Source organism: Excalfactoria chinensis, chromosome 2 (genome assembly GCF_039878825.1).
Source record: "Excalfactoria chinensis isolate bCotChi1 chromosome 2, bCotChi1.hap2, whole genome shotgun sequence".
Taxonomy (NCBI): domain Eukaryota; kingdom Metazoa; phylum Chordata; class Aves; order Galliformes; family Phasianidae; genus Excalfactoria; species Excalfactoria chinensis.
Genome location: NC_092826.1, coordinates 119,148,647 through 119,400,366, shown reverse-complemented (window position 1 = coordinate 119,400,366; position 251,720 = coordinate 119,148,647). Strand labels below are relative to the sequence as shown.

Here is a 251,720-nt window from a genome sequence, read left to right as displayed (position 1 = left end):
CTGCTTCCAAATCTCATTTTCATCTTCTCCAGTGGATAAAAAAAAAAGAATCATCATTTCTCAAAAGACAAAAAAAGAAAATGTATTTTGTATATGTGAGATGTTTAAATAAATTGTGAAAAGAAAAAAAAAAAATAATAAAGCATGTCCAGTGTTCCAAAAGAAGGTATCGAATGAGTAAAGTTACTTACTTAGGTGCATCAGCAGAGATAAATACTCAGAACTTCAGAGTATGTCTTCATTATTTCTCAAATCATTGCTGTAAAATACATGCTTACAGCATTCAAACACTGCCTACTGCTGGCTTCTGGCTGTAACTGTCTCCTTATCCCTTCAGTTCAACATCGGCTTTAGAGAAAGTTCCCAAGAAGCCATGCCTCATAGTACGCAAACTTCAGAAGTAGAAGAGATTCTTCATTTTATCTGAATCCTAAGCAAAATTAATGACTAGAAGAAGGATAATCATCTCACTTAAAATAGAAAATGAGGATTCTGTCTTGTGGAAAACTTACTGTGGAGAGAGCTCTGCTGGCTGATGCTCTGCTGCAATGTGCAGGAGTGTGTACTTCTGAAATAATGTGGAGGAAGTGTCAGGAAGATCAGACTTTGTTAGGCCTTTACACTTCATTCACTTGTGTATGGAACAGTTCTATCTGCTGTAAACGTTAATATTGCTATCACTATGAACATGCTGAAAACCAAAGACTGTTCTTGGCTGAGACCTTTTTAAGATGCTGCTATCATATAGTGCTTTTCTGAAAGCCTGAGGTGAATGGCAATATCAGCAGTGGTGTTTTGGCACTGGGAAGATGGAGAGATCACATACAAGACTATGAAGACAACAGCTGGAACAGGTAAGGGGTGAGCTGAGATGGGCTTAATCAACAGGAATCCGCAAAGGAAAGCCTGGAGAAAATAGGTGGAAGAAGATCCTGTAGCGTGAACACAGCCCCATCCCAAAGGTTTGTGAGTGAGTAGAGTCCAAAGGCTGCTCTGAACAATGGAAGGATGAATAAACACTATTTCTAAAGGAAGTTTTTCATTCTTGCGTGCAATTGGTTGATCAATGGAGAAAGGGCAAATAGGAGAACAGCCTGGCATGCAGCTGCCGTGTCCTCACAGTTAGTTGTGTTTGCAGCTCTGTGCTAGATTAACAGTAGGGAAAATGCCATGATAAAATGCCTCCTCCATTCTACTGTGACCAGCCTTTTAGTAGCACCCATGGTCTGTGTCGTTTTGAACCTTTGCCATCGATGTGGGCTCATTCAGAAATCAAAGCAGAAGACAAAAGGAGAGCCCCCACCTCCCAATGGGTGTTAGCACCTAGACAATGCTCAGTTTGACCTTTGAGTTTTGAACTCTTCAGAAATTACTGCACAGTCAAGCATTGTTCTCATGCTATGCACAATGTTGAAGAGCTTTTCTCTTCTCCAAGGACGTAGCTGAAAATAAGTAAGGTGAGCTGCACATGGTACACGGACTCTTCATACTGTCTCGTTTCAGGAATATAAAATGTTGAATAAATTTTTGGTGAAGTTTGCTTGCTTGTCTTTGGGAATTGTCTGCTTCCCTGTGCAAATTATCTCTGGAGAATTTAATTGCAAGCAAGTGTGCGTCAGCAGTTACAAAAGTAGACCATTAGTGCAGATTAGCTAAAACAGTAGGTTAAAGCTACTGCCAAACCCAGGCCTCTGCTGTGATACAGCTGTAAATGGCATTACTGGAGCATTCAACCCAATCTGTGCTGCAGGCCCAAGTGCCCACCTGTTTGGTCAGTGGAAGTGTTCCATCCCTCTGCTCTTCTCACACAGCCTTCCTAGGAGATGGCAGAGGCTGAGATGTTCCTGTCAGTAATTCGGCTGGAGCCTGACATCTTCAGTACAAATATACTATATGGTGGAGGTTACTGAAAACTTAGCAGAAGCAGGGCTCTCTGCAGCATGTGCTTTTGTATGAACCTGACATAAGTAGATGAAAAAGAGGGGTAGGGAGAGGAAGCATGGTAAATTCAGTCAATGCAGAGAGAAATCAAATGTTAAAATTTGGGAAGAGGTTGTAGAAGGGAAAATTGTAACTGTCCAGGCTTCTTCACTGGGGGGAAAATCATGACCCACTGAGAGTCATCTGAAAGATCTGTGTTTACCATTTTGAGATGTGAATACGTGGACAGCAGGTCAAGGGAGGTGATCCTCCCCCTCTACTCTGCCCTTATCTGGAGTACTGCGTCCAGTTCTGGATTCCCCAGTACAAAAAAAGACAGGGATTTCTTGGAAAGAGTCCAGTGGAGGGCCACAAAGATGGTGAGGGGCCTGGAGCATCTCCCCTATGAGGAGAGACTTAAGGAACTGGGTCTGTTTAGCCTTGAGAAAAGAAGGCTGAGAGGGAACCTGATCCCAGTCTATAAATATCTGAGGTACTGGGGGCAAAGTGGCAAGGCCAGACTCTTTTCAGCAGTGTGTGGAGACAGGACAAGGGGAAACAGCCAGAAACTGGAGCATAGGAAGTTCCGCATGGATGTGCACAAGAACTTCTTTACGGTGAGGGTGATGGAGCACTGGAACAGGCTGCCCAAGGGGAGTTGTGGAGTCTCCTTCTCTGGAGATATGCAATATATATATATGTATATACCTGTGTGACCTGGTGTAGGGAACCCGCTTTGGCAGGGGTGCTGGACTCGATGATCTCTGGAGGTCCCTTCCAACCCCCACAATTCTGTGATTCTGTAATACGGTGCTCAGGGCTATGAATAGGCAAATTTTCTTCTGTTTCCACAACACAGATTTAAACTGCATCTTCTGATGTGATTTTTGATTTGTTTTGTTCTGCTGTAGTGCTTGGAGGTTTCAGACAGGCTCTCCTAGAAGCTGTTATTCTGACACCCACTTAATCCAGTTTTACGGCATTAAAATCATGTATACTGATTCCAAGCAACACAAGAATAGCCCATTCAAGTAAAGCAGTTCTCAGACACACTATCAGAAGTTGCTTATAATTCGTCTCCTTACATGCAGTCTTTGTTATCAGCTTGTTAAAGAAGCATTATTTTTCTGTATTAGTTCCATATATGTATCAGATGCAACCTTGTCATGGAATGCATATGCAAAGATCTTCCACAGCTATGACTATTTCTATACTCCCAGGCTGGAATACATTAGTTCCTTTCTGGATACTGAGAAACTGGGTGCAGGTATTACATGAAAAAAATTTCCAAATCACATTTCCAGATATATTCCAAATATATATATATATATATATATATATATATATATGGAATATATATATATATATATATCCACATATATTCTCTAGTTGATCATGAAATGATGGTTCTCAAACATAAGTAGCCAAAGAAATAAATTTGCCCTTTTTGATAGCAAGATTTTGAAATCTATGTAGCTCATTAGAATAACTATTTCAATGTAAAAATCATATTAGAAATATGTATATATATTCATATTGTTTTTCAAGCTGCAGAAATTGGTTCTTTGGCTGGAACGAAACAATTTTTTCCTAAATGCCAGCTCTTAAGACCCTGAGTGAAATAGCATTGCTATTCCACAAGTGCAGTGCACCACCTATTGACTTAGGCAGTCATTACTGGTCGTTGAAGAGCTGTAGTGTAGCTGCTACCTGCCAAGGTTACCATCAAAATCTTCTGATTTGCGGTTGGCCAAGAACATCCTAAGGGATATTTCAGCAAAGTATCAGCACCACGACTCTTCTACAAATAAACTGGCTCGCCAGAAGAACACCCATCCAACCCAGGAAAGATCCTGGCAGCAAAATGCAGCTTCATGCAGGGCATAAAAGAAATGGAAGCAAGAATACTTGTTTTCTAGTTTTCAGTGACTATGAAACCAAAGTAGGAAAGGCAAATTTGTCTGCCTGATAGTTCCTTAGTGAATTCAGTGCTCACCCAACTCCCATGGATGGGCCTCAGTTACTGAGCATACTCTGTGCTTTCGGAGGAGAAATCAATTGGAGAAACTGAGGTTTCATTTTCATTTCGAAGTTGTTTTACATTTCTCTACAACTTCAGGGATTCAGAACAGCCTTCTGCAAAACAGGAAGTGTTTATAAGGCTTGTGACTTCTATGTAGAGTGGAAGCGCTATCAAGGGCAACAAGCCAGACCAAAGATCTCTGCTGTTTTTATTTGCTGCTCTTTTGCACCTGGATCAAGGCCTTCATTTTTCCTTAGATGCTGGTTCACCTCTTCACCAGCAGAATACCTGCTTCCTTCCCTAATGCCTGCTGTATCTGAGAGCTTTTGCCTTCAGCTTTTAAACAGATTTTCGATCCTTCTTCTCCAGCACAATGGGAAGAAAGACTTCTCAAGAACATGAAATTCTGGCATGTACCATGAAAATAAGCAGAAGAGCAGTGCTGAGAGAGCCCTATCAATTTCTGCTGAGATAGAAGGGCTGGTGTAAGGTGCTGATGAGGATACAGGCTTCAGCAGATTCACTGCATAAGAATTTGTTCAGGTTTTAGGCTTTAGGGAAAGTCGTATTCTGTTAGTGAACCACTTCAATACAAGCATTTTTATAGCATAAGCAATGACATGAAATGAGAAAAAAAAATAGATCCATATGTCTCTCATTAGAGCGATTATTGAAGTGTGTCATGCACAGGACATTTGAAGCTACAAGCAAACAATAACAGCTGCCTGCCATGTTCCAGCTCACCAGGCTTTTATGCATATTTTATAAGAATGGCAGAGCTACTCAGCTATCTGTTAATTCCCAGGTGATAAATCTTTGCTAAGCCTGAGCTGTGCAGATGATCTTTCTGTGTGCATGTTTACATTTCAGCATCACAAAATTGCTTAGACCCGTGAGAGTTCACAGCAACCCATCAGAGCACCACATAGACAAATAGATACGGCAGAGCAATGTGAACCCGAAGGACCACAGCAATCTTCTGCTTAAATTAAATTATTTCTTTGCAATTTCATCTTCAAATAATGACTCATGGGAATAGTCTGTTCTGTTAATCCATTGCAAATACTTGAACAGTGTTTTACTGAGCCTGAGGCTAACATAGAGATTTTTTTTTCCAATGTTATGATTATTATCCAAATAAAAAGCTATTTTTCTTCCCAAAATATAATTACCTTCCTAAAAACATTGGCTTTAAGTAGTACACATCCCCTGCATTAGGTTCTATGACGTTATAGACTACTGCAAGATGAAGATAACTTCACTATACAACATTTCATTGTAGAAGAATAGTTTATATAGTATCTCAATCATTTCAGGTTTCAGCATAAAAGCTTCTCAAAAGTACACTGCAAATCCCAACCAAGAATTAGAATACAAAAGAATTAAGATCATTCTTACTAGAGACATCAGATTGGCTGGCAGGCTCTTCCTCTTAGGGATGAGAAAAGAGTTCTCCAAAGGCTTGATCCCTCTTGACCAAAATCAAAAGGTGTTGTGCATATATTCCCACACGACCTCAGGCAAACATGCTCAGTTCCATCAAATTTCACTCATTTAAAGAAACCTGGGAAAGTAGCCATTAATTTAAAGATGCGGAGTTGCATCAAGTTCAGTGAGAAATGACTTTCTGGAGATATAAAACTGTCCTCTTCCATTTCTAAACAAGTACATACGAGTTTTCTGGAAAACACAGAGATGACAAAACAAGAAATAATTTCAAGAAAGTGTTTTTGCATTCGTGTCCATCACAATTTTCCATCCAAGGTGAAGCTTCCTGTACTTTGAGTTTTCCATTTCAGCTTCTGTCCCTTGAATAATCACATCTCCTCATTTTCACATTTGCTTTTAAATTATAAATTCATGGCTGGATTCACAGTGAAAAGTTTGCCAGTTTCACAACCACACAGTGTCACTGTCTGAGCTATTGCCAGATAACCAACACCCACCGAGAACATGGAGAGCACACTGCTGGAAAAAGGCAGCTTAAACATTGCCCAGTAGATCTGGTACATTCTCCATGAGCAGCTTAAGGAATGCTGTGAAGCCTCTCTCCAGCAGTGTAAAATGACCTGGTCAAGTATTTGCTGAGCAACGTAGGTACATTTAATATTTCATCTTCTCTTTCGGAGAGGTTCAGGTGAAATGCTGAATAAGACAGACATAGTCTCAGCCATACATCAGTGGAAAAGCTTGGTTACTTTTGGTGTCTTCTGAAGTTCTTCATTCTTCCAAATTTCTCACAGGCTGTAGGAGTTGTTTTGTTCATCATTAACACTGACACTGATCTTAATTGTTCTTTAACCAAACATCTTTTGTGACTTTTAAGTTTGCCTCTGTCTGCTCTCAGGGATCGTGATTTTTATTTTCTTGGCTATCTCAGCATCTCTGACTTTATTGCAGGCAAAAACATCTGCTTTGCTTCTCATCTAAAAGAGAAGCTTTGCATTCTTGTTGCAGCTTTTCACCTACATTCAGCACTCAAAATGTCATCCACTCTCTACGCTGTTCTTGTGCTTGTGAACATTTCTTTAGAGGGAAATTCAGTTAACATCATTATCTGAGCCTCTTCATGATGTTCTTTTGATCACATTCTGGGTTTTTGATGTTTTCCTGCCAGTCATACCATTTTCTTTGATGTGTTTTGCCCTGTATAGATTACTGACCTCATTACAGACTCCGGGCTTCTAAAACTAAAGTGATGTTTTACTAATTAAGGGAATTAGGAGAACTGCTTTACAGAGTTTTACCTTCAACGGCTTTATCTTCATCTACCATGCATATCATATGTAGGACAATTTATTTCTTCCTAGATAACTTTTCTTCACTTTGTGCTATTTTTTTACTTACTTCTCTCATACTATCCTTCATTACATTACTACATTTCATTGTATTGTTTTATTTCATTGCTATATTCCCTAGTCAATACTGGAAAGTCCTTCCTGGAGTTGACTTGCTTCTCAGTTTCATGTCAAGGAAATCAGCACATGAAAATCCCCTCTCAGGCCCACAGGCACCTGTCCCTTTATCAGAATGCAGTGATCTAACATCCATGACAGCAGTGCCTGCTGTAGTTGGACACATTATGGCTGCACACCAAGCATGAGCTGCCAGAGACCGTTATGAAGAACTCCTGGAACTCGAGGCTAAGCATTTCTTTTAATGGTCCGATATCACACAGACTACTACTGCATTGTACAGAATGTTAATGGCAATCGGTATGAATGACTTTTATTATAGATTATTACAGAGATGGAAATTATGTATTCTGTTCTAAAGAAAACGTAATTACAGACCGATACCTGCATTGTTAGCAGCCAAAAGAAAATGCTCTAATGCTCCTCAAGCATGACACAGCTTGGACAGCAGCTGCATTGACTTCCAAAGACTGCCTCATGAGTATACAAAATTTTCAGTTTTAAAGGGTCAGATCTGGGACCATAAGGGGTAACCAGGGAAAAAATCACAGCAAGAAAATGAAACACGGACAAAAAGAGAACAGTTTGGATTGATGGGGAGCTGTCAATTGCTCTTACCTAGGAATAAAAGAGAGAGAGAGAGAGAACACAGAAAAAAAGGCACCTACAATTTTATCCTACTGATAAAAACCGAGCGTTCTGAACCCCTTTCTTGTCGTATACAAGGCTTTGAGGGCAAGAATCTAAGCAACTGAAAGAAAGATTGATTTAAACTGATGAGCTGTGTAGAGTCCCCATCTGACCTCAAGTCTGCATGGCTGCATGGTGATGACATCCCACAGTGTAGAAAGGTGCATTCTCTTAATGGAAGAGGAGGGAACACTTAAACATTAAAAATGTGTCTATTTCCCATTCCTCCAACCCTTCCAATCTACTTCTATTCCAGATCCACTGAAACCTGAAATTAAAGCAGTAATCCTCATGTTATAGAGTTGCAGATGCACGTATCGCTTAGTGGTAAAGCTAAATATATCCTTTCTGTACATAATTTCAAAACTACCTTACTTAATACCAGCTTCCTTTTAGTGCAGACTATTGAGGAATGTTATAACTCTCATAAAGTTAGAAATCTTTAAAAGCAGTAATCCGTGATAGAAGTTCCAAGATCTCAGGAGCCTGGCAGTGTATCACCTTTGGGGTTCTCTGTTTGATTGTACTCTCCCTTCATAAATGTAATTAAATATTTGCAATGGATGGTTTCCATGCACACAGCTGCCACATGGAGACGTGTTGCTTACAGAAAGACTGGTTGCCATTAGGAGGCTGAACATTCAACAACTGAAATGTTTCATGTTGTCACTTGGTGATTACACAAAGCTCCTGAAGGAAAACCTGCACTACTGACCGCATAGTTCTCTCCAATATCTGTTGGAAATACAGCTTTATTTCTGGAATTATGGTACCTGGATAACTGATAATGATGCGCAAATTAAATTAAGATATGATTTGGGGATCATGCAGATCCTACTTACTGATCATTCAGATCCTACTTACTGATCATTCAACACTTAATCTATCAAATAACACACAGAATTATCCAGCCAGGAAATCACAAACAGTATGTTCCCAAAATAACACAGGAAATGTACATTTCAAACATATCTTGTGGTTTCTCTTTCAGCTCTGGTGTCTATATTCCTCACTATATAAATGTATGCAAAATTAATTGCACTCCTATGAGCATGTAAAAACTCTGATGGGAAAATAGCACAAGGGGAAGGCCCTGACTGAAAACATTTATACATATAACCTCTCAATAAGAGATAGTCACTGTCTCTGTTTTTTACAGGCTTCATGTCCTTAGGACCGTCCTGAGACTTTGACTGATGACAGCAGTTCTCTCTAGAAGCTACACTTGGCTGCAATGCAGAAATCAGCAGAATCAAGAGAATGAGATCTGGGAACTGAGATTATCAGCAGACTCATAAGTGCACGCCCATTTCAAACTACAGCACAGTGTCCTTCTCCCATTAACACCGAGCCTGCCAAGCAAAACAGGAAGCAGTAAAATAAGGGTTATGTCATTTTAATTACAACTGTGTAAATGACATCTGCCCAGTTTAATTGTCTAAATTCATCACAGGATTGCCACACCTAGCAGTGAGTCTATCAACTGTATTTTAATGTATGAGTGAGCAACCGATGCCTTTCTTCCACCAGTCCTACAGAGGGAGTTCAGATCATGAATTGAAGATAAACAGACTTGTAAGTGTCTGGAGCTAGGTGAGGTGAGCCCCCTCTCACCAGACCGCTTCGTTATACTCACACACTGGGGAAACAGAGCAGTTGAAAATCACAGTAATGTTTTCAGCTGCTGTTAGTGACCATACACAACACCACAGTGTCTTATCAGCATAATGAATTCAGTTAAGCCAAGGCTATCTCTGTAGAAAACAGAAATGTGAAATCTCTCCTGTGGCTGCTCACTCTTCAACAGCCATTACCCAATTTGCAAAGCACTCTCACACCTCCTCCTGCCTCAGATCAATTACTTGTCACTGTGCTGAGTCTTTTCTTCATGACTGCTCCAGGCCTTCCCCTCCCACCGACTGAGCTGGATGCTTCTACCAGAACAAGCTGAAATCCAATGCCAAGCTTGAGCTTTTGGAAAACAAAAGCTGAGGTGTAATTGCAGGAGAGCTGACATACTTCTGGTGACTTCCAGCGTATTAAATTTATCAGCAGGCAGGAACATAAGGTAGGTATTTAATGGGAACTGCAAAGCTTCTTCTAGATAATTCATGTCTGGAGTCTGTTTCATGGGTAATCTCTAATTACTCTCTTGTATCAGGCCTTTTTTGTATAGTGTTTGTGGTGTGAATTATTCAGGTGTAGGCAATGATGTCAAATTCCATTAGCTTGTACGAAGCAAGGAGGTAACCATAAGAAGAGAAACTGCACGTAGGCAAACGACCGCCTAGCTCATGGCACTGCAGCCAAGGGCTTCCAAATGCAGTGAGGGAGATCTCTTGTCAAGCACCTGCACAACCATTCCGAAGGAGCAATGAAGCAAAAGCAGATGTTCTGCTTATATCCACTTCAATATTTAATGTACACAAGTGGCTCAACTTAATGAAGGTACTTAACTTTTAATAGTATCAGTATTCATCAGTACAGACGTAAAATCCCGGAGACGTTCTGCACAAGCAGGGTTCTGGGGCAACACTTCAGAGCAGGCTCAGTGTTTCAGGGCAAGTGAGGAGTGCTGCTGGATTCAGACCAATCTGAAACAGCCCTCAAAAGGCTGCAGGACATGGATTACATGCCGTAATCCTCTGACATAGCTATAAATGAACACGTTTGTTTTGTTACCTTTTGGAGCTCTGCACTCAGCTTCTCAAATGTACTTCCAATACAGCAAACTTAACAGTCATACTGCTTAGGACACAGGCTGAAGTCTGTGTGTTCTGGTTGGATTAAAAGCCTGTTTATCAATAAATATTATGGAAGCAAGTGAGGAAGAGTATCTGAGATCCTAAATGACTGCAGGAAAGGTGCATATCATAGCAGTGTTAGGAATCATTCATGAATAACAATGCAGCAAGCTATGAAAAAGAAGAAAATATAACAACCCTACAACAGCAAACATTGCAGTGAATACTTCAAGTTACAAAAGCTTCTAAAAATGAAGCTGCTTATTAAAGTGTAACATGCTTGCATCTGCCATGTAAATATCTACAATACAACGAGGATAAGGGAAGCTAAGCACTAACAAGAATATTTTAACAAATAATAAGGTTTATTCACAGTAAGAAAGCTTTGAAAGTGCTTGAATATGTGAATAGGAGCTTTTCATCTGTGGAGTAAAGGAATCCATATGACCAGCAGCCTTTGGTTTGACTGAGCTGACTGGGACAAAACATAGACTACATGCTGGCAGACACGATTAGGCTGGAGGAAATGGCATAAACACTGAGTGTGTGCCAACAGCGCCCAAAGATCACTTTAGAACTCCAACCCTGTACGTTTGCACGGTGCCAGAAGTTCTTCAGATAAGACCTGCTGTGTGTAGGCTTCCTGGCTTGGTGCTGACTATTTAATTTCAGTTTCAATCGTGTCTCTTTTCCATTTTTAAGGCATTATCGGGTATGAACGGTCGGATGCGATGAATCGCAGATCTTCCGGATGGTGACTTTTTTTGTCTCACAGAAGATCGGGAGCGTGGTGAAACGGCAACCAGATGCTTCGGTGTTCCACACTTCAGTGTTCCAAGAGCCCAGCGGTACCGCGGCCGGGAGCCCGGGGAGGAGAAGAGCGAAGAGGAGGAGAAGGAAGTGGAAGAGAAGGAGGAGGAGGAAGGAGGCAGCTCCGCCCCGGCGGCGGGGGGCCGGGCTGCTCACCGCCGCGCCGGTGGGGACGGTGGCAGCCGGCGGCGGGGGCTGCCTCGGCCGCCCGCGGGGACCCAGTGCTGCCCCGCTGCGCCCGTCCGCTCCGCCGCGCACTGTTGTCATGGAGGAGCCAAGATGGCGGGCCTGGCCTACACCCTGGGCAAGCGGGAGATCAACTACTACTTCAGCGTGAGGAGCGCCAAGGCGCTGGCGCTGGGCGCCGTCCTGCTGCTCGCCGCCTGCCATGCCGCCTCCCGCCGGTACCGAGGTGAGCGGGGCCGCGGGAGGCGGAGCTGAGGGAGCGCGGGCGGGCGGCGGCCCTTCGGCCGGGGAGCTGTATGGGCCGGGCCGGGCCGGGCCGTCCAGGGCCCCCGGAGGCAGCTCGGGCTGGGGCGCAGCGGGAAGGCCGTGTGCGCTGTCCGAGCGGGCGGAAGCGCAGGGCCCGTCCGCGTGTGTGCGAGCAGCTGTGCGGGACGGGGTGAAGCTGCGCGCATCACGCAGGGCTTGGCAGCCGGTACCTGGCGGACACCGCCATTGCTGTCTGAATTGCTGGGAGGTTTTGATATACTCCTCTTATTTTATTTTATTTTTTAATCCTCTGTTCAACTGTTGGCTCAAAATTCGGTGCCTTGGGTGGGCGCAGCAAAACGAGCAGCTGCTTGTTTTTTACGTGTTGGTGGATGAGCACAGTGTTGCGTGCCCCGTAAAGGGCAGTGAGAGCCACTGGAGGAAAGCCTTCTGCTTATTTCCTTAACGTGGAGCATGTTTTCTTGTGTAAACCATGAACTTGATCCAAAGGCTGCGTACTGCAGAACGAGTAGTGCCGCTCCAGGACGATGGGGATGAAGCACTTTATTGTGGAAATGCGGAACAGGATAGGGAGACTTTGCAGATTCACCCTCCAGCTGACACGTCAGTAAATCAACAAACTGAAGAGCAGTAAGTTGCGAGGCATTGAGGTGTTGGCTGACTGCTAGAGGAGCCTGGATATGAAGTAACTGAGCCTGTTGTGCTGTGTTCCCAGAGGCTGGAAACAGTCTCAAACGTAGATGGAAGGAGGCTGGAATATGTGATGCTTTTTTAAAGAGGGAGATTGCAAGGCTGGCCTCAGAAAACAGGGGCTTCCATATACAGCAAATGAGCAAGAGGGCACTCTATGCATAAATAGGATGCACAAACAGAGAGTTGTTGGGACTGTTGAGTCATAAGTCGCATAAAGATAGGAATCTGTAGAAGTTGATTGTGTCAATATAGATTCTCATGAAGTTCTTACACCTAAAGCTTTTGGTTTCTTTGAGCCACTTTAGGTTGAGTGATGATTCGTCAGAAAACAAGTGCCGAGCTATCCAGCTTGGTCTTCTTTGAGCAGGTAGCGTTCAAAACACACAAATGCTTTGGGAAAGGAAGATGGAGTGTTTAAAGCAGGTAGAAAAGTTTTGGTGAGAGGCAAAAGCAGATGTTGCTGAGAGGTTGTCTTGCAGCTGTTCAGTGATCTTAAACATCTGGCATTCAGCAAACTAAGGAAAAACAGAAGATTTTACTTTGAATCCTGCGAAGGTGAAGCTGAGTTGTGTCTTGCTTATCGACTGTGTTGTTGGTGACTCTCTTGGTCATAAAATCCTCGCACAGGGGTTGTAGAGGAAAGGGCATGGATCAGGTGTGGTCTGCAAACATGCAGTCATTGGTAGAGGTGAGGGTCTCATGGCCCAGAGCAGCAGGGTGGTGGGAATTGGGCCATGCCAAGGGAGGGAGCGCTCTGTTGTACTTTTTCACACTGTTTTCAGGCATCTGTCACTGTGTCACTGCCAGCTGCAAGGGAAAGCTGAGCAGGAAAGGCAAACTTTAATGTGAACAACTAAGTATCCATTCATATGGATACTGTCTTTCTTTCATAGATACGCAGAATGGGGAGGAAAAGGAGAGCTGCATATAAATAAGAAGTATATAAATAAAACCACTGTGGAAGGTCGGTTATTTTTTACCCAAGAAACTGGCTCTTTCCATTACCAGTTTCTTCAGATATTAAAGCTTTCATTAGTTTATACTTCAATGCAAAAAATGCTGGGCTGCAGTTGGGATAGGTTAAATTCATGTTCAGGGAGACTGTCATGTTTTGGGGTTGCCTGATTTTCTTGCACGACTTTGAATGAATTAAGTTAAACTGTCTTTGGCTTATGTACAGCTTCTTCAGAGACTTAATTAGATTAATTAGACTATGTTTCACTATAATATCCAGTAAAAACCAGTAAAACTTACCAGCACATTTCAGTTGTTAGCATATTTTAAAGACTCGATCTTACAGCTTGTTGGAAATAAGTTTCTATTTATTATTACTAGAAGTGAAGTGGTTCAAGTACATGCAGACATTGGAGAATTAAGGAAATTATGTTATTTGAAAGCCAGTGTACAAAAACATTTTGCATGACTAAGAAAGACTGGAACTATGGTTGTCTTGAGTTTCTGGTTTCTATGAAAGGTATTTAAGCTGCAAATCTGAGCTGTGACATCACAGTTAAAAAGTAGGCAAGGATCTGGCTTTGCATGTCACTTGTTGTGTTCTGAGCTATTGCCACAGCAGTTCTGGCAGCAGGACCAGCAGTGCTGTGTTATGTGGGAATGGCTGGAAAAGGAAAAGAAAGGCTCTGATAAACTGCTTTGGGAAGACCTGTTCTTTAATCTGCTCACAAAGGGCTCTGTGCCAACTACTGAAACAAGCACCGTCTGCAAGAAAAAGGTTGTACTGCTGACCTGTACTTGTTGAAGAACAGGAGAGTGACAGAGCCTGCCCCTATGGAAATCCCTGAGGGCAGCCCACACCTCAGTTTGGTGCGGATGGTGTGTGTGTGTGCTGCAGTTAGATGAAACGTCAGTGAGAGCTGTGGGTGCTCAGGGGTTTGCTTGGGAGGTTAGTGGTGAATTTGAGAGAATTCCTGAGTTGCCATGGGATGATTAGTAAACACTTCTGATGGGAGAAATAAGGAGTTTATCACTGTCTGTGTATGTTTTAGTTAAATTTTAAATGCATCTTTCTTTCATGCATCAAAATCCACCTGACCCAGAGCTTATTGTGCGTGCTAGAAGTGTGTGTTGCTCGTGGAGAAGCAACTTTAACCTGGAGCTATGACTCAGAGATGTTTATTAGGACTGTCTTATCAGGACTGTTATAATTGCTCAGGTTGTTCCAGACTTATTTTAGTATTCATGATGTAATAGCAGCACTAAGTAGTCAAAGTTCCAGGAAAGGAAAGAAGCCTGGCGTCTTTTTGAAAGGAAGGAACGGGGAGCCTAAGTTGCAAATTATAATACTTGATTCTGTTACAGTTGCTGGATTTGGTTGAATAAATAAGCCAAGGGGGTAACAGGTGGGATACAGTCTGTTCTACATTGCCATTTCTGATTCTTGTGGAAATAAGTTGGAGGAGTTTCTGGGAGGAAAGGAAGGACAGATAATGTCTTCAGCTGCCAGTTCTTCCTTCCTCAAGCTAATTTTATGTTCTGCTCCAAGAACCACGAGCTGCGGTGTCTGCACTTCTGTATCTGATATATTCTTTGTGAATCCTAAGAGAGAGCTGGAGTTCTGGAATAAGAGTTAATTCAGAGCTTCGGCTGTCAGCTTTGCTTTAAACATGCATTTTATTTTTATTTTATTAATTGTATTTTCCCAGCTTCATGGATAAGGCCCTTTTTATTTTTCTGGGTGGACTCTGAAGTATTAGGCAGCTTGGGATCAGCTCACAAATGATTGTCACCAGTGTTAATGGAAGAGTTACCCAGGAAGATTCGCAGTCCCAGTTCTGTACTGTAGGACATACAGATATGTTTCCATCATCCCTGTTTTTGTTAATACTGATTCGACCTGTTGTGGTAAGAGATTTATGTTGGCTGGCTATTAAGTCCCTTACTGGACACTTGGATTCTAAGAGGGAATTACCTTCTAACCTCAGTAACTGTGAGACAAAGGACAGTAATACTGTTGAGGAAAGAAGAGGCCATTTGGTGACACGATGCTGAGAAGCCAAGACGGCAGCACTGCCTCCTTCATATTGGAGTTACTCCTGCGGGAGCACTGGGAGTGTCAGTGTTATCTCCCACCTTTCCATGCTCCTCAGCACACCTGTGAGAACAGCTCACATGTCCATGGGGGATTAATCTTCTTAATATGTATTTTGCTGGACTATTTTCACCAGGAAGCGAAGGCAGATTTGTGCCTTGTGCAGTACTTGTTGCATGCTGTAGAAAATAATTCAGTTCAAAACTTCAGAGACCAAGATACTGAGCTGTCACTCTAAGGACTGTGAGCTGGAGCAGAGTCGGCAGCACTGTGCTAGTTTCCATTCTGACCACACTCGGACATCACCCTGCCAAGAGCTCTCTGTTGTCCTGCCTGATCCACAGTTTGAGATAGAACATCTTAATAATTGAGATAGAACATCTGCCTGTCCTGTTGTGTGTGGCTTCCAGCAGCTCAGAAAGGAAGCTGATAGAAAATGCCCTTTCTCTAAAATTAGTGTAGGTTTCTCTAGAGGAAAAGAGCCATTGATGGCTGATTTACTGAACTCCAGGTTTCATAGGAGGCACTAGGTAGGGTTTGTGGCACACTGTTTCTGCACAAGCCAGTGCAGGTACTCACGGTTTCATTCACCACCATTTTCTTGTTTGTTTGCCAACTATGACAAAAATGTTGGCAGGCAGCTCCTTGCTAGCACTGTGTGGAGCTGCACTGAGTTTCTGGCAGCAGAACCAGATGTGTTTGCTGGAAGATCAGTCACTGATTCCATATCAGGTATTTTATTTATACGAATTGAACAAGTGAACCAAAACATCACCACTTGCAAAGTGATTCATTGTAATTAACGTAAAACTAATGGACTGGAAAATGGTAGGTGCAATTCAGAATCATCAGTAAAATCTCAAGTAAACATTTGTTGTTCTGCTCATTAACCCAGCATGTAATGTCAGCTGTTCCAAGGTGACAGCTGCATCTTAAACAAGGAAATGGAAAAGATTCTTTTTTACAGATCCCGTTTTGAGCTTCGTATTCTGTACAGGAAGCAGCGTCTGGTAATTCTGTGTACATCATTTAATTCTTTTAGTTCATTCTTGGATAGTAGGTAGCACAGCAGATCAATATCTTCTAGTGGAAACACCATTCAAGGTCACAACTTTCCAAGAGCAGAAACGAGATCACTAATGTTTTCTGGACAGAGGAACGTGCTGCTGAAAGTACAGTATAGTAAGCAACGTGACAATTTGTAAACACCTGTGCAAAATGTTGTTACAGTTAAGTTAAACTTGGTTAACGCTCTTGTTTGCTTTGATTTTTTTTATGTCACAAATGCTCTGTGGAGAAGCATCTGTGGATCCTGGTGAATGACAGGTTGGCCATGAGCCAGTGGTGTGCCATGGTGGCCAAGAATGCTGGTGGGATCCTGGGGTGCATTAAAAAGAGCATGGCCAGCAGGTCAAGGGAGGTGATCTTCCCCCTCTACTCTGCTCTATTCAGGCCTCACTTGCAGTACTGTGTCTAGTTCTGGGCTTCCAGGTACAAAGAAGACAGGGATCTCTTGGAGAGAGTCCAGCGGAGGGCCACAAAGATGATAAAGGGCTTGAAGCATCTCCTCTATGAGGAACTGCTGAGCAAACTGGGTCTGTTCAGCCTTGAGAAAAGAAGACTGAGAGGGAATCTTATTAATGTTTATAGATGTCTTAAGTGTGGGAGTCAAAGGGACATGGCCAACCTCTTTTCAGCAGTCTATGGGGGCAGGACAAAGGGAAACAGCCATAAACTGGAATTTCTGCACCAGTATGCAAAGGAACTTCTTCATAGTGAGGGTGATAGAGCGTTGAAACAGGCTGCTGAAGGGAAAGTGTGGAGTCTCCTTCTCTGGAGATATTCAAGACCCATCTGGACACCTACTTGTGCAGCCTGATGTAAGGAGCCTGCTTTGCAGGGAGGTTGAACTCAGTGATCTCTAGAGATCCCATCCAACCCCTGCTGTAAAATTCTGTGCAATGTTATCAGATTTATTTATTTTTTTAACAGTGGTGGGGCTTTGAAAATACTTTCAATGTGTCTGATTTCTAATCATAATTTTACTGGTTTAAAGGTGATGATACGTGTGAGTATCTTCTGTCCAGTGGGAGATTTCTTGGAGAAAAAGTCTGGCAGCCTCATAGTTGTATGATGCACAAGTATAAAAATAGGTAAGGAAACCTTTCTTTTGTTCTTCTTCTGGGAAAGAAGAGTAATTGTTGTCTGACTTCAACTGTAGCATCTACCACATTTCTGACTCCGTATTAAAATACAGATAAATGTTGGTAGCACTACTGATGCTCGTCATGAGGAGCTACCAGGTAGTTTGGAAACTGCTTTCTTTGTAGCACTGTAGAATAGGAAAGCCTACTTTTGTTTGTATGCAAATTACACTAAACTTTGAATTATTTCAGCACTGGAAAGATTTACTGTTACTTAGCACTGGATATATAGTTCATACCATTACCTATATTGCTCTATAGATTTCACTAAAGATTTTTCTCTAATATATTATGAATTTCCTGTAACACAAGTGTTGCTGTTTTGTTTTTCAGTGAAGCAAAAAACTGCCTCATAGACAAACATATTGTGTTTTTAGGAGATTCTAGAATCCGACAGCTGTTCTATTCATTCATAAAAATCATAAATCCTCAAATCAAGGAAGAAGGAAATAAGGTGAGATGGTGTATTTCAATGATTTCTGTTTCCTTCTTTTCCAGTTTACTTCATAACTTCTCTGAATGCCTTTTTTTGTACTGCTTGCTGGACTAGGAAGAAGCACAAAAAGGAAGAGAAAGATTAGACCAAGTAAATGAGAGTTTGAGAAATGAACTGGGAAGCTTGAGAGAACACTCCCAGCAGACTGGGAATAAACAAATGAAGCTAACTTCTCCCATAGCATGTTAGGCTTCATACTTGCTTCTTATTGAGAGAACAATTGTTCCATTCATGCCTTGCAATTTGTTATCTTACACATCAGTTAGATTGCTGACCTAACCTGTTCCTAAAAATCCTTGGGCAATGACAGGTTTCCGGGTCTAACTAGAGACTGAAGCTGTAACTAAAGCTGGCTTCTGATCTCACCATGCCTTTGATTGTTGCTGAAACGTAGATTTTTATAAGGAGAAGAATGTGAACTGCAGCCTGCTGGGTGGAAGCAGTAGGAAAGCTAGCTATAGACTGTCGATTTACTTCATTATGTCACACTTCTTAGGTCTGACTCTACATGTATGTGTGTAAGTATAAAGGCACTCTTCAATTCCAACTGCAAATGAGATCCGTCATAAGTACTTCTGTGGTTTAAAGGTGCAAGCTGGCAGCTTGTCCGACAGAAAGGATGCAGTCACTTAGACTTGTCAAAACAAGACATTTAATTGATGGAGTAACTTTCTTTTTTTTTTCCTAGTTATATCACATTTGCTGCCTAAAAGTGAGAGTAAATTGAGCAGCTGTGAGATGACAGGCTGCTATAACAAATTTTAAGCTGAGAGGTGTCTTCTGTCAAGTATTTATGAAATCAAGATCTGTTCATCGTAGATAAATATACTTTTTAGTAGGATCAAAACTAATGTTGTCTTAGTATTTAAAGGATTGTAAATGCTCTTATGGATATCTGACTGCTTCCCTTCAAGTTTCTCACAATCTCACTCATAAATATAATGATACCTTCCAGGCTCTGTTTCTTTCTAATATTAATATTTTTTCAGATCTTTAATTAAAGCTGTTTCATTTGATCTGTGTAAAGAAGGAAGGTGGATGAACAGGAAGGCTGGGGGAAAGGAAGTGGAAGAAAGAGGGGGGAAAAAAAAATCTAAGGTTTTCTCATTTGGGGAGGGAAAAATTAGGAAAATAGTTAATGAGCCTTTTCTAACAGAGTGAACAGAAAGCATTTCAGATGTAATTCAGGAAAAGGAACCCTCTGTGAGGGTAGTTTGTTTTATCAAGAAAATAATACAAACATTTTGCACTGATACACTGACTTGTTTATACAAGAAAACTCCGACGGTAAACATTTGGGTAAGAGCGAATTAGAATATACAGGTTTTTTTCTTCTGAAGGTAATATTACTTTGCTTCTATTGGTTTGTTTGTTTTGGCAGCATGGAAATATCCCCTTTGAAGATAAATCTGCTTCAGTTAAAGTGGTAAGTTTTTATCCGGCATTAAATTGTAAGCCATAATAATTTGACTCTGATTTCACACAGTGTAATCCAAACTGCAGTCAGAGGATGATTCTTTTCTAACTTCTGCACATGCTTAAAAGTGAAAAGTAGTTTCAGAGCATCAACCTTCTTTATAAATCTTGAACAAATTACATAAGAGTGTATCTTCAATGCATTATATTATGTATCAGATACTTTGAGAGACTTCAGCTTTGAGTATTCTCACAGATTCTACCCTTCCATGTACTTACATTAATCAAGAGAACTGCAAAATCTTTAGATCTGTGGAAGTGAAACAGATCTCCTTTCTGCTTGGGGTATTTCTGCTTTAAGAAGTTTCTATACGGTAATTTTTGCATATATAATCCTTGCAATTTCACTTCAATGTGTATTTGCAGTCCTGATACTTCTGCAGAACAACTAGATACCAGGCAGTCTGAACTTAACTGGGAGATATAATAGCATTAGCCAACATGTGGATGGTTTGGTTTTAGCCATGATAGGGTGGAAGGGAAATGCAAGGATGTCCCATTTGGCAGTCTAAAAAGTTAGCTTCTTGATGAAATCTTGACTCTTGAACTACCGGTTCTTGTTATTATTTTAACGGGGACAACTTGTGCTTTTATTTTAGTTTGTTCCTACCAGACTGCAGTGTCAGACTTATCAGACTCACTGTAAAGGAAATCTCACTTGGGCTTATTTATTTTGTTTTTCCATATTTTTTGTTTTTGTTAGCCTACTGCTTGCCTTAGTGCTTACAGATTAATTCTGCATTTCTTTTAAAGGATTTCCTGTGGTATCCAGAAGTTAATGGCTCTATGAGGCAGCGTATCAAATCTTGGACTGAGGTTAGTCTTGAACTGTTTATTTTAAGAAATTATTCTGACTTTTTCCTTTCATAAACATGGCTATAAATACAAAAAGGTTAACAACTGCAGCATATCACACTATATTCAGTCAGTTAGGTAGCAGAGGTCTGAAATTCAGCATCAAGATAGTGAAATGGAGTGTGTGTGTGTGAATATATATTAGTTAGCATCTCCTGTCTGCATAGGATGCCTTGGGCCACAAAAGGCCTCACCAAACCACAGGAAAAAGAAATCAAAACAAAAGACCTGCTTTCTAGGAGCGGGTTGATTCATCACAGTAGGAAATGAAAGAATTTTTCATCTGATTTGGCAACTTTAAGTTCTCTTTAAAAGCCAAATTGCTTGTGATTGTAGGTGTTCATCTGCTTTCTTTCTTACAGATTCTATGAAATGTAAGTGTTGGTATTTGCGATATATCTGCAATCTGCTGTTATGTAACCACTAAATGATGAACAATTTTGAGCGACTGCTATTTCAAATGCAAGTCTTAGTTAACCTGATTAGTACATTAAATGATGACTATGATTTCTGAATATTTTAAAACTAATTTCTTTCTACTTTTTCTCATAGGGTTCCGTGGCAAAACCTCATATAATTGTAGCTGGAGCTGCCACAGTAAGTTATGCATGTATGGGGCATGTGAGTAAAGGAGGAAGTTCTAGTAGGGTAATTTTTATTCTTTCAAGTTGGTTACAAGATAAAGCTGCTAATCTCAGTTTATAATAAAAATATATTCTCTGTGAAATTCCTATAGGAAGTAGTTAATTCTTAAATGTCACATATATTTTGTTACAGCTGTGTGATACACACTACTTGCTTTAAAAGCAGTTTAACTCGGAGACAGTTCAGGTGTTCTACCATTGTAGGAGGTCCATATAAATCCACTGGGCTTTAGGAATCTGATTAAGGCTAGAATGTCTCTGCTCAGTCTTTCTATGGGTTTCTTAAAATGTATGTAAAAATACTGCAGGAATTTTAGCTGTGTAGATTTTGTGACTGGGAGTCATACAGGTTCTGAATCTTTTTATTTCATTCTCCAGTGGTCTATCAAGCTTCACAATGGCAGCAACGAAGCCCTCGCGCAATATAAAATCAATATCACTTCAATTGCACCTCTTTTGGAAAAATTAGCAAAAAGTAGTGATGTTTACTGGATCTTACAAGGTAAAGTAATGAACAGTGAGTAACAAGAATTCATGTTGTCACTGTCTGTAGAACCAGTCTCTCTTAGGTTATGAAGAACTTAGTCCGTACTGCTGATTGAATTGCAGTGCAGCTTTTTGTGCAATTGTAGCTAGCTGGCTCCTAATCAGCTGTTGGTAGTGATGGAGGTTTTCATTCTCTCTTGGGAATTTTTTTTGCCTTCTGAACTCTTGGCTCTGAGTCTCTCTCAGACTCAGGATGCTAGGATTATTTTCTTTGCAGTGTGTTCTCTACGTGCTTTACAAGTGAGTAAAGCATCTCTATTGAGTGCTATCTATCTCTATACTCAAGTGACTAAAACATCTCCTGTGTTTATGTTCCACTGAGTTTTTGGATTACATAAATAATGGAAGAGATTCTACAAATGCAGCTTGTGCATGTCTAGAATTTACTCTGGAGAATATTGAGAATTTAGTTCTCTGAGGACAAACTTGCATCTGTATACTAAGCATTGGTGAGTTAAGATCAGGAGCCAGAAATCATGACTCAAAATGAATCTGTGAGGTTTTCCTTGTGGCACCAACCTTCTTTAAACAAAACTCAGATATGTCTTTGATGCTGAACAGGGAGCTGATAGGCTGAATGTGTTTTATGAGCCAGGGAATGTTTCCAGTGGTTGCCATCTTTGTGAGAAAGATAAGCAGGTTTTGAGCCCTGATAGCAATATACTCAGCTGTACCCTTAAAGTCACATGCAAGTTCCTGTCAAGTATAGTTCTAGAGATTAACCTGGATCAACAGATTCATCTTTTCACGTTACTTTCAAGACTAAATTTGTCTATTACAAAAGCAATTAGCTGTAAGACGCTCCAACATTCTGTTGATAAATATCCAATCATATAGGTAATCTCTGAGCTCTTTATGGTCATAATGGAACAAATAAGAGCAGGGACTGTACACAGAGTCTGTACACACAGGTTTGTATGGACTTGGATTATCAAAAATAGTTGTGAGGCAGCTTGAGTAAATAACCTTATAGCTTTTAGTGTGTTTTACCAGAGTTATGACCATCAGCAGCTTTTCATAACGACTTGGCATTTTTTTGATCTGGAATGCTGTGTAGCTTAGTGTTAAGTTCTAAATAATCCATGAAGCCTGCAGACAGCTAAGTACTACTCCAACCTGCCGAAAGACTAATTCTAACATCAGTTTAATTGGAATCAGCAGGAACAAGTGGAAAATGCTTATGGAATGTGGCTTAGAGAAATGAGAAACTTTGGAACCTTTACCTGGAGCATTCCATTTCTGAGAGAAGGCATAAGCAGCTCTACTCCAGCACCATGCTCCACATGGAGCACAGAAGCATTCATGTCTGGCCAAAGCTTTTTGATCTGTTAGTACATGTGCATAACTAGGGAATAATATTAAGAATATTCTGGTATAAACAACTCTGGTTACAGTAACACTCCCTGATTCCTCGCTGGTTTTACTATGTTATAAAATGACTTTGAGTACCAAAATGAAAGGAACTTGTACAATTTGAGCTAACCGAATATATTTGTGATGTAAAAGATTCATATACCCATTTTTTGTCCTTTCAAATTCAGATCCTGTTTATGAAGATATGCTGAGTGAGAGTCGGAAAATGATCACTAATGAGAAAATAGATGCTTATAATGAAGCAGCTGTTCGTATTTTGAACAGCAGCTCCCGAAATTCCAAAGCTAAAGTTAAAGTGTTCAGTGTATCAAAACTGATAGCACAAGAAACTATTATGAAGTCTTCAGATGGCTTACATCTGCCTGAATCAAGCAGAGATACGGTAAGTATTTTTAGCACTGGTCAAGATTAAAAAGTAATAGCAGTAAAACAGGATTTCAAGTGAATGTTTTGACACAGCAGACAATATGAATGTAGTGAGGAGCTTCCTGTCCTTCAGGAGATTTTGCTCAGTAGATTCCAATAGGTGGAACGTCAGACAGTTTTGTTTATTTTTGTTTATCAAAGAGCATGGAACAGATGAGAAAACATACAGTATGATTTGCTTCATTTTGTGGAGTGCCAGTGACTTTAATCCTTGTATTATCTTCAAGCTACGAATATTTATACATGTCATGAGCCTCTCTGAGTGCGGTCAGTGTGCCCTTTCTGTGGCTGAGCTCTCCTGCTTTGTCAGCATTAGTTCTGCTCCTTTGTAGGTTTCAATTGCTTTTGAGTATTGGATGAGCCAGATATCATCTCACCACAGGTCTCATGGTCATGTTGTAGACATTTTCATTACCCTGCCCCTTGAGGACACTAATTTTGTGAACTATTTTTCACAAAGATAGTGAAAATTTTCAAGTATTTATTGATTTATATTTTCATGTATTATTTTCATGTATTTATTGATTTATTTCATGATTTTCATGTATTTATTGATTTATAGCTCCTTTTAGAGCCAATAGAGAGAAACTTTCTGTTTTAGAATTAGGTTTAAGTCATTCTCCTTACCTCAGGAACCTAAGATTTTAGTCTTTGGAAGAGGCGTTTTGATTCCCATGCTGAATGCAATGAGGATTATGGGGATTCCTATGAATTTTTTCCTATATGATGAAGGGGAAGTGCATAGTTTTTCTGTCAATGCATGGTCTAGTTAAAGAAAATTTCATGTGATGAAAATATTTAGAGATTAATTGGAAAACTCTGTTTCTTTGACAGAATGCAATGATTCTCATGAATGTCTACTGCAATAAGATAATGAAGCCCATTGATGGCTCCTGCTGCCAGCCTCAGCCTCCTCTCACTCTCATACAGAAGTTAGCTTTCTGTTTCTTTACTTTGTCCATTATTGGATATTTTGTTATCAGTTTAATTCATCGGAATAATTATCGGAAGAACAAGTCATGCACTGATTTGGAAATTGGAGAGGAGAAGAAGCCTACCACCAATACTCCTAATGTTTCTACGTTAGAGATGCTGCTACACTGTTTCTGCAAACTTGGTCTAATCATGACCTATTTTTATCTATGTGACAGAGCAAATCTTTTCATGAAGGAAAATAAATTTTATACACATTCATCTTTCTTCATACCGATCATCTATATCTTGGTTTTGGGCTTATTTTATACCGAAAATACCAAAGAGGTAATGATCAAGTTGACATCTTATTTGTAATGTACATTGACAACTGGAGTGTAAATTTCAGGTTGCTGATTATTGGAAGTAAACTTTTTAATGTCAGTATAACTCATCTGCAGGACATACATTTGCAAGCAATGCAATGTTTGTATGGAGTTAGATGTAAAATTTCCTTAAAAGCATATGGATATGAGTTTGTTTAGCCTTGGCCATGGTCAGTTTTTAAGCAGGTGTAGCTCAGGTATGTGAGAGGGTAGATTACATTAACGTGTCTATTTGCAGGTGGGCTTTTAGTTTAGATCTGTTTGCCCATGAAGTGGTTTATTGTTTTGAACTTTTTCTCCTCGTTTTGTAGATGTTCGTTGTACTTTTTGGAATAGCAACACTCTTGTTTTGTTTTGCACTAGACTAAAGTGTTAAATAGAGAACAGACTGACGAATGGAAGGGCTGGATGCAGCTTGTTATTTTGATTTATCATATCTCTGGAGCAAGCACTGTAAGTGAATTTCAAGGTTTCTTTGGGGGAATTCAAATTGGGCAAAAAGCACAAATACTTGATAGAATTGAATCGAATGAATAATTAATGCTATTGTTCTTGTAGTTTTAGAAATGATATTTGCCAAATTAGGGTATTTTTCAGTTTCACTGATAAGAGCGTGTTAGGCATGACTCAATCAAATACAAAATGTACTTAATTTCTTCATGCAGAAGACCATGCTATTTTTAATTGTTAGCAACACTTTATGTTCAGAGCTCAAAACTATTGAAGTTAAGCTTTCAAATATCCCTTCTTAACTCTATCTTAACTGATTAAAGAATATGGTAAGTGTAAAATGATAATAATAAATAGAATCTGAATAGAGTTCTTGTAATAACACACGAGAGGTCAAGGCAACAAAAGAGCTTGGTAAGAAACATGAACAACAAAAAAAGGAAAACCAAAAGCATTTATGTGGTCATTTATAAAAGGCACATTATTTTTCCCCACAGTTTTTGCCTGTGTACATGCACATTCGAGTTCTGGTGGCTGCATATCTATTCCAAACAGGTTATGGGCACTTCTCATATTTTTGGATCAAAGGGGACTTTGGTGTGTACAGAGTGTGTCAGGTAAGGATATATTTATGTCTCTATTAAGAACTGTTTTCAGGTAATAGAATATCTACAACACATCCATACTTCCTGACTAGTGTGATGTTAGATTGCTTAACCAAAGTTTTCACATCCAAAGTGGATGTTGTTTCTGTGCAATCCAACACGTTTAGTGTTTATTTGTAATTATTTTGCATATGCAGTGTTGTCATCAATGTAAACAAAGAGTTTGTAGGCCTTAAAATATATATATATATTATTAAATACTTTGTAAAGTATAGCAATGGAATTTCCATTGCAATATGTGTATGCATATATATGTGTGTGTGTGTGTGTACATATATAATGACCCAAGCTGGTATTTCTATAGAACTTTTCTATATGAGTTGATAAATATTTGGTAAATTCAGGAGGCGGTTGTGTACAGACATTTGTTATTTGTCTTCCTCTGTGAATAAAGGTAATTGTTCAGTGAGTTATTCAGCACATGGCTTTGCTTGCTCCCAGCACTGCGAGTCTTTATGTAGATGAAACAAATGTTGTCTTGTCTCTGATTTAAAGTCATTCCCAAGTGCTTACATTGTAAAAGCTTTTAATTTTTGCATGCGTTTTGAGTCTTTTACTTATTGCTAGGGAAATGAAAACTCTTTGGTTTACTGGGACATTTAATAGTGTCCCAAAACACTTGCAGTATTTTCCTTTTGCTTTCCTTCCAATGAGTGATGTTCTGGATTTGTTGAAAAAACTTTTCACATTGCTATTTTATTAAGTATCCAACAGCTTTGTACTGAAGTAGGTTGCTAATACATGAACAAGAGGCGTCACTGTAGTATTTGCTGTCTCTTTTGGAACTTAGCAAAGCATCCTCACGCACTCCATGTTCATTTTTGTTCATTACAGAATCTCAGCTGAATTTTCCTTCAATCAGGACAGAGTTCTGCATAACAGCAGTGTGTTTAACCACTTGGTGTGTAGGACATCACGCTCCTCTCACATTTTTATTTAGAAGTAATGACAGTTTCACCAACATAATCAGGTGTAGCTGCTTCCTAGGAGGAGGAGGGAGGAATTGATTTATCTTTCATTTTTAAATGTTTTATTTTCCCCAAACCTTTTCAACTGAGGGTTCAAAAATGTTCAGATCCAATGGCAAAATGGAGAAAAAACAAATACTCTCCAAATGGCTACATTAATTCTCAGTGGTATTTTTTGGTTTATTTTGTAGGGTTGTTTTTTGTTGTTGTTTTCCCCTCCAAGACACTATGTTAGAGACTACAACAGATGGGATGCTCACTCAGTCCCCAGGCTGGGAGTAGCTCCATTGTACCCTGTTTTCATTGTTGTTGCTGCTGAAGTAGGCTAGGCTAGACTAGTCCCATACTGAATCATTAGACTAGTCCCATACTGAATCATTAACCTGCAGTCTCATGTTGCTCTGCCATTGTTCCTGTGTTTCCATATATATATATCCATATATAATCATCACGTGAGGTGATGTTTTCATGTAATGCTGAAGAACCATTCTCCCCTATCTCTGCCAACTTTGCCTTCCAGTCTATTTCCTCTACATCAGAATGTTTTCTTTCTTCTGGCATCCTCCAGGTATTATTTCGCCTCAATTTCTTGGTTGTGGTACTGTGCATAGTGATGGACCGACCATACCAGTTCTACTACTTTGTGCCACTGGTTACTGTCTGGTTTATGATCATTTATGCCACCTTGGCTATGTGGCCTCAGATAGTCCAGAAGAAAGCAAATGGTAAGATAATGCTCTTTTGCCATTCTACTCTAAAACATTTACGTGTTCCTACAGATGATAATCATGCAGGAAGCTGCTGTCTATCAAGAGCTGTAGCACTTAATAAATGAAAGCTAAAAGCATAGATTGCACTGTATTTACTAGCTGGAATTACTGTTATAGTGCAAGGACCAGTGCAGCGTGAGCAGTGAACATCTGCACATTGCCATTCTGGATTGCCAACATGATGAGCCATTCTGAGCGCTGATTCTGCCTTGTCCTGACAAATAAGGACTTGAGGTTTGTCTTTAGACCCTTAGATTTAGGGAACTATACAAAGCATTTCTTGGGATGTGAAGACTAGAAATAGAAATTGAAGTGAAATCCCAGTTTTTCAAGGATTGTAGTTCAGAGAAGAGCTGTCACCTTGTGGTAAATGCCTGTTAGTTAATTCACCTAAATTAGAACCTAAAGAGTCTTAGATCATCCTCTTTCCCAGTGTAGGGAGTAAAATGCAAGTTCTACAGTCTGCAGAAAGAAAAGTGCATCAAACGTGTGCCAGGAATAGGTGCTGGAATAGACTTGAGGTGTTGGAGTAAACTTGAGTAGACTTCAGTATTAACTGACAGCTTTGAGGAACAGTTTCTCTGTGTTGTGTTAAGAAGACTCTTGTCCTTAAGGTACTGCCCATCAGCTGCTTCCCCTGACTTTAATGATGTGTGCTCTACTTATTTCACATTCCCAAAGCTGATAGATACTATTTTATTTATTTTTTTGCTCAACTAGAGTGAGAGATTCTGGAGGACACTCTGTTTCTTTCTGTGTGGATGCTGACTGTTTTCAGGTGTGAGGCTTAGTTTAGGATTCGTAGATTGAAAATTGCTATAATTGCTTTAGTTACTTGAAGTAAAATGTAAACATCTAAGTAGTGATACGGTATTGTTAGTAATATTTGAGTATTTATTTAGGATTATTTCTAGTACTGAGCATAGCCACGCTAAATAATTGGCAATTATGATGAAATGTTTCCTTGAATTCACTAGTGGAAAACTCAATGACCATATACTAATTAATACTTTTTTTTTTCCTCAGGAAACTGCTTATGGCACTTTGGTTTACTGCTTAAACTGATTTGCTTGCTGGCTTGTATATATTTTCTGTCATATTCTCAGGTTTGTAAACTTCTCGTATCCTTTTTGACTAACGACATTATTAACTATTTCTACATTTTAATGCATGATTATTTGCTTCTTTGTCACATGTACAGAAGATAGAATGAAACCTGTTTATTTTGGTTTTGAATTGTTGTGGTTGCTGGCAAACAAAAAAGCACAGTTCAGTATCTTATTTCTTTGTAATGCTTGACGTATTCATTACCCTACTACAAATGTAATGAATATGAAGGTGTCTGGGTGTTTTCTTTGGTTTAGTGATGGGTTTTTTCATGTGTGTGGTTGGGTCTTTTCTGTTTTTAATGTGCTCAGAGTTAGCAGGTTCTATATCGGATAGCATATGGTGTTACAGACACCTGTGTCTCTCGGAGACCTGCTGTTGGCTTTGGTGCTTTATGAAAAGAGAGATTCTCATGCTGAATTACCATCTTACTGTTTACTACAAGTATAGATGGCATAAATAGGGCAGCGTCTGTCCCTCTAGAATTTACAGTGGCTTTTGTGTGTATTTTAATCCACTGTTGGTTTTAAGCCTACCAAACTGTAGTCTTCTGTGGAGCATGCATTAGTTATCCCTACGTGTAAGTGGATCTCTCCCCTTGAGCCTCCAATACAAAACGGAAGGGGTGCCTGTACCTTTATGGGGAGGCAGAAGAAGGTATCTTTCTCATCTGATCAAGATTTTGACTTCATTAATTTATTAGCTTTGGCAGGGGTAGGGAATGCTTCAGAGGAAACCAATTATTTTGGTAACACAGCTTCAAGTTCAGATTATCTAAACTAGTGAAGCTGGAATGACATAAATCAGTTACCTGTCTTTTGATATGACTTTTAGTAAACGTGGTTGATGTCGGTGTTAATGCTTTTGTGATGTTTGTTTTTATACAGGGTGCATTTGAGAAGGTGTTTTCTTTTTGGCCTCTGTCCAAGTGTTTTGAACTGAATGGGAATGTCTACGAATGGTGGTTTAGGTGGAAGTTGGATCGCTATGTATGTACCACTTACAGACCTTTACAATGTACTTTTTAAGGCTATATTTTTTTCACTTTGGAGGCGGTGGGAGGGTTGTTTCCCCTTCCTCTGGAGCAAACAGTAGTTTGTCATAGTAGTGTTCTCTTTAAGCATAAGACACATCCACCTTAATTCTGCAAAGGCCTTGCTTTGAAGACAGATGTTGGCTTGCTTACTGCTAGATCCCTCTTAGTTGCTTAAAAAATGATCTAATTTTTATTTTCCTCTGAAATGTTACTGTGAAATAAAACAGAAGGACACAGTTTTATTATTCTACCTTCTTATAAAGGTAAATGGATTGTCTGAGGTGGAAGTGTTTACCTACTAACCTTACTCTTAACTGGATCACTTGCATGCTTCTCCCACTGGCACTCTTAAGTAACTTCAATCTGTGGAGATCATGGGGCACTGCCTTGCAGCATTTCAGGCACAGAGCTCTGCTGGTCCTGAACAGTGCGTATTCTGTGGTGCTGCTGACAAGGAAGTCCCAAATTAACACTGAAGACAAGCAACACATGGGCCTGAAACAGCATCGTGTTGCTAGCTAATGAGAAACAGGCATAACTTCATAAAACACTCAGCTGAAGAATTGTGCCTGTGAGAGAGGAGAGCGCTTGTAGTGCTTCTTGAATATTTTCACCTGCCAACTTGGGAGAAGGCCGGGGCCTCGTGGCTTTTCCCCAGAGAAAGCACATGTCAGGCGCTGGCACGGATTGCACGGGATAGTGGGTATTTGAAAGCATCTTGAAACTTTGCTGTCTTGAAACTTCATGTCTTTAATGCCCTGGGAAGAATTAGTAAGAATGCTTTATCCTTAGTATTTCAGCTGAGTTAAAAAAGCAGATTATGACAACCTGGTATGGGAAGCCAATTTTTGTTGTTTCAGGAAATCCCCGGGCTTTGGTATTACAAATGGATTATACTGTAGCTTTCCTGTTGTAGACGTTCATGCCTGAAGTATGTGTCAGCCATAAAATACTCATTGTGTTGTCTTTTACAGGTGGTTTTTCACGGGATGCTGTTTGCTTTTATTTATCTGGCATTGCAGAAGCATCAGATGATTTCAGAAGGAAAGGGAGATCCGCTTTTCTCCAGCAGAGTTTCAAATGTTTTATTATTTATTTCAATTGTATCCTTTTTGGTAGGTACCTCATTTACAGATTTACAGGGCTGGTTATACTTACTAAAGAATTCCTTCTGGTTCTGAAGTTCTCGTTTAGAGAATATATTGGTTTAAAAATCAGATCTTGATCTGGGGACGCTTCAGCTGTCTACTTCTGTGCAGCCTGAACCACCTACTCACTCATAGTTTTGAGTCAACTCTAGATGAGGACCTCATCAGTTTTTCACATCGTTGTGAAAACTGTAAGACAACCAGACAATATGATAATTATCTTAATAATATAATTATAATAATATAATAGTCGTGGCATTGTTCAGTTGTTCTGTTACTGTCCCACAGCCAGATATTGCTGAAACACTTGAGAATAGCCTATCTGTTGTTTCATTTGTCAGTGTTACACACCGCTGTTCCTCAGCTGGTATTTGTATCTTCCAGACCTACTCCATTTGGGCTAGTAGCTGTAAGAACAAAGCGGAGTGCAATGAGCTGCATCCTTCTGTTTCAGTGGTGCAGGTAACGATGTTCCTTTTTCTTACAATGATAAGTCTAGACTGGCAATCTGCGGGCTGATTTTAATTACCAGCTGTTTGTAAAAATACATACTCAGTGTGATAAATATGTCTATGATGCATTTGCGGATTGGTTAAATTGGATGAAATTGTGTGTGTGTGTGATTTACTTGTCACCTACAGTCACATCTTTAACTTTCTGCTTTGTTTCTTTTCCTTAAGATTTTAGCTTTCATCCTCATCAGGAACATTCCTGGTTACGTCCGTTCTGTCTATAGCTCTTTTTTTGCGTGGTTTGGTAAAATTTCTCTAGAGGTAAGTCAGATGACAGAGTTGCGTCAATCTTCAGCTTAGAAACCTAGGGTGGTTTTGTTACATAAATTGCAGCAGTATAGGATGAATATTGAAAGCACATTGTGTTATTTAATGCTGTTCTTTGACCTGTTTTACTGTAGCTTCCACCTGCACTAAAATGTCACAGCTGAAACAGTAGTATGAGAGCAGCAGTCTTATTTCTCATGTTGTTTAGGAGGGGACTTGTAGACTGTGAGAGCTGAGGTGTAGTGCTGGGGTAAGCTGCAGTGTGTATGCAACTGGAAGACAAAACGTGAGTCGTTTGAAGAATCAGTATTAACCGTACTGGCAGAATAAGCACACTTATAAATCAGTTTGCCCTAGAAAGCTTTGCTGCATTAATAAATACAACTTCACAAGCAGAACCCTTTTTTGTGCACATTTTCTTGTTCCATTGGGAACATACTTTGAAAGAGTAGGAATTACTTTGCTTTCCATTTTGCTTCCTCTTTGTTAATACTACTCATAAACACTTTTTAAAAGAAAGGAGAAAAGAAAACTTACAGGAGAATCTCGATGTGATACAGTGGAGTCCATGATTAAATTTTTCCTTTAAGGATGATGTTTCCAGCATCCTGATCCCTGGTGGACTTTAAGGTGCTGATCAGCTCCAGGAGCTTTTCCACTCACTGCAGTTAAAACATTACTTTGGTTTGCAGGCACATTAGTAGGCAGAGGGCTGGTTGCTGAGTGCAGGTGTATTCCTGATCTGTTCTGATAGAATATAAGCTGTTTGTGTTCAACCTGCTGATGTTATGTTTGTGTTGCCCTCTATTTTTTTTTAATGTTTTAATTTTAAAAAATATTTTAAAAATAAGGGTTTTGTTACTTATATTCTTTAACTATAACTGTATGCAGCCCAAGACAATTCCTCTTCACTCAGTGTGGCCCAGGCAAGCCAAAAGGTTGGACACCCATGAAAATGATGCTCCTGTATGCCTTGTAGGGTTAAGTCTAAGCAAAGCTAATTTGCTGTGTGCTCTCTCAGTTAAATAGTCTTCAAGGTCTGGTACCGGGCCTTATCTAAGGGAGCTTATAGCAAAGATGTGTGGAATACGCCTTCTGGAATGGCCTGCCCAGGGAGGTGGTAGAGTCACCATCCCTGTCAGTGTTCAAGAGGCGTCTGGATAGGGAGCTGGGAGATATGGTTTAGTGGTTTTCTGTAGGTGTGGTAAAGGGAGGACAGTTGGACTAGATGATCCTGTAGGTCCTTTCCAACCTTGTGATTCTATGATTCTCAAAGTACGTTCTTCAGTCTTACTTGTGTCTTACTTGAAGTACGTTGTTTTGCTTGATGCAGTGGTAGTGATACATGATTTTCAAAGAAGCAAAAATATTTATGGTAGGCGCTTGTAAACATTTATTTTCTCTTCTAGCTTTTCATTTGCCAATACCACATCTGGCTGGCAGCAGACACAAAGGGGATCTTGGTGCTCATTCCTGGCTATCCGATGTTTAACATTATCGTCAGCACTTTTATCTTTGTGTGTGTGGCACATGAGATTTCTCAGATCACCAATGATCTGGCACAGATTGTGGTTCCTAAAGATAACTCAACTCTGCTGAAAAGGTTACTGTGCATAGCTGTGTTTTTTTCCGGACTACTCTTCTTCTCAGCAATGCAAGAGCAGTCAAGGCATTAATTTGGAAGGGTTCTTGAAAACTTTCTTCAGGTTGCTTTGTGTCTGCCTGAATCAAAATTCTCAACTGGAGGTACAAGAAGACATTGATGTGAAGTTGAGTGGAAGATGTAAATAGTGGAAGTGTACATATTTTATGTGAAAATCACCGTCTCCAAGAAACTGAGAAACAAGAATGCACTGTACAGAATTGCATGTGAAAACAAGTCTTTTTCTACTGGATATATGTTTCTGTTTACATATCTGTATAAACTTGGCAAAACGAAGTGAAGTTAAATGGAGTAGCAGCATCATGTGCATATCATGGAACGACCTGTTCCTTGGGTCCACCGAATGGAGGGTGGATGCTACTGTACGACGCGTAGATGTAACACGCGCTGTTGTCATTCTTAGCAAGGAGTGAGAGGAGAGCAGATCTGCATTCCTCTGGTAATCGTCACCTTTAGCTGATGTGAAACATGAAGTTATTTCTCTGGTAAATCGGGGCATTTTTCTAAACAGGGTGGTAATTTGTTGTTTAGGTAAAGATAGTATCTGTCATGTGAAACCTTTTATGCACAGAAATAAGAAGTCTGTACCACTTCAGTGACTTAAGATGATATACAAGTTTACATACCATTTCATGTGCTTTAAAGACATTTCTAAGTATGGTAAATTATGAGGTGAAATCTTCAATATATAGAATTATTTCTTTTTTTTTTCCCCTAATTTTTGCTTTATTTTAAGTTTTCCACTAATTCATGTAACTACGTGCAGTTCTTTCTGTACAGTCCCCATGTTGAAGCTATTGGGAAGATACTGAGCTCTTTCTTCATCGTGTACGTTATTTCCAATGTTTGGAAGGTTATCCTCCTTAATGAGAACGTGAATCGCTGAAAGATATGGTAAAAGCCAACACTGGTGGACGGGATGCATTGCTTGCCATCTGTGCCAGTATTAGCGGTCATGGAGAACTTTGAGCTTGAGGGGATAATTTTTGTTTTGTTCTTCGCAAGCTGAGTATTGTAGATATAATTTTATTTATCTGTTGTACAGATTCGGTTAAAAGATTTATTTTTAATGTTTGAAATAATGCACTTGTTTACTGTTACTGTATGTGGGATAAAGAGATTTTTCTTTTCATGTTGCGTAATATGAAGTAATTTAAACATTAAATAAATGTGCTGTGGATGCTTATTTTTGTAATGGGAACAGCAGCGGTTAAGTAAGAGATGTTTTACTGCCAGCCTCCAGCTGGGCTGCAGCTCACCACCACACCTGTTGTAAATTGCCAATTAGTACTGCAGAATCCCTCTGAAGTGATGTGTGGGCAGTGCTGCTGCAAGCTAAGGGAGGATGGGGTGTGGGGCTGTTCTCTCTCACGTGGGCACCTGAATGCAGTGGTGTAAATCTCCCCCGTCCTTCTCCCCGTTGAACAGAAAGCCTGTGCAGTTGGTACCATGTCTTACTTTAATTCTGAAGTACTGCCATCGGACATCATCATCCATGTAAGAATAAGCTGTTCAGGCACATCATCATGTAATAAACAAGCAGTGACATTGCTACTTAATAGTCATCTTATTTATTAGATTTTACACCCGGTACATTTACAGACACCTGTAGTGCTTTCTACTTGATGGTAGACAATCTGGTTACAGAATCAGTTGTGCTGTCATTGTACATTGCTACCAAAGGCTGTAACTTTGCCATTCCATCTATCACCGGTTCGAACTTTTACTAACTCTTTAACCATGAAGTGTCTTCATCCAGCTTTATATATTTGTGCTTCTGTGGTAATTATTTTAATAAGTAAAAATAAATCATTTCTTACTAAACTTACCTCAGCTGCCTGAAGCTTTCAATCACAAAAACAGTTCAGGAGGGCTTAACACCCACCAGCTACGCCATCGGCTTTGCTCAGAGGACACGCAGCACCCGCTGCTACCACCTGACTCTTTGTGCATATATGTAACAGGTTATGAGATCTCCTCAAAGAAACTGGCCCTCCTGTGTCTTAATACAAACAAAAGGGGAGCAGCTCAATTGGTATTGAAGTGATTGTCGCATCGTCCTAAAGTTATCAGAAGTGACTGCAGTCTGAGCTCAATGCTATTTACAGAATGTGGTCTTTAGGGTGAATATCATGACTTAAAATCTGTTCCATTCATTTCTGTTTCAGAGCACTGGCAGCTCATACATTTGAGATTGGCAGCAGAAACCCCAAGGGCTGATTTGATTCAACTTTTTTTGCAGCGTGGTGGAAAATAAAAAGGTACCTTTTTAATTTAGCATGATCTCGGTGCTCATTGTCTAGTTTCTGATTCGCTTTTCCCTGATGGTCAGCCATCCGTGCTGCTGGGAAAGCAGCGCTCTCATGGGAGACTGAGTGATGAAATCTCCCTTGGTACATTTTGAATGAGGTTGGTGTGAGGGGTGCCACTTGGAAAGCAAGTTGGAATGGCTCTTTATTCCACCTGTTGCACCAACTGACTTGGATTTTCAGCTTAGATGATAGCTTGAGCCATCTTTTGTGGTATGGTAACCACTGCCAGCAATCCTGTGGCTAGATGAACTTGTTAGTAACATGGTCAGTGTTACACCTGACATTTAGGGCAGCTCTGCAAACTGTGGCCATTAAGGTCTCATTTACAGAGCAAATGGGATGTGCTCTCCATCCTGTCCTGAGCAGCAGTTATAGATACCACTGAGGCTGTTATACCTGTTGCACAAAATGTGTCTACAAAGAATCTCAGGACTGTTTTCTTTTAATTAATTACCTGCCGAGGACATTGCACTGAAGTCCAAGCCTTAAAAAGCCTTAAAACTTCTGGGGTGCTGTGTCCAGACCAGGGCCTCCTGTACAGGAACGATGTGGAGCTTTGGAGCTCCAGGGCCACTAAGATGATCAGAGGGCTGGAGCACCTCTCCTATGAGAAAAGGTTGAGGGAACTGGGCTTGTTTAGCTTGGAGAGAGAAGGCTCTGGGGAGACCTCATTGTGGTCTTCCAGTACCTGAAGGTAGCATATAAACAAGGGGGAATGGCTGTTTGTGGGGGCAGATACTGATAGGACAAGGGGGAATGGTTTTAAACTGAGACAGCAGAGGTTTAGGTGAGATATTAGGAGAAAGTTTTTCACCCAGAGGGTGATGATGCACTGGAACAGGTTGCCCAAGGAGGTTGTGGATGCCCCATCCCTGGAGGCATTGAAGGCCAGGCTGGATGTGGCTCTGGGCAGCCTGGTCTGGTGGTTGGTGGCCCTGTGCATAGCAGGGGGTTGGAACTGGATGATCATTGTGGTCCTTTTCAACCCAGCCCACTCTATGATTCTGCACGTAGTAGGAGGGTTGAAATTGGACGATCATTGTGGCTGGTCCCTTTCAACAAAGGCCATTCTATGATTCTTTGAAAAGGAACAGCCTTTCACAAACAAACACGTTACTTTTTTCAGTGTCGTGAGAAGGGGAAAAAAAGCCAGAGACTGCAGTCTTCCTACAATCAGGGTAATGATTTTAAAGTCTCCTCTTAGGGTCAGTCTTGAGTCTTTAAAGTAGTCACAGTTTCTCTTGGGACAGACCTGGAAAACCTCAGCTACAGAAATACAGCCAAAATACAGCGATTTTAAAGCAGATGCAGCTTTTTGCTTTAAAATGCCATGTTCCTATGAACATACAGCCTCTGAAAGAGAATTACTACTGAAAATGGCACACAACCAAAGCTTCAAATAGGGACACTTTTTCAGACAACCACACACAGCTGGATGGAGACCCCTCCGTCCTGTGTTCCACTCTGAGGCTTTAGAGAAGCATCAGTAAAAAAAGTACAAAAAAAGCCACTAGAAGATCCATGACCACCATCTTTGGAGAAACAGGGAAACCTCCATTCAGATCCCTGCCATTACCAAGTGCGGAGCGTTCTGTTGCATAGACAAATGCAGCTCAGAAGTACCGACCTCCCAGGAGATGCTGCACACAACCTGCTCCTTATAAAACAGCTGCAATAGAATCCCCGGCCTATGGGATGGGACGGCCAATTGTCTCACTGATATTTTTGCTCCAGACAAAAGAGTTGTAAAAGATGGATCGCATTGGGAACACCACCAAAACCTTTTAAAGAATGTTTTAAAGGCTTAAAGGTAAGCACACACATGCCAAATAAAACACACCCTCCTCTCTTGGGAGACACTAATTCTTGCCCGTGGTGGTTTGTAAGAGTTTCCTCTGAAATAATCTGATGAATGAATGGACAGATTTTAAATGTTATTGCTTAGAAGCCATCACATGTTAAAGTGTCTGTGAGGCAACAAATCCAATTCTCAGCATCAGTAGTTTAATTCGTTAAGACTTGGGGGCATTTTGCTGTTATTGTTTGTTTTCCCCTCCAAAATATTGCAGTCCGACCATCTCTATGAAATGATCACCTAATAAAGATGGATGCTATTTATTTCCAAGCCTCACACTGCACCAGTTCTCATGCTTGAACAGCCTTTTGGTGTGCAGACATAAGGCGAAGGTATCATCCCATAGCACAGAGTCTGAAATCCTCTGAACCTTGTGCTTGTTTTCAAGTTCTGATTTCCCTGTTAGAACTTTCAGGAGAGATCATGAGACAGAAAAAAAACCCTTGGATATTTATTAATACATATATTTGAAAGATTATTTTCTTAATGTTACAAATATAAAAAGTTATCAGTGTTTACAAATAGTCAAAAATGTCCAAAGTACAAAAAGATACAGTACATTATTACGTGGAAGTGATTGTACTCTCTGGCACTGGAATCGGCTTAATACTGTGGGCATGCACAATAGACACCAGGAAAACTCATGCATCAACCAGAACAAATAAGGGAAGAGGACAACTACTGTTTTCTCTGATCACAAATTCATTGCTTCTGTTAGTTTTCGTTCCTCAGGAATACCATTTACCTGGAAATAGACAAGAATTCATAGAGTCCATCAGTGGCAGACGATGCTTTAACCATACAGAATCAACCGGTATCACAGCATGGAGGTGCTGTTTATTCATCCTGGGAACAGGAGGTTTAACTGGGAGTACATCTTTCTACTTCAGACCTCACACTTCACTGGGAGACTGCAAAACTCCACATGGAAAACAATGTATAGGCTGCACGTGCACTATTGAATCTTTTGCGTTATAGGAATATCTTGCACCTTTGTTTGCATTCTGACCACATGAAAGTCTGCCTGGAACTCTTCTGTTCAGGAAGAGCAAACTGGCTGCTACCAAATTAAGTACTTCAGAAAATACAGACACAGGAGGACTTTTTATGGCAGTCACTTTTATGGGGTCACTTTTAATGGCAGTTCCTCAATGCAGTTTGCAAGTGACTAACCCACGTTAACTTACAGTTCAGACCTTCTGTCAGATTTCTCTGCCAGCACCATACAGTGCTACCATGAGATTTTGCCTCTTTTTACTGCAAGACAGACCGACATTCTTATAGCAAAGCTGTCATAATGGAGCAGATGAAATTTGTGATGGTTTTTTTCCTGCCCTCTAAGTGCCCGCAGTAGTGAGCATTCAGAACTATGCTAACTTTCAGCCCAAACCAGTGCTGGAGGATACAGGTGGGTACTTTCAGGATCATCCACCATTTCCAGTACATGTCTAATAAAGCACACAGAATGGCAAAGCCAATAGCACAGCATTAAGGCTGAGCTTGTTTGGTTTGGTTTGTGGTCTCTTTTCCTTTGTTTCTCTGGATGTTTTTAACTTTCAGATTAAAAACAACAACAAAACCCAACAAAAACCACAAGTGCAGAAGCATCTCTTATATACTTGCCTCAAATCTTTGAAATGTTGTCATACGAAATTCTCCTTCAATCCCCGAAAGCAGTAATGAAGAAGAAGGATTTGAATGAAAACAAAGAGTAGCTTATGTAGCCCCTAACATAACACAAATCTTCCTCTCAGAGCCGTAGTTCATACATAATATTCTCTATATATGTATTTACAGTTTTGCCTAAATACCTCTTTGAATACTGAAAAACTCTACTTTGGGCTCTACATTTTCCTTGTATCCTTATGGCCTTTCCCATGTGGAAGACTGCATCCTTCCAGTACCTGAAGGGAGTGTATAAACAGGAGGGGAAAAGACTGTTTATGTGATTTGATAGGGATAGGACAAGGGGGAATGGTCTTAAACTGAGACAGCAGAGGTTTACGTTGGATATTAGGAGGAAGTTTTTCACCCAGAGGGTGGTGACGCACTGGAACAGGTTGCCCAAGGAGGTTGTGGATGCCCCATCCCTGGAGGCATTCAAGGCCAGACTGGATGTGGCTCTGGGCAGCCTGGTCTGGTGGTTGGCAACCCTGTGCATAGCAGGGGGTTGGAACTGGATGATCATTGTGGTCCTTTTCAACCCAGCCCACTCTATGATTCTACAATCCTTCTCAGCACTGACGCACTATGTAAAGCGAGCAGTCAGCCTTAGTCAGCACTCCAACAAGGAGCACTAACGGCCTCAGCCAGTATGCACTGTGAGCTGATAAAATGGTGTAAGAGCGAGGACTGAGACACTGGAGACTGGCAGCACAGATAGCGTCTCTCAACGGATTCCCTACTATCAACTGTTCATGCTTAGCAACAGCAATAAGAAGCTCCTTCTTAAGTGCTTAACTAGTACTAGTAGCAATGAGAAGTTTTGATTTTGTATTGAGTTTGAGGGAATCTGAAAAACATTTAGGAAGCTGGCTGTACTTTGCTGTTGCAATGGAATATTATTTATATGAGGAGGTATCTAACTCAGCTGTACCGAATTCCAGTGTCTCACAGTGAGTCCTGATACAGCACTTCTACTTGCTCAAACAAGGCCATCTCAACACTTTCACCGAGGGATCCAGAAATGTCTGTAATGACAAGGCTGCAACACTTAATTCTATTTGAAAAGGTTTTCCACTGACTGTAGGTGTTTCCATTGCCCACTGATCATTTAAAAGTCACAGTACTTTTTTTTTTAGCACTGACCTGCACTCTGCTGCTGTGGAATCTGAGTCTGATGTGGCAGGTTCCTACAAAACACAATGGAATATCTTTAATGCTTCCGCACCAAGTCTGAAGTACGTTATGCGTGAAACTTCAGTAGGTCAATTTAAAAGTTGTGGGTGTTTTTGCTTACGAAGCAGCAATCGAGTTTTTGCTTCACAAACACAGCTGTGAAGAAGTCACCTGAGTCCATACAAAGAAGAGTGAGTGAGTTTCAAGGGATAGTTCCTGTGATTTTAAATAGCTACTGGGCTCATAGGGTCAAACTTGGTGAAAGGCCAAATGTAACCACCAGAGGTTTCTGATGTTCTACAGAGTTCAGTTTCCAGTAGTGATGAATATGGGAGAGGTGACAGTCTTTGCCAATTAATTATTGACTGCAGAGCAAACAAACATTCACTGCACAGCAGAGAAGTTCTCTTACTGAGGCAAAGTTAGATTCTGTGCCCTGCTTAAGTGCCTGGGACCACATATTAAGGTTACTTTTGCAGAAAGGAATGAAGGGCTGGAATGCAGATGAAGTGGGTAGGAACTGTGTGCACAACTGCAGAAAGCCTTTGTCTCCAGCTCGCTTCTTATAAAAACACTTACCCACAGGGTTGACTTTCTTTGCAATTAATCAATTGAGTATAGGCAGATACACACAAAGTTTTACCATGTCGTGGTCTAAGTGTATCAAGTAAAGAAGGGAAATACCATCTGGAAATACAGCTTTGACCCTGTATGGTTTCTTAAACTTGTCCGTACATTTGGGATAAATATATACTCACTCAAAAGTCTTTGTTTCTTTTAATTAATTGCTACTGTGAAATAACAAGGCAGAACAATTCACAGCACAAGGGATAAGTCATACCGCTGTACTTGCCGGAGATTTTTGGGGAGTAGAATTTAGCTTAGGGACAAGCTTCTTAGGAAGAAGAAAATACATAGTGTATATCTACATTATGAAGGGAACACGGGGCAACCAAGTGTGTATTATGGCTGAGTTGGCATTGGAATGGTATAATGAGGTACAATATAAGTATAATATTTATATTTATGTAATGGAAAACTCTCTCCTGTTCCATGCTAACACTTTAAACACAAACTATGAGTGACAGGTACATGACTAAATACTTTCAAAGATTGGATCTTACGGGGCTGCTGTTATTTTTTATACCAGTACTCCTAAGAGGCAGGCTTTCTACAGTGGAACAGTCTTAACTGATTCCTCTGTCCAAAGTAGGTTTTCTCCAAAATATGAAGGAATTTGACTGCTCTCCACGAAGCTTCTTGCCAAGTTTGCAGCCTGAAAACCCACTCATCATCACAGAAGGCCTTCATTTCTGCTTCAATTACAAACATCAAAGCAATCCTGAGCTACAGAGCCACTCATCCCTATACATTTCAGATGGCAAGCACTGCAAGAGGTAAATTATGTCACAGAATAAGTGTTCTTCAAGAAATGGAAACACTTACTGTTGTGTTTGCATCAGCGGCATGCTAGTATTGTCGTAGTTGTCTGGGTGAAGGGGTGGCACGATCTCACCAGTAACTGGGTGGAACACCGGCAGCGTTGAGAGAGGCCACGCTATCTCTCTGTTTTTAGACATGTCACGGAGCTCTTTGGTTGATTTCTGTATCGCACTATGGTGGACCAACTGGATGCTACGTGAAAAGGAGATAAAATAGTGAATACATGTTTTAATTGCTCTAAATGGACAGATTTTCACAACTATTACTTCTTAAAGGAAGTTGAGGACTGATGCATGCTACAGACTCAATAGTGCACCAACAAGAAACCTTTACACAGGTAATTGAATAAATGTTGGATATATATGATTTTGAAGGAGGTAATTATGCCACTAGATTGTGCTGTCTGGATGAGTATTTTGCATAGGATCCACTACTGCGCAATATACTGACGCTGTTCGGTTTATTTGCTGCATTTAGAATAAGTTTAGGTAACTCCTGATTCTCATGGGATGTACATAAAAACTCACAAAGAATTAATTTTAAGACACTCCATGCCGTAGCAACTGGACACCTTCCAGGGTATTCCTTCTCCTGTCCCCCGCTCTCAAGATACAGACTGGGAGGTCCGATAATCAGGAGAATATCTTTAAGGCCCCCTCCGACCTAAGCCATTCTGTGATTCTATGAACAAATTGTATTTTAGGATATTTATTTTAAGAGAACTAATTTATTTTGAATTCATAGTTGTTAATTTCAAACCCTTTTTATTCTGATTCTTCTATCCTCGCCAAGGCTCTGATTTAAAAGCAGCTTTCACATTTATGAATTAAACCATGGGTTAGAGAGAATGACAGAAGATTATGACACACATGTATGAAGTGTGACGAGCTACTGAGAATGAAAATTAAATGATAAAAGAAAAATAACAGGAAAGAAGACACTTACTCTGGTGTTTGCATGTTTCTCTTTTCCCTAAAAACAAAACAAAATTTATGAATTAAATAATAGCATTGATAGTTGGAACATTAAGTCTATCTGAGGATGGAAATAGTTTGTGATCCAGAAATGCTGACAACGTTACTGCTAAACGCAACTTGGCAGCATTTGCAGCTGGGTTTAGGATGAGGCCTCGGTGAACGCACGTGTAGGGATGCTCTGATGACAGACACGTACAGACACACACACACATGGAGAAATGGAAATGCAAGTTAAAGAACAAGCTTCTGGCTAAAATAAATTCCGTGACAAAATGAAACTGTAGTTTGTGTAAGAAATGGCAGGAGTTACGCTACTTGCTGCTTTCCGTTTAGGCTTTGCTCTTAGACATCTAAATTCAGTGCACATCCTCAACCCGCTTCTAAAAAATTAGCAGTTTAGAAATTACTTAATATTTTCCTGAGTCATCGATCCTTTATTAGTATTTTATTTGTTCGGGGGGAGATAAATTTCATGTTTATGTGGAGATTTTTAACCCTATCAGCTCAAACATTTAGAGTCCCTATTCGCATTGCCTTGGAAATCACTGTATGCGGTTGGATAGCTCAGTATTTCAGTACAGATGTCTTCTGGCCTGTTCTAATTTCTTCATTTTTAATGAACTGAATGGACTTCTATTAAATATACTTCTATGCATTTTAACCTCAGAAAAACCTGAAGCTTCTTATTAGTGCGTTAAGGTACTCACACTCCTTCCCGTCGGCAGCACATGATATAGGCAAGTATGAGAAAAAGCACCAGTGCTACTGCCGAGGGCACCGCCAGTGTAATGAGGAAATCCGAGTAATAGTCTCTGCTTTTCAGTGTGTCAGAAGGCGGCCTGTACTCCCCGCCATCAGGCAATATCCCCTCTCCACGAATCACCTCCTGAAAGGTGGAAACTTGCTTTGTATTGTCAACCTGAACACCACGGAAAAGAAAAAAAAAACAGAAAAAGACAATTATATCACAAAGGAAAAGAGTGTAAAACCAAGAAGCACTCAATCAACAAGCACATAGAATAGAACCTATGTTGCGCAATAACATTTGTCCAATTCTATACAATTTGGCCCATTTTTACACAATCCTTTCATTTTGTCAAAAGCTTCTGACAGAGATGATGATTTTAAAATATTATTTTATTACAGTACTATTTTCTTTACAACAACGCTGATTTCTGTGTGAATACATTAATTTCTCGCTGATCTTCCTAAATAGCAAGACTGCCCTCTGTAGTACAAAGGTGGCAGAGACGAAGAGTACCTCTCAGTGTCCTATTGAGCTTCACATAGGATCACCAAGGTTGGTAAAGACCTTCAGGATCATCCAGAACAAGTGTCCAGCTGTCACCAATAGCTCCCACTAAACCACATCCCTCAGTAGAACATCTAAATGTTACCTGAAATCCTCCTGGGACAATGGCTGCACCACTGCCCTAGGCAGCCAACTCCAGACTGTTTCTTGTAGCACCCAGAACTGCAAGAGGCAGTAGCTGAGCTGCTGAGGGCTGAGCAGCTCTCTGCCACCCGTCCCACCTGCAGCAGGAGGCATGGGGTGCTCCTGGGATGAGCACTTTGTTTAACAAACCCAGACTTCCCAGGTTTTCCTACCTCCTGATCCAAATAACTTCCAGAAGGCTGCATTCCTTGCCACGTGCTTTTTCTTTTAACACCTGTATCTAAAGTTCCTAAAAATACAAGCTTTTTGGTTGCCAAATTTCATATTGCATTGAATTGATGGCCTTTCCCATAATCTCTCCATTTTTTTACTCTTATCATCTTCATCTACCTAACTGAAAATAACATGTATTTGCCCTCCTGCTTGTCCTTCTACCTGTTTGTGAGAAATCTTGCAATCGATGGGGACGCTTTTATAATCTGCAATTTAATTCACAAAAGGGCGCATTAAAACTTGCGTGGGGGATGAAAAGGTTTCCAGGTAAAGCTAGAAAGAATGTATTTATAAAGGGTAAGACTCTCCACTCATCAACATTCTGCAGAATATTTTACCCTAGGTACATCAATTCCACCTGTCTGCTTAGGGGAACCTCCAGACCTAGGCAGCTGCAGTAAAACCATTTATGCACTTACTGATGTGAGAGGCAGATGTTCACACAGGGGATGAGAATATCAGACAGCAGCATTACAAGGAAGGAAGTATTGTCCATCTTTTCAGAATATAGGACCAACTAACTCTTTGATGTAGGCGTTAATTGCCCAAGTGAGTTCATACAGTGGGAGGAAGAGGATGCCGTGGTTTTATTTTCACTCACTGGTCAAGGTTATGGTTATGGGAAATGGAGCTCAACTTTCCCAGTTCACAGATCTCAGAGGATTTTCTGCCCCTTGTCTTGCCTGAGGAAGGCTTGGCTCTATTTCTTCTTTGAGGCACCATGTTGTAGACTGCAGAAACAATGCTATTGGCAGGAGTAAACACCCCTACAACTGTCTAAATTCAGTTATTAGGGCACGCTGCCAATACAAGTGCCAAGTGCCAAGTTTAAGAAAGTCAAGCAATTATCTGCTGCAGAAAATTATGCTTCTCATAGGGAGTCTGTTCCTTTTACACATCCAAGGTGACCTCGGCCTTTCTCAAGACAGCAGGACAGTGTTGCTTCGTGACTGGTTTATGAGCTGCTGTCACACCTTTTTCCTGGAGTAGTCCTAACAACTCGCTCTTCATTCTGCACTTGCAGAACTGATTATTTGTGCATTACTGTACTATTCCTCTGCTCCTCCTTTTGAAAAGAACTCCATTATTGTTTCTGAGGCTATTGCTCCTCTGTCTCACTGTCTTCCTGAATTCTACCTTGTCCTTCTATGCACATGCAGTTTCTTTCAATTCTGTGGGGCCTGCTAGCCTAATTTAATAAGCACATTCCACCATCCATCATATTAATGGAGAATGGCAAGGAATTATTAGTATTTCTGCTGCAATTATGGCTATCCAACCAGTTCTCCACTAAATCCATAACGGTTTCATCTAGGCCACGTTTCCTCAGCTTACTACTATATAACTACTATACATTTCCTCAGCTTCCTACTTACAGGATGGTGCCAAAATCATTGTCAAAAAGAAATGACATCTGCTGCTGCACCTGTGTTCTACTTCTGTCTTGTAAAAGGAAATAAAAAACTTGACATAGTTTGCTCCTGTTAAAGGCCAATTGCCTTCTGTTTTTCAGGTGTTGCCGAAGTACTCCCATATACACACACCTTGTGCAATTTCTCAACAGAAAGCCAATAAGAAATAAGTAATCTGGATATTCTTTTGATAACAGGCATCATTTCCAGCTTTCAAACAGCTTTCCTAATTCACAGTGAATGGAAGGGAAGTGTTGGAGGCTATCTAATGGACTTTGTGAGTGAATAACATTTCTCATCCTTAACAGTTTTTGTTTATACTGTACACAATCCTTCCACATCTCCTTTTCAGTTTCCTCTTGAGTAACATCTGAATGTTGCTCACCAATTGTCCAGTTTTATTTTACGCACCTTCATCATCTTTGTTCAAACTTATCTGCAAAGTCATATTTGGATACTGGACCAGTTCATGGTTTTCCTTACCAAAAATAAGGAAAAAATAACAATAAAAACCTCTTTGTGGATTATAATCCTCGAATGGAAAACAGACCTATTTTCGGACATTGTTCTTCTTGTACTCATCTGACCTCAGGAAGAGAGTTCCTGTTTGTTCTGATTTCATCAGCCAAGACTGTTCTCTAATTCAAATCTTTTTAATAATTTTATCATCTTTTCCAGTTTAAGCAAATCGGAAAGTTACTTTGACAGCACAGAAATATTATTTAACTACTCAGTGTTGTAGACACAATATTTGGTCTGGCCAGGCTGGCAAAATTCTTACCTAAATAATGCCTAGACTGAAATACTGTGCTTCAACAAAAATCATTTTTATGCACTAATAAAACAACTCACCAAAGAGATTTTACACCAATCAATATGGAATTGAGTACGAAACTTTTTGTCGCAAGTTATTGAAGGCTCCATTTCTTGACTGCATCTCAGTTGATTCTGTGGGTTTTCCACTTCCCGTAAGCATGACGAGAATGGAACATCTGCACCAACCATCACGTACACACTGCAGAAAGAGATGAATGACAGATCCTTTCTTATATATTACTTCACTGAAAATATCTTTTAATAAATAACAATATATATCAAAAGAAACCTTTAATTTTGCCAGGGAAATGCACTGCCACAACCAGTATTTTGGAAAGACCGGATCCTCATTATTTTATAAATGAACTATCATATTTCAGAATAGAATGCATGGTTATGAATTGCATCTGGAAATAATGCATTCCTGCAGTTTACAATCAAGTATCTTAACTCCTCATATACCTCAAGCTTATACCTTTCATCTGTCCAGTGTTCCTGAAGCACATAATAAGGGATCATGGATTTCAGTAAGAAACACTATAGCTACACATGACACTGTTAAACACTAAATGCTCGTGGAATGGCTTAGATTGGAGGGGACCTTAAAGACCATCCTGTTCCAATCCCCTGCCACAAGTAGGCTTGACTGTCACTAGATCAGGCTGTCCAGGGTCCCACCCAACCTGACCTTGACTGCCTCCAGAGATGAGGCATTCAGAACCTCTCTGGGCAAACCATTCCAGTGCCACACCAGTTGTAAGTAAAAAATTTCTTCCTAACATCTAACCTAAAGCCACCCTCTTTCAGTTTAAAGCCACTTCCCTTTATCCTATCAGAAACTGGAGTGACTTTGTATCCTATACTCCATACCATTCTGTTTCAAAAACTTTTATTTTGTAAATTGTGAACTATTAAATACTCAAAAGCCATATTAAACAGCTTCTCAATATTAAGATTAGGATTTCAAACTCAGAATGTTTACTACTATTTTGTAACTAGTGGACTTTATTAGTATTTATTGGACTGTGAAAATCAATGGATGGGAACTGTTACTTGTAAATAGCATGATAAATCCCTGGTATAATGGGGGCTTGGAAAATAAGTAAACTTTTCATATCTAACCCCAACCTGGATTTCCAAAACATAAAACAGCAATTTCAAAGTTTCTAGAGAACCTGAATAAAATACTAAGCCTTTCAGTAAGAAAAGAAGAATAAAGCAAATCTACCAGACTGATACGTGTGCTTACCCCTCCTTCATGTCATTAATAGGAAGTGGAACTCTCCCTCCCCTGTCTAGTGCTGAAGTAATGTTTATAGCATTCAAACGTTCTGGCTGCCATACATTTTTCACTGCTCCAAGAAAGTCTCCAAGAACTTCACTTGCTAACATCTCTTCTACATTCATATTCCTTATGAAGAATTCCGCTTGATATGGTAATGGAAAATCTAGTTGTAATGAAGAAGAAAGAGTTTGGCCTTAAACAACAACTTTATAACAAATAATTTAAAGCAATGATTAATTCAAGACCTCTTTAAGATTGATAGGCCTTTACAAAAACCTTGTATTTAAAGTAGCCCACTTTGAACCTAAAATGATTACATTTGTTTAAATAACAGTTAGTACCATTAGTTATTACTGAGACTGAAAATCGCGAGTAATTCATGAAGTTACTGTGAGATGGAAGAAGGGACTAGAGGAAAAGATTCTCAGCTCCTGAAACTTCATTAAATAAAGTCACGTTCATGCTAACGTTGGGGATCAGAACTGTTACCTTGCTACCAAAAAATCTTAGCACACAGTTTCAACTGCAGGATTGCTGTAGAAAGTCCTGTGCTGAAATATTTTATATTATGAAATGTTATTTCAGAAAACACAAAATACTTGAAAATACCATGACATAGCTTTACCTGACTGAAATAACGTAGATAAAGATGAAAAATTGAATCAAAAGAGGAAAACCTGTCTTACATCCCCTTTGTGCTCCTACATTTGCTCTGAAGTCCAGACAACTGTACGTTGTTCTTTATCTTTAAAAAAACAGGGTCCAAAAGATTCTTTTAGATCATTCAATTAAAACCTCAAGAAGCTACTTTCTGTACATACCTTCTGCTGACATTATATTAATGATCAAATTATGTCTTGCTGTCTCAAAAGTACGCCTGTTATATGCAGTGATCTAGAATAAAAAAAGAAATGATTACAAAATGATGATGGAAATACAAAGATTTAGGTAAATGAAACAGTGAAAATAAGTAACTTAAAAATGCTTATCTTCTAAATGTTTGGGTTTTTTTCCTGTTTGATACAGTACTACCTTTAAGTCAGGACACCAGAATTTCATCTATCAGTCCACAGACAATACAGTTATCTATGGGATATATCCAAATGTGATATATTTTAGTCCAGATAACAGTTTTCTGCCACACACATATGTTCTTTCCTGTTACCTTTAATGTAAAAAGAACCATAAGCAAAGATGGGTTTCTTCATTTTCCATTCCAACCCACACCCCAATGCTGAGATCTACATTTATTGATGGCTCTTAGGGATCTAGACTAACTAGAGACATGAATAAAAGATTATTGGGAGCCAAGCAATTGCAGTCTTCAGGAATAGGACTTAGTTTTATCCCTAGTCTCAGTGAGGTTTTACAGCGTGAATGGATTCACAAGCATTGTAACACAAGTAGTTTTGAATAAGCATAATGTCAGCTCCTTCTAATTACGAGGTTTTGTCCAACTGATTCATCAACCCATGACATCACCTCAGGTGTCATGACATGGTAGAAGTTAAGATTTAGGTCAAGGATATGCAACTGCTTCTCTCAGATGCTCAGATGGTAGTAGGAAGCTTTCTACTAGAAGCAGAAAAAACGCAACCTGCCCACATCTCGTAGTATGGAATTAATTCAAAAGCCACAAGTAAACATAAGTCCACAATGAAGTAATCTGTATGTTGGGAAGACTCAGTTCACATATAGGCTTGCGCTCGTTCGTGCAGTGTAGGTCTTGATTTAGACTCTAGAATGTAAAAGCACTAGCCATTTTTAAAAGGACAATTTTAAATAATGGTTTCCTCTACAGAAAGCTAACTGGAGTCTGCAAGTGCTTTCATACATGATTAATTTTGCAGATGTGATTAGTCACGCTGAAATCAAAAGTGAATTAAGCATGAGTAAAATTATCTGCCATATAACTTAACTTTGGAGTTGTCATTCTTAAGGATGACAAGTATATCAAACACAATTTAGAGAAAAAAAAATCTCATCAAAGGCCTAAGACGAAAGTACAGTTGAAGAAGCAAAATGGCTGAAGCCAGTTAATTAGCAGATTTTCCTTGACACTGTGAACTGCATGGCGTCTCACTCATTCTGCTACCATATACATGACAAAGTATAGCCCTTTTTCCCTTTCGGTTGCTGCTCAGTGAATAACTGATGCTGTTAAACATTTGGATAGTTGACTGTCAAAACTAAAGTAGGGGGTTCTGTCATCACCACAACTGTATGAACCAAATTAGGTACATGAAACTGCTAATTAAAATAAAATCCGTTGATAAATACAAATAATAAACCAGAGAATATTTGATGAAAAATAATTTAATTAAAAAAACATATAAATTAAAACCTGTTTACTGATTGAACACAGTATTGCCCATTCTGGCCCATATTTAGGGTAGAATGCTACAAAGTTCAGAACTCAAATATCTGAAGGAGTACCGTCATTTAGAAACTGTTTCCATTTTGTTTTCAAAAACTAAGAGGCAATACGTGTTGACAAACAAGAAAATACCTCAATGACGGTTGGTTTGCCCACATTTTCCACAGTTGGTGAACCATACAGCACTCCATCACTATACGGTGTCCTCTGTATATAGCGGAGCCATCCAGGTCGGTCAGGGTAACCCATTAAGTTGGTATTAAATGTTATGGGATCATTGCTTATTTCACCTAGATAGGAAAAGCAATATTAGAATATTTACAACAAATTGTTATATGCATTGATTTTGATATTTCAATTAGAAAAATCTTATTCTGACTTCCAGCTATGTCTTCCAAACACATTCAAAGAGAGGAAAAAAAATAGCTAATCCTTAATACATCAGAAATATTTGGTTTCTTGCTCAATACTTGTAAGTATAAAGAAATTCATATCTAAAAAACATAACCAGCTACAAAGATGAATGCCCTTGTACTTCCTAGACTTTCAGCGAGCTCAGAGCTACTGGGTCTGATTTTTCAGTTCCACCTACAATCAAATCATCTAACCTCCCTACTGACAAAAGCACAAAGGTCTCAGCCCTTTAATTCCCAAAATTTTTCCTCTGTACTCAGTGCTGGTGAGCCAAGTATCCCAAGTATTATGTTGATATTTGGGTCTCTCACTACAAGAAAGACATGCAGGCCCTGGAGTGCATTCAGAGAAGGGCAACAGGGCACTTGAGAGGTCTGGAGCACAAGTCTGATGTGGGAGTGGCTGAGGGAGCTGGGGTTGTTCAGTCTGGAGGAGTCTCAGGGGAGAACTCATTGCTCTCTACAGCTGCCTGAAAGGAGGCTGCAGCGGGTTGGGAGTCAGCCTCTTCTCCCAGGTAACCAGCAATAGGACTAGAGGGAATAGCCTCAAGTCACACCAGAGGAGAATCAGGCTGGTCATTAGGAAGAACAGCTTCTCCAAAAGAGCGTTCAGGCACTGGAATGGGCTGCACAGGGAGGTACGGATGGAGGATGGGGTTACCATCCCTGGAGTTGCTCAAGAAAAGTTTAGATGTTGTACTGAGGTTGACACGGTTGAGTGGGAAATACTGGTGACAGGTGGATGGTTGCACTGATCTTAGAGATCTTTTCAAGCTTGGTGATTCTATGAAAAAAGGACTCTTAGTTACTTTTTATTATTCATTTTACTTTAACAATGACTCCAGAGACAGAACGTGCCTGGAAGGGCTTAGCAAAAAGTGTGGCCGTGTAACCATTGATGCTTGAAAGCTTCTGTTATCTAGAAGTAAAAACCTTCAGCACAACAGACTGACAGTAGATTTATTTATTCTTTTTTTGTGGTTCCTACTGGTACTCTTTCAAATGGCTGGTTTCAACTGCTTATTTTAGCTTCTGCAGATGAAGTCAGCCATGGCTGGGGACCGGCAGAGCCTCAGTGGCACAGAGCCGTGCAGACCCATTGTGCATCTGTGTGCACACATGTACACTGATGCCCTCAAGTTCAGCCAAGAGATGGCATCTGCACTGATTGTCAGACGGTGACAATTGAAGGTGACAGCAGGCTGCCACTGAGGGAAGAAAACAAGCCCTGTGAAGGAAGGAGAAGTATCTTCATCTGAGGAACACATACAAAGAGCTGCCAAATGGTGACTAGCTTTCAGGCTAGCTCTTCCACATCTGGCTGTGGGTGAGAGGATCAGAGCTGTAGGAAGGCCACACTAACCCAGCACCAAGATGCTGTGCGAGCTTCCTCTCAGCTCCTTTGGGCTGTCACAGTGATCTATTGACACAGTAACTGAAGTTCCAGCATCACAAACGATTTGGGGAATAAAATCTCAAAAGCTCTGGTGATACATTTCTGGTTTTCCACTGTCATATCAGTGGCACAGTACAGCCTTAGTGGCAGATATAAATATAGGTGCCATGCAAGCAGAGTAGGCTTTGGTCTTACAGCCAGATTCTGATATGATCACAGCCTGTCTGCCGGTCAGAAATTTCAGACTATCTGAAATCACACTAATGCTGCAGGAGAATGGCACAGACTGTGGCTGTGGGGATTTGAAAGTTAATCCATCAACCCATAACCAGTAATGCCCAATCTTTTTCTCCTTTTATTTCTTTTAAATAGGAATAAAGCTTATGTTTGTACTTCGTTAAAAAAAATTACAGTAATTACAAAACTTATGCATATATTCATTCCCTTTCGTTGATGTAGGACAAGATGTTCTCTCTTTCTCTGTTCCTCTCCTAAGCTTGTTTATTCATATTCTGCCCTGCCATTGATCAGTCCTTTGGCTTTAAATTAGATGTGTGTCAAAACAACATAGACAAGAAATAACAGCTCTCTCCCTGCAAGCTAACTGCCTAATAACATTAAACTCTGTCTAAATATAGAACTCAGTTTGAATCAAAAAATGGTTTTGTTTTCAGTGAAAGAAAATCATTGCATAGTCCCATATTTATCTTCACCTTTTGCCTCAGAGTGAAAATGCCCCTTCGTCAAGGGCCTCCATGCTACTTCTGGAAGACTGATCAGATAAAAGGCATTTTGATCAAAAGATTATTATTACACTTCCACCAGCTGATATTTCATGGGAAAGCAAAGAAAATGAATACTTCCTAACCTCTGGTATACAGTGTATGTTATGATGCCTTTTCAAATTAAGCTCATTTTTCAGAACATGGGTACATGCATTGTTTCACAATAACAAAATAGAAAACATCTGAAGATATTTCAGTAAAAACAAAACCTATCCTTTGCACACGATACACTTCACTGCAACACATGTTAAATATATCTAAATCTTTAAAACACTTTTCTCAACATTTTTACATAACATGGAAGATCTTAGCATCCCATACCAGGCTTTGGGTAAGGAGGAAATTCCCCCTTAAAGTACTCTCTCTCCAAAACATGAACAAAAAGAACTCCAGCAGAAGGGTATACATTCCGATCAGAGTGCACCTTAGACAGAATCGTGTACACTGAAAAGCAGAAGGAAAGATAAGAGACAGAAAAAAGCAAAAATGAGACATGCTCTAGATCATACCGCATGCATTTCAATAGCAACGTGGGCATCTGGGAAAAGGAAAGCAACAAATATTAGATACCTGTTAATACGTTTTTTAAAAAGGTTGCATGGATTTAAGAACAGGATGCAGAGCAAATTCTCTCTATCCCCCACAAGATCCCTTCCAAAGCTGCAATAAGCAAAACTGGCGGCATTAGGATTTTGTAAGTAGCACAACATATTTATTTTTATTACAAGGAAAAAAATGGAGGGAGCCCGCTGTAATTTTTATAGTTGGTTTATTTGCAATATTACATAAATAAAAGCACATTAAACAAGTGATACAATCACATTTCCTTAATGTTATACAATACAAGTAAGGAATACGAGGGATTCAGAGGAATCTTTGCAATAAACAGCACACATTCCTCACTAAACAAAAATGGCAGATTTTTCAGTTCTGGGGCAGAAAAGAGCAAAGCAGAGCAATTCACTTCAGCTAAGGATTTATACAGGTCCTTACAGTCAGATTTTCTTGCACCAGAAGTGTCAAATATCCTACACATAAACATCTGTTTAGAGAGCTCATGCCTGAAGATGTTACGCTTGTATGGAAAATGGCATTAGTAATTATAGGTCAGTCAGGTGACACTGACTGCAAATAAGCAAACAAAAAACCAAAGCCACATCTTGCAGGATTTAAAGCTAAAAAACTGAAGGAAACTTATTTTAGAACAATATGCCATTTATGCGCAATTACAATCTCGGATGATGAAAGTATACCTACTTAGGTATATTTTAATGAGCTAGAAATGACACATGAAATGCATAAAACTCACTTGATTGGCAAGTTCCAATTTCAAGGGTAGATGGAGAATACCGATCTAACAGATGTCTCACAGTATTTTAACAGGACTGACTCTAGGTCCTATTACTATTCCATGTTATTATTAAGTCACTGACCTGCAAGAGTCAATCGCTGTGATAAATTTTGTACATTAAATGAGCATTACACAAGTCGTAAATAAAGATAAGCCACAGACACAGAGATACGCAGTGCCTGCCTTGCTTGCTAATTGAAAGAAACTAGGAGAAGTTACATCTGGAGGCCATTCAGCATGGCAATACCGCATTATGGAAGAGTGATCCTCAAAGAGATTTTGGTGTTGCCGAAACAAACTCACAGTTCCTAGTAGATGAAAGAGCTAATTTCAATGCTTGGGTTAATGAGCAAGAAATACCAGAAGTTCATATCAAGCTCAATTTTCTAAACCTGCTAAAATTTCCTCAGACTCATCATTATGCCAATCTTCTCATTTGAGATCTACTTAAAAGAAACACTACTAATTAGGAATTAATCACAGACATTCCACCCCTCGTACCACGTACTCCTTGTGGAATCTATCTCACCTAATTTTAGATGCCTACAGAAACAACATCCACCACTGAGTCAGCCAGGCTCCTTTTATAGTCAGTGAAGAGAAACAGACGCTTCGAGGGGTTGATTAATTTGATTTCTCCTGTAAAATGAGATGAATCATGTCCTAGATTCCTCAGTGCTCTCTCTAGATCTCCACTTGGTACAGCCAAGAAGAGAGCAAACATCTGTACTGTAGAGCTCTACATTTAATTGCGTATATCCCAATCTTCTCAGACTGATATCTGGAATTTAATCACCTCAACCTCTCGATACACTGTTGATCAAATTCCGCATCTAGAAAATTTCCATTAAACATCACTGCCTCAGTAAGACACCATAAATAATGAATTATCTTCTAAGGATTGATGACAGGATCTTTTTACTGTTAGGAAGTGTTAGATGCCTAGCTTGAAGTAAGAATCAGCTATTTTCCTACTAATCTATCCAAAACTGGTTGGAAAATGATCAGCCGTGCTCATGATCCCTTATTTATCTGTGTAATGATCTGCTTATTGAAGTTGTTCTTTCTCAGTTTTAGAAGTTCCTTTCGCAGCAGTACTGAATAAGACTGGCAGTAAGATTTTATCTTAAATAATTAAATTAGACCTTGGAATTTAAATTTAGTTCATAATTTTTTTGTTGATAAACCAGCTATCGTAATTTTAGTTATGTAGACCGAAGTACAAAGTTTTGATTTGCAAAATTAAAGTTAATGATCCCAAGCACTTCTGTGTTTGCTTCTGTGAATAAGCCATAAATACAGCAAGAAAACTTTAAATGCCTCCAAAAGATCTTCAATAAAAGCTGGAAGGGCTCCTATGACATTAATGAGATTCTTCACAGAGCAGAAAAGCTAAGAAAAATACAGTGGCTGGTTGAAAATATGTTAAATCTCAATATATATACATATCTTTTTTTACAGTTGTGGTTCTTGGACGCTTCAGTGAAGATCAGTTTCAAATAGGAAGAACAGAGAAAAAACAATGTATATCTTCTCTATAAATGATAGGTTTAGAAAAAAATAAAGTTAACAGAACCAGAAGTTATAGAAGTTGCCAATCTGAACAATCTATTTCTCGTATCTGGTGAGAAATCTATTGCCACCACTAAACTCACACATCCCTAGCAATGAGACATTCTCTCCTGCTAAGGTAAACATACGACTAAGGATTCTCACTAAGATCTCTGATATAGGCATGAAAACAATGCTTCTTTGAAGGAAAAAAATAAATACATCTTACAGTGACAGATACAGCGTAATGACACGACTCTGGAGGTTAAGAATTACAAAGTTCTTGCCCTCCCTGTCTGTCAGAGAAGCTCACCTTTCTTTCCCCAGTGAACTTCCTTCAGAATCAGAAGGGACCTGATGTGTCTTCAGCTTACAACAGTAATCACAGCTTTCCAATAATGAAACATGTTAAATGCTATTTTCTCCAGAGGCTTTTAAAACCCACAATTAATTTCCTAAGATTGCCTGAGACTGAAGAGGAATGTGTAATCATCCTAAGTGATCCAGGGATGAAGCTTGAACACACAAAGCAATCTCTAGATGTGTATCTCATACAGCAACTGCCAAACGTGTGTTGGCTGGGCAAATTCTGGGGATTCTGAATGAATTCAATAAAACCACAGAGGAGAAATCAATTTTTTTTCACTATGTGGGATCACAGCAGATCCCTAACAGGAAAAAAATGATAATAAAATAGACAGTACTAGCATCCACAACAGCATTGTTATTGTTCTTCTTTCTTCTTTCTCAGTCCCTCAGATCTACACAGAAAGGCCACAAGTTCTGAAGATGAGGAAAAAAGAAAAAAAAAAAAGTAGATAAATTGGGAACGAAAGGTTGGAAAACGTACATCATCTTCTTTGAACCATACAGAGAAACTGCCCCAGCTGTTCTTCTTGTGGAGATCTTGAGCACAGGCACAGCCAGGAAATCAGCTAGGACTGTATCAGCCTCCAGTCCAGAAGCTGTTAACAGCCACGCAACAGAGCTTGTTCATCAGATACAGGTGCCTCTAGCCCACGGAAACTTCAGATGATTCACCATGTTTGTTACAGTTCTGGATATTGATGATTTTCACGGGGGGAAAAAATAAATAACCACATAGTTTCTTTGTAAATTTCATTGAGCTCTTTCCCCCATTGCCTTTATAGCAGAAATCCTAAAAATACCTTGATTTAAGGGCCAATTTAGACTGCCTACCTGGATGGGAAGTTAATGCAATGCCAGCAGGCCCTTTTCAGCTAGAATACCATAGCTACAGTCATTCTATGTATACCTTCACAAAAGACAATAAAATAGTCTTTTTAGGTATGCTTACACAGGGATTCTTTTTAATTGTTTCAGAGAAGTTACTGTATTAAGCAAACGGCAGAGATACTTCCAAGCAAACAGCAGCAATAAGAAAATATGCAATATTAGGTGTACACACAGCCATTATATCAAGCAAAGCTACAGCTGCAACAGAAAAAGTTGGGGAGAACTCACGTAGACACACAGGTCTGCAAATGCTTCAAAGACTGAAGAAATGCAAAATCTTCCAGATTACTTACCTTGAAATAGCACCTTATTCCTAAAACAAGGACATGACTGAAAAAGCAAGAGTAATATTAAAAGCATATTTGACTGAACCAACATGGGGTTTAAATTTATGACCTAAACTCACCATTCTTCTCAACAGCCTTTATTCTGCTGATAATATAACTGTTGGCTTGCTTAGTCTTCCAGTTAACTGTTCCATTACTGCCATCAGCAGAGCTTAACAAAAAAGCTTTTCAGAATAAAACAAACAAACAAACAAAAAATTAGTCAAATCAACAGACTTCCAGAAATTAAATATCAGATGGGATCAGATGCCTTCTCAACCTGGCTTTGTATTTAGTCAGACCTTAAGAATCTTAGGTAGCAAAACAATGGTGTTTGACACAAATATTTATCAGTATATAATATTATTCCCAATGATCACACTTTTACATTCATTCTCCAAATAACTGCAATAAGTGTGCACTAAATCCTTAAGCATCTGTAGACCCTTCTGTGGACACGATTGTGCTGGTAGGAAACACAATGAGGCACATTCTGTGATAAATATATTTGCACTGGTAAAATCTCATTTACAGACTAAGACATGCTGAAAGTTACTTTCGCCATCATAATACATTAGGACCAAAATAGGGAAAGTAACATAACCAAGAGCACAGATTTGTTTATATGAAGATGCTGGCACGTGGGACTGAACATCTTGCCTTGCAGCATAACCAATAATTGATGCTGAGAAAAGAACCAGTCAAAAAGTAGTTATCTTCCTCCCATACAGCCAGAGAACTGCCTGAAGTGTTCCAATCAGAACAGCTGAAGGCACAAGGTTTAAATGTGATGAAGAGCAAAGCATAAAGGAGAGTGAAAGCAGCTGTAGAGCTCTGCTTCAGCTGTAGCAGAACTGCCTCAAGAAGCTCCTTCTTCACCTCCAGCTTTTTGTTCTCTTGTTCCCCTTCCTCTGTGATGAATGATGCATCAGTTGGTTGTACAGTTACATGCCAACTGAAAGTGCAGATAAAGGGAACTGCAAGTGAGATGCTAGGAAGGGGAGGATGGCCATAATAAATAGTGTTTCTTTTGACAAACTTCAGGAATACAAACTGCAGCCAGAAGTTGTTATCAGACTAACATCTTAACCTGCGTATAAAAATAGCTGTGTCGGAAACATGTAGCAGTACTTTGTCTCAGATACATCTTTGTTGACAAACGTGCATTCTAAATATGTAACTATCATTTATACTACCAGCTTAAAAAATAGTGTTAACTTCTGCTGGCACAGCTACATAGGCCAGCTATTACCTTACTGACATCACGTTGGATTTAGGAGGTCAACAGACGTTCAACAAACACTGAATCTATGCACGTGGATGAGACATTTGTTAATGCTAATTTACCCCAAATGCCTACAGTTAATAGAGGTTAAAGTGCAACGACTCCCCTTATGTAGTGAAATAACCATTCCAGTACAGTAGTATTTCTAAATTCTGAACTCATTCAGTTTTTTATATTTTCAATATACACAAATGATCCAGTTCAGCAGAAAAAAAAAATAAATAATAATAAAAATAAAAAAATTAAAAAAAAATAAAAAAAATTAAAAAAAAGCATTACATCCAGTGTTTTTACATGTGTCTCACAGGACAGTTTCTCCCTGCTGAATTGAACTACCTATGGGTTGTCCCACTCAGTGCTGTGCGTGACCTTCAGTGCAAATTTGTAGTAATAAGAATGGTCAAGAAGTTCCAAAAACAAAGGAAAACTAAAGTTGTTCCAGTATTCCAGATGGATGAATGAATGAGGAAATCAGAGTGTTTTCAGCTAAACACCAATCCCAAGCAAAACGATTAGCATCAGATTAACAAAGAATTAAATGGAGAAGATCACAGTCAACAAGGATTTAATGCATCTTTTCAAACTGATTCTTTTGATGAATCTGATAAAGACAGCAATACTGTCATGTTACCGCTGGCCATAAAGCACATCACCCAACACTTCAAAAAAGCCCAATGCAAAATCAGTTGGGCATCTTTAAGCATAATAAAAACTATAAAAGAAAAAAAAGGGCAGGTTCCAAGATGCATTTCTAACTAGAAGTGCTCACTGTCTTTGACCTGTCCACACATTTCCTATCTTTAGCAGTGGGTATCCTATGCAGCAGTCCATATGGGAGCTGGAAAAGTATGATTTAATCAGATGCCACACTTTACAGTGTAATGCTTATATATATATGTACATGATCATATAGGTGGTGTTTTATATATATACAGCACCATCTATTTGATTTTGAATGGCAGATACGAAATGAGACATACTACCCATTCAACAGTTTTCACCATAAGGAACAGCAATCTCAAGCAAGAGAACTAGTCTGATGGATAATTCATTTGTTATATCAGATTTCTGTTACGTCTCATAATGTTCTGGCACTGGTCTTATGCTACTGGAATGTTTAAATATATATATATATACGACCTGAATATATGTATATACTGCTATAATTGGCAGATAAAAGCAAAGGCAGGGAGTACTGGAAGTGACAAGGCACTACACAGAACACTGAGCTGTTCGGCAGGTTTAAGGTGATTGCTGATGTGCTCTTCAATAGCATAAAAAGCAAATGCATACCCAGGAACAAAGAATGCATGCCATACTTACATTACAGAGCATGCAATTTGAGGATCCTGAACTCTGATAACAGAAACTAGGGAGACGTGGCAGGTAATGACAGAAGCTGGTTGAACAGAAGCTTTCAGTAGATTGCTGCTTAGAGCAGCCGTTACATAAACAAGTGCATACAGGAGGAGCAGGGAGATTTTCTTGTTGTGTTTGACAGATACGATCACCAAGTGCTGTGTCTGGTATTTACACGGAGCCTTCAAGCAGCACAGTGACAACATGAAGAAAGCTCAGGGAACATCTGTGAATGTGATTAAAGGACAACGAAAGAGGTCTTATACTAAAGAGTGCAGGGGTTCATAGTCATTTTTATTGAAGAGAAATTCTAGAGATAATGTGATCAGCTTTCTTCTCAGTGTGAGTACAAGGTTAATGGTGTCAGGCTCTTCAGTTTGCTACACGTTACCAGCTGCCAAGGCACACACAGGAGCAACCGACAGCTCCATGCACCAGACTTGATCTACTGGGTCCTCCTTCTTTAATTGTATTTGCATAGGTCTTACATGAAGGTTTTAAATATGAATATTTAACAGCAGAATGTTAACCAGAGAAGATATCCCCAGCATGTTCTGCCCACATCACAATCCGAAGAGGGCCTGACTACCACAGACCAATTCACCTCCCCCACTGCTGTACGGCCCTCTAACAGTTGCCCACCATTCTGCACTGCTCCCTGTCCTCCTCCTTACTGCTTTCTCAGCATGGATCTCTCCTCAGTCTCTCCCACTACTAATGCAGTATCCAGCTTCACCTCTCAAAACCCTGCATTTCCCCCTTCTCGATAGTTCCATCCCTATAAATGTTCCTACGATTATCTGTGTCCAGTAGGTAATGGTATCTGCCCGTTTCTGTTCCATCCATTGATGACTGTAACATCTGCACATTTCAAGATGTGATTCCTACTCACTTCTTGGTTGTGTCTAACTTCCCATCTTCATGGCTTAGACAACCACTAAAAATAATCTACATGAAAAAGACATTTTGATTGTTCGTGTTTTAATTGTAACAACATTTAGGCAGAGTCTCTCCTACTTCGCTGGAGGGAAATGTCAAATGTAGCTACAGTCATGAACTGATGGACATGGAAAGTTGCCCTATTTTTACCAGTATTATTATTAGGTATTACAATTAAACAGTTACCAGACCTGAGTTCCTTCTTCAGTACTAAGACAGCACTGTCACAGGATACTGGTTATTGAGCAATGAAAGCACATTTGTCCTAAGACATTATGTTAATTCATCAAGATATACTCCAGAAGAGTCCAAAAGTAGTAGCAAACTATATATTCTTGTCTACTTCAGAAGTTTGTTCTTCTCAGTTTGGTTGTTAACAACCTCTCTTCTAAAGAGAAGGTTTTATCATGGTGACTAATATCTGAAGTTCTGTAAGGAGCTCTTAACCAAGTATAAATACATCGTGAACAAAAATAGGCCTTTCTTTACATACTTAATTTACATCTAGAAGATAAATTCCTAACTTCTTGCAGTCTGCCTTTGGGATCTCTAAGACATCTCCTAAACTGCACTACCCATAAGTAACGACCTTCTGTAATGAAAAGCATACTAATGGAATGACTCTTCCCTTCTACAGTTATTTATCCAAGCAAGTACTTCCTGACAATAGATTTGATTTATAGATCTGCTCCAGACCAGTACGAAGACTTAACAGGCATCATCTTGACTAGCTGATACTCAGAGCCCTATATGAGGAAGAAATCTTCATTTGTCCTTACGGTGCAGGGATTCAGCCCTTAATCTTTGTTCCAATCGCCTGTGACTTCATAGGGCTTTCAAACAAGCATCTTCTAGCAGCCCTGCTGAAGGAGAGGAACCCCAGCTCAATCTTGGCCACACAGCACACACACCAGTGCAAACGACCCCACAGTGATCCTGCACAGTAAACAGACTACAGAGTACAATTTTTGCTTGTGCACGGACTAATTCTTAGCCAGATGACCCAATTCAGTAGCACTGTACAAGTGATTTAGTGCCCAGAAGGGAAGTACTGAAAAACACTAACCATGGAAGGGCAGGAAAGCACTTTCTGGCAGCTTCATGACAAATGAATGTGACTACATAATCACAGCTTTTGAAGTGAGAACCAATAAGCTCCTACTTTATTTTGACCACTTTCATAGGGAAGGACCAACACGACTCAACATGACTCTGTTGATCTTCTGATCCATTACCAACTCAAAACAGATTCCAGGATCGCCATGGGCACAGACAACTAATATTTCACTCAAGAAATACAAGGCAACTGCAAAAGAGCCACCTTCATTCAGCTAACTTCTTGATAACCATTCATCCTTTACAAGCAGAGCACAAGGACAATTCACTGGCCAGCCAAACTCTACCATGGTAGAGCACCTGTATTTTTCTCACATAAATTTCTACTGTCAGAGAAAAAGACACAGTAAAGAACTGTCTAATTTGTATTAGAAAAGCTTAACCTTAACTGTCACTTTCAACAATGTCAAGACCCGTTTTTTCTTAGCAGTGGAGATGATCATCAGCTCCTGTTTGAGAGTCATTTCCTGCAATCTAAGCGAAATACTTGAGATCACATATGGGACTCTGGAATCACTCTTTGAACCCTTAAAGTCTCTTGAAATCCCTGAATTTTGAGTTAATGTTCTATGGGGAAGGGAAGAAGTCAAGACAGAGTGACCAACAACCTGGACTTCTGGCAGCAATTCACCTCCTTCAAAAAGTCCAAGTATGTAATTCATAGATATTCAACAAGCACAGAAAACAGAAGTCAGGTTTCTTCTGTAGTCAAGTGCTACAAGAGAAACAGGAAAACCTGATCTCTATTGGTAAAAGAACTCAAATCTAATCACAGGTTTTGTGGCTCTTCCCATGTTCAGTTTTTGTCTGTAAGGCGTATTTTTGCCCCTAAGCAGTGCTGCAGTACTACAGCATCTACTTAAGAGTGGAAACAAAGAGGAAGGATTTTTATGCAGGGCTGTGGTTTTTCTCAGGGCCAGCAATCCTAGTTGGACGTTCTCCCACACTGTCATAGCTGAGAGGTCAGGTTCTGGAAAAGCTAGGAGATGGGTTCGGCTGGAGGGCTGATATTTGAGTGCTACGATGCAAACGATGTTACTTGTTTTGCTTACAAGGGAAAAAGAGAATAAAAAATAAAAATCAAGCTAGCACTTGGGAAATTTTATACCATTTGAACTGCAAGAGTCTGTGTAGTAGCTGAATTCAGTCCAAAGACACATTGCAAAATCCTGTTCTACTGAAGACAAAAGGCTATATACGTATCACGACAAAAACAATACCGTTCACATTTCCTTCTTTTTTTATCCCTCTCACGCAATCTATTCTGCAGTTTGAACTTAAGAAAGTCTGAAGCAGAGAAGTTAACCCTAAAGAAGTCCTCAAAACTTCTTCCTTTACTGGAGAGCCTGGATTAAGCTCACAATTCAGCTTCCAGAAGCTCATCTCAGTAGAGCCTTTTTAGACTTATTATCTTAGCTGACAGAGAGTTCACCTCAGGACTGCCATAGTTTTCCCCTGGTTGCTATGCCACAGCTGTGCTCTGTAGAGGGAGACAGGAGAGGCAGGACGAATTTCCACATTAGGAGAAAGCAGCATCTTGCAGTACCTTCTACCCAAGAGATTCAGAGTTTTATCCTCGCACTGAACAGCTAATGTTTCCATGCTAATTGCATCTCTAATACCTCCACTGCCTCACGACACACCTGCTGTCAGTACCCTATGGGAAGTACAGCCACGCACATAAGGTATTAGATGTTTATTCAAACGTTACTCAAGAAGATACTGAACAAACCATTGTTTTTCAGATGTTACACCTCACGTCGCAAAACAACCTGGAGAAATAAACTAGCAGCGGATTTTGCTGCCCTGGGGCTAGAGCAGAGCCCTGCCAGCACTGCTGGCAGCGGGTGAGCAGGAGCAGTTGGAAGTCTCACACTGCAGAACCCTGCGGGTGCGAGACCGGAGCATTACGTGATAGACGTTATTTGCACGACGAGGGAGAGAGCCCCAGTCCCGCCACAGCTGCACTAAGCGCTCGGGCTGGTAAATAGCTCCGAAAGGCGGGGCGGGACGTGAAAGGCCGCTCTGTGCGCGGGGCAGGAGGGGACCGAGCTCCCGTCCCAGCCCGAGGAGGCAGCGGCCCCGTTCCGGCACGGAGCCACCCGACCGCGCAACGCCTCTGCGCCCGGGCCCGGCCCCGCCGCAGGCATCGCCAAGCCTCCCCGGCCTCAGCAGTGTGGGCAGACCGCCTTCGGGGCGAACCGTAACTGCGCCGACCCGCGAGGGAAGGAGACCGACGGAGCCGAAGCCGCCGCCGCGTTCTCCAGCCGGGCCCGCGCCCGCTCTCCGCGCTGAGCCGCCGCCGTGACCGACCTGTCAGCAGCAGCGTGGTCAGCGCGCCCCCGCCGCGCGGCCCGGGCCCCGCGCAGCACCGCATCGCCGCCCGTTCCTCCGCCTGCTGCTGCTGCCGCCACCGCCGCCGCATCCTCCGCCCGCCGCCGCCTCGCCCCGCGGCCGCAGCATCCTCCCGCCCCGCCCCACCCGTCTCCAGGCAGCGCGGCGGCCCCGCGGGGCATGCCGGGAGGAGCCGCTCTCCACCCCTGGGCCCGCCGCCATGTTGGGGGGTGGCGCAGCGCGGGGTCAGCTAGGGGTGTGGCTGTGGTGCCAACGAAGTCTTGCATATATTAAGGTTCCTATCGCAGTTTTACTTGTAAGCCCGGTGGGTTTTTTTTGTTATTGCTGTTGTTTTTTCTTCTTAAAACGTTCATCAGCTGCACCTCCACCTGGTAGAGTGTTGGAGGGGTGGGCATGCTCGGGCTGTGATGTGAGTGGGGTTCGCTGCTCCCCAGTGCTGCTGTCTCACAGGGTGATGTGGGATCTCACAGGGAAGGATGCGGTCTGGTTATTCCAGGCTGCACAAGGACTGTGTGCTCTTTCTGGAATAGCTGCTGGTTCCTGGCTGCTGTTTGTGTTGCAGCCCCAACGTGATGACAGTATTCACACCTTTGTGGAAGCGAATGTTCCTGTGTAGGAGCTACGTACTACAGCTTCCTATATTGTGTATGCAGTGTAGTCCCTGTAGTGGAACTGCATAGAGAAGTAGAACAGCGCCTGGTCTTATGTATTATTTAGTAAGCTTGATTAACTTACTATTTAAATTTGCAATACCTTAGGGCAATTAGGCACAGGAGAGTAGATTATTTATTTATTTGTTTTTGACACATCACACGTTTTATAAACGTTTTCCTGCATATGTGAGCACAAGAGCCCTTTTAAATAGGGACAAGATGGTTAGTCTTCCATTGTTTATGCTAATGGCATTCCTTTGTTGTGCATAGAGAATTCTGATTTCGTGGAATTCTGTAAGTCTAAATGTTGTTTGCAGCAATAACAATATGCTCTTGAGGTTTGGTAAGCAGAGAGAAAATCTGGCTTACTCAGAATACATTTGGACCTACTGAGCTCTTTAGAAGCGGAGGAATAAAAGACAAGTGTAGAAGTCTTCACCCTGTCTGCTTTTAATCTTGCTACAGCTCCACATTTCCTATAATCCTCCTCATGAAGGGGAGCCCTGCATAGCTAGAGGCTCTTTGGTGTAGAAATTCTGCCTGACAGGTGCAAAATGCTCTGGCATCCCAGTCAGCCAGCTCATCATTCCAAATAAAAGGTTGTTGGTTCTTTTTCCAATGAGACTTTCTTTCAGGATGTATTCACTTTTTTTTTTTTATTTGACTACACGGATATTTATGAGCAGAAATTACACTCTTTCATTTAGAACCGTCTAAAAGTGCTCTTCTGTTTCATGGCACTTTATGTTTGAGTATGCCTACTTCTACTCACCTGTTAATGGGATTTTGTATTCATTTCCCTGTGGCATTGTACAAAGCCACACAGGTGTAGCTGTGCCATAACCACATCAGATAGCAAGCTAATTCAACAGTAATTCTGATGCTAGTAAAAGGTCTGATTTTTGTAAACACGCTTGTACTGTCATCAGCTTACTGATTACCATTTTCCTTACAAATCATATAACACTGAGCTATTCTTCCTACCGATACTATAAAACTGTCACCAGCAAGGTTTTTCATTTTCTTGCTCTGCCAGTCTGCATTGAAAGAAGACTGCATTTATCTGTAATGTGTTTATGGGATACACTGCCCAAGAAGAAGTGGTTACATGTCATCAGTCTCTGAGGAAATACAGCCAAAGCCTGCCTTGGCCTGTTGCTTCCTTCACTGGAGCCCTTGGGTGTGTATGCTTATGTAGGTATTCTTTGTTAGTCATGTTTTGAGGCTGCCACTCCTAGGTGTAGAGCACAGACTTTCTTTGGCTTATCTGAGAAACTCTGGGTAATGCTGTGTATGTTTTAAGAGTTCCATCCTTACTCACATTCATAACATGAAGCGATGCGATCAAGACAACTTATATCCACCATCAATGACTTGATACTGGTGAGAAATACTCCCTCTGGAAGTATTTCTCCTTGCATTAAAATTGAAAGGCTGGCTGTTACAGAAGTGAATGGAAAGGGATGCAGTGTTGGGACATTTTTGCAGCAATTGGTTCATCTTCCAAATATAGTACATTTCCTTTGGCAAGTAGAAGAGCCGGCTTCTAACACTGCCTATGATACCTTTTAGCTAAAACTTTTAAATTCAAGAATACAAAGCCCTCATTTTTTTAATGGATGCAGCAGTCGTAATTACTGTTTCCTCGTGCATTCTGCAGCTTTGAATCAAAGTTTATTTTCTTCTTCAGCCATAGCTGACAGTCAACTTCATGCAGAAAGAATGCAACCAAATCCATTTGCTTCTTTGTCTCTTCAAGCATGGGTGCTCATAGCTTGATCTTTATAGATGCTGAACACTTGCAGGTGCTCAGTGCTGTTGGGAAGCAGCCCACCTAATGAGGAAAAAATGTAGTCTCTATATATATTTTAAAGGCAGTCTTGTAGGGAAATTAGTAGTTATTATGTAAGACAATTAAGGCTAGCTACAGTTCTTGTTCCTGTTCACCATTTCTGAGGAGTGTGCAACAAAACCTTTCATTACTTTTCCAAGTGCTCGTATTTCTTTCATCCTTGTGTCTTTCTAGTAATGACTGGCAGCCTTTTGGCATATTAATGTGGTAATTTGTGATTGCGGTAAAGTGCTAATTGTTATGCAGAGTTTAATTACATTTGATATGCCAATATGATACTAGAAACTATTTACAGCAGAAAAATCTTCAAAAATTAAGCTTTTAAGAGTTTTAGTATTATGTGAAATGTACCCAACAAAGCCCATTATTCAAAATTATCTTCCGAAGTTGAACAGAAATGGACTTTTGAACTCTGTTTTTAGCTGGAATTTGGAACTCTGGTTTTCCTGGAATATGAAATGAGTAAAAGGAGCACAAAAGACTGAATTATGTAATGTGATAGTTTTCACTAGAATTTGGCATCTGTGGTGGAAAATACCACGTGTTTGGAGAAAGAACGTTGCATATGCCCAAATATGGAAGTGATAAACAAGGACAGTAGTAAGAAAAAAAAGGACTTGGAAGAGAACAGAAACACTCTCTAAGTTAAAACGACCCACAGGCGGCTGAATTTGCTGAACTAGCACTTGCAGAGCCTGCAGAGCTGCATGCCAATGACTTCTACTTTTTTACATTTTACATAGAAATTACGGTTTCATGTGTCTGAATAGTTTTTGTGGCTTTTCAAACACTCTGCTCCACCTGAAATACTGGTTCCTGTCAATGGCACAGAACAACTGTGTCTCTCTATACAAGCACAGATGGCCCATGTTTGCCCACCTCTCCCTCTGCCACAGGACAGCAGCAAGTGTGAAACAGTATTGAAATGAGATTTCTATTTCAAACATACCTGTGACTGGGTGCTCACTTGATAGCTCATTACTTAGTGAAAAAAAAAAACTACGGGCCCTGATTTCTGTCCTGCAGTTTTCCTCCGGTCAAAACTTTTAGGGAAGAAGAAATTCAAATAATTAATATCTGAGTGAGATAACATAAAAATACAGACAGTAAGTTTTGGTTTTTTTTTTCTCCTTGCTCTGTGTTGGTTATGTTTTGTAGGATGTAACAGAAAATGAATACTGAATACATATACTGGTATGTCATGGAGGAAAACATAGTACAGAACCATTTTCTGAATGTATTAAAAGGTCTGTAGTACTCAGACTAGTTGGCTACTTAGTCCAGCATTAAGTGCCTTGTTATTTTCCTCCTCTTTCTGTGAGCTCTGCTATTCTTAAACCCCCAGTTCTGAAATCTGGCTCAGTTTCTTTCAAGTTCTGCAAAGGTAATTTAGTGTGATGACTAAATTAGTTAAAAATTCTGAAGTGATTCTTCATTGTTCATTAAGTCATAAGTTATACTCAAAGTTTTCTTGTTTCAGCCTTTCTTGCATTTCACATCAAGGCAAGCCTCCCACATCTGAGAAGGTAAGAGTGGGTGTCTCTTCAAAAGCATATGTGAAATACAATTGTCAGTGTAAATGGCTGAAAAGTGAGAACTTCTGACTCCTGTTAATATATGGCTGCCTAAAGCTGTGCAGCTGTATGGGAGATTGGTAATCACAGCCTGAACCTCTGATTAATCAGCTGAGGCAAGTATGGGGTCAGCTGTGGGAGCACAGGTGAGAGTGATGTAGCTGTGCTCCCGGGAGGGGTGGAGCTTGACTCCATCCCCTCTGAGACCTCATTTAAGGGCTGACTCCCACTGGAGCAGTATCTCTTGGAGATCGCTCACCAGGGAGGACTGCCTCAGCTGCTTCAGTCAAGGCACCACCATTGGTGAGTTTTTCCTTTACTTATTCACTTGTATACCTTCTGTACATTTTGTTTCCATCTGTACATTTAAAACCAATACAGCAGCTTTTATGGATAATTTAACTAAGAGTCCTCTGTACTTCAGAGGTCCTGCTTGTGGGAATAACAGAATACTTATACTTTGAATTAACCTTTATTTGTGTTTATTTGTTTCAGCAGAGCATATGCCTTGGAGTGCAGCTGCATGATGATACAGTCCCTGGAGGTACAGAGTTATCACAAAAGGAATTATGAGAGAAACAATGACTTAGATGAGCACAGTAGAAAATGCAAGCAGAGTGAGTGAGTAGACTCTCATCTCTGTCTCTGGGAACAGGATTTTTCTGATTTTTCCATGCGTTGAATTCCAAACTGTCAAATTCACCAAGTAACCTGGAGTACTGTGTCCAGTTCTGGGCACCCCAGTTCAAGAAAGACAGGGAACTGCTGGAGAGAGTCCAACTGAGGGCCACAGTGATGATGAGGTGCCTGGAGCATCTCCCTTATGAGGAAAGTCTGAGAGACCTGGGTCTGCTCAGCCTGGAGAAGAGGAGATTGAGGGGAATCTAATGAATGCTTATAAATGTCTGCAGGGCAGGTGTCAAATGGATGGGGCTCAGCTCTTTTCGGTGGTACTCAGTGATAGGACAGTGGGCAATGGGCACAAATTGGTGCACAGGAAGTTTGCTTTGCAGATGATAGAGCTCTGGAACAGGCTGCCCAGAGAGGTTGTGGCATCTCCTTCTCTGGAGATATTCAATACCTACCTGGATGCTTTGCTGCATAACATGCTGTAGGGAACCTGCTTTAGCAGGGGATTGGTCTGAATTGGTCTTCAGAGGTCCCTTCCAACCTATGTAATTCTGTGATTCTAAAGTCTATTAGTGGAAAGGATTGACACCATCCTAGAACCAGGATTTGTAACAGATGTAACTTAGCACCTCTGAAACGTGATCTAGACTTGATGTTGCATATTCTTTTTAAGGGCTTCATATGTGTTGACATACGTGAGATATGATCTGAAATCCTTTGTTTTCTTTGATGCAATAAATCAATGCTTCTTTGGAGAAGTAGTTTTCATGCTGAGTCTGTGAACAAACAGGGAGGTGGAGAACACCTGTCAAGAATCTTTCACTAGATCTTAGTGTTGTGTTGGCTAGAGTATGCAACTACAGATCCAGCTTCGTTATGAATCCTCAACCCAAAGATGTGGCAATGAGAGCAACACTAAAAAAGGTATAGTTCCTCACATTAGGAAAGTAAGCACCCAGAGCTTAGGGCGGCAATTTTGAAGAAAGAAATTTGATCTTACATCCCAGATGATGAATAGAGGAGTGTGTTGGATTTGTACCTGGAGTAAGTTCTTGCCAAGAGTGTGGGAGTTGCAGAAACACTCAAAGGAGCAGAGAAAAAGCTTGTGACAGATGTGAGTGTTATGGGCAGATCTGAGAAAATGGTTTGGTGAAAAATTGAATGTTTGCAGCCTGAAGGCATGAAATTTGAAAGAGATGATAGGAAGAAGGGCCAAGGAACAAAGAATAAGTTTTCTTTCTGTTCCAGAACAAGCTTTGCTTGGAGGAACAGTGAAATGCTTGTATATTTTCTTTCAAGTAACTGTTACATGCTTTCCAGTGTTTTTGCATGAGATATTACCTTACATGGCTAGAGCCAGATTGAACTTGGAAGTTTAAGACAAGCAGTTAAGAAAGACTAAACAAATAAAAAGCATGTCAGAGTATAATAATAGGGTTTGCAACAATGACAGTGTGAAGGCTGAAAGAGTGGAATGCAGCTGTAGTTCCAGGATTGTTGAATTTGGGTCTGTCTAAACTGAGATCCAAAGGTGTGCCTTATCTAAACATATCTGAACTATATTTGATTAACACGAAGATCAAAATAAGGATCATAGGCTAGTTTTGTATTTGGTATTGATATTTCTTCATGAAATGTATATTGACTGCAAGCAATAGACATTGAAATTTGGTCCCCAGAGAGTAAGTACCAAGGGAGACAGATGTGTTTACGTTAGATTAGAAATGCAGCACGTAAACAAGATTATGTTAGGTGACTCTGTTGTTTAACTCCCATGTCTTCAAACATCAAGTGCTTATACCTTTTTGCAAGTATTTCATATTTGGTTTAGGAGAAGCTTATCTTGTATTGCTGTGTTGTGGTATTGTCTGACTAGCAAGGTAAATGTCTCGCAGGTGCCAAGTATGTCAGTTTAGGAAGTATCATAATTTATGAGGGGAAAAATGTAACATGAATAGCTGTTGGAATGTAGAGTTTCAGCTGGAGAAGTGGAGGGCCAGGCAGGTGAAGGCGTGTGATCAAAGAAACTAGAAATGAATGTGGGAAGGAATGGCCTATGGACGTCTTGTCCTTCACAATACTCATTTGCTTCAACAGGAACTGAGAACTGAGCATCCTGGAAAATTAGATAATTTCAATTTGGGGAGTCCAGAGGGTTAAAGAATGAGGGCACTTTTTTTTTTTCCTCGGATATTCATGGCTCAAGATTTGTACTTATCAAATCTTGGGCAGGTTTGCTTTCTCTAGGTAAAGCTTTCATAGCTAATGATGATAAATCAGATGAGCGCAAGATTGGCTAACACAGACAAAATGGCATAGTACTGCAGTGTATATTATTGCTGTATACTGTAGTGAATGAGGACACGACCATTGTGAACTGAGCATGCTGGCAGATCTAGGCCTGCTGCTGGAGAACAGGAAGGGATAATATGTAACATGTCCAATGGTCTTCATAAGAGTTCTGTACAAATTTTGTTTTGCCAAACGTTTTCTTAATAGCCACGTGTCTGGATCCAGTCCTCTTGTCTGTGCAAATGTTGTTGGCTTGTTCTGCTTAAGGTCTGAAGGAGACTTGGAATGTATCTTTTCAGCTACTTCTGCAAAAGTGTAAGAAAGGCATTTCATTACTTTTCTTGGTTTGTTCCTGTAATTGTCATATGCAGATAAGCTACAGCTTCCTTGGCAGCCATTGATTTTTGCCTCCAGATTTTTAATGGAAAAAACAGAATGTTGTAAGTTCTCACAACATCATCAGGTTAATAATATCTGACCACTAAGCTTTACTAGTACCTTACATTTCAGGTTTCACGAGAGTTGCCAAGTAGTGCAAAATGAGGTCTATAATAGATTCCTCAGGTTTTGATAAGAATTATTTGAAGCTTTTTCATATTGCTTTCTAGTTGACTCTTGCTGCCTTTGAATTCAAAGTAACTTGAAAGAGATTGATAGTAAGCACAGCATTATTAAAGATTTTTAAGTCAATTTGTAATCTGTCATTACCTTAGTTTTTGCACTGCTAATAAATGGGAATTTAAAATGAGATTAAGATTCATTGTTTAGAAGTGATGTTCTGCTCTGTAAAATTCTTGATCTGCACCATTTGCACATGCAAAGCATTCTGTGCCAAGCAGAGACAATAGAATTAACCTTACTTTATTTTGGTTAACATGCTGAATACTTAAAATTTTCACTGTAGAGTAAAACCTGCATTCAACAGATCATCTCTGACCTGCTTAGGAAATTAAAGTCTCTCTAGTCTGATTCCAGTTTTTACTTTTAAATCTTTCCATTTCTTCTTCTCAAGTATTCAAACCTACATCTTAATTTACACATCAAACTTAAATCAGAAATGTTTACAATAACACTTCAGCTTGGACATATGAGGTTTTGTCCTTCTGATTCTTCTTTAACTGTACAAGACAATACATTGCTGTAAAAATAGTCTGCATTCTTTGACATGTTCTGTTCCTGCTGTACACATTTGCAAAAACTCCAGAACAGTATTTAGACTTCTCTGTTTGAATGTGTGCAAACTATTGTGCTTTTTTTTTTTTTTTTTGGCCACTAAACTGTGTTCATTTGAAAGGAATGTCTTTGCTTTTGCTATGTGTTTCTCTGATTTGTGGTATGGTAATGCTGACCACTGGAGGGAAGTCTGCAGTGCTATAAAGCTTCATCTAGCTACGTTCCAGAATGCAATGAATTCTTACAGTGTTACTGAGTTTTTCTTCTGAGTTATTGGCTGAGTAACCAGCACACGACAGGCAACACAGCTAGAGGTAGCATAATAAGAATGTCAGTGCAGAGTCAGAGCTGGACCAAAGTGGCCACCCTTGACATGCCTGATAGATCAGCCTTACCAACACAAACATACCTGTAGTGTTTGAGCCTTCATAATTAATAGATCACAGACAGAACTTGCTTGAGGGTGTCTTTGCCATAGGCAGAGGAGAGAAGCAGAAACTGCTTTTTTATTCTGGTATAAAATGATTTGTAGACCATACTCCACCACCTCAGCCTGCCTTTCCTGTCTGTGAAAGACCATTGCCTCCAGGCCACTTCTAGGAGTTTGTTTTTTCTCTTTCCCTTGATTGTCCACTGCCCTCCTTCCTTTCTTGTAGGTAACCAAGTAGTCTTGACACATCAGCATTTCACTGGTGTCTCTCCAGCTTGTTGTGCTGTCATCTTGAGAATAGAGAATTTCTGTTGTTTCTTCAATGACTACCAATGTGTCTGTCATTTCTCAGTTGGAAAAAAAGGCTGCCCAGAAGCAGCATATGTTAGCAGAAGGAGATGATAAGGGGAAAAAAAAATGAGTTAGGAATACTGACCACATTCCAGAATTGAGTTTTTAAACTTCTGTACAAGAACAGCATTTCCATAAATATATTTGCTATATCATTAAGCTCAGGGCAACCTTCTTTAGGTAGACTGGATGCTAAGAGGAGGGTTGTATGCCCTGAATGATGCTGAGAGGCATTAACACACAAGAATTGAAGATCAGCCTTATTTATCCAGGTTTTTTCCTTTCTCTGATATTTTCCCTTTCTGTACATTCTTGTGAATACACGTGGTCACTCTGATTGTTCAGACCTCTATAGCTTGTGTTCTGTGGTAATACTGAAGTAGTAAAACTAATGATGAGATGCAAAGGAGAGAATTATTGGGGTGGGAAGATAATTGAAAATGTTGGATCTGAGGAGCAAATGAGAAGTGTTTGCAGTTCAATTGTAGATGCCCTAAAGAAGAGGGCTAAGTGAAGAAAAGCCTCAAGTACCTTCTGTATTACACAGCAAAATGCAGCTGTGTGTTAATTTACAGTACTGAGAGTAATGGTTCTATTTATGTTAAAAGTTTTGAGCCAGCTGACAGGTAATAGCTTTGCCAGTAAAATAATGAGCTGTACATAACCTGCAGAATATTCTGGAACTCAAAGAAAACAATGATAGGAAAACTATTTTAGTAAATGGAATCTTAAAAAATAAGGCTCAAAAGAGAGTGGATTCTCTGAAGCAAATCAGCCATTTCTGCAAAGCCTAGGACCTTGTTGCCTAGTCCAGTAACCGTGTTTGTTAAAAACTAAGCAGGAGAGTCGATGGTGTATGAAAATGGAGCAGAAAGCTGTTCAGTGATGTGACCTTTATGAATTTCCACTTGTAAGGCTCCAAACAGAGACTAGAACTGAAGTATTTTAAACTCCTGTCCAGTCAGAAAGGCGTGCTTTTGTAAACTGAACATATTTTCTTGCCACGAGCAGGGGAACACCCTTGCCTTCCTTGTATTCTAAAGTTGTTGGATCCTTACCAGAGTTCTAGTCATGAGGCAGTGTCATACACAGACCTTTATTTATTTATTTATTTATTTATTGTAAGGCACTACTAGCTTTATTTAAAGTCAGGATACAAGAAGATAAAGCTTTCCTTTATTCTGAATGCAATTTTATAGAGGCTAGACCACTTTCAAATTCTCTATCTGAAGAAGAAATCAAGCGTTTTCCCCATAAGAGTGTTGTTCCATACGTATGTATGTAACAGACCTTGAGCTGTGGAATTATTGCCAACAGGCAAGATAGCAGTTCATTTAGTCATTAATTAGAGGGTTGTTTAGCTTTGGGAGGAAAGAGAGGGAGAATGGTTTGTGTTTTTTGAAAAAATGGACAGGCAATGAGTTACTTGCATTTTAGAAGGAATGAATGTCTGCTATGTATGAACTAGATACATACATGTTCTCAGCAAAATGGCCAGAACAAAGGTAAAATCTCTGCTTGAAAAAGCTTACTGTGTAGGAGGACCTTTAAGCAGTCGATCAGCTTCACTAAGTTAGGAACTGCAGTACTTAATTCTTCGTGAAGTTCTAATGTGAGCCTGTCACACTGAAAGCTGTGGGCTCAAGTTCTTTTTGTTTGGCTGAGGAGTACTCAAAAACCATTTTTAATGGGTAAAAGTGTTCTTAGAAGGATGCATGTAATATAATGGAATGTTTGGTAGCGATGTGTTTTGGGAAGGAGACTGGAAGTTTGCTGCAGGGGGTAGGAAGTGACTTTGCATCATACAAAGCTGCACCAGTGTCAGATTGGTAACCAGTATCCAGTGTAATTGGATATAGGATTGAAAGAACAATCAGACATATCAGGAAGAATAGGATAAACAGAAGTGGAACTATTTGCCAGGATGGAGAAAGCTAGTGAGGTGATTCATGATTTGTAAGAGGGATTGTTTTTATGGAAAGGGTTCGTAGCAGCTGTGGGTGTACTGAGTAGGAATTAGGAAAAGCAACAGAGGAGGTAAGCAGTAGGTTAGGAACTTCAGAAGAAGGACAATCAGAACTCAGACAAAGCTTTCAGCCACAGGGAGTAAGAGAAGGGGCTTGCTTATTTTTTGAGGATGTTCTATTGTAAAGGAGGAATCAACAGGACTTGGCAAAATATTCAGTGGTGGGAGAGAAGAATGACTGCAAAATGATGGACATGTTATTCTGACAAACACAAGAATGTTGGAGCTATAAAAGCGTGGAATCACGGAATCATAAAATTGCTCAGGTTGGAAAAGACCTTGAAGATCATCGAGTCCAACCACAGGGTAACCATATTACCCTAACTCTAACAACCCTCCGCTAAATCACGGCCCTGAGCACCACATCCAAACTGTTTATAAACACATCCAGGGATGGTGACTCAACCACCTCCCTGAGGAAAGTTGCTTTTGAATGAGGACAACCGCTGTGAGGTTATAAACATACTTTGGTTGTAAGTATAGTTGAACAGAGCTGAATATTCCAATTGAAACTGCCAAACTGAAGGTCCTAGTATTTAAGTAGGTGTGACATAGCAATTTGTAGCTCTTAACTGGCATTTCTGTGCCTTTCTCCCTTGTTTATACCTTAGAGCTAGGGAGGAAAGACTTTTAATAAGCACTTAAAAACATTTAGCCTGTTTAGGCCAAGTGCCCAGCTCTTATGAAAGCAGGAAGCAAAAAGAATTTGCATAAGCATGACAAGAAAGATGGTAGCTTGCACTAAGAGCTCACTAACGTGATCAAATTACTGTTAATGAATACTTGACTTTAAATGTTGATAGTGCAACTGCCGCACTATCTGGGCTTTGTCATACATCTTTAAATATTGGCATGGGAACATTCACAAAGTGCAGTGAATTCTCTCTCTTAAATTCCACATAGACTGAAGAAAGAAAAATGAGGGAAGTATGTTCAGTTTTATTTGGATTGCCTACTTTGGGTTCAGCTAACCGTTCATGAGAAAAGCACTTTCACCAGAGGAAAAAAAGAATTCTTTTCACCACCTCCTTTTTAGTGTTTGTAACTTGAACTCTGTGACTAATGACACTAAATCTTAAACCAGTATTTATGTTTGAAGGCTTTGTTTATTTTTCCTCTATATTTATTTAAAAATCAAATTGTATTCTTTTGTAATTAGGTACTTATTGGGATCACTAAGACTATTCAGTGAGTAAAATCATGCTTAGATATGAGACAAAGCTGAAGTTAATTCCTGCCTGCTCCTTTTCTCATCCTTCTCCATCCATTTAAAGAATACTGAAGAGGTCCAACTTTTGTTGATGATGTAGTTACCTTCTCACAAACTTAAAAAGTATTTGAAGCTCCAAAATGAATTCTGTCTTCTTTGGGTAGCTGTGGAGATGGCTACGATAATTATCTGCGAAGGAGTTTTTGCACTGTTCCTACTGAAATACAGATGTAAAGTATTTCCAGCCTTTGATCAAGATTTGCACATCATTAAGTGAGCAAAGCGACTCTTTCTTGGCAGTTATTTACTGGCCTTTTTTTTTCTGAAGATTAGTAAACAGTTGTTCTCTCCCTGCATGGCTGAATTTCACAACAAAGAAACAAAAAGTTCTCTCTCTGAATCTCTTTTATTCCATATTAACTGCGAGTTGTGTGGGATACTGCACAGCCTCGGTCAGTTTGTTGGGGAAAAAGTTTGTTTTTCTCACTTTTACTGTATAGCTTAAGTTATATTGGAAAGGCAGGGTGTTAATTGCTTGACTGTGCTCAGTCACTAAATATCATACTATTGGAGTCGATTATTTAATGTATCATAAGCGTCATACATTATTGCAGAGTTGATTATTTAATGTATCATAAATGTCATATGTTATTACTTCTAACAGTCTGTTCCTCTACACAAACATAAATGCTAATATACTGAATCCCATATACAGGAGCATTTACTTACCACAACTATTGGAGTTACCCTAACAGAACTTTCTGAGTCCTCAGCAGAATTTTAGGTTATTGTGTTACTCCAATGTGCCCTATGATAACAGGCGTTTGCATACCTCTTAGAAAAACCTAAGCCAGATCTTGAGCGTGTTTAAATGAAACTTGAATGGCTCAGTTGGCTTTTTGTGTTTTGCAGCAGTTTTACAGTCTATGATGAGAAAAATGCTTGTTTATTAGAACAAGTTTGGTGCACAAGGATGCATGTGGGAATGTCCTCTCAGCTTCTGTCAAGACAGACTGTGAGTAGTAAAGTATGATCTTACAACTCAATTGCATGAGCGACAGGTTGTTATGTGATATTTTATATGCCTTCCTGCTCTTCTTTGAGGAAAAAGAAAAATCCCATGGGATTTTGTCCAGACCACTTAAATCTACATTTTCAAAGCTAGGCACTTACTGATAAGAATTTAGATCCATGTGCGGTCAAAAGGTTGTCTCTTTACATAATATCTTCCAGCTAAGTGTTAGGTGTCTATGCTCCTTTCCTAATAAATGAAAAGAGCTAGGCAGTTCATGCGAGGCAGAGAAGTCTCTTGAGATAAGAGGGATGAATACATTGCTAATGATGCTTATCTGTCTTTCTGTGAGCTTTCTGGCAGTTAGATGGCTAAACTTAACTGAAGGGAGTATCTTCTATGAAGAAAACCTTCTTGAGCAAGAATCTAAAAATAAAAGTGATAGGTAATTTACTTTCTCAAACTCACACCAACAGAACAGTTTCACTACTGTTTGCTGTTACCATAGTAGCCAGGCACTCTAGGAATGCGTAAGGTGTTTGAGGATATATAAACACATAACAAAAAAACAACTCTAAATCCAGGAGTTTACTCTCTAAATATAAATCGAGACAGCCAAAGAATACAGAAACGCAGATGGGTTAAAAGAAGCAATGAGAATGCCCTGGTCCTTAGTAATAGCAGCCCACCAGCACCCCAGTAATTGTCATTAACAGAACTTTACAGAGTGAACTGAAAGCTAGGATTGTAACTTTGAGAATGTTTCAAAGGAGTGCTGCTGAGAGTAGAGAGGCACAGAGACACAAACTGGGAAAGTAAATATGTGGTCACTGTGAACTGATAGTAACTTCAGACCCTGGTTTAATGCAGGGTCGCCTAGAGTTGGTTCCCCAGGCTGTGACTTTGAGTATCTGAAAGCATGGAGGCTAGTGTATAACCACCCTCACGGAGAAAAAGTGTTCTCTTAAGTTGAAGTGGAATTTCTTGTGTTTCAGTTTGTACTCCTTTGCTCTTGTCCTGTCCCTGGTCACCACTGTAAAGAGCCTGGCTCCATCTTCTTCATACCCTTCCATCAAATATTTATACACATTGATATGCTCCTCCTAAACCTTCTCCAGACTGTGCAGCCTCAGCTCTCTCGGCCTCTCCTCATATGACAGATAATCCAGCCCGCTGATCTTCATCATGGCCCTTCACTGGAAATGTTTCCATTTGTCCATGCTGGACTTGTACTGTGGAGCCCAGCACTGAGCCCAGCACTCCAGGTTTTTCTCACCACCGCTGAGCAGAGGATCACCTCTCTTGAAGTACTTGAACTAGCAGTACTCTTACTGCAGCATAGAAGGATGCTGGTCTTCCTTGTTTGCTTCTTACAGATTTTGGCCTGACAGAATCCAGAGAATTGAACTGAAGTATCAACATAGTGGAATTAGGATGACATTATTCTTATATCATATCATTCTTACTCCAGTTCTCTTTGTCACCAACTATGTCAGACATACCCAGACAGCTGTTAATTTCATCACTAGGGGGTGCATATGACTTCTGTGTAATATCTTTAAATGAAAATTTCACTGATGTCAAATACAACTCCTGCTGAAATTGATGAGCAGAACTGAATGTCACGAGTCTGGAAAGTAGCAAAGAGTTAATTTGGCATTTGGTGGATCCTGAGCTGGGAAGCGGACACATTGGTCCAGGAGAGGAAAGCGGGCTGCCTGGTGTTTTGCCTGTGGCACTCTGGATGAGAAACAGCAAAGATGGCACCTCCTGTGATGCATTGCAAGTTGCACAGCTGGGAGAGACTGGAGTTCAGGGTGGGATGGGCAAGGGAGAGATAAGGTGGCAGCAGGCACTCTGTGGTGGGAGGGAGATCAAAAGACTCCTGAGTAAGCATGGGGCCAGCTTGTCTCCAAGGTGAGGGAGAAGAGACAGAAAGGAACTGGATGGAAATGAAAATGGAAAGCCCTTCTATATGCTCCCTTCAAGAAGCAGATGCAGCATTTACATGTAAGGCGCTGAGTGATTTAAGTTTCTTTGCACTGAGCTGTAGTTATTTTGAGCCTACCCAGGTGGTGTAAGTACTGACTACGAGAAAAGCACAGAAATTTCATCTGAAGTCTGACGCTCCTACTGATTAAAACTCTTGGAAGTAAAAACTACTTTTTTTCAGCATATGCAATTTGTCTGCTAGAAAAATGAAAGCTGCTGCAGTTTCTTGACCTCACGAAATGGCACTGTGTGGGAGCTACACACTACACGTACAATGCCAAAAGATGGCAACCTTAGGCTTCCAAAGCAAGTCCCTCTGCTGAACAGCTCTGCGGCTCTAAACTGTTTGCAGTGGTGAACATTAGAAACTTCTGGGTTCTCCCAGACTGGTCTTATTTTTATCCATCTTTCCCATTTTCTATAGTTTTTCTACATATAAAATTGAGTTTCTATGACTCAGTTAAAAAATGGGCAACTTCCCAAAAGTATTTGTGTGCTTGAGGGAAGGTGAAGATAAAAAAACCTTAGATCTGCTATATCTGGGCTTCAGTCTTTGACTTCTGTTATTTACAGCAGTGAGGCTCTGCTATCAATCTGTGCTAAATTGATGTAAACACAAAGGGATGCTGGGGTCTCCTTCTGTGGCACAGCAATCAAGCACAGACAGCTCAGGATCTAAATAACTTGAACACTGTACTATATTTGCTGTTCTCTTACTGAATTATTTCTATTATTTATATTTATTTGATTACTTTATACACACACAGTGTGGTCTTGTCCCTATCAGTAGTCTTAAAATGGAAATTACTGCTGTTTTGAAACCCTGTATAGCTCTGAGTTGGTATGGGTTTTCAACTGAGCCGTGTTAGTGCACACAGACTCTTCACATTCATTCTCATGCTTTCAAAAATCCATCCAACCTTTTTTCTTGGTTGTTACTTGTCTTCTCATTTGTTCCCCACATCCAGTTCCTTCTTTGTTGTTGTTGCTGCTGCTGTTGTTCATGTATTTTATTTGCCAGTAAATATGGACAGAAATTTCACGCACCATTGAAAAATGCTGTTATTTTGGAGTGTTTTGTCAAATTGTGGTTTTGACTGAAATGACAAAAATAGAAAATTCTGATGTTGCAGTCGAAATTCTCTGTTTTGATAACAAATGCTGCTTTTGTATTATAGGATCTTTATTTGATAGAAAATGAGGCGTTTTGCTTGTTTTCAGAAGCCATGTCTGGAGACCACAAGCTTTGAAATTCCATCTTGGTTTGGCTTAGAAGCAGATTTTGAAATCTCAGCATTTGTGAAGCAGAAATATCTTTCTCCAGGCAGCTCTAGCAACAGGGTCACAATCTGAGCCCAACTCCGTTTTATGCCAAAGCTTTTCACTTCTGTGATCGTTCATCTGCTTCTTCCCTTCTGCCATCCAAGGATAAAAAATTGTATCTAATTTTGGTTGGTTCGGTTCCTTATGATTTTCCCTTCTTTACTCATACTGCAACACTGCAGGGAGGTAAGCACTGGCCTAGGCTGTCACTGTCTTCATGTAAGCAGCAGGACTAGCAGAGAATGCTGAGGGTGATTCTTTGCTTTTTGCTTTTGTGCAGAAAGCTTGTGGTTTTAGCGTAGCCTCTAGGGATATTTTCCTCCTGTAATGCTGGTGGATCAATCTGTAAATGGGTGCAATGCTCCAGTCATTCAGAATCATTTCATGTTTTTCTTTCCTCCTCGGTTATTTTTGCTGTCTGTATAGGTAAGATTTCAGGTCTCTGTCCTATCCCTATTCAGTCTGTCTTGTGCCACAACCCTTAAGTACATTTATCCCTGTCACACCTGTGGAATAGAGAGCTTATGGTCCATCTGCTTTTGACAAATGGAAAACTTAGCTCTTCAGGGGCAGAAATGTAGGTGAAATAGAGTGAAGAAATGGAAAATGGACTACTGTGCGTAACTGTTAAACGTTTGGGGTGACATATGTTGTGTATGGGGAATGGTGATCCAAAAGAATCGGCATTGTCAGCTAGAAGCCTCTTTGAGGCAATTAATGCGAACGGGGATGTCTCTGAAACCCTGCCTCCTTCTGCAGCTTTGGCATTTAGCTCTGTGTGGGCAACAGCACCTCCTTCATTGGCAAACCGCCGCTCCTGCTGGTGCATGCAATGCCTGTTCTCCGAGCTCCAGGCCATGCTTTTATCCTTCCTTTTGTGAAGCTTACACTGTAGTTTTGCTATGTTCTCACTGCAGGCATTATGTTCCTTGGGTGCCTGAGGGCCCTGGGGTCTCCAGTTAGGATAGGCAAGTGATACAGCTGCCGAAATGCTTCGTCTTGTGCTTGCACTGAAGCAGATTTGTAGAAAACTTACAGGTTGAACTGGAAAGTGCCCCTTGGAATAAGCACTTGCAGTGGACTGGTTTGTAGTTTAGGAGCTGCAATACAACTGTGGAGGTGTTTGGGGTCTCTGCTATGTGTAGCCTTAAGCTGGCTTCCTTGAACTTCTGTCTGTGTAGGGCTGCATGTGAGTGCCTATGCTCTTTCCCTGTTCCTTTTGCCTATTCTATTTCCGAATCTGCTGAGAAAAAAATATATAAAATCACTTACTAGTCATCATTTCTGTAATACTTTACCTGATAGTCAGGTCTCTGTAATACTGCTTGTCATTATAACTGTTTCTTTCAATCATCCAGCTTGTTTTGAATCTGCATAACTTCTTTCTACAGAAGATAATTAGCTTTAATTTTAAGCATAGGATTTCTTATGAAGTGCTGTCATTATTGAACCTACTGCTTTTCATTCATCAAGGATCAGAATTTAATAGAGCTCTTCTACCTCCTACAAAAGTTTATATTTAAGTTTTCTCCACACTTGTAAATGTACCCCTTTGGCTCTGTATTTTTTCTCTTGAGGACGCTGGGCCACTTCCAACAATTATACATTAATTCTTGCTTTGTTAAATTTCTTTATAGTATAGGCTCGGCAAAACAGTCTCGGTGTTTCAGGGGAGACTGTAGAGGTAGATCTGATGGCAGACTTTTACCCATAGAATGAGATCTATGGTCTCTCATCAAACTGTCTATCAGTAGACTGATTTCAGTTATACTCATTGTTTTACGCTGATTAAGTAGATCTCTGTTCAAAGCAAACACACTTCCTTATTCCAATACCTATTTTTTTCCCTAGAAATCTCCTGAACTAAAAATCATTGTGATGAAATATTCATTTCTACATCTTTTGCTTGGCAGAAAAAACCAACAAAACAAGACATGAAACTAGCAGATGATTTACCATCCAAGGCCTGAGCTAAATTTCAAAATGACTTAAGATTTCCCCTTGCAGAAACTTAATTCTCTCCATTATTATTGGCATTTCTGCTGCGCACGTAGCCCCTCTCAAACTTCACTGGGGATAGTTTCCATGGGAACCGGAGAATGAGAACTGATGAGTCTTGAAACAGTCAAATAATAATCTTGCTTTTTTACCAGTGGGCAAAGATTTACTTCTCCAGTGTTTAATGGAAGGCACTAGAGCTTATTATGTTTTGAAGGAGAGGGGAAAAAAAGGCATCTGTCAGGGAGCCAAATTTGTATTGTATATCTTTAGGGTTCATACTAGCTGTAGTAAAAGGCAAACCAGTATGTTCTCCTGTGCTTTTAGATTACCTGAGTGATGGAAAGGGAAAGTCTGCTCCTGTGGTGAATCCAAGCACCCGTTGGCAGGGGGAGATGAGGGGGGAGCTGTGGTCACTGAGAGGGGAGCTGAGGAAATGTCTGCCAGAGGTACAGAGGCACTTCATGAACACAACACTGCTGAATGATCCTGCGGGAAACTTGCAGACAGTGTACAGATACTGGCTCTGACCTTCCTCCAGAAGTGAACTGCCCAGGCTTTTGCACAATGCTGAGTGCACCTTACCGTGACCTCATATAGCCTACAGCCAGGCTGTTCATTGCTGCCGTGGTTCCAGAGCAAGGAACAGACTTTCCCAGGAGTGATGGTAGGCAATGGATAAAGTCACACTGAATTCCAGTGAGATGCTTTGCTAAATTCCCTAGTAGTTGACCAGCTAATTTCCAGTGTCTTCCTGAAGTACTGAGGATACCCATGAAGGACCACAGAGATGAGAACAGTTTCATTCTTACAGAGATATCACATGGAAAGGAAAGAGAGATGTCTGCCCTTTTTAAGATCTGTGATACCTGAAAGATATTCTCCAAAAGGAAAAGAAAGCACAAATCCCATAGCAAAGTTCCAGTTGTCCGCAAATGCTGATATATATAGACAAGAACCATATTCCCTTTAGAGGCCTATTTGACTAATACTATGGAGTTTTAAAGTAACATGATTCAAAACTTGAATTATAGGAGGCTAAATGGGCAAGATACACTTTAAAATATGTTTTCTCTTCAATTCATTTTTATATTCATTACCATCCTGATGTTTTCTGTTTTAGAGCCCAAGTACTTAATATACAGTTTTGTGTAATGATTTGATCTCTACTTCATAAACATAAAGAGATAAAAAAGAGAAGTACATACATAAGATATTACATTGTTTGGAAAAAAAAAAAACAAAACGCATATTTTTTTCCAGCTAGTTGAAATGGTAGATCCTGAGGGAGAATCACTATTGTTATTTCTGCTTTGTATATGAGATCAGACAGAGATGTGATTAATGATTTAATCCAGTGTTTAAATTAAGAAATCTCATTTCCGTCTGTTACCGGTAATTAATATGTTTTTAACACTGAAGGCAATTGCTGTGTTTGAATGCAGGACAAAAATTGTGGGTTTTTTTCTCAGCTTGTGGGTGGAGCTAAAAAGAAGGAGATGTTTGCCTTAAAAAAAGGTGTAGAGAGGATTTTTCTGTATTAAAGCAGTATTTTAATAGGCTTATGAGATAAAAATGCAGTTGTATTACTAGCAGTATCAAGGGATGGCAGATATGGGAGCAGGATGGGCTGGCAGATGAAGTGCAGGTAAGGAAGGTGGGTTTCTATTGAACTGTTATGCTGTGACTTTGAGTTGTTTTATTTGGGCACCCTTAGACAAAGAGACCTTTCAAGCAAGAGATGTACAGTTTAAAAGTACAACATACTGCTCATTTCATTTTTGAATTCTAGTATTGCATTTTATATTTTAGCACATTTCAGTGTTGAATTATTGCTCTGTACAGGTCTGGTGATTGAAGCTTAACACAAAGGAAGTGTATTTCCCTATTTTTCATGTCTAGTGGAGTTTATTTTCTGAGTACTGCTTGACTGAAACAAGCATTTGCCCGGTTCTTACATCTGCTGTGTGTCCCATAGTAGGCCCAGCTGCCAGCAGCAGAGGATATCAGACTCTCAGGGTGGGTTGACCAGCCAACTTAACTGAAGTGATGCTGGAAAGAGGCTGCTCCCCTTTCTGACCGTCTGTAAACAAGCATGCGGTTTTTTGTCATGGATGCAGAGTCTGAGAAGGAGCCAACAGACTCTAATACTAGTAGGCTACTTAACGCTGTGTTCCCTCCTGTTCTCTGAGCTAGATCCTTAATTGCTGATCACAGGCACTTCGGCATAGTGATTATTACAGGAGAAACCAAAGATTGTTGCCACTGATGAATCATAAGTCTCCAGAACTTTTTTTTTTTTTTCCTTGTCTTGAGGGTCTGGGTGCTACAGTGAGAAAGAGTGCAAAGATAATCATGTAAAACCAATAGAAATAATGTTGGTTCCCTAACGTCTGATAGAAGAAAGGTAGAGGAACAAAGGACAGGGCTGATACGGCTGACATTTCATCACAGTGTGCCCAAATCAAACAGCACTGTTTCCTGGGAGATCAAACAATGCTGCGTACTTATTAATCACGAGAGAAGCTCTCTGCTGTTCTCACCAGTCCTCCGAAACCTGTCTAACTCAAGTGGGCGAGGATCAGCCCACCCGTGACAAACTGCTGCAGCTTTATCCTACACGCTGTATATTATCAAAAATGTTATGTCTGCTCTGAACAAAATGTCCAACTGTGACAAATGTGGGCAGTGCTCCAAGAAAGTGATCATGTCTTCGTGAGAAGACTGTACTTAAATTCAACCTTGAGGTTGGTTAATTCATTTTAATTAGACTAATCTGCAGACCTGCATGAGACATTCATTTTTTTTAAGCCTCTGTCATGCTCACTGAAATAAACATTTTGTAGTGTGCTGCTAACTAAGCATCTGAAATGTTCTTCTCTAGTAACTGTGGCTGTATGCTGTGGTGTTCTTTACACTGACCCTGAGCTCCCACTGCTTGTTACAACAATGTGGATGCTTTAGGAAACCTTTCGCTGAAGTACCAGGACATCCTTTTCATTCAGGGAGCTTCTATTGAAGATGTACTTGTGCAGTCCTGGCTGATTAACACATGGCTTTATCATTGTTAAATTGCACATGATATGTCTCACTGCTGGAATTCATCCTATTTTGATATGGCACAAGCCAGAGCTAACAATATGGCTCTTTTCATTGCTGAAAATCTTGATAAATAAATACTAACACAGGATTTTCTCTTTTGCAGAGCGTTGTATCTCAGTGCAAGGCAGAACTATCAGATATGCATTTTTTTTTCTTATCCATCCAAGGAAGGGATGTGTTCTCAGTGGGTAAACTAGGATCTAAGTCTTTGAAGAATTACAAGCATCAACAAATTTCATAATCACTAAAAATCTGTTTTCTCTTTGCCTGGTCTCTGATATGACACTTGATTGTCAATCAGATTTGTTTTACTGTGTTTTACTATTTGAACTTCCTCATGAGATGAAAAGCTTGCAGGGACTTTTGAAATGTAGGCTAGGTTAGAGAAAGGGCTGTGCAGAGCCTTCATTTAGAAGCAGCTTGTTAATGTGGCATTCATGTCTAATGTCAAAATTCTGCCCAAGTTTTTAGCTGCAAGACTTACAGTGGTTATTTTAAATAAAGAAGTTGGATTCCCTGTGAATGGTAGAAATATTAAAGCAGAATTATTGTAATGACGTGGCCAGACAGGTCTGTCAGGGAAGTCTTGTATACTTGCTTATGTCATCTTGTATAAAACAATAATATTTCTATTGTTTGTTTAGATGATGCAGTGAATGTGATATGTTGTCCCTTCCAGTGATGAATGCCAGATATATTTTACTCCACAGAAACCTTTGAGATGGCCATTAGGGAATTTGGCAACAAGCAAGAAGGAGTCTTTCACACAAGATGTCCCTGCTTGTGGAAGTCATTAAGTCTATGAAATGTGAACCTTAAAAATGTAAGGAAGGTGAGGTAAGAGGGGAAAATGAGTGGTTTTAGTGTTGATACAGTTTTACTCAGACTTCTAAAATGGTGGGAAACAGCTAAAGGATTATAACGCATCTATCATTATTCCAGCTGCTGTTTAAGCAGTTTTATTTCTTTTTGCTGTCTTTGGTAGATCTTGTAACATGTATGACATAGCCCAGGATTATTTTAACTACATAAGCATCAAATGATACTGTCTGTGTTTGAAAAAGCATCTGGTCCTCTGCTTACTGTGCCACTTACTGAGTTAAATTTCCTGAAGTCCTTTTTTTTTAAGGAAAGAAAGGAGTGTCAGACCAGAAGATCCTAAAGCAATGGGTAAGGAATTTGTTCGGAAACAAGGAAAAGCAGTGCCCAAGAAACAAATGTGATTCAGCATGTTGGAAGCATCATGTTCTCCAGATCTGATCTGTTCCCGATTTCACTGAAATTAAAGGCTGTCTTGTGTTCGGTTTCTGTCACAGGGGAGTTGGGCTGACAGGAGCTGAGCAGATGCCCTGGTGATACGCTAGTAAAGCTGTTGCAGAATGACTCAAGTGATTCTGACTTGGGCGAAAAAAGAGGATCAGGTCTATTAAGTGGGGTTGCATTTTTGTCCCTGGTAACATGGCTGTGACTTACACAGCTGCCTGCTGGAGATTTATAATGTGCTCTTTTCAAACGTTCCCATCAGCACTCCCACTCAGGCACTAGGCAGACTGAGTGAGTCCATGGCTGTGTTTCAGGGGTCTCATACCATGGTGTAAGACCTTCCTGACTTCTGAAAACAAAGGCCCTAGATAAAAAAGTTCTTCTGGCTTCCCCTCCTCGTCTGTTTTTTCCCTCAGTGGCCCTATGTACCTAACCCTGTTCTGTGTGCATGGGTAAAGAGAAAAGAACAATACTGAAAGCTTAGCTGCCCCTTGTTTGGGCAGGCAAAACTACAGACTCTTTGCTTAAGGGCCACAGAGATTACCTCCTTTTTTTCTCTATATAATCATGGCATCCCAGTATGTGATGTGGGAAGTGCAGTCTTTTTCATGCTGCTCTATGCTTTGTAACCTTGTTGAGGAAGACTGCTGTGTTTGTTGGGATAAGATGATGCCATGGGAGGTGCTTAGTAGTTCTTGTTCCCTGTGTGTTTACTGTGAGCTGTGGTTTTCTCAGCTAAGCGTTAGGAGGGGAAAGGGAGAGTTTCTACACCTACCTACTGTGAAAAAGGATATACTTTTTTGTTTGTTTGTTTGTTTATGGGGATTTTGCCACACTTCTGCATCTGTGTGGACACGGGCCTATGGTAGAACTCCTGATTTTTGTCTGTATCCATTTCCATTCAGTAAGTGAGTGAAAATTTCACTTTGGGTTCTGGTGTGGGCTTCACTGAATTTGAATTATTCAATCATTTCATTTTCTGAACCATTAAATAAACAAATAGATAAATAAATAAAAGGACCTGAGAATGGGGAAGATTTATTATTCAAACATCTCTCCAGAACTGTCTATGACCTATCAATTTATGAATGTGTAACTGGTGCTGCTGTTTTCATTGTCTGCAGTGGGTCCTGCACTAGGGTGCTGGTCCATCCTCTGAATGTGCCCTATGAGAGCTGCAGCTGCAATTGGAGCAGGTGCCATCAGTGTGGCTGCTGCCAGCATGGCCTTTGCAAGGAATGGAGGAAGGAGGGCCAAGGAGCCTGTTACTGTGCTGCCTGTGGGTGCTGAGGATGTTCCTGCTGTGATGGGCCAACCATAAAAGTGCTCATTCAGGTCTCCCTGCAGGGAAGGGGCAGTAGTTGCCTCTTGTCTCTTCAGGACAGTACTTCTCTGGCAGCATTTGAGCAGTTGTGGCTCATCTTTCTTGAAGCATGAGTGATACTAAAAGAATAACTAAAAGATGCAAAGGAGAAGAATTAGTTCTTATCCATTTGGGACCGAAAGACAGCAAGATACAGGAAGTAAGACTTCTAATTGCTAAAGACAAACAAGGATGTTAAAAGGTTTAATCTTAGGGCTTAGGCAGAATAAAACAAGATGTACTGCAAATGTATTGAAATAAATAGATTCATCATATCCCAAATTATTTACTTTTTCATTCCATGGGTTCAAATTTGGCTAAAAGCCAAATGTGTTTTATCCATATTTCTGCTATTCAGCAATACTTCCTTTAAAATAACTGGAAACAGAAGAAAGGAATTGAGATCAGAGTATTTACTGTCATCCTCATCTCCTCTACTACCAAGGCTTATTTTACTGGAATCCCCATCCTTCCCACCTTCCTGTGAGCAGCAAATGCTTCTTCTGCTGGAAATTCAGGAACTGAGGGAGATCTTTTTCAGTTACAATGTATTTTAGTGAATCCACGTGGATTAAGTTGAGGATTGAAGCTATTCGTGTTTTCAGTACAAAAAGCTCTCAAAGGTTCTTTGCAACACAGTACTTCAACCTTATACATTTCTTCATCAGTTACATCAGTTTCTACTATGACTCCACCAAGTTATCTTAAATAGGTCACTTTCAACCATTCACCAGCGTTTCTGTGGAAAGCTGAGAGCTGAGAAGATGCTGGCTTTGCTTTCCTTAAAAGAAATGTGGGGTAAACATTTGGTTTCCTCTTCATCAGAAAAAGTTAGCAAATTGTCTTCTTCCGGTATCCATGCTACAGCAGCATCACAAGCTGTTCCCTGATGTTCTCCTGGAGGATCAAGAGAAGAGGAGCCTGAGGACTCAACCAGCTTATCTGGCTCAGTAACAGAAGATGTTTCTGATTCAGGTGGTTCAACTTTAATTTTTCTTGTCTCAGTTTGATCAGGGTTCTCATGTAGAGGCATTTCTGCAATGAATTAATCTTTGCTCTCCTGGTCATCATGCAAAATCCAGCTGAACTGTCAGGGGGTTTCACTGGGAGATGCTCAAGGGTCCCCATGATGCCCACAAGTCATCACAGTGATGTGACAGATCACTGTGCGATGCCCAAGTCCTGGCCGACTTGAGATACAGTGTAAAGATGGAACAAAGCTCTGTGCTCCTGCACAGAGCCGTGGGTGTTTTGAGTCAGGAAGTAAATCATATTTAAAGGGGTTCACTCCATACCCAGAACTTGCTTTCCCTTCCCTGTATGGTCCCCTAAATAGGTCTCTTCTGGCCTCCTTGGTGTCTTTCTGGTTCTTCAGATTGGAGAGGGGAAATAAGCTTCCAAGCAATGTTAACAAAAGCAAATAGCAATCTCTTCCAGTTTGCCACCATTTCTTGCAATTGCTCCATGATTTCAATAGTACAGCTTCTGCAAGAGATTAGTTGTGTACCCAGGTGATGCTATGCAATGTCAGCAGTCTCACAGAGGTTACTCTGTAGGTCCAACTGGAAAAGGACACTAAGTCAGTTTTGCAGATGGCATGAACAGATGCGCAACCCCTCTTTGATTCCTGTGCTTTTATTAGATATTTTAGAAATGCAGAAAACAAGTTAATGGAATCAGTGATGTTCTTTAAGCCTTTCAAAACACACCCTTGTCTACAGGATCAAGTGCTTAATGTGTTCAAGGAAGGCTTGGTCTGGAAGTGGTGTCTGGATGCAGGACTCCAGTGTCCTGACTCAGGTTAGGGGAACATTCTTTAACAGAGGGCTGTGCTCATGGCATTGAGCTTGCCAGAATTCACAGAATTCTGAGAAGAAAAGACAGTGTTCTTGGCTATATGGTGTGATTGTAGGGTGGTCCTGTGTGGAGCCAGGTGTTGGACTTGATTATCCTTGTAGGTCCCTTCCAATTTGGGATATCCTGTGATTTCAATGACTTGAAAATTAGCACCAGCTCTGTAATTTCCTACTGCTTGCTACTGATTAAATATACAAAATCAGCTCACAAAGTGTATACAGAAGTAATTATAGCATAGCCCATTATTTCAGACTTCTGAATTTTTAAGAAAATATTAGCTTCCATTACTTGGTTACTTTGAACACTTTAGTTTGCATAGACTGGACTGAAGAGAATCATTACATCTAAATAAGCTGTGTTAAATAAGTGCATAAAAAACTAATTCCCTTCTCCAAAAGCAGCGAAGTGCAACCAGAAGTGCATGAGATGTGAAACAGTTCCCAATTTAAGGTGAATTTCTTCTTTTTGAACGTTTTAAATCAGTGTAGTGTGCAACAGTTACTTTAAAAATGGGGTCTTGTTCTGTGGTGAGTTACTGCCTGCTCTCAGAAGACAAAAAGTTAAGCTGACATTTTCTTAATCAAACCCAAGATTACCACGCTAATTTTCAGAACTTAATTCTCTCTTGTAACACACGTTTTTCTTCTCCTGTTTTCTTCTTCGATTTGGAGCCTCCCATGTGGAACACAGGCTGTTCTGTATGTGTCCTCTTTAAAATTCCATGTGCTACAGATGAATCAGTTAGTGAAGAATTCGTGACTCATTCCTACAACAAAATGTCATGAACTTCCCCACCTATGCGGCCTGATCATCACACCCCTCCTGATTTATCTGCTTGAAAACTTTCTTATTCCTTCTGCAGAAAGTTCTTTGTTTTCTTTCCAGTGATGCATCCATAAGGACCTTATTATTGACTTTTTTTGCTGAAATGAAAGTCATGATAAAACTCAAGATTTCAAGGGTTACAGTATCTGTCTACAAGGATGGCTGGTATGTATCATGGGTCATCATAGATTCTGTTGTACAAGGTATTACAGGCAGTGTTAATCTGAGAAATAGCGTGTATCTCTGTAACTCTATTAATAGCAGATGGTTGGGTATCTGATTTCAGGTTTAGGCTTTGCTTTTTTCTTATTTCATGCTTATGCTCACTAAAAGAGAGATGGAGAAGGCAGTAAATTAAACAAAGCTCAGTGATTTTCCATTGAGTGCTGAATGAAATGGCTTGTATCTACCAGGACAGCCTGGGGAGGAAGGGAAAAGAATGAAGTTATGTAGACAGTCTGTCTTCTTGATGTCCAAAGTAGCTGAAATCATTCCTTCTTGCAATAAGATGGGTTGAGAGAGTAAAGGTTTGAATGAAAGATGTCAGAAAAAAAAAGTTAAGTCCCCAGCCTTGAGATTCTGCATCCCTGAAATTCCTGCTAATGTTGGCTGCCAGGCCATAGATCAGAGGGCAGAAAGGGTAAGAGCCATGTATAAATAAATATGGCAGAAAACAGTGTAAGTTTGTTTATACTGGAGTGGGATTACTTAGAGATCCTCAAGTGACTTGTACAGCCTGTCTTTTGATCATTACAGTGTTTCCTCTCTCATGGTTGATAGTTACATGAGATACACACTATCCATTGGAGGATGCTTTACTAACCCTTTAATTTACCCAAACCCCAGTTCTATTCAGTGTTTTAAAGTCCAATTAGTAGTGTATGCATATGTATTTCCTTAATATAACATCTCCTTTGCCCCCGTCTCTGTTTGAGATCAGAAAGCCAGCCCAAAAAGAAGTAGCTGAGCCTCATGTGGGTATTGTCTGCATTTCTGCCTTTATAGTAGAGATTTCTAAAATCAGCTTTCTGACAATCCCGTGCTCTCAGCAGTCTGGGATGTTTGCAGACATTTCCTTTTCATGTGATGAGGGTGGTTCAGCACAGTCAGAAACACAGTCTCCTTTCTGCTTACCCATCCACAGCATTACTGAATGCCCCACAGTTTTTAAACATAAGTAAATTAAAATAAGGAGTTTTTTTTTCTATACTTTTTCCTGTTAAGTTGCCTCTGTTGTTCTTTTAAACTTTAAACAGCCAATATGCCAAGCCGACCTCGTGTGCCCTGTGTTCTGACTTTGATGATTTTTGTGTTCAGAATTCATAAGAAGTTCCTTGTTAGCAAATGCTCCATCCATGATAATGCCATCATCCGCTATCCTGGGAGGAGGGAGAAAATGAAAACCAGAAGAAAACCAAATCCCAAGCTCCCTTACGTGGTGCAGGCTCCTTCCAGCAGTCCACAAATATTACTTGGGCATCTGGCAAGGACTTGGCAGCTTTGAAGTTGTGGGAAGTGAAAAATGATTGCAGTTAAACTCATGTGTAGCATTCTCTTCTTTTTTGCAAAGATAGTAAAATAGTAATGTGGTACCCGTTCGCAGGCTTGCATCTATGTATAGCTTTAGATGGCCTCTCCACAACACTTACAAACTGCTTGGAACACCATGCATGGGCGAATTGTAGTGCTGGTGAATTTAGGTTTGATCTCAACTCCCACTCGCTCAGCTGCTTCTGAAGACTTGGTGCACTGTGTTCTTTTTCCTTCTCTGAATGGCACTGTGCATTGCTAGTAGTAGCACCATGAGCTACTACTACCTCATACTATATTGAATATTCGCTTATTTTTTCCTTACAGTGAAATAAGCAAGAGGAATTTCGTTACCTGGTCAGATCAGCCTCTTCAATACTTCTAAATGACCTTGCAGTTGTGCAAAGCTGATTGAACAGACTCTCAAACAAAGATCATGAGAGTGCTCTTTTCTCCTCCCTCTTTCTCATCTCAGGAGTTTGCTTGTTGTTTGTGGGGTTTTACCCTTATCTTATCCTCTGAGTAATCTAGGAGGAGCACTGCCATACAATCTAACCATTCCCTCATTGTGTAAGCCTTCTCTTTCCATTATACTCTTTTAAAACTTCTTTCCCTGGTCCAGCTATGAGGCAAGCTGGAGCTCTTCAAGTTCTAAGTAAAACTGTCTACCTACAGCACAATTATTTTTCTTCTGGCTGATTGGATGGTAAGCTATGAAACAACCCTCCCCATATGGAGACAGTGATTTCATACCTGGTAGGAAAGGCAGACACTGAGGAGAATACTGTGTTCTGTAATTGTTACAGAGATATAAATGCGTGAAAGTTTATTTTTTTGTCAAAAATTTGTGTGATATCAAGGCACTTAACAGCTCACACACCATGCATTCCACTACTTTGTTGTTCATGTGCCATTCCTTGCTGGCCTTGTTTACACTGTATATATATATATACATGGTATAAATCTGAAAGCTGCCTGTGTGAAGGTGGGGAAACACGCAGCTTCTTTATCTCCTCTTATTTCAGAGATAACATTGCTCATTTAATCCATTTTAGTCCTTATCTGAAAGCTAACTCCATTGCATCCTAATAGATAAATAAAAAGGGTCAAGTTCTTCTGCTTCTCACGCACTCCTTAAAACTTCTTTCTTCTCAAATCTGGCAGGTTGTTGGCAGTTTTGTACCCATCTGTATTTCTTTCTGCCTCCCCCTCTTCACCGTCTATTCCTAAGAGGGATTTTCTCTTTCACACAGCATAGCATGTAATTAATAGATGAAATTAATGGATGAAACCCCTGTAATCTCACTTTCCTTCCTTCACCATTCAGTCCAACTCTCCCTTCCTCACAGCCATTTTTCTTAGATGCCAACATAGATGTCTGAAGATGTTGGTCATTTGTAGGTGCATTACTTATAGCAATGCCAACGCAGTGCAGAGGAAAACAAACTCATGTGAACTCATTATAATTTCACCATAACTCTTCAAAATACACAAAACTCTTGCTAAAACAGTTAAAATTCAGCATTTTATTTTGTCCTGGTTCTGTATTTTCTCCTATTCGCTTGCTAAAGGCTCTTGATTTTGGCATATTTGCTATTTTGCATTCTTTTTGAAGTATCTGCTTCCGCTGCCCAGGCAGTAACACATACAGTTGTTTGAACTACTAGCAACTTATCTACTGAGTTATTGTGCTAACATGCACATGACTTTGTGAGTGACTGGACGAAAAGGGTCACCCTTGATGGGTTCGCTTGTCCTGAGTGCCATTCAGTAGATGTATCCTGGAGCTCTCCCATCTCTTTGTCATTTTGCATTCAAGTTACAGATGACTGGATCAGGTATAATTTGTTTTGTGAAAAAAAAAGCCATAGGTAGGTTGTGTGTAAATATTCCTCTCTCTGGTAGCAGGAGTCCTTTTAGCCTCTGTATTAGACAGACGTGTCTCCTCCTGCAGAACCAAGGGTCCACAGCCTAAATCCATTTTGCAGGCCCATTCCAACACTTGCTGATACAAGTTATGGCTTTTCAATCAAATTCCTCTGGAGATGGGTAGCTTCTCTTCAAGAGACCGTGTATCTGCTTTGTTGTTGCTACAGTACGTGTTGCATCAAATTAACCATGACTAACCCAGCTTTGCAGAATGCAGCCCTTCTCTTGCTGAGAAGGAAGTGGAACTGCTCAAGATAACGTTTTCATTTTCCTGCTCTTTTGTGTTCCTGATAGCTTTTACCTGCTCAGCAACTGAATTTTTATTAAAGGAGCAAAATCACTTTATCATTGATCTCACTTTTGGTTTCATCCACTGATTCAACAGTGAAATGACAAGAGGTTCCCCTTGTCTCATGATCACTTTTATAATTACACAACAGATGGAACAGAGCTCTTCAGATCGAGAAAGGAACTACGCATTAATGTACTGGAACGCATCTGCTACAAGCGAGGTGTTGCCTCTTCCATCCGACAGGGAGAGCCAAAGAGCTGCTCTCCACTTGCTATCAGGCGTGCAGAGTTGTGTTCTTTCTTTCGGCAGTCCTGCTGGTGGCTGGGTGGTGTTGCTTGTGCAAAGCTGGATACCTTTTATTTCTATGTATTTTTGCCTTGGGCAACGGCTGGGTCCTTGACAGCCTTGTCAAGTCTGATGAATGCAATCGTTTGTTTTGTTTAACACCAATAATGAAACCATCCTATTCTTCCATAATTCTGTACTGATTAACATAAGTGTTCCTACCTTTGATTAAAGATGTCACTGTAGAACGGTAGGCTTTGATTTGTTATGTTTTACGTTTTGTGTTTCAACTTGATGGCAGTGTTGTCATTTTTCCTTTTACTGGTGTGATGAACTGGTCACCCTTTTCGACTTCCCCTCATTACACAAGTGCTGTAGTGTTAGCCCAGAGCCATTCCTCGCAGTCGACTCTAACAGGTAACTTTTATTTCTTTGCAATGTCTTTAAAGGGATTGCAGCACAGCGGTATTGTTTCTGTGCTTTGGTGAAAAGCACAGCATTTCCAAAACAACTGAATGTTTTTAAGCTGGCTTACCTTTGTATGGCCATATAGAATGGAGTAATTAATACTGAGCGCTCTTATGCAGTAAATTATACTGATTACCAAGCGTAGCTTTGTTGGGGAGTTATATTATATATTACCTGTGAGATAGGAAGGAATGTAATTCAAATATGTGTCAGGTAACTGAGGTATGGGAAAGATATCATTTATTGTATGTTCTACAAGTGACAGGTTACTGTTTTCAGCTAAACAGCTGCTTTCTCATTTGTATATAATAACTAATTTTTGAAGGAAAAATGAGAAATAAGTTCCATTAGCGCAACCATAACAAGTCCAGGCCAATGTTACCATGACGGCTTGAGACAGGCTATTACAATTTAAGCCCTCATACAGGCACGTTCATTGGTTTCAGGGTGGAGCAACCCAGACAAATATTTTTTCCAGCTTGCCAATGGATTGCATACTGCGAGGCAGCACTTTTGGGCTGTATTTTGTAAACTCCAGCCTGTGTTTCTCCCTCTGAGAAGTCATGTGTTGCTATTTCCAGAATGGGAGAAGGCTCCAAAGTACGACTAAATGTGGATGGTCAGTCAGATGGAAAAAGTCAAAGCCCAGATTGCTGTCTTTTCTTTATCATGGCACAAAACATTGTCTGATTAGGCATGGTAACTGAACTCAGTAATCAGATTTGCTTGTGAGTTATTTAGCTTCAAGTACACTTGTAAGCTCTGAGCATCAGGTACACTTCCCCCTGTTCTCCCAATTTTCCTCTGGCTCACTGAGTGCTCTTTCTTTGAGAATAATAGCAGATATTTACTACATAAGGAATACTTTGAGATAATGCTTTTTGTGCAGACTGACAAACCCCATTATTCCAGATTATGACTGCCAAGAAAAAAACATTATCTTCACCGGGAGAAGGATTTTATTATAATAAGGAAGTATTTTCACTAAGAAATAATAATGTAATTATTACAAGGCTCCCCAAACTCTGTAATTTGGGGAGGGGTTTTTTATAAGGGCATGTAGCAACAGGATGAGGGGAAATGGCTTCAAACTGGAAGAGGGTAGATTCAGTCTAGGTATGAGGAAGAAGTTCCTTACTGTGAGGGTGGTGAGACACTGCAACAGGTTGCCCAGTGAGGCTGTGGATGCCCCCTCCCTGGAAGCATTCAGTGCCAGGCTGGATGGGGCTGTGAGCAACCTGGTCCAGTGGGAGATGTCCCTGCCAATAGCAGGGGGTTGGAACTAGGTGACCATTCTCTGATTCTGTGATTCTATGACTCCACAATTTCTGTTTCCAATTAATCAATTGCGATGTACATGAAAAATATAACTACCTTATTTAGAATCATAGAATTGCAGAACGGTTTGCCATGGTCTGACTCTTAGTAAACTCCTAGTAGACCAAACATTCAGTCTTTTCCTTTCCTATGAGATCATGTGTTTTCTGCAACTAGCTGGCATCATTCTAGCTAGGCTGGTAACTAATAGCTGTCTGTGTTGTGTTTAAAACACAGAGCTCAGTTCTGAGGACTTGTGTTAGGAGACTGCACAGAACACAGCTCTTTTGACCACTCTGAAGATTTCTAGCTCTTCAACTGACAAAATGACTATTTCATCATAAGTCGTTGTATGCAGAATGTATTTCATATCCTTCCCTTCCAAAAATTCCATCTTCTTTCCTGCGCTTAACTGTGCATTTCTTATCTGATTTCAAGGTAGAATGTTGAAGGGTGGATGTGATAAATCTCACTGCAACTGGAGAAAGGCTATTCTGAGGTTAGGCCCTCTCAGTGCTGATATTTGCCTTCCTGATAAGCTCCTAGAACAGGCAGCTTTGTTATCAATACCAGAGGTTTTCTTCAGCTCCTTCAGGACAAAGTTCTTTATTTTGACACTTCCAAATAGTTCGACGTATTCAATGTAAGAACAGCACAAGCTTCTTCAGTTGTCAAATTGGGGCTTTTTTAGCAAGACATGAGAATAAGTAAATAGTTTCCATTTGTTTGTTTGCAGGCAGATATTATCATCCAGGACTTTAAAGACATTGACGGGAGACAGATGATGGCATGACTTTCTTCTTTTGCTTGAGCCATGTGGAAAAACTTACCCTGCTGCTCTGCTGAGTGAATAAATTGCTGTCTCAGAATCTGAGTAGCTTAGTAGCACCAAAGTGACTGAAAACGACCCATTGGTGACATCCCAACTGTTGTGTTGATACGTACAAACAGCACACATCCAGAATGATCCAAAAATCAATTATTTTCAGGCTTAGAGGACTGCACCAAAACTGGTTTAAACAGCTACCGAGTATCATTTAAAGTGGTGCTGTAAGGTTATACAACTGGGCTTTCTCTTCCTGCCAGGTGTACCAATTCAGATCATGTGAATGGAGTTGTTACTCCAGAGCAAGTTAACATGACAGCAGTTGTACGCTAATACTGAACCAAGTAGATCTGACATTTGCACTGGTTGGGAAGCAGAGTAATTCTGTAACTTCAGCGAAGTTACCCTGGATTTATACTAACATAAAAGGAGGACCTTGGTCTCTTATCTTCCCCAAAGTATGCTGTATTCATTTTAGTGTTCCTTAGGAATTAGCAGAAATGTCAGTCATGCTTTAGCAGAGCCTAAAAATACCTCCCAGTTAAATGGATTGTCACAGAAATGCTCCAGATGTGAAAGGATGTGTAACTCCGATTTTCATACTTAGGTGCGCGGCCATGCTCATACATGAAGTCTCTCTTGAAAAGTGACACCCTAAGCCAAAGAAAACACAGTTTATCACCCTTTGAGACGACAGCAATGTTCTTTACCATAGCTGCTGTGCAAATAAGGAAGAGATTGAAAAACATTTTGTAAGCAGTTTCTAAGATTGAATATCTTTGATGTCAGTGGCTAAAGTCGGATCCCTTAAATAAGGTCCGAACTGTCTCTGACTGAGCAGGCAAAATGGCCAGTAGCTTCTGCAAACCTTGTCTGCCGTGCTATTGATGGAACGTAGAATTACTTAAGTAAGTTTGCATTAGATTCTATGTCAAAGCTGGGCAGTGCCTGCTTGAACTGCTCTGCTGTCTACATACAACATACATAAGAACAGAAAGGTAATATATAGTCTTTCTTCCTGTGGAAAGCTTCAGATCTAGTGTGTTTCTTCTGTCAGCATCAGCAAGTCCTCTTGTTTCCCCGATTTCTATTGCAGTGTAATACAAAGAGAGTCTGTACTATTCTGACACGGATCTTGGTGTGGATGTGGCTCTTTCCTTGGGTACACCGTTTAAAATCTCTGCAAGGAGTGGAGAAGGGCCCATCTGGATTGCAAAATTTCTGTTAGAAAAAATGATGTGAATAGTATTTATGGATCTGGATATGTAGATATGGTAGTGGATATCTTCAAATAATTAGGTGCTAATTAGTCTCTTCTAAATACCTTCCGTTGTTCCATCATTTGTTTCGAGTTTGCTTATCACAGAATCACAGAATCACAGAATTATAGGGGTTGGAAGGGACCTCTAGAGATCATCGAGTCCAACCCCCCTGCCAAAGCAGGCTCCCTACACCACGTCGCACAGGTAGGCGTCCAGGCGAGTCTTGAATATCTCCAGAGAAGGAGACTCCACCACCTCCCTGGGCAGCCTGTTCCAGTGCTCCGTCACCCTCACTGTAAAGAAGTTCTTGCGCACATTCGTGCGGAACTTCCTATGCTGGAGTTTCAGCCCGTTGCCCCTAGTCCTGTCCCCACGCACTACTGAAAAGAGACCAGCCTCGCCACTATAGCTCCCACACCTCAGGTATTTATAAACCTGGATCAAGTCCCCTCTCAGCCTTCTTTTCTCAAGGCTAAACAGACCCAGTTCCCTAAGTCTCTCCTCGTAGGGGAGATGGTCCAGGCCCTTCACCATCTTTGTGGCCCTCCGCTGGACTCTTTCCAAGAGATCCCTGTCTTTTTTGTACTGGGGAGCCCAGAACTGGACACAGTATTCCAGATGAGGCCTCACCAGGGCAGAGAAGAGGGGGAGGATCACCTCCCTCGACCTGCTGGCCATGCTCTTTTTAATGCACCCCAGTATGCCATTGGCCTTTTTGGCTACAAGGGCACACTGCTGGCTCATGGCCAACCTGTCGTCCACCAGGACGCCCAGGTCCCTCTCAGCAGAGCTCCTCTCCAGCAGGTCTTCCCCCAACCTGTACTGGTGTATGCAATTATTTCTACCGAGATGCAAGACTCTACACTTGCTTATGTTAAACCTCATCCGGTTTCTTACTGCCCAGCTCTCCAGCCTGTCCAGGTCTCTCTGAATGGCCGCACAGCCTTCAGGCGTGTCAGCCAATCCTCCCAGCTTCGTGTCATCAGCAAACTTGCTGAGGGTGGCCACTATCCCCTCATCAAGGTCGTTGATGAAGATGTTGAACAAGACTGGACCCAGCACAGACCCCTGGGGGACACCACTAGTCACAGGCCTCCAGCCAGACACCGCACCGCCAATGACAACCCTCTGCACTCTGCCAGTCAGCCAATTCTCGATCCACTTCACCGTCCACTCATCTATCCCATACTTCCTCAGCTTTGTTATAAGGATGTCATGGGGGACCGTATCAAAAGCCTTACTGAAATCAAGGTAGACTACATCTACCGCTCTCCCCCCGTCCACCCAGCTAGTGACATCTTCATAAAAGGCCACCAGGTTGGTCGAGCACGACCTCCCCTTGGTGAACCCATGCTGAGTACTCCTGATAACCTCCTTTTCTCCCAGTTGTCTGGAGATGGCATCCAGCACAAGCTGTTCCATCACCTTCCCTGGGACAGAGGTGAGGCTGACTGGCCTATAATTACCCGGGTCATCCTTCTTGCCCTTTTTGAAGACTGGGGTGACATTGGCCATCCTCCAGTCTTCAGGCACCTCCCCAGTTCTCCAAGACCTTTGAAAAATTACAGAGAGCGGCTTAGCAATAACCTCCGCCAGCTCTCTCAGCACCCGCGGGTGCACCCCATCAGGTCCCATGGATTTATGGACATTAATGTTTCCTAAGCACTCACGGACCACCTCTTCCCTGACTAAAGGGAAATCTCCCATTCCCCAGATTCTCTCATCAACCACCGGGGACTGGGATTCCTGGGGGAGAGCCCTTTCACTAAAGACAGAGGCAAAGAAGGCGTTCAGTATTTCCGCCTTCTCAGCATCCCCCGTTACCAGAACACCCCCCTCACTTAGTATGGGGCCCACATTCTCCCTAGCCTTCCTTTTGCTGTTAATGTACTTAAAAAACCCTTTTTTATTATCCTTTATCTCCTTAGCTAGATTCAGCTCCAGGTGGGCTTTAGCCTTCCTGGTCGCATCTCGGCAGTCCCTGACTACATTCTTATATTGTTCCCAAGTGGCCAGACCCTTTTTCCACATATCGTGTACTTTCTTCTTTCTGCGGAGCTTGCACATGAGTTCCTTACTCATCCACGCAGGTCTCCTGGCACCTTTTCCTGACTTCTTAGTTACAGGGACACACCGATCCTGAACCTGGAAGAGGAGCCGTTTGAATGCTAGCCAGCTCTCACAGGCCCCCTTGCCTTCTAGCACCCTGGCCCACGGGATGGCCCCAAGTAAGTCCCGGAGGAGATCAAAGTTGGCTCTCCTGAAGTCCAGGGTAGCAATCCTACTTTTTGTTTTGCTTCCTCCGCTCAGGATCTCGAACTCCACCATCTCATGGTCGCTACAACCCAAGTTACCCCCGACTTTTACTTCCTTAACGAGTCCTTCCTTGTTGGTGAGAACTTATGAATGTGAACTATCAGCCTCCATTCCAGAGATGCATCTAGCACGTGCCGAGCTCTTCAACCACTCTGCGTGTAGCATACAAAGGAAAATAAAGTGATTGAACTGCTGCTCCGTGACCCCATTCTGCTCCAAGGAGACCTGAAGTTCTCTGCATGGACCTGAAGTTCTGTATTCAGAAGCCGGGCAATTCTCTTGGTGTTCTTACAGTTCTGTTGCTAGAAAACCACGCTAATAGGAGGGTCCTCAGATCAGCCATGCTGCGGGTGGATAGGATTTCGTAGGGACTGTCCTTGTGCCTGTAGGACTGTGGAACAGCTGTGCAATGTGATGCACTGGGACAGGCTTCTATCCTTGTGGTCTTCCACACATGTATTTACTAAAAGGCTCTTACTGAAGCTCTGTTTTAAGAGATGCTTTCCTGCCAATACTAATGGATTGGATAGTTACAATTCATTGAGGTTTTTTGAGCTGCATACCCTTGGTGCAAATGAGGTTGACCAGATCCACAGCAGCGAACACTTAGAACTGTGTTTAACACCTATGTTTTGATCTCATTAATGCTGTAAATCCAGTTGGTGAAGTTCCATATCTGCTGTGTTTCTTTCCTGTCACCTATCCCTTCATTCTCCATGCTCGATAATTATTTTTCTAACCTGGTAATGCACATCCCCAGGCCATTTTCTGGATATTTTTGCAATTAGTTTAATGAACTTTGCTTAGGAGTCACTATGTGATTAACAGCCATTTACCTTCTTGGATGGCCAATTTTGCAAATTGCCTAGAGATTTCATGTTCTGCAATTAAGATTTCTTATTCACAGCATAAAGCCAAAACACTGTGGCAAATTCACCCAGCTAATGAACAATGTTCATGGGGGAGCTGGTTGTGGCTGTATGATGAAGAGAGATCCTGGCAAATCGGGGGGCTGTGCAGTCACCTACCACATGAAGTTCAACAAGAGCAGTGCTGGATCCTGGGGTGGGGCAGCCCTGGATAAGTGCACAGACTGGGGGACAAGGGGCAGGAAAGCAGCCCTGCAGATGTGTGAGTTCTGGCTGATGGCAAATTAAACCAGTGTGCCCTGCAGCCCAAAGGGACAACCAGACCCCGGGGGGCCCAGTATTGCCAACAGGTGAGGGGAGGGCTTGTCCTGTTTGCTCTGTGCTGTGTGGCCTCTGCTCCAGCACTTGGCACAGTTTGGGTGCCACAATATAGGAAGAACATAAAACTATTAGGGAGGGTCTGAAAGAGGTCTATGATGATAATGGAGGGACAGGAGGACAAGTGTACGAGGAGCAGCTGAGGTCCTGTGTTGTGCTGAGCACAGAGCAGAGGTGCTGAGTGGAGGCCTCGTGGCGGCTGCAGCTCCTCACAGGGAGCAAAGAGGCAGCGCTGAGCTCTGCTTTGTGTGACAGCGACAGGGCCCGAGGGTACGGCATGGAGCCGTGCCAGCGGCGGGGCAGCTGGGGGTTACGGGTAGGGTCTGCAGCAGAGGGCGGTGGGCACGGAACAACTCCAAGCTGACAGAGCTCAAGGCGCGTTTGGACAGCGCTCTTAGCCATGGGGCTCCATTTTGGGTGGTGCTGTATGGAGCCAGGAGTTGGACTCCACGGCCCTTGTGGGTCCCTTCCAACTCGGGATGCTTTGCGATTCTGTGACACCGTCCCTCTCAGCAGCTGCCGGAGCAAGTGATGTTAAGGAGTCCCGTGGTTTGCCTGGATGCGCTACCCGCGCGTTACTCCCTCGTGTCGCCAGGCTTCAACGGCTGGTTCTTACCAGCTGGAAGGAACGTGCCGGCACTGCCCGCAGCGAATCCCGGCTGCCGCTCCCTCCAGCGGTTCCCTCGGCTGCTGGAGGCGGCGGTTCCCGCCGCGCGCTGCCGGCGCTGCGTCCCCGGGACGGGGAGCGCCTTCCCCGCGGAGCCGGGCACGCCGCCCTCCTCGGCCCCGCGCGGGAGTCGGCCCGCCCCGCCGCCCGGGCTGTAGGCTGGAACGGGCGCCCCGGGGGGCGGCGGGACGCGGCGCTCCCGGTGGGGCCGCGGCGCGGCGGAGGCGTGCCGGCAACCTGCTGGCGGCCGGGCCCGGCTCCGCCGCTCGGCGGTAACCGCCCGGGGCAGGACTGCGGCGGCGGCGCGGCCGGCCGCCTTCTCCCGTCCCGCCTCCCTCCCCCCCCAACGTCGGAGCGAACCACCGCGGCCCGTCCTGGAGGTGAGGCACCTGTCAGCCGGCGGCGGGCCGAGGCGCGGCGGACGGGCGGCGGCGGCGGCTCGGGACGCGTCCCGCGGCGGGCGGGCGGGGGCCGCGCGGCGCAGCGCCGTGCCGGGGAGGCGGGCGGGAGCGCGGCTGCGGCGGGGCGCGGCGGCTCTCCTCCCCCGCGCTGCCGCCGCGGGTGTGCGCGCGGAGCCGTGTCGGTGCCCCGGCCGCCGCCGCCGCCGCCTGCAATGGCGTTGAGGCGCCGCGGCGATCGCTGCCTCCTGTCAGGCGGGCGGCGGCAGCGCTCCTTCTGCGGAGAGCCCGAGCAGCGGCGGGGGCAGCGCTGAGGCGGGCGCGGCGGCTCCAGGCAGGGTGAGGCGGCGTAGCGCGGGGCGGGCGATGCGGGGGAGCCCCGGCGGCGCGTTTTTGTTTCCCGGCGCCCGGCCGGGAGAGGTGCCGCCGCCGGACCCGCGGCCACGGTCCGGCCCGCCCACGAGGAACCGCCGCGGGGCTCCGAGCCTCCCGCTCGGCTTAAGTTCCTTTCCGCCGGCGAGACCGCGTTGCCGCCGATAGCGGGGTCGGTGCGTGCCCGCGCTGCGGGGCCTCCGTCCTCTCCCGCAGCGATCGCCGCCACCCGTTCGGATCCGGGCAGCGGCGGCCGCCGTCCCGCAGCGCCCGAGCCGGGCGGGCACGCGCGGGCGGCGGAGGCGCGAAGCGAACTGCGGCGGAGGGGAAGCGTTGCGGGAGAGCGTGCGGGCCGGCAGCCACCGGGTGCGGGCCGGGCTGCGCGGGGCCGGGCGGGGTGCTGAGCCGCTGCCCAACACCGGGCCAACTTCGTGCGAGGGGATCGCGCTGCCCTGAGCGCCGCTTCGGGCCAGGGCGGTAACGGCGGGTTCCCTCGGGCTGCCGGTTCGCGGCTTGGAATAGCCCCTCCGCGTGCGTTGGGTGTGATGGTATTCGTGGTGCCTCTGCCTCCTGGAGCAGAGCGTTTGCACGGATTGCCTTGCATTACTGTATAGATATTGCTGTGGTTTTATGTGTGTAACTCGGATGTTTGTGATATCTTACTTCTAGAAAAGCTCAATAAGAGAAGTAGCGCTGTTTGTCATAGTGCATTGCCTTTCCTGTGCATGTGCGTTTGTGACATGATACTTCCTTGTGAAGTGACAGTCTCACACTGTGGAACGCCGGGTTTGCAGTGACAAAGTTCTCGTGTTTGTGTGTCAGTAGGTTGTATTTTTTTAACCTTCAAATTACTAGAGGGAGATAATGGCTTAGATGAAAGAGGTGTGAGTGCATGGCGTGATTGAGAATACCCCGCTTTCTCTTGCAGGTTGAGACTGCCACTGCTCTGGGAAGGCCTGGGCTGTGCTGTGCCCCAGCTGGGTTAGCCCCTGCCTCCAGCCCTGCTGGGGATGGCCCTGCCAGCGGGGAGCACCTCCTGAGCCCGGGCTGGGGCAGCTCACTGAGTGCGGCTCTGTGGAAACTATGTGAGCTGGTTCTGCTCTCCTGAAGTAAACATGATGAAAACAGAGTCTTCGGGAGAAAGATCAACCCTCCGAAGTGCCTCTCCTCACAGGAATGCTTACAGAACTGAGTTCCAGGCGCTGAAAAGCACCTTTGACAAACCAAAATCAGATGGAGACCCAAAAACGAAAGAGGAAGGAGAGGCCTCTCAGAGCAGGGGGAGGAAATATGGCTCAAATGTCAATAGGATTAAGAACTTATTCATGCAGATGGGGATGGAGCCCACAGAAGGTGCTGGAGCTGCCCCCAAAACCAGGGGGAAGGGTGGCCCTCCGTCACCTCAAAGACGAAACAGGCCCAAAGAGTTTGTAGAGAAAGCAGACGGTTCAATTGTAAAATTGGAATCTTCTGTTTCAGAGAGGATTAGCAGGTTTGACACCATCCACGATGGCCCTTCGTACTCCAAGTTTACCGAAACGCGGAAGATGTTTGAGCGCAACGCTCATGATGCAGGACACTCCAATCGCTATTCCCCAAAGAAGGAGAGGGCGGCCTCCAGTGAGCTGGCGGAGGAGTGGTGCAGCTCCAAGTTGCACAGGGGCAGCACTGACTCCCTGGACAGTCTCAGCCCCAGGACGGAGACCGTGTCTCCAACCGTGAGTCAGCTGAGCGCGGTGTTTGAAAACGCTGACTCACACAACATCGTCGTATTGGAAAAGTCAGAGAACAACGAAGAGTACTCCGTCACCGGTCACTACCCGCTCAACCTCTCATCCAGCGTCACAAACATCTCCTCCCCTGCTGCAAACCTCGAGGGCTTCAGTCCTTTGAAGGATGCTGGCACATGGTCTCCGCCGGCCAAGCAGGGGTCCAGCGCCGTGTCTGCTGAGCACTCTCAGCATAACAGTGCTCCTCCCGCACCGAGACAGAAGGCCACCGCGGGCACTGTGTCGGGTTCAAAAACAGCTGAAGAAAGCAAGAAGAACGCAGAGCCAAGTGCTGATTCTGTTGAGAGCCCTGTGGTGAATCAACAGGATCTGGCGCTTGACCGCGAAAGGTCTGCGGACAGTTCTGCGAGGAGTAAGGCAAAAACAGACACAGAAGTTTTGTTGCGACAAAAGGAACGTTCCGAACACACGGAGGGTAATGCTGATAGGCCTGAAGCTGCAGAAGTACCAAGACATTTAGTTTCAGGGGATGATTTAGCAGCAGATGCTGCTTCAGATGCTGCCGAGACTCATTACGATGAGGCAGGTGAGAAAGAAGTGCATGAAGATGGGAATAATTTCCAGAGTTCCCACGTGTACATGCACTCTGACTACAGCGTGTACAGGGTACGATCGAGGTATAACTCTGACTGGGGAGAGACGGGGACAGAACAGGATGACCAGGATGACAGTGATGAGAATAACTGTTACGAACCTGATATGGAATACTCGGAGATTAATGGATTGCCAGATGAAGATGAAATCCCAGCCAACAGAAAAATACAGTTTAGCCGTGCTCCAATTAAGGTAAAGTTTCCTGCATTTTTTGTTTCCAGCGGTTTGGTTCATTTTCAAAGGCAACTTGACTTGAAATACATTTTGACAACTGAAAAGATTGTGGAGGATCTGTTGGTAGCCTTTTCTTTTGCTTTTTGCAGTCAGCCAGTGAGCATAATCTGAAATGAAGCGAGCAGACTGAGCACTGCTTAGCTTGTGTCATTTCCTAGGCTGCTTGGTGGCTGCCTGAGCTCACCGAAATTGAGAGTGGTGGCTCTATGAGAATGTTAACATGCATATTTTGATAGACATGACTGAACCGTGATAACGTGGTGAACATAGAACAGGGTGTTTGGTGGCCTTTGTGATGGCTCTTGGGTTTTCTTTCCCTTGGAACTGCAGCTTCTTGAGGTTGGATGGCTTTGCTTCAGCTCTCAGATGTTCTTAAGTCACTGTGTTGACACACCATGGCATGAAGTACAGAGTGCTGTGGTAGAGTGGCTCTGCCTCAATAGCAGAGAGCTGTTACTGCTCTGCATCTGAATTAGTATCACCTTTTCTAGTAGCATCTTCACTTGTTAAAACTTTATTGGATCTTAATGTGTGTATTTAGTGTATGTCAGTGCAGGTGAGAAGCCACAGGAAGGTGGAAGCCTGTAGCAACTAATGAAGGCTTGGTTTCTTCCAGGTGTGTTCTTAAACACCTTGAAACTGCAGGCAAGAGTGTGGATTATTTTGAGTATTTTCAGCTAGAAAGGAATAACTAGTCATGTTTCCATAGCAGTAGGTCACTGTGGAGTCCTGCAGTTATGTATAGAAGCGCCTTATTTCCAAGTTAAGTTTAGTGAACATCCAGAAATGGTCATTTTTTCAGAAAGAGCTCTTGAAAGGTGAAATCTGGTGAGTACTTGAAGTGTGTGTGCTTGTAAATGGAAGATCTTTCATTGAAATGCACTCTGTTGTTTCTGAGTGAGTCCAGAAACGAGAATTACAAAGGCAACTAAATAAAGATGACTATTGAATGTGAAGTAATGTTGTTTGCAGTATTCGTGTTTGCACCACCTGCGTTCTGCGTTAGGGTAAGGTCTGCATAGTTGTATCAGGAAATCTCAATCTGGATGAAGCAAGCAGGTTTTGGGGTCCGTTGATTGTGGTATGGAGAAATGGGACTGTCCGTGTGCTCTTCATGCTTGGAGAGGGCCGTTCTTTAGACTGAAACAAAATAGTCAGTGCCAAGATAATGGAATTTTTTTGTTGTTCGTATTTTATTCAGGCTTGTGTCATTGAGCAAAAATTCCACCAGTGTTTGTGCTCCCTGTGGGTTGTTCGTGTAATTAAATGAGCTGAATATCGTTAAATTTTTTGGAGATGAAGCAGAGAAAACTTGAGTTACAAAGGATTCTGGAAGGTGCCCCCTCCCTCTCCTTCCCCTCTGGCTGCACTAGCACGTAAGATGACTTCTCTGTCTTCTGGAAGCAGGCAACACAAATTGGCTTTATTATGTTTATTATGGATAGAAAAGATAAGAATTTGGAAAGCAACCACAGTGACGTTACTCTGGATGGTGGCTTTTCTGCTCTTGCTGCTTTGAAAGAGCTGAGAGGAGCACTGACGTTGGTGTATTGCTGTATTCTGTCTGAGCTGTTGTCCAATATTCTCTTATTCTTTAGGTATAATATTTTTCTTCTCAAGACTTTATATATTATCAAGTGATAATGAGAGTCCATCAGGAAAATGCTCTAACAGTCATTTGCTTGACTAATGAAAGAATACATTTATCATGGGTTTTAGAATAAAGCAATCTTAAGAAGCTTACCCAAAGTAAAAGAATCGTGTCTTTAATTCTTTTAGCATCTTCATTATAGCAGGAGGAAAGCAGAATAGAAACTGCATTGAGAAAAGCAGAGTGGGAGGGGTGATGCATTATGTCCTGTGCCTCTCAAGCATGTGCAGCCTGCTGGCCACATGGGGATGAAGAAGTGAGACCTTGTGTGAGGAAGAAGAGCAGCCAAGTTGTGGAGGACAGCAAGCTGCTTGCCTGCCATGCCCCATGGCCTGCCCTGGCTGTGCCACTGCAGGCACAGACCTGGGATGGCAGCTGGGGGCAGAAACTTGTCCCTGTGGGCTCCTGCTTGGCCTCTTTGATGGCCTCGTTAATTCAGCACGCTGCTGGGAGGCTGAGAGCTGGCTTTCAGGAGCAGCTTCTATCCAGTAAATACCTACCAGTGATCAGTGCACAGTCTCCCTGTCCCCTCTTGCAATTGTACCATACAAGTTCAGCAAGCGAGCCACTTTAGCTGCCCATTACAGGGATGCTTGCTAGCAGAAGTGTGTGCCACTGCATAAGATTTTTTTCCAGTTTTGGCCATTTCATGGGTTAGAGAGAATATCTGCTTTCATTAATACTTGTCTGAAACTGTGCTGTACGCATATTGTGTGTGAGAGAGGAAAACTCACAGCAGCTTAGGAGTGTTATCTGAACTGCTGAAAACTTTTCAGCCTGTGTTAAAATGAAGCAATTTGTACTTAAATGCCCCGGTAGGTAGCAGTTCCACCCAGAGCAGGTGTCACAGTATCGTACCTCCCTCTCCTACAGGTGAGCTCTGAAATAAGAAAGTGGGAGTGTGAATTTGTAACCTGTGAAATGAGTGGGTAGTGCCTTCAAGTTGTTACTCAAGGGTCTCAGCAGCGTAAACATCTTTGAGTTGGTAATGGTTAAACCATTTGTTCCATGGGAATTTTCAGGGTGGTGTCTAAGAAATTATGTGAAAAGAGTGCTAAGATGGAAGAGCAGAGTGTCTGTGTAGCAATATGGAGGCCTTGCTCAGCACTGGACCGTTCCTTTGCTGAGGTGTTTGGTATCTGCTCAGTGGCAGAGCTGAAACTCCCAAGTGTAAGAAGTGAAAATGTTCTGTAGGAAAAAAAGCATGGAAGTTCTGTGTCTTGTTGGCCTTCTGTTGAGTTTTACAGGGTTGCCTGGGAGTTCAGTTGTATGCTGCATCCCAGACATTATGGGATAATTAGGCAGGGCTGGCCAGCAGCACACGATTCATTAGCTCTTAACTTCCATTTCCTGGAGTGTGGAAAGAGTATTAATTGCCCACATATATCATAGACTTTTTTTAAAACGAGCCATTTTTCCTCCATCTTGGATAGAATTAGGTTGGAAGGTTAATTCCTACCTCTCTTCTTCCTTTCAAGTCTGGTGTACCGATAGCTGATGGCTGCATCTCCAGTCAGTACCCTATCTCTGGCACAAGGAATGTGATAAACCAGTCAAAGCTGCTTGCAGAAATTCATGTTTGCTGCACAGACTGTGCCCAGCGTGGCTGAAGGGCTGGAGGGGTTGGGGAGGGTGCAGTCAGACACCAAGGGGTGTGGGTGGGAGGGAGCTCAGGGTGAAAGGATGGTGCCATCCCAGAGCTGCCCATGCAGTTTCAGGATTGCACAAAGCTTCTTTGGGGTACCCTGCATTGTACGGTCAGTGGGAGGGGAGGTAACAGGAGTGGAACGTATACAGTGGATGGGATATCCAAACTGCATCTAAGTTCAGACAAAAGGGTTATAATCTCTGGTGTGTCCATGCTTCACAAGATGCTCCTTTCTTGTTCAACGTAAGTATAGCATTTCAGCTTTCCAGATTGTGTTTTGTTCCCATTGTCATCAGGAACCTGAACTTGTGCTTCACTCCTTTTTTCATGTGAGCCTCTGCAGAGGTTTTCTCGGAGGTGCTGGAGATCAATGTAAATAGAAATGACATTTGTATTTCATTTAGTTGTTTTTAAATTTCTTAGGATCTGCGTGCTGGTTTGTTTTTCTTTCTCAGTAAAAAATCAATTCCAGGAGTACATTTCTTTCCTTTAGTTATTCCTCATTGTTTTTTCTCACTAGAACTTATAAAGGTTTCTAAATGGTGGTGGAGAATGAATCTGAAACAGTTTCACACTACACTCACTTTGGGTCATTTTTGCTGTCCAAAATATTGACTATTAAGCATCAAAATGAAGTATGCTTGCAATGTTGTCAAATTGTAGTGTTGAAAAAGGAAGTATTTCTTTGCTGATCCAATGTTCAGTGTGGTATTTATCCATTGTTAAATTCAAATGGTCAAATGGCTTTTTTTGGTTCACAACAGCCATAAGTGAAGGTTACCTTCCCACAAGCAATTATGGTCCCAGGAGCCAATCTTGCCAATGCTTCTATTTGTGTTTTACTTGAGTGACTATGAAATTGGCTTTAGATGATCTCCACCTGTCCCTTCCAGCCTCAGTGAGCCCATGGCTCCATAAATGAAGTGGTCCTGGTGCATCTTAGGCACTTCTTGAAGGCAGATGTCAAAGGAGAACTTGCAGAGGGGTCCCCAGGCTGTCTGATATTTCAGATGAGTAGTTTTGAATAGGTTATTTAGGAATCCTTACAGGGAAATATAGATGTGCAGCTTCCTTCTGAAGCCACTGGAAGAGTGTTGTTCTTTCCTTAAATCTTCTTCTCCTGCATCTGTGCTTTGCGTACAACAGGAGGAATGGAAGCTTTGACTGCATGGGGGAGGAAAATGGTTTAGTGGGAAATACTGGTGGTAGGTGGATGGTTGGACTGGGTGATCTTGGAGGTCTTTTCCAGCCTTACTGATTTTATGATTCTATGAAACTAGGAATTAAGTGGGCTTAGGCTCTGTTGCTGATTTCTGCTGTAAGACTGAAAACAACACTGAACCTTTATGCAGGTGTTTGAACTCTGTAAAACAAGCAGAAGGTTGTTTTACAGCTCTGTTAATTTTCACTTACAAAATAGCTTGGGATACTGAGCTAATGCTTAGGTAGCTTGACACGCGCTATGTGAAATGGCTTTGTGCATTTTTTCAGGTGTTACGAACTGTGGGAAATTTTACAGACTAAGTAGTAATAAAATGTGCTCTATTGCAGAGATTGCAATGCAGACTTTGACTGTTTGTAAAAGTTAACAGCTTAAAACTAGTTCCTTTGTTCGGGTGGTAGAATATATGCAGTATTTCTGGGACCAAGCTCTACATTTCAGTTATGTTTGTTACCAGAAATCTTGGCAAAACATTTTGTATATTTTTGTTAGGGAAAGAAACAAAAATAGGCATTTTCCTGTAAAGAGGCTGGATGCTCCCAGGTAGAGAACAGCAAGACGAAGCATTACAGAACCAGCTGCTATTTTAGACATTGAAAGACAAGTCTCTTCTGCATAGTTATCTCACATGTGAAGTGTGTTATTGAGTTGGGGTTGTACGTTTTCACTGTCTTGTATTAAACACAGAGGAAATTATATTGGAGTGCAGTGGATGGAATAAAGCTATTTGTCTCATGCACACGGTGCTGTGGAGACTTGACTTGCACTGCTAGGTCCAAGGATCGGGTTATTCCTGGCTACGGTGTTCATACACAGAGAGTGAACTAAACAGAAATGGTGTTCCTTTGAAGTTGGTTTTATAAGCACAGAGGACATTCTAGAAGAGCCATTCGTAGAAAAAGAGTTTGCACCGAGTGATTGATTGATTGAATCAGAGGTTTCTGTGGTTTAAATTGAAAGGGTTTTCCAATTAAAGGTTTTGAATTTCAGAAATGGCAAATCGGGAGGCTGTAGGGAAATGGATTGAAATGGGGTGAACCAAAGCACCAAGGGAGCTGCCGGTGGGCTGCTTGGAGCCTCTTACGTTCAGAATTTGCATTCCAGAAAAAGGCAGAGTACATGAGCCGAAGAACTGCAGATCTGAGGAGAAGTCAGCCAAAGAGAATAGCAGGAGCTGGCCAAGAATTCGCAAGGAGTGGCAAAAGTGGTGGTTGAAAAAATGGAAGTTGTCATAGAGTTCAGGAGTTTTCAAGTGTGAATAATTTGGTGCCAGAAGTCCAGCAGAGTTTGACCTTGTAAAAGAAAATAATCTGACTAGTGAAAAGCTGTTTATCCATTGAATGTGTCACAGGAGGGGAAGTGAGGCATCACGCAGTAAGCGTGAGGTTATGATTACAGCTATTACCCCCAGTGTATTTTAATGTTGTGCCATCTTTTCTAGTACAGTTGGTCAGGTTGAACACGGAGTCACGGTTTAGAGTGAAATAAACATGCGCAAGAAGAAACTCTTACAGTGGATGGATGTTCTTATGGTGAAAGGAAGATGACAAGAAGTTCTGGCACTCAGGTTTGATTATGGCTGGAAGGAAGAAGTTGTATTTCAGAAAGTCTTCTAAAATACATTTAAAAACAAACAGCAATATATAAATGGAGATGGGGTTTAACTGTAAAAGAGCAAATGCGGTGGCTATTTTTCAAAACATACAGAAGAGATGGAGCTTGAAAATTACTGATCTGTTTTTCTTTTCTATAGCAAAGCAGTAGAGAATAATAGCAAAGCAGTAGAGAGAATAATCAAAGATGGAGGCAAATGGAAAAGTAGAGTACATCTGGGTGAACTTGTGAGAGGCTGTGTCCATCAGATTAAATTAGTATCTGCCTTTGATAAGATATAGGACCTTAAAAATTTCAGTAGACCTATCTTAGGAAGTTGGAGAATGCTAGCGGCAGTTGCTAATGTCAGCGAGTGGGAAGCCTTAGCATTGCATAGAGGGATTGTGGTACAATATGTGTGACTGGAAGGACTTGGGTTGTGGATGTGGATTTATGGGCTACACAGTTACACTGCAAACCAGCGACTGTTTTGTAGAGAGGGAGAATTAAGGAGAAAGCCACTCTGTGCACCACAAATGTGGTGCAGCTGTGAGGAGGGGAAATGGCATTCTAGGTACATGAAGTAATGTATTTTGGTTGCGGCAGGGAATTCTGGATGTCCTTTTGTAACTCACTAAGCAGACCATCAGGACTGTGGTGGATTCCACCTCAGATGCTTGAGTTTGCAGGAGAGCTGCGGCGACTTGATGCTCTTAATCCTCCTTTTTCTTGGTTAGGTCTGTCGTATAACAGGGGGCTTAATAAGATTTGTCTTGCTCAGTGAGGGATGGCAAAGTCTGAAAAAGAGCATAATAGCAGCTCTGGCATATTCATAAAGGAAAACACTTGAGGACTAAGTGGCAGTGTTCCTCTTTTAAGGTGGAATCGAGTATTTTCCAACTAAGATTAAAGAGTTGTAATAGCGAGCAGTGGCACAGGCAATTTCCTTCTCTTTTCTTAAGCTTCTAATAGGCCATTGTATTGTCTAGCACCGTCTATTAATTCTCCTCAGGTATGGAATTTCCTTCAGCACTATTGAACTTACAGGCTATGAATAATCTATAAAAAAAGTAGCTGCTATTCCCGTAGTTAAATGGTTCAAAATGATACCTGTTGCTCTCCAGTGTCCTTTTTATACAGTGAGTATTCCAGTGAGAGCAGAAGCTAACTTAACTTGCTGAACTGATTCAAGAAACCCGTCGGCTCCCTCCTATATTTCCATACGACAAAGTCAGTGGAAGGTGTGAATGCAGAATTCAGCTGCGGTACTGTGCTCTGCATTAGCACACCTGCAGCAGTGCTTCTTACCCTGTGCACCTCTGGAACTTTTTCATGTTCTTCTCTGCAGTTTCCATCTCTCTGAGTATTCAGCGCGTAATCTCAAGGGTGTGTAAGATGCTGGTTCATGTTGAAAGGATATCTTTTTGTATTCACTCTATGCTGTATGTAGGCCTAGTGCCTTTGGTTTCATAACGTGTCTTACTGTTCATGTTATTTGTTCAAAAGCAATAAGATATAGAGGCCCTTGAAAGTCATATTACCAAACTTCTGCCTAGTTCAGCTAGATCATGGTCTTCATGGTAAGCAAATATCACAAGGTTTTGTCCCGGTTTTAATCGTCTTTGCATCTTTTATACTTGCAGTCCTTTTTTAAGATGGACTGGCAAATTAAATACTCACATATTTAATTAAGTAAGAATCTCTATATCTAGAGATATCTAAGTAGATATTTTCCTGTTAGCTTTGCCTACGTAGGGGCCCAAAGTTTGCTATTTGTTTGCACTGAACTAAATAATTGTCCTGTAGACTTCATGTGCCTGTACTTCTTAACTAGAGTAATCAGTAATATTGATGGAAGGTGGGTGGTTGAACTGGATGGTCTTGGAGGTCTTTTCCAACCTTGGTGATTTTGTGATTCTATGAAATGTGGCAGAGCGCACTAATGGAACTGAGAACATTTCAGTACGGTGCTTAGGAGCATAAAACTACCAGAACACACAGCAATTTCCTCTGAAGTAGGAGCTCAGTTTTGTCTCACCTCTGTAATCTGGTGGCTGACTGAAAGCTGCATTTTTTATGTTTTGCACGTTGCTTTCATGTCAGTATTTTAAGATGTGCAAAGGAGGAAATACCATTAAATTGAGTTGATTATATATTTTTTTTCTTCTTTTCTCCTTATTGCCAGTAAGGCAGTTTCCAGTCTTTGTAGCTGTAGATCAAAAATGATTGTATACTGTATTTAAGTACAAATGCATGATAGAGTCATTACCAGTAAGTTTTCTCCATTAAAAAGGAGAAGTCACACTTGACCCACTTGATAATCTTCTGCTATGAAATGACTGGCTTGGTGCATGAAGGGAGAGTGATAGGAATTTGTCTACTTTCACTTCAGTGACCCCTCTGACATAACATCCTTATGGAGAAGCTGATGAAGTATGGCCTAGAAAAATAGACAGTGAGGTAGCTTGAAAACTGTCGGATTGGACATGTCAGCTGATGGTAATATCACAAAGTCCAGAGTCCTGCACCAGAGGAGGAACCAACCTAGCACCAGGACACACTGTGTGCTGCTGGGCTGGAGGGCAGCTTCATGTAGAAGGGCATGGGGCTCTGGTGGACACGAAACTGCAGAGTTGAGGCACAGAACCGGAGTTCCTGCCTTCCTCAGCTGCCCCGGGGTTAAGATTTCATTTACCTCAAAAAATCAACTGTGTTGCCAGTTGTGAACTTTGACGAAGGAAGTAGCTGAATTACGTCCAGAAGCAACTTTAATTTTGATATTGGTAACTTATAAAATTATGACATGGTTTAGTGGTGTGATCAGTTTGCTTTAGTGACATGTCTGATTGTTAGACTTGATGATCTCAATGGTCTTGATGGTCTTTTCCAACTTAAATGGTTCTTTGGTTCTGCAAGAACATGTGGTTCTGGAAATCCAAAGATGTTCCAGCAGCTCCCGTATGTTTTTCCCTGCACGTAGGATCATAGAATCATAGAATGGCTTGAGTTGGAAGGAACTCCAAGGATCATCAAGTTCCAGCCCCCCTGCTGTTCCAACCACCCTCCAGCCCTGGTACTAGACAGGGCTGCCCAGGGCCCCATCCAGACTGGCCTTGAACACCTTCAGGGATGGGGCATCCACAGCCTCTCTGGGCAGCCTGTTCCAGCACCTTACCACTCTCATAGTAAAGTAAAGGACTTCCCCCTGACATCCAACTTATACCTTCCCTCCTTGAGCTAATGTAGTAAATACTTTTGTTTAAAAACATTTATTTTAACAAGATATCATTGACTACGGCTTGAGTTGTTACTTGTAGTTACGGGGGAGTGTGGATTTCCAGGATTTAGAAAGCTCTTTAATGTGTTTTACTACCCCCAAAACACATAAACATTTAGGTAGGGAAATTCTGGCTTGTTTTTTGAATTGTGAAGCTGTGTCCTTTCCTTTTTTCTTAATGCCTGTAAGGTGTATTTAATTGCTAATTAGAGTTGTGGTGTTAAATGCTGCGGAATGTTATGGCAGACCGTGCTTCATTGTACAACATGGTCACAATACTGAATTTTTCTGGACTTCAGACAATTAGCATCTCCAGGGTGCTGCATTTTGCTGCTTTGCAAGAAAAGCAAAGGGAAGTAGTGCAGCTGTGTTGGTGTGACAGTGACTGGAGTGTCACCTTAATTGGTGACACAAATTAAGGACCTTTGCATGCATATATATATCCATTACCCCTGACAGACAGTAGGTTTAGATTAAGGATTGTTAGTGACCTTTTAATGTTTCCTGTTAACAAGAACTTAGGCACAGCAATGTTTCCCGTTTCTCAATCAAAATAACTATCCAAAAAAGGGGTTGAAGTTATTTTTGTATGTATTTTGTTGTACCGTAGGATGAGCAGAATGACCTGAATTTATAAGCAGTGTTGAACAATGCAAAAAGATTTGGGAAATGTTTAAACAAATATTATTAGTTAAATATTTACGACTGAGAGGAGACATTAAAAATGACCTGAACAAAAATAAAACAGTTAAGGGTTGGTGTTCATTTGCAACAGGGGCAAAGCCTGCTGATATTTTACATGCGGCAGTGGCCTCAGCATGTGTGTTCCTATCTCTGTCCTTAGCTGCCTAAGCTCTGCTGGGAATTAAGAGTGTGAGTGTTCAGATGTGGCCGTGTACTCAAGCTGTGGCTGAGTTGGTAACTAATTCCATGTTGTGCTGTACAACTAAACTACAGTCTCAAAATTGCTTTGTAAAACGTATGGAGTTAGAAATACTTGCTAGCTTCTCTATGGAATCATTTCTGTAATGATGGAAAGAAGGCATTCAGCTAATTTCATAAAACTCAGCAACTCCCATAAATGGGGATCACTGGCCATGACGAATGGCATTTTATAGTCCACGGCACATAGCAGTGCATCAGTGGTACCTGGAACATACAATTGTACACTTCCTTAGCCATTTTGCCTCGGTCGATTGCCCGATGTTATCTGAGCACTGCTGTTCCCCGTTATTTATGCATGCTGTGGGCCTGCTCTCTGCTTGTCTTCTCTTTCAGGTTTTTGCCCTATACTGATGGTGGATATTTGCCAGTCTGCCATTATTGTTGTTGATGGCCTGGGACATCATTTTGGTTTCTGTGCTCTGTGATCTTGTTCTCTAGGGCTACGTGCTTGACATTGTGCTTTACCTTGAAAGAGGAAAAAAGAGAAGTGTCTTGTTTAAATGTTCACTTGATGAGTTTTTGTCATTGTTTTACATACAGTCATCACTTGAAAGACTGAAGAATTTTCTGTGGTTCCTTTTATGTTGTTCTTTTTTGCGGAGTTTATCTTGGTAAAGCATTATCCGTGGGTTATGTTTGTGATTTCTTTATTTTGTGCCAATGCTACACGGGCTTTGTTTCTCCATAAAAGTGGTTGTTAATCTGGAAAGACTCTTCTGTCTGTTTCCATTTTGTTCAGCTTTTAACTGGAGTATTCTTTAGAATCAAGTAGGCCAGACGTCTGTTGTGGCTGTGAAGGTTCAGCAGTACGGCGCTCTGCCCCCATCTGTGCTATGCTGCTCAGGGCAGTTCTGGTGCGCCCTCAGGAATGCACTTCAACTGATGGGTATCTGCTCATTTATCAACTGGAAGTTACTTTCTCTTGTGGGAGAATGGTAGTTCAAATACTGCAGCTTGTGTAACTGCTGTAATTTTCCCTCAGTTATGCTCTATTTTTTGGTATGACATAAAACTGAGGTAGTGGAGTGTGATGCCACATTTCAGCAGGCTGAACTCTGTGAATCCAAAGCAGTTTCACTTTGCTCAGATCCTCATGCACTTTATTTCTTAACTTCACATCCCTCTTCACAAACGCTCTTTGTTTACCCCGCTCATGATACTTCTTATGTAAAGCCTTTCTACATTTTTAGTTTGTTACAATCTTATACCAAGATCTTAATTCATTCTCTTTAAAAGATATCGCTCTAAATGATATGTTATCTCAAAGCGCATCATCATGTTTTTACATACATAAAAATATCTCAGCGAGAAAGAAGTGATTTAGAAAGCAACAGACTTAAGAAATGCAGGCAATTTCCTGTTCATCATCTCTTGCAAGTTTGTGACAGTGTTAGGTCCGAGCAGCATCAGTGAGTTATATTGCCATTAGTGAGCAGATCTTACTATTAATTTAGGGACGTACTAGGAAGTGAATTTGCCTCAAGCTTTCTGCATTGCTTATATATGTATTTTCAAGTTTATCAATTAAAATTTGTTCTAAAGCGTATCCGTGAAATGTGTAGCTTCATATCCATGGTGGCTCCAAATGCTGTTTGCTCTGACTGCACTCCTTCCTCCATAGATCTAATCTCACTCTTCGTTGCTTTTGATAGTCTGCTTCTTCACTGTGTCAGACACCAGAGTTAAGGCGTGCCGTATGTTCTGCTGCAGTTGTCCTTGAGCCTGGTTAAGCTGTGGTGACACCTGAGGGGAGAGGAAGCTCCGTCTGCTTGGGGCCGTGTTGCAGGGAATGCCCTTTCACCTGGCCAGCTCACCCAGGCACATCTGCTGATGGCCTGTTTTAAAATACACACCTGCACACCCAGAAAAGTAAGACTTGAAAGAATGCATTGATTTGTGTATGCAGGTATTCAGCTAATAAAATGTTGTAGTAGTAATTCATCGAAAGGTTTTGGAAATTTTATCTTGAAAACTCTGTTAAATTCATCTTTGATAAACAGAGAGCTCCCAAGGGTGTGGGACTTGCTTTATCTACAAGAACTTTCACAGTGCAAGGGAAACCTGCTGGGAGGGTTAGTAACAAAAATGTCGATTAAGGGTAAGCACGGTGCAGCTTCTCTCTGGTATGTTTTGTTCTCCATTTAACAAGGCTGGTACTATAATCATGAAATACTAGATCAAACTCCCTGTCTTTATACGTTCTGGAATTCCAAGATACAGCTCCACTGGTGCCTTGCTGAATACAAGCTGTCTTTTAATGGCTGGCTTGAATTGCTTTGAAAACGAAGGTCAACATTTTATCTTCTGCAGCAGAGAAGTGGGTCTGTCCCCACCGTCCTTTTAGGCCTCATGTAGTCGTAGTATGAACTACCTTTAAAATACCTTTATTTGAACCAACTGCTGGCACTGATATCCACATCTGTGCATTTGGTGCAGAACTCAGTGTTACCATTAGAAATAAGGTATTATGGTTTTTTGGGGCTCCCTGACCTTGAGCAGCTCTTTGTCCTGGTTAGCTTACTGGTACTGAGAGCAGATTTCCAGTATTTACAACATTGGCTTTGGTTCAGTTCACTGAGCTTGTGCGTAAGAGCTGCCGATGGCATGTGATGGGGCATTAAACATGGGGATGATGGAAGGGAGGAAATTCTGAGTTTATAGCAGCATTCACTGCCACGATGTATCTGGCCTAAGGCATCTGCAAACCGCAGTGACTAAGGACAGCGCTGGACACTGTCATTACAATGCAGGCAAGTCCTGAGCCAGGGCTTCTGCACCATTTGTTTAACACATAAAGAATAGAAAATAAGGCATTACGTTAGCATGCATCTGTAACAGAGTAACTCTACGGACATAATGATGAATAAACAAGACCTGAGGACTGTGGGGAGTGCCGGTCTCTACTCTGCTGTCTGCTTACACTGAGTGGTGGTGAGATGGTCCCTTCATCCATTACTGGAGCTGTGTTGGAAAGCTTGCTTCAGGTAGATCTCGTTACAGAAGGATGAGATGATGCTTTGCTTGAATCAGTTTCTAAAGCAAGTAGTGCTCAAATAAATTCAAAGCTGCCTCAAAAAGAGAGCAAATGACTTCAAGTTCCTAGCTTTTAGTACTTTTTATGTAGAACTAAAAAAATACCATGCTTTTTTGGGTGACAGCTTCTAACAGATGCCATCAGCTTCGTGAAAGAATGTAATGCTTTCAGTTGAAAGCAGTTCTTGATGAGATTAATTAGTAGTCAGCAAGTCTCCTTTGTGTTATCACATCACATCTCTAAGCTGATCAAGGAGATGCTAGGAAAACCTTTGTTACTGCTTAATGGAGTTTTGTGCTCAGTGATCTTGGAGTGTGTGTACTTTGTCTCATGAAGGCTGGCAACTTTTTCAGATGTGTTCCAAGTCTATAAGTAATATTCATAGAAACTTTGGCTTGCCAGGCTACCAGCAAAAGAAATTGGAAGAAAGCTAACCATCTTTGGAGCATGTGCCTAGGAAGGAGAGTGGGGAATCAATTTTTTACATGGGTTGATAGTGTTAGGATAAGGGGGAACAGGTTTAAAGTAGAAGAGGGGGGTTTTAGATTAGATACTGGGGGGGTGAATTTTCACTGAGGGGGTGGTGAGGCAGTGGCACGGGCTGCCTAGAGAAGCGGTGGGTGCCCCATCCCTGGAGGCATTCAAGGCCAGGTTGGATGGAACCCTGGGCAGCCTGTGCTGGCAGGCAGCCCTGCCCACGCAGGGGGGTTGGAACTGAGTGCTCTCCGAGGTCCATTCCGAGCCAAGCCATTCTGTGACTCAAACCTTCTTCCATTTTTGCAGGAGAGCTTCTACCTTGTCATGAGGTAGGTTAAATTGTGTGCTCTTCCATTCGTTCTGCTGAACATAGGACCAAAAAACGTCTCTACAGAAAGAATTTGTAGGTCCTGGCACTGGAAAGAGCATGAGGGCAAAAAATGATTGTGTAGCTTAAGACCTTAATTTTTAGACTGGGGGGCAGATTTTTTTAGATCTGAGACTTACTGAATGACTCCTTCGAATGATGTATATCAGGAACTATTAGATATTAAAGAAAAAGGGGGGTTCTTAATGGTAACCGAATTTAACTCCCATGTAGTGGATGAGTGTAATAGCCACCTGGCCTTTTATATAATGGTGCACCATTGTCATATCTTCATCTCCCAGGCAGGCTTTCAAGAAGAAAATCAGATCTTTCCCTTCTTTTGATTCAATATGATGGTAACCTGCCTTAAAAGTTTAAGGCATCTGTGTGCAGCTCTTGTTAGGGGTGTGAGCTGGAAGAGGCATACATTAGAGAGGCTGCAGAACACCACGTGTTGGTTCCTGACCCAGCATGCTGGTCCTTGACTCTAGGGCAGGGCCGTGACTGATATTTATGCTCACATGGAGCAGCACCCCTAAAATGCCTTAATTTCCTGTTGAATTTTATGGGAGTTTAAGAGCTCAGCTCCACATTTTAGTTCACTCAACACAATAGCTTTGTATTTTGCTTTGACCAAATAATAAGACCGTAAATACCTTACTGGGAGTAGTCTCCAGTTGGTGACAATAAACTGTGTGTTTCTCAAACCTCACTCCTCCCCTGGATGCTTTTCCATGCTGTTTCCTTCCATCACAGTATCAATTGAAATCTGATTTCTTTTTTAGGTCGTCTCTCCCATTATCTTCCTTGTGGGTGGTGCCTGGGAGGTGAGGAAGGAATCCAAACCTGGAGCACATCCCACGGAAAAAAATATAATAAAAACAGCACTGAATAGAGAAACTAGAATAATTTAAAAACCTGGATAACCAGGATAGGCTTTCTTATTCATGTCTCGAAACAGCCCTGTGTTTGATATACAGTCAAGGCCTTATCGAGGTATTCGCTTTGAGACCAGGATGACTCTTTGTCTGCACAGTGAATATAAACAAGCCCAGCAGATAACACTGTAGGGCGAGAAACAGTCAGGGGAAGATGAAATAGTTCTCAATTATGCAGCTGGATTTAGTGGATGAGATAGGAGTGCAATGGAGAGCTTCAAATCTTAATGCTAAAAATAAAACCCAGATAACTGCTTTTTGTGAACCTTATGATGGTGAATTGTTGTTAGAAGAAACGTTTTACAGCGTATGCTCACTGATCTACAGGTGAGGGAGGTACAGGTGAGATCTGTGGACAGAGCCAGGAGTTGCAGCTGCATCTGCTGGGGTGCTTAATCATTCCTGAACCGCTTCTCTGTCCTTCACCGTTTGGATTCAAGGGAATTTCTGTGCAGTCTCCGATGCCTCCAAGATGTACCTCACTCATTGTAATAGCTCCTTAGTGAACGTGAAGCCACAGCTGTCAAGAGTGGGATTATTGGCGATGATATCTTTGGCAGAACTGAAACTGTAATTAATACAGAGGAGGAAAAAGAAAGCACTTTAAGTTCCTGGTGTTTTTATTAAAGCACTGACTTTCTTCACAGTGGCAGTCCAGCATGACTAGATACTTGTTTGAAAATATTAGCTGTCATGGATGTAATTATATGCTTGGCCAATGGAAGGGGGAAACAAATTACAGTTCTCAGAATCTGTGCTTCTTTTCTTTGTATTGCAGTATCAGGCTATTTACAGGAAACAAAAAAGATTTAGGAATGGGTGACCATCATGGGGAATGTGTGTATGTATTGCTGCAGGCAGAAGTACAAATTAGGTGTAGATGAATTAAGATTATACTAGGCAGGTTGGTACCAAAGGCAGTCTGGTTGTAGCTCTTGGTGCACAGGAGAAGACTAATTTACCTTGCCATGCAGTCATATTCTTTGTCTTTTTTTTTTTTTTCAAATGATACGTAAAATAAGCCAAATGAATTCTCTGTAATTTGCCTGCCCAAATGTTAATTACTGATGGATTGATGCAGAATTTACTAACAGTTCTGTGGTTGGCAAGAGACTGTGAACACCAGCTGAAACGGAAGATGCGCTTTGAGGTAGTGATGCAGCATGCTGGTTTCTGTAGAACTTATCTGATGGTTTCACAGTATTTTATTTATGGCAACTGGAGGACATCATAGTTTAGAGGACTTCCAATTAAAATACAACATTTGTGGTTGAAATGAGCATGCAGGATCATGTGTATGCAACTGAATGAATGTGTGTTCCCCTTATGCCACTGACCAAAGCTGGGGCTTGTGTGCAGGCCTCTGGTAAGCTTTTTTGAAGGATGCAATATTTAAAGGATCAGAGATTTTTCTCTTGCAGTTGCAGGGATTGACTGATTCATCTCTGTGCCATTCTGTAGAGGCAGCTGTATGTTGTTTTACTTGTTTTACAGATGGTGGCCTTTTTTTTTTTCTTTTTCCTGTGGTGTTTTAAGCGTGTTTACACAGCAAGTACAGTGACTCTTCCTGTGCTAACTTATGAGTGCATGTGCTGGGAAGCTTGATGCAGAGATGTGGAGCTAAGCAAACAAACATTATTCCATCCCATTGAGAAGCTCTCTGATCTTCCACTCCTGCAAGAAATACCCTACAGGATGAGAGCTGCCTTTATTTTGTAGAGCTGTGAGCCCCAGTCTTTAATTTGATTTTTTGTTTGGTTTTGTTTTACTGTATAGCGGGCAAGTGTGGAATTGTGGTGTTAGTGAGACCCAAATCAGTGCCTACCCCAGTACCATGGATCTTCCTTAGCCTAGCTGAAAAGACCTTTTTTTCTCTCCATGGATATGTTAAGAAAATGTATTCCTTCTTGTGTTCCTTAAGTAGTTCCAAAGTCATTATATAACCTGGAGGATTTTGCGTTTGAATCTGCGCAGGATATTTTTGCTCAGTGTGTTTATGCCAGGTTATCTTGGTGCTGTATCAAACTACTTTCCGGTACTGCAAATCAGAAATTAGTACACAAAATGCACATACCAGCATACAAGAGTTCTGTGTGATTCAGGGATATCTGCACTGAGTGCAAGGCTCAGCAAAGTTATTTCATTCATCTTATATTCCTAAACAAGCCCCCTGGATTTTTGCAGCTGGTGATGCTGTTTCTAGCTTGAGAAGCAGCTTAGAGGATTGAGCTCAGGGAAGTATTTCAGGTATTATGAGCTGGTCTTTTCTTTCTCAGGTTCTTTCCAAAGCTTTCCAAAAAGCTATTAGGAGCACTGAAACAAGAAAAGCAACATCATTTCCCAGAGTGTAGAGTAACAGCAATAAACTGGTGGCATCTATCATGCCATGGTGTTGTGTTTGTAACAAATAAAGTGAAGTACCCAAGTTAGGCCTCAGCACAAAGGCAGGCCATCCGCCATGAGCCTGCCATGCTGCGACCCTGAGCCTCAGTGGCACCTCTGAGTTCCTGCCCCGTTGTTGAAAGAGCGGATTGTCCAGAAGGCCCCTCTTTCACCTCCACAGCAGAAAATGCCCTGTGCTCCCAGTTTGAGTGGTACAGGAGGGCAGCTGCTGCTGGAAGGGAATTTTTCTGGCCTCCAGGTAGAGGTGCTTCAGTGGGATCTCAGCCATAAACCACCTCTGTGCAAAGCTTGCTTAGAACTCAAGCCGCTGTGCATTGGGGATGGGGGCTCCTGTACTTATGGCTAATTTATATTATCTTCCATACTTTTTTAGACACATTTTCCCTCTTTTTGCTGACGATTGCTCTTCAAAATTTCATTTCCTCTTTTGCACACACAGTATCTTTATTTTGGTATCTGTGTATGTGTAGATGTCTTCAGTTAAAAAAAAAAACCAAAAAGACTTGTCTGCAAACAGATACTGTTTGATTGGGGTTTTTTTGGTGGTTTTTTTTTTTTTTTTTTTTGCCTTGAACTTAACTTTTGATATGGATTGATCCTGCAAATTGATGTATACTATGCAAGAGGAAGGGCAAACAACACCTAAAAGGCGGGATGCAAGGCCAGCTACTTGTATTTCTCATTTATGCTTTAATTGGCCCTAAAAGACAGGGGGTTTTGTGGCTGAAATGCCACAGGTCCAGCCCTCCAGTCTATATAGCCAATTGGGGTTGAACTCGGGGTTAAACACATGCCCAGTCGTGGCTTCCAGATCAAAAATTGCAACCTGTCTTTAGCGATACTCACCTCCGTGTTGAAGGATTAAACAGTTAAAGAAACAAAATGTTTTGTGCTGCTGTTATCTAAGTGTATGTCTAAGGACTGCATTGCCTAGAGCTCAAAAACCTGAAAAGCCATCATCAGGCTTTGGAAGCCTGGGTTTGTTGGGTTCATGTGCTTTCAGTGGCATTTGTTGTGAAACTTCACCACAGAGCTCCAAAGGCCTAAAACTCATTCTTCAGCCATCCCCTCTGTTTCTAACACTCTTCCATTGCTGCCTGGCTCTGTATCACTATAACTGATAGCACTGCAGCAGATACTTTGAGGGAGTTGAGGGTGCCCAAGCGCTGATGCTCACATATCGGTGCTTTCATGCTGTCCCCACCGGCTGCGTGTCAGATTCTCAGGCACCGGCACCATAACTGGCCTTGCAGTTTAAACATTAGAAACACTGTTCTAAGTAATCCTACCCCGCTTTATGTAAAACAAGTAAATCTCAGGCTTATCTCCGTAGACACAATTCAGTGACTTTTATTTCCACATGGTACCTTCCGAATTTTTTGAATTACTGATCACCCTGATGACTTCCCCATGGTTAGGCCAGTTACCTTGGAAACCAGTTTACCCACACATCTAATCTCTGAACTGATGAAAGAGTATGCACTGAGCGCAAATCAATCTGAAGAAAGCTTTCTCCTGTCTTAATTGAAGAATGTTAATCTCTTTGTTCCAGAAGTATCAGAATGTCAGAGGTATTTTGTTGTTGTTTTTAGTGCTTGAAAACTAAGTAAGGAGGACTGATATTACCTTGTGTTTTGGAAAAGGCATAGAACATCTCTCCTGACCAACTGCATGCAAAAAAACCCAGAGAGGCACAAAACTTTGCTGACATCTGAGGTTAAATTGTACTGCTGTGTAGTGGTAGCTCAGAAATGTCTGGTCGTTCAGAAGGGAACAGCTGTTGCATAGTGTCACTAAGAGGAGCTGAGCACAAAGCAGTGCTGCCCTGGAGCTGATGAGGAGATGGGCCGAGCGTCTCCTCTGTTATCCACATCTTTGTGATCTGTTCAGTGCCTTAGAGTAGGTGCTCCTGAGAGCTGTGTTCTTCTGTGAGATAAAGGAATGATGAAATACTGCTTCTTTCCCTTAAGTTTTTCTTTTAATTTTCACTGACTACTTGCTGGTCATATGTTCATCTCTGTGCTATTAAAATGTTCTTTTTTACTTACATAACATGAACACTAAATATTATCTCCATTTTCTCAGACATAAAATGAAGAACTAGACTTTTCTCCTTCTTTTCCGGTAGTTTATTGTAATGAAATCAGAATTTATTAAATTAATGTTTTGTTTTTGTTTTGTTTTTGTTTCCAGATTGTATCTGGAAACAGGGAAGTTGAATAATAGTTATTTTGAAAGCCAGAATGGCATTTTCTTCTTAAAGTAAACTTAGTTGCCTTTCCTGAAAATGAATCTGTTGATAAGAAGCAGCTCTGCCTCCCTCCAAACTCCATAGTGGTGCTGGAGTTTCCAGGCAAAGCTATCAGTGCTTTCATCTTTGGATGCGTTTGAGATGATGGTTTATGACAGTCCATGTAGCAGAATCATATATTGCACATCACAGATGGCTTTCAAACAGCAATTAAGCAATTTTAAGCATTTGCTGAATTGTGACAAAAATGATTTACAATGATACAGTAAATAGTTGGGTTACTGTTTTCTCATTCATCTGTTTTTCAGTATGGTCATTTGCTTCTCCCTCTTTCTGACATATTTAGGTCAGCGAAACGTTTCCTGGGAGTGGCCGGAACTGTATGATTGCTAGATGTATTTGTTACAGGATTCAGGTAACAAGGTTTCATCCTGAAATTCAGAGTCAAAAGAGTTTCTGGAATCTTCAGTAGGATTTTTTCCAGCAGCTTTGTCATGTTTAGAAACTGCTTAATTGGAAGGAAAATCGTTCAAGAACAGGATTTATCTACTTAGCTGAAGTAATGCAGTTTTTCTTGCTTGATTAATATACTTACGGTTACCTGCTAAGATTCTAATGATTAGAGACCAAGGATTTGGGGTAGGATTTAAGATGGAATTTTTATTGGTTGTTAAAGTTCATGAGAAATTTCTTGGAATGCTAAGATAGGAAGCGTGTACAGAATCTCTTTTCTTATTATTTTCCTCTTACTTTTGCCCTTTGTGAATCTCATGTGACTTAGCACAACCCAGGAAATGCTTTGTCACTGTAGGGTGACTGAGCACTTACCAGAGAGGCTGAGGAGCCTCCCATGCTGGAGATGTTTGCAAGCTGGCAGGATGTGGTCCTGGGTGGGTGGCTGTGCACGGCCCTGCTCGAGCAGTGGGTCACCTCCAGAAGTGCCTGCGAGCCTCAGCCATTCTGTGGTTCTGTGGAACCTATTTTAAGCATTTATGCAGCTTCAGTTTAAATAGACAAGAGGTGTTTTTTTTTTTGCTGCTAATAGTGTAGAATTGTAAGGCAGGTAGCAAATTGGGTGTATGGGTCATGTCAGTGAGTAAGCTGGAAGCAAAGCAGTCAAGTTAATGAAAAGTTGCTGGGTAGATGGAAGAGTGTTTTCATTCGTGATGCTGATCAAGAAGAGATACTGTGGGGCTGGTTGATCATGTTTTGGAAATGTTTTTTCCAGAACAGGTAAGGAAGCCCTGAGAAAACCTAATCCGAGCAATGAGAACAGTTCCATTGTTTTGCATTTAAGAAACAGGATTTTAGACTGGAATGGTCAGGTGAATAGAGCTGGCAGGAAAGGCAACCAAGAGAGCCACGAGTGAATCCAGGATGGATAACAGAAGTCATTTGTTAATACTTGACCAACATGCCTTGAATGTTCATGTGAGAAAGCATACAATTAGTTTATAAGGTAGGCTCTGTAAAAATTTGAAAGCAATTATCAAGTGCCCTGCAGTAGCAGGGTTTGGTGCCAGAATGAGAAGGGACCTCCTGGATTATGCCCATGTTACACCATCCTAAAAGGAATCCTTTAGCTTCTCTCTGTGTGCTGAATCAAGACAGCGACTGAAGAAATTAACACTTGCAGATGCATGCTTTTCCACTTCATTTTGGCAGATTTATCACACGAGAGCTATGGATTTTTCTAACATGTTAGAGCTGACAATCTTGTCAGCTATGAAATGCCACTGATACCAAGCATAGTTCTGTTTGCATAGCTAAGCTCATACTTGAAAAACTACAGGAGAGCTATCCTGCTTTCTGTCAAGGGAGTTAATTAAACTGAACTGAGAAACCTGGAACCTGAGACTTCTGGTGTGCCTGCAGCAAGGGATGCCTCATAAAAGTACAGGGATAAGTACTGCAGAAGGCAGCTAGGCACCTCAGCTTTCTTTGCTGTGCTCTTTACCACGTGCATTTCTACCAAAAATACATCACAAACCAGCTTTCTATCTTCAGTAGCTGATTTACTGCCTCTGCAGGTCACATAAAGCTTGAATAAAGAGAAAAGGAAATGCTGTGGCTTTTTCTCCATTGATACTTTGAATTTTTAGCATCATTGTGAGCAGAGATGAGTGAAGTATCTCCAGTTCATCCAGGCAAAATATCTTAATTTTGGACTGAGGTGGTCAATTGCACCATCTATTGTTTTTCATTCTGAAGGAAAGAAAACGGATACTGCTACCTCAGTAGATGTGGGTAGGGTAGAAAAGAAGGTAAAAGCTGATGTGAGCTAGTCACCTTAAGGTTTATAGTCAATGACAGTCTAGTCAGTGTAGTCAGTGTAATTAGTGTCATCCCTCAGGGAGATGTCTGAAACAGCTGAATTGAATTCCAAATGGCCCAGTTTCTTCTCTGCTTGACTGTGAAGTTAGCCCTAGCTAACTTAGCAGGCATTTGTGGTTTTGCTATCTGCAGTTGGCAAAGGAAACTTTGGTAGATTTTGGGTATTTAAAACATCTTGTGCAAGTGTCCGAAACTCTGGTTTGCTTAAATCAAAGTCTTTTGTATTGTTCATGATCTCTGTGTAAGGGATCTGCAGGGGTATTGCACCTGACTGTGCCTCCTGCAGCTGGTGATAGGTTGGTTTGATTTCATTGCTTCAATAAAGCTTAAAAACATAAGTTCTTGTTGAAAAAGTATCTTTTAGTGTATGACCATATCATTAAGCTCCCACGTGCACTGGGAAATGGAAGTTGTGTTCCACTAAGTGTTGATTGTCAGGGTAATCCTAACTGCTGGATTATTACACGTAACATTTAATGTCATAAGCTTTAAAACTGGAGGGGAATCAGAACCATTCATTGGTTTTATTTCAGCAAAACATCAACACGGTTGAACAGGTAGTTTATAGATGTAGGATCTAGTATTTAGAAACAATATTTGAGAAGACATAACAACAAAAAAATCTGATGTTAAATCAGTGTTACAATTTGAGGAGGTTTTTTTCCTGAAATATTTCCCCAACCCTTCCCTTCTTCACTCTTCTGTAAGTTAATGTGGTTTTATCGTGCTTCAAAAACACCCCAAAGCCAAGTTGAAGAGCTTTCTCTCTTACTATACGTTCTATTACATTGCCACGTACTTGCATCTATTTTTCTCGTCTTGCAAAGTGCTGTATGTCTGAATGAATCATGTTCTGTATCATAGGTGGCTCTGAGGTCAAGCGCAGATTTCCACTCAATACAGGTAACACAGCCATCAAAACAAAGTGGAAAAGCATAGGATACGTGAAAACATAGAAAAGATTCGGCATAAATCAAGTTCTTGTGTGCTCCAAAAGGCTGCAAATTCTGACATAAAAGCCAGAATACTTTCCAAAGTAAAATTAATGACAGGATCTGTAGGCAGTCTGGAGTAGTCTGTAAATTGCTTTTAGGTTTGTAAAGCATCCGTGTCGTGTTCCTTCAGTTTTGTCTTCTGGTGAATGTCAGATCAGGTCTGATAAGGCAGCACTTTTACTTATTGATAGCCTTAATTGGTGTTAGTTTTAAAACAATGGAGCATTATTCTCAGAAGAGTGAATCATCTGGGAAGTCCGTTGTTCTGAATTATGTTGATCTACTTTTAGACAATAGCATAAACACAAGTAGTTACTGTGTATTAAAGCATGAATAGTTTTGTGCTACGAACTTGCCCTGTTTATATTGTTTTTATGAAATGATTATTTATTCGGCCAGTTATATCTCCTGACTTCGGAAAAAGGTGATTGCATCCCCAAAATAAAATAATCTGCAGTTCCTCAGTTTTACTGAAAATAGTGCACAGCTGAAAAGAACCACTGAGGGAGAATTTAAACATTTAGTCTTAATTTAAATGATCAGAATGTTGTACTTGTTCCAGCTAAGAAGTGCTTTGAATCAAATGGGCTTTAAATCAGCCTTTTCAGTACCCTGAGGAAGCTGCAGTTAGGTGCTCCATGCCTTCATCTCTGCAGCTGCCACAGGATTCCTGGCTTGGTTGTGGTGAATCAGCAAGTGGGAAGCCCAGGTGTTACAGGACATCCCCTTCAGGCAAGAAATAGTGAATTGCACATGAAGTTTTTAATTGTTAATTTTAATTACTCAACATAGTGGAAAATCAATATTTTTAGCTACACTTTGCATAATCTTCACTGAGGCAATTTTGCTACCTTTTCTCTTTCCTAATGCTCCAAACCTGGACACTCAGTCTAATAGGTAGTCAAAACATGATCTTACTGAGCACTGTTACTCCGCTGGGGTTGCAGTGAGCTCACTCTGGCTACCTGGATTTCAGGGATGGCTGCTGAGCTCAAGCCAAATTGTTTGAGAAGCCAAGGCAAACTCAGGTTCAGGAGACCTCTGTGATCCTTCCCTTGAAGCTCTGAATGCAACATCAGAAACCCTCATGGCAGAGCATGTGCCAAAACAGCCATGTACCAATGTTCAGTGCCTCCAGTGCCTTTTAATGCAAGGATGGCTGGGGCAAACTGTCTTCCTGACTCTTGCCTTTCCATGTTCATCCTGGCTGTGCATGAAGAGACTCCTGTCTCCCATCATCTAGATTTCTTTCCCGTTCTTGTGTCAGTTCCATGAGGTCTGGGAGCACTTCATACATTGGTTCGAGTTGGATTCTTTATTTCTGTTGCAACTTCATATTACTCTGACAACGCAAACAGACTAACAGCCTGAGCAGAAATGATCTTACTCAGTAAAAACAACATATTCTGTTCTTTCTGATGTAATCATAGGTGCAGCAATTCAAGTATGAACTTTTCATTGCTCCAAGTATTTTCTTTCCAGTCCTTTGAGGACAAAGGAGTCTCTAGCAGGGGACAGCTTGAATTCAGGTATCAACCTGGGAATAGCCCTCTGCTCCTCTGGTTAATGTGGTGTCCCTGAGCTGATGGCAACCTGCTTTCCTCTCACTGTAATTTTAGTTTGTTTGTTCAGGCATTTCACAAGGACTATTCCTTAAAAAAAAAAAGCAATCTCATTAAATTTAGTAAATAAGAACTGTTTCGCTTGGCTGCATGCACCGCTGGTTCTATTAAATAACCTATTAGGTGCACAAGGCTTTTCATAAAAAAAAAATTAATTACACTTTCTTAATTCCGTAGCCCAAGCTGTCTGGCAGGTTCTTTAGCAGCAGGGAAAGAAATGTAGCTTGAATCTCCAGGAAGACACTGCATTTGCTATGGAGTAGATTGTAATGGCTTTGTCGATGAAATATTGCAAAGCGGAGGATTCATAAAGATCATAACATCTGCAGGTTATTTTGCCTCTCTGCAGTTGTCTGAAAGGAGCATTTTCCTTTGCAATGAACATTCTAGCCTCAACATTTTGTGTTTTTGTCATTTTGCTAGTTTAAGCTTTTGTTTGGATCCTTTTGCTGATGGATTAAGCGAGCAGCTGTTCTTTGATCGCAGCATCTTTGCCCTTTATTGTGACTAGAAGTTTCCAAATGTGCCGTATGTGAAAGGTCTAAGCAAGTGGATTTCTTTTGTTTGCCGTGTTCAAAGGAAAGCAGTTTGAAGACTATTAAGAATATTACTTTGCTGCTGTCAGTGTTGGTACAGTTTAGGGTGCATCATTGTTTTCCACTCTCAGTACAAGGAGTCAGGGAAGTGGCGAGAGATGCTGCTGCCTGAGAGAAATCATTATTTAGTTGTTCCTTAATGAAAAGGATTTGCAGTAATTTTACTAGCTGAAATGCCAGTATAGATTGGCCTGATCTCTAGCTAAGAGTGACAGAAGAGAAGGGCAAGTTGTGGTGATAACATTCTTTGTGTACTGACAGCAGAAATGAGAAGCAAAAGAAAAATAGCAGCCATCTACAGACCAGAAAGTCCAAGGGCAATGAAAATGAAGAGTCGGTAGGTCAACAGTTAGAGTTTTAACTCCGCACACTATTATTTTTATGTATTTTCATTGTTTTGTTCTTTTGTCCTACACGGACACAGTTTATGGTTACCTAAAAACCGACCAAAAAAAAAAGCAGGCAAGAAACTTACTCGCTTCTGCTTCAATTACACAATCCATCACCTCTTCATCCTTTCCTAAGAATTTCCTTCCCTTACTGTCCTCCTGCATCCGCTGGGAATCATGGCAAGGAGAAGGAAAGCTGAGCACCAGGCAGCGTATTTGCTTTTGGGGGGGGGGGAAGGTTCAGGTCCTCAGTGGCAGCCCAGGCCAGGCCCAGCCTTTGCAGACTCACCATTGCTTACTGACTGGAAGCATCACCCGTGGCAAACGGCAGCGTGGCTGGGAGTATCGGGCAAAATAACTGACGCTTCACTGCGGTAATAGAAATGACCTAAATACCCAGTTTTACTGGAGTCTTATCATGTGTTAAGATAGATCTTTTGTAGGGCATAAATTGCGCACAGAAGCGCACAGTGTGGAAATGTCACTGTAATAAAACACGCAACAATCTTTTAAGTGGCCCTATTAATCAAAAGTGTTCTCAAATCAACGGAAAGCCATTTGTGTTATTAATTTGCTGATGGTTAGTAGCATGTTGCCATCGTGACCCCTTTGGAAGAATGTTGTTTTTCATCTTTTCAGCATGCTGGCACATCCCCAGGGCTATGAAAAATCCAGTCTGTGGATGCAGGAATGATACACATTTCAAAATGCTGCTTTTTCCCCTACGTTTTGTTTTGAGCCAATTTGTTGAGCGGGTTTGTTTGGCTGTTTATTTATTTATTTTTCAGTTTCAAGACATTGCTTGTTTTACTCTGTTTCTAAAATTGGACACCAATTACATCCCCTAATGTGAAGTGATTCACTTTTAACCTTTTTCTTTCTCCCTTGTGAAGGCACTGCCACGGTTTGCAGAGTTGCTGAGCCCCCACCTCTTGTGCTGATTGTCCAGGGGCCGGGAAGTGTCCAGCTGGGATCAAAATAACACTCAAGGTGTCTCCAGCGGAGGATTTAAAAGCAGTTGCTCCAAAAATCACAGCTCGCTCCTGAAAACTGTTGTGCATTCGCAGTGTTCTGGGTTCCTTTTAGTTTCATTCTCACCCTGCTTCCTGTTGATCTGGGGGAGTAGCTGTTTGGTTACCAAAAAGAGAGCTTTGGCAAAGCAGACTGGGCCACACCTGTCTGCCAGGGCAGGGAGAAGCCAAACTCTGGGCTCTTCTCACCGCTTTTGAACAATTCTTATTGCATTTTCAATAATTGATTGTGCAGAAGAGCTACTGAGCGGGAGCGTGCATTTGCAAACGTACTTACTTTAGCACTTAAATAATACATCCATGTGTCATTTGGAATAAAACAAATGTTAACTGCTGAAAAGAGAAAGGAAGAAAAGGGGCGTCCTGAATGCAGAGGGCAGCACCGTGAGGTTAGGAAGGGGTCAGGCCGATGCCAGGGCAGCGTGGAGCTGCAGTGGGGAGGCAGTGACAGGACGCAGCATCAGCGCTGCTTTCCCCTCAGAGCGCTGCTGAGTCACAAACAAAAGGCTGAACATCTGTACAGTCTGAATTAATGGGATCTGTATTCACTAAAACTCATTTGTGCAAAAAAGATTCCACGTTGATTTTTTTTTTCATTTTTTTTTTTTTTTTAATACGTTTTTGCATTCAGATTTTCTATTGACTGATGTGTACCTTTTAACTTGCATTCAAAACCTCCTTAGATGCTTATTTGGGCATAGATTTTATGGAGATTCCTCTATCTTGTTACTTATCTGGAGTGGTACACGTGCCTCTCTAGTGGGATTTTTAATTCTCATTTCCTCCAGCTCTGCTCAGCCAACCATAATACTATGGAGAAATGTTCTGTCCTGAGGATGGGAATAAAATCTATGGAAAGAAAAGTGGTGTCTGAGGACCGTTCCTGAAGGTCAGCTCTGCCCCTCTCTGCCCTCTGTGTGCTGCCGTGTGGGCTTTTATGTATGTGAAGGGGGCTGAGGCTGCCTGCTGGCAGGGCTTCCTCGGCTCACTGCTCAGCAGCACCAGGATGTGACCATTGTGAAGGCGTTCTGAGCTGCGCCACTGAAAGTACAGGTCCCAGCTAACAATTATGCAAGGTAATTGCTCTTTCCTCAATTGTGAAAGGCTTATGTAAGGCTTTCTTTTTAAAACATGTATAATTGCCTTGAAGGAATAACTGCTGGTATTTGCGGAACACTGCGTGTAGTAGAAGTCAAGGCAAGGCTGTGTTCTGAAGCTCGCTCTCACTGCAGTCCTTTATCCCAGATACCCAAAAGTCAAGTAACGAGGGGCAGGTTCAGCTGCACTTGGAACCCGGCTGCATGATGTTGAATTTGTGCAGGGTCAGAGCCTTGTTTTTTCTTGGGATGAACCCTGCCATCCAAGCAGCTTGCTCGCTCATTGCCTGCCTGCCCTGCAGTGATCAGTCTCTGCACCGCTGCTCCAAAGCTGGCCTGGCTGCTCAGCAGCAAGCAGCGCATCACTTCATTCCTGGCACAGCTGCAGTCAGTGAGATGCCCAGGATTTGGGGCACGGCAGTACCAATTCCAGCCCATGGAGCTGCAGGCCACGAGCTGGCAAATGGCTTTTAAATCTAAGAGTTCTTCAGGTATATTGAAGTATTAATCTTCAACTGAGAATAGCTCTGCTTCTGAGTTGGGAATATTCACAGAATCCACAGTAAGTGGGGATGTTTAAAACATGGCTGCTGCAAAACATGTATTTTAATATAACATAAGTGGTTGAAAATACAGTTGTTTCCGGGCTCGGTTTTGGAAATGTAAAGTGTTCTTTTTTTTAAAAGAAAGCCACTAAATTCAGCAGAAAAGCAGTAATTATATTCCCTCTGGAGCCAAGCTGGTGTGTAACACAGCTCCTTTTGACTTTTACTATCTGTGGGTTTTAATGTAGGCGGAAAACTTGCCACAAAATGATAATCGGATAGTACTCGACATTTCTAAAAAATGTTTTTTTTCCCACCAGATCTGCAGCCTACACAGCGAAGTTATGCGTTTGTATCATGAGAAATATAATTTAGGAAAGCAGGAACTCACCGGGTACAAAGTCTGAAATGGCAGAAGGGAATACGGTTTCAGTGCTAGGCTTTTGTCAGAGGAGAAATGTTTACTGAAGCTGTGGCAGTGCCTTATTCATGCCGTTCTGTTTTGAATGTTTACAGATAATATAAAACAGTGTACTGTGTGGATGCGATTTTCAATACAAAGCGGTAGGTATGAAATTCATAAGATAAAGTGGGATAGAAGGGAAAGCTTTCCTGATCTATGGAGAATAAATGTCCTCTTGACAACCGCTGGTAATAAACAGGATGTGAAATGGGCAGCAGTATGAAACTGGCCTGATGGCAGTATGAAACTGGCCTGATGTTACCAGCATGAAGAAAGGTGTCCTTGCTCCCCTGCCTTTAACAATAGTGCCTTCCATCACGACCAGAAGTGGGAGCAGGTGAGCTGATGGCAGTTGTGGTTTGGCTCAGAAAGGTGTTACTGTGGGGAGGCCTGAGGGAGAGAATTTCTCTTGACATGGAGTAACCCCGAAAAGGAGAAATGTGTTCACTGGGTCCAACCCGAAGTTATTATCTGCTTGTTAACAGCGTAGCAGGAGGGAGTATCTCACAGTACTACAGTGGGCTCAGCTCCTTATACTGCAGTACATCAAGACCTTCCAAGATAACTGGCTGTCAGGTATTGCAGTTTGTCCCCTTGTAAATTGATGCTGCTTTCGGAGCTACTAATGTCTGAACGTGCTGTCACGTAATTGCTGGTTTGAGTGCAAAGAAATGGAAATAGGCAGCCAAGGGAGAAAGAGGATGGCATTGTCATGGTAGCAGCATGAATTGCAACAGATCTTCATCCCATTGCAACAGATATTAGTCAGGTTGCAGCAGGTCTTCATCGAGCTCATCCCGAAGCATTGCTCAAACTGTAGGTTGGCTCCTTTGGGAAATGTTCATTTTATTGGCTGTCAAATGCCTGTTAATTTGTAAAGAAAGGCCAGGAGGATTGTTTTTGGGAGAAGATGAGGAACTCATTGCCAGAAGTGCCTCATGGAATTTGCTGACAAAACCAGCAAAAACGCAACAAGTTTTTGGTACATTTTTTTACTTGCTATGAAGATATTAAGATACATTGTTCTAAAGAAACAAGGTGGTCCTAAGCCATACTTTTGATTTAAAAGGATGAGGTGTTTGCAAGCAATGACCAGAGAATTTTGGCTGTGTGGGTCATTGTGGCTTGCAGGAGAGTTAAAAAAAAAAAAAAGGAAGAAAGAAAGAAAAAAGCTGCACTGCATGGAATGCAAAGCTAATGCCAAGGAATAGGGTGCAGCTGTCCATTTTACAGCCATTTCCAAGAGCGATAACTGTGATACATTAAATAGAGGATGCAGTGCTTTTTAACCATTTGGGAAGCATCCTTTTCAAATAGTTCTTCTAATAATGGAAAATGCTATAGAGACTTGGTTGAATGTTTCTGTCCAAAATAGCCTTTTTCTCTCAAAATGAAAGTTTGATTTGTATCATTCCTTCTCTAGAACAACTTCAGGTAAATTCTAACTAAATACCACAACAAGGAAGAAATAGGAACTTTTAGGTTTCTTTAGAGATATATCCAGTCTACTTGAGAACACATGGAATGGCTCCTAATGTGAATCAGACACGTTTCCCTGGGTTTTGCTATTTCACTGGTTCTTTATAGCTCCAGGAAGATACTGCAATGACACACCGTTATCTTGGTCTTGATACTTCAGTTGTTTTAAAAGGAAAAATACCTTAAATGCTGTGGATGACACAGCAGTAAGCAGAAGAAACTAATTTACTGGTATATTTCCCAGTAAGGACAAATGTGAGATCAGTTTTTCCATGGACTTTGTTGGAAGTTATGTTGGAGAGGTACAAAAGTCTATGTCAGGGAAACTAGCATTAAAGGAAAGTTGCAGTTAAGTCCTCGAGAGGTGAGAAGAATCTGTGACAGAACAATTTCCAGGGATTACAGGGAATAGTAAATTTCAATACATTACTATTATGCGTTAGGAAAAAAAAGCTGCATAACTCTTAGAGGCCACCTGAAAGAATATTGGGTGTGACAGGAAGTTTGCTTCTTTAATGCTGGAAAACTTCAACTGGAATGCTGAGAAATTAGGCATGGAAGTATGTGCACGTTTGTGCATGCATGTGGTTGTGCATTGCATGTAAACACCTGGAGGCATCCTAGAACTAAGTGTGTATATGAAAATTTATTGAAGCATGAAGTGAAATTCATTTTGAAATAAGAGAACAATCTGTAACAGCATTCTTTGGGTAAATATGTCTGCTATTAGAGGGCTGCCTACAGCTTATGCTTTAAAACAGCTGAAAAATATGATAACAGGACCTTTCTAGAATCTCTTTGTAGCTTTTGCAGAATTCTCTCCATTAATCTCAAGGCTGTAGATTTACTGCATTTTATGGTATTCAACCATGATGAAACCCGTATAAAAAGCTCCTGACCAATCTGTCCTTAATGACTTTGCATGGGAGTGCATGGAGAGTAAATGTCTTCAGGCAAGCCCAATAACTATAGTTATTTAAATAATGTGATCTTGCTTAAATTAAATGTGTGCTGTATAGTCAAGACAAATAATTGCATTACCGCAAGGTAATTTGTTATCGTTCTGGGGGGGTGGGGGGAGAGAGGTTGAAAAGAGGAGGATTCTCCTTTTGCCTCTATTAACTTTCACATTGTTTAGTGCAGAGCAAAGACAAAAATAGCTGTTTGTACTCTTTTCACTTTTTTTTTTATTTTTTTTTCAAGAGCATTCCAAGCAAGTTTTCTACTAAAAGAATCAAAAGCATGTTGCTGGTGGTAAGAGGAATGGCACTGTTAGCAGCCACCAGTAGTTGGAGAGCTGCTTTCATATGATGGTACCGTGCAGAACAGGATTTGGAAAACAGCGGACATTGAAAATATGGTCCAGCAGCACATCTGAGCAAAAACCTTGCTGAAAGGCTCAGATGCTGTGAGAATTTCTCCTTGATGTTTATGCTGTAGTTTATGTCAGTTTTCCATTTTAAGCCCTGTCCAGGAGCTATTAATTCAGTTGAGAGAACTTGCTTCAGGCTGCAGTTTTTAATACAGTATGTCAAGATAGAAAACCAACAGAAATTGTTTCATCAGGTTTTGGGCTCCAGGAATCTTCTAAAATTGCTGAGATCAGTGAATCTATCAAAGTCTTGTTGAAACTCTGTCGAATCAGACATTAAGTGGATTTCAGTTCGAGCCTCTTGGAAATGAATAGATGAAAAACATTTTAAACTAAAAGGTGATATATTTCATAATATTTCAGCTAAATCTTTGAAGGAGAGACCACTCTACACAAAATCTATTCCAGGGTCAACGCACAAGATGCTTCACTGCTTCTTCAGCATGTTCTAAAGAAGGAAATGTAGGAAGGAGTGATTACCTTCCTTTAGATTTCTTGTCCGAGAGTCCATGGCAGCTCCTCCAGTGTGCCCTGACAGCAAGCTGGAAGAATCTCAGTGGTGGTTAAGAACTCAGCTGATTATGAGTTGTTGTCTCTTGTGGTTGCTTTGTAATTGAGACTGTAAAGCAGCCTTCTAGCTTTTCCTGAATACATTTCTGGCAGGTCACTTCTCATATGGACCTGTGGGCTTTGGAGGAGCATATGTTTGTCAGAACCATTTTATTTTCTTTTATTCTTTTAAAACAAAAAGAGGAATGATTTGTTTAGAAAGCATTGTATTCTTTGTCCTTGCCTTCCATTCTGTGCAGATTTCCACTTTCTTTAATCGTGTCTATAAGCAGTGATGTGCTCTTTGTCCTGCTTTGAATTATAGACAGAACAGTTTGATTTTCTCCCGTGGGCCTTTTGCAAAAACGGGGAACACGTCCAACATGTCAGAAATCACTCATTTTGGTTACAGCCTCTGCTTGCAGTGTAGGCATTTAAAGCCCCTTCCCTTAGTCCCACAGCTCTCTCTTGCTGCTGGGTCAGACTGATTTTAAGCTGCAGGGGTTTGCCACCCCAGGGGATACTGACTGACGTCCTGTCTGTCCCATGTCCATCACCCATAGTTCTCACACTGGATGGAAAAACAAGTGCTTCTTCAACTAGGTCCCACTTTGGGATGGAGAAGAGGTGATGAGAGTGTTGGGCATGTCCTTCATTTTGAAGACTTTTGTGGGAGTTTTTTCTTTTGAAAGGACTTGCCTTTTTTGGTTCTATTTATGCAAGAATATTGCTCAAAGGGTTGGCTTGAAGAGGGGGAGATTGCCTGCCTGCCTTTGGGTTGCTGAGAGTAAGCAGCAACCACTGCTGGAGAGTGCAGTGGGTTGATGTTCCTCTCTGGGATCCTGTTGTGAATTGAGGACTGGATTCAGAGGTGAGATGCTACTCCCATCGCTTAAATAAGTAAGCTAATTTGCAAGCCTGGAATTACATGGCATGTGCACTTTTTCCCTTGTAACGTCACATAAGGAGAATAGGACAATACAGCACAAAAGAGAGGAGCCAGGAGAACTTCAGCTGGGTGGAGGGTAGTAGAGACTGCCAAAGCAGTGCAGGTGAAAGCAAATAAAAGATGACTGCAGCAGAAGAGAATCAAAGCAGTTTTTGCGAGCGCCTTTCCTTCTGAGGGTCCTGTCCCACTAACAACCAAAAGCTTTTCAGGATCCTTAGGTGCAACTTTAACTGTCAAAAATAGTGCTACCACCAGGTCACTGCTGGGATGTTTGCAAACACTTGCTGAGTTGAATACTCAGTTGTTATTAAACATCATCTTTAAAATCCAAGGAAATTAATACTTTCCAAAGGGATTTATGTTATAACAGAAGATGAAGGGGATAACCTTTGCTTGAACTCCGTAATTCAGTTTAATGCTGCTGTGCTCTCTCTTGATTGAGATTTTAGGAGGTGCTGATTGTATCAAGTCACATAACTCAGTTTAACATCGTTTCTCTAATCCTGTTTACACAAAGGTTTGGAAATATCTGTCATCATCTCCACATTATCACTATGTGTTTCAGAAACTGGGCATGGTTCTGACACGTGTACAGTTCCTGCTGCAACACAAGAACTCCAGTGGTTATTCTGTGCCATGAGAAGCATTCTTCCTGGTTCTCAGAGTAAGAGAAGTGGATGCAGCATCTGGTCGCCATTGTGCTCATTGGTAGGGCTTATCTGGAGCTCAGGGGTGATTTTGGCGCTCCAGCAAGTATGGCAGAAATAGCGGTGCTTTTATTGGAACTCCAGCTTCATGGGGATAGCCTGCAGCTCTGGAGGTACTACCTGAACTGCTGTGGCTTCCATGGGGTTTTGGTCCACCTCTGTTGGTCTTCAGCTGAGTGCCTTCCCCTCTCACTATGGGACCGAGACAGAGGAGTAATTGGGATTAAAAGCAACCTGAGAAAAGCTGCCTGTTGCAGACTCTTAGAGATCGGTTTACCTGGCACAAAGAAGCAAATTTCTAATCTCTCAGGCTTTGAGGTGGTACTTAACATGGAGCACAACTGCAGAAGTCAGGTGGCGGTTCTGCTCTATCTGCCGGAAACACCCAGGATCAGATGCTGCTGATATTAAAATCACAGTCCCTTTTCAGGAAATCTGACTCTGTCTTCCCAGGCCAGCAACTGCTATTTAAAGCACAAGCAGACAGGAAAGAACGAAGCAAAATGCTGCAGAAATGAAAGGAAATATCCTGAGGTAAAAGCAAAGTTAGCAAACTTTAAGCTTGTTCCCGTGAAAGTGAGACGGTGATTCTGACCGCTAGGCTGGAATGCATTCCCTGCTGAAATTCCCTTGGATTTATTTCCATAGGGAGTTTCTTCCTAGTGAGATAGTCCTGCAGCTTTACTGTGTTAAGTCCCCAAATGTAGAAGAGAGGTTAATCTGAAAAGTCCAGCTGTTGAGGTAATTCCTCTCTGTAGAATTTCTGGCTGTCTAAGCAAGCCCGTTCTGGGCATCGCTTTAATTATTTTCTTTATAAGCTTTACGTGACACCTATGGATCTAACACAACTGTTGGGAATGCTGCGTGTATCTATTGATGCTATCTGAAGGGAGAAAACTGCTTTGTTTTGCTTTTCTGAAATAACTCATGTTGCTCAGAACCATCAGAGCCAGCCAAACACGGGGTGTACAGGAAGCATAATTAGAGAGCTTCTCTTTGTTACGGATGTGTTTGCCTTCAGTAAGTTGTCACAAGCTTTCTGAATTGCTTTTGAAATGAAGTTTGACTGATCATAAAGCACTTAAAACTTCAGAAGGTGACGTTTCAGGGTGTTGTGTAGCTATTAGTGTCTGGAAAGATGAGTTCAAGAAGAGCAGCGCAGGTCAAGGCATGTTCCTTCTGCATATACAGTAAGGAAAAACAACCAAACACATGCAAAATTTGTTTAATCTTTTCAAATTAAGGAAAAAACCCACCTGTCTGCTTGGGAAAATAGAGTTCGTGCGTAGACAAAACGACATAGATAAGATTTTGAAGGTGAATTACATAGGAACTATATCCTCCAAAGTAGTTACATTTGCTTTGATCTGGAAATTGCTCTTCTAAATTAGCCTACAAGTGTGCTGTTATTTCACTGGCGTAACGAGAGTTATGAGATTTGCCTGCACTGAAGCACACACAGCTTAGAACTGTCATTAATTTAGGAGTGGACTTAGCAGCACCCAAAACTGCTGTGTGAATTAAAACATCTGAACAATAAAGGCCATTTTGACGCGTGCTTTTGTAGTTTCACTTCTGAGCATCTACATTGCAAATGTGATTGTTTTAATTTAGTGACAGCTGTCACACTGAAATAATTACTGTTTTATTAGTATTTTTCTTTATTCACTATTTATAGTACTCAAGTTGCTTGGTTGTGTACTCCCGTTTGTGGATTCCACTTGCCTTCCTGCCAGAGCTTCACTGGCATGTTTGTTTTGGCAATGAATCCTTAGTCTTTCACTTTCTGTGCCTAGGTTTGTGCCTGATGGGTTTGTTGTCTTCGTGTCTCCTTAAGAACAAGTTTAGGTCATTGTTAAGGATTTTGAGGGGTCTCTTCTGTTTTGCTTCCTTCTGTTGTGCTCTATACTTCCTTGTTCTTTTTTTATCTCCCTTAAGAGAACAGTTACATCCCTTATCCTTCTCTGGCATGTATTTCTGTTTTTGTGAGTTTTTTTTTAATGGCTGACAATAGAAGGAAAGAAAACGTAATCTAAACCAGCTGACCTGTAACGATTTCAGGAGCACTTGTACTGATACAAACTTGGGCTGCTTCTGTACGTTTTAATATGCCTGTCAGCCTACTAGTAGGATGCTTCCTGTGCGAGTGTACCGGCTTGAGCACGCATCTAGGACAAGGGTTAGGTGGGGGAAGCAGTGAGCAGAGCTAGGACGTTTCTCATCTGTTTGAAGATGATGCTCAGCAGAGCCTCTGGGCTTTGGTAAGCTGGAGCATTCTGCATTGCTGAGCTGCTTATGGAAAGTTAGAGCCGCCACAGGAACTTGGCTGGAAGAAAACCATCTCTTACTGTGAGTTCAGATACTACTGATGGTGGAAAGCTCTCAGTGGTGCTATCATTATCCTGCTGGAGGGTGGGCAGGATCACCAGCTGGATGCTGGCTTTTGGTAAAGCAGGTGCATGCAAAATGTCACTTTGAACGGTGTTCTTTTTCTTTCAACATCACACTTAGTTTCTGCTGCTAAGATTAAGCAATGCATTTACGCAGACCTGGGTTTTCAAAATGTACCCATATATATCCATGTGGTCTGAGTTTTGGGTAGTATTCTGTGGTTCTGTGACTAGGATAGGATAGGGCTGCTCTTACCTGGGGAGCTGTCACCCAGATCTGTCCTCGAAGCAGGAGTCTTGCTGCTGGGAAGCCTTTTCCATGCACCATTTTTCTTAGACCAGACATCACTGCTGGAAGTTTGCTAGGACACAGACTGTGCTTTGTTGCCTCAGGGTGGGTTTTCCTGGAGAAAGGCATTAATGGAGGGTACATGGACTGGGGGAATGGCAGGGTCCTCCCAGCCCACAGTGTGATGTGCATTTTGCTGGATACCACTCTCAGGTTGTTTTGGTCAAGCATGGTTAATGTCTATGGCAAGAACATGCTGTTTGCGAGACCTGGTGTCTCTATGCATGAGTGTTGATTGATTGGTTTGAAGTGTGTATTTTTATAAATAGCCAACTGTCTTTCATTATATCTCAGAGATGAATGTCTTGAAGAGACTTGAAGAGAAGCTTTTGTGCTCCGCTCACTTCTCCAGGCACAAGGGAGAAAAAAAAAATAATCTCAAGAAGCAGTGATCTGATTTAGAGTAAGCAGATTGAAACAGAAAAAGGAGACATGAAACAACCTCTCTGTTGCTGAGAAGCCTTGGAACGGGAGGTGCGCTGAATTCTTACCTCAGAGGAACATGTGCTTCACAGGTGCCTTGTCTGTGTCATTTCCAGTTCCAATTCTCTTCTGCAAGGAGCTGTGATGCCTCCCACAGCTGCCTGCCTGTGCTCCTTAGTGGCTTTGCCTGGAGCCAGGGCTCAGGGAGACAGATGTCCTGATACGTGACATTGACTGTAATGTGTAGGGGAGGTTTTACTGTCGTTTGGTGTGTTTGCTGTATACAGTAGAGGTAGTATTCCTATTTTTGTCACATATTGCTCCTGTTATCCTGAAAGTCATAACTGGCTATTGTCTTTGATTTGATTACAGCGTGATTTCTCCATTTAAATACCTTGAGTACTGTTTACTTCCGGACTGTGAGTGTTAGTTCTTATGTGAGGAGCCAGCTATTGTCCCTTAAGAAGAGGAAATGAGAGCATGCAGGCTCTTCTTGCCTTCCATATGTTCGAGCAATCACAGAAGAGCCATGTGGTGCTGGATGTAGCACTGCAGCACCTCCTCAAGCAGGAAGGATCTTTGCATTTGGGCAGACATTGTAGAAGTCAGTATTAATTGTGTTCACTTCTTGTTGTCATTATTAACAACTTCTTCTTGTTAAAGCACAACCTCTGTGTAAACGGGTCTGGCATAACTGTCAGAGAGGTGGTGAGTTCCTCTAATCCAGGTTTCACAACATTAGGATGATAGTTGTGGTTTGCATCCATTTACATATTTGTTGGTGCTGTGATAGCTGCTTTTATTTTGTCATATGCAGTTGAGTTGCAAATCAGCTCGATGTTCTACTTCTGTCCATACTTAATTACAATTTATTTGAGATGAAATCATCACTGAGATGGGAGCTTCTGTGGTAAGGACTGAGCCAAGCGCACTGATGCCAGTTTGGGAAGCTCTGCCAGTGTGATGCATGTAGTTGCTCTCCAGTTGTCTTCAGTTTTGGCCAAAGTTTGCAGTGTATCAAAGGTGTTTAATGGTTTAATGGGAGCCATCAGGAGTGCTATTTGAATAAGTGCCCAGATGGCGTGCCAAGATAGAAATTAAATTGGAAGCCACAGGTTCACAGAAATCCATATTGATTTTTGTTATTTATCTTGGTATTGTTACCTTTTGAAATGGCTGGCTTAAATTAAAACAAGAGCTCTGGGCTTCCATAAATGTTATTTCTTGCAGCAAAATCAGAGTAACAACACTAGAGATACAGGAAAGGAAAAGAAAATTATCCTGCGGTGAGCTGCCATTTTCACATATTAAAGCATTCCTGGGGAAATACAGCCTTGAGATGATGTTCCTCAAGCTCTTTCTAATGCTAGAGATTATGCATTTGGGGTTAAATTTAGAATAAATGAATTTAGCATTTTAAGAACTTTATGGAAATTCCAAATAGTGTCATTTTCTAGAATTATTTAAATACGACTATTTAGATGTCAAAGGATGTAGGTGCTTAACTCTGCTTGCAATGAGAATTTGTTATCTACAGCCTTTAATTTTCTTCCAGACTCTTACCAATGTGGACATGAAAATGCATATAAAATCAACTGCTTGAACAAATGCACATTTATTATATTTCCTTCCCTTAGTAGGTTTCAAATGTGATTTGAAAATGTAGCTTAAAAGTTTTGCAAATATAAGATTTATAAGCATAAAAGGAACTTCAAAGTGCTGAGACTTCGGGCTGTATCTGTATTAGGAAACTGCAACTAATGCCAACAGTAACTACCTTGGGTCTGTGCAGGGAGCCCATGACCACAACCTCTCCCAGAGCAATGTGGTGATGGAGTCCCAGCACTACAGGAGCGTTCCCTTGCTTGCTTTCCTGTGAGTACATCTTGGTTGGGCTGTACTTAAGGAGCACAGCAAGATAGGTGTGTACCTGTCCGTGGTGGGGATTTATGGGATAGGTTCATCATCTATCAAGGAGCTTTCCTAATGGTAGGTTTAAAAGACTGAATGATCTGATTCTGAAGTGCATGAAATGAGAACGAGATCATCGTCCTGTTTGTCCCATGTTAACAAAAATGTGTTTTTTGGTTGTTTGTCTATTTTTATAACTAAGGAACTGGTATTGTTTGGTAATTATTATTGTTTTTTCAGTTTTGATACCCATTCGGATTTTTCATGTAAGGCCGCTTTGTTCCTCCCAGATGAGTTTTTGAAGCCCTTCTCAACTGTCAGTGAGGCACAGTGGCCGGGCAGTCAGCACAGACTTGGGTGAAGGAAAGGGAGTTCAAAGAACAGCTATTAATCTCCTTAATGAATAAAATCCTTTGTAAGCAGCATAACATTTGGAAAGGGAGCAAGTTCCTGCATACTCAACAGATCCGATTACCATGTGACAATTACAGTGGGCCATTGTGGAGGGTGAAAAGGCCTTCAGAGACATAGAAGTGTATAATAATGTACTGGAAGTCTGTTCAGTTTATTGACGATATTCAATTCAAGGTTAGATTTTATGGCACCTCTTCCTTCTGCATATGTTCAGCTTTTGTTTTATCGTACAGTGCTAGTTTTTGTGAAGGTTAATTCTCTTTGGTTTGACTTTCTGTTCTACCCATCCCTTTTGATTAAAAGAAGTTCCGATTAGATTCTTGGCATCAGTTTGTTTCCCTTAAATGTCTGCGGCCTATTTGGTGTCACAGGAAGGTTTCTCTGCGGAGCTCTGTCTGTCCTGTGAGACCAAGCAGGGTTCGCATGTAGCCACAGGCCCTGGCATGCAGTATTTTGTGCTTTTAAATTGTTGGCATTAGTTGCAGTTTCCTAATACAGATACAGCCTGAAGTCTCAGCACTTTGAGAGTACTGACTCCAGTAGGGGCACAACAGACCCTGGGACATGTCTGGCCATCAGCTTATGCTGATGTAAAGAGTGACAGGGAAACCCTGTTTCCCTGTCCCTGTCCCTACTAAGTTCTGTGTGTCTGACCTGTTCTTCTGACGCAGGATAGGAGCTTATGGGAATGTTTAAGATCTTCTCTTTGTCTTCTGTTGCTACTTTGGCAATACGAGGACACCAATGTAAGTATAAAGGATTTAGAATAAAATGCGAAGCTTCCACTTGGGGAACACAGTTGTAATTACAGTCCCAGAAGTGCTGCCTCTGCGCGTTTGCAGTGTGTCTGGATGAGCAATCACAAGCTCTGAACAAGCTCAGTGATTTACCTTTTTCCATGTAACCTCAGTGATTTACCTTTCTCCATGTCTGCATAGAATGGTAGGTTTTTTTCCCATGAGGTACCTTTTGTCCTTCTGAAATTGACTTTAAGCAGACAGTAAACTTTGACTTCCTTCTTTGTACCCTGAGGTATTTGAAAGAGATGCTTTTATAATGTGACAAAGATAGCTAGGAACACTCCAAATGGGAGAAATGACAGGCAAGGACGTGGTTCTTTGAGGAGCCTACGGCTGGCTTTGTGCCCTCCTTGCTCATTTCAGAAGGAGTTGCTGCAATGAGTCCTGCATGAGGGGAGGTTTGCTCTGAGAGCTGACAGGTGAAAAAGCTTTGATGCTGTAAGGTGCAGAAATGCCATACTGGGGCTTAGGGGTCTCACGCGTGAATGTACACGAGCATTTAATCAGTGTGTGCAGTGCAAGGGAGTTTTCCTATTGAAATAGATGCAGAGGTCTGAAAGGTTGTCTTTGCTCTTTCTGTGACGTTTTAAGCAGAGAGGCGAGTGTCTTGCAGAGGCAACTGTTACATTCCCAATCTATTTTTAAAAATGCCATACTGTGTCTTATTCAGTCTCTTGATTCATTGTCCAATGTTTATTTAATTTTGTTTCCTTTCCTTTCTACTCCTCTGTTTATTGCCCTAGACAGTGTAATAATCTTATTCAATCTAGACAGCCTATTGCTAACATCTTGCTTTGCTACCAGACGGTTTTGTGAACAACTCTGATAAATGGTCTAACGCTCATACTTTTCTTTGCTGCTTCTTGAAGGAATTACATCAGTGATGATGCAAAAGAAACGTTTTTGGAAACAGATTAAAATTTTATGTGAAATGCTTGACCCCCCTGCTGTCTCTGACGTCAAACTGTGATGGTAGCTGTCAGCACTGATGACAATTGAAGAGGCACGATGTTTATGCAAGAAGTGATAATGGAGAATGTACCTTGGTAGGCTGCAGAAGGATATGAAGGAGTGCATCACACACACAACCTGAAAAATTACTGTCCTCCCAAATAGAGAGAAGAGAGGAGAGAAAGAGTATCTGCACTGTGTGATGAAGAATTATTACAGTGTCCCGAGTGTCATGCATCGTACAAGATGCATGAAATACACTTCTATGTATATCCCAAAGGATGGAACACCTCCCCGATGAGAACAGGCTGAGAGAGCTGGGGCTGTTTAGTCTGGAAGAGGCATTAGGGAGATCTTGGAGTGGCCTTTCAGTGTCTAGAGGGCAGCTGTAAGAAAGAAGGGGTCTGACTCTATCAGGACAAGGGGAAACACTTTCAAGCTAAAAGAAGGGAGATTTAGTCTGGGTATAAGGAAGGAGTTTTTTATAGTAATTGCCATGACGCACTGGCATAGGTTGCCCAGAGAGGTGGTGAATGCCCTGTCCCTGGAGACATTCAAAGACCAGCTGGACGGCGCTCTGAGCAGCCTGATGGAGCTGTAGGTGTTCCTGTTTGGTGCAAAAGAATTAGGTTTCATTTCCTAAGGGTCCTTTCCAGCTCAAAAGATTCTATGATTCTATATAAAACAGATCATGAACAAATGAGGGAGACTCATCCTTTCCATTTGTTGCCAGAAGTTGAACTATAATTTGAATAACTTCTTGGGTGAACTTGCCATGAAGAAATAGTGCTAATTAATTATAAGCGATATAACACTGTGCTGTGTTTAAGAAAGGAAGGAAAAACAAACAGTATCTTTAGTCACTTACTTCCATTAAGCTTTTGGTTTTTAATATTCTTGCAGTCTGATCATCTGTTAATCTTTAGGGAATACCTCACAAATTGATTAGCAACCTCTTTCTTATTTCTCTTTTGTGGATTACAGATCATTAGCAATCTTTGGATTCCAGAGGAGTGGGACACGCAGTGAGAACTGCACAGAGACACAATGCTTAATAATGCACTTGTTGAAAGAACCAAGTTGTTAAGCCACTTAGGTACTCAACAAGCAGGGGAGACTAGGTTAAGCCTTTCCTGATATAACATGGCCCTTCACTGAACATGCACCAGACCTAGACAGGATCTGTTTATTGCTTCTATTCCAATTAGATTACAGTAACCCACCGAATACAAGTATAATGATTTATAGGACTGATGTAATCAGTCTTCTATATAAATCATTTGGACACTGTGCTGCCAGCAAGTTGAATGTTCTTTGCATGAAGTTATAATGCTTGTCGGTTTCAATACAAGATTTTTCCCCTTTTTGCATTGTCGCGTTCAATTAAATTTACTTAATCATAACACAGCCTAAAATTAGTATATTTTCACCCCAGCAGTATCTATGCAGTAATTAAAAAGTAATCCAAATGCTGCTTTCATAGTAGATTTCCTAGAAAACCAACAATACAAAAGCAAAATTAATGTTCTTCTGCAAAGCTTGTGAAAAAATGGGAGGTTTTCTTTTTGTAGGTAGTCCTGATTCTGTCTCCTTGAAGTTAAAGGTGTGAAGCTGAATTCTTATGCAGGTATGGCAGATGTTTTAGAAATAAATAAGAGAATCTTTTCATAGACGAGGTTGCTTGCTATTGAGGAGTGTTCTTGACTCTTCAGTTTTTGTGGTCTGCATGTTCCCTATGGGGTGCTAATTTAAAACAGCTAATACAGATCATTTCTATTATTATTTATATTAAATTGAAAACATAGTATAACAATAAGGGTTGTCCACCAGAGCTTCTGAGTAGAAAAAAAATGTGCCTGAAACAGGAAATTCCTAAACTAATTAATGGGTTCCACTCACTGCAGAATGAAATGATGTGGACAGGTGGGCATTTGTAGCAGCTGTAGGATGTGGCCTCTGTCATTGAATACAGAGTGAGAACTATGTATGGTACTTGACACTGGTTGAGGGAGGAGAAAATAAGTCACCTGAAAAAGCATGAAGGCTCTTAAATGAGAAAGAGTAATGGCATTGCCACTGCTGCAGATACTTAATGGCTGGCAGGAGCAGTGTAAATACCTAAACCCTAGGAAATCCACTGATGAAGAATAGAGCATATTAATATGGATTAATATCTAAAATCTATATCGTATTGACATATGTTTGTTACGCATTTTATTACAAAAAATACTTTTCAGAGGGGAAAGGTTGTTTATTAGATTTAGCATGTTTAATGTTTGTTTCCTATTTTCACTTAATGACTACGCTACCTCTTGGATCTTCACATGCAAGGTAACTCCTGAACATGAAATCCCAGTCAAGGATTGGTAGATGGCACAGAACACTGACACAGTTTACTGTAGGATGCTCACTGATGAGCAGAGGTGATCTGCTGGCATTTAGCATGCCAAACAAATTAGTCGATGTATTAGGAAGTAATGGGATTAGCACGTGTTTGATGCCTGGACAAGGGGATCCAGGTTTAACTTAATCATGTAGCCCTCTCCAATGAAAACGTGTCTGTAGGATTTCTCCAGTGTTTTACTCTAGAGAAATATGTTGGGGGATGCATAACTAGACATCTAAATACTTTTCTCGTACGAAGGGTAAATTAATCTCCTGTCCTTGAAAGGAAATGTTGAGGTTATTTTTCCATAATGTATAAATGCACAATTTATTCATTTATTTGTTTGTTTTAAAATGTCTCTCTTAAAAAATAATAGAGAAAAAAATGCAGTGCTATGATATAGTTTCCTATATCGTTGTATTGAGGAGTGCTTGTGTTAACAGAGGTCACCTCAGTGGTCAGTTTACTGTACAGATATATGATGTGTTTCAAATGGGACATTACCACCCTCACTACATTCTAGCAAGTTTTTTAAATGTATTCAGTAAACAGTGGGAGTCAAAGGCTCCGGGTATGAAAGTTATTTGCTGCTCAGCATTTATACTTTAGCTCTCCGAGCAACATTTGGAAATCAGTTTTTATTCAAGAGTACTACTGTCTGTTAGCTGACACATCAACTTTATTTCCCCCATAATATGGAAATACGTGTCTTATTTGAAGCATACAAGCACAGTAACTTAAACAATGATCTTGTAAAACAGCTTTGCATTTAATTGTTTTTGAGAACCAGCACTACTCATATCTACTATATAAAATTTTATATGCAACTTTCCTACGCAGCAGAGTGAGTAAAAGCGAAACAGCAACGTAGAGGAATTTGTGATGTAAAATACGCATTCAGTTCTCAGAGCACTGTATGCAGATATTACATTAAGGGATTATCCGGCTAACCAAAGAAAACTGAAAACATCTGTACTGAAGCGCAGAAGATGTGTATTAACTTGTGCTTCCTAAATCTTTAATGATAAAAAATAAGAAGGAAATAGGAAGGAAAAGGAAACATTCGTGTGTCCGATGCTAAGGGAGGAAACCACGTGGTTCTTTACAAAAAGATATCTTTTTCCTCTTACTTATGGTAAAGAGAAAGAGCAGAGGCATAGTCCTATTTAGTTGCTTTTGGGAATAAAAATTCAGGAAATGATTTTAAGTTAGAAATTGCTGTTAGGTTGAGGAGAATGTTTTCGTTATGGTCCACTTGTGTGTTTGGGAAGCAGGTCAGGACAAAAAGGAATTGATCAAAGTCTTTGTTCTGTTCCTGTTGTTGTATGTAGAGTCTTGCCTGCTCTCAGCATCAGGTGTCTGTAGCATCATCTTTGCATTTCATATAGTAGTAATCATGAAACATAAAGTTTGCATACGGGATGACTTACTGTCTCACTGAGAAGCTTGATTGTGTTTTAGGAGAGATGTTTCCTAAGTGCCTTACAGTACCTCGTTAGAGTAGCTGTGATGTCTTAACTGGTTTTGGACTGGAAAAGCCTCAGAGCTTTCCAATTCAGTGTATGCCTGTAATTCCTGAATAGCTGCAATCCTTAATGCTAGGGCGTCAGGCATTTTCAAACCACTGGATATTGGCCTGGTATTGATTGTGCTGGAAGGAATTAGAGATGTCTCTCTAGCTTGTTTGGAGGCAGTGCTGAGTGTCTTTAAACTTGCCGTGACGTTAATGGATTTTTCAGGGGGTTCTGCTTGTTTCAGTCTGCTTGCATTGGTTCAGTGGCTTGACAGCAGTTTGCATGGGAAGAACGATGGTTTGAATTTCTCCCTACATTCTCATTATTCTATTACAAATTGCTGCACATCTCATGAGAGAGGCAGGCAGTGGCTTTTTAGATATAGAAAATGCCGTCTTATTTTAGAAAACCATGTTTTGGGAGAATGTTTTTAATAAGTTTTTAAGAGATGGCAAAAGGAAACAAGAAATACATTCGTGTACCATTATTGTAATAATATATAACTTGATATGTGGACAATTACAAACATCTATTCTGAAATGCTTCCCTACTGGCAGGGTATTGGGCAAAGTTTTTTGTATTCGGTTTTAAATTGGGTTCTTCTGACTTTATTGTAGAGGAAAAACACTTCCCAAATCAGTTCTGATCTTGTCTGTGATCTGAACCCCTTCTCATGGTTAGGATGGACTATAGTGACTCAATCACCTCAGTACTGGCTAATACAGTTAACAAAATATTTATTTTGGAAATGATGTATATATATAGATCTTCTAAAACTGTTTGGCTTTGAGCTGAACAGTTTGGATATAAAATGCAAAGTGCCACTGATAACTCTGTATCTTTGCATCAGTACATTCTTGCACCATCCTGTCGTTGTGTGCAAGCATCAACTTTTTCCAGCCAGACTGAAGTTAGCCAGACATAGATTATTTTTCTGTTCTTCTGTTTCTCTTAGAAGTACTTCTAAATCTCAGCAAAAATAACCTCCACTGCTGTGCCTCTTTTGAAGCTGTGATTTTGGCTTTCAGATCATGCACTTCATGCAGCAAATTGTGCCACTATAACCCCTCTGGCGAGAAATGACTTCTGCAGCTGGGATTTCTCCGTTTCTCTGATGTTGAGCGTTCATGCAAGCTGTACCCTGTGCTAAATGCATACCTCCAACCTTTCTGTTACCCAGGTGCTTATTGAGTTGATATACTGGATCTTTCCTCTGTGTAATTTATGGTGTTGTCAGGAGAAGTTTGGACTCTGTATGCAGCATTTCAAAAAGGACATCACGAAGCTGCTGGGGCACCTCATCCCACCTGGACCCCCAAACTGTGGTCAAAGCAGATGTTCAAGCTGTGAGGCTTTCAGTGCTTATGAGGCCATCATGAGAAAACCCTTTTTTTCTGTAGCAGATTGAATTTTCTTCTATACAAATGTAATTTAAGTCCTTATTGAGGACAGACAAAATTGAATGAACTCAGGGAGGGTGGTACCTCTTCTTACTGTATGAGTCAGTATTGGCAAACCCCTAGGTAAGAGGATTCTTCTTCTTTTGGCTCTGTTGGTTCAGCTGAAGGTGGTATGTATTTTACTTTACCTTGTTAGTAAAAAAATTACCAAGTAGTAAAATGATTGCTTGTATTTACTGCTTAGTGTCACACTGTTCTTTTCACAACCATCACTTAAGAAGAGCTTTCTCCAGTCTCAAAGGCTGTCTCCAGCATGTAGGAGCTACACTGCAGCTGTCCTAATGTCTTACCCTCACCGTGCTGCTTTAACTCCAGAGGGCAAGATTTGGCCTGCTTCATCCTTGGGAAGTGCTCATGGTTCTGTGTTTCACTGTGCGTTGGCAGAAGCTGATATATGCTGTAAGACTTCAGTAGAACAAGTACAAAGCTTGGGAATGAAGAACCACTCTTGTATCCAAAATTAATGTTGCATGCACATAAAATCCATCTTGTGCATGTATTTTTCAAGCACTTGTCCTTGAAAGATCTCAAAAATTATCTTGGATTAATCAAAGTTCTTTCCTAAATAGAGATATGATGGCTTTTCCATAAATCTCCTGTGTATTAGCTAGCCCTAATAGCATACAGGGTAAGAAATACAGTTTGTATTTTTATTGTATCTTCTCTATTGGTTTACAATATGACATTTCTTAGAGATAAAATTAAGCTTAGGGCATGGAAGGTATCTTCGCCATTTGAAGGCAGTATGACAGCTGCCCTTCTGGCAGGACAGACAGGCTTTCAGGCTAAATGAATGTGAAGTAAGATTACTTTAACACTGCTGTTAGAAGGCCTGCCTAATGAATTAAAATATTTCTAAACACTCAAGTCACAGCAGTGTCTGATACCTTTTATGATGATAGGCAAAGCACGCATGGTAAGTGCATGATTCAAAGTACTGTCACACAGGTTTCAGTTAGTTGGGGTTTTTTTTAATAAACTCCCCAATTCTCTTCATCTTTATCTGCAACAACCACATCTCGCTGATGGTCTCTCTGGTAGCAAAACCATTCAGCCATTTGCATTGAAGTGTTGTTTGGAAAGATAAAACGATGAATGCCCTGCACTCTCCAGGATTGTAGATGCAATTCAAAACTCAAATGCTATCCTTTCTCTGTTATTTTCTATGCATTTTGTTTTTCACTGTAGCATCTTGAGTTTATGATACCTTTTGCAATGGCTGTATTCAGACCTGTAGGGATTTTTGAATTCCAGAGAGGTGAGATTTTGCCTCTCATTTCTTTTAAATAGAGGAGGGAACCTGTGTTAGATTTGCAGGTTCCTGTCAAAACTGCATGTAGGTTGGACTCAGGCAGGAGACCTGCACAGCCTGCCTGTGGCTCTTCTGCGTTATGCGTGCTGCTAATTCTCTTGGTCTTCAGCAATAGATGGATGCTTTTATTTTCTTTTCTTTCTTTTGACAAACCTTTCTGTCATTTTGACTGTTGGATCATTTGTGAAAACGTTTCTCCTCATTGAATCCAAGATGGTCGGTTGTATCCTTTTAAACGCTGTGCCTTCTGTTCCTATTTAATTGCAAGGAATTGAAAGCTAAAACACAAACTGACCTATAGACAGGCTGCAGCCATTCAGTCCAGTAATACAACAGAAAAAGCTTTTTTCAAATAACCATTTTATGTTACAGTTTCAAACTCTTTATTCGGAACCAAACGGTCCTCTTATGTTGTCTCAGAATTTCAGTGTTTAATCAATAACAGCGCAGTTAAAATGAAACATTTCAAGATTAAAGTTTTACCAGCTTGGCAGACTGTTCCAACGTCAAACTACGTCTTTATTTCCTCACAGTACCCGTATCTAAACCTCTCATTCGAAACAGTGGTTTTATTCACAGTTGTATCTGTAGGGGGGCAGAGCAGCTCAGGGCTGCTCACGCTTTGCACTGATTGTCTCTCTCATGCCCAACTTGCCAGAGAATGCCAACTTCATTGCTTTTGGTTTGCTTGAGCTTGTGCTAATTTGGTTCAGGGTACTGAAGAAGGGCTTCCAAAGATTGTTTTACACGGTTCTCTGTTTTTCTCTGTATTTGATCTACAAAGGTTTGAGCAAGAATTTTTTGATCAAAGAAAAAGGAGCCTTTCAGCATTGATGGGTTTTCTTGAAGCCATAACTGTAATTCTAATGTAGCATTTTAGAAGATGTGCTCCTTAAAAACCCTGATCTGAACATTTATTTTTCATGTAGAGATTCTTAAAAATCACTGAGGTCTTACGTTTAAATGCATCCTAGCGAAGTTCTGTAAGATTTGTTTGCTGAGTTCCTATGGTTGCTTGCTCACAGAGGATAGCTTAGGCACCAACTCCACCTTTGCCTGTTTTTTAGACAATAAAAACAAATTGACATAACAATTTTTTCAGTGCTCCAATTTTTTAGATATGTTTATATATGTTCTTCTTGTTCATTGCTTTAGGTTGGGGGTAACTATGAAAAGCCTGCTAAGGTTATTGAAAGGCTTACTGTACTGGGTTTATAGCCTGTCATTCACAGATTATACCCATTCTAATTTGTTGCCTGGCACGCATCCAGCTTCTGCTAAATGGTGTCTGCTTTACTTTAAAGAGAAGCGTGCAGCTGTTTGCAGCCATAATACTGTGAGTTACAGTGAGTAACAGCAGTACCAGCTGTGTGGGAAATAACTGGTCAGCACTCCAGTGAATGCCTTGGCTTTGTTCTCTGCCCTGACATCATGGGGAGGGGCTCTGCTTTAGTTTTTGTCATTCTTCATCTCTGCAGATGATATGCAGAGCTTTTTCCTCCAGCAGTTGTGTGAACCTGGACAGACAGCTAAACCTGGTAATTTACTTTCCCTCTCTAAGGTAGAATATTCATCGAGCTTAAGTTATTTCTGTCTGATTCAGACCAAGAAGTTGCATCTGGAAAACAAAGAGCTCAGAGCAGTCAGGTCACTTGGGAAGGCCCAGGAGTTTGTTGGCTACACACTTAGTTCTGTGGCCAGCATCGGGTGTGCCAGGGGCAGCAGGGGCTCACACTTAAGTTCAGATCTGTCTTTATGCTCACTAAGAGATGTGTATGGATGTGGTACCCTCCTGCTGCTCTGCTCACGTGTCTCCGTGTGTGCTGGGACTACTACAGACATGCACAAGGAGATGTTTGGTCAAACCCAGAGCAGTAAAGCAAGGTGTTCCTGGAGGGAAAAACAAAGCAAACACCAAAACTCCACAGAACAAAGCAAGACAGAAAACATGAACGTGCACAAGCGCATCCTCCCCATTTCCCACAGCAGCCTGGCTGAAATACTTGTCCATTCTGAGAAGACAGAGCAAAAGGGATTTACTTCCTCACTCTTGGTTCTCTTCACAGCTGTAGCTTTGCTAAAGCTGTTTTCCTGCAGCTGAATGCTGAGCATGGCAGGAGTCAGGATTGTTTCCACTCCCATCCAATGGGGATGGTTCACGTTTGCTCTCCAACGCATGGAGGTAATGTTGGAGACACCAACAGTTTTGTAGAGGCAGAGCAGTAACAGCCCTGTAAAGCAGCACTGCAGTGTCTAAACTGTTTCGTTGCTGAAGGAGTGGGGCAGTCCATACTGAAAGCTTCGGTGCCAGCAGCCTGGTCTCCACAAAGCTCTACAAACCCACTCCAAGAATGGATGGCACTGGGTGCTGTGCTTTGCATTTGGCTCTCCAGAATTTTCAATCCACCACAGACTGATAGGTAGGAAACATCTGCAAAATCAGTTCACACAGAAGATTTGGACACAAGGAGTAAAACTGCATAAAGACATCATGGGAGCAAAACTCATCACAGATTTGGTGTAGTTTCTGTGCTCATTTTGTTGCTTTCACACCGTGAGGGGTGGAATGAAAAGCAATCATAGAATTGACTTCGACCTCTTCCTCTTGAGGGTGATGACGTCAATTTGGGTATTGATTTCAAGTAGTAATATCGGACTCTATGCTGATGTTGTAGCAAATCAAGTTGAAAATATCCAAAAACAGCGTGGAATTGAGTCACTATAAATGTATTTATTTTGAATCCCCACTTTGTGGCATTATTGCTGTAGTCTCATCCAGAGCTAGCATTATTCATTAATACCAGCTTATCCCTGTGATCCTTCTTTCTCTTTGTCTATTCGTTCAGCTGTACTGTATGCACACATTTGCAACCTTCTGTTTCTTGCTCAGTTAATACCATTTTTTAAATTGCACTTACAGCTGGCATGTTTGAACCAGTTATGCAGCCAGACCAGGGAACCAGGGAACCCCTGCTCTGGGCTTCTGTCAGAGTCTCTTCTACATATAACTTTAGGAGGCATTAGGGAGTCTAAACTCCTCTGGAAATAAAAACTGTCTGATTTTTGAAGCATTGGTGTTATTAACTGTAATGTAATATACTCTATCTGAATGCTCAGTGGATAAACATTCTTTTGCTTACTTCAGGCAGTTTTACATCTTACTAGGATGCAATTCATTGTGCTAAACAATGTGAATGTGAAACTATCATTAGAAGAAATGAAGCTGGCCAAAATGAGTTCTGCCTGCAGGTGCAATTAAGGGATTGGTAAGTCCACAATGTGAAGTAATTGAGTAGTGATCTGGCACTGAGACTGCTGCCTTGCACTTTACACTTAGAAGATGTTTACAAAATACAGCAAACGTTTTGCTGCATTACAGTGGCTTTGCCTTTAATCCTCTTAGCTCCTGCCTGTTTGTCCATTTTCATATACAAGCAATAGCATTAACCAGCTGAGCGGCTGGTTTTTGGTGGGAGTGGATGCAACACTCGTAACCAAGTCAATGCAATGCTGCACTAGCTGATTTCTTTTTTTGTTGTAAGGTAATGCTCATGTGAGTATAACAGTAGGGTAGCAAAGGTTTTATATTCCTTCGAATCAAAAGCATTTTATCCAAAGTACAAAAATACACGCTAGTACTAGAAACTAAATACCCTCTGTAACATGTCAACTTCAAGCAGGGGATTATGTTTACCCTGCACAGAAGGGCGGTTGAAGGGCTGCCTAATACCCACTGTCATACTTAAGCTATATTTCAACTCTTAAACCCTCTACTTAACTAATGAGAAGTCTGTGTGCTGGCACTCTGCAAAGGAAGAGCATAGCACATCTTTTTGAGTTTCTCTTCATACAGTATAACGGAATTTCCAACATCCTTCCTATGCTGTGGGAATGCCTGTATGTTGCTAAGCCAGTCTCAGCTGAAGATTTTGTTAAGTAAGAGTTTCTAATTAAAAACATCCAAGCATTTCTTCTTTTCAGGTTTTTATTTGAATATAGTTATTATGAAAACTGATGATGAGAAAATGAGACAACGTTAGAGATTCAGAGTGGCTTTCACCAAGCATTTGCTTTCTCTGCCGTAGTCAGGCTAAGCTGTAAAGTCCTGTGCTGGTGGTGCTGGAGAGCCATCTCCTTGGCTCATCCAGCCTTTCCTGCATCTGCAGCAGTATCAGTATCAGTATGACTGCCAATTAGTACTTAATGCACAGTCTTCTAGGAATGAGACATCGCATATGGGAGAATTGTAACCTTCTGGGTAGCTGCATCTTTGCACCTCTAAAAAGCAGAATAGCATTTATACAGGTAGTATAATGTAGAGAAAATTGGCACCAAGTCAGACAGTTTCTTCTTGTTTCTTCCACCTCTGTTCTCTTCACTGCTTGAAAGGGATAGGTAGCCCTGTGTACCAGTACCATTGTGGCTGTTCTTGTTTAGCTTATAATATATCTAATAACTTCACAGTAAAACTACAGTTGGATGACTTGTCTGTTTTGTTTCTTACAGGAAATCTTCTATCTTAATATGCACGATTGCTTTTTTTGCCTAGATTTGATTCAAATTAGTCTCTTAAAAGTTCTGAAGTCTGCAAAGGAGTAAAATGAATTGCTTGTCAAATGTTATTTATGCAGACTTTTTTTGGGTGAATATACTGATTACCAAATGTATCTCCTCTATAAGAGCGTTCTATGAATATTCAGTGTTTTGTTTCTGTTGTTTGCCTTTGGGAGCATTTAGCGACATTTGTGCTCTGTGTTTGGGCACCGTGACTTCTCGACCGAGGGATTGATGGCAGAAGAAATACTCCAGTGTTGATTCATGGTGACATTGCTACTGTACGGCAGTCTGTACTAATTGGTACCAGAAACACTATTTATTCTTGGCCAGCTTGTGTGTCACGCTTGTGAAGGCAGAAGAAAAATAGCACCCTCAGTTAGGATGTAAATTGGCAGTGATGTAAGGATCTGGAAGAAATAGTGCAGCAGATTCAGGAATAAATGCTTAGCGAAAGGAATTGGAACTTCGTGCTCTCCTGTCCTTTGAACTCATTCAGATGCAGAAGGTCTGGCGTGGAGGCTGTGTAGTGAGGGCTGTGCCATATTGTAATTAATTTGTCAGACTCGGTTCAGTACAAACATTTTCTTTTGTGTGCTTATTTCCATATTCACAAATACATGGAGTTCTTGGACATGCTAGTTTGTTACCTTGGCAATAGAAGGTCTTGCCAAGGGAGTAATATCTGCTGTTGCATTTGCAGTAAATTTTGTTCTTAAATATTCTTTCTTTTATTTTAATAATTTTTTACACTGTGTGGCTACAGATGTATGCTTGCAATTGCTTCTTTGCTTCCCTGGGTAGAGAGATTGTCAGAGCTCAGACAAATGTGTTTATCTTGTCACAGAACAGGAGCAGAGTTGCAATCAGACAACGCAGTTGAAGTTTACAGGTCAGTATCAGGCTGTTGTAGGCAGTAACCTGCTACACTGCTGTACTGAGATCTGTCATCTGCCTGGGATGTGTGAAAAACATCTGGGCACCTGGTCGAGCTGTAGGTGTCCCTGCTCATTGCAGGGGAGTTGGACTAGGTGACCTGTAAGGTCATCATTCCACCTCAAACCATTCTAATAGTAGAAGATTTTAACAACAGCAAAGTAAGTGCTTGTCAGTAACTGTCTGTAATACAAAGTAGTCTTTAAAAAAGGGCAAAAAATAAATTAGATCTGAAACTTATCTATGAAGCTCGTAAGACTTCGGTAGTCTCCTTTGGAATCATTTATAATCAGTAAGATGCTGGGAAGTCGCTTCATTTGTTCTTTTTTCATCCCGTTATACTGTTGCTTTCAATCTGTTATGTTATAAAGAATAACCCATTACCAAAGGAGTTTTAAATTGACAGAATTCATTGAAAATCTTTTAGCATGCCCCCTTACCGTAAGAGAAAAATAAGAAGTACTGGAATTTCCTGTTTGAAATAGTGGTAATGGCAGCACAAATAGTGCGGGCAGAAAGAACAAACAACAGCAACAAAAAACCAGCACAGAATTGCAATCAGTCACTATATGAAAACAAAACAAAAGAAAACAAAGCACAAAACAATGAATATTCAGGTGAATATTGAGATGTCTTCATCAGCGGAAAGTTTCGGTGCACCATGCTGTTTCACCATTATTAAGACAAAACTGAGACACAGCGACCTTAATAGCTATGGAAACAGTGAATTCCCTACGCGTATTAGGACCAGAGAACTTTTCTAGGTTTCAGCAGGATGAACCTTGCAAAATGAGCAAACCCAGTTCCTCTGTGTGCCTTTTGGCAATAGATAAGGTTGGTGGTCAGATGCAGTTATAGGTGTAACCTGTAGTTAGACGTTGAAAGCATGGAAAATGAGTTAAAAATTACACAACACACACACACAAAAAGCAGACAAGTATTCTGAAAAATATGTTTAAATAGTTCAGTATTTGCCATCACAAGGGAACTGTTTGTTTTTTGTAGGGGGGTGCCATGGGAAAATAGCTGACATTTTTCCAGTATTGCTCTAGAGGCGTATTTGCCTGCAACACCCTAAAGGCCATCATTTATTGTGTGTGCAGAAGAGAAAGGAGTAATTTACCACTTCTGTTTCTCTTGACATGCTGCATGTGCTCTCCACACTGTTCCACACGGGCAGGGCTGTGGTGGCCCCAGAAGCTCTTCCTGAGGAAGCAGGCAGACCTGCCTTTCAGCAGCCAGCTCCATCTCCTCAGTGTGTCACTGAGTGCTGCATCAAGGTGGCAAATGAGGACATGGCAGCATACAGGGAAGACCAGACTCCTCAGATCAGCGTTGCATTTTTTATCACTTGTTCAGTATCTGAGTATTTTTTTGGTTTTAAAAGGACCTGATCTTGTCGGGTCCCTAAAAACCCTAAAAACATGAGAAGTGTGTGACGCAGGGCTGCAGTCGCGGTGGTTTTCCATGGGGTTTGGACCAAACCTAAGTGAATACAGCATGGGAAAGTTCATATTCTGCCACTGCAATGTTTATTTTAGTTAAAGTTACAGCGCACAAGAGGTTCCCTTTAGCAAGATTTCGCTTCCACGAGATGCACCCAATTGGAGCGGCTCATTCTTGATGCCCCGCTTCAGGACACCCCACGCTTCTTCTCCTTTTCAGCCTCTACTTTTGAACTCCCTCACCAGCTGTTGTGGGGCAGGCTGCCTCTCCGCCTGTTTAGTTCTGTACAATCATTCACTGCATTACTTGTCTCTCTTAGTCTGCCTGCCTTGAAGAGATCTCATGTTTCAAAGCCTCTGAAAAAGAGGACCGCTGCCTGGCAGTGAGCATGACTGTAATTAGCAGAGGGCTGGAGATTATCGGTGTCAGGGTTGCATTAGAGTGGGCCAGCGATACATGCTTGGTATGCAAAAGAAAGAGGCAGAGGCTTTGGAAAGTGCGCCACAATAGGAAAAGATAGGTGAAGTCAGAGGGTATCTGTGCCCCTCAGGATGGAGGCAGCGCTGCTGTTGGCCCGAGCTCTGCTGGCTCCTGAACAGAGCCCAGCAACAATTGGTGTCTGGAGAGCTGCTCTTTCACAGCACTCCTTTGTAAGAACTGCAGAAAGGAGGGAGTCCCTTTATAAAGCATGAGGTATTTATAACGTATTTACTTAGAAAAGAGCATCTTTAATCTCCTCACTGATCCTCCACACAATATTAGATGCTCTCAGTTGAGTGCCTGTTATTTATTATTTAAGATTTTGACTTATTTTTAAGGAATGGAATTGTAGAAAGTAGTAACGTGAAAGCAGTATTTTCAGAAGATTTTAATCTCCTTTCTCATAAAATATTCATCTGTAATGACAAAGTATTAGCCTCATCATGATCAGGAAGATATTTTAGGTTTATTCTTTATTGCCACTCTGTAAGATTGAATCTGTATTAACTTTGGTTTTACCCGTCAGCAGCGGTGCTTACTTTTACCTCTTAATTGTTCTAATCTATCTTAATTAAGAGTAACAGCATGAAGTTCTCACATGGGGCTCACATCTAATTTCCAACAGCGGTGATTTTGTATTTTTCTGCTGTGTGGACAGATAGTTATGTAAATGGTAATAAAATTAATACATCAGCAATTTAACTAGTATGAAATGAATAAATAATAAATAGCGCGGTAAACAACCCCTCCGATTACATGGAATTACGTAATAAAAACAGCTGTTTTAAAAGAAATCACACTTTAAAGTGAGCCTCGAGAAAATCCTGTATGAACAGAAAGGAAGGGAGATTACAGAGCAATTGAAATCTGAAAGCGTCATCTTCTATTTGTTTTAAAGCTGTCAAGAGTCCATGTTTTTGTGCTAGCATGTCGAAGTTGAACTAGGTAGAGTTTTGGTTACATTCTAACACAGAAAAAGGTGGGGGCTGAGGAAGGAGTCCCTACTTTCCACACAAAATGAGCTTGGAGGAAGAGTGGAATTTGTACCTGAAAAAAAATGTGCATGTTGGAGGTGTGTTTAGGTATTTCTTTTTAATAGCATAGTTTTATGAATGAAGTTAATACAGTGGAAGAACTGGAAAATGTTGACTCTATGGCATAACATTTGTTAGTGTATTTTTATTTAATGCTGTAATTCTGTGAAGTCATTTTGACATTTCTGCGTATATAATTAGGTGTTACTGCTGATTTTTGGTTACTTCCTGTATTGAGGAAAGCTTGACATGCTACAGATTTCACCTGAAATTATAGGCAAGCAGAATTGTTTAAAGACTGTCCCAGTTAAAATGTTGTACAGTATGGGACGAGCAGGTAGGGGACAGGTTTGCTGGACACAAGTGCTGCTTGTGTTGGGGTGCAGATCCAACGCAGCCATTCCTCTGCTGTCAGAGCAGGTGCTGGTTGTAGCACAGTTCTGCTCTCCTGTCAGTGATGGGCTCAACACGTGGCAGCTGTGCCTTCAGCAGGGCCAGAACTGTGTCTTGTATTCATTTCTGATCCTCTGCCCAAGTGGAGTTTCTCTTTTGGAATGTGACTGCACAAACATGGATCGTGAACACATCCTGTTTTTCTGTGCTGCACAAATCCTGATGGATATTACAGGAGAAGCCACTAGTTCCTGGGGAGCAGGATTCCCACCTCCTGGATTAGCCTCTATAAGAGCATTAGCTAAAATAAGCCATGCCTTTAGTAAAAACTGGGAAATTTTATGTCATGAAGATACAGGATAAAAATTAAAGTCAGTTTTAAATAGCCATTGAATAACTTAGAAGACCTGGCAGCTTGAACTATTTAAGTATGTGAGACTGCAGGGAGCAAAAGAAGGAGGAAAAAAGAGTTTGGGGGAGGGATTTGCTGATCACGTTAAAACGTTAGAAGTCTGGAATTAGAAGCCTGCTAGAAAGTAGGTAAAGCCAAAAATTGCTAAGGTGCTGCAGGACTGCTCAGGGAGGCTACTTGTCCTAATAGAAAAACTAATCCATGCTTTGTGTTGTTCACAATAAAGAAAAGTCCCCACATTAAAATGTTTTCTTAAGAAGAAGGACAACAGATAAGTGAAATCTGTCAGGCTCTCTGATGTTTTTTAAAAGGACTTTCCTTATGTCCTCTTTGAGGTGAAAAGTATTAAACTATCGCTGGATAAAATGAAAGGTCATTGCCAGGCATTGCAGGTTAGGAGAGGAGAGCTGGGGCAGGTTGTCACTTTTCATAATGTTACCAATGTCTCTGATGGAGCTGTTTCACTCTGTCTGGGCAGATGGTGAAAAAAACGCGGTCACAAAATTGATGGCGATGATCAGTGTAGGTGAAGTCAAAACCTACTGAGGAGTTGCAGAACAGTGTGTCAGTGAAATCAAATCTGTCTATACTGGAGCAATAGGTTCTTTGTCAACAGAGACAATGTAACACAGCTGGTGTAATAAGAGCTCTATTTGTGTACTCTGCTGGGCTTTTGCTAACTGCAAAGACTTACAAAGGGGATCTGAAGTTCAGTGAAATGTGTGCGCAGGACTCAGCAGTGATCAGAAAGGTGAAAATTATTAGGAAGTGCTGCAGTCATAAAATCTAGCCAAGAGGAGACCCAGCCATGAATATATGGGTAGTACTGCATGAAAGTGCTTGACAGATTTCCACCCTCCTATAAATGGTACAAATGTTTTAAATGCCATCATGTGAAGATTTAAAAATGCTGAGGTAAGGGATTTGGAATGGATTATCACTGCCTGGTGCCAGCTGAGATGTGGTGGCATTGCTCCCAGGCAGTGCCACAGTGGCATTTCACCAGGCACTGTCCTTAGCACTGTGCCAACAGCCAGCAGACTTGACAGTGAGTGCTAGCCAGCTGTTAGAAGACTGTCAGGACCTAATAGGTACCAGCTGTGTGTCCACAAATTCAGTAGTTTGTGCATGGCAGCAGTGACTCCTGGCACTCTGTCATGTGTAAGAAGTGGTCCTTGTGGGGTAGAGAAATCTGGGGCTGAGGTACTTTTAGGATTTCTGAAACTAAAACATGCTGCACAGTTGTTTTTGCAAAGTTTAGAACAGATCTTTATTCCTACAAAGTTTTCAGAGGGAAAGCCCAGACTTGATTTTGGTGGTAGACTCTCTGTTTCTTTCAATACTGTAACTGTCTGATTCCCATCTGTGTCTCATCCCTGCAATCACTCCTTGGGAAGAGTTGTCTCCTTGGTACTTCCCTTCAGATGCATGTGTGACAGTTGATGCCCATGTGGGCATCAGGGAGAGGGAAGCCAGGAAGGCCGAGGAAACTCCTCACTGTCTGTCTCCATCTTGCTGCAAGAAAGAGACCATGTCACATGAGAAAACTTTCTTTAAATAATATGGAGAGTCGCCTATTTGTGCCTTTGTCAGAGCTTCCTCTCCCCTTTGGAGCTGTGCGATAGAGAGACTTTTGGGCAGTAGTTAATGAATGATCTGGTTTAGTATATTCAGAACAAAATAGCAACAGGCAGTGAAACAACTCTGAGATGGCTTGCAGCAACCCTGGAAACATACCTGTTTTCACAGATGGCAGGGAGGTGCAATTGCTTCATTTTGGAGAATTACAGACCTGAGAAGAAAGTATTGAGCATCATCCACAGCTTGTACTGCTTTTCTGAATGTCCTATGGCCAAATGGTATAGGTAATATTTCCTCATTTCTTCCTAACAGGTACAACAGAACTCGTGTTCAATCTCTGCAGTTACACAGTTTGATATTCTAGATGGAACCATAATTAACAATAATATTGCTCTTATAGAAAATGTTTTATGATTTCCATCCATGTCTACATTAATGACAAGCTCTGGATTTTCATCTTTTCCCAGAGTCAATGGGGCCAGCAAAAGGAAATTGTTCTCACTGTTGTTATAGTGAAGGTTTTCAGAGGACACATCCATGGCGTCAGGCTGATTAGTTCCCCTTAGTGTTTATACCTTTCAGCCTTTCAGTTTTTCCCAATTTCAGTGCAAGGCAAACAAGTTCATTTACTTGCAGGAGAAAATATGTACAGAAAGGATTAGAACTGGGGCTCCCTGGATATGGACACTGCACCAAGTTTCATTCCACCTGCATCAAAATCCTCTGTCATTATCTCTGTGGGATTTATGCTCTTATATACCTTCCTGCCAAATACACAGCACACCCTGGGGACTTGTTATAAAAGACAAACTCTACTGTATTTTTGTAATTACCTTTCTGCGTCGAATGTTTGCAAAATAATGTTTCATGGCCAAAAGAAGACTCCAATGGAGCACTGCGATTATTTCTGTGCTAAAAGAGTTGCTGATGACCCTTTCTATGTCCCATTAGTGAAGGCAGAAATACATTCTATTAACTACAGTGTTTGAGAAAGCCAGCCAGTTCTTCAGGGTCTGTTTGTGTTCACACGCACATTTAGATTTAGTATCCCTTCGGCTGTCACCACTGTTGGTGGGTTTTCATTCTTGTGCTTTTGAGTGTTTCTGTAAATCATTGTAAATGTCAAAGGTGAATTCCCTGGAAAGTTGCTGTTTCTAAATACTCTTAAGAGTTACAAGTGCAGATTAAGATGATGTTTTAAATATTCCTTAAGTAAGCTTTCTTTAACCGACAGCTTAGTAGACTTCCCTGTAGTGGCTACTTAAGCAGTGTGAGTGCAAAACCAACTCTATTAAATCAAAGGAATGGGAGATTTCCTGCAAATCTGCACTCCTGTGCACACCCTAGGAAACGCGGTGGTGACAGACGTGGTGAAATAGGCCTACTTAAGCTAAGTATACTTGGTGGGTGAAAATATTTAACGTCTGTATTTTTAGCAAGCTCAAATCTTGAGTGACAGTTCTCATGTCTGCATGGAACAAGCAGTTCGTGACTGTGGTGGATAGGTTGCTTCAGAAAGAAGAAGGATTTTCAACCGCAAATTTCTTAATCTTAACACGTTTCAAACAATGTTTAAAAGAATCAGTCATCCATTGAATGCCATCACGCAAAATGAGGTAAATGACAAATAACTGCCTCCTCCTTTGTCCTCTAAAAACACACATTTGGGGTAGCGTGCAAGGTCACATGACCAACAGAGTATGATGAGTTAATGCCAGGTAGGACAGATACACTGACTTTTACCCTGATGCTACTGGTAATCCTACAGTCTCAGATAAGGTAAGAGTGGTGTGATGTATTTGAAGACAGTGGTAACAGTATTCACCACTGCCGCTATCATCAGTTCCTTTCTTATTTGTAAGTATTCAGCCAAAGTAAGCAAGATCCAAACCGCCAACAAATGGGGCCAGTTAACATGGTGAAAAAAAATCCAGAAATAAACATACTAATTTCTTGATTTGATTTTTCCCCATAATCCTTGTGCCCTGTAAGCAGTGTTTCCTTCCCTTCTTGCCATCCTCCACCAGCTGGTGACCGCTTCTCCCTTTTCCTTGATAATACCATCTCTGTTCCATAGTTGAATCACAGGTTGCTCTCCTTGTGCTGATAAATCAGACAATCCAAGCTATAATCTCACAGTTGTGATTTTTAACCTGTAGTTGCTTTTGTGCTGCATTTCAGACCTGGAGGCTTTGTGGCCAATCCATAGTAGCTAGGGCTTGTTCATGATTATTGCTCTAAGTGTTCCGACCCACTGAGAAGCAGCAGGCAGAGATAGATAATATAACGCAGGCTTTACCTTGTGGAAAAGAGGTCTTTGAAAAGTGAAAAGTAACAAAAGACTTTTGAGAACTCCTCTCTCAGGCTGCTAAATGTACACTCTCTCTTTTGTTTTCCCATTTTAACTGGCAGTTCAAGTGCCTGACCGCAGGAGCAGCACTTATTGCAGCATTTGGGGCATTTCCAATGTGCAGATTCACTTACTGCATGCAGGTTCACTTACTATGTCCTTTCCTAGATATCTAGGGGAGGAGTTCAAGGTTATTGGTACGTGTTGCCCATCATGTGGACAGAAATTGCATGCAGGTTTTGCAGGTTATTTTAGACCAGATGGTTACATTTCCCAATGCTTGTTTCTGCAGGAGTATCTTTTCTCTATCAGAAACATGCTGAAGCAGAGCAAAATGCACAGCAGCATTGCTCAGTGTTTAGTGCGTGACCTATTTTCCTTATCTTTTGGATGTATATTTATGAAGGCCTCTAAGGATTATCATTTAGTTAAAACTATTTTTTTGTGCATCAATATTGCTAGAAATCGATATATGCTGGGAGTTCTTGTAAAATGCTTATTATCTCAGTGTTCTTCAAATACGTAATTTTTTATTGTTTCCCATCCATCTAAAATAGAAGAATTAAAATCTCCATACAGTGCAAATATCTCTCCTGTTTCAACAACTTTATGTAAAGCTGGGAGGTTTTTTGCAGCAGCTTTGTGAGAAGCAGAGTACAGTTACTGTACTTACAGCAGACTTGAATAGTATTTTGTATTGCAATATTAGCATCTTCACTATTTAAGAGAACTTCATGTGCAGAAGTGTTGTTAAAACAGCTTTTTGATGAAGATTTTCTTGTGAGCAACAGCTGTATCAGCACTTACATGGTGGTCTCTTCCTCCATTCCCCCACAGTATTTGCAAGATTTCCTTAGAACTCTTTTAGCATTTAGTTGATGGAGGATTCTGCCAAGCAAACCTGGGACAGATTTACCCCCTTTGGGACAGTGTCCTCCGGGCATACATTGCAAGCATAGCTTTGCCAAGACATCATTTAGAACTCAAAATACCCTCAAGCTTGTAGGCTTAGATGTGAGGTAGAAAGGCTTATTACTGGAAGAGGCACTTTTCAGACTCCACAATGAATGTGAATCATTACTGTTTCTTCTTTTCCTCTGGCCTGTCACAAAACATCAGACTTAGATGGAAAGCAGGATTATTTGGTTTTAATTTGCTTTCAAGTGTGCATGAAGTGCAGCTGGTTTCAGGAATGGAGCCAGTTGGTCACTGCCTCTGTTGGGAGGCAGCAGGGTAGGAGCAGCTATAATCACTGATGGATGTAATCTACTGGCAGTTGGTTTTCTAAAATCACTTTGCAGTCATTATTAGTGGAAGACACTCAAAAGAAATTTTCAAAGCCAAAAGAAAAGCTCTATGAAGAAAATCAACTCTGTCCCAGCTGAAACCAGGGCAGTGTTAAATTACTGCTTTAGAGCTGAAATAGAACTGTGAACATGGTTGGTTTTAAAAATACCCACTCTGTTCTCCTAAAAGTTAGTACATATTATAGAGCATGGTGTGTAGTGGTACGCATGGAGAAGTCTTCAGGTCTAACTTTGGTTAGATGAATGCAAACTGTGACTTCATTAGGAATAAAGACTGAAACAGAGATTGTATACATATTTCAGTGTATTTTGCTTTTTTGTGTCTGTGAGTCATTGGCCATGATGCATTCTTAATAAGTTCAATTATGTGTTTTATATATTGAGATGGAAAAGACAACTTGTTCAAGATTGCTTTCTGTATTTATGACCTCAAACAATACCAAAAAAAATCATTTATACTCAGAACTGACCTTTGCAACACTACTTGTACTCTATGTAAAAAAGCACAGATTTATCAATACCTGAAGTTTGAATGAACAGGAGAATTTTGTCCTTAAAATCCTTTTCAGACTTTGCAACATCACAGAAGAAAAGCAGTAGCTATTTTCCTAAGTTGGCACCCTTTCTGAAGTAGGCAGTTGAATGATTTTTGATCTGTTTCCACAGGTTTTCAATACATACTCCAATGAAGACTATGACAGGAGAAATGATGAAGTTGACCCAGTGGCCGCATCAGCTGAATATGAACTGGAGAAGCGTGTGGAAAAGCTGGAGCTTTTCCCAGTTGAACTAGAAAAAGGTATGTAGTCTGTGTGCCCTTTGCAGTTCATGTGAAATCGATCTACAAGTCTGAAGTAGTCCACACACTTACATAGCCAATCTTGAGCTTCCTTGAATCCTCAGTAATCACCTTGGCTTTTTGGATTTCAGTAACTGTTCAATAAGAAATGAAAGGCACAGTTGTGAAACATGCAGTTCTTTGTTTTCCTACAATAATTGTTTTGTGTCACTCCACTAACACATGATTTTATGCAGTGGTTTATGTGATATTCTTCATTGGAAAAATAAAAATCTTTGATTATTGTTCTGAGTTCCTCAAGGGGGCAAAGGTAATATTTTTGCTCGTAATTAATGCAGTCAAATAACAAGATTTTTAAAGAATCAAAAGGAATTAGCATTGTTTACATGGGAAATCACGAGGAAACAAAGCATAGATGTTTACCGAACAAATAACTGTATAAAATGAAATTTAATGAGTTTCTGCTTTCACTTACCTTTTTCACAGATGAAGACGGACTTGGCATTAGCATTATTGGAATGGGAGTTGGAGCAGATGCAGGCCTTGAAAAACTGGGAATATTTGTCAAAACAGTAACAGAAGGTGGGGCAGCAGAAAGAGATGGCAGGTAAAGGAGAACCAGTATTTGGAAAGTTTCCCAGTGTTAATTTTTGTGAATTATGATTTCCACAGGAAGGAACTGTTAGCTAAATGTATATCGTGATAACAAAAAGCAGTACGGTTCTGAGGCTGTTGGTAAGGTTCAAATACCTGAAGTGGTGTATGAAAATACACTATTTTGGTGCAAAGGTTGAACTCTTAAGGAAGAATGGAGTAGCCAAGGATGCACGTTTGTGGCTACCTGAAAACTGAGGTGCTTTAGCATGAGCAAAGCTGGAGATTCCACATTGTACGTCACTGCTGAAGGTAGTTTTGAATGATTCTGATCTCCCACATGCTCTTTCGGCTTCAAACCGACTTTAATCAAATAGTGCTTATAAAAAACATTTCTGCCCAACATGTGATGAGGAAAACAGTTCAGTATTTCTGTGCTGTTAACTTTTATTAATTACATCTCCTTTTAAGCTTACTAGCACATAGTGTCACTTTGCATTTCTAAATATACATAATGTTCAAAGGTTTTTACCCTTACAGGACCAAAACTACATTACTTGATTCAGTAGGAATCAGCAGCATAAATCTTTCCATTAAATAAATGGGTTAGGTTTTCAATGCTCATGTAAAACCTGACTGCTTCTAAAATTGCTTTTTTGCTATGTGCAGTTCAAATGATTCCTTTTGAACATATGAGGGCTGCACCAAAAGTACTGCCTCCTATTTTAATATGCTGGCCCAGAACAGCAGAGGTAGATGTTGGCGGTATGGCGGTAGAGGTTGGACCTTCCCACCAATATCTGTTTTGCCGCCACGTGAAAGATGGTAGCAGAGGGACAGTCTGACATGAATGGTGTCCGATGTGGAAATGTGTATGAAGCAATGGTGAGGAACTGAATTCCTCTTTAATGATGAATGCCTGTAACTTGTCATCCCATGCAGACTTTGAATGTAGTATGTACTACCCATACTGCATACTTTAAAATACCAGGTTTCTGCTGTGGAAACCCTATACAAATTAAATCAGCACTCTCTACCTGTTGGGAGTTTACAGTGTTTAATAACATTGCTCTGAAACCATTGAAGTATAGCTTCTTCCAGTCTGGGCTTTCAGTACCTCTACAGATGTTGGCAATAAGACACCAGCTTGAAGGCCAAGTACTGATTTATCCCAGGCTTAAAAGGTTAGGAAGGGAAGTAAAGATGCTGACAACTCCGGATGTCATGAATTCATTCATTACTTTAAATTTAAGTGAATGTTTATTCTGAAAAATATGCTTGAGCTCAGCCAAAAGACGTTAAGCTTACTGCTGGCATTCTGTGTGAAATCCTCTGCTTGAAAATCAGAGTAACTCGCACCTGGTCCCTGATAATGTGTATTTTCTGTTCCTCTCATTATTCACGTGTCTCGAGTGGGCTTCAGAAGTTAATGTTCAATTACAAGTCTCTTCTTTCTTTCCCTAGATGGCATCTGAGAGGAGCTTGTCATCTGAGAAAAGATGATATGTTTCTTTGGCTATTCTAATATTTGTGTTGGTTTCCAACTGTATGAATGTTCAGTCAGCTGAGAAATAGCCCTCTCACTTTCTCTTTGAGAGCCTGACCGATCATTCACTTGAGAAAGGGATACGTAATCCTCTCAGTCAGGAGCAGCCAGTTCTGTCATAAAGTGCATCAACTGTAAAAGGTCCTGTTAACTTCATCCCTTTGAAAAGCCTGGTTAATCATTAACACTGATAGCGAATCAGAGTCTCTGAACAGAAAATAAAGCTGTTTTTCAGCAGTTGGATCAGATATTCTGAATTACTTTACAGCAATTTTGAAGCAGGCTCTCTGAAGCTATAATTTTAAGCATTACAGTATCTGTAGGATGATGCCTATCATGCATTGAAAGACCCATCAAGTCATGGTATAAAGTACTTGGAGACGCAGAATCTGTACAAAAGTGTTTCTCAGTGTTTGAGCACCACTGGATTGATTCAAGCTGATATAAACAGGTAGCATTCAGCTGTCATATTGAAAGGCATTGTGTGGTAGTATTTAACCAGGGACAGTGCTTTGAAAGAAATCCAAATGAAAGCACACTAATAAGTAATGAGAGATTATTAATAGTGTGTAAAACGTAAAGTCAGTCATTAGACTGAATAAGAAAAATCAAACCCTTTCTTGGTCAATGTGATAGCTTTTTCTTTCAAATGGTTACGGCTATGAGTCATTTTAAAGCATTCTGAGAAGATCAAGAACTGTTTTGAAACATTACACAGTTACTAACATGAAAAATACTCTGAACTTTGCCTCTGCATAGGTTATATTTTTCAGTTCATCACACAGAGCAATAATTATGCAAGTATTTATTTGACTTCCTTTGGTTCCACTTCACAGAACTGCTGCTTCACATAGGCAGAGCCATTAGAAAATAATTGTCAGAAGAATTACCAATTTAGTTAATGATAAAAGCAGTTAAGACTTTCTAATCTGAGCTTTGCCAACACGAGTCTAATTCTTCTTTCATGTTGGAAATTGCATTTGAGGGAAAGGAAGCCTAGAGCTGCAGGTGGAGGGGGCTGTGGAGGGACGGCTGTCCAGACAACAGTGCTCTGAGGACATTTTGGTCTATAGAGTGGCTGGGCTTGTCTGGCACTCAGCCTGTGCAGAGGGATAGGGCCAGGGCCTGAATGCAGGGGAAGTCTGGAGCTGCAGGAGGAGTGGGGCTAGAGAGTGAATGCCCAAGGAGGGAGGCTGCCCGGCGAGCGTGGCTGTGGGGGTGTTTTAGCCTGAGCACCACTGAATGTACACAGCAACAGACATGAAACTTCTTTTTGGATTACATGTAATTATACAATTGGCTAATAATTATCTTAATTGTATGTTGTGTGATATATATGCTTGTTTATGTATAATTAAAATTTGTTTATGTATTGAAAGAGGCAGTGTTCATAAAAATAAAAGCTGGAATTGAATGTAGGAACTGTGCAGACAGGGAGATACAAAACACCCAAAGAACAAATGGAATCAGAGTCAATCACAGTTGATCAACAAAACTGCAGACAACAGTTCTCAAGAATGATATTTCATCACATGAAATACTGTGCTGTGTATCTGTATGAACAATATAGTGCACTGCGTCATAAAGTATGCAAAGAGTGGGAGCTGAACTACCTTTACAAAGGAAATCTGTTCCTCCCCCCTTTAGTTTTCAGGCAAGAGAGTGACAATTCTCTCCTCACTGAGCAGCAGCTTCTTTGGTTTTCTTTCTCGGAACACCTGCAGCCATCTGACCGCAACTAGTTATGCTAAATTGCAAGAAAAATATTTAATTTTATATGGGATCCAAACACAATAGATGTGAATATGACACATGTATTTATTAAATGCATGCACGGTTAAATCGGAATTCTGAGATTAAGATGCTTGACGTGGTTTTTAAGATAAGAGTTTGCAGGCTGTCTCGAAGATCAAGGTTTCTTATGCACAGAAAGGGGATCCTGCCCAGATCACGCTGGCATTCTGTGATGTGAAGCCTCCAAAGCATAAATCTTTTAATTCTTACCTCATCAGCAGAATCACAAGAGCTGGAGATACTATAAAACACATGAAGAGCTGCAAAGCATTGTCTCAGATCTGACAGGGAAATTAGTTCCTCAAGTCAGGACGCTTCAGCCTCTTTCAAAGCCTCTGCTGTGAAAGGTTGCCTTTAAAAGAGATCAAGGAGATACTGAAGTGTTAAACAGTTTAGTTATTTTCATGTCTGTGTTTTTTTCAAAGCTGTTTCTCGATTCCTTTACAAACTGTATCATTTAGATCGGTAATGTCTATATAAATAATGGAAAATTGTTCATTTCGGTTACTTATGGATGCGAGGTTTTGCTTTCGTATTGTAATTATTTTTGAAAGGAGAGGAATTTGTGTATCACCAGAGGACAGTTTAATATAGCAGTCCTCCTTCCAAATGTTTTAATCTAGGTAATTCTCATGCCATAGCATGATTCTGATCTAGATATCTGATATCTGAGCCCCAATAGATATCTGGTTCTAGAGCCCCAAAGCTCTAGGGACTTCATATCAGTGCTCATTTCAGATAAAAGCAGCATTTTTAATTCCTCCTAACTTTTCTGCATCAAACAGTGTATCAACTGTAAACCAGTATTTCAGACAGATAGTCCTTGTTGAAATAGTCCAAGGCCTTATTGTATTGTGCCCCATGATTGCTCTTACGTTGGGAATTCGTCTTTTTGGAGCAAGATAGATGAAATATTTTAAGAGAGTAGGTCACAATTAGATCTGATGCACACGCTCTTTTCCCCACAGATGGGCAGGTTGTTTTAGTTAAATATCACAGTTTTTTCCATTAGTGTGAAATACCAAAGCGATGTCTTATGCTGTTTTCCAAGATTGGCTTCGGAAAGAATGATATAAGAACAGTTCAAGTTTCTCATTTAATTTAAGTCATATGACAAAGGCAGGAATTTGTATTGCTGTGTTTATACAAAAGGAAAACAGTTGGATGATTGAAGCTGTAATGGTAACTTTGAACCTGGATTTATGATGTATGCAAACACAGATAACTTTTTTCATTGCTTCCTTGCTAATGTTTCCTAATATTTGCCAGTATTTCGGATGATACGGTCCCAATTCAGGAAGAAAGTCTTTTGGATTGTGTGATCATTTACCTTAATCATGTTATGATTGAGTTTTTTGTTCAAAATCAAACTAAAATCTCTGTATGCTGAGTTCAGTTGAAAATACTCAAAGAACTCCATAACTTATTGATATATTTGTGTTTTATCCCTGAAAGGATCCAAGTGAATGACCAAATTGTGGAAGTTGATGGCATCAGTCTGGTTGGCGTTACACAAAATTTTGCTGCAACTGTTCTTAGAAACACCAAAGGGAAGGTCAGGTGAGTTCTGTAGAAGTGAAAACAAACGGTGATTGAGTGCTTAAGGTTACCTGACTTCTCTCACAGGCGAATCCGTCTGTTTAGGTAGAAGCAGATATTTTTTGTGTCTTTGTCCCTTCTCTGCTGGCTGTGGCATTGCCCCAAGGTCCGAAGGGTAAGGCAGTGAGAACACTGCTAATCCCAGGTGCAAGCTTGGCAGGGAGGAGAGGATGGTACTGGGGGTAGCAATCCTGAGAGCTGCGGGTGTGAGGAAAGTAAGAACCCTGTATTGGTTCAATGTGTTGCCCCAGTCCCTACACCATCTCTGAATTTCTATCTCCATACGGTGGTTAACTGAGATGCATCACTGCAAGTATCCACAAAATGCTTAACAAGCAAGAAAATGAGTGTGAATGTAAGACCATAAAATGTTTGCAAACGTGTGAGAATGTTTCCCAAGAAATGAGCTGTTGAGCCATTTAAAAACATATTCTGTCTCGTAGATTTTCTGTTTAATAGCTTGTTAATTTCATCAAACATTTAACTGTGCAAAATAATTACAGAAATATCTTCGGCATGTTGCAAATCAGCAGCCTTTCTAAAGCCACCCTTTGGTTCTCTCTCCAAATCCTCTCTGATGAATACAGCCAAATTCTTCAGAGTTCGGGTTTCACTATTGAATCATGACTGAATTGCTGGATGCAATAGATGCAGCTCCCACAGCCAGTGGTGTTCCATGCTGCTGTGCAGGTTTCCACAGAAATTCCATGTCAATTCCTTTACAGCATTAAGGAATAGTACTGAAATCTGAATTCTCTAAAGAATTGTGGAGGTGGTTGATCAAAGTTTTACCAGAAGGAAGTTATTTGGGAAAAAAAATGTTCAAGTTGGTAGTGTAATCACAGGCAAATATATTTTTTGTGTAACATTTACAGTCGTAGCTGTATCAGTTTTATTTCTGCAAGGACAGAACACATGCTGTGAGTTTACCTACTGACTTGAATACAAAGATGAGTATCAACTTTATTAGGTTTCTGCAGAGTTGAGAAGGCTGAACATAAAATTCTTATGACAGAAAATAATGAATTCCCATGTTTCGGTGCACAGAACAAATGTGACTGTATTTTGTGTTTGATGTTTTAGCTCCAAAAAGGGAAAGGAAAGTTCTGACCTAATCAGCTTAGTCTGTGTAATTGTTATTGAACAAGTTACAAAACAGAATACTTTCCTCTATGGAAAAATAATGAATTTGGAGAAAAGAAGAAATGTGAAATGATTTTCATGCAGAATGCTCCCAGAATCTTCTCATGGGATATAAATTACAGTCAGACTGGTTGCAATCTAGGCCCCTTTGTCATAAAATAACATGCACTAAAAAGTGTTTCTCCGTTGTTGTTGAGCTCCTGTTGCCAAGCTCACTGGGCATCCTGTGCTCAGGGATCACTGCCTTCTGACAGGTCTCGTTTATCAAGGAGAGATGTGTGAGCTGCTGCATCTTTCCTTGTGAGTAAGCTTCAGATGTTGAGATTTCACAGGAAAAATGTCCGTGTGCATTGGTATCACAACAACGCTTAAAAGCAAAAAGATTTTATAGATTATAATGCAAAATATAAATGAAATCAGAATACTTAGACTATTAAATATTATTAAGTAAAATGGAAGTCAGAAGGATCTGGATGCACACAGACATGCGTTAGCAGCCTTTTACTAATTTATACATGGACAAAAGAAATGAGTTTGATGCAACTTTCTCTGGTTTTGTTTCATTTAAAATTACGTGGAAGACAAAAAAAAAAAAAAAAAGTTCTGTTTTACACAAACTGGTTGAGAAGAAAATGCTTCTTTTTTCCTGCTTTACTACAAACTGGAAGTGAGAGTTAAAGATGCTGTGTGGCATCAGCGTCCTTCCCAGGTTGTGCTCGTGTACTGAGTGGCCATCCTCTCTGGTGCTCTGCTGACACTGGAGGACTCTGGTGGGTTTTGGCTACTCAAAATTATAAATAGTTCCAGTCAGCTTTCATTTGGAGAGATAGAAAATGCAGGATGGTTTGGTGGTGTTGTCTTTTCTGTAGGTTTAAAGATTTACTAGTTAAGTAAACTAGAGCTAATATTAATTAATTTAGATATGACCAACAATGACGTATTTATATCTTGCTGACTGCTTTTCATCTTCTGTATGATACAAGGGCTGCCTGCTGTGTGTTTCCTGGAGAGAATAATCATTTTCTGTCAAATCCTCATTCCCACGTTTACCCGTGGAAGAGATGAGGTGAAAAAATGGTATATCTCCACTGTCTGTGAGCCAGAACTTTGGGAGCAGCAGAAGAGTCTTTTGGGCAGAATCCCTCACATGCCCCCGGCCTTGAGCTCCTGCCTGTCTGAAGTGTGAAGAGCAGCGCTAGTGACCTTTGAATGCAGTCGTTGCCTTAGTAGCTGCCATTAATGATCCATGTCACTGGGGGAGGCAGGAGTAGTGGAAAAGGTTGTTTGCAGAGCTATCTTTGGGAAAAAAAGAGAGCAATAGCCTGCTCTATAAATACCTGCTACCTTTCCTTCTGCAGGTGTCCTGTCTGAACTACAGGTGTGCAGGCAATGTGTGGTAGTCACACACCCTAATTCACACAGCTTAATTCAAAACAAGGCAACTTCCTGAACCAGCCCTTCACAGGAGAAATCACACACACACTTGTGTGCTATTTAACAGCCTCAGAGTGATGGGTTTTACAGATTGCTTTAATAAACACAGTTATCTTAGTGATTATTGCATGAACTGCATATATCTTTCTTCCACCTGTGTATCCTGTACACAGACAGATACTTGCAATTCATTGACATCACCTGCTTACAATCCAAAGTATTACTTATATGCAGTCATGTTACCCTGATTCTAGGCAGAGTGCATAATAGTTTTGGTAGGAAAGTTTATTGTATGTGATCAGTTGCAAGGATGTTCAAGAGAAGAATGACAATAAAGCTAATTCTCGATACTTTGCAAACAATACCTCTTCAGGAAGCTTGCGTAATACCAATACTTAGTGACTTGTTTTTCTCCTTTGATCCTTCAGAACATTTTGAATGATCCTGACAGTGGAAGTCATTGACCTAGAATAGATTTTGCAATGTTTCTGCCAGAAAAATTTATCCAAACTGTCTGTAGCTGACACAGTAAGGAATCTGTGAAAATGGAGACATGACTTTTACCTTTTGAACTGTTCTAGTTGAGGGGGAGGGGGAAAATGAGCAAACACAAGCATCTATTATTATCTTATCCACTGTTTGGAGTACTGAACTGTTCGGAAGGGTTGTCATTCCACGACAGAAGACCATTGATCTTACCAATTTGGTTTCTCCGTTAACAATTAATTCCTCCATTCTTTCATGTGATGTTTTAAAGGAAGATAATCAGCACCCACCAGATGGACTCTGGTAACCTATGAAATGAAGAAAGGAGAGAGTTCTTCTGTAATCCCAGCTGGCAATCAGCTTCTGTGTTTAGGGCTGAGAATTAGTATCCCCGTGACTCTAATCTGGCAAATGCAACTATGAATGCTATTTTAATTCATGTAAATATCGTCTTCTTTACAATTTTAACTGTTTAGCTTACGAACATCTCAGCGTATTTCAGAATTTCATTATACAAAGGAGGGATTTTCTTTTGAAATTTGTGTTCTAATTCTGTTGAGTGTGGCCCCTGCTCTGAGATTAATGGAGCAGTTTGAGGGCAGCAGCAGACTAATATCGCTAACTGTTCTGTACATCTTCTGACCCATTTAGGATCTAATCTGTCAACCTGAGGTTAGCAAGTGGTGCCTTCTAATATAAAATACAGAGAGGCATCTTGACAGTGGTAATCCTATCCTGTCGTGGTGATTCTCCAGCTTATTTTAGCTCCTAGTTTGCTTGTTCCTCATGGACTGCGGTGATGAGTAGCAGGTCTAAAGTTCTTTGAAGTTGTTTCTGAGGTCTTGAGCATGCGTGCCTTCGCTCTTTGCCCATTTTTCATCGTAATGCAAGGGTGCTGGGGACCCTGATGCCATTATCAGAGAAAGTTCACGTAGAAAGTCATGTGCTTCCATGGAGGCTTTTTCTTAAACACAGTGCCCCAAGAGAGGAAACCTATTTCTTTAACAGAGAAAACCATCTTTTTACCATACGTACCTAACATCAGTCCTTCCTAGGACAAATGTGAAAGCTTTCAGTGGTGTCCAGCAAATAAAGGGACAGTTACTGGTTGTGAGTGACTTCACTTTGTAGCCTCACTAAATGTGAAATTTCATGCTCACCCAGCTGTGGGAAGTACAAGGTTCTAAGAAGGGAGGGTGGAATGCTGGGAAGTCGTACTGGATTGATAAGAAGAAAAGAGTATGATTCATCTGAAAATCCAAGTTCTTCATTTGCTGCTTATGTGCTTTTATTACTATTGCTTTCCATTTCTTTCCAGTTAGTTAGCCAAACTCAGTATTTTATTGGAGAAGATTTTCAATTCTGTGTCCTCCTCCTGTATCCTGTCTTCCGAATGAGACCAGGCATTCTCTCAGCCTCCAGACTGTTGCTAGGCACTGAGTAGATGCTCTCATGGTGCTTTCTTAGCCAGATCTTGAGTTTCTGGAGAACCTTGCACACAGAACCTGTACAACTCTGTCACTCTTCTCTTGATTTGTATGTCCTTGATAATCATACTGTGTCTAACCTAGCAGTATATTTACCAACTTCTGCTTAACTGAACTCCTCTGAAATGCCTCAAAGTCTTCCACTATTAATAAAGAAACTAAATAATTAGTTGGCAAATTTTGCCACCTTGCTGTTTAATTAATCTTCTCAAATGGTGAAGAAATTGTTCCAACAATATCAGTGTTGGTGTCAGACCCTGAGGCTTTCCACAGTTAACAGTTCTCTGTTCTCATACAGAATCATTTATTATCATTTTGTGTTCTTTTTCTATCTGGACAATTTTAATTCAAAGCAGGATTCTGCTGCAATCCATATTCCCCATTTATCGCCTGCTTTCTTTATCTCCTTTTGTAGTACAAATGCAATCTGAAATGCAAGAATGAAGTTTTAGCTTTTTTACACAGCTCTTATACAAGGAGCAGTTAAGTGACAGAAAGTTGAAATATTCACATTTTAATCGATAACAATTTGGGAAATCATTTATATCTTTCTTCAGCAAATTCCTCCCCCTGTGTTGAGCTGATTTCTTTCTGGAAGATATACTGTCTCGAAAAAGAGTAATTTGCATGCCTGCTGTTAGTTTTGTTTAACATCACAACATCTGGAAAGGTAATTTAAACACTTGTGTCTTTGCAAGCAATCAGACGGTATAGAGAACAAATGAAGTCAACAGCAGAATCTAGCCAACTGCAGCATACCCCTCTGGGGAATGATATTTGCTCATGGTGAAAGTGAGCAGCATTGCTTTATTTCTATGAATCCTCCCCCTGCATTATCATCTTCTCTTCTTCCAGCATGCCTCCCTTGCGGATTTTCTCTTGTTCTTCTTCAGTTCTTCCTGTCCTCTTGCCCTGTGAAACAACATGTCCTTTAAGCATTTGCTACCATTGTCCATGCTACATACAGGTCCATGCAGTGGAAGAGACAGGAGAAATTTCTCTTTCTTCCCAGTCTTGCACAATGAGGCAGGAGCCAAAAGCAAAATATGCTACCTCTGTATTAGATACCGAGGGCTGGACTATATTGTCTCTTTTCCTGGCTGGAAGGATTTTTATTCTTCCTCTTCCTGCCAGTATCTGTTTCCTTTAATCCAAACCTGGAACCAAAAGGGGAGAAAGAGAAGGAAAGAAGAGTCCTTTGCTCTGCAGTTCTGTCATACTGGGACTTTATAAAGGGTTGGTTAAGAAGCCATTTGTGCTTAGTGCATGTTCTGATTCTTGGGCAGATTGACAAGCCTATGATAAACCTGAATCAGGGACTTGGTAGACCTAAACAGTGTAAATTTCTCCCATTTGTTCCAGTATTGCAACGCAAAAATCACATAATATTACCTATTTTCTTACGCCTGGTCCTTGCAAAGGGCTATCAGCACTGGTAATCATTCTACAAGACTGTCAGACATAGCATGCTGCATTTAACGTGAGAAATTACTCAAAGCCCTGTGAGCTCTTGGCGGTGATGAGGTAAGCCTGGCTGTACTGCAGTGCTGTTTGTATTCCTTTGCTGTGCCTGCTCCAGCAGGTGCAGCGTGCCTGGGGCTGCCCCTGGGCACTGAGGCCAGCTGGCCTTGGAGCTGTCTTTGCTCATGCTGTTCAGTGCAGGGCATCTGTGTCCAAACTGCCTGCTGGAAGCAGCCAAGCTGACTCCTAGCCTTTGCTGACTCCTCGTCTGTGGCTGAGTAGTGTTGGGTAGAGTACTTGTTAACTTAAGCCAAATGGTTCCAGAGACCGTCTCGTCAATTTAACTGTGCAGATGATCAATTACAAGCACTTAAGAGGATTTCCTGGCACTATTTATTTAACTGGCATTGAGATCACCCCCGTGCCCGAAGAGCTAGTTAATTTGAATTTTATGGCAAGTAATTTTGTGAAATATTTGCACATTTGGATAGGAAATGATATGTTTAACCATAAAATATATAAGTAAACCACACAGAAGTTTTTAGCTGAAAACCATTTTGCTAGGCACTTACAGCATCGCTTTAAAATACATTTACCGTGAATTAGTAAGATTCAGTAGGGCTGGATTTCATATGGAGTGGGTTTTCTTTTCCTTTTCTGAAAAAAAGAAGTAGCTTGACAGGTTTTGAATCACTTTATCCCCAAGTCAGTTGTATCTAAACAAAAACTCCTAATGCTGCAACTGAAATGCCACCATAAATGTTTATTTAGCTAATTTATTTCATCTTTCTAAGTGAAATTTGCCGTGGAAGTTCCTAACGAGCTTTGGTGCACCTTATTTTTTGTGATACAACATTGTGATAGCCGGGCAGAAATAATAGCCAACACTCATCCTTGAAGGATAACTCAGCATGCCACAATACAGTGCTGCAGGAGCTACCCCTGGACTGTGCTGCAAGTGTGGCTCAGCATGGCTAGAATCTGGGTCATGTAATTACCTAGATTGAGGACATGGTCAGAACTCAGCAGCTTACTTCTTGCCCAGATGCACTGCCTTCCTGGATTTGCTTCCCACAGATGCCAACACCAGTGAGAATGAGGGAAGGCAGATCTTGCCTCAATGCAGTTAGGTTGTAAAACATTCTCAGATAGCACTTGCACCTTTAGAACAGAGACAGTGTGCATGCTTCTCTTTTATTCAGGAATGTTAAAGCACATTTATTTGAGGAGGCTGTTCCCATAAGGGTTCAGTGGTGCTACAGAGGATGCTGATCATCACTTCTAAGCATGTATTGTATTGGGAAACTGTCAGCCTGACTGGAGGAGATGGAAGAGGTTCTCTCCCTGATTGTCCTCGGTGAAGTGCAGAGCAGAATAAGAACCACAGCTTGGGAGAGTGCCAAAATATTGAATCCATTGGCTAATTTTAAAGCGGTTTTGAGTAAAGATAATGTGTCAGTGGGGCCCTGACCTACGATTGATTTCTGTGGGAATAATTAATCTAAGTGCATTAACAATGCTGCATGGGTTCTTTACATAACTTTGCAATTGTCTGGCTCTGAGATCCCTGTAGTGTTGATAGCAGTATAGCTCATCAGGGGCTCATCTCCAAGCTGCTATGGAGAGGCTGCTTAGATTTTTCTGGGCCTTGAGCTGTTACTTTGCTGGAGCTGCTGAAGAATACCTTAACCATGTCACAGGGCTCTGGGGGCTACAACAGACGACAGGTTTTCTACTCGATCATGCCAGTCAGATGGGACTGGATGCAGGTCAGGGCCAGGTTGTGCAACAGATGCCGCAGGGAAGGTATTGGCTTCTAAACCAACAGAGTTGGGCAAGATTGTGTTTGCCATCAGGCTCTATAATGTAGTGAGAAGGGAAAATGAGTCAGCTTTCAAAACTTCTTGCTTTGAAACATATGACATGTTTAGAAGTTATGGCTAGACACTTAAAGAGGACTCACACTGCTCCAGCATCTGAAAAAAAGGCAGCTTGGTTGAGTGCTGGTAATCCATGAGAGTTTTGGAGCATATAAAAACCAACTTGACACAAATGTTCAATGAGACAACCAAGGGAGGCAGTGTGCTGAATCTGTTACTCAAAATAGGACAGAACTGCTCAGTTCTTTGCTGAAGTTTGATGGCAGCTTTGATATAGCATTAGCCATGCAGGCTAACCCCATGGGTTACTGCTCTGAGGGGTGAAAGCACCCAAGAGACAAGAAGAGGTTCTTCAGGTTTGTCAGCAGCAAAACAGGGAAACTGTGGATGCAGAAATGTTAGCAGATAAATTAGTGTCTGCTTTGTCTCAGGTTTTTTTGTCTCAGATTTTTCTTACGTGACCTTAGGTGACTTCATTCAGTCATTGCCTCTTTCATCCACTGATGGTGATTACTTCCTCATGTTGCTTTGGGTGCTAATCTCCAGGCAGAGTTGTTTGCTTGTTTGTTCCCATTTTGAGTCACCATTATCATTAATCTCCAGGCAAACCTTATTTACTTCCGTGCTTACCATTTGCCCTCATTTCCCATTTGTTACAGCCTAATAGCTTCAGAAATCAGGGTATATATGCTTGTCTCTGATTAGGAAGGGGGAGAGGGGGGCGGGGGGTAAGTGGTGGCATGGGTGGACATAAAACAGAAAGACCCTGAGGAAATTTGCAGGTGAGATGGAGCTAGAGAGGGTGGTTGAGAGGCAAAAAGGTGGCACTGCTGCACAGAGGGGCCCGTGGAATTTTTCCATCCTTAGAGGGTTCAAAACCTGCTGAAGACCATGGGATAATAGATTACTCATAGAACCATAGAATGGCTTTGTTAGCAGGGACCTTAGAGATCGTACACACCAACCCCATGCCATGGGCAGGGCTGTCACCCACCAGCTCAGTCTGCTAGGGTCCCGTTCAACCTGGCCTTGAACACCTCCAGGGATGGGGCATATACAGCTTCTCTGGGCAGCAGTGCCAGTGTCTCACCACCTTCTGAGTAATTAATTTCTTCCTAACATTCAGCATGGATTTCCTCTCTTTTCATTTAAAGTCACCTTTTCTTGTCCTATCACTGTCAGACCATGTAAAAAGACAGTCCCCCTCGTGCTTATAATCTCCCTTCAAGTACTGTAAAGTTGCAGTGAAGTCTCCCCAGAGCCTTCTCTTCTCCAAGCAAAAGCAGTCCTGCTCTCTAAACCTTTCTCCATAGGAGAGGTATTCCAGCCTTCTGATCATCTTCATGGTCCTCCTCTGGACTCAATGAAACAAATCCATATCTTTCTTGTGCTGGGGACCTCAGGCCTAGACACAGTACTGCAGATGGGGCCTCACAAAGGCAGAGAAGAGGCAACAGTCACCTCCCTCTTTCTGCTGGCCACCCCCCTTATGATGCAGCCTAGGATACCACAAGTGCACACTGCTGACTCAGGTCCAGCTTTTTGTCCACCGGAACTTGCAGACGCTTCTCAGCAGGATTGCTCTGTGTGAGTTCTCCCAGCCTGTATTCATATCTGGCATTGCAACAATCCAAGTGCAGCACGTTGCACTTGGACTTGTTGAATCTCATTGTGTTCATTATGGGCCCACTTCTCAAGCCTGACCAGATCCCTTTTGATGGCATCCCTTCCTTGCACTTGTCAGAGCCAACTCTGCTTTAGGATGGGGGATTCAGAGCAGAGCTCTTGTCCAAACTGAGCTATGCAATAGTTCAGAGAGTCTGTATGACTCTTAGGTTTTGGATCCTTTTATTTGAGGAAGTGTAGTGGCACTTCACAGTTAGTGAATTCCCTATGCCTGGGCAGTGACCCCTGCATTTCATACTGCCATTTTTTTCTTGTTTATGAAAAAGCATTGAGTTCCAGCATGCTCTACTGTAACTAAATAAAACTGCCTTCTTACAGGGTTCAGAACACTTGTAGCACTTTGGATTAATTATATGGTTATTATCCTAATGGAACCAGCCAGAGAAAGTAATTAAAGACATCTTGAAACAAGTTAGATAAATGGTAGCAGAAGCGTTGTGCTTTAAAGCTCAGAGGAAAACCATTTTCAAAACCCATCTTAAAAAAATCTGTTAAAATTCCCCAAATGCAGTGAAATAAACTGAATTTTTTATTAACCAAATGCTATTTTAATAAAGATTAGAAGATAAAATGTCATTGTGAATCCTTTTGTAGCAAAAACTCTGTTCTTTATTTCTAAGAAAATCTTTTCTAAGCTTTCCTTGCTTTTTTCATCTTAATTATCTTTTGTTGTATTTAAGGAATTAATGCTAAATTATTTTAACTGCACACTTAAGGCTCGAAGTATTTTTAGAAGAGATGGTCACTGAGATTAAGTCACTAAAAATCCCCGCTGTGGAGTCTCAGTTTTGTGTCACAGTGTCCATGCACCCTCCCCCCCATTTTTCTAGTACCAAAGTGCTTTTCAAAATCAGTGTTATTTAATTAAATTAATTCTTTCAGTAGTGTTTCTGTACCACATTTGGTTTCATATATATATACACACACACATATATATGTATTCACACATGTATGCTTATGTATTTCGTTATTCAAGAAGTGCAGGTCTGCAGATCCTCATTTAATAAAAGCTGGAGTTATGCAGAAAGGCACATACAAAGTGTGCTTTAAGATCATTAAATGCTGACTGGATTGCAGGAAATGTAGGTGTTGCCAATTTCAGTAGAGTGCTTTTCTTAACCACCAGCAGCTTACTTTTCAGTTTCTCCAGATGTTATATTCTTTTATACTTACTTACATCTGTGACAGGTTCAAGTACTAATTATGTTCCTAGCTCTGTCCCTGTTTATTTTAACACCGTAACCACAGAGAATAATATTTCACAGCTGGTAATTCAGCTAGATCCTGTGCAGCTGTGAATATCAAGGTCAGCTCAAGCCTTCTTCTCGGTGCTGTTCTCTCCCTCTCTCTTCCAGTTTTGTGGACATCAGGAATAGTCAGTAGTGGCCTGAGATTTAGTAGAGTTGTGCTAATAATACAGCTTTGCAGATTGGCTTGCTTTTATTTTGCGTTTCTAGCTTTGAAATTAAGGGAAATGTTGTCATGGTGAGTCTAAAGGTTTTCAAACCCTCATTTGTCTCATATCCAGAAACATGTGGTGAGCAGGACTAAGGAAGTCATCCTGCCCCTGTACTCAGCATTGGTGAGGCCTCACCTCGAGTACTGTGTCCAGTTTTGGGCACCTCAGCACAAGAAGGACATGGAGGTACTGGAGCAGGTCCAGAGAAGGGCAACGAGGCTTGTTAAGGGCTTGGAGAATCAGCCCTATGAGGAGAGACTAAGGAAGCTGGGGCTGTTTAGTCTGAGGAAGAGGAGGCTGAGGGGAGACCTTATTGCTGTCTTCCAGTACCTGAAAGGTTCTTACAGTGAGAGTGGGGCAGGTCTATTCTCACTACTGACTTGTGACAGGACGAGGGGAAATGGCCTCAAGTTGCGCCAGGGCAAGTTTAGGTTGGATATTAGAAAGAACTTCTTTACAGAAAGGGTGGTTAGGTACTGGAATGGGCTCCCCAAGGAGGTGGTTGAATCGCCATCCCTGGATGTGTTTAAGAGCCGCTTGGATGTGGTACTCAGGGATATGATTTAGCAGAGGTTTGTTGTTGTGGTATTGTTTTTGTGGTTGTTTTTTAAGAGATAGGCTACTGGTTAGGCTGCGGTTGGACTTGATGATCTTCAAGGTCTTTTCCAACCTGAGTAATTCTATGATTCTATGATAAGCAGTTTCTTAGGGATATTATTGCTGATAGAATTTATAGGTCTTTGTTGTAATACTCGTGGCCCTTGAGACTAATTAATCAAGACTGAAATGCATGTGCTTAATTTTCATGAGGCAGAGTGGTGGGAAATACATAATTAGCCATTTCGCTGAAGTGTGCAGATGATGGTTCAGTGACTAATTTTGTGGTCACTGAATCACAACCTTCTGTCTCTTTTTCATATTTAGACACTTCAGATTATGATTGTTCTTATATCTAAAGCCTTTCTAGGCTGAAAGATCTCATTCATGCCCAGCATTTTAATAATGGCCTCTTCTATGGCTTTCTGAGAGAGAAATATCCTCTCTTTCACTTACAAATTTGTAATGTATGAAGTACTTTAGTTACAGGTTAAACATAATTATTATTATATGCAGCTTGATATTCATAAGGTCGTGGAATGGAACATGGCAACAGGTTTGGTTCTGTATGTAAAATTTGTCATTGTTTGTGTCATATTCTGTTTTACAAGTGTGCAATTCTGTATCTAGAACTGACATCAGTTGTAGATTTAATGCTTCTTAATGTTTATTTTATTCACCTTGGAAATGTTTCACTTTAAAGCAATGAATTACAGGAAAACAGAAGATTCCTTGTGTAATTATGTTTCGGAAAACATTTGCTGTGTATTTTGTCGTTGCTTTGAGGTATTTATTCATGTATCATCAATAGCCTCAGGTATCATCTAGGAACTTCATTTTGACATGTGATAAAAGTCTTGAAAATTGCATCACTGACATGAGAACGACTGTTGGATGAGAAAAAAAAATAATAACATGAAACATTTTTATTTCCTACCTGAATATCCATGTCTGTATGAAAGTAGTAATGCAGTGCAGTCATAGAATCATAGAATGGCCTGGGTTGAAAAGGACCATAATAATCATAGAACCACAAGGCTGAAAAAGGCCTACAAGATCATCTAGTTTTCCCATTACTGTTGCTAGCACGAGGCACTAAACCATATCTTGTAGCTCCTCATCCAGATGCCTCTTGAACACTACCAGGGATGTCAACTCCATCACCTCCCTGGGCAGCCATTCCATTTCTCTCTGGGAGAAAAAGTTTTTCCTTATGTCTAACCTAAACCTCCTCTGGTGCAACTTGTGGCCATTTCCTCAGGTCCTGTTTGTTGCCTGGGTGAAGAGGCCAAAGTCCTCCTCATCACAGCCTCCCTTCAGGAGGTTGTAGAGTGCAATGAGGTCTCCTCTGAGCCTCCTCTACTCCAGGCTAAACAAACCCAGCTCTCTCAACTGCTGCTCATAAGACTTGTGCTCCAGAAACCTCACCAGTTTCGTTGTCCTTCTCTGGACACATTCCAGGGCCTCAGTGTCTTTCTTGTAGTGAGGAGCCCAAAACTGAAAACAATACTCGAGGTGCAGCCTCACCAGTGCTAAATACAGGGGGATGGTCACCTCTCTGCTCCTGCTGGCCACACTATTTCTAATACAGGCCAGGTTGCCATTGGCACTCTTGGCCACCTGAGCACACTGTCGACTCACGATGCCCATGTTTTATACATTGTCTGTCCTGGATATTCAGTGTACAAATTAATTTGTTTTAAGTAGAAGAGATAAATGCACAGCAAATATGAGTTGAATCCTTTTTTACTTCATGTAGCGATATTGAAAGTTCATTGTTCCTCCCACGTGAGACTGAAAGCATGGCTGTTTTAGTCTTTGTAATATTTGGCTATGAAATTAAAATTCAGGGGAACAGGATCTGACTGTGAGTCAGTGTGCAGACCAGATGAAGGGGCCACGAAGAAACATCCTTTTCCTTTCAGCCCCAGGTCTTTATCGTTGCTGTCATATTTTGTAATTGTAGCATATGAGTGCCAGACTGTGATCTGCTTTGATTAAGATTAAAATCGTGGTGTTACTTGCTTTAAAGCCTTTTCCTATTTTCTGCTCTATTTTCTACTGATGTTTTTAAACTAAGACTTTATTGCAAATTATTTTCAGAGAATTGTCTCATTATTCTGCATAAAGTCATTCATTCTCACCTTTATCCTTTTGGAAGCAATCATTGACTCACATATTTTGATGTTGAAATAATCTCTAAATTGTATTCCTTTCTGTAGTGCCTGACTTCACAGAGTCTGAAATACTATTTGCTGTAGGAGATGGGTTCAGATTCATCCACTCACAGGAACTTGACATTAATAGCGATAAGCAGAACTGATCAAAAATAATTCTCTTGCACGGGATATAATACACTCTTCTCCCTCTCATCCCAGTAATACATTAAATATGTCATTTTGAGCCAAATGTTGTGGAAACAGACAGTTTACCATGCAGTACGTCAATTGATTGTGCTTCTCTGCTCTGCATAATTCTTTTTTCATCTGTGATTGTCTAATTGTTTTTCTAGCCTGCTGAGAAAATACTCCTTGACACCTTCAAATTGTGCATTTGTTCAGTAGTTTACAGTGTTGGTGGTGTATAATGAGTGCTCATAATTAATGCTACAGGTAGCAAAATATCTAAGTATGGATATGATGATGTACCAAAAGAAAGTGTTACTTTCAAAGCCAACGCAGAAAGCAAAACTGGAAAGCAGATGTGGAAATCTTAGCCAAGAAAGAGATGTTGCTGTTGTCTTTTGTTAAGCCAAGGAAGCACACTTACAGTGTTCAGAGATAGCTAACAGAGGAGGGGAAAAAAAGCTCCCTAGCAACAGAAGTTTGTGAAATAAAAGATTTAAATGCAGTTTAAAGCTAGGGAAATGGTATCTGTCAGATTTAAAAATGTACAAATCGATTCTCTGTCATAGCAGAAAGGCATATCAAAGAGCTCAGGAATGTCTTCAGAGTAAAGATGGGGAAAAAGGTTTCTCCCATACGCACTCCTTTCACTGCAAGCTGTCAGGAGTTTGCACTGTTGGTGCGCATCTGGACTTTCATAGGCTTCTGAGAAATGTCTTGCTTTTAAGGGAATGTAAGTGCTGATACGTTCTTTAATAACGGCCCTGCTATAGGTTTGTATCTGCGAAGTTCCAACTCTGCAGATCTTTTGCTAAATTTGGAATGCAGGCTGTAGTCATCAGTGACGCTTTTGGGTTTTCTCCTGCTGTCAATATGGCAATGACCAGGTCCGTCATCGGTCTTGCACTCAGTACCCTGCTGGTAAATGGGATCCACAAAACAAGTATGAAGCAGTTACAGCCATGCAGTTTTGCAAAAAAAAAAAGCCAGTCTCTGTTTTAAACAGAGATAAAAATGAAGAACTTTCATAAAACAACAGGCGTGATCATTTCTTCAATGGTGTCTTGTCCAGGTTTGTGATTGGCCGAGAAAAACCAGGCCAAGTGAGCGAGGTTGCACAGCTGATTAGCCAAACTCTGGAACAAGAACGCCGCCAGAGAGAGCTCCTGGAGCAGCATTATGCACAGTACGATGCTGATGATGATGAGGTAACATGCTTTCTAATGTTTCAATCTGGAGAGGGTTTTAATGCTCTGCTTTCTGTTTTCCTGGTTCCTGGTTTTTAAGCGTCACTCAGAGGTCAACTTTATACGTCTTCATTATCCCAGCCACTGATTTTTAGATTTTGGTAATAAGCCCAATGCGAAGAGCAAAGCTTTATAACATGGATTTAAAGTATTTATTTTGTTCCATATAAATTTGGTTGATGTCTCTGTAAATCATTGATCTTCCAAAGGCGTCTGCTTTGTTTGAAATAAGGGAATAAAGCTGGTTTGCTTGTGCGTGTTTTGAAACATTGTTTTTCTGCAGACACTGGTAAAAGTCACCTTCCTACTGTTATTGACTTGGGAATATTTAAACCTTATCTTTTTTCCTAGAAGAATTAATGATGTTTGTGATTCAGAACATTAAGAAATGTTCTGGAAATTCCAAGTAAGACTCCTCCTTCTTTTTTTTATCTATGTGAACAGCCATCCCATGGGGTAGAGGATTACTCTTCCTTGTCGGAAGCATTTATTGATGTTCGTGATTAGTGCTTGGTGTCCCAGTGCAAGGGTTCTGAAGCTATCAACTTTATTCAGCAAATTTTCCATACGTTTTTCAGTTCTCTTAAAATCCCCACCATGCCTGAATTCCAAGGTACTTACAAGGACTGATGAGAGATCTTTCTCAGAGACTACTGTTTCACCCCTAAATTAGCTTCTAGGTTACATTAAGGTGAAGGCAGTTGCTGTAGCAAACCACTTCCACGTAGCCTGGGCATACAATCTTCTTTTCACATTCTCTCCAACAATATAATTTGGAATCCCAGACTCCGTGTATCAGTGATTTTTTTTTCCCAGGCCAACATTTTTTTTTTCATTTGGTGAAGGAGAATATCATAGAATATTTTGAGCTGGAAGGGAACCATGTGGATCAATGAGTTCAACTCCTGGCTCTACACAGGACCACCCAAAGTCATCATAGAATCACAGAATGTCTTGGCTTGGAAGTGACCTCATGGATCATCAAGTTCCAAAGAGAGAGAAGGGGAGACAGAGAATCAAAGCGATGCATTTAACTCATTCTTTCAGGTCCTGAGACTAGGCTTCTAAACAGAGAGATAGGGGAAAAGTACTCTGAAGTAAAGTAAGAATGCATTTATTTTGAAAAACTCTGTTAGTCTAGCAATTGGCATCATAAGTATCCCTGAAAACTGGGTAAAAATCCTCTAGCCCCAGTGATGCCTTCAGTCACTTCAATTTCCGCTGATATTAAAAATAGATTATTTGAATATGTATTAGAATGAATCCTATCATAGGCGCATATTTAATGCATTTGAATAGAAGTTACATGTATTCGGGATGCACATTCGTGTGCAGCTGTGTGAGACCATGAAGGTTAGAAAATGCATGTTTTCCCAACATATAGGAACATGCAAGTGTTTTGACTCCTGTTTATTGTAGGTCTAAAATGCAAGTTGCTGAATGATTTCTTGAGGGACAGCTATCCTCATTTCAAAAATAGAGAAGAGACAACTCTCTAGCTTTTGGAACAGGAGCCTTCTTATCACAGCTCTGTACTGAGGATGGTGGCCATGTCTGTGACCATCAGGTATACATTTTGGCCATTAGCTTATGTGGTGCAATAGGGACCACAATTATGTGAGGGAAAGAGGAGGAAGAAAGAAAGGCATATGCCAGCACAGATCCAGAGTGTCATCAGAGATCTCTTTTGGAAGGAGAAGTAATTAGGCTTTTGAACAAATGTAGAAGTGCTTCAGTTCTCAAAAACAGCCTTGGGATCACTGAAGGTTATACCCATTTCCTCCATGGCTGTATGGGTGAGAAGTGGTAAGCCTTATTCTTAGAATAGACAGATATAGTTGCTAAGGTATGCAGTGAAGCATGTTTGCCTTCTGAACAGTATTATTAAGAAAATGAAGCAGTCCTGAGTATGTTTCACTTTTTTCACCTGACTTTGCCTTCCAGGTAAACTCACATAACTTGTACCCAAGCAGTTATCTCAGTGAGATCTGTAGTGTGATGCACATTACCCACAGTTCAAAGATATTTTCTGGTCACTACAAGCACTTCTGCTCCATTTGCTATCAAATATGAGCATTGGTACTTGAGCTCACCTTACTCTGGTCAAATGAGGCTTTATCCAGACTCACTACCAGCTTTGTGTTCTTTGACTCTGGAAAGTATGCCGTCTCTTGGGCAAGAAGATCTCAGTTTACACAGTCTGAATGAATATGCATCCACAAATGTACCAAAAAACCCTACCCTTTCAAGTCCATTTGCTCACAGTACTTGTGATTCTGACTGTGTGAAGCTCAGGGGTATTAGAATCTCCAGTGTAAGGAGTGTCATGCTGGTATGAGACAGAATTATACAAGAGTTGTTCGCTCTCAGAGCTATCAAACCATCCTGTTCATTTTCATTCAGTATTTAAAATGAGGTGGCAGGGATTCCAGCTGCACAGCCAAATAAATAAACAAGAAAATTATCATTATTCAACCCTCCAGTGAGGCTGTCAAATTCTGACCCTACTTTAGCACACAGACAGCAATGTCTTATCAGGTTTCCTGAGCAGGAAATCAGCAATCAGAGTTTGAGTCTTAGAGATCCTGCATGTGATTGTGCTTGGTAAAGCTGTGAGCTGATGAAATCACAGGAAGAGAGCATATTCCAGGCATGTTCAGGTCTGGGTATTTTATCTTGCTGGTTTACTAGATGGTTGTCCTTCCTCTCTTTTGAACATCTGTAGTCTTTATGGTTGCCCAAACAGCATATAATCATTCTAGGAGAGTCAGAGCCCTTTAACATAGTATCATTACTGAGAAAATGTTGACTTGTGTCAACCAGCACGTGTTGGACATCAGTCAGATGCTGAATTAGAGAGATGCTTGTTTGCCTGCTGTACCTTTTCATCCCTTCACCTTGCAGGAGTGGTTCAAGTCAGTTATTTGTTGAAGACAATTCATGCTAATACACACAATGTTTCCAAAGTAAACATCATTTGATATAAAAGGAATGTGAAAGCTGAATTGTCCTGCATGCACTTCAGAATCTGCTGTTATATTGGGCTACAGATTGTTGCTGCTTCTGAGATACTTTCAGATGCTAATGCATCATTCACATCTTTGCGGGGAAGTACAAGAAGCTTACATACAACAAGTAGTTGTATGCAAGTGAAGTCTTCGTGTCTTTTAGTAACACAGATAGTCATTTGAGTGTTTTTTCATTTCTAATTCTTATTTATCAAGTCATTCTGAGAGGAAAGCAACTGTAGAGCTATTGAAGACTATAGTGGGACACAAAAAGAAAAATGGAGCAATGTGCTTCTGTGTCTAAAATGCAAAGATACATTGGTAAGATGAGATCCTTCAGGGAATACATTTTTTCCAACATCATTAATATGAATTACTTCTATAAAAGCAATGAATGATACTGTAGCAATACTTTTTCTTTCCTCTTTTCAAAGAATTGAGCTTAAACTACAGAAAAATCAAATGAAGAGGTGGAATTTGAGTTATTTTTATGGTTCTTCGAATAGTATTCTGTGATGGTGGGAGTTTCAGCACAAACAAAGGATTTAGCTTGATATACCCTTTGTTATGGTGATTGGGAAAGGTCTGTCTGCCGTTTTCTTGGCTGGTGCTGCTGCTGCTTCTTTGTGCTGCTGAGGGTTCAGCCTGCTTCAAGAATTTACAATGCAGTTAAACAATGTGAGTACTGCCTTCTCCCTTTTAAAATGGGAAATTGCAGCTCATGTTTATTAAGGTAACTTCATGCTGCTTGCTGTGATAGCGTATAGCTAAATTAAACAGCTAGTAGTGGAAGCTATCCCTGTGGCTGGGGAAACCTTGAGCTGTGTGTACTACTAAAATGATAAATAGGCTTTTGCTCACCTGTTTTGCTTGGATGAATTCTGCTCACCCGTAAAGACTGAAGAGACTGAGATTTTGCTTCAAGAGCATGTAAGTTTTCATTGGCTATTGTACAAAAAATATTAGTGCTGTCACCTAGGAAAACAAAATGAATTGCTCAATGCCTCAAGCACTTACAATAACAGCTGTTACTTTATAAAGCTTTGTTATTTTGGAGTTAGGTAAGCTTTGTCTGTGTCTAGCTGCTCCTTGTAAAACACTGAATTGCTTGTTCTAGTTTACTGGCACAAGGTCTGAACATCCTTTGGTAGGTTCATGTGATGTAAAAGCAGAGAGAATTCATTCAGGGAGAGTGTGTATTATGTGATTTACAACATCTGTTTCTTTAAAGTATACGTTGGTTCTTTTGAACCTGTTATTTGTGTTTCGTGTGATTATAAGATGGGAACATTTTCTTTTGAAGATGAGCAAAAGCCCCATTTATTTCTGTGCTGTCTAATGTTTCGGTATCATCCCACTGTCTTGTTTGCTACAGCGAACTGCAGTGTTTTGCTTTGATGACAACTTTTTGTATTAATTGAAGCAAAAACAACTGTGTCCACTGGTGCTCAAACAGTTCACAGCAAGGTTTTCCTTTATGTTTATTTTAATCTGCTGATGTCCCTCTTCAAACGCAGCACCTCCTGAGGCCAGTAGAGCTCTTGAATTTTTCCCTAATAAAACTTAGTATTTTTTTTTAATCTTTGGAGCAATCACTTTGACCAGCCAAGATGAGGCTTGCTCCTTCTCTTCCCTCCTCTACCCTACCCTCTCCTTCTCCTTCCCCTTCCTTCTTTTTCCTTCTCCTTCCCTCCCCTTCCTTCCCCTTCCCCATCCCCTTTCTTTCCACTTTCCTTCCCCTTCCATGTAGAAATGATAACTCTGTATCACCTTACAGATTTTTCAGGGACCGCAAATTCGACAGTATGTGAACTGTGCTAATGTTTTGTTCCCACAGTAATTCATTGAATGGGAACACCATTGAGATTTTAAGGTTCTGCTTCTTGCCTGCCTGGTAGTGTGTGAAGGTGCTGCTAGACGTTCCTGGAAAGAGCAGTATGATTTTCTGTTTAGACAGTAACTGCACATAGCCGTGGAGGATTAAGTGAAAACAACAGTTATCACAAGTGTAGCATAACTGGAGATGTGTGTGTGACATCTAGAAGGAATGATAGACTTGGTTTCAAATATCATTTATCTGTAGTGCTAACATGCCTGAAAAGTCCAGAGTGAGATGAATTGTGTGCTTTGCCTTAAATAAGGGGAAAAGAAGCAAAAACACCTGCTCATTTTTGTTGAAGATTGGTGAGATTTTTAGTACTTATAAAATGGGAGAAGTGAGTTATTACTGCATATTTGATTGCAGACTACATATCTGTTTTTATGTAGAGACAGAGATAGCTCTCCTAAGAAATAGTTAAAGTATGGCTGGGTTGTACATAATGCGTTGCCTTCTTCAAGGTAGTTCTTTTAACATCAGAAAACTTTACCAAATCATTCTGTATTTTCCCTGTGTTATGTGTTTCTTTGCTTTTTAAAACAGTTTAAGTAAATAAGAAAAGAATATTGATCTTTCATATGCTATTTACCCAAGAGATTGTGATGTCTATATTGCAAGTGTATCAGCCAGTTGTGGCTGCGTGCAGGCATCAATTCTTCCCATGTGTGCATGTGAACTTGTGAAGCTACACTCAGTGTGCTTCTGTGAACAACTTCTGAGATAGATTTATGTAAGCCTAAATGACAGCCGAGAAGCTAAATTAAGGTCAGAGGTTGAGATTTGAGCTGTTGTTCGGACATCTGAGTTCTCACCCTTGTTTTGAACAGTTCTTTTGACAAAAGTGACAGTAGAATAATTTGAGCACCACTCGGAGTATAGTTGTGATAAAAGGAGAATGTTCCTTCACATCAGGAACTGTTATTAAGACTCGCGTAGTACGGTGAAAATTTTGTGCTATAAGCATTACTGTCTTCATTTGAGAAAGAATTAATCCCTCTTCCCTCCTTTTTTTCTTATGTGTTTATTTATTCCCATGCTTTATAAATCTAGAAGTAGCCTTGAAGGAAGTGTTTGCTTTCTGATACGTTTGCACGCTTATTGTGATTTGTATGCAGTATGGTGTGGCTCACAGAGGGAGCCCTATTGAAGCAGGTATCCAGCCACCTTTGGTATGAGTAAAAAGAGCACAGGTTTATGTGTGGATGGTTTTAATATTGCCAGCTTTTTCTTTTGAATAGGATTGTTTTTGTCTAGTTTTGAGATACTGGTTGTGGCTTTTAGGTTTGTTAGAATTATGTTTTGGCAGCATATGATTCATGTCTCATAGGTTACCAGCCTAAGAAACAGCCATGTTTTTTACACTGTCGAAACCAGCTCCTTATGCAGGGTGAACATTCAGTAAGCTCTGATTTGTTTCTAAAGATATCTCTGTCACTTGGTTTCTTTTTCCCACTGTAGGCTTTTTGGGGAGGTGAGACTTTTCTGTCATTAATTTGTAAATAGAAAACTAACCAATGGATTTTCAAGTTCAGTATGAAATATCACTGGGGAATTACTGCCTCCACATGGCTTAGAAAAGGCCAACCAAGATCCTATCCAACCTATTCAGCTTACATTTCTGTTTGGGAAAGATTCCTTGTTAAGACTGACATTAACTGGGAGAGTTCTTCCTATGGAAAACTGTCTGTAAAAGGATGGAAACCATTCTGCTGTATAGTCAGTAATGCTGGCCCCTAGAAAGCTGTACTGCCTAAGACACTCTTTCATTCCATCTCTTAATGATCTGAAGTACTGCTGTGGAGTTATATTTTATCTGCTTAGATTATAGGAAAACAAAAATATAACCTTTTGTGTGTGTGTGCAATATGCTGTATTTGCCCACGAGCTTAATTGCACTTTGAACAGTCTCTGCCTAATAAGAGGATAACTGGAATTTCTTAAATGCTATAAAATTAAGACAGGGGAATATGCTACAGATGAAGAAGATGATGACATGGGACCTGTCCTTCCGGGAGGTGACATAGCTATTGAAGTGTTTGATCTTCCTGAAAATGATGACATGTTCTCCCCCAGTGATGTGGACACCAGCAAGCTGGCTCACAAGTTCAAAGAGGTAAGTTAGAGAGCAGAAACATTTCTACAATATGTTATTGGAGTTAGATTTCTAGTAACCTCATTGCTCAGTGCTTGTTAATTCTCTGGAATCCTAGAATTGATTGCTAAGTGTTTGTAGAGGGGATACTTCTAAAGGGCTCAAAACATTCTGCTTAAAAGCATTGGGACTGTTCTGAGTTACTTTAACATCAACTTTCAAGTTGCTGTTACACTGATGAAAGATAATCCACAACTTAATCTTTCAGCAGAAAGTTATTCTACCTCAGCACCTACTTTGCATTAATAGTTAATTATTAGAAGGTATTTTTTCTTTTTTAACCCAGTCAAAAGTGATCATGAAAAACAAAACAAGTGCTAAATATCAGTGAAAATGCAGGACTGCTTCCAGTTTCTGTAGTATTACACAGCACTCATCAATATACTGCAGTGGCATTTTTTGCTATGTGTTTAAAAGGGGGAAGCAGCCTGTTTTGAGCTGGTGTTTTACAAAACTTCTGTTTGGTAAAAGAGAAGAGCTGTAGAGTTTATTTAGCATCCACTGGTACTAACGGTACTTAGATCAGCAATGTTTATGGCAGTCATTGAGTTTATATAACGTACCAAATTACTGAGAAACAGTCCTGTATTTTTGGTTATGCTTTTTCTCATTCAAGACATGAATCAGGTGGATTTTTCCGTGTTCAGAGCAGTGGGCTTGGACAGTAAAGAACTTGTTTCTGTCTAAATGCAATGAAGACCGAAGGACTGAAACCAGCCAAAACCTCAGAGATTTGAGCTTTTTGGGCTCAGACAAGTATTAAAAGAGGGACTCAGTGTCTTTCTTCACCTGTCCTCTGTTTTTCCCTTCGTTCCACTCAAACCAGGTGTTTTATTTTCTAGAGAGGTACAATGTATATTCTTACCACTCTCCGGACAGAGCAATATATAAAAAGTTATTCACTGAGGAAGTAGTCTTTCACCTTTTTGGTGGTACACTTTTCAGCCTCTGAATGCCCACAGTAATAAATACATTATTATTTCCTGAAAGGTTTTTTGTTTACTTAACCAATGAACTTTTCACTCCATGTTTCAAGGTCCTGGCTGTTAATTTGAAAGTTCTTTTTCGAGTACTTTGCATCATGCCTAATGTTTATGTACTTTCTCAATGTGTTGGGAAGGTGCTGCTGCCATTCTGGCTGTGCCAGTGCAACAAGGCTAGGTAAAGCACAGGTGTAGTGATGAACAGGCCATGGACCTTTGAATAAATTACCCGTACCACTATGCCTGAATGTAATTTTCATCAGCTTGGGCTATTGATACATTTTAGCATATCCAAACTGATTTCCAGCTAACTGTAGATCTGTAAGATTGAATGGCCTTAAAATGTTGATGTAAGGAAGATCAGAGTAAGGGTCTCTGGAACCCTCCATTTTAAGAGCAATTACGAGCCCAAGAAGAAAGCATGAAATGCTCCTGTGGAAGAGTGAGCTCTTTTTCACTAACCCACGCAGTTATCGCTGTTAGGAGCATGCCACTTTTGTTCCACTGATTGTATTTAACAGTACACAGCTGTATTTTGTAGGCTCTGGCAGGGTGAGTGCATGTATTTTTCTTGGTATTTGCCCTGAATTCCTTCAACACTAGAGGACTTGTTCGCTATCACACTGCACAAGCCCACACAGTGTTTTCTGGAATTGTATTTAAAGAATAACTGTTCTTTCTTGTTCTTACTGTGGAGATTAATGAAAGTATTAAATAAGTAGGTTGGACCTAATCTTTAAACATAATAGTTTGACCTAATTAGTTGAATTTATTCTTTGCAAAGAAAAATGTGCTCAGATACTTTGAGAGCGCTCTTACTTGAAATGCTTTGCTCTTGGAATGGAAGTCAGAATAGAGCTGGGCATTCCTGGGTGAATCACTGTACTTCAGCATATCTTGTTTTCCTGGCTGTAAAACAGAAAAAAAATGAGACCAATTTTCCATGACTTCTTTGAGAGAAAGAGCTAGAAGCTTTATTTTTCAGCTGTGATGATTGAACAGAGACAAGATCTATAAAGAAAAGGAACATCTTGTGTAAGAAATAGGAACTGTATTTCACATCATAATGAAATCTATGAAAAATAGATTATTATTTTATGTAAAAACATATAATGATATTTTAAAAATCATTGATATTATTAGACTTGATTGGGTAGTTTTTTTCTCACCGCATTCCAGCAATTTGACACAGACTAGCTTTTCATGGTATTCTACCTTTTGCAATCTTAGATGAATCCATGTTATTTTCTCATTAAATAGATAAATATTTTAATTGTATTTTGAAGAAAATTAATCAGTGTTTGAAGACATCTTTGAAAATGAAACTTGCCAAAATTATTCAAAATACCTCTTGTTAAAACGAAGCCTTCACAGCTTTATGTTGACTTAGAAAACAAAAATATGAAGTAGTATCTGCCAAGAATTTGTCTGGCATTGTGTATAGGACATGGAATAATATATTTCTTTTTTTCCTATCAGAAAATTTGCAGAGTCCAGATTTGCTTGTGAGATCATTTGCTTTGCCCATTGTTCAGTCTAACCCCTGCATGTGGTACTATTTTTCATCTATTCTGCAAGCATAATTAGTTTTGTTAAATAAAAAATAAAGGAAAAAGGTAATTGTCCGGCTTACACATTTGTCTGTCTGACAGGAAAGTGTCTTTTTTCTTCTGCCTCAGTGGGATCTGCTGTACCATGCACTGATTCAGTGATCTGACTGGGTGCTCTGATGTCTCTTTCAAAAGAAATTAATAACAGGGAGTGTAAAAATAACCATTAAAACCATCTGTACCTGAGCAGATTGTCATTAATGCAACAACTTGGAGTTTCTGTGTATGTGCTAATAAGCTGATAATGCTCTACTGGTTTGTAGGATTTTTGGAAGAAATGGCAATGGATTGCAAGCAGGTAGCCTAGGGTTTTGAGTCTTGGCCTTTTGATTTCAATATTAATGCTGCATAGGGCACAGTCTAACTCATCCATCCTTGGGTTTACCTCACCCTCTGAGGTAACAGTGAGGATTTGGTTGTGAGATTCAGCAATATAAGCGATGACCTAAACAAAGGCCTGGGCATTTATTAGATGTGATAAGGTTTTGAGATGGTTCTTTCATAATTTTTCCTGTTTGTCTTTCACTACTAAGAGAAACTGATTAGAAAAAGAATAGCTATTGATCTCTCTGGAAGCTGCAGATCAGCGGTTGGCTTTAATGAGCTCAAAAATTGCAAGCAACCTCTTACAAATTCTAACTAAAGTATCTCCTTAAAATGTCCTGAACTATTTATGATTTAAATCCAAAAAATTACATAGGGTATATAGCATTCCTGGTAGACCACTAGCACTAGCTGCTTCTTGCCACCAACACCATGTCCAGGACTTGTGCATTCCCTGCTTCGGCTATGCTGGCACCTGTCTGTCCTGCCCTCCTGTAGCACTTGGTTAGGGACACAGGGACCCTGTGTGATCTCTTTGGGTTTGCTGCCTGCCTGCCCGGGGCTCTTGGAGTCTGAAGCCATGTGTGTTCCACCAGCGTGCCTGGTGGGCCTCCACATGTTCGAGTTTGTGCAAGCTGCTGCCATCGGTCACTGCTTTAGTTGGAAATGAGACCTTGTATCAGTGCTTGCTGAACACTAGAATGGCTGTAATCCTTTTTAATGAAAGTGAAAAGGTGAATTTAAGTGACAACCTGGGGAACCTGGGGACTAGAAGTGCTTACAGTCTCCTCTGGAGAAAGTAACCAAGAAATGACTGGTGGAAACATGGAAGATTCCTAAACTGTTCCTCAGGTGGAACCGATTACATCAGTGCATCCTTTATTCCTCCTGGCATCTGTTTAGTTATGCTGTTCCAACAGAGATGAGGTTTATTCACTAGACCAGTTAAGGCCAATTTGCAAGCCAAACTGTGTCTGACTGCATTTCCTGTGCTGCCACAAGAAATGGGTTCAAGGGCCCCATGAAAATGGGATTTTCGAGGCAGCTAGGCCTTTCTCAAGGATGCTTGCACCTATCAGCTCTGAGATAAACTCCTGCTGTTTTCAAAGTTATTCCTCTTCTCCAAAAGAACTTCCCTTTTGAATTATCTGTACATTTTTTACTAGCAGCCTGCCCTTCAAGAATATAACCATGGCTTCACCTGAGGTGATTATTTCTGATTCAGCGCAGTCCCTCATGTACTCTATTAGCTCAACATAAACCATTCCCAAAGGCTTCCTTCAGTCTTGTAACCACTATGTAGAACATACTTTTCCATAACTATTCCTAGTACTCATAAATAATGAACTAAAGCTGTATTCCCTTCAGAGTTGGCTCAAGCTGTAATTCAGCTTGGCCCGCACACACCAGTCACTGTTTCAGGTTAAGCAGTGCTTTACATGTAAGGTTTGGGGCCTGTCAGTGTTTGACCACGCTGCCTGCCTTAAGCAGTAAAGAAGCAGGGATGCGAGTGCAGCCCAGTATCAGGTGCATGTACAAGGTCATTTCCATTTGGTTTGGGGTTTTGAAGCTGTTTAATTTGTACTTCAGACTCTTCTTGGAGCAGGTGAATAGTAATTCTTTGGGGTGAAACCAAACTCAAAGGTACTTTGGGGTATTGTCTAACGGAGTCAGAAGAGCTAATGAGGATTCACTCTACCAGATCAGGCTGATGTAGGCTCATCCAAAACAAGTCCCCTGAAAGCATGCAGGAGGGAGCCAGGTCATCAGCACCTACCTATTGGCTGCACTGATCTGCTGTTATTGTGGCAGAGTGCCTGGTGATGTAAATACAACCTTTAACACAATGCCTGGGCTGTTAATCTCCTTGCAGTCATTTTCTGTGCTCCTATGCTGCTTCCTGTTTTTTACAGTTTCCCAGTGTTACGGCTCTCACTTGAGATTAGCTAGCTTGAGCAGAATAATTCAGGTTAATGATGGAGAAGGATAGCATCAGTTTACCTTTTTTCTTTCATGTAGTAAACATGCAGAATCTTCCCCTCAAGGTTTTCCTGGCTCCCTGAGTTGTTAAATCACTTATTTCTGTATTTGCTCTTTTGTAACATGCCTGCTTTAATCAGTGTTGTGGGACTCTCTGACAGCACTGGGACATATTTCACATTCACATCAGAGGAGAGCAAAGCAAAGCCCAGCAGGATAGCATCTTTTTTTTTCTTTCTTTCTTTTTTCTCTTCTTTTTTTTCTTTTAAGCAGAAGACATTTGGTTTTGCTAAACAGATTGGATGTTCTGATTTGAAATTATGAGTGGTTAGATGGCATCCTATCTTTAATTAGATTGCACAGGCTGAGTCATTTTGCAAGCTAGACGTTTTAATTTACAATCTACTGCACTGCAGCACTCTTCAAGGCCTTCTGCTGTGTAATAAGGTATTCAACTTGCAGCACAGGCTTTAAAAATATTGGAGTACTCTGTGACTTCACTTGTTTATTTTATATTTTCAATTTTAGTTGCAAATCAAACATGCAGTTACAGAAGCTGAAATTCAGAAGCTGAAGACAAAGGTAAGAATCAATATGCAGATAATGCACGCTGATTTTTTTGCTCTCATGCAAGATCAGATCTGAAGACATGTATCTTTATGTGGGTGGAGAAATCAACGTCCTTATTAAAGGCTGATTAAGAAACACAGTGGCTCAGCTAAATCTTGTCTTAGTGTACGTTCTCTATTCAAAGTTTCAAGTAAAATCTAAGTGCTGCTATTAAGAGAAACTGCCAACTTGTGCAGCTTCAATTAAACATACATTTTAACAGATATCATAATGACTAAATGGCAGATTCCCAGTTTTACAATTCTAGTCCATTTTCTCAGGTTTTTAAATTGCATTTGGATTGAATATTCAAGTCTTAGTTATTAGGTTTATTATTTATTAGTGATACTAAGATGTCCTGTTTGTGTTAATTTCTTTTCTTTATGTTTAGAAAAACATAATTGATTTAAACATGTTTAATAGAAAATGTTTTTTATATACAGAAGAAAAAGAACACTTTCTTGCTGTTGCTGCTCTCTTTAAAAGATGCTCTAGAAAGGAAAATGTTTACCAGCTTAATGGAAAACATCTCGCAATTGGTTGCTAGTTATTAGATGGAATTTACAATAGCAGTAAAAAGAAACTGCATTTTTTGTACTAGGATAAGCTTTATGGGAAATCAACTGATAATTCTGTTGTTGAGTAATAACAGGTTTTATAACGACATCCTTCATTTGGAGTTTGAGTACATTATAAAGGAAATAAAAGGAAGACAAAGAAAAAATTGTACTTCAGGCAAATATTTTTGATGATTATTTCTTTCTAGCAACCATTTGCACTTGCCACATATTTTGTGTCGTGTTTATCAAATTTGCATAAAGCACTGTTAAAATCAAGTTCTGAATGCAGTTATTTTCTATAATGACAATTTCTGTTTTACTGTTTCAGTTCAAAAATGCAGAGATCTTTTCTGCTTTCCAGTTCCAATCTAGCAATCAGAGCTGCGTGGTCAATCCCTTGGGATTGTGCCAAGCCCTGTTGACTTCATAGCGTAGGTGTAAACATTCATCTGTGCAAATCCATTTGCAAGTTTAGGGTTAATGTATCTTCTTGTGTTGTACTTCTTTACATGGTCCTTTGAATAGCACCGAAGACAGTATGGCTAGTTTGGTTATATTACTTACTACTCTTGTTTTGCGTTCATCATCCCTGGTGCTAGCATAGCTGCCTAGAGCAAATAAAATAATCTTGATAAGCAAACAGAGTTGTGTGTAAGACGTGGTTTCCTTCCATAAATTCTGGCAGCTAAAATATCCCACCTTGAACGCTGTCCTCATTCCGTGCCAAACATTGAAACTTGCAACTAGCTTTTGGAAAGTAAGAAATCTAAAAGTAACAAAATCTAACTACAACAAAAATAAAGTAACACGGGAGCTAAGTGTTAGTATAAATTAAACAGTGAAATTCAGGCTTCTTTGAGGTCACTTGGAAAAACGGGGCTTTCTTGATCCAAACAGTGGACATTCATAGAAACAGCAGTGATCAGAAAGCTAAGCTAAATAGCACTGATGTTTGGCAGGATTAGCACCTTTAAGGGCAGAAATCTACAACAGCAAGGACATATTTTTTGTTTTTAATATTAAGTCCTTACAACTCGGTAAGCAAGTTTAAAGAGAACAAGAATTAAAGAAAAGGTTCTCTTTGTTCTTATAATAATTCTGGCGTAGTTGCAGTGTCATATGTAAAACTATTCCTGCTTAAATGAGAAATAATCCCAGGTTATGACCTGACGTTAAATTTTCTTTTCTACTCTTAGCTTCTTTTGTTTGGCTTTCTAGATTAAGCAAGATGATGACATGAAAAAAATCATGAAAAATAAAGAATATAAGAACTCAATGGAGTTACTAGTTTGAAGGAAAAGCAGTTAAATTAGACACAATTGGCATTTCTCCTGTTTTTATTCTCATTGTTCTTAAATCAAATATAGAATCTGGGAAGCAGATTCCTCTCAAAGAAGAAATTTAACATCTTATGGCAGTGTATGAAAGCTGTCTAACATCTGAGCCAGGTATATAGAGCAAAGTGTGTAACCAATGCTGGCTGATTAACCCTGCAGTTTACAGAAACACTCCACCATTGACATTTTTTAAATGTGTTCATATAGCCCAGAGAAACACTGAGACTGCATGGTAACAAAAAACAAAGGTACTGCTTCATTTATGTGGAAAAATAATGTATGAATCAGCATATATATTTGTCCTGGAATGCTCTTTTCTCTGCTGGCTTGTTACTTCTGTAGGTACTCCGTGATTTTCGCTATTCACATTGACTGAACTCAAAGCTGTTAGGCTGCACTTTGCGCCCCCCTGCTGACTGGCCTCTCCACTGATCTGTTTAGCTACAGGCTGCTGAGAATGAGAAGGTGAGGTGGGAACTGGAGAAGACCCAATTGCAGCAGAACATTGAGGAGAATAAGGAGAGGATGATGAAATTAGAGAGTTACTGGATCGAGGCCCAAACCCTGTGTCATACGGTGAATGAGCACCTCAAGGAGACACAAAGCCAGTATCAAGCTCTGGAGAAGAAATATAACAAGGCAAAGAAGTTAATCAAGGATTTTCAGCAAAAGTAAGCAGCTACACCAGGCTCAGGAAATGAATAAGTGGCCAGATAGGAAACGTGTAAGATAGATTTTGAAATACGAAACCCTCTATTAAACAACTATAAGGTAAACAATATTTATCACTTTCTTTATCATGAAAACCACAAGTTCTTTGTTGCAGAAAAAATGGTAGTATTATTTAAGTGTTAGTTTAGCAGTGCTGGAAAATGATATTGTAACTAAACAAAGATTTGATCTGTCTTATTCTGCATTGAAATATTTCAGGATTACTGGATAACTAAATGAGGTTGCAAACAATCACAAGTAATCCTAATAAAGCATTTGATTTTTGGATGTTTGTGACAACTTATAGTGGCATGTCAGTTGAATTCCCTCCTGTTTTATACTAACATAACATCCAAAAAGAAAATTGTTTTGTTTCCTTTCATATTTTATTCTTCTGCTTGTAGATGTCAGCAGTGTTTGAGCTAAATGATGATTGCCTGGCCCTCTCTGTTTCAGATGCCCCCCCCCCCCCCCCCCCCCGTGTCCAAACTGCACTTTCATACTCATTAGTAGGTTAGAAACAGAACATTTGTTAAGGATAGACGCATAGCCTAACATACAGTATACTGTGATGTTTTCTGTTTAATTCCGATTGTTTTGATGACAGCAAATACACTTTTTTTTCCCTAAGAGAACTTGACTTCCTGAAACGCCAGGAAGCTGAACGAAAGAAAATAGAAGATTTGGAGAAAGCACATCTTGCAGAGGTTCAAGGCTTACAGTCTCGTGTGAGTAGTATTTACTCATATCTTTGGTGAATGAGACAATTCTGTCTGATAATCTGGAAAAAAACAACAACAAAAAACAAACAAAGATGTGTATGTGTGCTAAAGGTAAAAATGGGTTTTATTTCTTTCAGATACGAGACTTGGAAGCAGAAGTTTTCAGGCTACTGAAGCAAAATGGGAGCCAGGTTAACAATAACAACAACATATTTGAAAGGCAGACGTCTTTTGGAGAGGTTTCTAGAGGAGATCCAGTGGAAAATCTAGATACTAAGCAAGTCTCCTGTCTGGATGGCTTAAGTCAAGGTTTGTGCAAACTAACCCTGTAACTCCTGTTAATCTGTAGATAAGATGCATCATTATTATTTAGGATCTAAAGGAAACAATAACAACAGGCATGCTGTTATTTTTCCCAAGTTCACCAAATAATGATTATAAATATAAAGTCCCAGGATAACTATGCAGTGTATGTTCTTTAAGACATAGAAGTAACTAGTGTGTGCTAACAAAGCAAAGATGGTTACTGATTTCTTCAAGTTTAAATGAATTTTCAGTGGTGGTTCATCAGCACTTAGGATTAATGCCTTGCTTCTATTATCTTCATAAGCTAAAAGAAAATAACGATTTCTCGTGTTCTTAAGTTTGTTCTTAATTATCCAGAACCAAAGATCAAACAAGAACAAAGGTGCCAGAATGGGAAAAACCAATCTTGACTCTCGCATTTTGAGTGGAGCTCTGCAGGTTTCTGATCCTACCTTGGTGCTGACATCAAAAGCAACCATGTAGGTGGAGCTCCTGATTTCTCAAGAGGGAGCCCTTTGTGAACTGAATGCAAATTCTTTACTAGTACATTCATTAAAATAATAGCCTTCTATAGCACATAATGATTTAAAACATAGGGCCTGTAAGACTTGGTTCTGCATTACCAAAGAGCAAAAACAATTCGTGGTAACACTAAGATACTGTCAACAGGGTAATTGTAACCTTTACTTGTTTTGCACAGAAAGTTAATTGTCATTTTTTAAAAGACTGTTAGTGAAAATATGCAGATAATTTCCATTCCTTTAGTGAGTGTTTTCAGTAACTGTGAGTGGTTCCTCACCCTTGAAGTATTTGCAAAATTGAATCCAAGTTTAGATTCACAGCCTTGGGATGAAATTGTTCGGTACAGGAACAATACTTACTGTATGTCTACTGACAGTATGTGAAATCAGCACCAGGGTCCATTCCTAGCAATATATTCATTTTAAATAAACTATAATATTATTTAGTCCAGTGGTGAAGAAAAATGCATTGCATTTCCAATTGAATTGATTTCTAGCAATCATAAAGATGTTTTATTAGGGTTACTGTTTTAGCAGTTATTGCATGTGTGGATACAAATTGAATATTGTTCTGCAAACAAAAGAATATGAATTATATTTTAACATAATGCATGCACATGAAAAGGGTTTGCTCTTCTAAAACAGTATTTCTGTGATAGACAGAACTTGTGGAATTGGTTTCCACAAATCTCCACATACCTGTTTCTTTTTAGCAAGTGTTTATTACTCTGAGATCTCAGAAGAGCACACAGGATGACAAGGTAGTCCATTCTTCTGCACTGAAACTCAGTGAATGCAGATTGCATAAGGGAGGTAGAGTATGTTTTGTCTACCTGCCTCAGGGAAATCAGGTTTACCTATTTGAGCAGTGTCAGCACACATCCGTGGCTCAGGAGCTGAAATCCATTCACGGTACCATCTGAAATACATACTTTATATTATTCAGTGAAATGTTGCTTAAACAAGACTGCAACATGAAATTCTGATATTACTTAAAGCAGTAAAACTCCATGTCAGTACTTCCAAACCAGATTTTGCAATTGAAGTATTTACATGATAATTTGCTAAGAGCTGCCATTTTTCAGTGGGAAAGCGTGCCCTGGGGAAATGTTGACCAATGTTTCTCTTCTAATCAGAGGGTATAACTCACACCTCTTCTTTAGCCTCAGCATTAAGTATATAGAGTGGAGCTGTGTGTGCACAGCCATATCCTATAATTTTTACTTTGAACTTTGCAGGTATGTCTTCCCTAGCAATCAGTTCATATGAAAACACGTATTTCAGATGTCCTGATAATTAAAATGCTACTAAGGGTGGGTTTTTGCTTCAGTGTGAACTGAGATCTCGATTATATTCATGTGTGGTAATAGATTTGGACCAACTGATGGGTGTGACTTGCCTGTCATGAGTACAGGAGCATGGCTGCCCCTGCCTGCAGGTGGCCTGGCTGCTGCAACATCCCATCAGACAGCATGGCTCCTCAGACTGCAACATAACCTTATCATGGCGGGCTTCCAGGATCACCAGTGGAAGCTACAAAGAGAAAATCTAAACCATTACAGCCCGCAGTCTCTCCTTTATTTTGCCTTGGAACATCAGAAGACCGAGGGTTGTGTTTCTTTTAGAAATATTTGATTAGGTCTGGGAGTGGAGCAAAACAGATGAGGTGAGGTGTAACGTTCAATTGTAGTGGTCATGAGCTGTGTCTGCAGTAGAGAAACAAACTGGATATCCTGGAAGGATCCTGTGGTTTGAAATCAGTTGACAATTCAGTGTTGGCACCAGCTTGGCCAGTACTTTCTTATCTCTGTGCAAATGCACCTTCAAGGCACTCTCATGGCTGTGCTGAGTGTCTTGGGATGCCATGGGGTGCATCAGTTCACAGAAGGAGACTTTTAAATCCATCAGTGTGTATAATGGAAACACAGTGGGTGGATGGGCAAGCTGTTTCCCACTGCACAGTGGTACTGAAATAATGTAAAGGGAAGGCCATTGGAGTGAAATGGTTCAAGGCCTGCGGAAAGAAAGTCTAATTAGAGTGTCTCCATGGGCAATGTTGAACCTGTTATAACTTTCTTAGGGAGCTTCTCCTGCTGATGCTTTTGAGCCATTTCTTTGCAACATGTTGAAGCAAGGCTAGGACAAGAGGTGGCACTGAAAGCTTGTAGCCCAGCTCTGGGAAGGAGAGAGAGCAGCCTACAGACCCAGGTGGCATTTTGCTTAAATTAGGCTAGTGTGATTACTTATATGAATCAACATTCACATTCGCAGTACTATGTCAGTGGTTTGCCTAAGCTGAGCAACAAAAGGAAGGGATGTATGGGAGTGTGCACCTGAAGCAATAAATACAAGCAGTTCAAATTGTGACAATATGCAAATAATGGTAGAAATGTGCTGCACAGCAAAGCTCTTTGTTTTGGTTCTGGTGGGAAGTCACTGAGATGTTTGCGGCCCTGGCTGAATCAGGTCTGAGAGTGAGGGTCAGGATGCTTTTGAAAGCAAGGGGAGGATTTCTGCTTTCCTAAAGTTGGTGGATTCAGTGAGGCTGAGATGTCTCCGTTTCTTTGTCTAAAGCAAAAAGGTCAGTAAGATCATCTTCCAATTAATTAGTGGACTAGGAATACAGTACTTAGACAAGTAAGTTGGCCTAACTGATGAATCGATTTGTACTTCGAGGATTGCCAAACAGAAAAGAAAATGGAAACCATAAAAAAATCTATTCATTGTCTGGCTTAAAATGTGAAAATACCTTTCATAAATATGTTTTGGCTTACTGCAGCTTTATAAAATGTTAAATTTGCTGAAGTACTCAAGTATCATTTCAAAGGATGATTGATAACTAAGAAAGCAGCTGTTATGTCAACTTGATGTGTAGAGACAAGTCACCAATTAAGTGTTTAGTCTGCTTTGCTCACAAGGCATTCTTGAACGGGGTAGCCTTGAAACTAGGAGTTAAATTTGCTTCATTTTTTTAATATGAAATATCTCTGTAATTTTCATGTAACGATGTTGGAGCAGTAGATGAAAGGGTGAAGATGTAAAACTGCCTTCCCTTCAAAACAGAAGAAACAGATGTGCCTGTTTATTCTAGCAGAAAGCTACATGAATGAAGACAATAGCAAATAGACGTGAGAGCATCAGTGTCCAGCTTTTTTTCTGGTTATATACGAATTATATATTTGTTTTCATTTTGATCTTTTAAAGCATATATGGTAGAGTGCAGCATCTCCTACACAAACTCCACTCATTCAGAAAGTACAGGAACTTGGTGAGGATTAAACAGTGTTATTGTAGAGTACATCTCTCAGCCTTCACACAGGTCTTCTGATGACTGTCTTGTTATTTTTTGTTGGGATAATTATTGCTTGTTGCAAATCTCTCAGAGGGTTTCTGAGCTATTAGGTCAGTGTAATGACAGATCTAACAGCCCATGTTCTGCTCCATGCAGTACAGTTGTATTTCTAGTTAATCAGGTAGAACCAGTGTCCCTTCTCTTGTACACATACAGCACTTGGCCTTTCCATTCCTGATTTGAACGGCTACATTTCAGAATGTTTTTGTGAAGCTTCTGGGTGGATTAATTTCGTTTCATTTTGAATGTCACGATAAACTCTGTTGATCACCTCTGGCAGCTGGGTGCAGTGAAAATTTATTTCGGTCCACTCAGGGTCTTTCTGCAGAGCTGTAAAACAAGCTCACTAATGGCTTTGCCGAAACACATTGCTGCTCAAATGCTGAAACCAGTCAACTGCAGTAGATTCTGATAATCACAGTAATGATTGCAGCCTTTAGACAGACTCCTGCTAAGGAATAGAGCTTGGCAGAGAGTCTTCTTATGCAATCTGAGTGCAAGTGAGAGACAACTCTGTTTGTGTTAGATCACCCCTAGTAATTGGTTTGTGTTAGGGACTGTGATGTATGATGCTGTCAGTGGTGTTTTACTTAAGTTTAGCTAAGTTTACTTGCATTTTAGGAGTTTGAAGGAATTCTGATACAGTAAAGAGAGATCTACAAGTAATAATTCTGTGGGCAGTGCAGTGAGGAAGGAAATAACAAATGAGTTTGCCAGGTACTAATAAAAAAAATGGTCTTACTTGCAAAAGAATTGGAACAAATAGTTGGGGCACCTTATTTGTATTGTCAACTTTAAACAACAGATGACCTCAGCATCCAGAAGAGGCTGAGATTTCTCTCTGCTGTCCCCTCCTAAGATGGAGCACGAATGAGTTTATCACTTGTTTCATAATCCTGTGAGAGGCTGCCTGTAAATCAATCCAATTGCAAATCATTTTCTGATTATCTGGATACTGGCTGTATCATTCTTTCTTTGCTACTGACTACAGACATTGCTTGTTTATAATTTGCACATACTGCACAAGAATATTTTGTGGGACACCTGGTATAGGAGAGAGAGCAAGGTAGGTTCTTTCAATTTGTAAGCCATTCCAGTTATGATAAAATGTAGAGCAGCCTGAAGACAGCTCTGGATATTTCTTTTCTAATTTGATGAGCAGCCTGCAGAACTGATTAAGTTATAAAGGAAACAGTGGAGTGGATGTTGAAGAAAGTGGCCAGCCAGTATGTCCCCTTACATGACTGAAAAGGGATGGATTGGGAATAAATGAGTTGGCCCACTGGGTCTAAATTGATATATTCATCCTGGTGCTGGAAAATGTCTGCTGAAAAGTGAGGAGATGAGCATTCCTTTGCTTAATACTGTGATGGAGGAGCACTCTGTAGGCCAAACATATGCAGGTGACTCTGGGGGAGTCTGTGTGGGCTTGTTTTCTGGGCTAGGACAGCAGAGTTTAACAGCTTTGTTCTGGTGTGATCCCATGTCACAGTGGCGATTGTTTGCTGATTTTCTTAGTGGTTTAGGCATATAACCACTTTTTTTTCACATGCTCTTCATTAATTCTGAATACAGAATTACAGGTGTGAGTAAACTGTGCAAAGTTTGTGTGCACTCAGTTGCAGGTCATATTTTAGGATAAGGTATTTAATTCCAAAATGTATATTTTTTACTAATAACTTTAAATGTTGTTTTCATACAGATTTCAACGAGGCAGTGCCAGAAACAGAGAGGCTGGACTCAAAAGCTCTGAAAACTCGAGCTCAGTTGTCAGTGAAGAACAAGCGGCAGAGGCCAACTAGGACAAGGCTCTATGACAGCATCAGTTCAACTGATGGAGAGGACAGCCTTGAACGAAAGGTGAGAAGGACTCTGCCCTCTCTCTCAGGCTTCCTGAGGAATGCTAGGTTGCCCCTGTGAGTCTTTTCATCCTCTGTCTTTGTCCTTGCATTTTAGCACAGGCAGTATATATTCCTCTGTGGCCAATATGCTGTGACTGCACTTGAGAGAAGCTTAAGACTCCTTTGAGTCAGCACACCTGGGTTTTTGGTTGGTTTTGGTTGCTGTTTTTTTTACATTTTCTTTTAACAGGAATCCTGGGCTTTCTGAAATGAGTGTGCTCTATAATGTAGAGTTGGTCCTTCGATACATGCTGGAACTTGAATCCTACTTTTCTTTATTTGTTAATTGTTAACACGATTGATATGATATTTACTCATTGTTTTATCTGATTCTGACTTCTGCTTGAAAGCAAATATCAATAAACAACACTATGTGGCATTAAAAGGTAATTACATGAATTGCTAATGTGTTTCTTACAAATAAAAGAGTGAATAATGAATAAAAGAACTGCATGTTCAAAGTAAACCTTGCTCATATCAGTTACTAAATGGTATAACCTGCTTTATAATCTCTTATGCCAACAGCCAGCAAACAGTTACAGTAGTCCCATGCACATTACAAAATCACCACTGCCCTTATGCATGAGAGCATCCTCACCAGCATCAGATTCTGGTGCTTCCTCCCTCTCCCCAGTGGCTAGCAGTGCAGCAATCTCCCTTGACAACCTAACTGAAAACCAAGAAGAAGGACAGCACCACAAAGGAGGTGTCCTTTCCCTGTGTGCTCGGGGAGACACTCCACTTTCCTCTCCTTCAAAATCTGGGCACAGCTCTGAAGCATCTCCTTTGCATCACCCAGCTGGCAGGAATGTTTTGCAAGATCAAGGTATTGCTATTTTTTTGCGATAAGTTGGTGCATCCTTTTGCTTATTTACATCTACTTTATAAACCGTTGTGTTGTAAAACCATAGCAACTAGAACGTCATCTTCTCCTAACTCCTTTTATCTACGTGGACATAAAATGACAACTGACCTTGTATGATGGTATAAGAAATGGGTGTTAGGATGTTAGGATGAGATCAGAAACTTCCTTTTTATTTCTTTCTTAGAACTCACTGAAAAAGATTGGGGGAAGATGCCTTTAAGAAAGTCTTTTCTATATTTTCCAAAACTCAATATTATTGGGCCTCAGTCCATTTTTGTGTTACAAACGTGATTAATAAATACACTGTACTTATGAGTGACGTGACTTTGGCACTGCTGAATGCTTTTTTTGGAGGGTTGGAAAGGAGCGTAAAGCAAAAATAACAGATTGTAGCATTTAATTGCTGAGAGACATCAGACTCTGGGCTAAAACAAGAGGTCAGTGGCTGTGGAGTCCGTATTTATCAGAGAAGAAAAGTAGTTATTAGAAAGATTGGCCACATTGTTATTTATTTAATTCAGATTATTTAAATGGAAATTTGATGAGACATGATACATTCGTACCTAATTGAGGTACATTTTTCAAATTCTTGTCTATTCAATGCATTCATATTGTGAGCCTTGCTCCAAAAGTACTGCCTCCTATTTAATGATGTTGCCCCCTGACATCGGAAGTGGGTGTTGGTAATATGGCAGTAGAGGTTGAGCCATCCCAGCAATATTCTGTTACAGTTTGTTGCTGTGCAACAGATGGCAGAAGAGGGGCAGTCTGGCAGAATGGTAACCGAAATGTAAGTGCCTGTGAAGTAAAGGCGTGGAATTGAATTCCTCCATCTAGAAAGAATGGCACCCATTGACATTCATGGATAGACATCCATGCTGAGCATTTATGGAGACCCGGCAGTGAATGTGAGCACATCGAGGTGGTGGGTGGTGCATTTCAGCAGTGATGACAGTGGCAGGGGGTCTCCTGCACTGATGCAGTTTTTTATGAGTGCTATGTGCAGACTCTTGTTCATCCCTGGTGAAAATGCACAGCTAATGGTGTTGACAATGTTGAAGAATGATGTTTTGTAGCTGACAATTATCACTATCAAATAGTGTCATCGTGCTCTTTGTCTCTGTTGTAGTTTGCATGTAAATAAGTAGTAGGAATTACTTTTGGAGCAACCTACATGCAGTACTGCACAGAACTTTGAGCCCTCCATTTCAAATGTCCTATGAAGTCAAAATTAGCAATTTAAAGCATTTTAGCATTCTTGCCCGTGCATGGCATGTTCTCTAACTGTAACTTAAGCTAAAGTACATGATAAATTTGATTCTAAGACTGCACAAATAGGTTTGGGTAGATTCAGAACAGAGTTTGGTTAAGTGGAATTGACTGAAATAAAGCACAGATTTTTGATGATTGTTCTCTATCTCTGTAAATGGAAAGACTTGCCATTAATTTGCAACCTGTTTTTCTTAATCATCATACAGGGTTTTCACAGGGACTCTTAAAAGACAGATTAATCAAGTTTTGTTGATTTTGACATAAGCAAATATATTTATTATATATAATATATATATATATTATATTTATATATATAATGAAATGTAATATATGCTGAATTCTGATATTCCTGATCTCATTATATAGTTGCTAATTGTACAATTTTTAATGAATCAAAGTTAAATTCAGAGCCTGAATTTTACATCTGAAAAATAATGATGTGGACATAAGAACATGACTTCCTCAACTCTTATTTCGGTGTAGGCATGTGATTACTTTATAATGGGAAATCTTAAATCCTGCATTAACATCTGATGTATGAAAAATATCTTGATAAAAATGTGATGGAGACTAGACCTTATATTTTAAGAAATAGGTTATTACATTCCACCCACCGTGTTGCTCTTTCCTTCCCAACTTAGGTTTGAAAAATAAGCTGTGTCTAAATAAGGAAGGGTGTCATGGTTTCCCCACTGTGACTGTTACGTAAACAGCCAGTGCTTTTGGGTGTATCCTGATCCTAATGGGTACATGAAAGTTAAAATAGAGCAATTTGCTTTCAGATGAGGAATTCACATCTAATGAGTCCTACGAAAAGGAAATATCCTAAAGCCGTTGTTCTGCCTTAAGTGTCGTAGTGATACTATTTTTATTATCGTTGGGCTGTCAAACTCCTACATCGCACAATATGAAAAGAGCCACTGTATTCTGTTGTGTTGAGTTAGTTGTTTTTTTTGATAGAAAGAGAGCACATACTTGTGGTCGTGGGTCCACTGGTTGGACTCTGATTAGCGAAAGTGAGCTTCAGCAAGCTCACAGTTTGTTTTCTCATGAGATCTCGAGTGCTGTGGGAAGAGCTGAAATGGCAGGAGTTCCATTGCACTGAGGAATGCTGAGGAATTTTGCTTCTTTGTCTTCTGCACATGACTTCTTCATGCAGGAGCATGATTAATTTCTTCAGTTCTGCTTGCTTTGTGCAACTTCATTTGACAAGGCAGTTGAGTTAACCTCTGTGGGCCATCACTAGTTGATGTGCGGATGGCTTCAGCTGTGCTGTGACCACGGGACAGAAAGTTGGATCTGGACCCCTTTACCACTCTTCAGCTGCTGATTACTTACAACAGGTCTGGGAGGCTGAAAGTGATGGGTTAAATGGCTTCTGTATGATTGATCCTCGGAAACCAGAATTCCCTCAGCCACTTGGAAGAACCTGAAGGAGGCAGGGAAGGTGCTCCTCTTCAGGGTGGCCAAATGTCCCTCCTGCCAGGTCAGGGACCTGCAGCCCTAGTTCATGTATGCTGCTGTGGGCTAAGCAGTGCATGCCTGCACCTATGCAAGCCCTATAGATTGTAATCTATACTTGTTGCTGGAAACAAGCCCATCCATCTTCCCCTGTATTTCATGTCCAGCATGAGTGCTTTTCACAGCAGATCCTCATTACTCAAAGCACTCTGACAGGGCCCAGCTGCATGTGAGTGGGAGCAAAGTAATAAAAAAGCCTGGCAGAAATCAGATGGAGTTTGTACCTGCCGTGTGTTCCTGCCAAGCTCTGCAGAGTGCTTCTACCACAGGAGCAGAACCTCCAGCTACTAAATATATTATTTTCCTGCCACAAAGTTAACGTATCTCATAGTTTCATTTGCTTTAAGATGTTTCTCAGAAAAGCCCTCTGCCCCCTGGCTCTCGTACACCACTTGTCTGTGAGTGCCAAGTGTGAAAGGAAGCTTTGCGATCTTTAATTCTTCAAAGTAGTGCTTTTGACAGTGGTTAGATGAAAAGCATACATTAAAGATGAAAGAGGAGCCATAAGCAGATCTTTGAGAAGAGAGAAGTGTGCACAGTGTAGAGGCGATGCAAAGTGTGCATTGCCTAAGGTTGCCTATTGCTTTTTTTTTTTCCTCATGGGGGTCTTCTGTGTTTTCTTTTTTGACCTGAGGTTACTTCTTGGTAGGGCTGGTGTTAGTAGAAATAGTGCACATGGCCTTTAGAGCATGAGTATCTCAAGAGCCTTGTTTGTTTTCTTACTTTTTCCATAATGATTCATGAGTCCTTTCCACACCGAAGGTTCTACTTGAATGAAAACTTGGCAGAACAGTATCCTCAAAGCAACGTACAGAGTTCCTCCGTGCATATGGTTTACTGTCCTGTGGTATTGTGGGTTAATTCCGAGGGTTTAATCTTTGTCAGCCCCCTTAGGAGAAATCCACAAACACGGCGGTGCTTTTAACCAAAGCCACTGTAAATCTGAGGTCCTTTTGTAAAGTCCTATTGCAAGTGATGTGAATGACTGACCTTCATTTGCTTCCTCCAGCAGATCTGGGAAGCAAACGTTTTAACTAAGATACTACTTTCAGTTCTTTTTTTTCTTAATTTTCTTAGTGGAAACTGTTGGATTTCAAGTTAAATATTCATTTTAACATTCAAGCTAAGCAGATAACTATTGTCTAGTTTGTCCATCATAAGAAGTACCTTCTGTTCCAAAGTTCAAGAAAGGGTTTCGGCAATCATTTTTGAAGGAAAACATACATAGCACATGATTTCTGCAAAGGCAGAAATAAGCAGCCACTGCTGAGCTTAAAAAGGGATTTGCTGTAATGTTTACCTGCAAGTCTTCTCTGTTGCTTGTCTTACAACATATTCATTGAAGCTCAACCAAGGTTAACTTTTTTCAGTTATGTTGATTAAAATAAGATTTCCCCATGTGTATTTTCAGGTTCTGAAACGGTTAATTTTCTAGTGCTTTCTTCACCATCTTCTTGAGAAGAATGCACCCAATGAAGCTGTGTACTTACAGATGTATACGTGTATGCATACCTAATCCTGAACAGATAGGCAAACTGTTCTGGAGGGATGGAAAGTGGAATAGTTATCAGTAGCAATTAAAAATAATAATGTACATTCTCCCATGTACAAATGTATCCTAGATGGTGCCACATGTGCCCAGACAGCAAGAACTACTCCCCCTACTATAGGGCATGCAGAAAAACTAAAGCGAAAACTTGCAGATCTCGGGTAAGCATTTGTTACTTAAAATATTACTTTTATTTAAAGAATTAAAAATACAATTTCAAGGACATTTTCTAATGTTTTCCAATATTGTTGTAGGGCTCCCTTGCGAAGGAGTTCAAACAAGGGCAAGAAGCGGAAAGAAAAAGAAGCTTTTAGGGCGACCTGTGGCATTAGGTATGAGTAAAAGATTGAGGGTGCAAGAAATAGCATGCCAGAAACATTGAGAAACCGTAATTTTCCTAAAACTTCAATGCTGACAGTCCCACTGCCTTCATTCATATAAATAAATTTTAAGCCTTGAGGCAACCTACAAACCTAGATTTCTTACCTAATGGATGGCTAACCAATAATCTAAAAATACTTGGAGATTTTCATCACCACTGCTATTGCATCTACTCCTTAGATTTGCAGAAATAGGTAATTAGAGCTGGCCTACAAGATGCATACACACAGACAAACACACTAAGTTATGAATAGCCTTGATTCAGAAACCTTGACACAGTCCCACATAGTTGTGAGGAGAAGCCCCAAGAGCAAGGTTGAGCAGCAGATACTCCCCGCAGCTTCACTTTGCCCACTTCAGGAATGCTTTCAGAAGGTTTTATTTCCAGAGATGTACATTGTAATCTGAAAGCATATAGAAGAAATGCAGACTGTATTGGTCATGTCACCAACTCTCAGGCAAGGAATTTTGAATTATCTGTGAGATTTGATGAGTCCCCACCATCAGCATCTGTCCTCTGAATAAATAAATGAGCATTCACAATGTCAGAAAGCAATCTTTTCTACAAAGGATGATGTAGATTTTTAATGCAGGTCTCCTTGTGCAGTGATGAGTCTGACACAGTCCCAGACAGAGGGGCCATACCTGGCTCCAGGTATTAGAAGCAAACGTTCAGGTAAACATCAGAAGTGCTAAGCAAACGTAATGTATTCTGAAAGTCCTAAGGTTGTAGCAACTCCAAATTTTTCTGAACAAAAAATAATGGAAAATAAAGCAGACACAATGAGAAAAAGCGAAGTTCACAAGTTCATATTCCGAAAATGTATGCATTTGAAAAACTGTGTAGCAGCTTGGAGAGCATTGCTGACAGTCTGACACATAGAGTCCCAGGGACAAGTCTCCTTAAAATCACAGAAGCAGAAGAAATGTCAGACTTCTGACATAACCCTTCAGGCATACTGTACCGAATTGCAAGTTTCCTGTTCTAACACAGCATACACTCACATTCTGCTCATATCTGGCAGGATCTTCGGTGATCTTATAGCAGTCAGCATCTCTGTGCTGGTGTCAGAACAAACTGTAGCAGTCATTCTGCTGCTTGCAGTGTGCCTTTCAGCTAAGGTTCATTGCTGTACTTCTGTACTGGATTTGTTAAACCAAACACACTGAACCCATGCTTAGCTGTAGGGCAGCTAGTGCCCTTAGCAGGGCGTTAACACCAGGTGGCATTTAAGTACCATACAGGTCGGGGAGAAGGAAAGTACACTTCTGCATAAGAAGCAGCCTCTACAGAACTCATGTTCCTGATACCCTCATAGTACATTACAGGTGTTACTGAAATCCAGCAGATATCTTCCTTAGAGGAAGCGGATTATCAGCGTGGGATGATCAGTTGCTTATGAGACCCACTGATAAATCAGCTATTCGCACTGTTTGTCGCTGAATATTTCTGAGTTTGGATACGGTTACTAGAAACAAAGTTCAATACTACTTTGAAACTCAAAATTCATGAGCATTTGTAATCCTTGCTGTGCTTCTGTAAGCTGAAATGTTGTTGTTTCAGTGTAACTTTATAAACACCGGTTGTCACTTCCTTTGTTAGTAACTCCAAAGAATTTGCCTGAGAAAAATCTGAGGATGTTTTCTTTACAGTCCAAAGCTGTACGAGCACTTTGAAAGAAGGAAGATGATGATGAAAAGACAGCATCCTGTTATAATTATCTTTGTCTATTAGAGCATTAGAGATTGATGTAGAATTAGTCATGCTGTCAGATATATGTTGCAAGAAATTATTTTGCCATTTAAAAACAAACAAAAAAAGGAACATCAAAAAACAGCTGAAAATGTGTAGAAGAAAATCCTGAATTATTTCTGAAGTCTACCACTGATGTTAAATATATAAACATATTTCCCCCTTTTAGGTAGAAAGCACATACTCTTATATTCCTTAGCCGGGAGCTATAGGTGATATGGACAATGTCATTCTTTCTGTCTTTTTCAAGCAGTATTGGAGCACAGGATACATTTACATTTAAGTAGCCAAAGGGAGTGAGGATTCAGTTCTGCCCTGCTGTCTGGGGGCTCTGGCAGCTTCTGTTTCATCCATATAGTAAAGAAGCTTCCCAATACACAGAGCTTGTGATTAGGTTCATAATGATTTAGAAGCTGACCATAAGTTAGAAGGTGAGGGAAGATTTATATACTGTTACTATGAAAGGGTGAGCTGATAATATCAAATGTTTATTTCATTTTTTTTTTCTATAGTTGTATTTTTAATATTTAATTCAAACAAACAAACAAAAACCAACAAGATGTCTCTCAGTATTTAGCTGTTGTAACAAAGGCACATCTATGTAGGTGTATGCATGCTCACCTGGTTCCTTCTGCCTGTGCTCCAAATCCAAGCCAGACCTGTCAGGGAAGCAGAGCCTGCCTGAGTCAGTGCTGAGTCTGACTACGCTGAGGTACTAAGCCCCAGTGGTACCAGCACTGCATCAGGCTTCTTGACTGGAACTGGTTCACACCAAAGCACAGGGACACAGGCATTTTGTGCCGGCATCTGTCTCCATTTGCTGTACGCGTGTTATCTGAGAGAGCTAGAGTTAGAAAAAAGAAATCAAAATACCACTTTTTCCTTCTTTTGTTAGAAGAGAGATTTCAAGAATGCTGTTAGCAGCTGTGTGCCACTGTGGGGATTAGTCACAGTTACACAGAATGTCGTTTTTTTTTTACAATGAACTACCTCTGTAGCATTTTTTTGTATTTTATACTCTAACACAAATTCCTGCTCCTTTCTCTTAGCAGGACCACCAGAGAGATGCTGCAGAAATCAGCCAGCAGTAAACCTTTAACAGAACGGTCCTCCTCTCTCCCACACTGTGTACCATTCACATGGTATGGAGAGGGTGGCAAGGGATCCAATTCTTCTAGCAACCTGCCGTCACCTACCAGCTCAACAGAACCTTCCTCTGAAAACATAAGCCCAGCTAAAAAAGGGTCAAAGGTAGAAAATAAGAGCTACCTTATTCCCACTGTGTTGAGTGGCATAATTGGCTTCGTGTTTCTGGAAGAAGAACGGGCCAATATGTTAACACTACAATAAACAGTGCATGGTGTTCATTGTACAGTAAAAGCTCATCTGAACAGAGCATCTCCATTATTGTACCGTTCCACATTCTACCTTTTTATTCTGTCTTTCTCTTAATGTACATTAATTCAGTAAACTAACCATGATGTGCCGTACTGTAACAAACACGAGTGGTGCTGGTGGAAGTTAGCATTTGGATCCACTGGACAAATGCTAGATTTGTGTATTCAGTTATAGATATGTTCTTCTGCATTCTTCAGGACTGATTGCAGGAATACCTACCTGTTCTTAATGTAATCAGATGAGATGTTTGCAAGTGAAGAAATGCTGTATGCTGTCAGTCATTTGCCTTTTTCTCCCTCAGTACTGAAATCTGCTTGTCTTGCATGCATGGATGTTGGATTTAATTCTGTGTATGAAGATTCTCAAACTATAAATAGGAACTGCTGCAGTTTAATACAGCTGTGTGATTCCTTTCTATGTGCATGAATGTTTCAGCATGATAACTCATTATATAACCCTTAGTTATAGTACTGTACTTGCTTTTTCTTGTGTATTTTCACTTCTGGAAGGTATTTCTCTGCCTTTATCCTTTTATAACTTGTAACAGTTTACTTTTTGCGTTGGTTTGGTAAGAAGAAACAGATACAGTGCTCAGTTTTAAATACAGGAATTTGAATCAGCTAATCAGCTACTCAGTTTCTTTTTATAAGATAGATGAGGGTTAGACATGCAATCCTGTTTATGCTGTTAAACAAATACTGAGTAAAAATAATGTTGAAATGGGAAAAAATATCCCTTCTTACAACTGCTGTTAAGCTGTGAAAGTTGTTTTGTTCTGCATTCCTTTGTCCTGCTCTCCCATTATTAGTATTATTAGCAGGCCTCGGCTATCTTGTGTGTTTCCCACAGACAGTGAAAAAGGCTAAAACTAATCATGAATGTGAAACATACACAAAAGAGAGGTGAAGTAAAAATCAGAATAGCTGAGAGGAAAAGGGTGTTCTTCATGGAGCAGGAGGTGGATCTGTTGAACTGCTGGCCTGAGGATGCCACACAGGCTCAAAGTGTTCAGGTTTTCTTGTCCTCTGTAAGGAGATGAAAAAAGCAGGACGTTAATTCTGAAAGTAGGTATGAGAAAACTGAACAGCAGGGCTTCTTGATTGTTCTTTGTCCTCTGTTAAGTTTGCAAGCTCTGAAATCTCCCATATCTATGCTGCTATTTAGCAGCGCAATGCCTCTATTTCGTTGGAATTCCAGCAGACCTCATGAGGACCAGCACTTGGTGTTTCTAGAAGGCCTATTGTTATCAGAGAAAATACATCAGATTTTGGGTGAAAGGGGGGTAAAAGAATAACTTCTTTTATTGTTCTTTTTGGTTTCGATGTTTGGATTGAAACTGAATGACAAAGGTGGATCAAACTTGTTACTTATATAGATGATAGAGGAGAAATTGGAGGTCAAGAAAGAGTTAAGAAATGTCACTGTATTGTCAGCTGTCTATTTAATTGAAGTGAAATTTCATGGTGACTTGTTTTAGATTTTAGTTGTTGTGGTTCTCAAATCCAACTTTTCCACTTTAAAATGTTATTTTTTTTGTATTCTTCTAATGATCGCTTTGCTGCATTCCTGGGAAAAGGGGCACACTCTTGCTATTCTTTGCTAGAAGATGTGATGCTTGTTATTAAGTTCTCAGGGAAAAAAATTATCTTTGTTTTGTGGTTATTACTTCACTAATTAACATTCAGCATCCAAATGTCTCTTTTGCTTTCAACTTCATTTTTTCTAGAAGGATAGGGAGGAATCAGAAATGGGTTCACGAGATATTCTCCCTGCTCTTTTAATAGCAGTTTTCACTTCCCTCTGCTAATTAACCGTCTGTCCTATTCTTTGTACTACTGCTATGCTTGTCCTGAAGATATGAAGGACAGCAGCGTGTTATTGATCAACCAGCGGAAGCAATAACTTAGCTCCATGATGATATCCGATACCCTAAGTGCAAGTCTATGAATTGCTTTCAGACCACTTTGTTACTCACTGAGGCATTAAGCTGGCAGAGCAGTCTCTTGAGGCACACAGTGGTAAAGCATATAGCATGTTCTATTAATCAGTAGCAGTGCAAAAGATTAATCTTCCTCGTGTGTATTTTAACTGGTTGGTAAGCGATTAAAATCACCCCTGAACTGTGCCAACCTGGAAGACAGAAAAGCAGTTTCCTTTTTAGATGCACATCTGAGATCATTTGTTTATTCTAAATTATCTCTTTTTCCCTACAGAATTTCACGTTCAACGATGACTTCAGTCCCAGCAGCACAAGTTCAGCTGATTTGAGTGGTTTAGGAGCAGAACCCAAAACCCCAGGTTTCTCACACTCCTTAGCACTATCGTCAGATGAGGTATGTTGCTGCAATTGTTTAAGGTGGGAAATGATTGTCTTCTTCCTCCCACAGCATTTGTCTTGATAATGAGTCAAGCAGTGAAGGGATGGTTTTGTGCAGTATTAGGCAGAAGTAAATGAGTTAATCTTGACTTCGGTGTTTTAATTTTTCTTGTTCATATATTAATTATTTTAAACAGCTGGCCTATGGTATTGCTGTAGGATTGTTATGTAGTGTTGTTAAATGCAGCTGGTTTCTTAAGAGCTGCTCTATCCTCATGCATTTCAGTACACTGTTCCTGCGTTCTGTATGTGTACGTGTGGACCTATGTATACATGCACTAAAACAGACATAATCGAGACAGTTTTGAGATGATACAGATGCAGGGTAATTGGATAAACATGGTTGAAATGTAAAGCACCTGCACCTAGACTATTTTTACCATGATGTATTAAAATAATAATGACCTGTACATGCAGTTATTGTTTATTCTGTACCTCAATGTGTATATAGTGATTAGAGTGTGTATGTGTCAATCCAGTTTGCATTCTTTGTGCTTGCTTTGCACATACACAGTGGATTTTGAGTTTGATTCTTCAAACCAGATGGCTTTTGACCTGTGATAATGTGAAAAAGCGTTCCCAACCCCATGAATTAGCGACAGAATTAAGTGGAATATAATATACTGCAAACACATTTCTAAGATACTTGTTGTTTGGCTCAGTTGTCAGTGAAGCTGCACAGTTCAACAGCTTACTGTACCTCCTGTGAACTCAGGAAACCCATATATTTGTCCTCTTAGAAATGCTGAGTAAGAACTTTGTATTTTTCACTTGAGGTTTGAGCCAGGGTTTTTTTTTTAGAGAGGAGGAACTTCAAGAATCTGTGACTTCCTTTTTTTTTTCAGTGACAAGCTTGTGTTATTACTGCTGTCACGTCTTGCACAGGTTTAAAGAATGAGAGTCATTCCATGCCAACCCCGTTTGCCAAAATGGAAGTCTACAATGCCAGTCGTTCTTTAGCGGTTACTTACTGCAGATTAGAAGGGGTAGATTTAGAAGAAAGAGAAGAGTAGTAGATAGGAGACTGCACATGCTGTAAATTACTGAGAACAATAAAGAGATCATTTATACTTTGTTTAGTATTGATACTATAATAATACTTTTCATTGTTTATCATTTTCCTTCCTGTTTTATCAAACATTTTATTGTGACATCGCCCTGTTCCCACTGTAACTAAGCAGAGCTAGAAGTTGGAAGATGCTTTCATTTGGCTTCTTTCTACTTGGATGCCTCTAAAATTCCATGCTTGAGCATGTCTGTAAAAATAAACAGGTTTTCTCTGTACTCTGTATTGTACCAAGTTGCACCCAGGCATGGTGAGGCTGCCGCTTGGACCTGATGTAGTGCATTGCTGCAAGCGTTCTCTCACTCATGGTTCTTGGGCAGACCTCATGTAATGATTTGAAGGAGAATGAAAAGAAAGGGTAGAGAGGGAACCCAGGTCCTGTGGTCTCTTGTCCTCTAAGTAGCTTTTGCTCTTGCAATTGGAGCCATCAGGCAAGGTCCCGCTGGTTCCAGTGTGCCAAGACCAGGAGCTTACGGGGCTTCACTGGCACAATCTCTGGCTTAGCTGCCAAATCCTGCGTGTGCTGAGCTTTCAACATGACCTCTCCTTTTCTGGAAGTAATTTTTTTTCGAAGAAATCTCTTTGTTTTTTGAGTAGCCTTATCTGTTTGCAAATCTTGGTGCTACCCTTGCCCGAACTTTTACATGCTGTTACATGTTCTGTATTTTGTTTCTATAATGCTTTTCTTTCCCATTTCTTTGTTGCTCCCTCACTCAGAGCCTGGATATGATTGATGATGAGGTGAGATACCAGTGTGCTGTTGTGGTGAATTGTGTGACCATCGCGTGGCAATGTACTGTCTCATTTGCAGTTTTGCACTTCTTGTTTCACTGTGTTGTGTGGCAAATCCCCTTGTTTGAGCATAACACACAGTTGTCACTGGCTCCTCCTGCCTTGTCTGCAGCTCCCCTCTCCTTTCGAGGCCATGGCAAATTGCAGCTTTTATGGTATTTTGGAAGGGGGAGGAGGGCCAGTGCCAGAGCACACCCACCAGGCCAAGCATCAGCTGCACTGAGGTTCTGCTGGCTGCCAGAGAAGGAAAAGATTGTGCTTGAACTGTCTTTTCCCCATCCCTGAGAAATGGATGGCCAGAGGCTGAAAGAGCTCCCAACATCATCTAACCCAGCGGTAAAGCTGTTCAAACAGCAGACAGCTGCAGCAGCCTGTAGCAGCTGCTGTGCTGGCCGGGATTTCCACAGAGTGGCTTTTGTTTCAGGCCCCACCAGCTTTCCCTTGGGTGGAAGGAAGTGGCAGAGAGGACACTCAGGGCTGAAGCAGCTGAAGGCCCACCTGCCCCTCCTGGTGTTTTTACTGCTCTTCTGGGCAGCACAATGTGTGGAGAGCAGGGCGGAGGCTGTGGGATTGCTGTGTGTTCCTTACTGTTCCTGTGTCATCTCATAGTCTTCTGTAGGTAACATCAGCCTCGCTGGCTGTTTGGTGTCACCACTTTGAATTTCTGAATGGTTTTTGTGAGGTTGGTTTTTATTTATTTTATTTTATTTTATTTTATTTTATTTTATTTTATTTTATTTTATTTTATTTTATTTTATTTTATTTTATTTTACTTTTTGGCTAAAGTTCTTGTTTTGCAGCTTAAATACACAATAAAGATCAATAAATGTGCCTGGGAAATGGATTGCGGAATACACTGTATTCATTAGAAGCCTTGTAACTTGAAGGATAAAGATCTTGCGAGGGAGTGGGAGCTTCATTTGTTTAGATCTGTGCCACCTGGCCATTTCAACCCATTTGGATTAAAAGGAGTGCCAGTTCCTTTCTCCTATTTGTAAATGGAATCTTGTTATGTACCTTGCATCAATTCTTAGATACCTGGTTAAATACAGATGTAATACAGTGCTGTTAATTTGTTGCTATAGTAGTATAAGGGCAGTAGGGGTACCTCAGTTCTGACACTGGTGGTTTGTGCAGAAAAATGCTACTGCTGGTCAGTGTTACCCTTTTAATAATAAGGAGGTCCGTTTTTGTCACAGATCCTTGATGATGGACAGTCTCCAAAACACAGCCAGTGCCAGAACCGGGCTGTTCAGGAGTGGAGCGTGCAGCAGGTTTCCCACTGGTTAATGAGCCTGAACCTTGAACAGTACGTTTCTGAATTCAGCGCCCAAAACATTAATGGGGAGCATCTCCTTCAGCTGGATGGGAGTAAGCTTAAGGTAACTGATGGAACAGAATGTGAGGTTAACCATCTTATTTGTTGTCACTTGAGATCAAGGAATGAAGAATTCTGCCAGAAAGAGGAGGGCTTCTGTGTGTAGAATGATTATAGACCCAAGCAACATGCACAGAGTAGAAAGCCACAGCTGCATTCAGAGAAGTTCCTGTGTGTACTTACTTAGGTTCAGTAGCTTCAGAAACAGAGGGAGTTGGCTTTGTGAAGACTCCGGGTAGGTATAGTGTACCCGTATTTAATGCATAAATCATAAGGGACCATAAGTGGTATTTGCATGCACACATTTCTCATCCAGCTCTGTTTTACAACAGGGCGAGTCACAGAAGATTGTAAACAAAAATACATCTGAAGGAGCAACTGTAAAATGGATTACTGTGATACTGGGAGTCAAAAGCTGGACACCAATTGTACTGTGTTAGAATTAAATGCAGTTTTGATGTATAAGTATGCATTGGCTCACGCAGTGAAAATATGAGCTCAGCTTTATCAAAAATAATTATAGGAAGGAGTTGGGGGAGGCTCAGCAAATCTGAAAGTCACAGTTCAGTGTTTCCTTCCTGAAATTTCACCCAAAAAGCTGGAAGACAGCAAGGGCACTTTTGACTAAGGAACGGCAGTGAGAATTGGGGAGTCTTGTTCTTTGTAGACTTAGGTGTCCTCAGTTTAATATTTCTTTGCCTTCTTGCCTCAATGAAACTTTGGTTGCAGACAGATCTCCCTTAATATTCTGCAAGTGGAAAGGATGGAAACTAGTTCAGAACTGTAAAATGTTATTAAGATTTGACTTCGGTAGTCAGTATCACCAGTTTGTTTAGTTGTGATCTGGGAAGAGTTTTTATCAGGATATAAAAAATAAAAAGAATTGGTGATAGATTAAACCATATGAAAATCGTTTTAAATGTTATTTTCCCTATCTCAGGCTCTTGGTATGACGTCATCCCAGGACAGGGCGATCGTTAAAAAAAAGCTAAAGGAAATGAAAGCATCCCTGGAGAAAGCTCGCAAAGCCCAAGAGAAAATGGAAAAGCAAAGGGAAAAGCTTCGGAAGAAGGAACAGGAGCAGCTGCAGAGGAAATCGAAGAAAACAGACAAGTCTTCGTCAGAAGCAACAGAGGGCACTAATGAGCAGTGATAAGCAGAAGTGCTGCTAGGTTTGTAACGTGGAGGCACTTCGAGGGAAGAGAAACTCACACCCGCTCTGGTGCCCCTTCAGCTTTCTTGCGTTCATTACACATGAGTGTGTACAGAGAAATGGAGCTATAAATAGAATGACCGGGGAACTTATCTCGTGTAGTTTTATTTTCCTGCATATCCAGTTCTCGCTCGTTGTTGTTGCCATGTTGAACAGCCCCAGCCCCTCGGTTTGTTTTGTTGTTGTTGACAGCTAAAAGATTTCATATTTGTGTGGCAGTGTTCCCTTCCCAGCCTACTCTTTTCTTTTGAGCTCTGTGTGTTCGGTCACTTCAGTAACCAGCATGATGCTGAGGAGCATGGTCCATTGCTTCACCTCTTCTGAACACGATGGCCAGTCAAAGCGATTGGTGAACACTTATTCATCTGAGTAAAAGGAGTTTTCTCTGTCTGAAAGGAGATGACTTAATTAACTTTCTAACTGGAATTTCTGCTTCTCTGCAGTGTTTTGATACTCACTTCCATCTACTGGAGTAAGTTTTGTCTTACATCAGTACGTTGAGGCGACACTGCTCTGGAAACACAACTGTTCCGTGACTTCTTAATATACACTGGAGATAAAGACAGGAGAGTGGATATCCCCCCTGGGTAAAAGACAGGAGGTGGAACTCTTTCTGTTAACTGTACAGTAGTTAATCCAGGAAGGAGGCAAAGCCTTAAACGATTATGTGGGTTTACACAGAAATCTGAGGATAACATTTATCCTTTAGATATCTGAGCAAGGATGCATTTCTATCTAGAGCACAGCGTATAGATCTGTACAAATTTCTTTGTGCTCCCAGTGCGTAGGTAACTTTCTTATAGCACACTCTGCTTTCTTTTTCATGTATTTTGAACAGGAAACTGGGCTTGTTTTGTTTTGTTTTGTATTTTTATCCAAGAAAAAACACGTCTTCAGATGCGTTCCCCAATAAGCATTGGAAGTGTATGTTTTGTGCTGTGCCGTTATGAAGCTGTCATTGGAAACGATTATCAAAGTCGAGTCTGCTGAAGACTTTCAGTTTTTACAGAAGTGCACTTTAAGCAGAGGAAGAAGAGGGATTCTGGTTAGGATTGAATTCAGTACGTTGCTTCTAAGATCAGTGCTGCCTTGGAGGTGAAGGTTACCAAATCCAAAGCTGCCATGTATTAATAACTATTCTGGTTGATGTGTTTAAAGAATATCTTGACTAAAACCTGATTTTTTAGGCATGGGCTGCAGAACGTTTGGATAGTTTACCAGTAGTCTTGTTACATATGCCAGAGGTTCCTGTTCTCCCGGCCTGTTGAGTCCAATGGCGAAGCCTGCTGAATAGTTTTGACTGTGACAGAAGCAGAGCATAACTCGCACCGGGTGATGTTACCACCTCTTAAGAGCGGTGTTAAAATATTCAGGAGAATGAAAAGACAAATGGCAAATACCCACCACAAGAAACTGGAGGTGTAACCTTAAGCTTTTAGTCAGAGCTAACTATGCAGCAGCGTTTGTATTTGAGAAACATCACTTCCTGTTTGTGCATCCTGGAAGTTGCAGCCTTCATCTGGCCAGTCATGCTACCATGGAAATTGTTAAAGATGTCGACGCAAAGGTAGAAACTGGAACTTTAAATTTGCCAACGTTGAATTGTTTGGAAGAAAACGTTTGTTTTAGTTTGGCTTGACTTCTCTCCTGCTCTGTACTTTATGATGGTCAGATTTGCCTGTTGAGTTCTCTGAAATTCAGATTTGAAACAGTTGGGGCGCAATGTTTAGAGTTAAATGTCTTTGATCGTAATCATTTCTATGATGTGTAGAATGGTCTGTACACTGACAGAGCCTACTGCATTCAGAGTTCCTACACAGCATATCTGCTTAGCCTTACCTTAGCTTTTGCTTCCAAATCCAATTTCTACAAGTTTCTGACGTATATTTTACTCAAACAGAAGAACAAAACTACCATCAGAGATACTTTCTAATATTTCTAATGGCTTCTGATATTTTTCTTGAGATAGACCACGGGCAAAAATGGATGTGCTAACAAGAATTCCACATGGGAGTGAATATTTGTGCACTCTCTGTTGGAAAAAAAACACAAAAGAGTTTTAACAGCCTGATAAAAGTAGCATTCCGTCATGTTAGGAGGTTATAAATTTATACCCGAGAGAGAGAAGTTGTCTGGAAGAAACTGGAGATTTCCTATTTTAAATACGACGTTGATGAAATGCATTTGATGATTTTAAATTATGTTTACATTATAGTAACGTTTAAGTGGTTGTATGCAGTAATCTGAGGTGGTGTCCCTGCTTTATGTTGTCTGTGTTCCTAGGAACCTGAGCAGGCTGCTTGGCATCATACGCTGAGTTTTCATTCTTGCAGCTTAGAAAAGTGCCTCATTAATCTCTTTGTAAATCAAGTCCTTCCTCTACAGAATAACTGATTCGATCTACTGAAATCCTCACAGTATTTGTGTTTTTGATCACTTTGTGGTAACGTTACTTTGTTAGTCTCCAATTTAAAAACAAGAACAAAAAAAGAAATTAGGAAGCAGTAGCTTACATTTAAAATAAAACCATAAAATGCACATTGATCAACACATGGAAACAGAACAAGCCGAGCAGTGTCAGCAGTTTGCTCCCCTTTCTGTGATAAAAGAGATTTATGTGGTTCCTTTAATATGCTCACATTTTGGGGGCGCGGAGAAATGTCACTGGACTACCAACATAAAGAGAGGCGCAGTGTGAAACCTCTGTTGCTGCTCTATAGGATGTTTAGGGTTGTGTTGCATTTCTTCCCCTTTTATTGTGTAACGGCACCTATGAAACAGAAGATGAAGTTGTCTCATTGTTGTGAACTTAAATTTCCTGTAAACCAATGCTAAGTCAGACTAATGTTTTTTGTGTGTGTGTGTAATAAGAAACACATAACTCCACGCTAAATGACTGGAAAGACTTTCTCTTGGCTCACCTGCAGGAGTGTCTGTAGCCCACCTTTGCATCATTCTTGATGGAGTTCAAGCAGTTTTAGATGTGTTGACAGAGCACTGTGCAGGCAGCTCGGTGGTTCCATGCCCCTATGATGCCCGTGCCTGCTCCCTGCCCAGCTGCCCACAGCTGGCAGAAGGTGACTGCTGCTGGGGCGGCACCGGGATGCTTCTGGGACCTCTGGTTGTGCCTCTATTGCTGCGGTGGTGCCCATCTGCTTGTGTGCACACATCTGGCTTGTGAAAGGCTGCAGGCGTAACCCACAGAGCAGAAAGGAGAGCTAGCTGGAGCTTGGAAAAGCAGAAAGTTAAGAGATGCAGCATGGCAGGTTACTGGAGTCCTGAAGTCCTGCACTGAGGTTCTGGGGGAGCAGAGTGGGTCTTTGCTCTATCCAGGTCTGCCAAGCATTCTGACCTCGCTTCCACCTCTTTTTTTCCCCTGTGTGACATGAGTTACAGCCCACAGTGAGGTTCCATCCTAAGCAGACCAGGACCAGGCATGAGAAAGGAGCTCAGGCTGGTATGTACAGTACACAGAGCACTGCTAGCTGCTGTGCGTACCTCACCCCGTGGTCCCAGCAGGAGTGGTGGTGCTCACTGTTGGCAAAGCTTGTTCTAGCTCATGGGCTACAGTTGTGTAGCAGACCAGCAGCCAGTACTGAGAAACTGAATGGAATTAGGTGATGTTTGTATCTCAGCATATGCAGATCTGGTTTGGATTTGATTCTTCTTGCAAAGGCATCTGTTGTGCCATGATGCTGGTCTGCTGCATGGATACTGCAAGAATCCAGGTTTTACAGCAGTTACTGAGCAGGCAACTCTGAGGTTTGCCCATCTTCTACTCTCATTAGCAATCACCTAGCATCAGGATATCTAACACCCCAGCTGTTTGCTTCCATCTAAACCTCCTACCTTTCAAGCTGCCCCACTTCCAAGCTGCTCGTGTGCTGGCAAATAAGAGGTGGGCAACGTTGTGTCATCCCAGCACTGAACAGCAAAAGGAAAGCTTCACACATAGCCAGCTGTGGGTCTTAAGGCTCTGCAGCGTGCTCTGTGCTATTCCTCACTGCTGAAGTTTAAGGGAATTTTGCAGGAATTAAGTCATGTCTTAATTATTTAGCCACATGTTTACAGCGGAAAACTGCTGTCTGAGAGAAAACAAAACATGATTTTGCTTTTTTGAGGTGTGGCCTCTTCCCCTTCAATGTCATCCAACCAAGTGGTGGAGAGGCTGGACCCTTTCTGTAGCAGTTCCTCCTCCCGTGCTTCCCTTGTTTAAAGCCTCAGGAAATCAAAGCCGTGAGCCAGAACACTGAAAACGAATGTGATAAAAGCAGGCACATGCTTAATGAACTTGGGAGTCTTCAACAGCTGAGTGCGGGGGGCGGGTGGATGGGTCCGTTTGGGGTTTGTTAACAACAGAAAGTAACGAAGCGGCTCAGTCTTTCTGGAAATGAAGAGGCCAAGTGATTTGTGGCCTTTTTGGGGTCCTCTTGTAATGAGCAGGCGTGGGTCTGTGTGTGTCTGTGCACATGGGTTTGTGTGCCTCAGCACCTCTGCTCAGCAGCAGCAGGTGGGCTGATGCAGAGCTGCGGGCATGGAGCCGGCACATCGGCTTTGCTCTGCTTGCAGGGCCTTGTGTTTTTTATGGCTCCCAAGGTGTTGTTAAAAGTTCTTTTAAAACCCAGAGTGTTTTTCCGTAGGTCTTCCTGCGTGTTGTCCTCGTGCTGGTTTTTAGCTGGGGAAAGGCTGGCAGGGTCGGTGCACCACATTGTTGATATTCTGGGCAGAAAAGCCCGTTCTCATTCTTGATAAGCCCGATTCGTGCTGGAGCTCTGTGGGCAGCTCATTGCTCAGCAGGCTGTGAGTGACTGCCCCCAGGGTCACCGCTGACTGTGGATCGCGCCTCTGCCCACAGACTTCCCATGCACACACATAGTGTCTGAATTGCTGCTTTTGTATCTCCCAACCACGCTGCAGTGCTCACCCACCGGTGTACATACAGCTAGAAGACCAGGCAGCTAAAAGACTCAAATGCACTGTGCTCACTGTAAAAATCGGCTTCATAACGTCGTTCCTTTTTATATGGTTGAAGAGGTGGTTGCGCTTCAGATTTTTTCCTTTTTTCGGTCGTTTTTTCAAGAGGTCAAATGTATATGAAGTGCATGTTTAACCCTGAGCTTTCTGTTTGTACATCTTGGTGTCGAACCATCTGCATGAAGGACGCGGTAGTGCCATGTCTGAGCTTGTCCCCTCGTGCTTTAGTCAATAGCAACTTCTCTAGGTCGTTGAGTTTTCCCCCAGGTGATTTTCTTTAATGTTTAGTTATTCAGAGACATCAAAACAAAACATGATGGTGGCCCTTTGTTTTCTTACGGTTTAAATATGAACAACAAAGCCTCGTGGTTTGAAGTTAATTTGTTAGTGTAAATAAATTTCTTGCCAATGAGTATTATTGTTGTTAGACAACGAATGCAATAAAATGAGAAATCCTGAATCTTTATTAGAATTTGTATCGAGTCCTCACTTTCCTGCCCGGTCGTTGGTCACTCCAGAAGAAGTAATAAATGGTAAGCACGGCTCTTGTCCTCTCCTTCCTTCTGCGTTGTTCTGATCCCAGCTGGCGGCCAACGTGTGGCTCCTGGGCCTCGGGCTGGATCTCATTTACAGTCTGCAATGATGCAAAAAATAGTAAATGTAAATATACACAGGGGAAGGAAAGAGAATGAGTGTTTTTTCTCGGCCCTTTTTTCTTGGTAAGTGGCTGGAACGCAGCACGCAGTGCTTTGCTGCAGGCTGCAGTACAGGTCGGCTGCCCTCGCACTGATGCTGGTCAACGTTTGTCATTCTAAAAGCTACTTTCCCATTTTACGCTGAAGTGTAGTTTAGCCGTAACAGGCATTTCACACATTGAAGATACAGCAGTTCACCTGCTGAACACGGTAATATATCTTTTTTCCTTATTGATTCTATATTAGTAAAGCATTGCATTAGGGAAGGGCACCCAGACTGCCCGCTCTGTCATCCCTTGGTGGATTCACCCAGGCCAGGTGCTCAGCACAGGACAGGAAGCCTTGGGGCCTTGGCTGGGCTGCCCAGCAGCCACATCACCGATGCTTCCTTCCACTGACACAACCACCACCTGCAGGGTGTAAGAGCGGCCCCAACCCATAAACAAGATGAACTTAATTAAAACAGGTGCGCTGAAGCATGAAGTGGCTGGAAGTCCAAAACTGACACGTAAAATGTGTCTGCTCAGCAGCATCTTGCGGCTGGAGCCGTTATGCTCACACCCTTGCTGTGCCTCTACCTGCAGGCAGGCCGCTACAAAAACCTGCTGCAAGGGAATAGTTAAAATAACAGCCATGAGGGAACACATTCCTCATTTTCTGAATAGCCCAGAACAGGAGTGTGACAAGCCCCAGCAATTTGTGGGTTTACACCTGGAGATGCTCCACGCTGCTGGCAAAGCTGAAGTCTGTCTTTGGTCAGCTGTTGGTAACAATGCTGAGGGAAGTGCTGGCTGTTAGACAGCCACAAAGTAAATGCAGTCCCAGCGCAGGGACTGCTTCAGCTGTGCTAGCAGCCCTGCTTCAGGATGTGATCTCTTTATTACAAAGCACTTGGGTTGTTTAAGCTCCCTCTGGCAGGTTCAGTAAGAAACCGCTCAAAAGCGATGTCCCTCTTTTCTCAATCAGATTAAGACTCGTGAAACCAAAGTCGTGGTAGGAAATGGTTTAAAAAGGGAAGACAGAAGAAGGGAGATTAAAATATCACTTAAAATAGCTCATAATACATCATTTAAAGTGTCATTAAAATATCTCCTTCCACCGATTTGTGAAGTATTGGAGAAAGCCAGCAGTAGAAAGCTTAGAATCACAGAATCCTTTGAGTTGGAAGGAACCCTTAAACACCATCTAGTCCAACTCCCCTGCAACGAACAGGGACACTACAGCTCCATCAGGTTACTCAGAGCCTGGTACAGCCTGACTTCGAATGCCTCCAGGAATGGGGCGCCTGCCACCTCTCTGGGCAACCTGTGCCAGTGCCACCCTTAAGAAGAGCACTCAGTGCAGTCCCGAGGAAAGCCTGGGTCCCATGACATGAAAGCACAGACTGGTAGTTAGCAGCTCCCATTAAGAGAACAAATCTTCCTCTGAGAAGATAAGCACAGGAATGTCGTTGTGAAAGGTAACGCGAAGTCTGATGGTTTCAGCCATTTATCATCTGAATTTGAAAGGCAGCCACTTCCTTTACTACGTCATAAAACTCATTGGAGAGGAGGCAAGAACACTTTGGCACCGGTCAGCTTTAATGGCGCTGGTCAGCCTTAATTGGAGCAGTCCTGTCCTTACTAAACCTAGCAGAAACTGGGTGAGCCCAACAGGAGTTAAATCCCACAGCAGGCCTTACCAGGGCAGCTATAGCTCACAGTACAGGGCTCTGTGGAAGACAGTGCCGATGAGCAGTTTCCCATTGTAGACTGTTGCCACCGAGGTCCCCTGCAGCACGGTGCCATTCTCAGCATAGACGCGCGTCACCGTGGGCTGCTCCGCCAGGATGTTCTGGATGCGCAGGACCTGCCAGGGACACAGGAACTGAAATGTACTGCGGGCAGAGGGCACATCAGGATGGTGATTTGAACAAGCGACCGGCATCAGCTGCTGCTAAGGATAGGGCCCCAGGTTCTGCCTGGGGGAAGCACAGTCCAGGAAGACCTGCTATTATTTGGGTTCAGTGCAATAGCGAGGCTGCCCCAGCACCAGGAATGTGCCTGTTTTCCTCCAGGCTAAAAGTTATTCAACATCTTCTCATTTCCACTCTTTTTCAAGGCAGAGTAAACAACTGCCCAGCATCATAAATCTACGGCTATGAAAGTGGATCGTTTTGATTTGTGTCTCATGGGAAGCCCCAGACAACACAAGAATCAGCCACCTGCAAGCCCTGCTGCCAGAGCCCCACCGGTGCCAGGAGGAGGAAGCACAGTGGTGTCACCTGCTGATGGACTGTGCCTGCAGGCATGGCTCCTGGGAGTGCTCCTGGCCCTGCTCTGTGCTCAGCCACTGCTTTGGTTTAGCAGAGCGGTTCTGGCTCAGTAATTAATGCAGTCCATCAAAATCTGATTGCTCAGCCACAGCTGCATAAAAAGCAGTCTAAGGAGTCTGGGATGACTGAACTCCTATGTGAGAATTATTCAGCTGTCTCCTAAGGATCCAAATAGGTGTTTGTAAACTGAGTACGTGCTACTCAGGTTTCCCAGGTGAGAGCAGAAGCTCTCAGCTAGGAGCCAGCACAGTTTTTGCCATCACAGAGGCTGTCCCAGCACTTTTCTCTGTAACCCACAGCTAAGTTATACCAGGACGGTTTGGACAATGTCAGTTTCTGGCACAGAGGTAGCCCACAGACATCTCCTAAAAGGTACCTCAGAGGCGGGAGGGTTATCTGGGTCATCATAGAATAGCTTCATCCCATTAGGATGACATCCTGTCCAGATATCTCCAGTGTCGGGATCGACAGACAAGTTATCGGCAAGAGTGTCCAGCTGCAGCGTCTGTCCAATACAGGGAGAGAATAAGAAAAAGAGAGATGTTAAAGCTGGCAGAAGCCTTGGAAGTAAAATATAAGACTGTCTTGTTTTCAGTCATAAACAACAGACCTATCCAAGACTCTCATCTCACATAACCCAGCCTGGCCTGACTGTGTTCCATTATTTTCTCCCTCAACGATCTCTTCTTTCCCTCCCGCACTTTATCCCCTCCTCCATGCCATGAGCCTGCTCTGAGATTTTTCCATCATCTGCAATGCTCGTGTTGGTTACTTCTGTTCTTAGAGGACGCACCCAGGCTGCCTGGAGCAGACTTCCCCTGCAAGATCCCTCTCTGCTGGTGGGACCTGCTGGTAGGACCCACAGCTCTGCAAGGAGTAGGAATCATAGAATCATAGAATTGCTCAGGTTGGAAAAGACCTTAAAGATCATCATGGCAAGAGCCGTTCCAACTGGAATGTCGTGCATGAATAGGTTAAAAGTAGAAGCACCAGAGGGACTTCTCTGTACAAAACTCATATCTGCCTCCTTTTTTGGAACTGCAGCACCTTACCTTCACATGGGTTAAATTCCAGTCAGCGTGCTTTTCCATAACATGGACGTTATGATCAAATATATCTGCAATATAGATGTACCTTCAAAAGAAAGCGCCTCTTAGCAGTGTGCACAAGTAAGCAGATACCAAAACCAGCCAGTTCCTCTTGTGTAAGCCCAGCCCTTCCTGCAAGGAATTTCACCTTACAGTCCTAATGCAGTAATAGAAATGTCAAGCAGGCCAGAGAGCACTGAGCCCACTAAGACACAGCTCCACACTGTGCCAGTTCTTCTGTCAAGGCACTGAAGCAGGACTTGAAGGGTTATATCCCCAAATCTACTTTTCTTTTTCTTTTCTAATAAATTTGAGTTTACTTGTCTAAACCACACGACAGGCCTAACACAGGGCTTCAGGCCATAGGACTGCACAGCCTTCCTCACTTTCAGCAAGTCTGCCCCATTAATATTTGGAAACAATGTGCACAACTTTCCATTCCAGCTGGTCAGAATGCAATGGTCTTTGCTCTCATTCAGTGTAAACCACCATACAGATCAATAAACGTTGCCTGCAGCTAAAGACAAAGACATTTGACTTCTGTCCTACAAACCCATTGCATCACTTATGCTTTACAGGTAGGATCTTGCTTCACACGAGCCAGGGCAGCCACTGATCAAAGAGTCCCATATGTCCAAACTAGGATTTGGGGATTCTCACTTGTGGATGAATAAAATCTGAGACAAAAAGAAACTTACTTTTTGTCGGGTGAAATGTTAATGCCATTGGCTGAATAAAACCCAGCTGCTACTTCTTTAACTTCTTTTGGACTGTAGTAAACCACATTTGACCAAGTTAAACCCAAGTACATTTCCAAGAACATCAAGATGAAGTCAGTGAAGTAGTGGTCATTGGTAGCATAGAAGCTGTCAGGCCCCACAGCCACTACATCATTCACACTGGAAAAGAAAAGAGAGAAAGAAAGAGAAGAACAAAATGGGGGGGTATGAAGAAGCACCATAAGACTGCACAGAACCCAGCCAGGACACAGCCACTCCGTGGTCACAAAGGGGCTGCAAGGACAGCTTTTACCTCAAATCACAACTTTAACAATCACTGTGTTGTTTAGAGCCTCCCTTTTCACTTCTATTTTTATGCACCAGAATTATGCAGCTCTGAAAGCTGAGCAGGACTGAAGGACATAAACCTGAAGTCTGGCTACCTGCTCACAAGACCATGGACAGGTTTCTCTTTTTGATTACATTCAGCTGGAAACCAGAAAACCAGTAGGAGTTGTGAGAGCTTTATCTTTCAGGCTACGTTTATCTTACAGTCATGTTGCAGTAGTACGGACCAAGAAAATGCTGTATGGTAATATGAGAAAAGTTGGGAGTACGCTTTACATTCACAAAACAGCACATTCAGAATAACAAAGAACCTGAAGATTCCCATTTTCAGGTAATGTGAGAGAAGAAATGGATGCCAAACTAATTCACTGCTAATTCATTGGCATCAGTCACAGTGGAGCTCAAGTCTGACTTAGTGGCACTGCTGTTAAAACTCTCATTACAGAAGAAGTACCCTTTTTAATGGCATGGGTAAAAAGTAATTGATAAGAGAAACCAGACATCTGGTTAAAGACAAAATATCCTGTATTAATAATACCCTGAAACCAAAAACACCTGACTTTGGATTTTACCCAAAAAAAAGCTTGTTTTGGGGAAAGACTACATTTGGCTCCAATACCTTGTCAGGAGGTCGTGTCGAATGGTTTTCAGATGTACAAGAGAATTGTCATCTTCCATAAATTTGAACAATTCTACTGTGCTCTTCTGGTGTGGATGATTCACAACAAAGAGGTACACGGTGTCATCTTAAAAGAAGGAAAAGGAAAAAGCTGGATTGCATTAGATCTCTGCAACAGTAGGGTGGAATGATTTGGGGTTTAGTGCATTTCCCTCCTGGCTATTCAGAAGCAGAATGTGTACCAAACCAGTGCAGGACCCAGTGTAACTGGATCCAGATCTCCATCTACCCTCTGACATGGTTCAGGCCACGTAAACGAGATTTTTACTGTTTCTACCATGATGGAAGTAAAGTAAGGGCATTTTATTTGTGCCCAGGCCATTGGATTTTGCAGTCTGATGCCTTACAGTGGCTGGTCATATGAAATATAGCCACAGCTGGCTAGGAAGGAGGGACAGAACCCCAGCAAATTTAGTCCCTTAGGTTTACTTACCACGCTGCCTGAGAAAGCTCTAGTCAAGCCTTCTCTTTCACTCTGTAATACTGCAGTACCTCTACCCAGCTGTGCTGGTGAGACCCTTAACTAGCCACCATCAATTTCTCCAATGGAACTTCTCTTAAAGGTCGCCTGCCTTGGGGAGCAGGTGAAGCTGCAGGAATGGGTCTCTTTGAGCATATTCAGGACTTCTAGTTGCCTTGTTAAAAGCTCCAGTGAAACAACAGGGGAAGAGAGGGGAAGGTCAGCACAGAGGGATGGTCATGGACAGCCACAGGGGAACACTCACTGCCTCCCTGCTGCCTGGGACGTGAAGGATGTCAGTGAAGGACGTGTCTCCTGGAGACCCTTGAAGCCAAGGGTGATAGATGCAAACTGGCAAGATTAACCTTATGTGGCTTTCAACTTTTCAAACATCTCCCATGATTTCTTTCCTTTCAATATAGAGTGAATCTTCCTGTCTTGGACAGTTTGAGACCACGCGCAAAAGGCGTTTGGTTCAGCCGCCAACTTTTAGAAAAGAAACCCCAAAAGACCAAATGGCTGAAAACTATTTTCTGTCCCATGGTGTGTTGGTTCCTGGAGGTACAACACAAGGCCCCAGAGAGATTTCTGCTTGTAGCCCTTAGGGTGAGGTTTACGACCATCACGGACTGAAGTTCTCCTTACCTTTGTCTATGTAAGTGCTGATTCCATGAGGGTTAAATGACCCCAAATCAAACCCGCGGCTGATTCTCAGTTCAGATGCTTTGGGCTTTTTTTCATTCAAATCCATCAAAAAAATTTCACCTGGCTTGTCCGGTGCAAAGCTCTTTAATCCTGGGTATTTCAAACCCTGTAAAACCAAAGTATAAGATCATTTCTGGCTGAAAGGTAAGAGAGGCACAGCATGACTGTAAATGCTGGAGTTCTGTTGGAGTCTTCAAGCACATACCAGGTTCGCCTCCTGCTCCAGCCACCAGCTTCAATGAAGCAGAGGGCCAGGCTCTGCTGTCCCTGGTGAGTCCTGAGGCCATGGAACAGAGGAGCCTTGGGCCAAAGGAGGCATGCTGTATGGGACAAGGCCTTCTACCCTGTGCTGACTCACCTTCTGTCCTACCCAGGTGAGAATGGGACAGCTCTTCTGCTCCTCCAAGCTCTTTGCATCCTACAGCCATCATCAAGGTGCCACCAGCCCCACCATGGTGCCATAACACCATGCCAAGCATCCCTGTCAAGGCCTTGGTGTCTCCACAGACCAGCGCTGAGCAGAGCCCCAGGTAAGGGGCTCAGACTGCTGCACCAGGAAACACCAAAACCCCAAGCCTTTGCCCAACCACTCAGGGACAGCACAGTTTATCCAGGCTTTCCCTGTGCTTCAAACCATCCTATGAAAAGATGCTCTTGGGGGGACAAACTGAAAGACCAGCACAGCCAAGTGCGTCCAACAGAAACGTGGTATAGTCATGGTGAGGGGCAGGGCTGGGGCAGCTCACACTTCTGACACAGACTTTCAGATGTGCCCAGAGTGCATAAATGAAAAAGAAAAACCAGCCTTTGTTTCAGAAAATAATTTGTAGGCCTCTCTTCCTGATTACAGAGAGAAGCTTTGCCTAGAAGCAAAAAATCTATCAACCAGAAACAAGAAAATCACCTCACAAAATCTGTGGTGTTGCTTTTGTTTTGATTTTAAGGCAACAAAGAGTTAGCACACCTTTTCTACAAGGGGCAGGTTTTACATTTCAACATTTCAAGTAAGCAGCATGAAAGAAATTCAAGGTTATATAAGTGCAATGGGATACACGTGTGAGATCGGCAGCCAGCACTGTTGTGTTGAGAAGTGCACTTGCTCAAGCAAGGAAACCCTGGTGAACACAACTCAGGCCTAGGCTGACATCCAGGCTCATAGGAAAAGAGCCCATCTTGCAGGCCTCACCTATTGCCTCCGCAGATTGGGCAGAGCCTGCCCCTGCACAGAGAGGGATACTTACGGAGCTGATGAAAGCCAGTCCATTAGGGAGGATGTCAATGTCTTCTGAACCAGTTTCTGCAAAACAGAGATAAAGCAATTTCTGTCAAAAGGCATCAGACATTCCCCACTGAAAAATCTCCTATTAAGCACAATTCCAGCTCACACAGTGCCACTGTCTCGTATGGCTCCTTGATAAAGCCCAGCAGAAAAAATCAGTAGAGTACTAAAAGTGAGAGCAGCACTGTAGGTTTGGCAACAGCTCTGGAATCACCTCCTTTTGGAGGCTTACATGTCCCCCCCAGCACCACATGCCCTGTGTAATGCAGGATGAGCCACCTGCTTTTGGCAGCTCTGCTCTGCAGCAAGCCAGCAGTGCAGGCTCTGGATTAAGGGATTTCCAAGGTAGGACCACAGGGATCGCTCAGCCCCTACACCCACGTAAGGCAACCCAGGGAATTTCACACACCGACTCCTGCACTTGAGCTGGGACACTTGGTTAAGTGTTATAGGCAAATATTTAGTTAAAGCTCTTGAGTGAGAGCCTGCTCTATCTTTAACAGCTGAGGGCTTTCATAGTCAGACCACACTTAACTGTGGGTAATCACTTCCAATATTGCCAGGTTTTGCTAGGAAAAAAGGAAGACCAGATCACAGACGTGAGAGCTAACTGGAAATGGGCAGTTAAAAAGCACAAGTTCAGAATAGGAGAAATGAAGGGAAAGTAACACCCTGAGCTACTTAGTACTGCTTAGAGGGAAACTGCAGATCAAAGCAAATGTGGGCACTTCTCAGCCATCTCACGGCATGTGTGAGAGGAGCATGGCAGGAAGAGCCAGGAAGGCTTGGCTTGTTCAGTGGCCCAGCTCCAGCAGGGAGAGGGGATCATGGTGCAAGGGCTCTGTGTTCATTGTCATGCACAGCAAAAGAGAGAGTAACTGATTCATCAGGTATCAGAAACTGTTACCTGTGCTGCGTTGCCTAACTGTGCCACGCCAGTGGCTTATTCACCATATTGTCTATATAGGTTGTAAAGAAAAGTTCAACAGACCTAGAAATCTACAAACATGATTTATTCTGCTCTTTATTTCATCTTAGTACAATGTCTTCTGCTGATGCAGTTAACAAAAGCCACACCCGGGTTCCATGTCCAAAGGAAGTGAGCATCATGCTTATATCCTGTGAATTTCTCCAGACTGCAAGTAGAATCATAGAATCAAAGGGTTGGAAAGGACCTACAAGATCATCTGGTCTATCCATCCTCCCATTACTGCTGCTCATCCAGACAAGTATTTCCAGCAGGTTCTGCAGCACCTTCAGGAATTGCTTCAGGACACACCGTTAGTTTGTTATAAACTAGTGATGTGATTGGGCACCCACAGATAGTGCTGATTCTACAGATGTGGCCCTTTCTACATATTTGTGAATGAAGATTAGGATGACCTGCAGTTCTTCTGTTTGTTCCATGTTCCATGTTGCCTATATTGCACAATGTTTGACAAGCAGAACAGATCAAAGTCTTCAGAAAGAGAGAGAAAGGATGAAACTGTGCAAAAATAAAAGGGCCCACCAGAGAATTCTTCCATTTACTCCAGGTTTGCTTCCTTTAACATGGAAGCATCGCTTTTAAAGTAGTTGTGATAAACTGCAGCAGCTGCCTGTGTTTCCATGTGCAGACTGGAGATCATTCTGCACAGAGCTGATCCAGCTCATCACCTGTGCCCCACTTATAAGGCCACAAGGAATGTTTTAAAGACTAAAAGAATGACAGAGTCTTCATTCAATGGTATCATCATATTTTAAAGGGAAAAGGCCAAGGAGGACCAAGAGGCACAGAAAAACATCTTTATGCAAAGTGTGAACAAACTCATATCTACGAGTCCAGCAAAAGCCCTGGTTGGAGCAGCGCTACCTGTGCAGCACTTAGATGCTGCAGCATACAGGGCTGAGCAATATAACCCTCCTGGAATGAATTTTGAAGGGCATTTGCAAAATTGTTATTTCTACTTCTGCCAGATCAGACCAAGTCAGCTTCACATTTTGAGCACTGGGACAGAAGGAAGCTGAGGTGAGGGGCAAGCTCAGTGCGCAGGACCCTGTTCTAGGAGCCCAGGTAGGAGCAGAACTGAGGCTCTGTAAATAGATCTGCTGCAGCCTCCGTGGAAAGCCAGGTGCTCAGAATTCACCTGGTTGCCATGTAAATGTCAGGCATGGAAGTTAAGATGCTGTCTGGAAATTAAACAAAGCTATAGCTGTGATTTCCAGCTCTTCTTTCCTCATCAGAGCAAGCGTTTTGCAAAAGTCCTGAAAGACTTCAACAGTAACAGTAAAGTGCAATATGCTCAGAGGAATTACTGAGAACTGATTCTTGTATGAATCATCACCAAACAAGAACGACTCTGAGTCCTGTATGAGTAAATTGCAGCTCAGTCTCAAAGACTTGGAAAGATCTTTTCAAAGGTGATTTCTAATGACTTCTCCCGCACATAACCCCAGGTGAAGGAACTCTGCACACAGCTGTTCATTGCAGCAATTTGACTTCACAAAGACGTTTGATTCTGACTTGAGGATTTATGGAATGACACGGTGACTCAGCAAGCACAAAGGTGAGGCTCTGCAGTCTCACCCAAAGGCTCCTTACCTATGCAAAATCCATGCAATCTCAGTACAACGTAAGGTATTTCCAAAAACACTACAGAGGGGGAAAAAAGCAGCCAATAAGCCACTGCTGAGCCTAAACTGCGTGATCTAGGGGAAAAGGAGTCAGATTGTGTGTTTAAAGGTAATCGTTTTACACTCCAGTTACACTGAAGGAGAAAAAAAACATAAGACAGAAACATTCCCATGCGCTAAACACACGACCTAGAGTACAAAGTCAACACTGCAGCCGCTCAGCTGAACCTCTTCACAGACCAGGCTGGGACGACAAATATGACCCCTCAGTCTTTGAAGTCACTCAGCCACCTTGTGCCAAGTGGCTTTGCAAAGAAGACATGCTTGCAAGGCGCGCATTATCAAAATATACCAATATATGTATTGAAACATTAAATACCGGTGGCAAAAGGCAGGGTGCCAAAGGAGCGGGTTTTTCTGTATAATTTTCTTCTTGTGGCTTCTCTCCACCTGAAAGTCTGCTTGGCTAAATACAAAAGCATGCCGGCAAGCAAAATAACACACTGCATTCAGGCTGAGGCTCAGAAGGTGCCTTTAACAGTCAGTTTCAGAAGGTGACCGGATAGAAGCGGCGCACTCGGGGCCTCTGAGCACTTACCGATCCCTTTGATGAGCCGGCAATTCGGGAGGGCTACGGGGTCAACTTCTCGTGTAGCATTGAGTCTGCCCCTGCAATAGGAAAGAGCAGGTTAACAGGTTAACAGCACATGCAGCTGCTGCTGCTGAGCAGGTAATGCTCCTGGCTATCTCTGCTTTATTGCCTGCCATATCTCAGCAACAAATCAAACACTGAACATGCAAAACCCAGAACGGACAATGGCAGTTGCCCTAAACAGACAGAATGGTTACACACTTCCCGAGATGAAGCTTTCATGATCTCATGTCACCCACCCACCTAAAATGACAGCCACACTTTCTTCAGGTTTCAGACACTAAGTATAGCAGCACCCTGCAGCCAGGACCAGAGGGCAGCCTCCCACCCCAACCCACAGCCTTTCCTGGTGCACCTGCACTTCTCTGTTTCTCATTCTGCATTAAAAAGCAGCAGCAGTGTTATTGCAAGGCACCACTGCTGACATCCTAACAACAAGCACGACTTAGCAGTACAACTTTCAGGATTAATCTCCCTGTCCCTTCCCCTTTTCTTCCTCCCCCAGCACTCCCCATCAGCCACTCTGGTTTTGTAGTATCATGTTATCATTTAAGTTGGAAAAGACCTCTCAGATCACCTAGTCCAACCAGCAACCCATGCCCACCATGCCCGCTGACCTCGTCCCTCAGTGCCACATCTATATCATTCCTGAACACCTCCAGGGACAGTGACACCACTACCTCCCCGGGCAGCCTGTGCCAGTGCTTAACCACTCTTTCTGAGATTCAATTTTTCCCAGTATGCAGCCTGAACCTCTACTGGCACAACTTATGGCCTCTCCTGTACACCTACAGATCTCCAGGTCACACTTTACAGACACTTACACATAGGTTTCTATCCCTCTCCACCATTGCACTACGTCTATGTATGCTGTCCTAGATTTTATTTTCCAAAAAGAAAGCTTTTAAACTAACATTTTCTTTTCCTTTGCACACAGACCACGCACACGTGTCAACTCTGAGCTCCAAGTACAGGAAATTCTGAATACACAGATCCCATAGCAAAATCTAGCCACATTTGTATCATAGGTAGGTTGTTCTGAAAGCGCATGTCTCTCCTATTTATTTCCATGGAAGCTACAACAGATTCAAAGAGCACAATAGCGCTATTTGATAGAACACGTTCTCAGCTACATAACTGTTTTTCAACACAGACACCACCACTAGCTCTGCATTTTCAGCAGCAATGAACAGGAGCCTGCATGCCTTACTCATAAACATGTGCACCAGCAGCCACTATGGTGGTGTCACTGCTAGGAAAACATTGCCCACACAGTCCATCTTTCTCTGGCCTGGACAGATAGAAGTCAGAAGGCACCAAAACCAAACCATACATTGCATGTGGCAGGACAGTCCAGACAAGATTGGCAGTGTGCCCAGTGGTCTCCAAACTGGGATGGAGCCTGGTGTTATTGTATTACAAGAGAATGACTGTTTTTAGTCTGGCCTGACTCTGGAAGTTGCAGCCTTCAGTTTAGTTAGCACTGCAGTGCAGTGGTCACAGCTGATGGTTTTCCAGGCACTGTGAAATCCAGAAGGATCGCTCCTTTCCTACCCCAAAAGACATTTCAACCACTGAGGGCTGCACCTTGAGCACTTTCTCTGATGGGGAGTTCACATCAGCACAACATGGACTGCCATTTTGACTCCAGCTCATAGTGGTGACATCACGTCTCATCACTGGTAACGACGTGATCCAGAAAACTGTCACTTTCAGCCTTATATTGGCTCAATAGGTCCTGACAAACTTGTAGTTGTTGTTCTTTCTGTCCCTGTGTGAGAATTCGTGGGACCCACTCGGCACAAACTCTGGGATATTCCAACACTGGCTCCAGCATTTCCATAGCACTGAAAGCAACATTCAGCTTCCTTGGTTGTCATCAGCCGATTCGTGTGAATGAGATGACCAAGACATTTTGTGGTGTTACAGCTGTGCATGGCTGAAACGCACCACCCACCACCTCACTGTGCTCACATTCACTGCTGGGACTCCATAAACATACACCAAGTGTCAGCGAATGTCAGTGGGTGCCATATTTCTGCAGGGAGGATTTCAATGTCACACCTTTCCTTCATACACACTCCCGTGTCAGACGCCATTGTGTCAGACTGCCACTCTGCTGCCATCCGTCACACAGCAACAACACGTCGTATTGGTGGGATGGTTCAACCTCTGCTGCCAGATCAACCAACATCCACCTGATGTCATGGGCCAATATAACGAAATAGGAAGCATCGCTGTCAGGACAACCCTCGTAGTTTTAAAGCATGAACTGAACAGCAGACTCAGTCAGTGGCATGAGAAAGTTGCGGTGCAGCTGAGGAGTGTGTGGTACATCAGCCCCACGTTTTTTAATCACCTCGTTATGGGTTCTAACTTCACTGGTTGCTGTATCGCTGACACAGGTTGTTCTCATCAGGCCAGGAGAAAGGACAAATAGGGCAGGGGAGTGCACGGGAAAGGAGCCAAGCAAAGCTCTCGCAGGAGCTCTCCCAGCCCCCAGGAGGGATGTCAACCCCCCAGCACAGCGTGACCCCAGCTCAGGGCAACCGTGCCCTGCATTCACACTGCTGCTTCCTTGGGATTTCTGCCTTCCTTATTGCAGGAGCCCTTCCCCAGCAGCCTGCAAGCCTCGCAGTGCCAAAAGCACAGCGGGAACACAGCCAGCAGCCGAGGGGAGATGATGATATCCCGACGGCATTCCCAGGGAAACACTTTGTGAACTGGAATGAGAGTAATTCGAAAGGACACTGGTCACAAGCCTGCAGCATACACAGAGGCTCTTTCAAAATGTGTCAGTTTATCTAGCTCAGGCAGCCTCAGCTACTGAGCCAGATGGCCTAGATAGCTGACCGGCCTTCTGAAAACACATTGGACCTGCAGACTGGGGGGGGGGGCAGCTTCAGAAAAAAGAGGAGTTTGCCTCTTGTTGCAGCCCAGCACTTGGCACCTCTCCTTTGCTCCAGCTCCAGCCCCCCGCCTCCTGACCCACTTGGAGGCACAGGGCAGCAATCCCTCTCCCAAGCAGCGACCTGTCACATATTCAAAGCCCTCTGTTTCACTGTTCCCTTTCTCTAGGCTAAGCAGCCCCAGAACTTTCCTTCCTACCTGACAGGACTGAAAATCCCCTCTAATTGTTGGGTTTGCTCCCAGTTCCCTCCAAACCGCCTGAGTCTTTCTGGCAGCGTGCTGCTGCTTCAGCACAGAGCACAGGCTGGGGGCCACATCAGTACTGAGTGTCATGGCACGGTAACACTGTGTGTGGGCATGTGTATGAACAACAGATATCCTTTCTATACACATTGTTTCTACATACATGTAGGAGCACGGTGTGCATATGTGAACAAGTTACATATATGCACATTCTTTGGAGGAAAACGGTAACCCAGCATAACTCCTGTTCCAGGTTTACAGACTTGAGCTTTTCTGGGGAGCAGTGAGCAGCTGCAGTGTGTCGGCAGGGGAATCTGTGTAACTTCAGCCAGAAACACACAATAACTTCTTTTTCTGCTGCAGGAACTTTACTCAAGGCCTATTAGGGAGATAATAGCTGCATAAACAAACCTGATTTAAGAAGAATGAGCTCTGTAGGATCTGTAGCAATTCCTCAAGCCTAATCTTTGAAGCACTTCAGGGACTCTTGTACCATGCTAAGTAGGCACAATATACCAAACTCAAGGAGCAGCAGAAGGCTGCGCTGAGCTCCTGCCTTCCAGCCAGGTGGTCCCAGGGATAGCGGGGAGCTCTGGTGGCCCCAAGGGTATTGCTGGGAGCTCAGCGTGCAGGAAACCCACCCACAGGTGCGGGGGGATCCTGCTTTTAGTGGGAGGTCTGCCTCTACCTGACTGCCAGTGGCTGCAGGGGTTGCAGACCTGTCAGGAGGACCCACAGGTCAGAGAGTTGGGTGTGCGTCCTTTAGCGTTTGGATCCTAATTGTAATGATGCACCGGCGTGCAACAAGTACTTCAGCACCCAAGCGGTTACAGGTGAATTTGTTTCAGCGCCGGCGCGCAGCTCAGGGGGCACAGCGAGCTTCCAACTCGGGGTGCAGCTCACACGCACACGGGCTACCTATCAGCCAGAGCTCGGCCTCAGCAGGACGCAGCGCAGCAGCTGCTCGCACCCCGATTCCCACGTCCCGTCCGGCCGCGGGGCAGCCCGCACACCCCGAGGCGGCGGACCCCCTCGCAGGGACGCGGCACGAGGTGACATCCCGCGCCCCGGCTGCGCTCCCGCCGCTCCCGCCGCGCTCACCGGAACGCCAGCAGCCGCTCCGCCGCCAGCGCCGCCGCTATCCCGACCAGAGCCGCCGCCAGCACCTTCCCCATGGCCGCTCCCGGCTCCGCGCTGCCCGCCGCCTCCCGCCCCGCCCCGGGTCGCGCCGCACGGGGGCGGGGAGCGCGCGGCTCCCGGGGGCCCGGCCCGGCCCGCTGCGGGGACGGCCCTCCGACGGGTCCACGTGCTCGTACTCCAGAGCCAAGTTCGAAGTTTCCCCCGCGTATCGACGGACGTGTTTTCAAGTGTGGCCGTGCCGGGTCAGACCCGGGGCTGTTCAGCGGCAACAGTGTAACCAGAGGCTTAAGGAAGAGTAAGAAAATGAGGGGCAACTTGAGTAATTCCCCCTCAGTCCATCTCAACTCGGTTTGAAGAGCTTTAACTGTTGAGTAACACTTAAGAGATGTCTTTCAAGTAGTCCCCTTTTGAAGCAAGTGGTGGTTTAATCGCTCTCTTTGTTGATACCGCACCACCTAGGCACCCTGTATGGATGGGAAAACAGCCACTTTTAGGCAGCAATTCATCTGAAATGTGCCTAAAGCAGATGACCAATCTTCCCTAAAGATTGCCTTTTACCCTGCGTTCATTAGACAAGGAGATTCCAGGGACTAACTCAAGCTCAGATATCCTCCCCCAGCACCCTGTGGGCTGGCTGAGAAGCTACAGCAGTGCCAGAAACTCTGCTGCTCTTGCTCTGTCCCCATTTCCCCCAAGCTCGTTGCCTTCGGGGCAGGCAAGAGAGGCCTGGCATAAACTTCTTTCCATGTAGTGTAGTGTCTGAAATCAGGAATGATCTGTGTGCACATAACCAGGTGCTAAGTTTATGTCAAAGGGAAAATACTAGGTCGGGGAGCGGAGAGAGTGAGCAGAGCAGGGTGGTGGGATGAGTCTTACACTGATTGAGCAGTTTGGAGAGAGACAAATGGAACAAGGAAAGAAGGGAGCCCCCTGTAAGCATGTCCAGGGGGATTCATTCCGTCTGGAGACACGATGGTAAGTCATCCTGTAATGATGGTAAGTCACCCCAGGAGCAGCATCCTGGGGATGGCTGGTCTTTCTCTCTCTGCTCATGATAGATGGATGTCAGCCAGCCTGATGAGAAGACCGAAGGGAGCACTTGCATGGCTAAAGGTAAAGGGAATCTACTGAAACTCTGGGAGTTCTAGATATGTCACCTGCAGAAGACGTGCCCTTTATGCCTGCTATCACATATCAGCTTATATTTTAAATAGATAAGATATAGAAGCAGTGCCCAAACAAATTTGGATTTCACAACAAACTATTTCCAAATGTATCATGTTTGAATCACTAATGAAACACAATGTGTTGCTGAACCGACTTTTAGAAAGCTAAAACTCTCACCCAGATTTTGGTCTCTCATTTAGCAATGTTAACCTGAAGTACGTTCAGTGATCTGTGTTGCCAAAGTAGTTACAGTGGATTTACACTAGAGAATGAAGTTTGGAATGATCCTAGAGCACTCATGGGGGGCTGGTCTGGCTCAGTACAGAAGCCTACAATGACAACCTTAACTAGTCACTTCTAATACTGTTTTGGGCCACTCACTGCAAGAAAGTCATGGAGGCCTTGCAGTGTACCCAGAGCAACAGAGCTGCGAGGGGCCTGGAACAAAGTCTTAGAGGGAGCAGCTGAGGGAGTCTAGAAAAGTCTGGAAAAGAAGAGGCTTGGGGGAGACCTTATCGCTTTCTACACCTGCCTGAAAGGAGGTTGTGGCGAGGTGGGGGTTGACCTCTTCTTCCACATAACTAGTGATAGGATGAGAGGGAATGGCCTCAAGCTGAGCCAAGGGAGGTTCACCTTGGATATTAGGAAAAATTTACTATCCAAAGGAGTGGTGGGGCACTGGAATGGGCTGCCCAGGGAGATGATGGAGTCACCATCCCTGGAGGTGTACAAGAAATGCTTAGATTTCATAGTGAGGAACATGGCTTAGTAGGGAGATAATGGTGGTAGGTGGGTGGTTGGACTGGATGCTCTTGGAGGTCTTCTCTAATCTTGGTGATTCTATTATTGTAACTAGACACACCACAATAACTAGTAATTTGGAAAGCTGCTCAGGGTGATGCCTCACTGTTATGTTGAAAATGCTTGCAAAATGTTTAGGAAATAAGTCATTTTTGCACTGACTGTAATGCTCAAGGTAGGGAAGGCACTGAGGGCAAACCAGATCTTCGGGCAGTAACAAGTCAGACTGCAGTCACCCTCCAAGAGTTGCTTCACCAATACTAAACCAAATTCAAAGGAGGCCCTGTGGGCACGTAGGCAAGGCAGGACAGCCAGAGACCAACTTTGGTGCTGCTACAGCTTAAGTGTAGAAACAAGGAGGAGATGACAACATGGAGTGGAAAGCCTCATAGAGAGACTGCTGCTGTCTTAGATGGAACTCACCAGTTTTGCTGAATGCAGATCTGAGGACTGGGTCGATGAGAAGGACACATCCACCAGATTGCTGCTGACATGCAGGTGCTGCACCAGCTTCAGGTAAAAATAAAACTTGGCAAGCAAGCAAAAAGCTTACTGCAAAACCAGGCAGAAAGCACTAGCAAAGCCTTTGGCTTGTGTATTGAGAGATAAAGGTGGGGAAAGAGCTTCAAAAGCTTCCTCACACAAAAAATTACAGAAATCTTTGCAAAGGTTGTGACCTAAAACAATCTTAACCCTGTTATTCTGACCAAAGGGAAACTGCAGATTGCTTACTTACATTTCTTAAGC

At 41.4% G+C, this 251,720-nt stretch overlaps 4 protein-coding genes across 13 annotated transcripts; 2 read left to right on the top strand and 2 right to left on the bottom strand.

The window, feature by feature from the left end:
- The first annotated feature begins 11,054 nt into the window (after positions 1-11,054).
- On the top strand, positions 11,055-34,388 carry CASD1 (CAS1 domain containing 1). Its single transcript, XM_072330487.1, has 18 exons — positions 11,055-11,514; positions 17,354-17,450; positions 17,835-17,955; positions 19,379-19,423; positions 20,227-20,289; positions 20,881-20,925; positions 21,351-21,474; positions 23,060-23,274; positions 24,153-24,578; positions 24,980-25,069; positions 25,564-25,683; positions 27,268-27,424; positions 28,496-28,575; positions 29,464-29,565; positions 30,587-30,727; positions 31,145-31,222; positions 31,441-31,533; positions 32,949-34,388. Exons 1-18 carry the CDS (start codon positions 11,382-11,384, stop codon positions 33,213-33,215), a joined length of 2,397 nt encoding a protein of 798 aa, XP_072186588.1. The 5' UTR covers positions 11,055-11,381; the 3' UTR covers positions 33,216-34,388.
- Positions 34,389-37,796: 3,408 nt separating this feature from the next.
- On the bottom strand, positions 37,797-64,443 carry SGCE (sarcoglycan epsilon). Of its 5 annotated transcripts, none has more exons than XM_072330489.1 (12): positions 64,278-64,443; positions 57,346-57,450; positions 50,319-50,476; positions 48,631-48,703; positions 47,774-47,972; positions 46,561-46,723; positions 43,335-43,546; positions 42,596-42,622; positions 41,654-41,842; positions 40,178-40,221; positions 38,993-39,027; positions 37,797-38,114 (listed from the first exon to the last, which is right to left on the bottom strand). In XM_072330489.1, the coding sequence occupies exons 1-12, from the start codon at positions 64,387-64,389 to the stop codon at positions 38,064-38,066; spliced, it is 1,368 nt and encodes a 455-aa protein (XP_072186590.1). In that variant the 5' UTR covers positions 64,390-64,443; the 3' UTR covers positions 37,797-38,063. The 5 variants fall into 5 exon arrangements, with proteins under 5 accessions (XP_072186590.1, XP_072186589.1, XP_072186592.1 ...); XM_072330488.1 differs by lacking the exon at positions 57,346-57,450 and adding an exon at positions 53,102-53,224; XM_072330491.1 differs by lacking the exons at positions 38,993-39,027; positions 57,346-57,450 and adding an exon at positions 53,102-53,224.
- Positions 64,444-103,631: 39,188 nt separating this feature from the next.
- On the top strand, positions 103,632-233,626 carry PPP1R9A (protein phosphatase 1 regulatory subunit 9A). Of its 6 annotated transcripts, none has more exons than XM_072329909.1 (20): positions 103,632-103,764; positions 105,083-106,730; positions 169,776-169,908; positions 170,395-170,515; positions 175,298-175,402; positions 190,492-190,627; positions 197,511-197,666; positions 203,131-203,184; positions 205,550-205,779; positions 206,451-206,547; positions 206,679-206,850; positions 212,423-212,580; positions 213,147-213,447; positions 217,902-217,989; positions 218,083-218,160; positions 221,015-221,213; positions 223,574-223,693; positions 225,521-225,544; positions 226,795-226,977; positions 227,914-233,626. In XM_072329909.1, the coding sequence occupies exons 2-20, from the start codon at positions 105,270-105,272 to the stop codon at positions 228,124-228,126; spliced, it is 4,029 nt and encodes a 1,342-aa protein (XP_072186010.1). In that variant the 5' UTR covers positions 103,632-103,764; positions 105,083-105,269; the 3' UTR covers positions 228,127-233,626. The 6 variants fall into 6 exon arrangements, with proteins under 6 accessions (XP_072186010.1, XP_072186009.1, XP_072186012.1 ...); XM_072329908.1 differs by having other exon boundaries at positions 221,012-221,213; XM_072329911.1 differs by lacking the exon at positions 225,521-225,544.
- Positions 233,627-233,656: 30 nt separating this feature from the next.
- Positions 233,657-249,107, bottom strand: LOC140248854 (serum paraoxonase/arylesterase 2). Its single transcript, XM_072329914.1, has 10 exons — positions 248,967-249,107; positions 244,659-244,729; positions 241,410-241,465; positions 240,109-240,274; positions 238,944-239,070; positions 237,956-238,156; positions 237,222-237,303; positions 236,546-236,674; positions 235,537-235,703; positions 233,657-233,794 (listed from the first exon to the last, which is right to left on the bottom strand). The coding sequence occupies exons 1-9, from the start codon at positions 249,038-249,040 to the stop codon at positions 235,545-235,547; spliced, it is 1,065 nt and encodes a 354-aa protein (XP_072186015.1). The 5' UTR covers positions 249,041-249,107; the 3' UTR covers positions 233,657-233,794; positions 235,537-235,544.
- Between the last annotated feature and the right edge of the window lie 2,613 nt (positions 249,108-251,720).

Excerpts from the sequence above, each read along its gene's own strand:
- CASD1 (XM_072330487.1), top strand. The coding sequence starts at position 11,382 with ATGGCGGGCCTGGCCTACACCCTGGGCAAGCGGGAGATCAACTACTAC. Across the intron at positions 28,576-29,463 it reads ATTTTCTGTCATATTCTCAG|GGTGCATTTGAGAAGGTGTT; the intron begins GTTTGTAAACTT and ends GTTTTTATACAG. Across the intron at positions 31,534-32,948 it reads TTGGTAAAATTTCTCTAGAG|CTTTTCATTTGCCAATACCA; the intron begins GTAAGTCAGATG and ends TTTCTCTTCTAG.
- LOC140248854 (XM_072329914.1), bottom strand. The coding sequence starts at position 249,040 with ATGGGGAAGGTGCTGGCGGCGGCTCTGGTCGGGATAGCGGCGGCGCTG. Across the intron at positions 241,466-244,658 it reads CCGGCTCATCAAAGGGATCG|AAACTGGTTCAGAAGACATT; the intron begins GTAAGTGCTCAG and ends TCTGTTTTGCAG. Across the intron at positions 239,071-240,108 it reads CAGCACTTACATAGACAAAG|ATGACACCGTGTACCTCTTT; the intron begins GTAAGGAGAACT and ends CCTTCTTTTAAG.
- PPP1R9A (XM_072329908.1), top strand. The coding sequence starts at position 105,270 with ATGATGAAAACAGAGTCTTCGGGAGAAAGATCAACCCTCCGAAGTGCC. Across the intron at positions 205,780-206,450 it reads ATCAAGGATTTTCAGCAAAA|AGAACTTGACTTCCTGAAAC; the intron begins GTAAGCAGCTAC and ends TTTTTCCCTAAG. Across the intron at positions 206,548-206,678 it reads TTCAAGGCTTACAGTCTCGT|ATACGAGACTTGGAAGCAGA; the intron begins GTGAGTAGTATT and ends TATTTCTTTCAG.
- SGCE (XM_072330488.1), bottom strand. The coding sequence starts at position 64,389 with ATGCGGCGGCGGTGGCGGCAGCAGCAGCAGGCGGAGGAACGGGCGGCG. Across the intron at positions 40,222-41,653 it reads CCGCTGATGCAAACACAACA|GAACCTGCCACATCAGACTC; the intron begins GTAAGTGTTTCC and ends TGTGTTTTGTAG. Across the intron at positions 38,115-38,992 it reads CAACATTTCAAAGATTTGAG|GTAAATGGTATTCCTGAGGA; the intron begins GCAAGTATATAA and ends GTCTATTTCCAG.